Raw genomic sequence first — 288358 nt, forward strand, 5'->3', positions numbered from 1 at the left:
TGTTTGGTTTTCCGTTCCTGAGTTACTTCACTTAGAATAATGGTATCCAATTCCATCCCGGGTGCTGCAAATGCCATTATTTTGTTCCTTTTTATGTCTGAGTAGTATTCCACGGTGTGAGAGTGTGTGTGTGTGTGTGTGTATGTGTGTATTCCATGGTGTGTATATATATCACATTTTCTTTTTGTTTATTCACTAGTTGATTGTTGGGCATTTGGGCTGGTTCCTTATTTTTGCAATTGCAAATTGTGCTGCTATAAACATGCAAGGAATGTCATCTGAGATTCTATATTTCTAACAAGTATCCAGATAATGCAGATGCTGCTGGTTCACAGACCACACTTCAAGTAGCAGAGATGGTAGACTATAATTCTTGCTTTAAATTACCAAGGTATTTCAATGCAGCTGGGGTCACTGTGCATTAATCCTTTATATATCCAATATCCATGACCCCAAAAGAGCAGTCTCATAATATCTTTACGATTTAATGGTCCCCCTGAGAAGCATCATGTCCACATCTGCAACTCTGCCACACTAGAGATTGAGACAGATCATGCCGATATAGTACCTAGCACATAAACGTTGGCACACAGTAAGGAGGAATTCTTTTTACCATTACTATAAGTTAAGGAAGATGGATATTTCTTTTTAACTTTTAATAATTAAACTTTATCTTTTCTAGTCATAAAATGCAACATCATTAAAGAAGGAAAGTAAACCTCAGTAGGAATTTGCAATTTGAGTCACTTTTAAAGCACTGGTGAAGGACATGTTCCAGCATTAGCACTTGGTCAGAGGCTCCCATTAGTAATTAAGGAGTGCTTGCAATCAGCAATGAGCATCTGCATTATATAAGACATACTAATTTCTGGAGGAAGTCAACTCCTATTTCTCCCCTGCTAATAAGAAATTGGGAGGCACAAAACAACCCCAGATGGTGCATGTTTGTAGTAATGAATGGAGGTATTTTAATGGTGTGAGTTAAGTTTTACTTTGTGTTTTTAATGAGGGACTGACTGCCCAAGATATTTTAATTGTAAACCAGATTCCCCATGAGGTCTTAAACCATTTTATGTTAAACATAAAACTTTGTTAACTTATATGGGTGATACTATTCATCTCCTAAGCACAAGGGGATATAAAAAATAGTTTATAATGAGCCATGAATACATAACATAACTCCAGAAGTTTAATAATGCTAACCCATATTCCATTTCTCCAAATGATTTTTTATTCTACCTGCACGAAGCCACATTCGAATCAGAAGATTCTAATTTTGTTTCACAGATATCAACAGAGTTCTTTTCCTGAAATTCTAAGTGAAAATAACCAAGCAGCAAGTGGAATAAGATTATTTAACGTTCTTTTGACAGAATATTTTGGATGGACAGGCAAGTCATTTACTGAAATCTCTTTTCTTTGATTATCTGAAAAGTATCATTATTTTGAGATTGCCTATTTAATAAGATTCAGTCTCTATCGCCAAAACACCATTCTATAATAACTTTAAAAGTACTGTCTCTCATTTGTTAAAATGGTTTTTGCAAATGAATCCTCGGAGAAAGGAAGCCAGTTGGAACATTTACCAGAGGATTTATCAAAGATTACGAAAATAAGACACCTTGAGGCATGTTCGGAATCCCTGGTACTCAATTTCTAGGAAGAATTAGTTTCTAGTACCATTTCTATCACTGAATATGATTATTTGACCTTGAGCAAGTCAACAGTTCCCTGGACCTCTCTTTCTTTGTCTGTTGAAAGAGAAGCTTTTCAAACTTCAGTTGAGGATCACCCATATACAGCCTCACCTGGAATGCTTCTTAAGAATGCAGATTCCCCCAGCACTTTGGGAGGCCGAAGCAGGTGGATCACGAGGTCAGGAGATCGAGATCATCCTGGCTAACACGGTGAAACTCCGTCTCTACTAAAAATAGATAAATTAGCCAGGCGTGGTGGTGGGCGCCTGTAGTCCCAGCTACTCAGGAGGCTGAGGCAGGAGAATGGCGTGAACCCGGGAGGCGGAGCTTGCAGTGAGCCGAGATCACGCCACTGCACTCCAGCCTGGGGGACAGAGCCAGACTCCTTCTCAAAAAAAAAAAAAAAGAATGCAGATTCCTCAGTCACATCCAATCGTATTGAATGAGACTCCAAGGCCGTGATTTTTCTTGGTAAGTTTTTCAAATTATTTTTCTGCTCACTAAGTATGAGTGTACTGGAGTTGATTAGCATTAAGGCCTTCCAGCAATAATCTTTGCTTTGGAATACATACACAAACTGAAATACCAATCTTGACAAATCCCACTCCCAACACACTTCATCATTTCCCTTTGATAGTGCATCTCAGTCTCCATGGAAAACTTGAGCTCTGCCTTTAATTTTTCAACTATTAATTTCTGTACCTACAATATTCAATGGCCTCTTCATCTCTATCCTAACTGAAATGAGTTTGTGCAAAACAGTTGGGTGAGTTTATGGAAGAGCGTATAGGCAACTAGTAAGAGACTAGAAAATGATTAAGATTAATATATCCAAGACCTCCTTCAATTTATAATCAAAGGGACCATTTCTATGTAAAATATTAGAGTTCCATTAGCTAAAAACAAGATTATTAAAGTGTGTTTATATTATGATCCACTTTTGGTAACAATATAAAAATGATATTTAGAGATATGTACATGTGTACAATGTCTATGTGGACATTGATGATTTTGTTACATAAGCATGGGAATAAGGAAAAGTAATTATTTTCATTGAAAGGCTGAGGGCGAGAGATAATTTGGATGGAAAGAAAAGGAAAAGGAAGGAAGAGACGAGAAACAGAGAGTGGGTTTGATATAATAGTTATGCATTTATGTTAAATTGTAATTTATGTATGTATGTATAAATACATTTTAAAAATAGAATAAATTTAAATGTTGAAAACATAAATAAGCCAGAGGTTACGCAAATAACCCTACAGTCATACGTGTTTCAAATATATCACATAAAATTGACCATCTGTTCGGTCCCCCTCAGTACTAAGGCTCTAATTTTTTTTTTTTTTTTTTTTTTTTTGAGACAAAGTCTCACTCTCTGTCATCCAACTTGGAATGCAGTGGCACCATCTTGGCTCACTGCAAGCTCCGCCTCCCAGGTTCAAGCGATTCTCCTGCCTCAGCCTCCCGAGTAGCTGGGACTACAGGCACATGCCACCACATCCAGCTAATTTTTGTAATTTTTAGTAGAGACAGGATTTCACCATGTTGGCCACGCTGGTCTGGAACTCCTGACCTTGGGTGATCCACCCACCTCAGCCGCCCAAAGTGGTGGGATTCAGTCCCTGCCTTTTCTAATTAGATCTTTTCTAATTTAAAACCTAGAATCCTCAGGAGTTCTTTATAAAGAAGGATCTTGGCTACGTTCAAGGCACTGTATCAATAAAAGATTTGGTTTGGTTTGGGCTAATCCTGCCAGGAATTAGTTGTACAATTCTGTGCAGCCCCTTTTGTCACTCTGGTTTTCATGCAAACATTTGTACAGTGAAGAGAAGGAGGTAGATTTTCAGTATTTTTTATGATTACAACTGCTGTCTGCAAATTTTGCCCCTGTAGGAATCCAAGTTTATTTTTTTCCTCTCCTCGAGTTTCAAGCAAAAACAAAATCTATTTTGTAACAATCAAAATAACTGATTTCAGTTACCCTGGGAGGAAGGGCCACTATTGACACTGTAAGCTATCCAGAAGACAGTGAAAAACAAAATTCTTTCCAGCCAGAGGGAAGTGGGAGTTGGGGGATTCTAAAGGTGAGTTTTTTCTAAGAAAAGATAAAAGAAGGAAGAAAGGGAGGGAGGAGAGAGAGACGAGGAAAGGAAGATCTCCTAAGCATTTCCAGTGTGAGAATAGTTCTTTTCAATGAAGCAGGTGTGTGCCAGTTGAATATAGCCTGAAGAAAAAGGGAACTGTCCAAGAGAAAGTGGCAGTCTTACGTTTTTATCCTAGCCAAGATGTAGGCAATAACCCCATCTGTTAGGGAGATGATGAAATATGAACCAAAGAAAATGAGTTCATGAACTTGAGATGTTAAAAAGAAAGAGAGAGAGAGCTCATTCAATATCTCAGAACTGCCTAAAGCTTTCTTTTAGTCAAGTTTAATTTCCTTTGTCAAGCATAATTTGCAGATCCCATAGGACATCAGCTGTGGGTGCATGCACTGCTCCTGGTACATTTTGTACTATACTGTCCATCACTGCTCAGCAGGGTGAAAACATGAAGTAATTTACCTAATGGCTCAGATTCCTTTCTATAATATTGGAATTTTCATGTCCGAGCAAGTCTTCAGAAGATATCATCAGTCAATTGCCTGATAAATGAAAAACAATGTTCTTTCCGCACTAGAACTAAACATTCAAAACTTGAGCTTATAGATTTCAGTGATTTTGAGGATATATTGTGTGACCTTGGAGATAGTTACTTCACCTTGCAATATGTTTTCCCTGTTTCCAAAACAAAACTCATGCATCTCAGATTCAAAGTCAGAGGCCCAGAGTTGTGAAGTGACCCGTCCAGGGTCCCACAGCTAGTAATTGTGTCCAGGAGAACTCTTCCAGTGGCAAACGACTGCAAACCCAACCCAAAATGATTTAAACAAAAAAGGGTTAGTTATTTGTTCAAGAGTTCAGGTTTAAATTGATTTGTAGTCTCAAAGAATTTTACCAGGACTAAATTCTTCTCTCCAGAGCTCTTGATTTTCCATCCTGCGCAGTGGCCCACCTCAGCCTCACAAGTAGCTTGAACTACAGGTGCATGCTACCACGCCCAACTAATTTTTGTATTTTTTGTAGAGACAGGGTTTTGCTGTGTTGCCCAGTCTGGTCATGAACTCCTGACCTCAAGCCATCTGCCTGCTCTAGCAAAATGCTGCGATTACAGGTGTGAGCCACTGTGCTCAGCTGGTTCTCTTCTTATAGTGCAAGATCCCGGACAGTAGTTCCAGACCTTATTCTCTTGGGATGAAGTATAGTAGGAAGGAGCATGTGCCTGTGCACCACAAGTTACCAGCAAAAAAGAAAAAAAGAAAAAATAATTGTATATTGATGTGTCCTTAAAAATAAAATGTTCTACTTGAACCAAAATGCCCTGCTTGTAGCCAGGACTAGCCTGTGACTGAACCATGTGCCCCACTCTAAGATAGGGGTGACATCCCACAGGTAGCATATGGACTGAGAACAGAGGAGGCATAGAGTCTCAAATAGCAGAGGCTGTTACCAGGGAGGAAAATGGATGACAGGAAGGTCAACAGTGTCTGCCATGTTGAAAGAGCCTGAAATAGATCACAAGTCTTCAGGATTCTGGTTTCTACCTCAAACCACTGCTTTTCATTCTGCGTGTGGCTGTGATGTTAATCGCTTATGGGAAGGTTAATGTCAGGGAAATTCTTAGGATTTAAATGAAAATCAATATTTAGTGGTAATCCAGGAAAAAAGAATACTCACACAGCGCTAACGTATTCTAAAAGTCAAGCATATTGTCATTTTCATGACATTGGATTTAGCAATGTATTCTTAGATATTATATCAAGAGCATGCACAGCAATACAAAATAGATAAGCTGGACTTCATCACAATTAAAAACTTCCGTGCATTAAAGGACACTATCAACAGTCTCAAAAGACAACCCGCATGATGGGAGAAAATATTTACAAGTCCCATATCTGATAAGGGTTTAATATCTAGAATATATAAAGAATTCCTACACCTCAACAACAAAAAGGCAAACAACCTAACTTAAAAATGGGCAAAAGAATTGAACTGACACGTCTCCAAAGAAGACATACAAATGTCGAATAAGCACATGAAAAATGCTCAACTTTATTAGTCATTAGGACAATGCAAATCAAAACCATGAGATACAACCCACACCTATTACAATAGCTATTCATATAATAATAATTGTTAAAAACAGAAAATAAGTGTTAGTAAGACATTGCTGATGGGAAAGTAAACTGATGCAGCCACTGTGGAAAAATAGTTTGGTGATTTTTCCAAAAGTTTAGCATAAGATTACTATATAACCCAGCAATTCTACTCCTAGGCATATACCTAAAAGAATTAAAAACAGGGACTGAATTAGATACGTGAACACCAGCGTTTATTGCAGCATTATTTACAACAGACAAAACTTATGTGTCTGTCAACAAAAAGAAAAAACAAAATGTGGTATACACATACAATGAAATATTATTCAGTCATAAAAATGAATAAACCTGTGATACATGCTACAAACATGGAGGAACACTGAAAACATTATGGGATATCAAATAAGCCAGACACACAAGAAAACTAATATTGTATGATTTCACTTATATAAAATATCCTCAATAGGCAAATTCATTTTTTCATGAGCATATGAGACAGAGAGAGGATGGGGGCTGAATTTTATCCTTTTATCAGGAACCCACTTTTGAGATAACTAACTTACTCTTGAGACAACAGCATTAATCCATCCATGAGGGCAGAGTTCTCATAACTTAATCCCCTCCTAAAAGTCCCAGCTCTTAATACCATTACAATGGCAATTAAATTTAAAATAGATTATAGGTTACCAGGGGCTAGGGAGAGGGTGGAATGAGAAATTATTGTTTAATTAGAGTACAAATTCTCTGTTTGGGGTGATGGAAAAGTTGTAGAAATAGATAGTGGTGATGGTTACACAACATGGTGAGTGTAATTAATGTTATAACACTCAAAAATGATTAAAATGATAATATATATATCTCTCTACAATAAAATAATTTTTTTAAAGTCAAGCATATTGTCAGTCTGCTCCTTTGTAGCTAGCAACTCCTTCTCATATATCATTGGCTCAGAACTATCACATGGTCAGCCAGCTGTAAAGGATGCTAAGAATCATTTTTATTTCAGTACATTACACACCAAAAACTTGGGACGAATTAGCAGGGGAGAAGCAGAAAGTGCATATCAGATATCTTAGGAGATTTTCTGCTCCTATAAAAGAATATCTAAGACTGGGTAATTTGTAAACAATTACGTTTATCTGGCTCACAATTCTAGAATCTGGGAAATTCAAGAACATGGCATGGGTATACAGCCAGGGCCTTTGTGCGGCATCATCTCATGACAGAAAGTGGAAGGGCAAGTGAGCACATGAGACAGAGAGAGGATGAAGGCTGAGCTGTTTCGTTTTATCGGGAATCTGCTTTTGGGATAACTGACCTACTCTTGAGACAACAGCATTAATCCACTCATGAGAGCAGAGTTCTCATAAACTAATCTCCTCTTAAAGGTCCTAGCTCTTAATACCATTGCAATGGCAATTAAATTTCAACATGAGTTTGGGAGAGGACATTCAAACCATAGCAGGATAGAAAACCAGTAGCAACTAACATTTTTGAGTTCTTTTTTTTCTTTTTCTTTGCTCTTATGCATCCAAAACGTTCTTGGTGTGGTAGTAATCACTAATTACACAACATAATCCATTACTTTGAATTTTAATTAGGCAGATAGTCATCCCACTAGAAGTCACATTTTCTTGCATGCCTTACAACTTTGTGGCCATATTACTAAATTTTAATCAATGTGATGTAAATGGAACAAATAAACTTGTATCATGTCAAAACAACGATTTTTTTATCTCTTTGCTATAGTTGCTTGGCTTGTATCCTTACCTTTGGTCTCTATTTGTCACTCTGCCTTTCCCTACCTCATTTCTGCCTTTGTTTTTTGCTCCTAATTCATAGCAACAGAAATTGGGCTCCCAGAGCTTCAGGAGATTGGGGCCCATCATTGGCCTACAGCTTTTTCTGTGCTCAGCATGCCAATAAGGACTGGTAGGCTTTTTTCTAGGTCACAGTCATGACTTAACATTGCCTTTCAGTTCCAGATGGAAATCTAGTCTTTGTCTTGCAGAATGAAATAGACCAGAGTTTACCAAAATGAAAGAAGCATGGGAGTAGTCAGTGTCGCTTCATGCTAACCACATTCCTTAACTGGCAAACATAAGCTATCTTGCACATCTGCTGCCACTCCCCGATGCTGCACACAGGGCACACGTGGCCAGTCAATCATGATACTCACCCTCCTGAGCTGCTGCCTTCTCAGAATTCTTCTCAATCCAGTGCTGCAAGGGGCAACTATTAAACAATAGGCATTAGCATACCTTGTGAAAACGTTTTGTTCTTCCTTGCTTAAATAAAAGGCATATACAATGAGCACAGTGTCATCATAACTAAGACCCATTCCTGTGTGCAGAAAATGTTTAAAAGGCTCAAAGGGACATGGACACTAAAGGTGATCTTAATACTCTGTCTCAATCCTGCACCTCTAAGTACCAATCTTCAGTCATACTTAACTCCTCTTGTCTCTCATATTGGGTGAGAGGGTGATGTAATCTCTTCCAGAAAAGAACGTGTCCCAAATTCATCCATCCATTGTTTTTAAGAACTAAATACCTGTACCGCTTTTGTTGTGATAGGACATGACGAGAAAACAAGAACAGCCTGGGTCTCTTTAAAAGGAATAATTGTGTCTGGCAGCAGAATGAACAAAGATAGATGGAGTGAAAGGATCCATCAGAGTGAATCTTGATGACGGAGAAGGCAGGTAGTTTAACCTGTGCCCCAGCATACTAGGCAAGTCCTGCCTAATCAGATTTCTTTCTCTGAGACTGCAAATATGGCCCCTCTTGATTTTTAAAACAAATATATTACAGGTTCAAATACTGGGGCTGTTAGAGGTTAAGTGACTCACAAAAGGTCGTATAGCTCGGACTCAAATGTAACTCTATCCACCAAAGAAGATGTGTTCCTGAAGGGAAAGGCTGTGTCTGACCCATTGTCTATTATCTCTGATACTTGCACACTGAGAGCACTTGACATATACTGTGAAAGGAAGAATATTTCACAATACTTAGCTATGATAAAAATCACTTACAGATTATAAAAAATTCAGGGCAAGCCATTTGCAATTTGGAATTTTCCACTTATGATAAAATATAAATGTCTCTCATATCTAGAGGTTGTCATTGAATGTTTGGCACAACTGCAACTGTCAAATTGGAGTTGGATATTGAAACCAGCTGAGCCTAAAATTTATTAACTTAAGGGAGAAATTTCTGTCACTTCAGTTAATTGTTAATTGTTACAGAATTCCTGTCACTTAACTGTTAATCGTTGCAGAATCAAAGCATATACTCATCAATATATTATGTATTGCGTGGTTGTAAAACTGAACTTCCCTACTTTGCATTCATGTGTCTTGATAATTTTTAACCTGGAAAATTTTTATTGGTACATTCATTAATTCACTCAACAATCCCTGCATGCCTACCTGTGCAAGAAACACAAGGTAATACTGGTATCAACCAGACAAGGCACCCACCTTCAATGACCTTTTGATCAAATAGGAAAGGTAAGAAAAGCTGTCAAGTAATTATTAGGGCATAAGCAACTTCTCTGGCTCCACATCTTCACCCATAAAGGAGAGGTTTCCTGACTTCTTCACTTCATAACACAGAAACTCCTTCATGTTGGGGTTATCAACTTCAAATCTCTGTTGAACCTGGTTCTATTCTGACTTTGTGTCCAAGTCGTAATAAAAGCTTCAGCTTCAGTTCTATCCCTACTCTCTTCATCTCTCACCATCACTCTCTAACGACCAAAGACTAACTCTAAAATGTATCCGTTCATTTATGTATTATGCATTTATTAATTAAAAATATTTTTGTTAAGCCAGGCCCTGTGACAAGTGTGGAGATGCTGTAATAAACAAAAGCAACTGGCTGGGCACAGTGGGTCATGCCTGTAATCCCAGCACTTTGGGAGGAAGAGGCAGGTGGATCACCTGAGGTCAGGAGCTCAATACCAGCCTGGGCAAGATGGTAAAGCCCTGTCTCTACTAAAAATATAAAATAATTAGCCAGGTGTGGTGGTGCACGCCTGTAATCCCACCTACTCAGGAGTCTGAGGCACAAGAATCATTTGAACCCAGGAGGCAGAAGCTGCATTGAGCCAATATCAGGCCATTGCACTCCAGCCTGAGAGACAGAGAGAGAGACACTGTCTCAAAAAAAAAAAAAAAAAATGACAACCATAGTCATTACCCTCATGGAGCTATAGTCTACAGAGGGAGGAATACAGCAGTCAAACATTCTCACAAACAAACATCACGTACCCCCAGAGACAAGACTGTGACAGAGGGGCACATGGTACTGGGAGAATCTATGATGCAGGGGCCTGGGGGATTGGGGTGGCGGGGGGATGTCTAGGCTCTGCTTACTGCAATTGGGATTATCTGATAGTAATGGCTAAATCCACATATGTGTGTTATCAGCAAACATATTGGTGGTAATTATGAGCAATGAACCACTTCTTGCTTCCCGTGTGTTTGGTTCCTACCTGCCTTCGGGTATCTTCACAACATACTGACTGGCACGTGCTGATTCTGATTATTTCTGTGTGTCTGTGTGGTAAAAGTATGTGCACAGTCACTGACTATTGTATTTTCCCTGCCTAATTTTCCTCTCGTTATATAAAACACGGCCTGAATCATAGGAGTACCCCATCCTGATAAGCCTGACCAGTTTCCAGACCCAGGTTTTTCTGATGTGACCTGTCTCAATTACACGCTAATCTGCTTGTCTAGTGCAAGCTTTTTGATTGTTTTCAAATTCATACAACTTATGATTTGTTTCTTCAAGTCAAATATTCTGGGTATTCTGGGGGTATTTCTCTAGCTTGTTATCCTTAAAGTTCAGTCTCTTAAAAAACATAGCTTTAACTTTAGTTTTGGTTTGTTAATATTTATTATCCAAGTAGCATACTGCACAACTGCATCTAAAATGAAGTCTGGGTAGGTGACCATCTTCTGCCAGAGATTCTGGGCTGGGGAGGCACAGATGCCAGCTCCCAGCCCTAACTGCAGGGCCTGGCCCTGATCTCCATAGAAAAGGAGTTTCAGATTTTTCAGTCAAAAACAATATATATCTATTTATTCATAGATGAATACAATGGTCAGTGGCTGTGGGCATACTTTTGCCGTACTGAAATCATCAGAATCAACATTGTGGAAGGGGCTCTTTGAGTGCCTTATAGATATCACAACTACATTGGAAAAGAGACCACTTTCTGGATTTTTGTGGTGGACACAATCTTGCTCCAGTAGAAAGGAACTGAGAGAAAGCCATCAGGTTTTTTCTTTCTTTTTTTTTTTTTTTTTTTTTGAGACAGAGTCTCACTCTGTGGCCAGGCTGGAGTGCAGTGGCATTATCTCAGCTCACTGCAATCTCTGCCTCCCGAGTTCAAGCGATTCCCCTGCCTCAGCCTCCCGAGTAGCTGGAACCACCGGCGCCCACCACCACATTCCGTTAATTTATTGTATTTTAGTAGAGACGGGGTTTCACCATGTTGGCTAGGATGGTCTCGATCTCCCAACTTCGTGATCTGCCCACCGCAGCCTCCCAAAATGCTGGAATTACAGGCGTGAGCCACCACACGTGGTCACCATCAGGCATCTTGAAGGCCTTGATGCCCCAGCACCCCCAGCAGGAAGCCATGATATCCTCGAGTGCAAGGAAGCTTCAAGACTTTCTGAAGAAACCACAGTGACTAAGTAGTGGTGGCCATCAAGTTTGGGTGCCCAGTCATCAGCCATTTTTCTCACTTTTCCTGGCCATGAGAACCCCAATTTTGTCCAGAGGCAATACACTCAGTCCCAGGAGAAGAATCACAATTTGTTTAAATCTGTCTTAGCAATTTTACAGCCCTTTGAAAGTGACTGTTCTCGAGATGGATGTGAGACCTAGTTCTGGCCCAAAGAAAGCCTAGAAGATTCTGAGAATTTTCATCTTTTCCAATAAGAAAGAAACCAACAAGGAGATGCTTTCTGTCTTTCGCTTTGTGCTTTTCACATTTTCCATTGTAAAAGGGAAAATATGAGGGACATGAATGCAAAGAAGGGGCCAAGGGTTGAGAATAAGAGAAGGCATAATAGCAACCTATGGAGCTGAATTCCAAGTGTTCTAGCTTGGCCAGCCATCTCTGCTACAGAAGAATGAGTAGTAAATTGCACCTACTACCCTCTGCCCCCTGTAAAGCCAGTACACAATGAAGATAATGAGAAGATCTGAGTGAGGGCCTTTGTCAGAGATTAAGGCATGGTACAAATGGGAAGCATTATCATCTTGTTACCCCTCATTTCAGGAGGAGTCCTCATTAAAAACTGGAAGCTATAGCCTGCCATAGCCATAAAGCAATAACGGCTCACTTTATGCTTTGTTTTCTACACAAGGAGATGCTTTCTGTACATCAGAAACATCAAGAAACAAGCAATAAATTACTTCTAATTACACTATCCCCTCACATCAGAACCAGAGAATGCTCCAAATTAATGGGCATCAAATTTAAAGCAGATATTGAAATATAATTTTCTATGTGATACTTACTTAGCCTCCAGAAACTGCTACTATGGGGCTTTACCTTGGGACTCTATACGCATTTCCCAAAGACCAACTGCAGTCATGGTGCATAGTACAAAAATCAAGTATTCCCATCTCCCAGAGTTTGCAGCCCATTCTAATTGCTTGTGATCAGAAAGGATGCTCCATGGTGGAATACTGTTCAATCAACTTCTTACTTAATAAAGTGGACTATAGCTGTTCCTTTATGTCTAGAGCTATGCTACAGCAAGCCGCTTCATTACCTGTCTGTGGTCTTGTCAGTTATCTGACTGAGACAGTTGTGGCTCTTTAGGTATATAGTTTAGGACAATACTGAAGACCAACTATAAACTCTATCTGCCAATGAAGGATGGGTAATCATGGTGGAGGATTCTATAGACTTCTGTTCAATAACTGCTTAGGGTATTATTGCATTCAACATTAGAGTTTAACCTGGACCAAAGTTGAGAAAGTGTAGCACTCACATGGGAAGGCACAATTTATAGCATGCCCAATTCTTTTTTCATCCACTGGCTCAGTAGCTGAAGAAAGCTTTTAGAACACGTGGCTTTAGCAAACTTGTCATCGGATTCTCTTTTGTGATACAAGATGTTCAGTGTCTAGTCCTCCTTACTTCCTTGGGTTCTGGACATTATTGCTTGAAAGATATAATTACACTGATTATAATATAGAAGACCTAAAACCAGCTGGAAAAGTCTCTCCTTCAAATTTTTTAAGAAAAAAAACTAATTATATCACAGAAGCAAAAACATGGTAATTAAAGTGACCGTTATATATCAGGCCTCCTATAATTATTGTTATTCATTTTGGCAACTAGGAGTTTAGGGATTTGAATTTTATTTTCCAAGCCATAAGTGTGAGAAAAACAATTTACTTAATTCATTGCTGATCACTGGAAATTAATTTTCACCAATTTCTTTAGACTGCATTGGAAGACTACATTGTTTCTCTTTATTCTTGTCAATAATTTTTAAGGGATAGTTAGCCTGTCTGTTTTCTGAAGCTTCCCTGACAAACACTCTTCCTGGCGTGTGCCAATCATAAGACTCAATGCAAAGCCTAGAAGGTACTCATATTCTCCAAACAGCTGTTTTCTTTTGTTGTTGTTTTTCATCCGGAGCAAGAGAAAGTTAACTCCAGAGAATTGCTTGAACGCGTCTGAACAATTTGTTAAATTTCCCAGTATTGACTGCCACAGTCATTTACTAAATACTGCTAAATCTGTGGCCAAACTGTTAAGACTCCATCTAATAACTACTCTATATTAAAGTGTCATCCACAGCGTGAGAAGATATAATATGTGAAAATAAAAACACTAGAAGAAAATGGCAGGGAAGAGTCACAGAATTTCTACAACATAGAAAGATGAAGACCAAGGAAGGAGAGTAAGAAGTGAGTTACCATTTTATGAAAAGCCAGAGGAAAAATAAACGCTATTCTATGCAACTATGATATATCATTTTTATTAGTGGTATATTTTTCTCCATCTCCTTACTTTTAACTTACCCAAATCTTTATGATCAATGTGAATTTCTCAGAGACAACATATAGTTGACATTACCTTCTTATTCACTCTGAGAATCTCAATATTTTAATTGGCGCATTTAATCCATCTACACTTGAAGTGATTATTAATATAGTTGTATTAATACCTACCATCTTTGTAACTGTTATCGATTTGTTATGTTTGTTCTATGATTCATTTTTCCCTCTTTTACTGCCTTATTTGGTTTTAACCAAGCATTTTCTAAAATTTCATTATGTCCCCTCTCTTAACATATCATTTATTTAAAAAAAAAAATTCGTGGTTACCCTAGAATTTACAATGTATTTTTTAAATAACCTAAAGCAACTGTCAAATAACACTATGCTTCTTCACATGTAGTATAAGTACCATATAAGAAAGTATTTCTGGTTCCACTTTCCCATCCTTTGTGACACTGCTGTCTTTCATTTTACTTATCCATGTGCTATAATCAATGAATACGTTGTTACTATTATTATACAGTTTTATCTTTTAGATTAATTAAGAATAAGAAAAATAAAAGGTTTTATGATCTTCATTTCTTATTGCTCTGACACCCTTACTTTTGAAGCAAATCAGTATTTTCCACCCTAAAATATGGCACTTTGGCATAATGATTACTTTACGCTAAAGACATTTGAGATTCAACAGGTGCAGAAAAGAAGCCTTCTTGGAGCCTCCCTTATATGAACAAAAGGAGCAACTTCTTGGAAACATGTCTGCCCTAAATTCTTCTTCAGGACAGATTTACTCCCAGACAAGAGAACCTAAACCAAAACCCACCTCCAGCAGTTTGGATTCATGGCCCTAAAGGAGACAGACCACTTAAACTTGTATAGACAAATATTATCACAGATTTTTTTAATCTCCTTTTTGTTCTGCTGAAAATTTGATAATCTTTCTAAATAGTCATTTGCTTTACCATAAGGGCTTTTCTCCTACTCCCCTTCACCTATTAAGATGGCATAAGCCCCAAATTCTAATCACCCTTTTGAGTTACACATCACTGAGCTCTACCATGTGTATGCACATTGCACATGTAAGTAAGTTGCTGTCTCCTCCTGTTGATCTGCTTTTTGTCACTTTAATTCATAGGCCCAATTTACAGAACCTAAAAGGAGAGAGGAAAAACTTTTCCTCCTGTACATTTAATTTATATCCAAGTTACTCAACTGTATCTTTTTTATTTTTTATTTTGCCTGAAGTTTTTAACATGTTTCTTACAGGGCAGATCTCCTGGTAATGAATTCCCTCAATTTTTGTTGGTCTGAGAATGTCTTTATTCTCTTCCCTTTTTGAAATATAATATTGTTGAATATAGAATTCTAGGTTGGTGCTGTCTTCCTTTCAACATTTTAAAAGTTTAACTGCACTCTCTTCTTTCTGGCATGTTTTCTGATAAGAACTGTGCTATAATTTTTAGCTTTATCACTCTGCAGACGAGGTGAATTTTTTCGTCTTGCTTTTTTCAGAATTTTGACTTTTTGCAGTTTGATATGACACACCCAGGTTTGGAAGGGTTTTTTTGAAATTTATTCTGCTTGGTGGTTCTCTAAGCTTCCTGGATTTGTAGGTTGGTGTCTCTCATTAATTTTGGAAGATTATTAGCAATTTTTACATCAAATACTTCTGCTCTATTCTCTGTTCCTTCTCCTTTTAGTATTTCAACTATGTGTATGTTACATCTTTTGATAATGTGTCACAATTTTTTAAATCAATTTTGCGTTATAGCTTAGGAAGTTTCTATTGACCTATCTTCAACTTCACTTTTTTTCCCTCAGCTGTGTCAAATCAATTGATGAGTCCCCAAGGGGCATTCTTCATTTATGTTACTGTATTTTTTCCCTTATGATTCTTGCTTATAGTTTCTATCCCTCTGCTCACATTGCACCTGTTTTTGCATATTGTCTAGCTTTTCCATTATAGCCCTTGACATGTTAGTCATAGTTATTTTAAATACACTGCCTGATAATTCCAGTATCTGTGCCATATCTAAGTTTGTTTCAGAAGATTATTTTTTCTATAGACTTTTTCTTGCCTTTTGGCATGCATTGTACGTTTTTGTTGAAGGCTGGAGATATATTATCATGTAATAGAAACTGAAGATTCAGATAGGTCATTAGTGTGACAATTTATGTTAATCTGGTGAATTATTTCATTCTTATAGCGCTATAAAGATACTACCCGAAACTGGGTAATTTATAAACAAAAGAGGTTCAGTTGACTCACATTTCTGCATAGCTTGGAGGCCTCAGGAAACTTGTAATCATAGCAGAAGGGGAAGAAGGCACTTTCTTCTCAAGGTGGCAGGAGAGAGTATGTGCATGATTGAGGAAGTGCCACACTTTAAAACCATCAGCTCTCATGAGAACTCACTCACTATCATGAGAGCAGCTTGGAGAAACTGACCCCATGATCCAATCACCTCCCACCTGGCCCCTGCCTCAACACATGGGGATTATAGGGGTTACAATTCGGGTGATATTTGAGTGGGAACACAGAGCCAAAGCATATCATTCCACCTCCCCTCCGCTCCCAAATCTGATGTCTTTACACATTTTAAAACTAATCATGCCTTCCTAACAGTTCCCCAAAGTCTTAACTCATTCCAGCATTAACCCAAAAATCCAAGTCCAAAGTCTCATCTCAGACAAGGCAAGTCCCTTCTGCCTAGGAGCCTGTAAAATAAAAGCGAATTAGTTACTTCCAAGATACAATGGGGATACAGGCATTGGATAAATGCTCCCATTCACAATGGGAGAAATTGGTCAAAACAAAGGGGCTTCAGGCCTCTTGCAAGTCCAAAATCCAGCAGGGTAGTCATTAAATCTTAAAGCTCCAAAATAATCTCCTTTGACTCCATGTCTCACATCCAGGTCATATTGATGCAAGGGATGGGCTTCCCTCACTTTGGGTAGCTCTTTCAGTCTAGCATTGAGTGCCTGTGGCTTTTCAAGGTACATGGTACAAGCTGTTGATGGACCTACCATTCTGGGGTCTAGAAGACAGTGGCCCTCTTCTCAAAACTCCACTAGGCTGTGCCCCAGTGGGGACTCTGTGTAAGGTCTCCAACCCCATATTTCCCATCCTCACTGTCCTAGCAGAGGTTCTCCACAAGGGCTCTGCCCCTGCAGCAGACTTCTTCCTGGACATCCAGGCATTTCCATACAGCCTCTAAAACCTAGGCGGAGGTTCCCAAACTTCAATTCTTGACTTCTGTGCACCTGCATGACCAACATCACATGGAAGCCACCAAGGCTTGGGGCTTGCACCCTCTGAAGCAAGAGCCTGAGCTGTACCTTATCCCCTTTTAGCCATGACTGGAGCTGAAGCAGCTAGGATGCAGGGCACCATGTCCTGAGGCTATGCAGAGCAGAGGCCCTGGGCCCAGCCCACAAAACCATTTTTCCTTCTAGGCTTTCAGATCTGTGATGGGAGGGGCTGCCAGGAAGCCCTCTGACATGTCCTGGAAACATTTTCTCCATTGTGTTGGCAGTTAACATTTGGCTCTTCGTTACTTATGCAAATTTCTGCAGCAGGCTTGAGCTTCTCCCCAGGAAATGGATTTTTCTTTTCTACCACATGGTCAGGCTGCGAATTTTCCAAACTTTTATGCTCTGCTTCCCTTTTAAACATAAGTTCCAATTACAAACTATCTCTTTGTGAACACATAAAATTGAATGCTGTCAGAATAATCCAAATCACATATAGAATGCTGTGCTGCTTAGAAAATTTTTTTTCTGCCAGATGCCTTAAATCATCTCTCTCAAGTTCAAAGTTCCACAGATCTCTAGGGCAGGGGAAAAATGTCACCAGTCTCTTTGCTAAAGCGTAGCATGAGTGACCTTTACTCCAGTTCCCAGTAAGTTCCACATCTCTATCTGAGACCACGTCAGCCTGGACATCATTGTTCACATCACTATCAACATTTTGGTCAAAACCATTCAAGTATCTAGGAAGCCCCAAACTTTCCCATATCTTCCTGTCTTTTTTCTGAGCGCCTGCAACCTCCGACCATTACCCAGTTCCAAAGTCACTTCCATATTTTCAAGTATTTTTATTGCAGTACCCCACTCTCTGCAGTAACCAAAATACTGTGTTAATTCAGTCTCACACTGCTGTAAAGATGCTACCCAAGACTGGGTAATTTATAAACAAAGGAGGTTTAATAGATTCACAGTTCCATACAGCTGGGGAGGCCTCAGGAAACTTACAATCATGGCAGGAGGGGAAGCAGGCACCTTCTTCACAAGGCGGCGAGAGAGTGTGAGCATGATCAAGGAAGTGCCACACTTTAAAACCATCAGATCTCTGAGAATTCACTCATTATCATGAGAATAGCATGGGGGAAAGCGCCCCCATGATCCAATCACCTCCCACCTGGCCCCTCCCTCGACATGTGGGATTATGGGGATTACAATTCAAGATGAGATTTGGGTGGGGACACAGAGCCAAACTATATCATCTGGTCAGGAATTGGGTGTGTTTAATATTTGCTATAACTATAAGCACCAGAGACTTCAAATTCCTTAAGTATGCTTCTTTTTATCTACCCTCTTGGCTGTGGGGCTTCTCTATGTGCTTTCAGCTATTATCACTGTTATTTCACTGAAACCTTTTGGTGCAGTGTTAGGGTATGGGGGCGAGGGGCTTCTGTAATGCTTAGATTCTCTCTCTATCTGTAAGCAGGCTTGTATCTCAGGACTCTGGCCTTCACAAGTTTTTCTTTCCCTCCTACAGTGGTTTATCTTTTCTCCCCTGTTCCCTACTCCCTTCCCAATCTATTTTCTCTAAACCTTGTCTCCTGTTGACTATCTTTTTAGTTCTTCACTTAGTTAAAACAAGAAAATGAAGGAAGTTTAAGAGAATAGGAAGAATTTTCCTTCCTCCTGCTGGGATAAGATTTCAGAATTGTGCTCTGGCAAAGTCCTTTCCTCTGCAGAATGTGCCTGTATCATAAAGTCTCAGGGCATATTTCAAAATGATTACTTTTTCTCTCTCCCTGCCAGGGTCACCAGAGGATCTTTCTTGGAACTTTACTATGTAAACCTGGTGGGGTTCCAGAAAGAAAAACCCAGAAAAGTATGGCCTAACCCCACCCCAACAAACATACACCAGACTAAGTCCTACTCCCAAGAAAGTCCACACTCATCCTACAGCAAATTGTCAAAATCTCATCTAAGTGTTGCTGTGAGTTTACAGCTCCAGTGCCTTCCGCTCCAGGTAAGCAAACTCAGTGAATGCATCGTTCTGTATCTTCTTGCCTCTTGAGAATTCAGGGTAAATCTAAAGACTCAGTTCTCCAATGAGTCCAAGCAACGTGATGAGTTTGTCCAGGGTTTTTTTTTTGTTGTTGTTGTAAGGATGAGAGTGACAGCTTCTTTTTTTTTTTTTTTTTTTTTTTTTGAGACGGAGTCTCGCTCTGTCGCCCAGGCTGGAGTGCAGTGGCCGGATCTCAGCTCACTGCAAGCTCCGCCTCCCGGGTTCACGCCATTCTCCGGCCTCAGCCTCCCGAGTAGCTGGGACTACAGGCGCCCGCCACCTCGCCCGGCTAGGTTTTTTTTTGTATTTCTTAATAGAGACGGGGTTTCACCGTGTTAGCCAGGATGGTTTCGATCTCCTGACCTCGTGATCCGCCCGTCTCGGCCTCCCAAAGTGCTGGGATTACAGGCTTGAGCCACCGCGCCCGGCAAGAGTGACAGCTTCTAAGCTCTTTACATGTGAGAGCTAAAACTGAAAGGAATCATCCTTTTTAGATAAAGGCACTTTGGTAAGAAAATGAATAAACAATAAATTAAAATTTGATTAACAAGACATAGTCAAAGTCTATGAAGTCCTTTTGGAAATTTTATTTTTTATTTCTGGTATTTAAGTTCCATCTGTAGTTAATGGAAAGTAACAAAAGTTTCCAGATTTCCTTTCCACTCTACTTCCCATAATGTTACCACAAATGCTAATCCATTTAATACTCTTTGGGTGGGAGAAAATGTCCCATACCAAAAATTTTAGGAAATATTAGGCTCTATATCGCTTTAACAAAAATCAAAATGTATGCTTGTTATAATAAAGTCTCAAAAAAATCCTGCATTAAAAGGCACATGTTCATGTTATTTATACCAAGTGTTTCCCAGACTTATCTGACTATGGAATCCTTTTATTCCCTTCTTATTTCCTAGCAACATCTTGATAGACAAAATAATGACACCCAAAGATGTCCATATCCTAATTCCCAGAATTTATTAATATATTACCTTACTGGCTAAAGGGACTTTGCAGATGTGATTACATTAAGGATTTTGACATGTAGTGATTATCGTGAATTAACTAGGTAGCTAAAATATATTATCACAAGGGTCCTTGAGGGGTCAGAGGTAGAGAAAAGGCAAAAACATGAAGGAAAGGAAGAAAGATTTGAACATGTTATACTGCTAGCTTTGAAGATGGAGGAAGAGGCCACAAGGCAAGGAATGAGGGGAGTCTTTCGAAACTGAAAAAAGCATGAAATAGATTCTCTGCTTGTGCCTCTGAAAGAACCAGCCATTCTGACACCTTGGGGTTTTGTTTTGTTTTGTTTTGTTTTCTGTTTTTTTTTTAGCACAGTAAGATTGATTTGGAACTTCTGACTCATACAACTGTAAGATAATTAATTTATATTGCTTTAAGCCACTAAATTTGTAGTAATTTATTCCAACAGTAATAAGAAACAAATACAACATCTCATTGTGTTAGTTTTGAATGACATACCCTCTGGGAAATACTACACTATGTTAGGATTATCAGGGATAGGAAGAGAAACAGACTGTCTGTACTCTTAATAATTGTGAAAATAGCTTTAGTAGTCGCATGGCAAATTTGTATATGATTTGTATAGTTAAAAGTATCTAAACAATTTAATGTGAAAATGTAATGAAAAAATATGCATTTCCCTTTTCTAAAGTATTAATTTCTAGGCATATTAGCACTGTGGAAATAGATGTGGTATTTTTATCTCTAATCTCATTCATAAATTCACAGGTGCTATCTCATTTTATTTTCTCAAAATAACTAGGAATAAAAGTACTAATACCATCATACTCACCTCAGAAATAGGAAAACTGGTACTCCACGAGTTAGCAGCCTAAACCTACCACCTTCTCTATGTATAAAATCTTCATTCTGTAGGCAATTTAAAACTGGTAAGGTCTGTGAGCAGTGGTGTGGCATGATCAAACCTGTGATTTCACTGTCCTTTTTATGGCTTATCCTGAATCACTAGAGATGCCAAATAGAGATTAGCAATAACAGCTGTCTTCACTCCTATGAGAATATTCATCTTACCAACAGAAAACTAAATACAGGTCAAGTACAATTGCTTTTAGCAATGAATAAGTCACAAAACATTGAGTTAAAACTACTAGAATTGCCAGGACGAGAATTTAGAAGGTTAAAAGAAAACAGTTATTTACCCACACACCCTAATCCACAGAAAACAAAAGCATGTTGTCACTGAGAATGCTTCCTTGGTACATGGTAGTAACAGAATCTGTATCTCATCTTTGCTTAGAGGCTCTGAAACAAACACCAGGACCCTAAAGCAAAATGAGGACCCAAGTCTATAAATATTTTCAACAAATATTACTTATTTGATCCCTGAATTCTAAGTTCTTATGAAACTTTGTTTTAATACAGATAGAAGAATAAAAGTCATCATTTAAGTGATTATTTAAGTCATAAACCTTGAGAAATGGTTATCAGAGGCAGCTAATGACCTAGCCTCTTAGCTAATGGAGGTTAACACTCCAATAAACCATTTGTTAACTGCAGCAAGTGACTGATTACAAAAGAATTATGGCTATCATAACTCTGTTTTATGAGTGGTAGTGGGGAAAGACACAGTTGGATGGGGACAGAGTACACAAGTGCGCCAAAAGGTGACTATAGAGAAAATAATTGCAACCTGTCACTAAAAGATTCCCCTTACAAGGAATAAGAAGGGAAGGGGAGCCACATGATATAAGTATATAGTGAATCAGAACACAGGAAATGTTAGTCTGGGTAGAAAAGTAAAAATTCCCAAAACTAAGCCTGCCTAATGCACTCATAAGTGTCCTCAGTAAAATGGACATTGAATACTCTGATGAAAGCTTGAAGCCACCCACACACTGAGCATGGGGAGAATTTTTGCCTTCACAAAGAAGTCTTTCCAAATGCAATAAAAATACATCTCAAAAATGTGTATTTTGAGGTTGAAAATTGAAATCCTGTGTCCCTGACAATTATTGAGATTTTTTTAATGAGGACATTTTTAAAGAGGAGTAGGCACTATCTTTCTAAATTGGAAAGTCAAGAACACGCAGTTTCAGTTAGGATTATATTTAATGATTCTGAGGAAAAAATAGTCAAAATAAACCGCTTGCTTAAGACAGATTTTTTTTTTTTTGACTTGTATTAAAAAGTCCATGCTGATGGATGAGTTCAGCCACATAAAGTCATCAAAGGTCCAGGTTTCTTCTCAGACACCATTCCAGTATCTCCAGGATGTGGTTTTTCCCTCATAAAGATGACTACAGGAGCTTCAGCCACCAAATTGGAGTTCTAGGCAACAAGATGAAGAGAAGAAGAAAGTCCTGACCTTCTGTGTAGTAAAGAATTAACCTTATCCAAAGAGCAGTCTGGCTTTTGCCCTCAGTTACTGGGAGGTAATCTCTTAGTCCCTGAAATCTTCTGTGTGATAGGACTGTGTTTGTTTGCCTGGGCATTTTGGCCACTGGACAGTCTAACAATGTGATGTATGATGGAGGCCACCTGATATCCATTCTGATTGCTGGAGTTGTTAACCAACAACCTCTACCAGCGGATGGAGACTACAGATCAGTCACACAGGCAATATGTGATAGAGCCCAAATAAAAACTCTGGATGCCAGTCGGGTGCACTGGCTCAAGCCTGCAATCCCAGCACTTTAGGAGGCCGAGGCGGGCGAATCACAAGGTCAGCAGATCGAGACCATCCTGGCTAACATGGTGAAACCCCATCTCTACTAAAAATACAAAAAAATAGCCAGGCATGGTGGCATGCACCCGTAGTCCCAGACACTCGGGAGGCTGAGGCAGGAGAATCACTTGAACCTGGGAGGCAGAGGTTGCAATGAGCCAAGATCACACCACTGCACTCCAGCCTGGGCAACAGAGCAAGACTGGGTCTCAAAACAAACAAACAAACAAAAAACAAACTCTGGATGCCGGGGCTTGAGTGAGCTTCTCTGGATGGCAATACTTCAAGTGTATTGTCACACATCATAGCCAGAAGGAGGAAACACTGTCCATAACTTTACGGGGAGAGAGCAATTAGAAGTTCTGTATTTGGACCTGTCCTGAACCCTGTCTTACACATTTTTTACACTGAATAATTTTAATCTGTATCCTTTTCCTGTAATAAACCATACCTGGAACTAGAGCTACTTTACTCCGTGAGTTCTGTGACTGCTTATAGTGAATTATTAAACCTGAGGATGATTTCGGAACCTCCAAATTTAAAATTGGTGTCAAATGTGAGGAAAGTCATGTTATCTGTGCTCCCTCTAAACTGCATAATTAGCTAAAACTATTACATTCTCCTTTTTTAAATGGACATTCCAGAGGTACCATATAACTCATCTACTCACTTCTCATTGGCCAGAACCTAGTCATATGGACACACCTATCTGCAAAGGAGACTGGGAAATGTAGTCTTTTGTCTGGGTATGTTTCTACTCTTAACAAATCAGGTTCTGTTACTTAGAAAGAGACAAATAATGGACTCAGACACTGCGATAAATCTACCTTCTATAAAAACACTGCAAAATATCTATAGTAATAAAAATTCTTCATTCACATATATATATGATAAGCAAAATTAGAAATCATGATGTTTTGAAGCAAATAATTTTTATTTAACAGAAAGCTTTAGTGTCAAATATCACTTTTTGCCATATAAAATTTTTTGTTGCTTCCAAGCATGATAACTTGACCTTTTACATGCTAAACATATTACAGTAGTTTCTTCTTATAAAATTGCATTTTCCATGGCTTTAGTTTCTCGTGGTCAACTGTGGTCCAAAAATAGGTGGATACAGAACAGTAAGATATTTTGAGACAGAGAGAGACCACATTCATATAACTTTTATTATAATATATGGTTATAATTATTACATTTCCTTATTAGTTATTATCAATCTCCTATTGTGCCTATCTATTAAAACTTATCAAGGGTATGTATATAGGAAAAACATGTATACAGAGTTTGATTCTACCTGTGGTTTCAGGCATCCACTGGGGGTCTTGGAATGAATCCTCCATGGATAAGGGAAGACTACAATAGTCTCGATATTTGCAAAAAAACAGAAGCAATAGGGTAGCAACTACATGTCAAGTGTGATGTGTTTGGAGTCATATAAAAGTTAATACTGTATCGGGGGAGTATTCTTTTCATTTTATAGGCAAGAAAACTGTAGCTCAGGGATGCCAATGTCTAACCCTCCAGAACTTGATAGATTCGGGGTCTAGTGTTCTTTTCAAATTATAGGCTTTCCACATAGACTCCAATTCACTGCTTTACCGAAGGTCAAGATGGATGCTATTTTAACTGGATAACAGCCTCTCACTACCTTGTTGGTCTGCTCTAATAGCACTGGAAGCACCTTTTGCTTCCCAAGGAAAGAAAGACTGTGTCCTAGATGAATTGTGTCAATAAACTGTTACAAGGCTACTTTTGCTCCTTCTGTCTCCTTTCAGACATGTATTTTATATCTGCCTTGTAAATTTAAGGCATGCAGTTGTTCTTTTTCAAGCTACATTTCTTTATGGTCCAGGAGTGATATTTCTAAATTCTACCCTGACTTCTCTGGACACCCATTCTTCCACAGGGTCACCTCTATTGATTCACAATGAATTGGCTTTAAATCTGCCCCCTGAGTCTCTTAATCAGTCTATGGCATATATGTCCCCTGCACTAGAATTCTTTAAATTTCCACATTGCAACCAATTTGTAGTAGGTATAGATTTCATCTGATAAACTCGTACACAAGAATGTAGCTTTCTTTATAGAACTAAATTGATTTTATTAAATTTATTTATCTCAAAATGCTGACAATAACCCACCCATCTCCTTTTCCCAGCGATGGCTCTGAGGTTTTCTGTTTGTTTCTTTATTTGTTTGTTTGTTGTTTATTTGTTTTTGCAGGGGGCGGGGGTTATATGGTTCCTATGAGGTGGAAGAGGTGGCAGAGGGTGTGCTTCTAGTCCTTCCTGTAGTTGTCTCTCCACACTGCATCTATGAGACATCCTCATCCCCCTATAGTTTTTGTTATCGACCAAGTGCAGATCAATGCTGGTGAGCCTAATCTCAACTCCACAGTCTCATCAAATCCGCTGCCCTCTAGCAACCACATCGAAGTCTTCCTAAACACTCGCGGAGACAATTTTCCTGCTTCCGCCCCTTGTGGAGATTCCAGGAACTCTGTACTGATAGGCCACACCTGTCTACTGAGGCATTTCATATAGCTGCTTCTCCAGCATGCCAAGCAATGGGAACTCCAAGGCCTCACAGCTTCCAAGGCCTCTGTCTAGCAGAGGACACAGGCTTTCTCTGCTCAGTTCTACCAACCCTATATAAGACTTCTGTTTTTTTCACCATATCCTCTCATCCTCCCATGAGAAGACAGGTTCCAAGTCCCTTCTTCAGAAACCCACCAGTATCTACACTTTCCTTCATTCCCTCTGTTCTGGGAAATTTTTCTAGTCTCAGGATCCAAAAGTGCCAGATACGAGTGGTTACATATCTCTATATCCTCAGTGGTTTCATGGTTTGAATTTTCTTTTTCGTTTTTTCTTTTTTTTTTTTTTTTTTTTTTTTTTTTTGAGACAGAGTCTCACTCTGTCTCCCAGGCTGGAGTGCAGTGGCACAATCTCTGTTCACGGCAACCACCACCTCCTGGCTTTAAGTGATTTTCCTGCCTCAGCCTCCCTAATAGGTGGGATTACAGGCACCTGCCATTATGCCCAGCTAATTTTTTAATTTTTAGTAGAGACGGGATTTCACCATGTTGGCCAGGCTGGTTTTGAACTCCTGACTTCAAGTGTTTTGTCTGCCTCAGCCTCCCAAAGTGCTGGGATTACAGGTGTGAGCCACCGCACCCTGCCTGAATTTTCAAAATGCAAAAGCCTTGACTTTTTCTGCCGTAACAACCCTTTTCTGGGTCATGGGTATTGGGTCCACCGAGGCATAGTGCAGTCACCTTCAAGTAGCGCTCCCAGCACAACAGCATCAGCATTATCGGGGAACTTGTTAGAATGCACAATTTTAGTCCTCACCTCAGACCTACTGACTCCAAAGCTCTGGGAGTGACACTCAGAAACCTGTGATTTAAGGAGCCCCCCAGGTGATTCTAATGCAAGCTCAAGATTGAGAAACATAGTGCAAGCTTAGCTTCTAGAGTCAGACTTCTTCGGTCTTATAAGCTGTGTGACTCAGGACAAGAGGCTTAACATCTCTGTGCCTAGGTTACCACATCTATGAAATAAAGGTGATATTTGTATTTGCCTCAGATTGAGCCTTTTGTTATGAGTACATGGGTTAATACATATAAAGTACTTAGCATAGAACCTGGCATATAATAAGAACTAAAAATAGGTACTACTTTTATTATTATATCTTCTGACTGAATCTTAAATTGTGGGAGGGGCTGGTTGACAGGAGATGTCAGCGAAAGAGACATCAGTTACTATTTCAAATACACCAACCCACAAAATGTGAAGGAACTAAAACAGCCTCTTTCAATTTCTTTAAATTTATTATATAATTCTCATTTTGTGTTAGTTGGCCTTCTCACTTTTTTTAACTCCATATTAAAGATTGCATGGACCCACACAAAAAAGGTTGTCTGAAATAAATCATTCAGTACTCTTACCATAAGAATACCATAATTATATTGGGACTAATTTTGATAGCTGTCAAACTTCATTTCATCCACCTGCAAGCAACTGACCAAAGCACTTGTTTACTGGTTTTATGCATTCAGATATTGTGTGAAAGAATCAAACCACTGGCTGAGAAATTGGAAAGACTTTTAAAATGCAAATTCATTTCCCTCAATAGGATTTGACCTGTATTACCATATACTGGCTGAGATTGCTCTGGAGTCAATTACCTATACTGAAAAAAAAAAAAAATATTGCTCACTCATTTACACATGAGGTGAATTTAATTCTTCAAGGAGGTCAGTGTTCCATTTAGTAATTTAAGTAATTTACTAAACATTAGGTATTTACTCCAGTTTGCAGGAAACACTCGTCTCACCTGATTCATCAGCACACCTCTAAAGATGAGATCAGTTGCAGATTGGGAAACTCATACCTTCTGCAACTTTGCGGAGCGATTACCTGTGTGACCAACGACCCATCTCCTATTTAAGAGGGAGTGTCATCCTGATATCAACATTCTCTGTGAAGTTTTTCCACAAATAAAGGTTAGCTTTGTTAATTAAAGTCAAGGAAAATTGATAATGACTGGAAATCTTGGCCTTTACGATTTTCTTGTAGGTTATAGTCAAGAAGGCAAGAAACAGGAAAAAAAAAATCTGTAAGAATTACCTATATCTGGCCAGGCGCAGTGCCTCATGCCTGTAATCCCTGCACTTTGGGAGGCCGAGGCAGGTGGATCACCTGAGGTCAGGAGTTTGAGACCAGCCTAGCCAACATGAGGAAATCCTGTCTCTACTAAAAATACAAAAATTAGCCAGGTATGATAGCACATGCCTGTAATCCCAGCTACTCGGGAGACTGAGGCAGGAGAATAGCTTGAACCTGGGGGTCAGAGGCTATAATGAGCTGAGATTGCACCACTGCACTCCACCCTGGGCAACAAGAGCGAAACTCCACCTCAAAAAAAAAATTACCTACATCTTCTAAATCTTCCAACCATCTGCTTCACTTTGGCTGGATTTCTCCTACCAAATTCACAATAAAGAATCGTTTCAGGCATCCTACTGAAATCAGAAAAATATGTTGGAAAAAAAAAAAGATACATTATCCATCTAATGTGAAACATTTGGGTATTCAGAAATATCACGTTTTTCTCTAATCTTTTAAGCTTCTTGTTGGTGATATTTGGTATCATGAAAACATGACAACAATGAATTTAAAACAAATTAAGTAAAATCACATTTTTAAGTTGGAGAGAACCCTACTGATTAACCATATCATCTAACTCTTTCATTTTAAATACAGGAAAACTCAAGGACTACTTGCAAACTTAAACCCTTCCTAAAACACTGTGGATTTACAAACATATAGATGTAAATTTACAGACTTTGCAAACCTAATCTTTTTGTAAGTAGTGATACATCTGCATTTTCTAAGGACTCTCCTGGCCATTGGGGTTTCAGAAGCTGAGAAAGACCTAGTCTCCAACTCACACAGCATCTACCATATAACAGAAGAAGTAAGACACAGCAAATTGTAACACAAGGCACTAGTTTAATTTGAGGGTAAGCATCCTAGAATGGACCGACAAGGCATTATACTTAAAGATAGGTGGAAGAGAGATGATGAAAGACCTCAAATACTATGCCAAGGGAACTGGACCTTATCTATTACCAACAACAAACTGAGTTTATCATATATCTCTGTGCCTAATGTGCTACATCATTTCACATAATCTTTTTTTTTTTTTTTTTTTTTTTTTTTTTGAGACGGAGTCTGGCTCTGTTGCCCAGGCTGGAATGCAGTGGTACTGTCTCAACTCACTGCAGCCTCCGCCTCCTGGGTCCAACCGATTCTCCTGCCTCAGCTTCCCAAGTAGCTGGGATTACAGGCACCTGCCACCATGCCTGGCTAATTTTTCAATTTTTAGTAGAGGCAGGGTTTTACCACACTGACCGGGCTGGTCTTGAACTCCTGACCTCGGGTGATCTGCCTGCCTCGGCCTCCCAAAGTGCTGGGATTTCAGGCATAAGCCACTGTGCCCAGCCTATGTAATCTTCATAATAACCCTGTGAGGTAGGTTCTATCATTTTTTTTATACATGAAGGAACCAAAGTAACAAGAGGTTAGTGAGTTGCCCAAGGTCAAACGGACAAATAGAAGAATATAGACTCAAACTTGTTTGACTCCAAGGCCCATTCCCTTAACTGTTTGTTCCTGAGCAGGAGAATTACATAATCAAGCTCTTCTTTTGGAAGATTAATTTGGCAACAGCACGAAGCATGCACTGTCTTTTTCCTGGTCCACAAGCAGGAATGCTTAACTACAGTTTCTTTTACCCATTTAGAGATTTATGAGAGAGTCATTTCATACTTCTTGGATTTAAAATGCTCATTTCACACATCTTTTGGCTTCAGCTTTTTTTTTTTTTTTTTAATTTAAATCATGAACTGTGATCTGACCATTTTCTTATACTAGGGCTTTTTCTCTCTCTCCTCTATTTTATCTCAGTGGAGCCAGTTTCTCTCTCGGTGACCATTATTGGTTTCCAAAGGCCTTGGGCGAACAGACAAGGCTTCTCCCACCCAGGTTAATCACCAAAGGAGACACACAGAGGGGAGAGGAGAGGGATGGAATATGCTAATATAATTACAAACAATAGCAAACAAAGCTTCTCTCATCCATTAATGCTGAAATGTATTCGTTCAAACTAATTAGTTTTGGGGGGGACTGCTAATAAATCCTAATATTTCTCAAAGAGAAATGGCTTGTAATTCAATTTATATTAAGCTGTTAGTGAAGTTTACACTAATTAAATCTAGGCTTCCACAACAATTAATCCCAGGAATAATCTGAAAATGTAAATAATGTAATAAAGTAAATAACTCTGCATGACCCCCTAGAAGCAACAGGCAGCATGGGGGTAGCGGATGGCGATGAGTTTGTGTGCCGAGAGCAAAAGGAGACACTGATTCTTGCCCTCTCAGAATGGAACATTTGCTCTTTAATGAGCATAGCAATATTCTGCATGTATTTCCTCTAGAGAATGGATCTCCATTGTAAATGAAGGTTAGCTCTGGAGATGTTTTCTATGAACGAATGGCTTGTCAAGGTGTGCCCTGGGAAGAAAATGGACTAAACAGTGTGGCAAAACAAGAAAATCTCCAAGGACAATGCCAGGCCTGAAGTCACATCCTAGCGTGTATATGCTGCTCTCTTTGTTTTGTCAAATTGCCTTCTGGTCTTCACACCAGTGAAAACACCTATTCATATGTGTACTTCCCCCTTCACTCCCATTCAACACCCCCAGCCCAAAGGGAATGATATGAGCCCAGTTATATACATGCTGTTTTTCTGGGAGCCATTTTCCTAATATGGTCTATCTAAGCTATACAATGTATTTTTTGAAGTTGTGCAATGCCTTCCAAGTAAAACTTCACATAATCACAGGAGTTTTTGTTTTGTTTTGTTTTGTTTTGTTTTGATTTTTTTGAGAAGGAGTTTCACTCTTGTCACCCGGGATAGAGTGCAATGGCGCGATCTTGGCTCACCACAACCTCTGCCTCCTGGATTCAAGCAATTCTCCTGCCTCAGCCTCCTGAGTAGCTGGGATTACGGGCATGCACCACCACACCTGGCTAATTTTGCAATTTTAGTAGAGATGGGGTTTCTCCATGTTGGTCAGGCTGGTCTTGAACTCCCAACCTCAGGTGATCTGCCTGCCTTAGCCTCCCAAAGTGCTGAGATTTACAGGCGTGAGTCACCGTGCCCAGCCTCACAGGAGTTTTAAAAGGCTGTCTATGGAATAAAATATGTATCTACTAAAACAATTATCCTTTGTGTCCCAGTCTTTGGAGCTCTTCAGCATATGAAAAGCTAAAACCCCAGCCCTTGTGTTGCTTTGATGATAGTGTAGTTCTTAGATACGTAGCATTCACAGAGTAAATAAGACAAGCTGTTAGCCAAATCCCCTTGGGGCTAAGGTGAGCAAGGCCTGTGTCTCTCTTGATAACCCCACTGTCCCTCAAGAAGCCAACTCCTGTCTCCTCTGTTGGATCTCCCTTTGTGGAATTCCCTGTCCACGTTACAGTGCTGTGAAGATCGAGTGAGATGATGTTGTAGGGCTCTAATTGCCACAATTTTCTAAAAATGCGGCTATCATCTTTGAAGAATTGGTGAAGTGAATTCCAATTTTTCCTGCATATGTTTCCCCAAGTAACCAGTGTCTAAACAGGGAAGTGAAGATTTGAAAGATTCTGGAGAATCATTAGGCAAGTACAGTGTCTAGTTATTTAGAGTGCCATGCTGGGCATCTCCTTTTGTCACACTTAATTTTACTCTTAAAACCTTCCTCTAAAAGAGAAATGATTGCCCCCACTTTAGAGATGAGCACTTTGAAGCACCAAGAGAGTATCTTGCTCAGGGTCACACAACTTACCCATGACCAAACTTCACTTGGATGTTTGTCTATCTGAATTTCAGGTTGAAGTGTGACCTCCAATATTGGAGGTGGGACATAGTTGGAGGTGTCTGCGTCATGGGAGTGGATCCCTCAGGAATGGCTTAGTGCTCTCTTCAGGATGATAGGTGAGTTCTTACTCTGAGTTCACCTTGAGGCAGGAAAATAGGGTCTGGAGGCAGGGAACATAAGGCCAATTCACACTTCAGCTGTAACAGCAAATATCTTCTCCATAGGGCATATGCCAGTAAATGACTTTGTAACTTTACTGCATCCTCTCCATTTACATAGGGAGTACCCCGAAGTAACCAATGGAATCCTCTATGGGGTATTTAAACTCCAAAAAATTCCGTAACAGGGCCTTTGAGCCCCTATGCTCAGGCCCGCTCCCACACTGTGGAGTGTACTTTCATTTTCAATAAACCTCTTCATTCCTTCCTTGCTTTGTTTGTGCATTTTGTTCAATTCTTTGTTCAAGATGCCAAGAACCTAGACATCCTCCACCGTTAACATATTTTGGTGAGCCAGCCAGGAGAAAAAGGTAAGCCCAAAGTTTGGAATTCATTTTTCTCCCTTTCCTTTCTGCTCCACACAAGGCTGTTCTCTCTCTCTCTGGCTCTCTCAAGGCTCTCTCTCTCTATCTATCTATCTCTCTTTCTTTCTCTCTCTCTCTCTACTTTTCCTTTCCAAACCCTTTGGGGCAGCACCTAAATATGGAAGCAACTGCAGGTTTCTGGCCATGGCCAGTGAAACTAAGGGGTTTCCATGTGGAGAAGCCTGACCACCACCACCAGTTCACTTCAGGAATCTGGGTCTTTTCTCATTTTATTTTCCTCTCTTTCTTTTTCAGTCTTTGAGCAGCTGTTTCCCAGTTGTTCCTTGGAAATTAAGGGCAACTGGGTGGGGTCACTTCCCAGTACTGCCTGAAGGTCTATGAATGAATAGGAATAATTACCCTGGCTGGAAGGGGAAGGACTTTTTATCTTTTCTAGGCAAGGTCCCTAATCCCTGTGGCAGTGGAGCTCACAGCTGGGAGCAAATTCTCACAGGTTTCAGGGGACTTAAAACTTCTTTTCTTATGCTAAATTCTTCCCTTATTCTACTCGACTGGCTAAGGAACAAAAAGGCCCACCCGGCATCCAGTTCTTGTTACATGGCTACTCTTATAAATCTCATAGTATGTTTTGGAGGAGAAACCTGCATGTGGAGTGTGCACTTAAGGCCAGAGACATCTGGAACTCTAAGGTTGGACCCCACAGGAGGATGATCCAGGGGTTCTGTGAACCTTAAACTCTCCAAAGGGCTGCCCTTGGCAGAGATTCTGAGGTCTCGTATTAAACCCTCGTTAGAATCTTCTCTCGCAGTTGCAATGCTGGCTTGGCCCTAGAATTGTTTGGAATCTGAAGTTTACTGTCTAATGGGAAAGTGGAGTGGCGTTGCAGGTATCCAGGCTTTTGTGCTGCTGTTGTAAGCAGGGGGCCTGGTTAACGTGTGATACCTTCCTTTGGTACTGTTTGGCCCCAGTGCTCTTTGGAGTTTGGGGAAAGTTAGCCTCTGAAAATCAAAGCCATGGAGACTGCTTTACCCAAAATTTTGGTTCACAGCCTTCCTTGTGTAGGATACAGTACATTCCTATTCAAAAGTTTTAGCCTGTTAACTTCCTTTAAAATTCAAGAGGGGGACAATTGTTAAATACAATGAGTTCTGAGTTCCTCTTCAAAGAACCAATATGTCAGTATGTTCAGCTTCCCTGTTCTTTGTTCTCCACTTTAAAGTTTAGCTTCCTTGTTCTTTATGTCTCCTTGCCCCTAGTTTCAGTCTACAACCTCCTCCTAGCCTCTGTCAACTGTTCTATCCTTAGTCATCCTTATTCACCTGCTCTGTAACTGTCCTTCCTGCCGAAACTACTCACCCCGCCACTCCGGCTCATACCCCTGCTCTCTTTATAATAGCCAGTTGGAACTAGCTTAGGCCGTGTGGTCCAACCCTAGCCAATAGGGGAAAGACACAGCAGTAGAGACTAGCTGTGTCAGGAATAAAAACCCCCTACCCCTCCCTTGTCCAGTGTGCTCTCGCCATTGCTCCATCCATGAGACTCATCCTTCTATAGAAGTGAATTGCCTTGCTGAGAAAACTTTTGCCTGAGTGCTATTTTCACTTGGCGGCACTGAGTATTTATTTCCAATACTTGGATTATCCACTGGGGCAAAATAAAACTAGCAAGCTTATATTGCTATCTCATGGCTAAGGTTCCAAGTTATTGGGTCTTCATTTATGTATGTGTATACATGTCTAGATGTGTTTATTTGTATGTACACTTATTGTTATACATTGTGTCTACCAAACTGGCTTATAAGTAAAAAAAAGCTCATAAATTAGTAAGTCTAAGCAATTTTCAAGTTCACGTAACCTAAGTATAACTTTACTAAACAAGCTAGCTTTAAAATTACTGGTGAAATTAAAATAGAAATGGCTTCAGAATTGTCAGCATACATTTTGTCTGAATTTTATGTTTGTCTTTGCTAGATATTTTAAAATGACAGTGTTAATTCAGGCTGGGAGCTGCTTAGGGGGAGTCTGCTTCCCATTCTTTTCAAAGTCTTACTGAGATAAATGCATATCTGATTGCTTCCTTTGGAAAGGCTAATCAGAAACTCAGAAGAATGCAACAGTTTGTCTCCTACCTGTGATCTGAAAGACCCCAAGCGCCCTCACTGCCTCGAATTGTCCCACTTTTCTGGACCAAACCAATCTTCATTTTACATATGTTGATTAATGACTCCCGTGTGAAAAGTAAAAATTAAGTACAGTGAATGAGATAAATGTTTTAGGTAGACTTTTTGTGTAAATTAAAATTTTAAAGTTATTTTTAATGCTCATGTAATATCTTGGTCATTTGCAATTAAGAAGGGTTGTAATATGGGGAAATATGTTTCTAAAATTATAGAATTGTTCTTATCTATAAATGCCCACATCTAATAGCTCAGGATTTCTTGCTTTTTAGGGTTTCACTGAAGTTTTAGCTTACTAAAGATAAAAATTTTAGTTAACACATAATTCTGTATACAAAATATGCCAGAAAGGGTTATATTATTAGAAAAAAAACGAATAACTTTGTCTAATTTAGAAGTTATGTAAAAGTTCAAATTTCAGATTTTAAAAGGTTATTTATAAAACAATGTAGTAAGGTACCATCAAGTAGGGGAGAAATATGTGGAAAAAGTTTAAATAATAAAATATTCTTTAAAATCTAATAAAGATGGCCGGGCGCGGTGGCTCAAGCCTGTAATCCCAGCACTTTGGGAGGCCGAGATGGGCGGATCACGAGGTCAGGAGATCGAGACCATCCTGGCTAACATGGTGAAACCCCGTCTCCACTAAAAAATACAAAAAAAAACTAGCCTGGCGAGGTGGCAGGCGCCTGTAGTCCCAGCTACTCAGGAGGCTGAGGCAGGAGAATGGCGTAAACCCGGGAGGCGGAGCTTGCAGTGAGCTGACATCCGGCCACTGCACTCCAGCCCGGGGACAGAGCGAAACTCCGTCTCAAAAAAAAAAAAAAAAAAAAAAAAAAAAACCTAATAAAGAATTGGAAACATTTAGCTAATTAACATTTTCATAGTAAAAGCTCTTAGTCTTGATTAAAGTAAAAGAAGACAAGAAGACAAATAGAATTTGAGTAATATTTCTCTCTCTGCCTAATTTCTCCAAAATTTGTGAAGTATATGTGAATATTCTTAATTCATGGCAATGTGTTTGTTTGCATACAATCAAGCAGGGTCGCCAGGGCACTAAGGAAGAGAGAACCCAGAAATCTGGCATGCCAGCAAAAGGTTAAGAATTTCTTACCAGTCAGTCTCTGGCCTATCTCTCTTCTTGTCAACTGGTTAAATATAAAGTAAAAGTCACTATATAGCTCCTCTGTAAAGTTTTAAATTAATTGGTTTAATGATAATAAGATCTTAAATCATATATTTTGTCTGAGAAGTAAAAAATGTAATGCCTTTTATTTAGTTTGTGCGACTTGAGTAATCTTTGGGAAATAAAGATGGTTTTAAAGATTATTGGTGAAACACAGTTGTCTTCCAAAAGTAAACATGTGGTCTAAATTATGTTCAAATATTAGGTTTGCTCAATGCTTTAAGGTCATAAGCTACTTCTTTGGCTTTTGAAAATTGTTTAACTTGCCTGCTTTTCTAGGTATGCCCTGGGGACATGTGGAGTTGGCCACATCCTAGCTATGCTGGACACAGTCAAACCTTATCAGAACGTAATTTACCAGGTTTTACATTAAAGTTAAAATTGCTAAGAGTCACCATTGTAACATGCAATTAAGACTACTGGAAACAGATTTACATGCAAAGTGTGTAAGAACAGTAAAATGTGTTTTTTTAGTAAAAGGTTATAAGAAGGTATGGAAATGTAAACTTTTGCCTAGGGTTAAAGGATTGTTTTAAGTTAGATGGGGAAAGCTAAAGGCTTGAAGAAGTGGTGGAAAAATAGTGGAAATTAATTTTGTAGAAGAGGTTCTCCATGTGAACATGGTGACTACATTCAAAGGGGTTATAAAAGGTTTTTGCTTCTTTAAAACTTCTAAGTCATCATTTTGGCAAAATAAATAACTATGGTAATCTGGAATTCCAAAATCAAACTTCAGTTTCAAAATTACTCTCACTGGCACCTGACTTTTCAAACACTTCAGAGGGCCCCTGAAGTGTCTAGAAAAGAGAGGTAAACAGGATTATTTAACCAGCTTAGGCAGATTGGATTGCCAAAATGATGCTCAATTTTCTGTAGGTTATATTTTTGTGAGTAATACTAATATATGTTCCAAGATTATATGGGATTTCTAAAATTCTAATGTCTAAGTATATGTTATTAGTTATAATTATGGTTATTATGTTAAGTTATTGTAAACCATAAAAATAACCAAATTTTCTTGTCAGTGCTATGCACCTAATTTGGAAAAACAACTAGTATCCAAGAGGATATAAGTCTAATGTTGATTAAGCATGGATTCATGGAGAACCAGGATGGCCACCTTGTTCTTCCTGAGTCCTTAAAGCTTTTATTATTAAGAGTTCTGCATTCCATGACTCATCATGGAAAAGATAAAATTATCCAAATTGAATACATTGGTATAGTGATGTACAAATTGTTTAAAATGGTTTATCTCCAATTCTTGATCCCATATTCCTGGGAAAACAATTAAAGCTTCAGGTACATTTGGTCACCTGATGAGCCAATTAAATATTTTATAAAGGGATTTCATTCTATTGTTATTTTCAATGCATGTTTTCTGGTTGTATAAAAGCTATCCCATGGAAAAAGATGGATGTTATAACAGTAGATTATTATGCTACAGTGTATTTTCACCAGGTAAAGAAAGCTTATTATGGTTTGAATCTTCTGGAAACATCAGGAAAAGACTGTCCTTGCCATCCACACTACAACAAAACTTCAAGACCTTGAACTTTGGGTTCATAATCTCACCCCCTCTTTGGTCCCTCCACACTTTCAGAACTGTGCTCCCATTGGAACCCTTGAGATAAAGTTAAGCAGGAAAATGTCTCCCAAGAAAAGGATAGCATCCTTGATGTGAACAGCTTTTTCCAAGTTCACAGGTTAAGACTTATACTGTCATGAAACTCTTATCTTTGAATATTTTTCTCTTGCTTATGCCTCTACCAATAATAGATGTGGAAAGGGGACCTGTTATGTACACTAATGGAGTGTACTTTTATTTGTGAAGGGGTTTGCAGCCAGCTTTACACATGGATAACCTTATACTTTGATAGATAAAAGATGAAGGCCCAATGCCAAATGTCCATCAGTGACAGACCGGATTAAGAAAATGTGGCACATATACACCATGGAATACTGTGCAGCCATAAAAAAGGATGAGTTTGTGTCCTTTGTAGGGACATGGATGCAGCTGGAAACCATCATTCTCAGCAAATTATCGCAAGAACAGAAAACCAAACACCACATGTTCTCACTCATAGGTGGGAATTGAACAATGAGAATACTTGGACTCTGGAAGGGGAACATCACACACCGGGACCTATTATGGGGAGGGGGGAGGTGGGAGGGATGGCATTGGGAGTTATACCTGATGTAAATGACAAGTTGATGGGTGTTGACGAGTTGATGGGTGCAGAACACCAACATGGCACAAGTATACATATGTAACAAACCTGCACGTTGTGCACATGTACCCTAGAAAAAGTATAATAAAAAAATTAATAAATAAAATAAATAAATAAAAAAGAAACTTTAATAGTATATATGTGGCCTCATAATCAGTCAAAAAACAAAACATTGGTTCACCCCTCTTAACCCACATCATGGGTTAAAGAAAACATTGCTAGAAGGTCTTCACTATTCTAAAGGGACATCATTTGTTAGGTCCTATTTCCATGGTTTAAAATAAAAGAAGCAATGACTAGAAATGTATCCCTCATGATAGGTTCTATAGCAAATTCTACTGTAAAGGCTACAGTTATACAGTAGACTTTAAATTCTCTTGTGAAAGTTATGATAGAATTGGCTAAACAGAGAAATATCTGTGTAGCTGCTGGCACTTGTGGCCTATGGAGAAATACATCAAATGAAGATTATAGAAATTCATTGGTAGGAGATTAACAAAGAGACTGCTTAGTAAAGTGAGCAAACTCTTTATCTAGCTCATTCTTTGACCTATTTGATTTTAGGAGGTTTGGTTTAGGAGGACCTTGGGTAAGGAGCATACTCTAAACTCTCGGTATTATCTTCCCAATAGTCATAACAATGATCTCTCTGGTGTGCTGAATTTTCTCAAAGGTTTTAAATGCTTGTCTGCAGCCATCTCTAAAACGTCAGATGGTCTCTCTTCAACTGGAATAACAGGAGCTGAAAGAAATGTGCAACCATAAGGACACCAGAACCTGCAAATGACGTGTTCAGACCGGAAACCCAAAATGACGGTAACTGAGAGTAACACTAGGACCCTAAGTTTTAGTCCCACTCTTACCTGACAAAACCCGACCGAAAAAGGAGAATTTTTTAAACAAAATTCAGAGAGGCCATAATTTTTGACTAAGCTCATGCACTAAGCCCCAACAAACCAAATCAAACCAAACCAAAATGGAGTTGCTTGTGCTAAGAAACGCATAGATTCTAGAACAAATCACATTTTTTCTCCTGCAAATCTCTGTAACAAACATTTCTAACAGCATAGGTATCCACCGCCTGAAGTCCCCATTAAATCTTTTAACCAAATTCATTTCCTCTCACCTAGAAACTATCAAGTTTCAGATGATCATGCAACAAAGGTTTCAGCCACCTCCAGGTGAAGATACCACCCCTGGCCATCAGGAAGCTACCCTGCCTCCACTAGATAGAGCAAGGTGAGAGTTCCATAATCCCCAACAGGCAGGGTCTACACTCTAAGCCAGCATAAAGTGGTTACAGAAAAAAGATTATTGGTCCCTCTGCCTCCCATAAAGATTTACGGGGATCACATCTCTCAGTGGGGAGATGAGGCAGAAAAATAGGGTCTGGAGGCAGGGAACATACGCCAATTCACATTTCAGCTATAACAGGAAATATTCTCTGTATAGGGCATATGCCATGAGTAGCTTTGTAACTTTACTTCATCCTCTCCAATTATATAAGGCATACCCCAAGTAACCAATGGAATCCTCTAGGGGGTATTTAAACTCCAAAAAAATTCTGCAGCAGGGCGTTTGAGTACTCAGGCCCACTCCCACACTGTGGAGCATACTTTCATTTTTAGTAAAACCCTTCATTCCTTCCTTGCTTTGTTTGTGCATTTTGTTCAATTCTTTATTGAAGACACCAAGAACCTGGACACCCTCCACTGTTAACAACATGAGATCTGACTGTTTTTGAGTATGGCAATTACCCCCTTCTGTCTCTCTCACTTCCTCTCTTACCATGTGATACACTGGATCCACATTGCCTTCTGCTATGAGTGGGAGCAAAGGAGACCCTATTTGGGAGCAGATATTTGCATAATGCTTCCTGTACAGACTGCAGACTCATGAGCCAAAATGAACCTCTTTAATTACTCAGCCTCAGGTACTTCTTTATGGTAATACAGAAGCAGACAAATAATAGAAAATTGGAACTGAGGAGTGGGGCATTGCTACAAAGAGATCTAAAAATGCAGAAGTGGCTTTGAGATTGGGTAATGGGCAGAGGTTGGAAGTGTTTAGAGGGCTCAGAAGAAGATAGGAAAACAAGAAAAAGTTTAGAAGTTCTTCAAGGCTTGTTACATGGTTGTGACCAAAATGCTGATAGAAATACGAATAATGAAAGCCAGGCTGATGAGGTCTCAGATGAAAACAAAAAAATTACTGGGAACTGGAGCAAAGGTCATCCTTGTTACACCCTAGCAAAGAATTTGGCTGCATTGTGTCCATGTCCTAGGGATTTGTGGAAGGTTTAAATTAAGAATGATGCCCTAGGGTATCTGGTGGAAGAAATTTCTAAGCAGAAAAGTATTCAAGAAGTGGCCTGGCTGCTTCTAATATCATATTGTCAGATGCAGGAGAAAGGAATGACATAAAGTTGGAATTTATATTTAAAAGGGAAGCAGAGCATAGAAGTTTAAAAAATTTGCAGCATGGCCATGTGGTAGAAGGAAAGAGCATTTTCAGGAGAGGAATCCAAGCAGGCTCCAGAGCAACCACTTGCTATGGAGATTAGATGACTAAAAGGGAGCCAGGTGCTAATATCCAAAACAATGGGGAAAAGGCCCTAAAGACATTTCAGAAGTCTTCTGGAAGTCCTTGCCCTCTGTGATTGTTAATATTAAGTGTCAACTTGATTGGATTGAAGGATGCAAAGTATTGTTTCCGGGTGTGACTGTGTGGGTGTTGCCAAAATAGATTAACATTTGAGTCAATGTACTGGGAGAGGCAGACCCACCCTCAATCTAAATGGGTACCATTAATCAGCTGCCAGCATGGCTAGAAAAAGCAGGCAGAAGAAGGTAGAAAGAGCAGACTTACTGAGTCTTCTGGTCTTCATTTTTCTCCCATGCTGGATGCTTCCTGCCCTCAAACATTGGACTCCAAGTTCTTCAGCTTTGGACCTACATCAGTGGTTTGCCAGGGACTCTCGGACCTTTGGCCACAGACTGAAGGCTACACCATCAGCTTCTCTACTTTTGAGGTTTTGGGACTTGGACTGGCTTCCTTGCTCCTCAGCTTGCAGTTGGCCTATTATGGGACTTCACCATGTCATCATGTGAATCAGTACTCCTTAATAAATGCCCTTTCATATATTCATCTATGATATTTGTTCTGTCCCTCTAGAGAACCCTGACTAATACAGATTTTGGTAGCAGAAATGGTTCTAGAGGAACAGAATTTTAAGGATGGATATTTTAAATCGGTTTTGGGGTTTCTGGAGTTGACTGCTTAATCTGATTAGACCCAAAAATGTTAAGGACTCTACTTCGAATAGTATGGAGAGCACTGATAGTCCTTGGCATGAACTGTTCAGAGAGTTATGCAAAATAAGTGCATTTGATACTCCTGATTCACTGCTCTTGAGAGGCAAGAAATTTAGTGACTCTATACATATCTTTGACCATATGTGGAGCACCAAGGAATATTATGAAATTGGTGGGTTGCTCCTAAGTTTACAAAGTGATGAAAGAAAATGATGAGCTTAGGGATTCTCACTCCCTGCTCCAGAAGCAAGTACCGAGCCTCAAATCTTCTAAGACTGCCCTGAGTGAGAGAGTCTTATCTCCTGCAGACAAAGAGCTGCAATTGTGGAAGATCAGACACAAGTTCTTATCATGAAAGTGGCTGACCTGCAATGAAAGGTACATGCTCAGTCTTGCCAGGTGTCTACAATTTGTTAAGGTGAGGGCATTGATTGGAAAAGAATGGGACCCTATAACTTGGAATGGAAATGTGTGGGAGGATCCAGATGAGGCTGAGAGCACTGAGCTCCTACATTCTGATAAGCCTTTTTTCCCAGAGGAAACAGCCTCCCCAAACCCAGTGGTAGCAACATCCCCTCCCCCACCCACTCTGCCATCAGCCTTTTCACACTCTGTCTGAGGAGATTAACCATGCACTGCCTGAGGCAACAGTACACTACCAACAATTTATTCTGTTAATCTTTTTCCCATCTTTCCTCAAGGAGTTCTCAGGCCTTTTACCAGGGTAACTGTGCATTGGGGAAAGGGGAATGATCAGACCTTTTAGGGAGTACTGAACACTGACTCTGAGCTGGTATTGATGTCAGGGAACATAAAACATCATTGTGGTTTTCCAGTTAAAGTAGGGGTTTGTGGAGGTCAGGTAATTAATGGAGTTTTAGCTTAGGTCTGACTTACAGTGAGTCCAGTGTGTCCCTGGAGTCATCCTGTGGTCATTTCCCCAGTGCCAGAATGCATAGTTGGCACGGATATACGTAGCAGCTAGAACAATTCCCACGTTGGCTCCCTAACTGGTAGGGTGAGGGCTATTATTGTTGGAAAGGCCAAATGGAAGCCATTAGAATTGCCTCTACCTAGAAAAATAGTAGGTCAAAAATAATATCACATCCCTGGAGGGACTGCAGAGATTAGTGCCACCATCAAGGACTTGAAAGACACAGGGGTCATGATTCCCACCACATCCCCATTCAACTCTCCTATTTGGACTATGCAGAAGACAGGTGAATCTTGGAGAATGACAGTGGATTATAAGCTTAACCAAATGGTGACTCCAATTGCAGCTGCTATACCAGATGTGGTTTTATTGCTTGAACAATTAACACATCTCCTGGTAACTGGTATGCAGCCACTGATTTGGCAAAAGCTTTTTTTCTCCATTCCTATCCATAAGGCCCACCACAAGCAATTTGCCTTCAGCTGGAAAGGCCAGCAATATACCTTCACTGTTCTACCTCATGGGTATATCAACTCTCTGACTTTGTGTCATACTTTTGCTTGCAGAAAACTTGATTGTTTTCCCTTCCACAAGATATCCCACTGGTTCATTACATTGTGATATTATGCTGATTAGATCCAGTGAGCAAGAAGTTGCAAACTTACTGGACTTATTGGTGAGACATTTGCATGCCAGGGGATGGGAAATAAATCTGACTAAAATTCAGGGACCTTCTACCTCAGTGAAATTTCCAGGGGTCTAGTGGTTTGGGGCATGTTGAGATATTCCTTTAAATGTGAAGGATAAGTTGCTGCATTTGGCCCCTCCTACAACCAAGAAAGAGGCATAATGCCTAGTGGGCATATTTGGATTTTGGAGGCAACACATTCCTAATCTGGGTGTGTTACTTTAGCCCATTTATCAAGTGACCCAAAAGGCTGCCAGTTTTGAGTGGAGTCCAGAACAGAAGGTTCTACAACAAGTCCAGGCTGCTGTGAAAGCTGCTCTGCCACTTGGCCATATGACCCAGTAGATCCAATGGTTCTTGAGATAGGGATGCTATTTGGAGCCTTTGGCAGGCCCCATAGGTGAATCACAATGGAAGGCTCTAGGATTTTGGAGCAAGGCCTTGCTATCTTCTGCAGATAACTACTCTCCTTCTGAGGGACAGTTCTTGGCCTCTTACTGGGCTGTGGTAGAAACTAAATGTTTGACTACAGGACATCAAATCACCATGCAACCTGAACTGCCTATCATGAACTGGGTGTTTTCTGACTCATCTAGCCACAAAGTGGGATGTGCACAGTAGAATTCCATCATCAAATGGAAGCGGAATATAAGTGATCAGGCTCAAGCAAGTCCTGAAAGCATAAGCAAGTTACATAAGGAAGTGGCTCAAATGCCCACGGTCTCCACTCTTGCCACCCTACTTTCTCTCCCCTACCTGCACCGATGGCCTCATAGGGAGTTCTCCATGATTAGTTGACAGAGGAAGAGAAGACTAGTACCTCGTTTACAGATGGTTCTGCATAATATGCAGGCATCACCTGAAAGTGGACAGCTATAGCACTACAGCCACTTTCTAGGACATCCCTGAAGGACAGTGATGAAGTGAAGGGAAATCTTCTCAGTGGACAGAACTTTGAGCAGTGCACCCAGTTGTGCACTTTACTTGGAAGGAGAAATGACCAGATATGTGATTATATACTGATTCCCGGACTGTAGTCAGTGGTTTGCCTGAATGTTCAGGGACTCGGAAGAAGCATAATTGGAAAATTGGTGACAAGGAAATTTGGGAAAGAGGTATGTGGATAAACCTTTGTGAGTGATCAAAAACTTCGAAGATGGTTGTATCCCATGTGAGTGCTCATCAAAGGGTGACCTCAGTAGAGGAAGATTTTAATAATTAAGTGGATAGGATGACTTTTTCTGTGGACACCACTCAACCTCTTTCCCTAGCCACCCCTGTCATCACCCAATAGGTCCATGAACAAAGTAATCATGGTGGCAGGCATGGAGGTTATGCATGGGCTCAGCAACATAGTCTTCCGCTAACTAGGTAATAATATTTTGCAGGGCTGGGGCAAAGTTCTCCAGAAGGTTGTGTATTCTTTGAATCAGCATCCAATATATGGCACTATTTCTCCCATAGCCTGTATTCACAGATCCAGGAATCAAGGTGTGGAAGTGGAAGTGGAACCACTCACCATCACCCCTAGTGACCCACTAGCAAAATTCTTGCTTCCCACCACATTATGATTTTCTGGCCTACAGGCCTTAGTTCTAGAGGAAGGAATGCTGCTGCTAGGAGACACAACAATGATTCCATTAAACTGGAAGTTAAGATTGCCACCTGGCCACTTTGGGGTCCTACTTCTAAATCAACAGGTTAAGAAGGGAGTTACAGTGTTGGCTGGGGCGACTGACCCAGACTATCAAGATGAAATTAGTCTACTATTCCACAATGGAGGTAAGGAAGAGTATGAGTGGAATACAGGACATCCCTTAGGGCGTCTTTTAGTGTTATCATGCCCTGTGATTAAGGTCAATGGGAAACTATAGCAGCCCAATCCAGGCAGGACCATAAATGGTCCAGACCCTTTAGGAATGAAGGTTTGGATCACTCTACCAGGTAAAAATCCATGACCTGCTGAGGTACTTTCTGAATGCAAAGGAAATACAGAATGGATAGTAGAAGGTAGTCATCAATAACAACTATGACCATGGGACCAGTTGCAGAAATGAGGACTTAATTGTCATGAGCATTTCCTCCTTATTTTCTTAAGAACATGTTTATGCAGGTATACACTTGTACTAAGAAAATATCTTTATTTTCCAACACTATGTTGAATAGGAGTGGTGAGAGAGGGCATCCCTGTCTTGTGTCAGTTTTCAAGGGGAGTGCTTCCAGTTTTTGCCCATTCAGTATAATATTGGGCTGTGGGTTTGTCGTAAATAGTTCTTATTATTTTGAGATATGTTCCATCAATACCAAATTTATTGAGAGTTTTTATCATGAAGGGCTGCTGAATTTTGTCAAAGGCCTTTTCTGCATCTATTGAGATAATCATGTGGTTTTGGTCTTTGGTTCTGTTTATATGCTGGATTACATTTATTGATTTGCATATGTTGAATCAGCCTTGCACCCCAGGGATGAAGCCCACTTGATCATGGTGGATACGCTTTTTGATGTGCTGCTGGATTTGATTTGCCTGTATTTTACTTAGGATTTTTGCATTGATGTTCATCGGGGATATTGGTCTAAAATTCTCTTTTTTTGTTGTGTCTCTGCCAGGCTTTGGTATCAGGATGATGTTGGCTTCATAAAATGAGTTAGGGATAATTCCCTCTTTTTCTATTGATTGGAATAGTTTCAGAAGGAATGGTACCAGCTCCTCCTTGTACCTCTGGTAGAATTCAGCTGTGAATCTGTCTGGTCCTGGAGTTTTTTTTTTTTTTTGGTTGGTAGGCTATTAATTATTGCCTCAATTTCGGAGCCTGTTATTGGTCTATTCAGGTATTCAACTTCTTCCTGATTTAGTCTTGGGAGAGTGTATGTGTCCAGGAATTTATCCATTTCTTCTAGGTTTTCTAGTTTATTTGCGTAGAGGTGTTTATAGTATTATCTGATGGTAGTTTGTATTTCTGTGGGGTTGGTGGTAATATCCCCTTTATCACTTTTTATTGCATCTATTTGATTCTTCTCTCTTTTCTTCTTTATTAGTCTGGCTAGCGGTCTATCAATTTTGTTGATCTTTTCAAAAAAACAGCTCCTGGAAGTTCTGGCCAGGACAATCAAGCAGGAGAAAGAAATAAAGGGCATTTGATTAGCAAAAGAGGAAGTCAAATTATCCCTGTTTGCAGATGACATGATTGTATATTTAAAAAAACCCATCGTCTCAGCCCAAAATCTCCTTAAGCTGATAAGCAACTTCAGCAAAGTCTCGGGATGCAAAATCAATGTGCAAAAGTCACTAGCATTCTTATACACCAATAAAAGACAAACAAAGAGCCAAATCATGAGTGAACTCCCATTCACAATTGCTTCAAAGACAATAAAATACCTAGGAATCCAACTTACAAGGGATATGAAGGACCTCTTCAAGGAGAACTACAAACCACTGCTCAATGAAATAGAAGAGGACACAAACAAATGGAAGAACATTCCATGCTCATGGATAGTAAGAATCAACATCATGAAAATGGCCATACTGCCCAAGGTAATTTATAGATTCAATACCATCCCCATTAAGCTACCAATGACTTTCTTCACAGAATTGGAAAAAACTACTTTAAAGTTCATATGGAACCAAAAAAGAGCCCGCATTGCCAAGACAGTCCTAAGCCAAAAGAACAAAACTGGAGGCATCACGCTACCTGACTTCAAACTATACTACAAGGTTACAGTAACCAAAACAGCATGGTACTGGTACCAAAACAGAGATATAGACCAATGGAACAGAACAGAGCCCTCAGAAATAATACCTCACATCTACAACCATTTGATCCTTCAGAAACCTGACAAAAACAGGAAATAGGGAAAGGATTCCCTGTTTAATAAACGGTGCTGGGAAAATTGGCTAGCCATAAGTAGAAAGCTGAAACTGGATCCCTTCCTTACACCTTATACAAAAATGAATTCAAGATGGATTAGAGACTTAAATGTTAGAACTAAAACCATAAAAACCCTAGAAGGAAACCTAGGCAATATCATTCAGGACATAGGCATTGGCAAGGACTTCATGTCTAAAACACCAAAAGCAATGGCAACAAAAGCCACAATTGACAAATGGGATCTAATTAAACTAAAGAGCTTCTGCACACCAAAAAAAAAAAAAAAAAAAAAAAAAAAAAAAAAACTACCATCAGAGTGAACAGGCAACCTAGAGAATGGGCAACAATTTTTGCAATCTACTCATCTGACAAAGAGCTAATATCCAGAACCTACAAGGAACTCAAATAAATTTACAAGAAAAAAACAAACGACCCCATCAAAAAGTGGGCAAAGGATATGAACAGACATTTGTCAAAAGAAGAAGACATTTATGCAGCCAACAGACACATGAAAAAATGCTCCTCATCACTAGCCATCAGAGAAATGCAAATCAAAACCACAATGAGATGCCATCTCACACCAGTTAGAATGGCAATCATTAAAAAGTCAGGAAACAACAGGTGCTAGAGAGGATGTGGAGAAATAGGAACACTTTTACACTGCTGGTGGGACTGTAAACTAGTTCAACCATTGTGGAAGACAGTGTGGCGATTCCTTGAGGATCTAAAACTAGAAATACAATTTGACCCAGACATCCCATTACTGGGTATACACCCAAAGGATTATAAATCATTCTGCTGTAAAGACCCATGCACACATATGTTTATTGTGGCACTATTCACAATAGCAAAGACTTGCAACCAAACCAAATGTCCATCAATGACAGACTGGACTAAGAATATGTGGCACATATACACCATGGAGTACTATGCAGCCATAAAAAGGGATGAGTTCATGTCCTTTGTAGGGACATGGATGCAGCTGGAAACCACCATTCTCAGCAAACTATCGCAAGAACAGAAAACCAAACACCGCATGTTCTCACTCATAGGTGGGAATTGAACAATGAGAACACTTGGACACAGGAAGGGAAACATCACACACCGGGACCTGTTGTGGGGTGGGGGGAGGGGGGAGGGATTGCATTGGGCAATATACCTAATGTAAATGACGAGTTAATGGGTGTAGCACACCAACAAGGCACATGTATACATATGTAACAAACCTGCACATTGTGCGAATGTACCCTAGAACTTAAAGTATAATAAAAAAGGAAAAAAAAAAAAAAGAAAATATCTTCATTTTTTTTTTTTATCATGTGACATAAGATCTATTGACTTTATATCAGCATTGAAGTGTTGCTGACTTTATATAATAGCATTATGTTAAGAATTAGTGCACTTCTGGTTGTACAAAGAATAGCTGTATTATGTTAGGTATAATTATGACCTTATTATTTGTGTTTATTTGAAGATTATGTATGATTTCAAGAGATGTGTATGGGTTCGAGTTGACAAGGGGTGAACTTGTGATTGTTGATATTGTCAATTTGATTGGATTGAAAGATGCAAAGTATTGTTCCTGGGTATGTCTGTGAGGGTGTTACCAAAATTAATTGACATTTGAGTCAGTGGACTGAGAGAGACAGACCCACCCTCAGTCTGGGTGTGCATTATGGAATCGGTTGCCAGCATGGCTAGAAAAAGTCGGCAGAAGAAGGTGGAAAGGGCAGACTTGCTGAGTTTTCTGGCCTTCATCTTTCTCCCGTGCTGGCTGCTTCCTGCCCTCAAACATTGAACTCCAAGTTCTTCAGCTTTTAGACTCTTGGACTTACACCAGTGGTTTTCTAGGGTCTCTCAGGCTCAGACTGAAGGCTGTACTGTCGGCTTCCCTACTTTTGAGGTTTTGGAACTCTAACCGGCTTCCTTGCTCCTCAGCTTGCAGATGCCCTACTGTGGTACTTCATCTTGTAATCCTCTGAGTCAATACTCTTTAAAAACTCTCTTTCATCTACCCGTTTAGTTCTGTCCCTCTAGAGAACCCCGACTAATACACCATCACAGGCCCAGAGGCCTAGGAGGATGGTATGGTTTCATGGGCCTAGCCCAGTGCTGTACTATCTTGTGCCACCTTGGGAGGCTGCTGCTCTGGCTCTAGCCAAATATCAAAGGGCTTCAGGTACAGCTTGGACCACTGCCCCAGTGGATGTAATCCATAAGCCTTGAGGATTTCCATATGGTGTTAAGCCTGCAGATACGTAGAATGCAAGAGAAAAGAAAGCTTGGTAGCTTCCTCCGAGATTTCAGGGGATTTATCGGAAAGCCTAGGTGCCTAGGCAGAAGCCTACCACACAGATGGGGCCCCCACAGAAAGATTCTACTAGGGAAGTTCAGTGGGGAAATGTGGAGTTGGAGACCCCATACGGAGTCTCCACCAGGGCATTGCCTAGTGGAGCTATAAGAAGGAAGGAGCCACCATCCTCTAGATTCTTGAATAATAGAGCCACTGGCAGCTTGCACTCTGAGCCTAGAAAAGCCACAGGCACTCAACCTAAACCCAAGAAAGCAGCAATGGGGGCTGCACCCTGCAAAGCCAGAGGGGCAGAGCTGCCCAAAGCCTTGGGAGTTCACCCCCTACACCAACATACACGCAATGCAGGATGTGAAGTCGAGAGAGATTGTTTTGGACCTTTAAGGTTTAATGTCTGCCCTACAAGGTTTTGGACTTGCTGGGGGCCTATAGCCCCTGTCCTTTGGCTGATTTCTCCCTTTTGGTATGGGAAGGTTTACCTAATGCCTGTACCACCTTTGTATCTTGGAAGTAAATAACTTGTTTTCATTTTAGAGGCTCATAGGTGAAAGGAACTTTGCCTTGAGTCTCAGATGAGATTTTGGACTTGGGACTTAGGACTTTTGAGTGATGCTGGAACCAGTTAAGAATTTGGAGGACTATTGAAAAGGCATGATTGTATTTTGTAAAGTAAGAAGGACATGAGATTTGGGGAGTCGGGGGTGGAATGACATGTGAGGATGTTTGTCCCTTCCAAATCTCAAGCTAAAATGTGAGCTTCAGTGTTGGAGGGGGGGCCTAGTGGGAGGTGTTTTGGTCACAGGGGTGGATTTCTCATGAATGGCTTCGTCATGAGTGAATTCTTACTCTGAGTTCACATAAGATCTGGTTGTTTAAAAGAATGTGGGCCAGGTGCAGTGGCTCATGCCTGTAATCCCAGCACTTTGGAAGACCAAGGTGGGTGGATCGCCTGAAGTCAGGAGTTCAAGACCAGCCTGACCAACATGGTGAAACCCCATCTCTGCTAAAAATACAAAATTAGCCAGACATGGTGGCACATGCCTATAATCCCAGCTACTTGGGAGGCTGAGGCAGGAGAATCTCTTGAACCTGGGAGGCAGAGGTTGTAGTGAGCCAAGATCATGCCACCTCACTCTACCCTGGGCAATAAGAGTGAGACCCCATCTCAAAAAAAAAAAAAAAAAGAAGAAGAAAGAAAAAGAAGAGTATGGTTTAAAGACAGTTGCCTCTCACATAAAGTTCAGACCTATATCAGCCAGACATTATTAGGACATGGTTTCCACTTCCCCAGCCTAAAATACCCTCAACTCATTTGCCTTCTCCCTGTATATTAAGTTTTGCAAGATCCAGCTCAATTACCACCCTTAAGAAAGTCTTCCAGGTGACTCTATCCCCTTGTGATGTTTCCCTCCTTAGAATCCTTAATATACTCCCAGTTGGCCATATCCATTCTGGGGACCCTCAGTGATACACATTCTGATGCTGTTCCTGTGATCATTCCTGAGATTGGGGCTTCTGTCTCCACACACACCACACAAAACATGAATTCCTTGAAAGCAGGCAGAACCTTTTTTTTTTTTTTTTTGGACTTCCCCAGAAGGATCTTACACTATTCGTTGAATATCTAATAGCATTTACTGAGTGTTTATTATGAGCCAGGCACTGTCTGTACTAAGCACATTAAATGTGCTAAGTATTATATATGCTCTACTTCATTGGATTTTCCCCAGAAGGTACCATTTTTATTCCTATTTTAAAGGGGGAGAAGCCAAAGTTTAAGACAACGAAGTAGCTTGTTCAAGGTTGCTCAGCTTGCGGGGCACAAAACTGAGGCTTAAATCAGGTAAGTCTGATGCCATAGTTATTTCTCATCCACTAGGTAGTGGTGTGTCTCTCTTCCTGGTATAGGCACTTTACATTAACCTTAATACACTACAAACCCAGGGTAAACAGAAACATTTATGAAACTCTTTTAGTTTAAATTGGGTTCAAATTTTCAAACTATGCCTAAGGATTTGAAATTTAATATATTGTGCCCCCCTTTTGAACTGTCTCACTGATACTTCAGTGGGTTTCTGATATAACAAGATGGTGGAGTGGTTGGAGGTTTCTGAATTCATATTTGGCATCATTAGGTTTTATAGTCTCTACAAGTTCTACACTATGAAATTTTGAATCTGAGATTAATGTGTGCTATGGTCTCCTCTCATTAAAGCTAAAGCTAGCAACAGCAATGCCAAGGCTCTGCAGTGTATACCTAATGAGAAAAACTTTTGTTAGCATTGACCCATCACCAAAGTCTCTTTCATCACACTGTGCATTGCAGACAAGCATTAGGTCTTTCTCACCCGAAATCAAATTTCCTGAGTGTGGCTGCCAATATTACAGACATGCATCCAAATCAGAAAATGTTAGGCATGTTATTATATTGCCTTATAGTACATTAAATTACCTATTACCCTATATTACCTTATGTTATGTATCATCGTTGTTAAAAATACGTTAAGATTAAAAAATACAGAAGAACGAAAAAGGATAAGCATTATGTGAATATATATATATATATACATCTCCAGCAGAATGAGTAAAAACAAGTGGCTACAGAAACCAACACTGTGAAAATGAGCATCAGAAGTGGGAAATATAAAACTTAAAACCATCATCATTCATGACTTCTACACCATTATTGTGGTGCTTGGAGAGTCAACTGAAATCAGCCGCATGTAGCGAATATTTGGGGTTAGTTCTCAAATACACCATTCTCCTTCTCACATTTCTCATTTCTCCAGAATAATTATACAAACTCTACTGCAAAGCCCAGAAGGGAAATTCAACTTTTATGAAGGAAACATGAAAAACCTTGCACAAGAAAAATATGTTTAAATGTCTTTCTCCCTCACTTCCCTGTTTCTCGTTTATTTTAATTAAAACTCTCCATTTAGGGGACAAGTGATTTCATAACCTAAGAAACATAAACAAAAATTTACCCTTTACACAATGTTTTCTGGTCTTCAGTAAATTATTCCTTGCAGTTAAAAAAAAGCCATTGACAAAATTGATTAAATTAAAATGAAACAAACTGAATGATTTTTAAGATGAACATTTTTTACACTTGAAATTATTCCCTCATTGTAGTATATTGTGTATGTCCTTTCACTTTCATTTACACTTACATTACACACACACACACACACACACAAATTGTTTATTGCCAATATCTCTCTGAATAGCAGAAGGTCTAAGAGACCACCTTCGTATCTTGTTAGCTGGTAACCTTTCAGTATTAGGAAGAATCACTTGTGTGGAGGCCTTTGTCTTTCTTTAATCCAATCCTCAACCCATTGGTTTATGTATCTTCCCAGACAGGAGGTGTATGCTGTCATATTTCATCCCCATTTGGCCATTTTAGAGTTTGGGATAAGTCAAAAAAGACACAATATTCTAAATGAAACAGAGGTTTGTAGCATGGTTTTAAAAGATTCATGCATAGAAAGATTGCTAGTGCTACTAAAAGATAAAACTTTCAGGGTAGATCATTTTTCTCATCAGACCATCACTGCGTGTATTATATAAAAATATCTATCTATATCTATGCATTTATAAAGTATTTCTTCCACACAATTACTGAGAGAAATTATATGATACACCAGCCCAAAAACTTTGGGGATATTCCTGGAAAATTATTTTACACACATGTAGCACTTCATCTTTTGCAAGCATTTTCCAAAGCACAGTCTCCTTCGGTTTTTATAACAGCCCTGTAAGAGTGGGAGAGCCAGCATCATTCTCATTTTAGAGATAAGAAAATTCAGTATAATAAGCCCTCACTTAGAGTCAAAGCTGAGCAAAAAATCCTGGACTCCTAAGACAGTTATCTTTTCAGTTATCTTTTTGACTGGGCCATAAAACTATGCTTTATTCTTCTTTCATTAAAAAAAAAAATACTCACAAATGGACTCATTATAAACAAATTGTGGTTTTGAATTCTATAAATAAAGGTGGAAATATAAAGTCTTCCTTTCACTCTAAAGGGCTACAACCTAGTAATATCTATAATCATTTGTATGAAACATTTACACTCTAGTTAGTTACATGTATATCTTAGAATTGGTAGTCACTAAACTACTCCCTGCAGATCAAACCTGGTCTGCCATTTTGGTTGGTTTTTGCTTTTGTTTTGTTTTGTTTTTCTTTTCTTTTTAACAGTCTGAAAGGTTACAATTGTTTTTACATTTTTAAATAGTTGAAAAACCACAAAAGAGAAAGACTATTTCATCACAAGTGAAAATTACATGAAATTCAAATTTCAGAGTCCATAAAGTTTACTGGAACACAGCAATGCTCATTCATTTACATATTGCTTTTGCTTTGCTAACCATTTGAGTAGTTACAACAGAGATTACATATCTCAAAAGCCTAAAATATTTATTATCTAACCTGTTATAGGAAAGGTTTGCCAAACCCGTTATAAAGCATCCCTTTTTTTTTTATTCATACCAAATTATCTTTTTTTCATCAGGAAACAGGTGAATGCCCACATTTGGAACACCCTTTATGGAACACTCAGAGTATTTCTGTCCTTAGAAAGGCAGGTGAAAGTGGAGAGACCTTTTCTGGGAATATGATTATCTGGCTAAGAACCATAGAACATTCTATATGACACAGGAATCATATAGTGGGTCATTTAGAAAGTTCCAGAACCTAACCAGCGCTGTTATGTAGAGAAGGAACTACATACAGAATGGAGGTAATATAGGAAATTTTAACAGCCTGTACCTGGAAATATCTACCCTGTTATTCAGAGTAGCAGCATGGAAACACTTTTCCAAAACAGAACAGAGAAGTTCCTGTAATTCCTTGCTTCTATGACAAAATATCTTCAGGGACAGATGTCCCCACCTCTCTTTCTCGAAATCTACTAAAATTACAGAACATCCAAGTAACTCTTCAGAACACTAGGCCCAATTACCTCTGGACTTGGGCCCAGTGCAAGTCACAACACATAACAAATTGAAATTTCAGACCATACCCTCAAACTTCTGGCCCAGGCTGTTAAAGCAACCAATACACCTGTTAAAGATATAATGGCAAGTTGCCATGTTTTGCAGTAGTCAGAAGTTCAGTGTCATGTAAAAGACTTTTGTCCCTGGTGCTAAGATAATGAGCTTGTTCCTTCTTGATGATTTATGGGATGCAGATGAGAAACTGGCTGATTGAGGCTTTGGAAGATGAAAGTTTTCCGCTCTTGGCAGTAGTACCAGTACCCTGGAGAACGTGGTTTAACTGCTCCAGTTCCATTACTGCCATCAGAAAAAGTCAAATAACAAATTATGCCAGGTGAATATAAATAATACTCATTTTGTTCAATTTGCTACCTGCAATAGGACTAGAAAACACTCTGAACTTCTTTGCAAATCCAAACCATAGTATTCTGATACCTAGTTACCGATATGCACCAGGGTCTTGTTTGTGCAGGGCAACCAACTGGTCCCTAAATTATTACCCCTCCTTCAGTCTTTGTCTTAAATGCTTGTATTTAGGCCTCTACATTTGCTGCCTATTAGCCATAAGCCTAACTTTTCCTCCTACCTGCTTAATGTTCCTCAATAAACAATTAAATTTGCTTTCAAGATGCAGATATTATATATCTGAGGTTAATAAGTACTATGTTATATTATGGACTTTGCTTCAAATAAATATTAAATAAATCCTTCTGTCCAATATAACAACCACCAGTCATATGAAACTATTTAAATTAATTAACATTAAAGTTTTAGATTTACTTCTTCAGCCATACTAGCATATCCCAAGGACTCAATATTCATATGTGGTCTGTGGATAACATATTGAACAGTGCAGATAGAGAATATTTTCATCACTGCAGAAAGTTCTATGAGACAGTTCTGCTCTACACCTTAACCCACAAAAGTAAAATTATCTTTTAAGCTCACTCTTTTTATCTACCTGTTCTCACAATTCAATGCAAAGCTTTCATCTTTTTTTCTACCTTTGAAAAAAAAAAAAAAACTAAGGACTAGAAGGAAACTAATATGTTTTGAGTGTCTGTCATGTGCGAGGCATGGGCCCTTAGTACACACAAATAATTTCATTTAGTTCTCTCAAAGTAGTCTAAGAGTTTCTTTATTTCCAGGTCCACTCTCTCTGAGGCCCCTGGCCTAGAACATGTCCACAGTTATCTCTTTACTAATTATTTTTCTTATTAAACCAACACCTACTGACACCTATAGTGTTTCTGGAATAGTTCTAGAAGTTGCTTTTCCCTGGCACTGGTCCTAAGAATCCTATTTTCTCAAGTTTTGTTCTCTTTGCCTTTCTCAGAAATTTCCACAACTCCTCCTCTTGGAATGAGTGTAGCCCACTTTCTCACTGAGTATCTTCCCACAGTTTTTCTTTAACAACTCATAGTGATTCCCAAACCTGCCTGCTGTCCATCTTAATCCTCAGCCCATGGCTTGTGAAAATAGTCACTCCTGCTGCCAAAATTGCAAGGGAGATCTAAATATCCCCCACTAGTTTTCATAATACCATTTGAAATTCAAAATTTACATATGAATATTAAAAGACAATAACTGTACATTCACTGGTCTAAGAAAGTCTTATTTAAATATTGAATATATATTAAATATATATTTGTATTAATCCATTCTCACACTGCTATAAAGACATACATAAGACTGGGTACTTTATGAATAAAAGAGGTTTAATTGACTCCCAGTTCCACAAGCTGTACAGGAAGCATGGCTGGGGAAGCCTTAGGAAACTTACAATAGTGGTGGAAGGCAAAGGGGAAGCAAGCACCATCCTCACATGGTGGAGCAAGAGAGACAGAGTTAAGGTGGAAGTGCTATACACTTTCAAGCAACCAGATCTCATGAGAACTTTATCACGAGACAGCACTAGGCTGATGGTGCTAAACCATTAGAAACTGCCCTCATGATCCAATCACCTCCCACTGGCCCTCTTCCTACACTCAGGATCACAATTCAACATGAGATTTGCACGCGGACACAGAGCCAAATCATATCATTCCACCCCTGGCACCTCCCAAATCTCATGTGCTTCTCACATTTCAAAACACAACTATGCCTTGCCAACATTCTCCAAAGTCTTAACTCATTCCAGCATTAACTCAAAAGTCCAACTCCAAAGTCTCATCTAAGGCAAGTCTCTTCTGCCTATGAGCCTGTAAAATCAAAAACAAGTTAGTTACTTTCAAGACACAATGGGGTTATAGGCATTGGGTAAATGCTTTCATTCTAAAAGGGAGAAAGTGGCCAAAACAAAGGGGATACAGGCCCCACGCAAGTCTGAAACCCAGCAGCGTGGTCATTAAATCTTAAACCTCAAAAATAATCTCCTTTGACTCCATGTCTCAGATCCAGGGCACACTGATGCAAGGGATGGGTAGCTCCACTCCCTGGTTTCACAGGGTGCAGCCCCTGTGGCTGCTTTCACAGGCTGGCATTGGGTACCTGCAGCTTTTTCAGGCATGCAGTACAAGCTGTTGGTGGATCAGTCATTCTGGGGTCTGGAGGACAGTGACCTCTTCTCACAGCTTCACTAGGCAGTACCCCAGTGGGGACTCTATCTGGGGGCTCCAACCCCACATTTCCCTTACATGCTACCCTAATAGATGTTCTCCATGAGGATTCCACCCCTGCAGCAGACTTCTGCCTGGGAATCCAGGCATTTCTGAAAATCCTTTGAAATCTAGGTGGAAGCTCCCAAGCCTCAATTCTCACTCTCTATGCACCTGCAGACCCAACACCATGTGGAAGCCACTGAGGCTTGAGGCTTGAGGCTTGCACTCTCTAAGTAATGGCTCAAGCTGTATCTTGGCCTATATTAACCATAGCTGGAGCTGGAGCAGCCACAATGGAGGGCACCATGTCCCAAGGCTGCACAGAGCAGCAGGGCCCCTGGCCTGGCCCATGAAGCCATTTTTCCTTCCTAGGCCTTCAGGCCTGTGATGGGAGGGGCTTCCACAAAGATCTCCAAAATGTCTTGAGGCATTTTTCCCATTGTCTTGGCTATTAACATTTGGCTCCTCTTTATTTAAATTTCTGCAGCCAGCTTAAATTCTTTCCCAGAAAATGGGTTTTTCTTTTCTACTACGTGGTCAAGCTGCAAATTTTCCAAACTTTTATGCCCTGCTTCCCTTTTAAATATAAGTTCCAATTTCAGACCATCTCTTTGTGAATGCACACGAGCGTATGCTATTAGAAGCAGCCAGGCCACATCTTGAATGCTTTGCTGATTAGAAATTTTGTCCACCAGATGCCCTAAGTCATGTCTCTCAAGTTAAAACTTAAGTCAATCTCTAGGGCAGGGGCAAAATGCCACCAGTCTTTTTGCTAAAGCATAGCACGAGTGACCTTTACTCCAGTTCCCAATAAATTCCTCATCTCCATCTGAGACCTCCTCAACCTGGACTTCACTGTCAATATCAGTATCAGCATTTTGGTCACAACCACTCAACAAATCTCTAGAAAGCCCCAAACTTTGCCTTATCTTCCTATCTTCTGAGCCCTCCAAACTGTTCCAACCTCTGCCCATTTTAGGTATCATTATAGCAATGCCCAATTTCTCTGGTACCAAATTTCTGTATAAGACCATTCTCACACTGTTATAAAGACATACCTGAGACTGGGTAATTTATGAATAAAAGAGGTTTAATTGACTCCTAGTTCCACAGGCTGTACAGGAAGCATGACATGGGAGGCCTTAGGAAACTTAACAATCATGGTGGGAGGAGAGGGGAAAGCAAGCACCATACTCACATGGTAGAGCAGGAGAGAGAGAGAGAGAATTAAGGGGGAAGTGCTACACACTTTCGAGCAACCGGATCTCATGAGAACTCTACCATGAAACAGCACTAGGGGGATGGTGCTAAACCGTTAGAAACCACCCTCATGATTCAACACCTCCCAACAGATCCCGCCTCCAAAACTCAGGATGACAATTCAACATGAAATTTGAGTAGGGACACAGAGCCAAACCATATCGATATTGAATACTGAATTAAATATATTTCAATATTGAATTCAATATTTTTAATATTGAAGGCTGTGGCACCTCAGCTTCAATGAGTCTTCAGAAATAAGTAATATTTTATTAGAAATATTTTGAATCTGGCCAAGTTCAGTGGCTTACACCTGTAATCCTAGCACTTTGGGAGGCTCAAGTGGAAGGATCACTTCATCCTAGGAGTTAGAGATCAGCCCTGGCAACATAGTGAGACCCCATCTCTACAAAAAAAAAAAAAAAGAAAATTAGCTGGGCATGGTGGTATGCACCTGTGGTCCCAGCTACTTGGGAAAGTGAGATGGGAGGATCACTTGAGCTTGGGAGGTTGAGGCTGCAGTGAGCCACAATCGCACTCCACTGCACTCCAGCCTGGGTGACAGAGTAAGAATCTGTCTCAAAAAAATACATATTATATATATACACATGCATATTTTATATATGTATATACCTATTTTATATGTATATATACACACACACACATATACACATAGAAACTTTCATGCAAAGTGTACTAGAAACAGTAATAGATAAAAGACAGCCGCCAATTCTTTGACATGCCTCCATCCAGAAGTGGTGTGTGCTTCTCTTTCCCTTGGATAGGGCTGACTAGAACTGCTTTAACCAATGAAGGCTGATGGAAGTCATGTAATGCCAGTTCCAGGCTTAGACTTTAAGAGAGCAGGCAGCTTCAACTTTGGTGTCTCTTGGTAGCTGAGTCACCCCATAAGAATTCTGACAACCTGCTGGAGAGACCACCTGAGAAGTACATAGAGAGACCACCTGAGGGTACATGGAGAGGGAGCTCAGCTTTCCAGGTGTCCATCAAGGTGCCAGGATGTAAGGTGAACTCATTTTGGACCCTCTGGATGAATCCAGCCACCAGTTATATACCACCCAGTGACCAGAGTCTCTGCCATGTGGAGCAGAATAGCAAAGGCACATTTTACCAAATTCCTGTCCCAGAAAATCATAACAGATAATAAAATAAATTTGTTTAAGCTATTAAGTTTTAAAGTAGTTTATTCGGCAATAATAGATAACCAGAGCTTAGGGCAACAAATTAGCTGGTATGACAGGCTACCATCCTCACCGGACATGTTTCAGGACGGTCCTCTAACAGAATCATGAGGAGGTGAGAGACAGCCAGACCCACTTCATGGAAAGCATAAGTCATAGAAGCATATGCTGCTACTGGTAAGATAAAAATGGTTTGGGTGAGGAAGAAGAAAGAAATCCCACTGGTTTTCCCTGGTTGCTCTATCCCAGAATTCTACCTGCACACTCTCCAACTGTTAATAAATGGCCTGTTATTAATATTTTGAATTTACTTGATTATCTCCCCACTGGGCTGAAAGTTTCCTGAAATCAGGGATCCCTTGCCTAGATCCTCAGCATCTAGAGAAAATATCGCAAATGAGTTATGACAGGTTTCAGTTTCTAGTCTAGCCCTGCTATTCTCTAGTGATGTAGCCTCAGGCAACTTAACCTCCCTGTACCTCAGTTTTGTCATCTATAAAATAGGGAGAATAGTATGGTGCCTATCTCATTGAGTACTAAGAATTGAATGAGAAAATATACTGTTTGATTAACAAATAAAAATACCTACTTCTTGATGATCTTGCCCATGGCTAGCCCTGGTGGACTTATTAATACCAACAAAAATATTCACTTGCACACTAAACATTAATTACAATCCTAGTAGAGACCTTGGAAACCAGACTAGGCAGAGGTCTCAAATAACAAGCTTTTTAGGAGAACACGTCATGGTGCTAATTGGAGATCTCCAATCCAATTCTCTTTCACGTATATCCACCTCATAATAGGAGCAGATTTGACATGGCCCCAAGTTGTCTATTGGACTTAGGTCATTGTGAAAGAGAGGACAGGAAAGACTCTTTAATCCCTAGGCTGGAAAGCAATAGCCCAGCTTCAAAAGTTGGTTCTTACACTGACCTCTGCTGACCCGAGACCCAGTTTTCCAAGGACATGGTAAGTATAGATATGGTTCAGTAATCGGGAGATCTGACAAAAGGGAAAAAAAAGAGCAGGAAAAAATGGAGAAACAAATGCTAAATCCACTAGGCTAACACATGATGTGGTTCTGCTGTGCTGGAGGTGGCTTCTGGTGGGCAGATGGTGGGAGGCAGGGGTGAAGTGACTGAAGTTCTTGTGATTTTTGCTGGGGTCTCCATAACTAAGGATGAGCTGGGCCAGTAGAGGAGGGGCTGTCAGTTCTCGAAGTTCAGCAAGTTCTGGAAAATGTTAAGTAGTTAGAACGTTAATCCTGATAGCCACAAACGCAGTTTCAAGAAGAAAGAGGAAGGGAGGGAAGAAAGGAGAAAAAGGAGGAGAAGGAGAGTGGGGAGGAAGAGGAGACAACATTTTAGGGAGTGAGAATAGCAGCGGGCTTGAGGACACAGCTTCCGGAGTCCATATACCTGATTGGTATCCCAATTCCATTACTTTCTTGAACAAACTAGTTAACCTCGGTAAGCCTGTTTCACTATCTGAAAAGGGGGCACAAAAATAATATGTGCCTCAAAAGAGTTTGGGGATTCAATGAGATATTTTGGTTATGCCCTAACGCATGATTACCCCATTTAAAGTATCTATTGCACTCTTCCACTTTTTCTTCCTCCATTGCATATAATGCCCTTGAACATTTAAAACCATGAGTGTGGGTGTGAGTTTGTGTGAACATGTATACACACATGTGTGTTTGTGTGTATAAACTATACGTGTGTAGTTTATTCTTTACTGTTTCTCTCCCTCTATTGGAATACAAGATTCAAGAGAACAGGTATACTTATTCTTATTTTTTAATGGGTCCCAAGTACTTAGAAGGGTACCAGGTGACTAGCAAGCACTTGGTAAATTTTTTTTTTTTTTTTGAGACGGAGTCTCACTCTGTCACCCAGGCTGGAGTGCAGTGGTGCAGTCTTGGCTCACTGCAAGCTGCACCTCCCGGGTTCACGCCATTCTCCTGCCTCAGCCTTCTGAGTAGCTGGGACTACAGGTGCCTGCCACCATGCCTGGCTAATTTTTTGTATTTTTTAGTAGAGACGGGGTTTCATCATGCTAACCGGAAGGGTCTCGATCTCCTGACCTCATCTGCCCGCCTCGGCCTCCCAAAGTGCTGGGATTATAGGCGTGAGCCACCGCTCCCGGCCTACTTGGTAAATATTTTTTGAATGAATGAATAAATGGAGGCAAAGCACCTGACTTACAATAAATACTCAATGGCTTCTACTATTATTTGCTAACTCCTGCTGCTTAAATCCTGTTGGATTACATTCTCAGAAGTACTGTGTTCCATATTGCTGAGCTCAGTCCTTCTGTACAGCACTCATCGCATTTTTCTCATATTATAACTTCTCCATTTGTGTATCTTATTTCCTCTCCAAGAATAAAAGGGGAGCAATTAGATTATTAGGTTCAATGATTAAAGACCAGGCCATTATGTGTAGTGGTTTAAAGAATAGACTTTTAAACCAACCTCAGTCTGAATATTCAGTTTTGCCACTTACTGGGTACCCTCGGGCAAGTTATTGTCACTAAGCTTAATTGTTCTCATCAACTTAATGAGTATAATAGTTGTTCTTCCCCCATAAAATTGGTTTGAAGATTAAATGAGATACTGCTTTTAAAATGCTTAGCACAGTGCCTGACATATAATAAACAGGAAATAAATGTCAGCTGTGATTATTCATCATTGCCTCCCTTTTGGTATTTTGCATGATGCCTTACATAAAACATCCTATAGAGCAAACAATCACTGAACGAATGCATCTCAAATTTAACCTTAAACAACCTAAGGTTTCCCACGGTTCTCTTAATGCTCTCTCATTCTTCCCTGCCTTGTCCTCAGACCCAGTCTTCCTGGACAACTGAGTTCCAATTTCCCCTGCAGACTGACTGCATCACCTCTCATGTTATCCTCCTCCCAGTGGCGAGCCAAAGCTGTTATTCTTACAGCAGTCTGGCAGGGCTGCAAATGACTTTTCAGGCTCACTCTCCAGTCTGTCACAGATCAGGTCAAGCAACAAAAAAAAAGAGATTAGATGCCAAGGACTTACTGCATTTTAATGCTTGGTTCCTGGCCCATGTATATGCTGAGGGACAATAATTACAACAATATGACCTTGCATAACAAATTGGTCTGTCAGACCAGGTCTTGCAAAATGACTTGGATGAATTCAAGCTTAACTTGTGATCTTCCAACTCAACAGTTGCTATACACACACTGATTGACATGGTTTGGCTGTGTCCTCACCCAAATCTCATCTTTAATTGTAATCCCTATAGTCCCCACATGTTGAAGGAGTGACCCAGTGGGAGGTGATTGGACCATGCTTTTCTCATGACAGTTACTGAGTTCTCACGAGATCTGATGGTTTTATAAAGCAGTTTTCCCTGCTCTTGCTAGCTGTCTCATTCCTGCTGCCACGTAAGGAAGGTCTTTGCCTCCCCTTCACCTTCCACCAGGATTGTAAGTTTCCTGAGACCTCCCCAACCATGTGGAACTGTGAGTCAATTTAACCTTTATAAATGACCCAGTTTCAGGCAGTTCTTTATAGCAGTGGGAGAATGAACTAAGACATTGTTCTGCCATACTCATTGTCAAAATTGAAAGGAAATGGAAGCATTCATTCATTCATTCGTTTGTTCAACAATTATTTGCTGAGTGCTAAGCTCTCACTGTTGAATGAGATATAGTTTGCACTTTGAAAGAGCTTAGAGTATAGTGGTAAGGATCACAGAAAAGTCAATGTTCTACGTAGAATAATCTAAACTCAAAAACTTCAGACTCATTCTGGAAAGCTTAGCTGGTAACTAAAGCAAGGACTAGGAAAAATATTTGGAAGAAATGTGGCATTCGATATGTTTTCCTCAATCATCCAGGTAATTCTCTCATTTTCAGTTCTCTCTGCCAGGGCAAATTTGAAGACTCCTTTGTGTACAAAATAAGGAACATGTTCTATCACTGATGTCCTCAGTGAAGATGTTCAGCTGGTTTTATCTACTTCTACCTCGGTCAGTGTATTAATTTTCTATTGCTGCTATAGCAAATTACTATAAACTCAGTGGCTTAAAATAACACAAGTTTTATATCTGACCATTATGGAGGCCAGAAGTCTGAAATGAGTCTCACTAGGCTGAAATTAAGATGTCAGTATGACTGTCTTCCTTCCTGGAGCCTCTACGAGACAGTCTGCCTTACTGCCTTTTCCAGCTTCTAGAGGCTATCCAAATTCCTTGACTCTTTGCCAGCTTCCACTTTCAAAGCCAGAGCAATGGCAGGTTAAGTCCTTGCCATGTCACATCATTCTGGTACTAACTCTCCTCCCTCCCCCTCCCACACTTACAGGCCACTTGTGATTACACTTGACCTGCCTAGGTAATCCAGGAAAACCTCCTGGTATTAAGATCAGTCTGGTATTAAGATCAGCAACCTCAATTCTCCTTTGCTACATAACATATTTAAAAGTTCTGAGTATTAGGATGTAGACATTTTGGGGGGACAATTGTTCTGCCTACCACAGGGATGAAAGCTTTGCTTTCATGCCATTATTACCATATCCTAAATATTCAGAGTGAAGGAGAGGAAATATTTCTGAGTGTCTCAAACAATTGGATGTAGATAGTGCAATAGGTTGGATGCAGAACTAAGTCTTCAAACTCAAGTCTCAGAACATAGCAAACCCCTTGTCAATTGATAGTTTGATATCATCAGAAGGCTACAAGGCGGACAAGTGTGACTCAGATTTCATGCATATCCCCGGAGGTAGTTCTTGATGCTGAATAATCCATGAGATTTAACATATCTTCATTTCAAATAACCATTTCTCCCTGTCTCTCCCCATTTTTTCTCCAGCCTATCTTGTATCTGATTCAGAACTGGGAAACCTCTAGAAATTTGAATGAAAAGATGTTCTTCCTACCAACATTAGCAACTTTTGAAATGATTACTCAGGCCAGGAACTTTGGAATCATTATTGATTCTCCTTTTCCCAGTACCCCATATGCAATCCTTCAGTAATTCTTCTTGGCTTTATTTTAAAAATATATACCAAATTGAAGTACTTCTCATCACATCTGCAACTCCCATCCCCCTTCAGCACTCACCATCTCACGCCAGGTCTCAGCCTGCTCTGCTGGCTTTTCTGCTTCCTCTCTTACCTCCAGGATGTTCTCCATCCTGAAAGCCGAAGAGTTATTTTTAAAACAGAAAGCAGATCATGACACTTTTTTTCCCCAAATGCTTCTTCAGTGGCTTTCCACACACTTAAAATAATATTCACAATCCACATCATGGTTTGCAAGGCCCCTGTGCAGTGTGATCTGGACAAACTCCCAACCCTATCTACAAACATCTTTTCCTCCTTGTTTCTGACTTAGGGCATTTTACATGCACCAATCTCCTGCCCATACAGCATTTTCTCCAGGTCTTTCCATGGTCAGCTTCTTCATATTATTCAAGATGTGATGTGAATGTAGGGTAGCAAGATAAAGTTGAATACATTTGTAAAATTTTAATTTCATATTAACAATGAATAATTTTTTTACTATAAGTATATCCCATTGTCAGAGGCATTTTAACTAGAACAACTCCATCTTGAATAGGGGGAAGATAAAATAAGGCTAAGACCTGCCGTGCTGTATTCCCAGTAAGTTAAGGCATTCTTACTCACAGGATGAGATAGGAGGTTGGCACAAGATACAGGTCATAAAGACCTTGCTGATAAAAAACAGGTTGCAGTAAAGAAGTCAGCTAAAACCCACCAACTCAAGATGGTGATAAGAGTGACCTCTGGCTGTCCTCACTGCTTCACTCCCACCAGCACTATGACAGTTTACAAATGCCATGGCAACATAAGGAAGTTACACTAGGTGGTCTAAAAAAGGGAAGCATGAATAATCCACCCCTTGTTAAGCACGTAATCAAAAAATAACCATAAAAATGGGCAACCAGAGGCCCTTGGGGCTGCGCTGCCTACGGAGTAGCCATTCTTTTATTCCTTTACTTTCCTGATAAACTTGCTTTCACTTTACTGTTTGGACTCGCCCTGAATTCTTTCTTGTGCAAGATCCAAGAACTCTCTCTTGGGGTCTGGACCGGGACTCTTTTCTAATAACACCATGCGTATACATACTGGGCATCCTGTATATTTATTTGCTAATTCTGGCCATTATTTAAATGATATTTATTCAATGAGGTGTCTAAACACCCTCACCTCCTTCACTTTCTATCTTTTTAATCTGATGCTATTATTAATATTATTATCGCACTTACGTTAATTGCATATTAGTTTATGTTTGTTATATATCTACCTGAGTAGATGTAAGCTCTATGAGTTAGAGAACCTATTTTATTCACACAATAGCTCTAGAACCACAACTCCCTGTAAGACTGAATAAGATTTGTTTAAAAAAATAAATGAATAAATGACTAAGTTTATTTGACCTTTATGTCCTCATTTATATGGCACCTCCCTTTTTCTCCTTAAAGCAGTATACAGCTGCCTGGGCTGTAGGGAAGTCACTAGGAATTTGCTTATCACAGACAGCACTTTAAAAAAAAAAGAGCCCCAATCGATGCTTCAAAATATGCTCCCATTAGATGTATTTATGCAGATTAACACCGGTCAAGCACTGTAGGGGTTTCAGCCAATGTCAGACCCTCTGCCCTAGAAGGACACTGTGAATGCCATTTTCCTCTCTGTTTGAGAGGAATGAGGAGCAGCTGGCATGAGACTCCTCTGGGAATCCATTTGCATTTAATTGTCTGGGCACTTAAGGAAGAGGTAGGGTCACTTTCCCAGTTCTGCTTTCCTATTAATTTAAATGCATACATTCAAATCAAGTTCTTCTTTCTGCCTGGATGACAATTACTATATTTGACATTTGCTAGTCCTCAGCAATGCCTGAGACTTGTGAATAATTTAGGAATGCTGAGTTGTTCCCTAATCAAGACAACTGAATGACGGTTAAGAGCTGGACTTGTAGTATCAGCAGCTCCCTGCCAAAAATGACAGCATTAAAATAAGGAAAGTGATAGGCACATTTAGAAGAAAAAGCACTATCCCACAGAATTCTGCAATATGCTTATTCTTTGAATATAATCTCTTTCTGATATTTATATCACTAAAGCTACAAATAACAACTCGATATATGGTTAACAAGAACAAAGAGAAAACTACCAGTCCTACACTCTGAATTTTATGGAAAAGTTTCTGCTCCATATACGCTGAGCCCTCATTCCCCAAAACCACATGCCATGATATGGGACATAAGGTCATTGTTTGTTTGTTCAATTATCAAAACTACTATGTGTTAAACATAGTCTAAGAACCAGGGATAAGATTTTTTTTTTAAAAAAGTAGCTACTATGTGTTAAATATAGTCTAAGAACCAGGGATAAGATATTTTTTTTAAAAGACACAATCTCAGGGTACACAGAAGTTATTGACAGAAATAGTTATTAATCAAACAATGCCATGAGTATATGTAAAATTATCCATTGTAGCAAGTGCTATAAAGCAAAACTTTTACGATGAGATAAGAGGTTAATATAGGAAAAACTGATTTGGAATAGGGAGAAAGGAGATGGCTGGTGTCAGAGAACATTTCTCTGAGGAAATAACTTGAAAGATGAGATTCAACGAATGAGTTAAGATTATTCAGAAGAGGACTAAAAGTCCGGGTCTTCAAACCAATGAGTTTCAGGACATGCTACCCCAAAACATGGCACCTTGGCATACTGAATGTTTTAAATTAAGGTGAAGAAATTTGAGAAATGACAGAAAGGACTCTGTGATCTTCCCTAGCACTTCTCCCCTGAAGCAGGTCATAAGACCCTCATATGAGAAGTGCCATAAGTAAAAACCATCCTTTGCTCCAAAGATGGAGACATTCCGATAGGAACCTGCATGAACAGGCCTTAGCAAGTTACCTCTAGTTTACTACCTTTCACTCAAACCCTTTGTCCTATCACATTTTCCACGCCTTTCTACTCTTCATGGAACCTAGCATAAATATGCTCATATTTAAACATTTCTTTGAATCTTCATTTCTTATGGAGGCTCCTGTGTCACATAAAACATATATTAAATGTATATGGTTTTTTCTCTTGTTGATCTGCCTTTTATTTCAAGGACCCCAGGGGAGAACTTAGAAGACTAAAAGGAAAAGGTACTTTTTTCTCTACAAAATTAATCCTACATGAAGGTTCAGTGACAGGAACAAGCTTGTAGCATTTGAGAAACCAAATGGAGATCAATATGGCAGAAACCTAATAAGCCAGGGACAGAGTGGCAGAGAGGGACTGAAGCAGGACACAAATTAGGTAGCAGCAGGGCAGGGGAGGACTTCTTGGCCACCAGGAATAACATTTTCTTCTCAGTGCAGACACCTAACTAGCCTTAAGCTGGTGAGCAATAGGATTAAAATTGCATTTCAAAATGTTCTCTCTGACTCTTGAAATAAAACTAGCTTGGAGGAGATACTCCAGAGTGGGATGAAGACTCAACCATCCATTGGTAAGTGAGAAAGGAAATATCAGAATACTGGTATTTTTTAATCAGAATTTCTATTTTTATGCATATTTATAATGCACATGAAATACTAGTGCAGTACTACAAGTATAATATTAACATATAAACAAACATGTATTGGAAGTGTGTCCTCATTGATAAAAGGATAACAACACAGGATCAAAAAATACAAGGTAACCAATAGCTCAAGCAAGTTAGAAGCCCGTGAAGAAAATGAGAGAGAGGGGGGAATTTGAGATGGTTATATGTAAGAGAGGGAAAAGAAAAACCTTTCCTCTACCCTTTTAAGTTCTAGGGCTAGAGTCTGAGAATTAGACTGACAAAAAAATTAACAAGAGAAAGGTATAAAAATTTTATTTGATAATAACATTCTAATTTTTACATGCATGGAAGCCTTCATAGAAACGAAGTAGAGACCCAAAGAATGACTAGACACAGGGGCATCTATGCCATTTGAGCAAAGGATGATAAATTTATGGAGAAATGGCAAGTCAAAAGAGAAGAGGTTGAACATTTAAGGGCAATAAATGGCAGGAAGAAACATGTAAGAGAAAATAATAAAATAAAAGAGTGATTTTTGTAAAGCTTGTCTCTGCAGACTCATTTTGATGCTGATATTCTGTCTCCAGTGATTAGGATTGTTCTGATCCTGGTATAATGGAGGGCAGAAGCAATACCTTCACAAAAGGAACTGTATATCCTGCTTTTAGGTAGATAGGAAGAGGGCAAAATAGTCCTATGCCAAAGAGATGTATATTGAGGTAGCATAGGCCGGTTTATTTTATACCCAGGGTGTCCCTTGCTGCAGATGATGCTGCATAGCATTGCTCCCATGGGGAGAAACTCAATCACAAACCAGCAGCCACAATCAGTGTCCTTCTACGACTTCAGATTTTGGGGTCATACTGCAGACAGCTGCTTTCTTTTCCCTCCACATTTTAACATGTCTGGCAAGTCTCTACAGATATGTCCCACCACCAGACTTTTAATTTTGCTCTAGTGATATGGTTTGACTTCATCCCCACCCAAATCTCATCTTGAATTCCCACATGTTGTGGGAGGGACCGGGTGGGAGGTAATTGAATCATGGGGGAAATTCTTTCCCATGCTGTTCTCATAATAGTGAATAACTCCCACAAGACCTGATGGTTTCAAAAGAGGCATTCCTCTGCACAAGTTCTCCCTCTTTTTGTCTGCCTCCATCCATGTAAGATGTTACTTGCTCCTCCTTGCCTTCTGCCACGATTGTGAGGCCTCCCCAACCACGTGGAACTACTAACTGTGAGTTCTCCATTAAACTTCTTTCTTTTGTAAATTGCCCAGTCTCGGGTATGTCTTTATCAGCAGCATGAAAACGGACTAATATACCCAGTTTCAGGTTCTCCAGAGAAAGACTGTTTATCTTTTTAAGGTTCTCTCATGGCTCCTTGAAGTAAACTATGCATATCTCACATAGGGTACATTTTGAGTTCTACTATCCCAAATATACCATCTAAATTTGGTAAAAATCCATCCAGGCATTTTCTTGAGATATGATAATGGTCAAATAGAAATCTGAGTTGCTACTATTCCTCTCCATCCTCACCCCAGATCCTGATTTGAATACCCCGTAATGAATGAGGGGCTGGGGTAAGTCTATGACAGCTCTCAGGACTCATTTTGCACTTTTTATGGTGAGGCCATTTCCCCAAACCCCAAGGCATGGGTAATATTTAACATCATCTTCTTTGACTCGAGCTCAGTATCCACTAGCCAGGAAATTTAGAAAACAAAAACAGAAACAACTCAGGCATAGTTTTCTTCAATATGTTGTGCAATTGGGAAGTTTGCTTGGTTGTGGTGAACCTGGATATGACTGAGAAATTTTACTGTCTTTAACTTCAATCTGCATAACAAAGTCGATGTTAGCTGCTTAGCATAATGGGAAGATATTCAGAATACCACCCACACTTGGGATGTTCAACAAAATACAGGCAGACACAGCTCTGAATCCTAGAGCTCAGGATGAAGGAGGAAGTCACCCTCCCTCACCTCTTCCCACTGTGTGGAGGGCAGCCAGCCAGGGACACAGGTGTGCAGCTCATTAAGAAAACAATTAAGCCCAACGGGATAGGTAAGAGCCACATGAAGAATGTTCTGCAAAGTCAAAGCACTCTTTTCCTGCTCTGACCTTGGGGAAGGAATCAGGAGGAAAATACGGCCATCCTTATTTACCTATTGTCTGCTGTGCTATCAACCCAGTAATAAGAGCCACAAAATGGTTTTTCCTCTAGATCTGCAGTGAGAGGCCCTGCAATAAAATTGTTTTTACTAATATATTGAAGGAAATGTCTGCTGTTTTTACTGATACATTGAAGGAAATGTATATTGGCACGTAAAGAACTGTCCTGAGTGATGAGGGAGGTAGTGAAAATAGCACTGAAGGGGATTAAAACATACCACTCCAAAATATGCCACTTTGGCATAAGGAATATTTTGAGTTAAAGGTAATTAAGAAATAGCAGACATGGAAGAGCTCTCTGCCCTCTGCCCTCTGCCCTCCCTGTTTTCTGCCCAAAAGCAAGACATAAATTACCCTTTGTAAAAGTGACATAAATTTCTATCTGTAAAAGTGTTTCCCTTTCTTGTACCAGGAAAAGAGCAATGACTCTTACGTGTAAAACAAACTTAACTAAACAACCCTTATCTCATATATATTTTTGGTCATTCTCCACAATTCACTGCTCCTAGGAACCCAAACTTCTTTTCCTTTGTCTAGCCACTTCTCCATAAATTTATCACCCTTTGTTATTAGGAAAAATAGCTAATGCATGCTGGGCTTAATACCTAGGTGAAGGGGTGGTGGGTTGATAGGTGCAGCAAACCACCATGGCACACGTTTACCTATGTTAAAAACCTGCACATCCTGCACATGTACCCCAGAACTTAAAATTAAAATTAAAAATTAAAAGAAAAGTTTATCACCCTTTGGTTTTTTTTTTGTTTTGTTTTGTTTTGTTTTGTTTTGTTTGAGACGGAGTCTCGCTCTGCCGCCCAGGCTGGAGTGCAGTGGCCGGATCTCAGCTCACTGCAAGCTCCGCCTCCCGGGTTCACGCCATTCTCCTGCCTCAGCCTCCCGAGTAGCTGGGACTACAGGCGCCCGCCACCGCGCCCGGCTAGATTTTTGTATTTTTTTTTTAGTAGAGACGGGGTTTCCACCCAACCCCTTCCTCAACCCTCCCCCCCCTCCGTCCCCGCGTTTTGTAGAGACACCGTGTTAGCCAGGATGGTGTCGATCTCCTGACCTCGTGATCCGCCCGTCTCGGCCTCCCAAAGTGCTGGGATTACAGGCTTGAGCCACCGCGCCCGGCCCACCCTTTGTTAAAGTGGTACATAAGCCCCAGGTCTAACCACATCTTTAGGTTTCCACTCCTTTTCTGTGGGGGCTCCTGTGCACATAAAGTTAAAAATAAGATGTATATGCCTTTTTCTCCTATTAATTTGCCTTTTGTCAGTTTGTTTATTTATTTATTTATTTATTTTTGCAGATGGAGTCTGGCTCTGTCACCCAGGCTGGAGTGCAGTGGTGCAATCTCAACTCACCACAAACTCCACCTCCCAGGTTCAGATGATTCTCGTGCCTCAGCCCCCCAAGTAATTGGGATTACAGGCATGCACCACTACGCTGGGCTAATTTTTTTGTATTTTTAGTATATTTGAGGTTTCACCATTTTGGCCAGGCTGTTCTCGAACTCCTGACCTCAGGTGATCTGCCCGTCTCAGCCTCCCAATGTGCTGGGATTACAGGCATGAACCACTGGGCTCCAACAATAGAACCTAGGAGGGTAGAATACAAACGTTTTTCTCCACTACAGCAGAAAATCAACATTCCAATGTAATACCAAAATATGTGAACACAACTAAAATATTATTTCTGCATTAACATTGTTTCTCAATAATAAAGACACAATGAAGTTCAGGTGGCTACATTTTTCACTACACTCACACCAGTTTCATAAAAGGTAGGCTTCAAATTGGTGCCTTAGCAAAATCAAAGTTTACTTTATTCTATAGGTTTTCATGGTTTTAATAATAAAACTAGAAACAAATCCTCAGTGCCTAAGGCCTACTCTATACCCTATTTTCAAGAAGAAAATGGGTACACAGAGCCCATTAGTTAAGAGTAGTAAACAAAATATGGCCATATGGAGGTAGTATGGGGAATTTCTGAGTGTAGCCTGTATGAGAAACCAGGGTTTTGGTTCCTATATCATCTTAATTTATTCTAAAACATTAAATACAGCAAAAAAAAAATTTATTTGATTTATTTTCCTGAAAGCCCTCTGGAAGTATTTTAGTTTCTCTGAGTTTTGGAGGATATAGTATCTGATAAGTATAAGCAATGTCAAATAAAAAATAAATCTGGACTTGGTAAGGAGAAACTTTATTCAAAACAACTGTTGCAAGGAATCCCTGTGGGGCAACAATTGCAATAGAGAGAGGGGTACTATTGCAATAGGAAGAACATTCTGACTGTAAGATCTGTAAGCACCTCAAGAGTTAGGCAAAAAGGATTTGTCTTTTATAGAGAGGGGTGAACACAGTGGAACTGTTTGAATGATTGTTCTCTCTAAAACTCATGTCGATATTTAACTATCATTGTAACAGTATTAAGAGGAGGACCTTTAAAAGATGGTTAGTTCATGAGGATGGAGGCTGGGGTTAATGCCAATATAAAAGGGCAAATTCAGTCCCTTTTTGCCTTTGGCTCCTCTGCTTTTTGCCACAGGAGGATCCAGCACTCCTTCTCTCCAGAGGATGCAGCATGTAAGGCACCATCTTGGAGGAAAAGAATGGCTTCACCAGACCCAAATCTGCCAGAGCCTTGATCTTAGACTTCCCAGTCTCCAGAACGGTAAGCCAATACACTTGTCTTTTATAAATTACCCAGTCTCAGGTATGCAGCACAAAACAGACTAAGGCACATAGCTACAAAAATCCAAGTGTGGGGAAGTTGAATAAAAGGTGGTGTGATGGGACACTGGGCCAGAGAACATTTTATCATGAGGCCTCAGTATCCCCTATCCTCAGTTGGGTAGGCGCTATCAAGGAGGGGTTCTGTGCAACCTCAGGCTGAAGATGGGCCATAGTTTAGTAATCTGGTAGAAGGAGGGAAACTTAACCTAAAGTTGGTTTAACCAACAGATTGTAGCTAATCATTTACGTGGTGAAGAACGGGAATTTAGAGGTTTTATGTCTGGCCTTGTCATAGGTAAACAAGGCATGTTTTCGTGAGTCTTATTGAAGTCATATGGGAAAGGGTGATTCTTTGCACTAAGCCCTTTCTAGGAACACAAAGAATGAGAGGATTTGTCACACTTTGCTCTTTTCTAAGAGAGCAGGGCTCAGGTCAAATTTAACATTGTCAATAGAGTAATTATAGAGATAATAGGGCTGTTTGTTTAAAATCAGATCATCACAGAAAAATCCGGTTTGAATGCAATTTCTTTTAGTGTTTGGACATAGTGTTGTGACTCTTCAGTAATTGGACATTTCTTTTATAAAAATAGAAGTCCACAACATAGACCCTTTCCAGGATGCCGTTAGAAAGAATACTGCATTAATCCAACAAAGCCCTCAATTTGAATATATTATAGTGTAAAAGGTAATTGTCATGGTAAAGAAAACTCTCATTTATGACCAATTTGGTAAATATTAAGAGCCTATGATGTGTATCCAGCTTATTACTTACATTTTTATGAGGACAAATTCCACCACTCCTCATTTTTCAGGCCCACATTTTCAATTAAAAAAATAGTTTAAAGAGCTAGTGCAAGTCATCCTACAATAAACTTAGAAAGGAATTTTGTCAAGAAAAATTGTTCCTTTTTCCCATTCCAACTCTATCTTTATCTAGGTTGGCTCTATATGAGTTGTACCAAGCGATATTTCTTAGCTGTTGGATAAAAATATTCTGTTATCTTCCAAAAAATCCTGTTAGAGAATACTACAGCCACAGGGGTATGAGGAATAATATACAAATTTCAAGTGATAAAAAATTAATTACAACTTAATCCCTAAAATTCTTTGCAACCTATACACATAATGTACTGAGCCAACATAATAAGCAGTATACATTTAGATAATCCATTTTTAAATATTACTTCTAAACTATAATCTCCCTCAATTATGGAACAAGAATAAAGCGTCATTTAGCATGTAACAATGGAAGGGTGAACTGGCTGGGTTGCACGTTAAGAAAGCAAGCCCCCCAAGTAAAGGCTTTGGAAGGGCCCTCCTGCCTCTTCACCTACCCCCAATTATGTTTCTCCTTCTGTCTCCACCCACCACCCAGAATTCTTTGAAAAGAACTAAAGCTCTTATTTACTGAGTTGCCAGAGTGCTAATCATGTCTAATGGCTTTAACACAAAAGCAGCCAACCTTTAAATGTGCTACTTAAAGACTCTCAATGCCTTACTTCCTTTTATTCATTTAGGTTTCTCCTCCTATCCGAAATTCAGTCGTGATTCTAGTAAATCTTCCTCGCTCTGCTAAAATCAGCACCTCTTATTTTCAAGGTCCTGGGTTGGGGTGAGAGGAGAAATATGGGGAAGGAACAGCAACAGTTCAGAGAATATTGGCTTCATGAGTATGCCTTCTTAATCTCTATGTCCTCTATACAGCCATCGCCATCTAACATGGTGCCTGACCCATGGTAGGTACTCAGTCAATATTTAGGAAGTAGAAGGAAGGCAGGATGGCAGGATGGCAGGATGGAGAAGGAAGGAAGGAAGAAGGAAAAAAGGAGGGAGGGAAGGAAGGAAGGAAGGAAAGAAGGAAGGAAGGAAGGAAGGAAGGAAGGAAGGAAGGAAGGAAGGAAGGAAGGAAGGAAGGAAGGAAGGAAGGAAGGAAGGAAGGAAGGAAGGAAGGAAGGAAGGAAGGAAGAAAGGGAGGGAGGGAGGGAGGGAGGGAGGGGGGAGGAGGGGAAGGAAGGGAGAAGAAAAGCGATAGTACTCCTTATTTAGAGGGTAGGCTTGCCCACCTTCTTGGGGGACATTTACCACAGAGGTTGAGTACATGCCAAACAATAGGACATGAAGACATTGGGTGGGAGGGGAGCTCACTCACATTCTCTATTTTCCTCCTGCTCTATATATGTTTTCCCTTTCAAGAAGGAGCCAAGGATAGATATTTGATGGTTGGTTCTAGGACACAAAGAAAAGTCAGCTCTGGAAGCTTCTGCTGCCGAGCTGGCCTAAGAATGAATTGTTCTCTCCTCAAGTTCAGGATCCATTAGTGTTGTGATGCAATGTTATGGGCCTCGGGCTGCTTTCTCTGAACTCAAGTACCACGGTCGATCCTCCCTGGTTAGAGAGAGTAAAGCAACAAAGGTATAAAGAGAGCTGGGGTGCAGCTGTGTGTTCACCACAAACACTAGAAAACACCTATGGGTCACTGGTTTTATTTTCCACTCTGCATAATTTTTTGAGAAGGTATGGGGTAATCAGTAATTACTTAGAACACAGTTGCCAGAGTTAATTGTTTCTCCTCCAACTGTATCAAAAAACAAGGGGATTGAGACTGTAAGTGGGTTGTATCAGGAGGCATAAAACAAGACTTAGCACTTTACTTAGGCATTATTTTTTCAGAACGCTGGACCACTTACCAATACATTTTCCCACAAACATCCTGAGGAGATTGGTCTGGTCACTTTGCTAATCCCTCAAGTCTATTAAGCAGGAAAACAGGTTAAGGGCATGTGGCATCTGAGATTTGTCACAACGAGGCAGTTAAAGATTGACCTAACCTCTACTTCACATAGGAAAGTCACCTCGGAGGGAGTCCAGGGCGGCATGACATTCTTTACAGTCAAAACTGCCAAGCAGGGTATGATCATTGCCCCTTGTTGGTAATCTGTGAATTTTTGAGGACAAAACATTCAGTTCCCACAACCATTTCACAGTTAACAAATGGTGGGATGACTCCTGGTTTTCTTGTCATAAGAATTAATTATTCATAAAAAACAATGTGGAATACAAACTCAGATGTAGGAATAAACTTATGTCATTATAGACATGGAGTTGCCTACACATGCCTACACATGCTTAAATGATTCTATGTGTTCTTACATACATACACATGCATCTTATAAGACATGCCTATCTAGCAACCCAGGTTACAAAGTCAAAGATGTGGATGTAAGCCATATTTTCCAGTATAGCCCTGTGTAAAATTTTTCCAGTTCTTACTGTATCAGGGCCCTGGTAAAGCAATAATTTCTCTTTATAACACCCTGTGGCTCCAATCTTTAAATAGTTTATTTAAGAAACGTGTACCTGTCATAAGCATAAATTTCTTGTTAACATCTTGTACTCTTCTAATTGAAGATATTTCTCTAACTCTCAAGACCGTATCCAGCCCCTGAAATCTTAAGAATTTATCTCTGCAAATTGAAAGGATGAAGAGTAGGGGCCGATTCCTTTTGGTAGAATTCAGTCTGTGGCTGAAATGGTTTTCTTCCTGAGTACCATGCCTAATGTTAACATTTTTGTTCTAGGAAGCCTGAAGAGGAGCAGAAAGTAGAAATATCTGTATAATACCAAAGAAAGCAGATTTTAAACATCTTCAGGGATAGAGCAATGTCATGATGAGAGAGGCTTGCTAAAAAATTTTAAAAATCTGACTAGACAATCACAAAGAATTCCAGTAATGAATCAGACTGAGAAGCTTCTGAATAAATGTGCTGTTCATAAAAGGACCAGCATTCTAGAATTGTGTTGAACAACACATTTATTCAGAAGCTTTTCAGTTTTAATAGCCACGCATAGCTATTTAAAGTTTAATTAAAATTAATCAAATTTAAAATTCACTCTCTCAGTTGCTCTAGCTACATTTCAAGTGCTTAATAGCTGTGTGTGACCAGTGGCTGCTGCATCGGACGACGCAGTAATAGAACATTTTCAACATCGTGAAAAGTTCTATTTGTACAGTTCTAGCCAATGGGGATTTTCTAGAACTACTTAGAAATCTGAGTGCATCATAAAAAGTTAAATAAATTTCCAGTCCACAATAAGTTAAATCATGATATTAAATGAACCTTGAGTTATGATTATGAAGTTACTGCCTAAAGATGTTCAGAAGGCAAAAATCACTACATGAAAATAAAAATTCAAAATTAGAAAAGATTCTAGAAATGACAGACTAATGAATTTTTTTTTTTTTTTTTTTTTTTTTTTTTTGAGATGGCGTCTCTGTCACCCAGGCTGGAGTGCAGTGGTACAATCGCTGCTCACTGCAACCTCCACCTCCCAGGTTCAAGTGATTCTCCCGCCTCAGCCTCCCGAGTAGCTGGGATTACAGGCACATGTCACCATACTCAGCTAATTTTTGTATTTTTAGTAGAGACAGGGTTTTGCCATATTGGCCAGGCTGTTCTTGAGCTCCTGACCTCAGGTGATCTGCCTGCCTCAGCCTCTCAAAGTGCTGGGATTACAGGTGTGAGCCACCATACCAGGCCATAATGAAATTAATATGTTTTGCTTGCACTCCAATAGAGTAAATGATGCACATGTGGCATTAGTACACATAAAGAAGAAAATGTGATGATTCTTAGGTACAAGAATGGGCTTATTCAAAAAAAATACACACATTTTTCCTTTTCATAAGAAAATTTTTAAAACAATGCTGTAGTCACACCATATCCAGACTTCAAGAAGCCTTTTACAAAAGCTTCTAGGACATCCTTGTTGGCAAAATGAGGAAATATTTCATGACTAATAACACTGTTACAACTTTACACAAAGAACAGGACAATGAAACCTAAATAATATTGATTAAAGTATCCATGTCTGTCTGGAAGGAGGTCCCAAATGGCAGATTCATGGATCTAGTTCTTGGTTCCACCCTATTCAATGACTTTATTTAACACTTAGATTAAGACATACATGTCATTCTTATCAGATGAAAGATGACAGAAATTTTCACTAGAGAAGAGAATCAAGCCATAATTGAGTCTTAAGGGATTGAAAAACAAAAAAGACAAAAATTAACATGATACAATTTAGCAGAAATAAAAGTCAAGCACTCCATTTAGTATTTTGGGATACTGGATACTTCTTTAATTTCTATCACCATGTCAAGTGAGTTTCAGGAGGTCAAATCCTAAAGGCCCTAGTTGACCTTGCCCTCTCTGTAGGCCATGAATACCAGCTTCATCCTATTCATTAAGTTGTAACTAGAGGAAACTGCAGCAGCATAATCAGGAGAAATTACAGTCACCCCAAATTACCTAGAATTCAGACAGAGGGACAGTCAGAGTCTTATAGCCTAGACAGGAGGGAAAGGCAGCACCCTAGGGGGAAAGATGCCTGGGCAAGCCCTCTTCGAGGGCTCCAGGCTTTGCGTCCTGTGCTAAGTGTCTCCTGGTCTCTCCACATTATTTCCTCTAAAATAATTTCATCATAGTCTTAACTCCCTTGATATCACCACATTTTCCTTTAAAATCATTGGAAAGTCATTCGTTTAAGAGAATATTGTTCTCCCTGGTTCCCTTTCTCTTCTGGAAGTTATATTTAAAGGAAACATAGCAGACCTAGGGTAGATCTTGAGAAAGAATAAAAGATTCAGAAAAAAATCTTTTTTCCTCAATTCAATTCAGCACAAGGCAAAGGAAGAAAGAGAAAAGAAATACACACAAATTAATATGCTAATTAGCATGATATAAATTCTAAATGCAAGAAGCAAATAAAGTGCTTTGGAATTGTTGTTTATGTAAGAAATGGAGATTTTTATTCAGCCTCTAGAAAAGACTGATAGAGGACATGATAGTGAGCTTCAGCTATGTTGAGGGCAATTATAAGAAAGATAAATTTAATCTATTCTGCGTTACTCAAGAGGATAGAATGAGGGCCACTGGGTAAAAGTTATAGGAAGCATATTTCAACTCAATAGAAAGAAGGATTTCCTAATAATTAGCTCTGTCCTAAAGTGAAACGAGATCCCTCAATAGGGCAATCATCTCTCTCAGTGGGGTGTTCAAAAGATGCCATATGTCCCTGGCACTTAGAAAAGATTCCTGCTACTGGCAGGAGATTGAACCAGATGACCTCTAAGAGCCTTTCGACTTCTGAAATTCTGTGACTCTCTTTCTTACTCGCTCTCACCTGCACTGATGCCACCTGATGGATAACCAGGGAGTGGTGAGTGTACCCAATACAGGAACATAAATCAGACTTTCCACTGTTCTCTGCCCCCTCACTGTCTCTAAGCAAGATAATGTGGCTGCCCCCACAAAAGCTGCAGTGTGTGGGAGTTCATGATGTATTTGGTTATTTCTGTGTCTTAGAATTATTTGGTTTTATATAAATGACTTAATTTGTCTAACTTTCCCTCCTTCCTTGGATATAACACATCACATTTGTTTAACCCTTTTCTAAATATTAAACGTTCTGTTAAAAGCACAAGGAGCACATATAATACAAAATATAGAGCGAACTAAAGTGCGTGTGGCAATTTGGGAGTTTAACTGATTCAAACAAACATTTGTAGAGTAATTGCTTGGGTATGTTCAATTACTTGTAAATTATCTTTATTTTTTTTAAACGATACCTAATTAAGGATTTAGCTGAGTGCTCAGGATTCTTACCATAGTGTTTTGAGATGCTATTTCATTAAAAATAATCGTTAACACCTACTGTTTATAAGGCTTATTGCTAATCACTATAGAAAACACAAAGATGAATAAGATAAAGCCCCTGTCATAAAAAAGCTTACTGTCTAATGGTATACAAAGTAATTGAAACAAGACAGAATACGAGTGCCTCCATAAAGTTACATAGTTCTTTGGAGAGAAAATCTGTATCTGGCCAGGGAAAAATCAAACCCAACTTCATCAAAGAAGAGGATAAAAATCCACACCATGAAGGGCCATTCATCCTGATCCGAGAATAATCTATTTGTTGTTTTGTTTTGTGTTTTTTTGTTGTTGTTTGTTTGTTTGTTTTTGTTTTTTCCTCAGTGGATGTAGGGAAGTCAGTGAAGGAATTTGTACAGGACAGTCTCATAATAGAAATTTTATTTAAGGAATATGAATCTAGCAGCCATGGGTAAACTATTTAGAGAGTTGGAGGGATAGACTTCTTGGTCCTAGATAAAGGGAAGCAACCAGGCCTACACACTACATAATAGAATTAAGAGTGTAAGGGAGTAGCTAAACTGAAGATGTCATGCAGATCAGTCCGTAGCATCTGGAAATTAATAGGAAGTGGTGGAGAAGTCTGTGAACTCAAAATGGAGGGGGTGGATTGAGAGAAATCCCAGGTGTCACAGGCTTGAATAAACAGGAAGAACTTTTTGAGCAGGGTAAACAAATGGAAAATAAAAGAGGTATGCAGATGGAAAAGGCAGTTTTGGAAACCAAGATCCAAACTATTGTGGAGCATATTAATCTAATATAGTGCTTCATCTGGGTAGCTTTAGTAAAGATGGCAATCATTAGAACTGAGGGGTTAGGGACTTGGTTGAAAGCTAAATTGCCAAGTATAAAAACAGAATATCAAGTTAACTGGGTGGGAAATGGAAAGGAGATAGTTACATGGGGAAGCAGACAGAAATCCAATCATTAGTAAAGTTGGAGAGAATGTATGAGACTAGATGTGTTAACTGCATTTTTTAATTATTTATTATTATTATATTTTCTTTCACATTCAGGTCTTACTGATCTTTAAGAGTCGCTCCTCCCGGGGTGAGCCAGTTTCTAAAAATAGTAAATGACTCTCCTGCAACTGTCTTTCACAAGCGAACCCACAAATCAGGAGCCCAAACCCCTCAGCTATTTTCTTTATTATTATTATTATTATTATTATTATTATTATACTTTAAGTTCTAGGGTACATGTGCATAACGTGCAGGTTTGTTACATATGTATACTTGTGCCATGTTGGTGTGCTGCACCCATCAACTCGTCAGCACCCGTCAACTCGTCCTTTACATCAGGTATAACTCCCAATGCCATCCCTCCCCCCTCCCCCTTCCCCATGATAGGCCCCAGTGTGTGATGTTCCCCTTGCCGAGTCCAAGTGATCTCATTGTTCAGTTCCCACCTATGAGTGAGAACATGCGGTGTTTGGTTTTCTGTTCTTGCGATAGTTTGCTGAGAACGATGGTTTCCAGCTGCATCCATGTCCCTAGAAAGGATTGTAAGCTATTTTCTTTACTGGGCTCTTATACTCTGGGCCATGAGCCACTGGCTCTAATCACCCCAGGGCCAGGGACCAGGCAACTAGGGACAACCCCATACCCCAGAGTCTTTTGAAAGTATTCAAACCAGCCAATTCCAAACTGTTAACTCTGCCTTACTCGTTTCTTTCCACAGAAACCCCAATAATGGCACATGCCTGTGTTCTCCCCTCACTCCTTCTGTCTCCCGACCGCAGTGCCTCCCTGTGTGGCACTACATGACATGACCTCCCTATCCTCTTGAGAATTACAAATAACAAACTGTCTTTTCAGTGGTCTGAGTAATAACCAAACCTACATTTTAAAACACTAGAGATGACTAAAATGAGAAAAGAGAAGTGGCTAGCAAGGATGTCAAAAAGGGGCATAATTCTGAATGAAGACATTCAACTAAACGCAGATACCACAGCTTTTCAGGAATTTTGGGAAAGCCATTTTTTATAAAGGATTTGTCTCTTGAGAAGTGCAAGGAGGGTTGAACTGAATGTTGCAAGGAATATACCAAATCCTGACTTGATCCCTAAAGTTCTGGGAAACACCAAGGGATTGTAAGAAGAAGCAGTTACCAGATATTTTTCTGGTATTTATTTGCCATGGGGGTAATTTGAAATTTAAACTAAACCTGGGGCCAGGCGCAATGGCTCACACCTGTAATCCCGGCACCTTGGGAAGCTGAGGTGGGTGGATCACTTGAAGTTAGGAGTTCAAGACCAGCCTGGCCAACATGGCAAAACCCTGTCTCTACTAAAAATACAAAAATTAGCTGGGCGTGGTGACATGTGCCTGTAATTGCAACTACTCAGGAGGATGAGACAGGAGAATCACTTGAACTTGGGAGGCAGAAGTTACAGTGAGCCAAGACCACGTAATTGCACTCCAGCCTGGGCAACAGAGTGAGACTCCATCTCAAAAATAAATAAATTAATTAATTAATTAAACCTCGGTAGACAATTAACAATGCGTAGAGGTTAAATAAGATTTAACCCTGGAGATAATTACCAGGAACAGGAAATTGTGAGAGGAAAATTTCATTTCATTCGTGATGACCAGTTGGAAGAGTTGCTGAAGTGAGTTCCTAAATGACACAATGGTAGAGTGAAAAAGGGTGGCAGATGCTATTGCATCAGTAGGATGAGAGTACAGAAAAAGATGTGTATGGAGAGAAATGGAGGGGGAAGTGTTGGTGCCTGTGGTTTAACCATCAATAAGAGGAATTATAGAAGAAAGAAGTTGACAGTGCTGCAGGAAAAATACCAAGTAAGCAGAGTTTCAACCCTGGAAAAATGTGTAGGACAAGTAGAGTCTCTGTGGTTCCAAACGGGCCTCCCCAAATGACAGGCTAGGAGCAAGGGGAATATTTGCTGACATCTCTAATTCAAGTAAATCCACAGAATGACTCATTTATAACGTGGGTACAATCTGTGCTTAGTGGCAACCATAGTTAGGAATGGAGGAGTTGAACTTGTGGAAAACATAAAAGACATTACAAAGTCGCCAGATATTTGTCTCCTGTTTATTTACCATGTGGGCGTGATTTGATGTTTAAATTAAAGCTCAGAAGAAGCTTCACGTATGATGCCATAGGGATGTACTTAACTTAGAGAATTTATGTTTTTAATCTCTAAAAGGGAAAAATAAAATTTTCATGAAGAGTAGCCTTCTCCCCAGCTCAGCCCCTCTTCTATCTCCAAAATGTAACCTACATTTAAAAAAAAAATGTAATATATCAGAATATTATAAGATGGCTAATATTAGAAGGGAAAAACCAAAAGCAAGATAGATCAAAGTGCCAATTGGATCACGAGGTGGGAAGAGTTTGAGGTATTAAGTAGAATACTCAGGGAAATCTTCATTGAGAAGGGAAGATCTAAAAAAATAATTATTTGGTGAAGGTGTGAGCCAAGTAGGTATAAGGGAAAAGCACTTTCTAGATGCCAGACACTGTGCTGAATGCTTTCTAGGCATGATCTCATTTTTACCCCTATAAAACATTTGAAAATCTAGCAACAATTACCGATCCCTCTACAGATTAGGAAATTCACCAAAAAATCGGGGGATAACCGGTTTTCCCAAGCTCACATAGCTATTAAGGGACAGAATTGGGGTATGGACCTAGGTAGTTTGATTATTAAAACTGATCCTCCTTTAAAAACTCCTTATCTCCCCTTAAGCTCAAAACTAAAGTTTACCCCTCTCAGCCCTGCTACATGGAAGAAACCCTAAGAAAGAGTGCTGGAGAGTTGGTTATAGGAGTGTTTTGCTATGTCAGTTTACGACTTCTTCCATGAGAAAGGGGAAGAAAGTCCTGAGCTTTAGGAAGAGAAAGGCGAGGAAGTAATAATCTGATGAAGGGGCTGAAAAAAAGGAGAGAAATTGTAAGGAATATATTTACAGCTTCTTGAGGCAGGGAATATTACCACCTACACAAGAATTGGAAAACAACTTCTAAGTTCAGCAACTTTAAGCTGAAAAACTTTATTTTAAAGAAGAGAAATTATGGACTTAACATTTCCAAAATATCCAGGGGTAGAATCTGAATGGAATAAATGGCCTGTAAATGCATTGCCCTGTGTGACCTCCCTGTGCATTTATCCTAGCCCTCAAGAAAGATGTCTTGTAGTAGAAAGAACTGGAATGCAGACCTGGTTCTTCTAAACCTGTGTCAAGCTCCCCAGAGGGCTGGACTTGCCAAGTGGGAGTGGGGAAGCTGCTTGACTTCTCACATCAGTTTGCTCTTCTATAAGGTAAGATTAATGAGATCTTCACTCCTAGCCAGCTATCAGGGACAAATTAGAGCAAGGATTTGCAAGTTCCTTAAGATAATATTTCCTAAATACTACAGTGCATCAGGTACTGAGTTGGACACAGATATGCAACGTATTGGTCCATTTTTCATTGCTACAAAGACATGCCCAAGGCTGAGTAACTTAGAAAGAAAAGAGGTTTATTTGGCTCACAGTTCTGCAGGCTGCACAGGCATGGTGATAGTATCTGCTTCTGGTGAGCCCTCAGGAAGCCTACAGTTATGTCAGAAGGCAAAGAGGGAGCTGGTGTGTCACATGGTGAGAGGGGGAGTAAGAGAGAGGAAGCAAGAGAGAGAAAGGAGAAGCCTCAGGAAGCTTGCAGTTATGACAGAAGGCAAAGAGGGAGCTGGCATGTCACTTGGTGAGAGAGGAAGTAAGAGAGAGAAAGGAGGAGGTAGAAGGCTGTTTTTAGCAACCAGAGCTAAAATGAATGCATTACCACAGGAAGGGCACCAAGCCATTCAGGAAGGATCTGCCCTCGTGATCCAAATATCTCCCACCAAGCACCACCTCCAACACTGAGGATCACATTTCAACACAAGATTTGGAGGGGACATATATCCAAACTCCATCATACACATATTAACTTTAAGAGAAAGACAGAGCAAAAGAGAGAGGGACCCTTATCAGGCATTTAAGTGTTTTTTAATTATATTGCAGAGTTTCAAAAGAAATTATTTGCCAGGTGGATGGTTCACTGGTTAGTTGGCATACATAAAAAAGGGAGTGTTGTTTTGTTTTTATTTAAAATAGTGATAACTGGAATATCAGGGAGAAGAAATGGCGGGATTCTGAAATATAGTCATTGCAAAGGTAACTGACTACCTTAAGATGTACTTGAGACCAGTCCTTGAATATAAATGTATGGGTATATCTCAGAGAGTGTCAGAGGTAGTAGATGGTGATGGTAAGATAGTAATCAACATCAAACAGCCAAAAGTGCTCTTAATAAACTGGGGTAGGCAGAATGCCACCCCTACAAGATGTCCTGCCCTACTCCCTGAATCCTGTGAATATGTTACGCTATATGGAAAAAGGGACTTTGTAGATATAGGATTACTAATCAGTTGACTTTAAGATAGGAACACTATACTGGATTATCCAGTTAGCCTAATATAATTACATGAGCTCTTAAAAATCAGTGTTTTCTGTTTTTCGTTTTTGAGATGCAGTCTTGCTCTATCACCCAGGCTGAAGGGCAGTGGTGCCATCTCGGCTCACTGCTAGCTCCGCCTCCCAGGTTCACTCCATTCTCCTGCCTCAGCCTCCCGAGTAGCTGGGACTACAGGCACCCGCCACCTTGCCCAGCTATTTTTTTTTTTTTATTTTTAGTAGAGACGGGGTTTCACCATGTTGGCCAGGATGATCTCAATCTCTCCTGACGTCATGATCCGCCCACCTCGGCCTCCCAAAGTACTGGGATTACAGGCATGAGCCACTGCACCTGGCCAAAAATCAATGTTTACTCCTTGCTGAGGACAGAGAGATGTGACCAGAGAGGAAGCAGAAGAAATTTAAAGCATGAGAAAGGCTCATTATGCTGTTGCTTGTTTTATGATGGAGAAGGCATTGTGAGGAGGCATACAGGAGGCCTTTGGGACTTGAGAAATATTCCTATTGTACAACCAGCAAGGAAATGGGAATCTCAGTTCTATGACCACATGGAACTGAATTTCGATAAAAACCTGAATGACTTTAAAGGCAGATTATCCCAGAACCAATGAGTAGGAAGGTAGCCCTGCTGATTTCTTTGAGTTCAGCCTTAAGAGATTCTGAGGAAAGGACCCAGCTGAGCCATGCTATACCCAAAATAGTGACATACGGACAGTGATATAACAGATGGATGGTGTTTTAAGCTGCTAAAGTTATGGCAATTCATTACAGTGGCAATAGAAAATTAATACATAAATCATCATAGGGTTGTGGCAAATCCTACAATTCTCTGTTGTTATGTAGTCTTAGGCTTATTCAGGAAATGTGTGACTTTGGACAAGTCACTTTACCTCTCTCTAAGCATAGGTTTAGGATATTAAGCTCCCAGCCATATATTCTAGTCCTTAAAGAAGACATAATTTCACTATGAGAATTAAATCAGTTGTGATATGAGGAAATGACTGGTGCATCATAATTTTTTTAATTAAGAAATATCCATAGTTTATTCAGATTTCCTTAGTTTTTACTGAATGTTCTTTTTTCTGTTGCAGGATTCCATCCAGATTGCCACATTACATTTAGTTGTCATGACTTTTTAAACTCCTTTTGTCGGTGACAATTTGTCCAACTTGTCTTATTTTTGAAGACTTTGACAGTTTTGAGGAGGGCTGGTCAGGTTTTGTAGGAAGCCTCTCTATTGGAATTTGTGTGATGTTTTTCTCATGATTAGACTGGATTTTATATATTTGGGAGAGGAAGATCACAGAGGTAAAATGTCATTCTCATCACATCATATCAAGTGTTCATGCTATCAATATGACTTATGACTGTTGATATTGACCTTGATTTTCTAGCTGAAATGATTTTCAGGTTTCTCTACTGTGTAGTCATTTTTTCTTCTCCTTTCTATACAGTACTCTTTGGAAGGGAAGTCACAATGTGAAGTTCACACTTGAAGAATAGAGAGTTATGCTTCCCCTCCTTAAGGAAAGGGCATTTACATAAATTCCTTGGAATTCTTCTTCCCAAGGGGTTTCATCGTACACTTTTTACATATTTAGTTCACTTTTAGTTCTCAGAAATCTCCAAATTCTTATTTTATAATATCACCTTCCTTCCTCTGAATACAAATCAGAATGAGTGATGCAATTAGAAAAAAACATCATTTCATAGAAAAGTTATCATGGAAATTACTTTTAAAAATCATCATGGAAAAATTGTCATCAAAGGGGAGAATTTATAATCTCTCCCAAGAATGGGGCATTGTGTTGTACTGACAACACAGTCTGTAACACATTTTCAGATGACCTAAGTTCCAGCCATTATCTTTCTCCCAACAAAAGCATATTTGATTCAGTTCAAGGTTTTGAGAGAAGGTCACACAATTCTCTTTCACTGTCACTAAACCTGTTTCCCATGCTTAGATGGCAGAGATATGAGATCACAGTCTTCAGCTTTGAACAGCAAAGTCTCAAGAGTGCTTCAGTATCATGTACTTTTGGATATGAGCAGCAGGACAAAGAATATCTACAGCACTTAATTCTCTCTATATATTATTGTAGACTACAGTGACAATACAGCACAACTGTAATAACTGAGAGGAAGAAGTAAAAGTAAAGTTAGAGCTGGATGGATAGAAGGAATCAACCTCCCAATTACAGTGCAGCATGGAGTACTGACTGACCTTCTTGCTGGTATCAAAGCGTCAGGCTGCATATCTAAGCCACTAGTGGGAAAGCAAAATGCAGAAATTTCAATGGAGAGGCTGCCTCTACAGTATTTCCAACTCTTTCTAATAGCAGGAAAGCCAGAAATGCTGGAAGACTCTCTCTCTGCCTACAACATTGGAGAGGTTTGCCAGCTTCAGCAACATCTTAGAGGAACATTTGTGCTTCAAAGACTCAGCTGAGCAGAACTTCCTATCAGGGCCATCATTACCCATGGCCATTCAGAGCAATAGTGAGTGCTGGCGGTCACTCAGATTTTCCCACAATAAGGGAAAAATGAAATTAAGCTAGGGGCAGAAGACAGGAAAGGCAAGAGAGGTATCAAATACTTTTTATAGAATGTGTACTATAAACAATCCTGAAGCCTACGTATAAGAAATTCTAAATCAAGAGTTTGTTCTAAGGATGAAAAACTGTCCATGGAAGGAGAAAGAGGAAAGAAAGATTCAAAACTCCATGAAACTGACATTCCCAAATTTTCCCCAGAATTATCTAGTCACCTGTCCTCTTAGCTGTTTCCAAGATAAACAAGAAATATCTTTGAAGCTTAACTATGCTTGTTGGCCCCAAGGGCTCAGAATTTGATACTAATTTAACCTGTGAATACCGTGTTATTTGTACCAGGGCTTCATTCACAATAGTTATATCCCTTTAGGCCCTGGGATAATTTAAAAGACCAAAGTAGCTCTTGTTTACTGACTCACAGTTATTAACCTACAGTGAGGTGAGTGAAGGGCAACAAGGCATTTGAGAAATAGGCATTGGGTCATTCCATGCCTACCTCAAAGGTCTGCAACATTTTTCTCATGATATATAGATACTACAAGAAATCTCTTTCCCAGCACAGAATCTTTTAATTATCTTTCCATTCCCACTGTCTTCCAAGAAAGCAATATAATTACCCATATCTTATGACATGTAGGGGAGTGGAGAGTATCATAGAGAATAATGGGATCAATTGGTGGTTTGCCACTACGAACTCTGCTCTTTGACCTAGAAAGTTACTTTCAAGCCCATTAGGTGCTCTTGATATCGTTTGGCACTCATGCATAATAATAATATAAATAATAACATAACACCTTGAAATTACTATTTCACAATGCTGTGCTAAACACAGCGCACGTGTTAATTCACTTTACCTTCACACAACAATATGATGAAAAATCACTGTTGTTATTGTTTTACAAATGAAGAAAATGAGGCATAAAGGGTAAGGTAACTTGATCAAGGTTAAAAAACTAGTAAGTGAAGGGCTAGGTTTCCACTTTGGAAATCTGGCACAAGAGTCCATGTTCTTAGTAATCACACTATTATTTCCCTTGAGCCAGGCTCATTGATCATCGGATTTGAGGGTCTTTTCTCACATGGATTCTACACATTGAGTATTAGAAAAAAAGTAATATATGACAACGTGGATAAAAATATCTGGAGAGGCTATAACCTGACCCCGCTATGCTTAACTGGAGAGGTCAGAATTCCAACTGAAGACACTCTAAGTCATCAAAGATAAATGATTGTTAAACAAATATCTGACTTGAACAGAGCCACATTTGAACATGGCCATTCTAAATTTTATCTGTCAAATTTTATTTTTTATGCACATTCCCACTTTTGTGGTTCCAAAATAAAGCTGGATTCCATTTATACATGTCCAACAGACAAGAAACATTTTTCCAGACTATATATTGCTGAGATAAAGGCAACCATATCTGTTAGGCAAAGTAAAGCTATTAACAAGAAGTATACAGTAAAATCAATAAACCAGAGGGATTTGCAGTTGGTAACTGGTGTTTCTAGATAAACCAAGGGTCCACCTAAAAGGTAGCCACACAAGGGTTGTTGAAACCAGTGCGCACATTCATGGAGTCTAAAGGTGAGTTTTCTAATCATTACTCGGACAATGAAGCAATCTTGGGAAGGGAGATGTCAGAGAAAGCACAGGGCCATCCTGTCTGCTCAGTTTTCTCTGCATAGCAAGTCAGACTTTTGCTTTGCTTTCAATTTTCTTTGAAATAGAAAGTCCTACCATTGCACTCAATTCTGATAAAAGTGATCTTTTAAATCTTGCCTCCATGTTCTGTCCTTGACCTTCCATCTCTCTAAGGTGCCCTTCCCCACATTGAGTCCAAGCTCAAATATCAATCAGTGGGTGGTAAACAGAAAATGAGACCAGGGGTCTTGAGAAGTGGGTTTTTTAAATAAGAAAAACCCTGAGCACATTTGTAGGCAGAGGGAAGCTGGGTTCCACATGTTAAAAGAGAGAAGCAGATTTAAAAAGCAAGCAAGGTTGAAGTTGTCTGCAATTCAAGTCACAAAAGAAGAAGAAAGAGTTAGTCTTGGAAAGGGGAAGATGAGATTATTATAATCTTGGGGTGAAGATCTACAAGGGATTAAACAACCTGGAGAAATTTGGATACCCATTGACCTCCCACAGCCACCTCCAAGAAAAAGACATTTTCTCACCTTCCTTATGGGAATAGAAATGTGAGGTTGAGAAGAAAACACTCATTCCTTCCTCAGAGGTATAAAGATGAAAATTATGCCAAATTAAATCAAGTTGTTGAAAATGCTCATATAAAATGCTTCCTATGCTTGATTTGAAATGCCAAATGTAGTTCCTGAAAATGAAAGCATAAACATACGCTCAAAAAAAGATAAATACGTTGTAGATGCTATTTGATACGAGACAAGGGTGGGAAAGAGACAATGAAGAAGCCACTTGTAAGCACTCTACTCATTCATTTTCTGGATGGGTCAGAAAATCTGTGAATTGGCCCTGCAGACCTGTGAATATTTTCGTGTAAGAGAGGCAAGTTGCTTGAATTTGTTTAAAGCATTTACCCTAAGCGCATGGCCCTGTAGACCTGTGAATATTTTCAAGAGAGGCAAGTCACTTGAATTTGTTTAAAGCATTTACCCTAAGCTCATGGTATATCTTAAGGAGTAAAACTGCACAATTTCACAGAAGGGAAAATTCTGACCTTAGCAATATGTGATGTCCCAGTGGATATGAGGATTAAGTGTCTGAACAGGCCGTTAGTATACAGCAGGGAACTTACAACCACCACTGAGGCATGAAATGTGAGAGGAATAACAAGGCATGTTCAGGTTATAAAAGGCAGCATTAAATGTTTGCTGATGTGATCATAAGAGCTGAAGTTTTATCCATGACACACTCTATATGCATAAGAGAAAAGTAAGGATGAGACTGGGTACTGAGTATCAACACTGCCAAAACAGGAACCAAAGAGAATGGAGAGACAGAGGTGTAATATGCTGAACACACATACAAAAAAAGCAGCAATGTTGAGATCCACTTGACAACAATCGGAGAGAACCCAGACAGAATTTGAGGATTTGTAAGGCTAGAAAAGAACAAAATGAAACTGCCAGAAGGGAATGTTTTCATCTGCCAACCAAAGCAGAACAATGGGAAAAATGGCAGGCATGCTATGGTTTTATAAAACAGATGCTGCTTCTGGTTTCTGGCCCATGTTCCTGACTAAGCCAGTTCTAAATACATCATGCAATTTGCCCCAGTGCTGGATAGGGGACACCCCGGAGCTTTCTAGGAGCTGTATAGCTCAATGAGAAAGAGAAAGGAAGAGAGATCAACACTACGCGGTCAGGTTGTTAATGCCAATGAAGTCAAGTTCTTGGATCCTCTTCCACACTGTTAAGTTCTCACCTAGTCCCTTGGGCTCTTGTGGTGTTTGCTTCTTCATCATAGAGGGAGAGGTTTGGTAATGGGTTCTTACTATACCCAAACTCTACCAAGGTATTGAAAAAGTGTGTATAATCAGCCATTTTAATCCTTGTTAAAGCAGACAATATAAAAGGTTAAATAACCCCAGGAATCCCACTTGAAAAGTGAGCGTTATAAGAAGATTTTAAGATTAAGCAAAAATAATGGCGTTAGTCCTGGTCTCAGGATGTAGACACCATGCAAGTCAAAGGAAGCCAAATTTGATAATGTAAAAATGAAAGCACTTCAGAAAATAGCTTTGCTACAAAATTCTCAGTGGCAGTCCAGGCTTCAGATAAATACTTAATCTTTTGGGAAATTCATCCCAGTGGTAAATCTAAAACAGTTGATGTTCATCCCCATTGAGACTAGATAGAAAAGGCTGGGGAATCACATAATGCTTTTGTACGTGATAGGATACTTTCATTGCAAGCAACGGAAACAAATACGGCTAGCTTAAGCAAAAAGGAAATTTATCAGAAGGATCTTGATGAGAAGGCAGAAGCCAGGCTTAAAATTTGGCAGTTCCAGGTATCTAAGCAGCAGAAAGTTCTCAAAGAGCCTCTGCCACTTGTGTTGCTTTACTCAAGATTTCCAGTCCCAGAGAGAGTCTACTGAGGTTAGCTTGGGTCACATGTCTGCCCTCTGATAGAGAAAAGTGGAGCCACCTTGGCTTATAATCTTTCTAAGAACAGTCCATTAAAGAGAGATAATTTCATAGAAGGATATCAGAAATTGTTATAAAAGGATGACGGATGTTGGGAGTGAAACAAACAAAAGCAAACACCTGACTCATTTTTTTTAATCTTGATGTAATAATTTTAATGCAAAAACAACTATGAGCTATTGTGACGGATACATATAAAGAGAGAGTAAGGCAAACCCACTGTGATTTTATGTATCCACTTGACTAGACTGTAGCGTACCCAGACACTGGGGGAGAATTATTCTGGTTGGGTCTGTGAGGGTGGTTCTGGATGAGATTAACATTTGAATCCATAGACTGAGTAAAGTAGATTACCCTCCCCAGCATGGGTGGGCCTCCCCTAGTCACTGAGGGCCTGAAAAACAAAACAAAACAAAACAAAAAACAACGCTGGTCTTCCCATAAGTTAGACAGAACTCCTCCTGCCCGACTGCCTTGGGCTGGGACATCAGTTCCTCCCTGCCTTTGGATTTGTGGATTTGAACTGAAACATTGGCTCTTTCTGGATCTCAAGCAGGATAGAATTCAGAGTAGAACTACACCATTAACTTTCCTGGGTCACCAGCTTACCAGCAGCAGATCTTGGGCTATCTCAGGCTTCATAATTGTATGAGCCAATTCCTTATAATATATACTTTCCTCTCTCTCTCTCCCCCTTTCTCCCTCTAGGTAGGTAGATAGATAAATAGATAGATAGATAGATAGATAGATAGATAGATAGATAGATAGATAGATAGATCGATCTATTGGTTCTTCTGGAAAACCCTGACTAATACACTCACCTCTCCAAAGTTAAGGATATTAAAGTACATGTTTTTCCTCCCCTGCTGTACTTAAAGTAGCCTTGTTCTATAGTTATTTCACTAATACTGTACATCATTTGTCTTCTTGTAGTCTAATGAAGCAGGCCCAGGACTTATAATTGGAAAACTAATTTGAAGTTCTAGCTTTGACATAATTTAGTCTTGGGAAAATTGGAAAAACTTTTAACCTTCAGTTTTCTCATCTGCGAGATTTGGACAATAACGCCTTTAAAGCATAATGGTTTTGAGGAGTAAATGACAAAACTAATGGAGAAGTATCCAGCTGACACCTAGTAAACAGTAGGTATTTAATTAATGTTTATTACATCTAATATACTGTATACATCAGGGCAGGGTCCATGTCAACTACTTTCTTGTCTATACTCCCCAAAATGCTGAGCATAGTAGACACTTAATAAATACTTGTGAGTGTATTAGCCTGTTCTCATCCTGCTAATAAAGACATACCCGAGACTGGGTAATTTATAATGAAAAAGCGGTTTAATGGACTCATAGTTCCATATGGCTGGTGAGGCCTCACAATCATGGCAGAAATGAAGGAAGAGCAAAGAGACATCTTACATGGGGGCAGGCAAGAGAGCTTATGCAGAGGAACTCCCCTTTATAAAACCATCAGATCTCGTGAGACTTACTATCACAAGAGCAGCATGGGAAAAACCCACCCTCATGATTCAATTGCCTCCCACCAAGTCCCTCCTCATGACATGTAGTGATTATGGGAGCTACAATTCAAGATGAGATTTGGGTGGGGACACAGCCAAACCGTATCAGTGAGTAACAATGAAATATACTGATAGAATGCTTTATTATACACATTCCTATGTGCATGGAATAAAAAGTGTGAATGAATGGAGTCAACCAAATAATATCAGCCACTACCACACAGCATGTGATTGCAACACAGACGTGAGCAATTGGACAAGACAACTACAGTCTTCTAGAAAGAGAAATTCAACACCCTGCTAATAAAAGTGTGATCTTCAAGATAAATGACAGGGCTGAAAGTATGTGCGGGGATGTGTGATACGAGAGATTTTCTATCGTCTTCAAATAATCAAAATTGAAGTTAAAGCTGGTGATTTCTTAAATGTTATTGACACAAGCTCTACTGAGCATACCATATTTTACAATCTCCACTAAATGTCATTTCTCAATGAAAAATAATCTACTAACAATTGAGAAAGTTAATATTTGTGTCTCAAACCCCAAGATTTTAAGAATCAACTATTCTAGTGTAATCCTAACTATTCCTTTGAATTGTGTTTACACAACCTGAAAATAAACAGGTTTTTTTGATGACAAATAACAGAATTAATAGAATGAATTGGTTATGTTGACATTGTGAGGACACAGCCACAGAGAAAGATACAGAGTACTAACTCCTGATGCAAATATTACATTTTCTAATGTCTAGCAAAATTTGAAATCAGTTAAAAGAAAAAGCCCCATGGAATAAAAAGTATAAGTATATAAATTCCTTAATATTCCAATCCCATCATTTTGGGAAAACTGAGACTCATAAAGAATACAAAAATTTCCCATTTTTACAGGACTGGTTTTGAAGATGATTCAGATTATCTGATCATTCTTTCACCAAATACCACTTAAGTATCATCTGGTACCAGACATTATTCTAAATGCTAAAGATGCAGACAGAAAAGGACAGTGCTCTCATAAAACTTATGTTACCATAAGTAAGTAAATAAATAAATAAGAGAGTCCTAGATAATAAAGAGTGCTATAAAGATAACAATCTGACCAGGGACGGTGGCTCACGTCTGTAATCCCAGCACTTTGGGAGGTCAAGGCAGGTGGATCATTTGAGATCAGGAGTTTGAGACCAGCCTGGCCAACATGGCGAAACCCCATCTCTACTAAAAAATACAAAAATTAGCTAGGTGGTAGTGTCGTGCGCCTGTAATCCCAGCTACTCAGGAGGCTGAGGTGGGAGAATCCCTTCAGCCTGAGAGGCGAAGGTTGTGGTAAGCCAACATCAGGCCACTGCACTCCAGTCTGGGCAAGAGAGTGAGACCCTGCCTCAAAAAAAAAAAAAAAAAAAAAGTGCCAGAGGGTGATGTGGGTGCCTCTTTAGAGGGAGTTTTCAGCCAAAACCTCTCCAAGAAAGCAACATTTAGCTGAATCAATGATCACAAAGAACCAGTCTTATGATGCATACTTGAGGGAAATATGTTCCAGGCAAAGAAACAGCAGGTGCAAAGTCCCTGGAATGGCACACACCTGATAGAATTGAGGGACAAAGAGAAACCAGTGTGGCTGGAGCGTATGCATGAGAGGAAAAGTGGCATAAGACTGAGGTGTTTATAGCCATAATGAGAAATTGGGATTTTATTTGAAAAGCAAAAGATATTCCCAGTCTAATGTTCTCAAAGTCCCTTATCATGAAGCTGAACTTTTTCTGGCAACAAATGGCTCCCTTCTGCAAAAATAACTAAAATGCAGGTTTGACTCCTTTGCTGTAGGGTTTCATTTATCTGTAACATGATGCTGTTCAGTAAGCCAAATGGTTCCATAAAACAGATTTTCTTGGATGGCCCAATCCATTTAACCTACGGAAGGTGTGCCATTTGTTTCCCCTGAGCTAATGCAAAGTTGTATGTCCAACTTGGACATTATGTAGTCGTCTGGGAAGGGAAAGCCCAGCCAGTGAGTAATGATGGATGGCTTGCCTCTGAGGAGCATACTTCCTCAATGAATCTGTACCAGCAGCGCTGGGCCTTCCAGCTTCTTCCCTGGACCAGGGGCCAACTTCACAGCCTCCTTAGAGGCAAGAAACATATTTTCTCACATTTTTTTTTCCTCCCTGAGAAACACAGAGAGACGGCTCTGTTCTAAATCAAGCCCCCAATCCAAGGCTTGCCTGCATGCTATATTGGAAGGTAAATGAAACAAGTGAAAATTGTTTTGATTTAACATCCAATGGAGTTCGAAACTCATTCAGGCATTCAGTGAGTCATCGAGGCAAGTGGTGATCATAGGAATGGCCAAAATAAAATGCTATCACAGGTCATTTTCATTTTACCCCTCTGGTAATTATTCGTTATAGCAAATAGGACCCATTTATATGTGGAGTTTTCTACTAGCCTCTCACCTAGATTAATTCCTCCACAACATCAATTCCATCTCTAGATGAGGATCTATTTTATAAATCTTTACCCCATCTATCTCTGCCAAGCAAAAGGAAGAGAGAAATTAGAAAATTACAAAGCACAGGTCTTGGTCTTGATCTCAATGTGAGAAAACAGGCCTTTCCTTTGTAGCCGTATTCATTCTGCAAAACTTAATTATCAAACTCATAAGGTCTCAGAAGTAAATCAGACACTGAACAAAAATAATGATCATTCTAGAGAACATTAATTATAAAACAATGTTCCATGGAAAAGAACAATAATAATAACAAAGTACCATTTATTTAGACACTTATTTAATGCCAGCCACCATATTATAAGTGCACTAAATATATTCTTTTATATATTCCTCAATATGACCCACTGAAATGGGTGACCTACAAAGGGACAGAAGTATAATTCTGGTCTTTATGACTGCAAAGCATATACTCTTAACCCAAATTGGAAGATATGTTAGTTATAAACTTTTTGTTGGAAGTGAAAAGTTAACGCTATGTTAGGTGAATTAAAAAGTGATTGTTCTTCTCTGCGTTATCTCCTATATTGGGATCAGAAAACTATAGCCTGCTGGCCAAATCCTGCCCACAACCTGATTTTGTAAATAAAGCTTTATTAGAACACGGCCTTACCCATTAGTTTATATGTGTTCTATATAGCTGTTTCTATAGCTGTTTTCATGCTACAACAGCAGAGCTTAGTAGAGAACATCTGGCCTACAAAGTATAAAATAATTATTGTCTTGCCCCGTACAGTAAATATTTGCTGTAGGATTTCATAAAACTAAAATTAAAGATACCAACAGAAAACTGTGTGGGACAGAAAACCCCTGCCCCATATCTCCAGTAATTCCCTTCACATGAAGATTTAGCTTCTCTGTGTCCTGGGGTATCCCTGCCATAAACAAATGGCTAAACAAAATGGATATTTTGCATGGTGTAGTTGATGCTGTTGATGCCCTTGGCAAGATTTGCTTTACCTGATAGTAGTGTCTTCATCCTCCGGCTGTTCTGAGTCTGACTAATAGCAGCTCACAGATGCATTCTTCTCATGAGAACCCCCCTTAGCAACCTGAGTGGAGTCACCCCCTGAAAATGCTTGAGAGGTTTTGCTGTCCTTCCAGGGGCAGCCCATCACCAGTGATGAATGGATATTAGAATAATAGAATATAAAATGCTAGCTCTTCCTTGCCTCAAAGTAGGACAAGCCTGTGGTGCCAAAATCCAGAGGTTCCTGGGGAATGAGGCAGAGCTTTTTCCCCACGGTCTCCTGCTCTCCTGCTTCCTTCATTTCTTCATGGGTTTCACCTGGGAGCCCTTCCTCACCAAGTCCCTTGCTGAAGAATCCCAGTTGTAGGTTCCACTTCTTAATCACCTGCTTAAAACACATGGTGTATACATGGGAGACGTATTTAGTTACTTATTTATTTATTATACTTTAAGTTCTGGGGTATATGTGCAGAACGTGGAGGTTTGTTACATAGGCATACATGTGCCACAGTGGTTTGCTGCACCCGTCAACCGGTCATCTACATTAAGTATTCCTCCTAATGCCATCCCACCCCCCGACAGGCAGTGATGTTCCCCTTCCTGTGTCCATGTGTAGGAGAAGCATTTATTATGTCTATACATAATTTAAGAGAAATGCATGGCAACATGGTATGTATTATGCAATGGAGTTGGAAAGAAAGAGATGGAAGGAAGGAGATGTGGCCTAGTGCTATTCTACTATAAGTTGGTGCAATCCTCTTATTTCTTTCCTTTCCCCACCAGGAACATTAACTGTCACCCCTAGGACAGCACATTTTCTGGCTCCAGGCTTGATGACCATAGACGCCAAAAGAAGCTTTCATCAGGTTGACTACATTGATGGATGCTGCAAGCTTTGTCAGGCTACCCCCAGTCAGCAGCAGGCTCAGAAAGAGAGGCAAATGACAACTGAACATAAAAGAAATGGTCCACTTAAAAATGTATTTTGTATCTGCTTCCCAGCCTGACGTGCGTCTTGCCATGTCGACCTCAGAAACTTACTGGGGTGAAGAAAATAAGTACAGTTTTTTCTTCTTTAAATCAGTGCACAAGTTCTCATATACTTTTTAGCTAAATTATGTTCCTCACTCTGTTCTTTTGCTTAGATTTCTATAAGACTTAAAAAAACAACTTTCTTGGGGTCCCTCTCTCCTGCCACAGTCCACCCCACTGCACCCCATGAGATACCGTTCTCTCCTTCCAACACATTCACACACCCCAGTATCCACACCCCATTGGAATGTCTGTTAATAAACGCCCTGAGGCATTCTCTTTAGCTGAGCAATTAAGAAAAATTTCTAAGAAACTGAACCATGTGTGACCTAAATTGGCTTTCAAAATGCTTTTTAGAGCTGAGGGAGCTGCATTTGCGGCATAATCACCTTCCACCTTGACATTAATTATGCACCATGGTGTTTAGAGAGCAACTCCGAGCCAGGAATACAAGTGTTTGTAAAGTAAACATGTCAAGCAAAACAGAACATTGTAAAATGAAGAAAATATTGAATCCAAGACTGTTATGATCCATTTCTCTACTCTTTTCTTGGTGGTTGTTCCTCATAAATCTTCTACATTCACCTACAAAGGACTGGCATTTCCTTCCTCAAAAAGAGATAAGGTGACTCAACAATACTTATAGTTTGGATTTCTTGAAAGAGAAAAAGAAAAAAGAAGGTGCTTTTTTCCACTTTGTGGTTGAAAATAAAAAGGACTTGCTGATTTAAAGAGTTGTACAGCCTTGGGGAGCCTTTAGGAAGCATTCTGTATAGGAACAATTCTGTTTCAAACAGCCATATGAACTGCAATTTCATTCCCTTTCTTCGTTATCAAGGACATTTGCATGACAGCAGGGCCCTAACAGTTCCTGAGTTTACCTATTCCTAATCCTTATTTCTTCCTTTAGCATCATTAGCCCTTGTAGGTGACACCTTTATTAATTGCTACACATAAAGCTTCAATGTCACAAAGGATCCCAGGTTTAGCAAGATACTTAATGAAAATATTCCACTATTTATAGGGAAAAAAATCTCAAGACAGTATCTAAAATATTCAAAAGATTCCAGTAGTTTTCAAAATATTTTAGCATCTCTTCAACTAAATCTCATGACAAAGCCCAATTAAAAAAACAAACAATGGTCAGGCACAGTTGTGCATGCCTGTAATCCCAGCACTTTGGGAGGCCAAGGCGAGTGGATCACAAGGTCAGGAGTTCAAGACCAGCCTGACAAACATGATGATACCCCGTCTCTACTAAAAATACAAAAATTAGACAGGCGTGATGGCGCGCACGTGTAATCCCAGGTAATCAGGAGACTGAGGCAAAGAATTGCTTGAACCCAGGAGGCGGAGTTTGCAGTGAGCCTAGATCACACCACTGCACTCCAGCATAGTCGACAGAGTGAGATTCCATCTCAAAATAAAACCAACAACAACAAAACAGGCCAGGTACAGTGGCTCAAGCCTGTAATCCCAGCACTTTGGGAAGCAAGGGTGGCAGATCACTTGAGCCCAGGAGATTGAAACTAGCCTGGGCAAAATGGCAAAATTCCATTTCCAAAGAAATAACAAAAAAGTAGCCAGGCATGGTTGTAGGCCTCTGTAGTCCAAGCTACTTGAGAGGCTGAGGTGGGAGGCTCACCTGAGCCTGGGAGGTTAAGGCTGCAGTGAGCTGTGATCATTCCACTGCACACCAGCCTGGGAGACAGTGTGAGACAGTATCTCTGAAAAAAAAGGAGAGACAGAGAGAGACAAAAGTGGAGCAGCCCAGTTGAGACAGACGCTACCCACTGTACACACATCCATCCCCCATGGTGATTGTGTCAACAACTTCAAGGAACTCTCAGGGTACCCGCCAAGCTCAGTTTGGAAATCAATGGTTTAAACCGTACACAATATATTGTTGTCTTCTAGATGAAGGATTTATGCTCACTGACAATAGGCCCATTAACTTTCCTTTCAAAACCATTCTACAGAAAATCATCTCCATCTAGTAAGATTTCACTCACTGGATGACAGTTGAAATACACTTTTTTGGGAAATATGGCCTTTATGTCTTTAGACGTACCCATTGATAAAACATCTCCACCAGGAATCTCAAGTTGGGAGAACCTGTGAACACATTGGAAGATTATAACATTGAAGAAAAGTAAAAACATCAAGGAAGTACTTATTGCTGTGAAACCCACAAAACTCTTTAAAAAGTCATAGCTCTCTACAGGTGAAAATATTCACATTTTCTTTGGAAATAAAATACATTTCGTTAGGAAGGAAATTAGCAAGTGCCTGAGACTTGTGAATGATAATTGGAGCTAACCGGAGGTTTTACAGTGACTGAAAAGGGTAATTCTATAAACTCAAGTGTAGAGTAAGATACAGGAAGATGATTTACTCGGTAAGAGATAGACCAATTCATATGAAATTCAAAGGAGCTAAGATAATGTTTAGCTAGCAAAGAAATAATATAGAAATTGAATTGCATTTATATATTTGAAATTCCATTAAGTAAGAGAAGAAGTATCCTTGTTTTGTGTTGCCCCAAGAGGAAAGTGAGTGGAGTTTACAAAAGGCCAGATTTTACACTAACATAAAAAAAAACCTTTCAAACTACAGTTGCCAGGTGATAGACAAACTTGAGAAGTAATAAGTTTTTAATACTAGAAGGATAAAAGTAGAAACTGATAGACCTGATGGGGATTCTTAAACAGATGTGTTGCTGGGTTTACAAGACCTTAAAAGTCCTTACCAATACTCAATACAAGTATTCTAATTTGATTGCATTAATTACTAGCAGAAGTCAAAATATATTCTATCAAAAGTCATTAAAACATTCTTATATTACCAAGAGTGCTCTAAGCCTTCATCAATTTGATGAATGTGGCAGAATCCACGTATAACATAACAAAGACAAAAATTGGGAGCATCTTTGAGAACTCTGATGTGACTTTCCAAATGGTTGTAAATGAGTTTTTCTCCTCAACATTTAAACTCCTCCTGTTGTAACCGTAATAGAAGTACATTGCCTGATGTGCAGGGCAAGTCAATATGCCAAGACAGAGTTGCAGCAGAGAAAGAGGTTTTAATTGTAGGGCCACTGAACAAGGGGATGGGAGGAAACCTCAAATCCATCTCCCTCAGGAGTTTGGGCTAGGGTTTTTAAGAGTTTGGGAAAAGGCCAAAGTGTGGAGATTTGTTGATTGGTTGAGGAGTGCAGAGTAAAGTTATAGGACAAGGAGAAGAAGAAACTGCATTCTCATGCTGATTCTGTTTTTCTGTGAGGGTCTTTAAACATCCATCAGCTGTTCTGCTGAAATTCAAGATCCATTTAAGCAATTCTTAAACAAAAGCTTTAAGATTCTAACACCAGAGATCTATCTATCTAACATCAGAAATCCTATCTATGGGAACAATGGGGATGCAAATGGCTAGTATCTAATGTTACCTGACTTTCAGTTCCAAAGAAGTGGGTCAAAGTACAGCCTCATTAATGCTTAATCATAATTAAATTTCTGTCAAGAATTCTTGCTAACCCTGTGAGATTGGCTTTAATATCTGGTCACAGTTCATTTAGACATAAAACTAGTGTATTAGTCTGTTTTCACACTGCTATAAGGAACTACATAAGACTGGGTAATTTATAAAGAAAAAAAGGTTTAATTGACTCACAGTTCCGCATGCCTGGGGAAGCCTCAGGAAACTTACAATCATGGCAGAAGTTGAAGGGGAAGCAAGGCACATCTTATATGGCGGTAGTTGAGGAGTACTGCCAAACACTTCTTAAACCATCAGTTGTCATGAGAACTCACCATCATGAGAGCAGCATGAGGGAAACTGCCCCCATGATCCCATCACCTCCTATCAGGTCCCTCCCTCAACATGTTGAGGATTACAATTAGAGATGAGTTGACACAGAGCCAAACCATATCATTCCACCCCAGTCCCTCTCAAATCTCATATCCTTTTCACATTTCAAAACTAATCATGCCTTCCCAACAGTCCCCCAAAGTCTTAACTTATTCCAGCATGAACTTAAAAATCCAAGTCCAAATTCTCGTCTAAGACAAGGCAAGTCCCTTCCACTTATGGGCCTGTAAAATCAAAAGCAAGTTGGTTACTTCCAATATACAATGGAGGAACAGGCATTGGGAAAATGTTCTTGTTCCAAATGGGAGAAATTGGCCAAAACAAAGGGGCCAAGGCCCCATGCAAGTCTGAAACCTGGCAGGGCACTCATTAAATCTTTAAGTTCCAAAATAATCTCCTTTGACTCCATGTCTCACATCTGGGACATGCTGATGCAAGGGGTGAGCTACCAGGCCTTAGGCAGCTCCACCCCTGTGGCTTTGCCAGGTACAGTTCCCTCAGCCACTTTCACAGGCAGGTATTGAGTGCCTGTGGCTTTTCCAGGCGCATGGTGCAGGCTGTCAGTGGATTTACCATTCTGGGGTCTGGAGGATGGTGGCCCACTTTTCACAGCTCCACAAAGCAATGCCCAAGTGGGGACTCTGTATGGGAGCTTCAACCTCATATTTCCCCTCTGCATTGCCCTGGTGGAGGTTCTCCATGAGGGCTCTGCCCCTGCAGCAGACTTCTGCATCCAGGCATTTTCATACATCCTCTGAAATTGAGGGAGGGGTTCCAAAACTGAACTCTTGTCTTCTGCACACCCACAGGCCCAATACCACATGGAAGGTGCCAAGGCTTGGGGCTTGCACCCTCTGAAGCAATGGCCTGAGCGGTATCTTGGCCCCTATAAGCCATGGCTAATGCTGCAATGGCTGGGACATAGGGTACCATGTCCCAAGGGTGCACAGAGCACCTGGGTCCTAGGAAAACGTTTTTGCCTCCTAGGCCTCTAGGCCAGTGACGGAAGGGGATGCTATGAAGATCTCTGAAATGCCTAGTGACATTTTCCCCATTATCTTGGCTATTACCCTTCAGCTCTTCATTACTTAAGCAAATTTCTGCAGGAGGCTTGAATTTATTGCTAGAAAATGAGTTTTTCTTTTCTGCTACATGGTCAAGCTACAAATTTTCCAAACTTCTATGTTCCACTTCCCTTTTGAACATAAGTTCCAATTTCAAATCATCTCTTTGTGAATGTATATGACTGTACACTTTCAGAAAAAGCCAGGTCACGTCTTGAATGTTTTGCTGCTTAGAAATTTATTCTGCCAGATACCCTAAATCATCTTTCATAAGTTCAAAGTACCACAGATCTTTAGGACCTGGGCAAAATGCCAGCAGTCTCTTTGCTAAAGCATAGCAAGGGTGTGACCTTTGCTCCAGTTCACAATAAGTTCCTCATCTCCATCTGAGACCACCTCAGCCTGGACTTCATTGTCCATATCACTATCAGAATTTTGGTCAAAACTGTTCAACAAGTCTCTAGAAAGTTCCAAACTTTCTCACATCTTCCTGTGTTCTTCTGAGTCCTCCAAACTGTTTCAACCTCTGATCATTACCCAGTTTCAAAGTTGCCTCCACTTTTTTAAGTATCTTTATAGCAATGCCCCAAACTCCCAGTACCCATTTTTTGTCTTTGTCCATTTTTACACTGCTATAAAGAACTACCTGAGTCTTTGTAACTTATGAAGAAGAAAGGTTTAATTCTGCATGGCTGGGGAGGCCTCAGGAAACTTACAATCATGGTGGAAGGTGAAGGGGAAGCAAGACACATCTTACTTGGGAGTAGGAGAGGGCAGGAAACTGCCAAATACTTTGAAGCCATCAGATCTCTTGAGAAGTCACTCACTATCATGAGAACAGCATGGGGGGAACCACCCCCATGATCCAATCACCTCCACCAGGTGATTCCTTGACACATGGGGCTTACAATTCAAGAAGAGATTTGTGTGGGGACACAAAGCCAGACTATATCAAATAGTAATCATATATGTCACTTTTAAAAAACATAAATATATACATTAGATTGTTATTCTACTGAAGGCATAACTTGAGTACTATGGGACACACACACAAACCCCCACAGAAAGAAAAATAGCATTAAATCATAGAACCTCATGATTGTTTTTCTGGTTTTTCCCCTACACACTCTTTAACTTTGTCTGAAAAGCTCAGTATGACTTCCATAGTGTTTGATTTCAATAAGGCTCCCTTTCCCCTCCCTTTGTAAAAATCAACAACAACAAAAAATTTCCTTCTCTAAAGACACCTTTCTACCTCAGTTCCCAAGTCACATATTTCTTCCTCAGAGAGGCCTTTCCCAACCATTCAATCTAAAGAAGTACTTCTTTTCATTTATATTTATTTGTTCTTATCTTGTTTTTGACCAAATAATTGATTTATTTTCTTAATCTTTGAGTCTGTGCTAAATTAATAGTTCTTTATTCGTTTTCTTTGCCATTGTAAATTCAAGACCAAAACCACAGAATTCTCAATAAATATTTGGAGAGAGAATAAACAAGTTCAAAAACATAAGGAGAACATTTCCTGAGGTTGATTTTAAAAATGTCTCTTATTAAGCTTTTCAAAATGTACAATCCTCCAGGTACAGTGGCTCACACCTGTAATCCCAGTACTCTGGGAGGCCGAGGCAAGTGGATCACCTGAGGTCAGGAGTTCAAGACCAGCCAGCCTGACGAACATGGTGAAACCCCATCTCTACTAAAAATAAAAAATTAGCCAGGTGTGGTGGCACATACCTGCAATCCCAGCTACCTGGGAGTCTAAAGCAAGAGAATTGCTTGAACCTGGAAGGCGGAGGTTGCAGTGAGCCGAGATCATGCCATTGTACTTCAGCCTGGGCAACAATAGTGAAATGCTGTCTCAAAAAATATATATATAATCATTTATTTTCAAATTTTTTTTACATTAGTTACCTTTGTTTTCATTTTCTTAATTTAATTATAAATTAATAATTAATTGAATAACTATTATGTGCTGATATCACACAGGTATGTGGAATATTAGTAAATGCACATGATATCATGTACTCAAAATCTTACATTCTATTTATATTTATAATATATACTCAGACAATGCTTTCTAAAATAAGGCATTAAATGATATTCTAGACATAGAAAACATGGCATAATGTGGTACCATAGGAGAAGGATGAGAAATACCCAATATATTTCTAAGTCTCCAATTTTTTTAAACTTTGTGGTAGATAGATTAGATAGATATATAGATAGACAGATAATCTTACTGCAAAATAAATGTATGTGACATATTTTGAAATGCCTGCCACAGAGTCAGCAGAATGAAGTAAGCCTGCAAAGCTATCTTTTGTAGGATAAATTTGCATCTGCATAGAATTTCCATTAATGCAGCCAGACCTTCCCTTTCTAGGCCTTTCCAAGATCTAGGAGAGTTTAATAGAGTCTGACCCCTTTAAAGGTCTGAAAAGAAACATTTACCATTTATTCTCTCTGAGGGCTATTGCCTATGAGGCTTCATCTACCTAACAAGACCACCTTCGCTAGCCAATAGCCATCCTTTCTCCCTCCCATTACCTGTCTTGCCACTGTAACCTGGTTTTGGCCATGCTCTAAGCCTGAATTTTTTCTGTAACCTCAAAGTAGTATATGAGCTTTCGTACCCCATTAACAAATTGGTTTTTCATTCAGAAGCCTCCCATGTATACACATTAAATAAATTTGTATGCTTTTTCCCCTATTAATCAATCTCTCATGTAAGTGATTTTCAGCAAACCTCCAGGGGGCCAACAGCCTTACCCCTCACAATATAAACATACATATATAACTGCCCAATGGATTCACTTTGCCCGCTGCCTAAACAGAGCCAATTTATCAAGACAGGGGAATTGCAGTGGAGAAAGAGCAATTCACGCAGAGCCACCTGTGCAGGAGACCGGAGTTTTATTATTACTGAAATCAGTCTTTCCGAGCATTCAGTGATTTAAGTTTTTAAAGATAATTTGGCAGGTAGGGGCTTGGGAAGTGGGAAGTGCTGATTGGTCAGGTTGGAGATGGAATCATAAGGGGTCAAAGTGAAGTTTTCTTGCTGTCTTCTGTTCCTGGGTGGGATGGCAGAACTGGTTGAGCCAGGTTACCCATCTGGGTAGGGTTAGCTGATCCATCCAGTGCAGGGTCTGCAAAATATCTCAAGCACTGAAATTAGGTTTTACAATAGTGATGTTATCCCCAGGAGCAATTTGGGGAGGTTCAGACCCTTGGAACCAGAGGCTACATGACCCCTAATCCGTACTTTCTAATCTTATAGCTAATTTGTTAGTCCTGCAAAGGCAGACTGGTTCCCAGGCAGGAAGGGGGTCTTTTCAGTAAAGGGCTATTATCAATTTTATTTCAAACTATGAGCTGAATTCCTTCCCAAAGTTAGTTCAGCCTGTGCCTTAGAAAGAACAAGGACAGCTTAAAGGTTAGAAGCAAGTTGGAGTCAATTAGGTCTGATCTCTTTTACTGTCATAATTTTCTCAGTTACAATTTTTGCAAAGGTGGTTTCACCTACATTTATGTGTGTATGTATGTATATGCATATATGAGACAGGTATGTGAAAGACTAATACAAGGTAGTGCACAGTAAGGGTTACATGAATATTGTAAAATAAGTTGATATTACACGTAACTTTCAATGTATCGGTAGTCTTCAGCTTATTAAATAAACTTACTAAAAGCAAATTTTCAAAAATGCTTATAAATACCAAAACATATATTTTTGTTTATTTACTAACTGTTATCTACCATATTTACTGTCCTCGCTGTTTTAGCCAGTATTTGACTTGGAAAAGAGAAAAACAATCCGTTGAAGGAAGAACCTTAGGAAGGCACCTGACTTAGATGTCAGATGAAACTTTCAGAAGATATATAGACTAAGATCTCAATAGAAATTCCTCAAGAGGGCAGGCAAATGAGAAGACATTCCAGGCAGAGAGAATGTCCAGGCAGAGAGAGAAAGTCAGGAAGTGAGAAAGATGTGTCTTCCAGAAACAAAGAAATGCCATATGGCTGGAGTGTAGTATATTTGGGGTTGATGAGGAGCAGAGGTGGAAAATGATGAAAGTAGAGAAGTAATGCAGAACCAAATCATGAAAACTCACTTAAGCCAATTTCAAAGTTTGGAGGAACTTAGCAATAAAGAGTTGCTTTTGAATATGTCATGAGCAGTAAGGAAGCTTGTTTATTGCCAAGACTACTCTTTCTTATGATGTTTAATGAGCCGTTTTACACCTGAAGCAAATATGGCAAAATGTTATGATTTACTTAAAGAGAACAGCTTTGTAAATAATATTCTTTATACTTTTATGCTATGTTTAAATTTGCATAACACAACTTAAGAGAGGTACAGACTAATGCATAGATCAATCCAATAAATAAGGACCTCCACTTTCCACTTTCATATCTCCAGTATTATTAATGGAAGGAAATTTTGTATAAAGTCCCAACAGTGGTCCTCATTTTAACTCTTAGAAAGCAGAGGCATTATATGTTTGAGAGTGCTTGTCAAAACACAGTTGAAATAATGGTAGGATTTCCTGCTTACAGCAATTCATAATGTCTATCAATGTATATCAATGGAAACATGTTATATGAAAATTGTAGGCAGGAAATTGGATATGCCCATAATATACCCAGAGGTGCATTTATGCCTATTAAGCATCTTTCTTACATAAGCCTCTACTTATTGATATTGCTGAATCATTTCTACCTGCTAACCTAAGTCCTGGCCTTCTGTGGCCAATGGAAGATGTCTAAAATTACTGTGCATCAGTCTTTCACTTCAAGTATTTCTGAACATGTATGTGTAGTAATGTATAGCCAGCGTTTTCCCATTGTGCTTTGCTTTTGAACTTCTAAGCATAACCCAGATGCCCAAACAAAGAAAGGTGTATGCCTAGGGAGGGGGAGTTTGTCCTGTGAAGCATGAACCAGCCTCACTACTTAAGGTAGTTCTCTCCCTTTCCTTCTAACAAATTTAAGTCTCTGCTCCAGATTCTGAAGATTAGATGTCATTCTTCAAAAACAATTTAAAATGTTTGTTAAGGACTTCTCAGCATTTAGTTATCAAATTACTCAAATGCTTAGCAGTCCTCAAATCATCCGTGTCATTCCAAGATCATCTCTATCAACCAGAAATGATATAAAATTAAAGAATTATTATGGACAACCATAGTAATTATTTGGTAATGGCTAAGTTAGTAATGGCTCTATGGAATCCTTTCCAGTGCCTTTAATTCCTCAAAAATGGTGGCCATGACATTGACAACTTGACTTCTGAGACGTGGTAAAATATTGGCAATGACCTATGCCCAAAAGTTCTGCTTTGAACTGTAAACAACAGAATAGTTTTCTTCTTCCACGAAACTTCAAAATATATATATAGAAGAAAGACTTAGAGGCATGGTGGGATGTCTGTCTCCTTTGCATACTATAAAGCCAAGTTTCCCATCTCTAGAATATCATTTATTGCCTACTTTTATAGAGAGCTATTTGTGTTTCTGCTTCTCTAACTAAACAATACACTCCTTGAATGGAAGAATTCACTAAGGTTTTTTCACCTTCCAACAGGTGAAATCCAGCAATTAACACACTGCCTGTAACAAAGCAGAAGCTCAGAAAATGCTAACCAACCAAAATTGGCTTGAAATCATCGTTTCCAGAATAATTAGGCTTTGTGGAAAATCATTGCTGAGTCAGAAATTGGCAAGTATCATTTTATACCCTATTGGCATGTGGTTCTCTCTCCATTTCTTTCTTCCTTTTTTTTTTTTTTTTTCTTTTTGAGGAGTCTCACTCTGTTGCCCAGGCTGGAGTGCAGTGGCCTGATCTCAGCTCACAGCAACCTCCGCCTCCAGCATTCAAGTGATTCTCATGCCTCAGCCTCCCAAGTAGCTGAGATTACAGATATGTGCCACCATGCCTGGCTGATTTTTTTATTATTTATTATTATTATTATTTTTAGTAGAGATGGGGTTTCACTGTGTTGGCCAGGCTGTTCTCAAACTCCTGACCTCAGACAGTCCACCCACCTCGGCCTCCCAAAGTGGTGGGATTACAGGCATGAGCCACTACGCCTGGCCTCTCTCTCCATTTCAAGGTGGTTCTTTCAAAATGAATCTGCTGAGAGCAGAACCCAGGTGTTGATGGCAGCTGGATGTATCTATTTTCATCAATTATAGAAGTTCCAAGGTGGTTAGGCTGGCAAGTTAAAATTAAGGTAAAAAAATTTTCCCAGTTCTCTAGCACAAAGACAGAAGAAATCTAAAATTAAAGTTTTAATATCTGGTGAAGACATGAAATTTTAATATTACATAAGAAATAAGGTTTGTCTAAATACTACAATAAGAAATAAGGTTTGTCTAAATAGTTTTGCCATGTTCCATGGAAATGAATGCTATACCAAACTTATTTCAAACAGAAATTTAAAAGTTCCTTACGAAGTGCAAGAATTGAGAGCCTGCACTTTCTATTATTCTTGTGATCATCCAGCTACATACCCATGATGAATTTTCTTCATTAGTTTTGCCTTGACAGGAAAATATAGCTGGCTGAAGTGGCCGAAGCATTTACCCTTTCAAAAGTAGTATGCTAAGTTTACATGTATTCACTTTAATTCATTTTTATCCTCTTTTTCTTCCCATGTGATAGTAGAAATTGTGTTCTCCACCCATCACTACAGAAATAGTCATCAAAAATATCTCAAAACATAATGGGTCAGAAGTTCTATGACACCCAGTACCACAAGAATGTGAAGAATCTTATTTACAAATATGGTATGCAAGTTATTCTAGGAAATGAGGGTTCTAACTACCACATAGGTCAAATGTATTGCTGCTATTGGGAAACAGAGAGAGTCCGACGTAATAGTCATCATGGCTGTAATGAGAGTTGGAGAGGAAGGTGTGAAGGGAAAACAAAGTTGCATAAAAACCCTTGGAGTTTTCGGAGAGCCAGAAGAATAAAAATTAACCTGGAGCGCAGAAGAACTGACGCAGAAAAACAACCTGAAAGCCATGGAGAGAAGTACAGGAAAATTCCAAAGATTTCCCTGAATATGTGTAACTGCAATTCCCTATCAAACCTAGAGCATGATTCATGATTTAGAAATAATTTGGGCTTGTTTTTTCCTCATTGTGAAAGTAATAATTCCCCTGTGTGAAAACTGTGAAAAACAATTTAAGGAGTAACTATTACCCATTATTTAAATCCCCAAAGATAACTTCCATGAAAATTGTGTTGTATATCCTTCCAGACATAGATACATATTCATGTTTTATGTAATTGAGAACATATTAAATATACAATTTTTATGTCCTACATTTGTTTTTCCATTACCATTAAAAACTCTCTTAATACATCATGTTATGGATGTAATATTGTGTTAAATAGCTCAATGTTAAATATTTTTGTTCTTTCCAATGATTCACAATGATTTTTTAAAAACCACTGGGAATTTATGATCACCAAATCTGGAAGCAACTAAGATGTCCTTCAATAAGTGAGTGGATAAACTATGGTACATCTATAGAATGTAACACTACCCAGCAATGAAAGGAATCAGATATCAAGTTCATTGCAAAGACATGAATGAATCTTAAATTCATAATGTATATTTGCTAATAGGTTGGGGAAAAGGTTCCGACCTAAATAACTAGAAATGACATAAATGCCTTGTAAGACTGAAGGCTAAAGAAAATACACATAAGCATTCTACTCTCACTGATAAAATTGTCTCCAGGGGGTTATGAATCGACAATTCTAAAACCATTATATATATGTAGGGGATCGGTCAGGGTGGTGAGAGAAATTATAAGGATAAAGTTATAGGAAATAGACACAAACTTTCTTGGAAGGCCAGGAGGTTTGCATGGCTTCAGCAAAAGATTTGGCTGAAGGCAGCCTAATTCTGTTTACCTTGAGTTGATATCAGAAGAGCAAATAACAAGGGAATGTGGGGGAGTTTATCTAAATAGCTTGTTTACTCATGTGGTCCTAAGAATGACCCTTGATCATCTGTGGGCCCATGACTGCTCTCTACTCAGGAGGTTGGCAATCTTAATTACCCTCTCGTGGTGTTTACTCGAGACCTTTGTCATTTAATCTGTACTAAATAAATGCAAATGTTGCAGACTCAGGCAGCAGAGCCCCTTAGCCACACCGATAGGCAAAATATCTGTGTCAGTGTACATCTTTCATCCATCGCTGGGTCAGGGTCTGCAGATCGGACCTGGCATATATATATTGGAATTGAAGAAATTAAATAAATACATAGTGAATGATGAGAATCTGGTTTCTCACTGTTAAAGTATAAGGTTACAAATAAACCAGAGGTAGAAACTAAATGATCCATGTAACAACAGATTAAAGACATCAGCATGAACTCAAATTTAGCTTAATATAGATATGGATGGTTACATATTTATTATTTATAGCTATGTATATGATCAGGGGTTAGTATATACACATATATTTCCTTGCTCCGTCAACTGAAAGAACCTAGACACACTGACATTTAGTAGCAACAAGCCCACTTAGTGCCTGAATCTTTGTTTCTAATACTATTCTTCAATAAAAGGACAAGGGCTCCTTGGATGAATTGCTGAATCTGGGACTGGGGCAAGAAATACACAAGATGACCCTGTAGCATATAGTCATACCACAAAGTAAGAAAGAGCTTTAAAAAATACAACGATAAGACATGTCAAAATGACACAGACATCAACTAAAAGAGCTTTCAGCAGTCAAAGTTGATACAATTTAACTAACAAAATAAAGTAATATTGGATTTTTAGCTCAAAACATAAAATAACTATCTATGCATCTATACCCTTATAAATAAATGTTAAATAAACTTGTTAATAGGAGAAAAATAGATATGTCTTCCATAAGGAAATATACCAAGTAATTTATGTAAATATCCTGCCCTTGCATTTGACAATTAATTTTCTTATTCTTAAATGGGAACTACTTTCAGTGACTTTCTTCCAAAGAGTACACTGGGAGAAGGGGAAAGAAAACAGTAACTTGACAGTAGAGAAACATGATAAACACTACCTTAACCAGGTGACCGAGGTCAAACTCAACAGTGATGCCATGTTAACAGTAAGCACCCTTGAAAAGATGTGATGATAATGGCACTTTATCTCTGTGGTCTTCTTTCCAAAACCCACAAGTTCCATCTAATCACATTTTTAAAAATCAGAAAAATTTCAACAAAGGGACATCCTATAAAATATGTGAGCAGTAGGCCAGGTGCGATGGCTCATGCCTGTAATCCCAGCACTTTGGGAGGCCGATGCAGGTGGATCACGAGGTCAAGAGATCGAGACCTTCCTGTCTAACACAGTGAAACCCTGTGTCTACTAAAAACGCAAAAAATTAGCTGGGTGTGGTGGTGGGCACCTGTAGTCCCAGCTACCGAGGAGGCTGAGGCAGGAGAATGGCGTGAACCTGGGAGGCGGAGCTTACAATGAGCTGAGATCATGCCACTGCACTCCAGCCTGGGCAACAGAGTGAGACTCCATCTCACCAAAAAAAAAAAAAAAAAAAAAAAAATGTGAGCAATACTCCCCAAAACTGTCAAGGTCATCAAAAACAAGAGAAGTTTGAAAAACTCACAGCTTAGAAGAACCTAAAAAGACATGATGACTATCTGTAATGATAACCTAGATAGGATCCTGGAGCAATAAAAGGTCATTAGATTATAACTAAGGAAATCTGAATACAGTGTGCATTTTAGTTACTATCAATATTGGTTCATTCATCGGGACAAACGGATCTTACCAATATTTATATTAGGGGAAAATGGATGTAGTACGTATGGACACTTTCTATACTATTTTTGTAATTTTTCTGTAAGTCTAAAACTATTCTAAAGTAAAACGTTATGTTTTAAATAATTAAGAATAATATTTTGGCCCCAAAGAGTTGTTCACAGTTCTGATTATTTTCTGAGAACTGGAATTACTGATTAGAAGTAAATTATTTTAAGGGGCCCTATTGCCAATTACTTACCATTACTTTTGCACTAATTTAATATGTCAGTGACAATATTTGAGAGAGTCTGTCCCTCTGTAAGAGCCCTGATTAAAAGTGACTTAGATGTTGAATCTTCCTCACAGAAGCCAACTAGCCAAAAACGGATAGTTTTATTCAACCTGAAGTGAAATAAGTCAGTATAACCTAGAAGATAAGTGCTCAGGGTTGAATGATGCTGCATGAATTTGTATATGGCTCCACTATTTTCTTACTGTGAATTTGGGCAGGTTATGTAGCTGCCTTAATCCTCAGTCGTTCCTACCTGTAAGATGACAATAACCAAATAACTCTACTATATGGTTTTGAGGACAATTAAATAAGGTAATGCATACCACCTAATTAGTACCATGGCTGGCACAAAGTAAGTACTTGCTCTCAGTTATTGTTATTGGTTTTTCCTTGTTCACTCATTTATTCAACAAATATTTATTGAAGAACCACTATGTGTTAAGCACTCTGGAAGGTCCTGGAGAGACAGTGGTCAACAAGACACAATCCTTGCCTCTAAGGAGCTAACGGTCTTGCAGTAAAGTCCCAGACATGCACAAGAAATCACAATCTCATGTGATGAGCATGTAAATAGACACCCTGATTCCAGGAAGCAATGGAAGCATATGGCATGATCATGATCAAGAAAGCCTCCTCAGGGAAGTGGACAGATGAGCCAAAATCTAAAGGATTTTGTAGGATTTAACCCAGTGGTGTTCTGAATCCAGCACACATCCACTCTCTAGGACCCGTTGTGCAGATTTCTTCCCAATTTTGTGTCCAAAGACATCACGTGGGTAGCTTGATCAAAGTCATGGTGAGAATGTTTGTACCATGAAAACCATCAAATGCCGCAAATCTGGGATCCTCTTCTTCTCCTCTCCCAAAGGCAGTTGTTAAATGTTTACCAGCAAAACACTGCATTAACCAATCAAATTCTGAAGGACGAATGTGGAGGGAAGCAAGGAGCATGGTGGATTTGAGAAACTGAGAGGTGTTTGTCTGAGCTAGAGCAGGAAGGGATTATAAGGATAAAGAACAAGTGGGAACCAAATCATGTAGCCCTTTGTAAACCAAACTAAGATATTTAGAATTTTTTTCTGAGGGCAATGGGGAGCCACTGAAGGGTGTAGAGCAAGGCATCAGAAGTGGTTTGCACGTTAGAAAGATTCCCTCTGGATTTGAAGAGCATAGTATAATTGAGAATAGACAGGGTGTGCTTAAGATTTTATGGATATATAGATTACTTGGATTTGTTAATTATCTTTGTCTCCACAGGGTGGTATAATTAAAGTGCCTTTATCAGTTAATATATCAAAATGTTTGTATTTTTTTGTGTTTCCTACCTGGATTCTTTTAAAGTTACTTTCTTAACAAACTGTCACAAAACAGTAGACTGAGACTTAACACTTTTGACAGTTTTATTACATTTCTAACAGTTCCTAGAAAATTTTCTTCTTCCCAATCCTACATTTATTAAGAGAGCAAGACCTGAGACTGTGAAATAAATGAAAAGGTTGCTGAAGGGAACAAGGTAAAAGATAACAGTCTGAACATGAGTAGTAGTTGTTGTGGTTGTGGCAAATGGCTTTGAAAAATATTTAGGAGGTAGTTCATGATGATGGCATGAATGAGGAGAGTGAGAGGCAAGGAAAAGTGAAGAAAAATGCTCAGATATCTGGCTGGGCAGTGGTTACTTACACCACAAAATAGGAACCAATAGAGAAAGAGTAATTTAGGGTCAGAATAATATAGTCCAGAAAACAGGGGGTATGGTGGTGAAAGGGGGTAAAAGAATGTGTTTGTTCAATTATTGAGTTTAAAATGTCTTTGCAAGTTCTAAGGGAAATTGTGCAGAACTCAGTTGTGTATGTGAATATGGAGCTCAAGGAAAGAGGAAAGAAAAAGCACCTTAAAAAACAAGGCATGACCAGGTACAGTGGCTCATGCCTGTAATCCCAGCACTTTGGGAGGTTGAGGCAACAGAATCACTTGAGGCCAGAAGTCCAAGACCAGCCCAGGAAACATAGCAAGACCCAATCTCTACAAAAAAAGAAAAAAAATTAATAACCAAATGTAGTATTGTGTACCTGTAGTTCCAGTTATTCAGGAGGTGGAGGTAAGGAGGATTGCTTGAGCCCGGGAGTTGGAGGCTGCAGTGAGCTCTGATTGCGCCACTGCTCTCCAGCCTGGGTGACAGAGTGAGACCCTGTCTCTAAGAAAAGGCATGAAAAGTCTTCTTCCAGCATCTGGACACAAAGAAAGAGAATGAAGCCTTTTGGAGCCAAAAGACGCAAGCACGTCTTCAAAGAAGAAGAGCAAGTCGGCAGTGTCAAATACCATAGAGAGGTCAAAAAAGAGTTAAGATATTCTGTCCTTGCTGCTTCTACATGAGAATGAAGACCATTCTCAGGAATCAGACTAAACATTCCAGAAAATGTCAATATCACTCTGAAGGGACTCACAGTTACGAAGGGCCCCAGAGGAACTCTGCAGAGAGACTTCATTCGTATTAATGTAGAACTTGCATTACTTGGAAAGAAAACACAGGCTTCAAGTTGACACAGTGGAGAAATAGACAAGAATTTGCTCTGGTTTACACTATTAATAGTCATGTACAGAACAGGATCCAGAACATTACACTAGGCTTCCATTACAAGATGAAGTCTGTGTATCCTACAAGATGAAGTCTATGTATGCTCACTTCCTTCTCAGCATCGTCATTCAGAAGAATGGGTCTCTTGTTGACATCAGAAATTTCTTTTTTTTTTTTAATTTATTTATTATTATTATGCTTTAAGTTCTAGGGTACATGTGCATAACGTGCAGGTTTGTTACATATGTATACTTGTGCCATGTTGCTGTGCTGCACCCATCAACTCGTCAGCAGCCATCAACTCGTCATTTACATCAGGTATAACTCCCACATCAGAAATTTCTTAAGTGAAAAATGCATCCACAGGGTTCAGATGAGGCCAAGTGTGGCTTGTTCCATCAGTATCTCAAGCCCAGAAAGAAGAGTTCATTTTTGAAGGTAATGACAGTAAACTTGTACCAAATTCAGCTTCTTTGATTTAGCAAGTTACAGTAGTCAAAAACAAGGATACCAGATAATTGTTGGATGGTATCTATGTCTCTGAGAAAGGAACAGTTCTGCCATCTGATGAATAAAGTGTCAGAGTTATCCAGCTATGAAACAAGAAGATGCTGGATGATTCCTAAGACCTATTTGTGATATTTTAAACATGCAATAAAAGCCCTCTATTGATAGAAAAAAAATGGAAGCAAGGGATGGAGGAAAGGAGAAAGGGAGGAAGGAAGGAAGGGAGGAAGGAAGGAAGGAAGGAAGGAAGGAAGGAAGGAAGGAAGGAAGGAAGGAAGGAAGGAAGGAAGGAAGGAAAGAAGGACTAGATTTAGTAGTAAGGCTCTCTCCTTAGCAGCCACCTACAGAGCCATTTCTGAAGAATGGCTGGGGAAAAGGTCAGATTGTAGAAGAGTTAAAAATAGCAAAGATAGACTATTTTTAGCTTTGGCTTATGTTTTCTGCCTAGCAAGGTCAAACCATGTAACAAAGATATGACCTAGCCCAGTGCTTCTGAGACTCTTCCACCAAAATATTGCTTATAGCAAAATGGGGTGTGAATCTATGGATGTCTAGGGGTATAGGATCCTACAACTACAAAATTTCTCTAGCTTTATCCTAGTAATTCTTCTAAATTTCTATTTGTTATAGTATGAAAATAGTAGTTTTCAGCCCCAAAAAAATCTTTTGGAAAAAAACCATACTCCCAGGAAAATGTAAGATATTTAAACGGTGGCCTCAGGGAGTTCTGCAGGGTACATATAAACACTAGTTTGAGAAACAAGGACTCACTCCAAGTTTTGTGTAGGAAAATGTACCTTTATTTCGATTACTTCACAGAGATTGTGTCACAGTTTACCCCAGGCGTGGTGGTTCACACCTGTAATCCCAGCACTTCAGAAGGCCAAGGCGGGCGGATCACGAGGTCAAGAGATCAAGACCATCCTGGCCAACACAGTGAAACCCCATCTCTACTAAAAATCCAAAAAAAATTTAGCTGGGCATGGTGGCACGTGCCTGTAGTCCCAGCTACTCGGGAGGCTGAGGCAGGAGAATGTCTTGAACTCGGGAGGTGGAGGTTGCAGTGAATGGAGATCACGCCACTGCACTCCAGCCTGGTGACAGAGCAACACTCCATCTCAAAAAAAATAAATAAATAACAAGAAGGAAGGAAGGAAGGAAGGAAAGAAGGAAGGAAGGAAGGAAGGAAGGAAGGAAGGAAGGAAGGAAGGAAGGAAGGAAGGAAGGAAGGCAGGCAGGCAGGCAGGCAGGAAGGGAGACACAAAGAAGGGGAAGTTGTCCAAGAAGGCAAGAAGGCAATGTTGACCTGGAGAACAGATGCTGGACCAAAGTAGAACTCAGGTTCTACTCCTGGATCACCGTAAAATGATAGTACAAGTTTGGGCAATCACTTAAAGGCTGTGAGCCTCAGTTTCTACTTCTGTGAAATAATGGAGCTGATGTGCACGCTTTCTAAATTCCTTTCCCATCATAACTTCTCTGTTTGCCAATGTTAACATTAAATGGGCTGAAAGGAAAGGAACAGAGAAGTTAAAACCCTTTCAGAGCCAGTGCTAAATGCAACTATGTTCAAGAATTTTGAACTATGTTCAAAGAGTAACCATTTTCCTACAAGGCTGCAGTTCCAACACTGCTTTATTTAGCTATAAATTTTCATAAAAATGGGTCTCAATCCAGATGTTACTGCCTGGCCGAAAATATGAATCAAAACAAAGAGAATTGCATAGTCTGTTTTGGCTTTTTTACATATATAACATTCCTCAAATGTGCAACAGCCAACTTGCTATTATTCAGTTTGCAAATGTTTATTAAATACCTACTATTCAATTACATATAGTTCACCTTATGGGAAATACAGAAATAAATGAAACTAAATCTCTATACTCAAAAGATTTCACTCAAAGAAGAAACAGAGGTATACATCTCGAAGAAAAGGCAGAATAAAATAAATGTCATGGATGGAGATAAAAACCACATGCTCGGCCGGGCGCGGTGGCTCAAGCCTGTAATCCCAGCACTTTGGGAGGCCGAGACGGGCGGATCACGAGGTCAGATCGAGACCATCCTGGCTAACAAGGTGAAACCCCGTCTCTACTAAAAAAAAATACAAAAAACTAGCCGGGCGAGGTGGCGGGCGCCTGTAGTCCCAGCTACTCGGGAGGCTGAGGCAGGAGAATGGCGTGAACCCGGGAGGCAGAGCTTGCAGTGAGCCGAGATCCGGCCACTGCACTCCAGCCTGGGCGACAGAGCAAGACTCCGTCTCAAAAAACAAAAACAAAAAAAAAAAAAACACATGCTCAAGGAGTGATCATCTTTGACCAGGATCTTCTGCTGGAGGAGATGGTATTCTTTCCTTAGTGCTATAGTCATTGCGAGAGTCATTTAAAGGATGTGAATCCTACAGTCCAACTAGTCAATTGAAAAATGAGTTTTACACACAACTTCTGACTGCAAATCCAGCTTTCTCTGCTGCCTCTACAAAAGAAGTATTTATAGTATGCTCTTCAATTTATGAAAACATATATATCTGTGTCTATTTACACAGAGATATATAAAATTCTATTTAATCTTCACATCAATCCCAAGAAAGAGTTGCTTTTATTTATCCAAATGTTTCACAAATTTGAGACTCTAAGAGGTTTCAGAACTTGCCCAAGATCAATCAGAACAAATCATAAAGATAGGACTCAAACCCAAAATTCATAACACCCAAGTCTGTAGTTTCCCCTGAAATATTCCTTGCATGCAGGCTGCCATGCTCTGGGGATAAATTGATAGACCTCCTATCTGATCACTAGTACTACCAGGAAGAAGGTAAGAAGGACTGGAATTCCAAAATTCTTCTATTTAAATAATTATATATCTACTGTATTTATTAAAATAAAAACAAATAGGGGATTATGAAGCCATAGTCATCCCTTACAATGTAGTAGAGTAAGTGTCCATTGAGCAGAGCTTAGGAAAAGGTGATAGTGCAGAGATGCCAAAAACACAAGGACGGCAGGGCACCCCAGCAGCATGAGTAGAAAGCTGTAAGACAGAAGCATTGATAATCAGTTTTGCCTCCTTCTCAATTCTGCCAAAGGAGGGACTCAGGAGTGAAAGAGGAATTTTACCATGTCTGTCACTTTTGCATCTTTTCTGTGAAATGAAAAAAAGAAAACAAAAGTTAAACATGTCTCCAACGGCATTAATTTGTCAAGAGTCCAAATCCCCTTTTAATGTGTTACTTTTCTTAAAATAATTATCAGAAAAGAAGAAAGTCACTGAATAACTTTTCAGCATTTTAAGAGGAGCATTCCACAAATATGTGCATTTATGTGGGCTCTTCCTGTACGCATCCAGCTTATTGATGCTGCAAGTCATGTTTCCAAGCAGATTGCCATGATGGGCCATAATAGATTGTACTGGGGTAGGAATGCGGACTAAGTGGAAATGCAGGGCTAATCTGTCAGGTCCAACCAAGATAAATATCCCAGCAGTACTGCCATATTTCACAGTGCGTAGTGTTGACTATAGATCTCCTGACATGATAAATTTTATGGCCAAATGTGGTGGCATTTTGCAACCCTGGGTCTACTAAAGATGGTTGGTCCTTCTCTAATGGGGTCAATTGTGATAAATCGCCCTGTTGAACTCCTCATGAAATATGATGTTTCAGATTAGCCAAATTCTCTTTGATGTGCATGTTCCATTTAGCCTCCAGACATTTACCAGAGGAGCTTTTCTAGTTAGGAGAATGAAATGGTACCAGGTATGACCTTCTCATCTTCCTTACTATTTTGTCAGCAATGAAAAAGAAAGGGGAAGAATCTCTTTCCTAGGAAGATTGTGGACAGATTTCCCTCTGGAGTGACAGGAGTTGGAGGGCATTACCTGGGAGGAGAAGAAGGAAATAGATGATTGGTTCAATCTCCTGCATCTTTTGTTAATTCCCCTGACATGCAGCCACCAATTCGTTTTGGAGGAAGTTGTCTTTCCCTATACAAGAGGCCTGAGTAGCCAATAAACTGATGCTACATATTTCTCCAAGGAAACTGACATTTTATCCAGAGCAAGCCAAAATGATGTTTCCATACACAGAATTACGTATGTGCTTCATATAAGAAAAGAAAGCTTGAAAACTTCTGTAGACCACCCCATTTCCCATCTTTTCAAGACTATGAATGATAGTGATGATAAAAGTGTTTGGTACCTGCAGGCTAATGTCAGCATACCCTCTCTCCAATTAATTCAGCCTTGCACACAAGAGCACAAACTGTCATAGTTTAAGATCTGTCACAAAATAACTATGTGACCCCGAGCAAGTAACTAGCCTCTGAGCCTTGGGTTTCTCAGATGTAATGAACTCAAATTTCCTTCCATTGCAAAGCTTCTGGTAGGTAATACAACAATGTGTTAAAGATTACAGACTCTGGAACCAGGCTGCCTGAGTTCAAAACCTATATCCTTCACATGATACACAAGGACCTTGAGAAATTTCTTTAATCTCTCTGTGTTCCATTTTTCTTATCTGTGAAATGGGGTTGATAATCAAAGCACTCAACACATAGGGCTGTGGTGAGCATTAAATAATTTAATATATGCAGAGTGCTTCTAATCAAGGACAGAAGATACTGAGTTTTCAGTAAGTGTTTGCAATTATTATACTAGGATTCTATGTGCATGGTATTCAAGTAATGGTGACCAGTCCAGTATGTGAGCTGTTACATAGTAGAACAATTAACATTTTTTTACTATCTCACCATCACCTGTAAATGGACTCCTACATGTGGACAAATTGTTATCAACAAACAATAGGAACAGAACTGCATAATATTAATCATTATGCTTCTATTTTCTTTATCAGTTTATGTCACTAACATATCCACAAATGGTAACATTTCAAACTCTTTCTTCCCCTGAATTAGTCCCACCCCCATCTTCTTGCCCAATGAACACACACACATATACATACACACAAGTGCTCAAACCTCAGTCATTACACAAATCTTTTTTAACTTCAACTACCCAATATTTCAACACCACATCCTCTCTTTTCCATTCCTATAACAATCACACATGAGATGCATTCAATAAAGTTTCCTTGATGATGACGATGCTAATATGACTAAATATGAACATAACGGTCTTAGATTAATAAATTGTATTTATTATTTTCAAAGTATACAGGTAAATCATACATGCTTTATTCATTTATTCACGCACCTGTAAGCCTACCACATATTAAGCCCCGAAAAGTTTCTTTTGGGCCCAAAACATCAAAATCTCATCTAAATTTACATTCAGGCAAAATCTTAGTTATTATCTTATAGTCAAGCCATAGAGCATTCATTTTGTAAGCAATTACTTATAGAAAATAATTCATTAAATTCCTAATTGTTTTTCTTATTAGTACTTTGCTTTGGTCTATAGATACATTTTTCTAGTTGTGACTTCCTCATGTGAATATTAAGGAAGTTTGACTAAATAGTCTGAGGTCACTTTCTGTTCTAAATGTTCTGTGGAACAAAGACAAAAATAGTTTCCCATGATTAAGACTTAAGGAAATAATATCAGCCAGGAAATATAATGGATTCTAAAATAATGACAAAAAGGATATGCACAAAATTGATTATTTCTGGGTGGTCAGCTTGTGGATGAATTTTATTACTACCTTAATGTTCTCTGTCTCTCCTCTTTATTCTTTTCCTGTTTGGTTGCACTATTATTACATGGGCTGCCAAAAGGAGTAAAGTATGATCAGCTTTTCTGGAACATTAAGTCTAGAGAAATTCTGAGGGGATACTCCTGGCTCCCATTTGATTGATGGGTCAATTGAGCAACAGCTGACATATAATGAAAAAATCATAGACTTCAGAGTCCAAAGACTATACTTTAAGTCCCACTTTTTCTTTCAGCTTTATATTCCACTACAAACAATTTACATTTCTTCTCTGAGGCTCAGGTTCAGCATCTATAAAATGCGTATCCTCACAATTGAAGGCACAACCTTTGCCTGCCTGTCTAGCTATGTCATCCGTGCAAGAAAGACATTGCTATTCCTTATCTTCCAAGTGTGAGAGAAGAAATTCAGTGAGATTAAAAGAGGTGGTACAAGTCAAAGTACCTTGTAAATCCCAGAGTTCTACATGCATTTTGTTGCAGTTGTTACTGTTAGATTACCCCAACCAAATATTAAGCTTTTATGCCTACATGATTACAGTAATGCAAACAATAATATAAACTTTGATTATAAATAGACATGTTTGTTCTCCTTAATTTGAGATATACAGAAAAAAATTCAAGAGGAGAGTAGCACTTCCTCTTTCCACTAAACTTCAAGCATGGCAGGAATGGCCTATGTCTATCTTGTACACCAACGGGCATCTCTAGCACGTAGTAAAGAACCTGGAATTTAGAAGGAGTTAGAAAAACTCTTCCAATGATGGATGTGATTCCGTTTTATGATTTCCATAAAATGCCTGATTGCATTATTGCAAGATTAAGGAAAAGGCCATGCATTTTGCCAGCTCAAGGCTGTTGGGTATGCAATCTAAATTCATCTAGTCCCATGGCTGTGATTTGGTCCCACTTCATTGTCATCTTCTCTGGCTTAAATATTGATTCCAGGTCTTCTGGCTGGCTGAGATTTCCAGGATGGGAAATGCAATTATAGACATATCTTTGCACCTTTTCCCCTCCTTATCTGGGTAGGAATAAAGAACTTTGGAAATATGAGGACTCATTCTCTGGCTCTACACTTCCCAAGAAAAACTTTCTCTACTGTTTCTTTTTTTTTCCATAGGTTTTTGCAGAACAAATGGTGTTTGGTTACATGAGTAAGTTCTTTAGTGGTGATTTGTGAGATTTTGATGCACCCATCACCCAAGCAGTATACACTGTACCCAAAGGATAGTCTTTTATCCCTCATATCTCCCCACCCTTTCACCCAAGTCCCCAAAGTCCATTACATCATTCTTACGCCTTTGCATTCTCATAGCTTAGCTCCCACTTATGAGTGAGAACATATGATGTTTGGTTCTCCATTTTTGAGTTACTTCACTTAGAATAATGGTATTCATTTCCATCCGTTGCTGTAAATGTCATTATTTTGTTCCTTTTTATGGCTGAATAGAATTCCATGGTATATATATACCACAATTTCTTTATCCACTCATTGATTGATGGCTATTTGGGCTGGTTCCATACTTTTGCAATTGGAAATTGTGCTGCTATAAACATGCAGGTACAAGTATCTTTTTTGTATAATGACTTCTTTTCCTCTGGGTGGATACCCAGTAGTGGAATTGCTGGATCAAATGGTAGTTCTACTTCTAGTTCTTTAAGAAATCTCCACACAGTTTTCCATTGTGGTTGTACTAGTTTACATTCCCACCAGCAGTGTAAAAATGTTCCCTTTTTACTGTACCCCCACCAACATCTATTTTTTTTAATTTTTTGATTATGGCCATTCTTACAAGAGTAAGGTGGTATTGCATTGTGGTTTTGATTTGCATTTCCCTGATCATTAGTAATGTTGAGCATTTCATTATATGTTTGTTGGCCATTCATATATCTTCTTTTGAGAATTGTCAGTTCATGTCCTTAGACCATTTTTTGATGGGTTTGTTTGGTTTTGTCTTGCTAATTTGTTTGAGTTCCCTGTAGCTTCTGGATATCAGTCCTTTGTCGGATGTATAGACTGTGAAGATTTTCTCCCACTCTGTGGATTTTTTGTTCACTCTGCTGATTGTTTCTTTTGCTGTGTGGAAACTTTAGTTTAATTAAGTCCTATCTATCATTGTTTTGTTGCATTTGCTTTTGGGTTCTTGGTCATGAAATCTTTGCCTGAGGCAATGTCTAGAAGGGTTTTCTCATGTTATCTTCCAGAATGTTTATGGTTTCAGGTCTTAGATTTAAGTTCTTGATCCATCTTGAGTAGATTTTCATATAAGGTGAGAGATGAGGATCCAGTTTCATTCTTCTACATGTGGCTAGGCAATTATCCCAGCACAATTTGTTGAGTCGGGTGTCCTTTCCCCACTTTATGTTTTTGTTTGTCTTGTCAAAGATCAGTTGGCTGTCAGTATTTGACTTTATTTCTGGGTTCTGTATTCTGTTCCATTGGTGTATGTGCCTATTTTTATTGCAGTATCATGCTGTTTTGGTGACTATGGACTTAGAGTATAGTTTGAAGTTCGGCAATGTGAAAATGACCATGCTGCCAAAAGCAATCTGTAAATTCAATGCAATTCCAATCAAAATACCACCATCATTCTTCATAGAACTAGAAAAGACAATCCTAAAATTCATCTGGAACCAAGAAAAGAGCCTGCATTCCCTGCCATTTCTTCACCTGATCTCACCCTCCCTTTTCTAACCAGTTCCCTCTCTTTCCCTGAGAGGACAAGAAATCCAATCAGGGACTGGGCACAGAACCAATATTTATTACCAATACTCACCGTGTTTTACCACTGGTAAATTAAATGAGTATAGAGTTAAAAGAATGACTTAGATGAATAAAAGTAGCATAATTAATATTTAATGGGATAAATGAAACTGGTATATATTGAGATAAAGGATATTCCCAAAATGATTTGAATTATTTTTTTTTTCAGAGAAAAAGAGATGAGAAAGAGATCAAAGGAGAGGCTTAAGGAAAAAGAGAAACAGAGACATTTGTACTAAGAAATGATCCAGTTGTGTCTTTAAAGATAGATCACATTTTGAGAAGCAGGCAGACCCACAGACAAAACTCTCCCAAACAGCAATTTTTTAATTCCTTGGCTTCCACTATGAAATCAATTACTTTTTTATGAATAGTAAACTTACTGTCTCCCGTACTCTTCCAAATTGTCTAAGATAGAGTCTATCATTGGATCAGTTAATTGGATCAGCTGACTCTTCATGATAAGCATGAGAATTACACAGTATTTTATACTCTAAATTTGAAAGAACCTTCCATACCTGCCCCATCAGTTGGTTACCATCTTAGCTTACCAAATTTATGATCTGTGAGCTTCCATGACCACTCACATCTGTCTTGATTTTCCCTGGGGCTGCAGCAATGATGGTTGAGAAGAAATTCATAAGTGTTTGGTTTTGAAGTACTGTGTTGGCCTCATGAGACTGGAGTAAGAAAAGAGAGGAAGTTTCTGTTTCTCTCAGATTTCATTTTAACAAGACTCCAGACTGACATAATTTCCCAACCAAGTGGGACCAATTTAAATACCAGGATATAGTGATTTTTTCTTACTATTTGATTTTAGCATTTCACTTTTTAACTAGGAACCATAAGGCATCATTCAATAAATATTTAATAGGCTGTTATAATATAGAAAGCACCCTGCTAAGTCTTGCTGAAGATGTAAAGGAAAATAAAACATGACTTGTTTCCAATCCAGTTATGCCAGTTCATATACATGCAATACAGTTAAATATATGTAATAGCATAAATGAACTAGAAGCAAACTCTCTCTCTATTTGTATATATATATATATATGTCCCACTTATCCCATTATTTAATATTTAAATATGCCACTTTTATTCATATATATATACACACACACAAATGAATTTTTATGTACATATATATGTATCTATATCTATTGTCTATATCTATTGTCAACTGAAGAATAATAAGGTTCATAAATTTGGAAAGAAGAGCTTTATTTCTCCTAAATGGTTGCAGCCTGAAGGTGGCCCTTCTGACAGGCTGGAAAGTGTAGCATCCAGTTACCAACCAAATACAGGAACTTTGAGGGAGACTTAAAGGGACCCAAAATTTATGCTGAGTGGAGTGGTCAAGTATACATATTTAATAAGCTATAGAAGGAGTCATTAATATTTATGAATGGAGAAAGATGCACATGTGCAATGGAGCTTTACATCCCTTCATGAGTCACATGTACAAAAAGTGATGGCATCAGCATGATCTGAGGGTGGAGTTTTCAGCCCTCTGAGGTCAAAAGATAAAGCAGAGGACACAAAAGTCCTCATTGTACACCCTCTATAGACTGGCCAGAATCACTCCATGGTCCCTGGTCTCTTAACAGCAACGAATGCCATTCAGCTGTTGTATTAAAACTGCAAAAATGGAGGAGCAGTGTCAGGGGTTGGTTGAAATCAGCAGTAGAGTGAATCTTTCAAAAGGGCTGGTTTCTGTCTAACCCTCAAGGAAAAAAGTCTAACGGCAGTTAACAAAGAAGGGTGTATAATGAGGTGAATCTGCCCTCTTATCACTTCATGGCTAAGAACTCCGTTTTCAAGGTTTCCCTAGGGTCCCCTTGGCCGAGAGGGGATCAGTTCAGTTGGTTGGAGAGATCAGAATTTCATTTTTATTTCTCACTCTATGGATAGATAAATATATAGATAGACAGATGATAGATAGGTAGAAGATAGACATAGAGAGATAAATAGATAGATGATGGATGGATAGATAGAGACAGATAGATAGATAGATAGATAGATAGATACAATAATTCACAATATAAGACAACATATAGGCTCTAATAGAGGAATGACAATATGTAAAAAGGAAGAGTGGAAATATCAGAGAATAAAAAGATATGAGCCCCAACTCCACACACACACACACACACACACACACACACAAAATAGAGACTTTTTTAATGGGGAGTGTGGACTCCTGATAAGCAACAAGGATAGAGTCTAGCTGTCGAGATAGAAGAAAGAAGGAAAGGGGGAGAGGAAAACCAGCTCTAGCAAAAATGCTGACTAACCATCATTTTCGTGCACAAACACCCTGACACAGGATGCCTGGGGTGGAAAGACCTGCCAGTTAAGAATCACCCCAATGTATTTTTAGCAAAGCAGCATGACCCTAACCACATATAGCCCCTAGAGCATGACCCTATAAAACTTCCCTCCAGACCCTGACTCTTCTCAAACAACCCCCTCTCTGCTGTGGTGCCCATTGCTTCCTTGCAACATACTTTCTCTCTAATATACCTGCTTTCTTTAACTCATTACTGTCTTGGTAAATTCTTTTGCCACTGACAATGCCAGCCCCAGTCTGTGACAACCCATGACAGGGAGGATTTCAACTGATGGAGAAGAGGTTGGCAGATATGAGATAACCCAGTCAACTTGAGAAATATTAAGAAATCATGTTTAAATGACACTTCAGTGCTGAAATTTAAAAGTCATTATAAATCAGAGTGAAGAATTTAGCCTTCGTGCTACAAATAAGAGAAAGCCATTCAAGGATTCTTAGTAAAGTAACATCAAGAATGTAATATTTAGGAGGATCCATCTATCAGCATTAGGTAGACTCATTGAAAGAAAAGTTGCTTGGAGGCATAGAATCTAACAGAATGAAACTTCATGGGAAGGCAGAATCAGCAGACTGATATGGCTTCAAATTCCATTTACTAGCTCTATGACCTCAAGCAATTTACTCAGCTTCTCTTTGGTTTCACAGTTCCCCCCATTGTAAAAGAGAAATAAGAAAAGAAAATTTACAAGCTTGTGGTCAAGATTAAATCAGATGGTGTATGTAAAGTGCCTAGCAAGGAATTGGCTCAGTCCTTGTTTATGGAAGAATGTCTTAATTTTGGCTTCACTTTTGATGGATGATTTTGTTGATTATACAAACCATGATTGACAGATCTTTTTCTTTTAGCACTTTGAGTATGTTATGCCATTGCTTTCTGGACTCTGTTGTTTCTGATGAGCTATAAGGCATTTTTCATGTTATTGTTCACTTCTATATGTTGAGTCATTTTTCTCTTGCTGCTTTCAAGATTCTCTTTTTGTTTTTGGCCTTCAACAGTTTGACTATGATATGTATGATTCAGATCTTTTGTGTTTATCATTCTTGGGGTTCTCCGAACTTATTCTGACATTTTGGAAATAATTGGCTGAGCCCCTGTCTTTTAAGTAATGTTTGCCAACACAAACGTATAAAGTTTCATTAAGTGTGAAGTTTAGCTTATTAATATTTAGCTTAGAATATATCTTAGAACCATTTTCCTTCTTAGGTTGCAGTATTTTTTCTTTGACGTTTTGCTCCACTAGCCACCTTATAAGTTACATCAACGCTGACATACTTTACTTGCCCTCAAAAATCAGACAGAATGGATACAGTACTAGTTTCTGTGATATAAAGAAATAATTTGTAAATTCATTGGTTGCATTTAGTAAAAATTAATATTTATTGGTCACTCCCTCTAATCTCGAGTCCTCTAAGTACTTTGCAAATATGACCTCACATAATCTTGCATATAGTATATGTAGTATATATATATAATCATATACTATATACTATATATTGTCTGACTTTACAGATGAGCAAACTAAGGCTTAGAGGGGTTAAATAACTTGTCTTGGTTGCACAGCTAGTAGTAAGTGGCTGAACCAGATTCATTTGACCAGTCTGACTCATAAGCCCTATACATTACTGTCTGAATTGAGGCATGCTTCTTTAATTTTGTATTTCTTTTCCCAAAGGCAGAAATTTATTTCAAGTCTCCAACCTTCGTTTTAACTTGAACATAATGATAATGTGTTTTCTATTAGGGCCTTTCTTTATACTCGCATACAAGAGGTAATATTGTAAAGTGTCTCTTGGACCCTGATTTTGGTAATAGATTATCTGTATTCAAATGTAAATCCATCTCTTTGCTATCTGTGTTGACAAGTAATTTAAAATCCGTATGTCTTGGTTTTTTCATCTTAATTCAGTATAATAAGAGTAACTACCACGTAGCACCACAAAATGCTAGGACAGTCTAACCCAGAGTAAGCACTCAATAAATGTTAGATATTATTATTACCTTGTATCTTTTACATTGTACTTATCAGATTATACTATAATTTTCTGTTTGTCTGATTTTCCTATTTAACTATTAATCCCAAAAGGCAGAGACTACATCATTTTCATCTTTGTAGCCCTGAAGCCTATCAGTATCTGAAACATACTACTAATACATTATATTTTTAAGGGATAGATGGATGAAAGAGTTTTTTCACTGGGCAAGCTAACATTTTACATCAGATTTTCAGCCTAGAAAAAAATAGCCAGGTGTTCTCTGTTAATTTTCAGAACGTGGTAAGTTCACCACATATGTAGCAGTAAATTGCAGATGGCAAAGGAAAACTCCCCACAAACAGAGAGAAAAGAGATGTCAGTGGCCCTAGCTCATCACACATCTTTGACAAATCTAGTTTATGTAACTCCACAGAAGCTAATGAGAAGCCATGAGGACTCATGGTCCAGAAGTGCTCTTGATTTCAGAATAATCCATGCCAATCTTACTTTGTTCAAGACATACATGCTTTTGGGTAGTTGTCCACTGGTAGGAGTTTCATTTTCCCTTGTAATTAACGATTTGCTTGCATCGTCCATCCCACCATTCCCTCTCCCTCATCTTCACAGGGTCCACAAACACACCAGAGGAAATGTCTGTGTTCATGTACCATATTAGCCTCTTGAGAGGGCTTGCATTTGACATTTTTAGTTTCGAGAGAAAAAAAAAATGACCAGAAAATATAACAGTACTATTTTATATGTGTATATATATGCACATTTACATATATGCACATATACATATATATATCCAACTAAAAAAAGAGTTAGCTTATTGGTATCATTAGGAATTCAATACAAAACTCATGGACTGACCTAGAGGCCAGGCGCAGTGGCTCACGCCTGTAATCCCAACACTTTGGGAGGCTGAGGCAGGCGAATCACGAGGGTGGGAGATCGAAATCATCCTGGCTAACATGGTGAAACCCCGTCTCTACTAAAAATGGGCAAAAAATTAGCCAGGCGTGGTGGCACACGCCTGTAGTCACAGCTACTTGGGAGGCAGAGGCAGGAGAATGGCGTGAACCCGGGAGGCAGAGCTTGCAGTGAGCCGAGATTGCACCACTGCACTCCAGCCTGGGCGACAGAGAAAGACTCTGTCTCAAAAAAAAAAAAAAAAAAAATATGGCTTGACCTTAGCCCAACACCTAAAGACTTGATCTCTGGAGTGATACATTTGGGTTTGAAGCTCAGCTCCATCATTTGCTACCTGTGCCTCTTTTTTCATAAATCACTTTTCTGAGTATCTATTTCCTCATTTATACCTTTCTCACTGGCTGGTGGTCAGGATTAAGCGAGATGTCTAATATGAAAGAAGATGGCAACATTATCATCATTCTCATTTTACAGATACAGAAACCAATGGCTAGAGATGTTAGCAACTGGCAGCATGTTTTCCTGAAAATTAACTCCACAAAACCCAACTTTCTAAACATCTAATTTGCTTTATTTACTAAGTTCACTGGTTTGATGAAAATGCTTTTTATACCTTTAAGTGATGAGAAAACTAAAAATCAAACAGGAATGTTTTAAGAACTTAAAGGGATGGTTGAATTTTGGTGTCTCATGATAAACGATCTAGCAAAACAGAAATGTCAACATTTGTTATGGGAATTTCTCAGTTTCTATTGATATCTAGATCCACTTTAACATTATTTCTGTTTTGTCAGATTTTAGCCGTTTTAGGAATTTTTCAGTCAATTTTTAAAATTCTTTGCATTTATTAATTTATAGTCAAGGAATATTAGAAGTACTAATATAATCTACTGTAATAAAATATTCTGAACAGCTCCACTTTCTTTACATACTTTGAAATTTTTAACCCTTTTATGTCCAGTATGTCAATTAACTTATGACTATCCCAATTGTTTCTTATTAGCAAATAGAATTTCTGCATTTCCCATCTGATGAGATTTTTCTCCAATTTATTTTTATTTAAGATACTTTTGGATTTAATTTTAAATTCTTAATTTAATTTAAATAGTTAATGTAATTCAATCTTTCCTTAATTAAAATAACTGAAAATCGAACTTAAATTAAAATAAAGATTTAATTCCACTTAAAATGGAAGCTCAATTTAATTTAAAATTAAAATTTAATTTAATTTAAAATTGTGATTATTTCACATGCTTTTGAATTAAATTTAAATTTTAAATTGTTACAGATACAAACTGAAACTTGATATGCCATTTGAGATATTGGCAACGGAATATTAAAAGTGCGTGAAGTTTGAAAAAATATAAAATGACATTCAAAAGCATCCAAATTCACATCCAAAAGAAGTAACTGAAACAATTCTAACATGTATAAGAGTCAAAATGTTGGCTGGAAAATAGCATTTTTAATTGAACTTATAATGATTTTTTTAATTCTTGACCATTTTTCTCAGCTACCATATTAGACTTAGTATAATTCATATTCTTGCTAAGCTGACTAACATTGTTGTTAGAAACTATCAGAACTGGTTATTTGGTTAACAGATCATCAGGAGAATTGATCTGCTTCCTAGATAATTTTCCCACAGTTATACTGGCAGCCAATTTTAGAGCCAAAATCTCCTTGAGACATAGTTCTCCTTTGGGTGCACGATTTTAGAGAACATAGGCCAAAGAAACTCAAATGAAAAGTCCGCCATGGTTAGTCTACTTGAGCAAGTTGTACATGACCATAGATTACCCAGTGCCAGGTTAAGTGAAATTTTTGGTTTTGACTACATAATCAGAACAATTAAGCAATATGTTATGGGTTGTTTACACATTTTGTGTTAAAGGATAAAGCTTCCATTTAGCGTTCTCCATATCTTCAGCTAAATATTATCTCCCAAACATCCTTTTGATCAAACAAGAAGGAAACTCCATTTTCTGATACCGCAGTATTTTATTAGAAACTACTTTAGTTACCTCTTCAGTCAAACTTTGAAGCACGCCATAATATTTTTATATTGTTGCTTTTACTTCTTAAGGAAGTTGGTAGAATTCTCTCTTTTAGGAGAAAAGCAAGATGATACACTAAGGAGAAAAAAAGCATATTTTGATGAGTACCCAAAAAAACTAGAAAACAAACAATAGTTGCCTCTTTCTTCCAACATCTAACAGTTTTGTCTCATTATTTGGAATATATGGTTACTATTTAGGAAACTACTGTCACCAATGTTTGTGAAAAAATGATACTAAAATACATATTTATACTATCTCTTTTTAAGAGTTATATAAATCCCTATTTATTTAAAGAAAATAAATGTCATACATTTCAATGATTTTATTTCCTTTCTCAAATAGAAGACATTTTAGAAAAAGCCAATAAAATTAAGAAAGAGCAAGGAATGGTATGCCATGCACTGTGCGTGATGTTCAGTAAATGATGTTTTATGTTGATAAGGAGAAGTAAGAGAAAAATAAGGAGAAGTACAATTCTAAGTATATTATTTTTTAATTTATGCTGCAAAACAGAATTATTTAGTCACACCTCTAAATTTAGTGTAAAACCAGTGATGAGGCAATCACTAAAATGTAAATCAGGCAGAAGAGAATAAAAACCTAAGATCTACTTTTTAACCATTTTCTTTGTGAGTAGGGAAGAAAATATGTTCCTTGGTAGATGTGTTTTTGGAATTCAAACGATGGTTGTTTTTTTTTAAGTACCAGGATAGGTCAATATGATTGTCATTTTCATTACCAATCATCAAGTGTCCATTATCTGCCAGCAATATATTCACTTATTTAATCTTTCAGATAATACAAGGGAACTTCAAACACTTCAAGAAAAATTGAATTGAAAGATATAAATATAAACTTTCTCAACATAAGCCCCATCAAGTTCAAGACACTTTCATAAATGATCATACCAGCCATTTAGTCCATCTCTAAAGAACTGAGGGTACTGGGAATTTGACCAATGCGGTCTCCTTTACATTATTAACTGAAAAAACGTGGATGTTTTCCACAGATTTTGTAAGATTAGGAAATGAAAAGAAGTCAGAAGCAGTCAAATCAGGATTGCAAGGTGCATGCCTAATGACTTCCCATCAAAACTCTTGCAAAATTGCCCTTGTTTGATGAGAAGAATTAACATGACTATTGTCATAATGAAGAAGTCTCTGGTGAAGTTTTTCCGGGCATTCTTCTGCTAAAGATTTGGCTAACTTTCTCAAAACAATCTCATAACAAGCAGATGTTATCATTCTTTGGTCCTACAGAAATTCAGCAAGCAAAGTGCTTTGAGCATCCTAAACAAACTGTTGCCATGACCTTTCCTCATAGATCCTCTGCTTTTGCTTTAATTGGACCACTTCCACCTCTTGGTATTGCTTTGATTGTTCTTTGTCTTCAGAATTATGCTAGTAAAGCCATGTTTCATCTCCTATAACAATTCTTTGAAGAGAGGCATCAGAATCTTAACCCTACTTTTTTAAAATGTCAATTGAAAGCTCTGCTCTTGTCTGCAGTTGATCTGGGCACAACAGTTTTGGCAACCACTGAGTGAAAAGTTTGCCCAACTTTAATTTTTCAGGCAGGATTGTGTAACCTGAACCAATAGAGACGTCTATGGTGTTGACTATTGTTAATGTTGTTAATCATTGGTCATTGGTCCTCCTCAATTAGGACATGAACAAGATAAATTTTTTCCTCAAAAATTGATATGGATGGTATGCCGCTGTGGACATCTTACAAATCATCCATTGTAAACTTCTGATTCCTTTAGGGCATTGTCCACATAAACTTTTCATATAGCATCAATGATTTTGCCACTGTTCCACCCAAGCTTGACCATAAATTTGATATTCATTCTTGTTTCAATTTTAGCAGAATTTGGCCAGCTGTGGTAGCTCATGCCTGTAATTCCAGCATTTTGGGAGGCCGAGGCAGGAGGGTCACTGGAACTCAGGAGTTTGAGACCAGCCTGGGCAAAAGAATGAGACCTCTTCTCTAAAAAAAAAAATCAAAAAAATTAGCCAGGCGTGGTAGCATGCATCTGTAGCCCCAGCTACTCAGGAGACCGAGGTGGGAGGATTACTTAAGCCTGGGAGTTTGAGGCTGCAGTGAGCCATGGTTACACCGTTGCACTCCAGCCTGGATGACAGAGCAAGAACCTATCTTAAAAAATAAATAAATAAAAATATTTAGCAGAATTCACATTACACTTAGAGGGACTCTTTTCAAACTGATGCCTTATCCTTCTGAAACACTTCTGCCTAGTGTTCCAAACTAGATTCTGTTCAGACGTGTTATAAGATGCTAGCATGAGTTTATCTGAGTGCAAAAAATTTTTGAAATCCATTCATAATACACATTCCCATGATCTTTTTGAAGACCACTCATATTATAATACCACTATTTTATAGATAAAGAAACAAAATTATAAAGGTTAAGGACCTCATCTAATGTCTAATGGCTTATAAGCAAAAGAATCAAGATTGATAGTTGTAATTCTAGATATTCAATTTTTCCTCTTTCCTATAAGCTGCCATGAAGTTGCATCCCTCTCTTCCTACATAGAAAGCAGATCACTGGGCAGAAAGACTTACAGCCCAGGTGTAAGCACACACTTAGCATTTGGCTTTCATCGCTAAAATCTCTGACTCCACAGAAATGAAATTTTTTGAAGCAGAATTTTAGGTGCCAATTCAAAATTCCAAATGCTACTGAAGCAAACATTTATTTTCATTATTATTCCTTAGTATACTAGATGTGAGAAAGATAAATGTGAACTCTCTGCTTCTTGGCCAGACTGCAAGTTTATGACATGACATGAAATTTTTGGTGAAATCACCCAACTCTCCTGTACCAGTGAAATGATTTCTTACAAAATCCAATGATCATATTCAGATCCACACCTTAAGAAAATTATCTTTTTTTCTCCATCTAAAAATACTTTCCATAATTGACGGTGTCATGTACATACTAGGCACCACTATGAAAATAATTCTCTATTACTTCAAGCTGGTACAATCAATATTGTTTAATTTCTTTTTTTTTTTTTTTTTTTTGCTTTTGTTTTTGTTTTTGGAGACGAAGTCTCCCTCTGTCGCCAAGCTGGAGTGCAATGGCGCAATCTCAGCTCACTGAAACCTCTGCCTCCTCGGTTCAAGCGATTCTCCTGCCTCAGCCTCCGGAGTAGCTGGGACTACAGGCACACGCCACCACACCCAGCTCCTTTTTGTAATTTTAGTAGAGACGGGGTTTCACCATGTTGGCCGGATGGTCTCAATCTCTTGACCTTGTGATCTGCCCGCCTCAGCCTCCCAAAGTGCTGGGATTACACGCGTGAGCCACTGTGCCCAGCCTTGTTTAATTTCTTAACATCCTCTACATGTAACTGTCTCACAAGCCAGGTCAGTACCAGCAATAAATTTGCAGAAAAGAAGCAGAGTAAAGAAGGATGATACACTAAGAGGAATAAAAAGATTATTAATAGTTGCAGAATTAGACAGCCTTGCTAAATGGAAAGGATAGAGATGGCAGTTTCATAATTGCCTCTGATTGATTGATATGACAAATGTAACAATAGCAGAGGATGTACAGCACAGCGCCAAACAGTGATGTCACAGACATCAAAACACAATAGCAGACATTCTTTTTTAAAACAAATTTGTTTGATCTCTGAAAGTTTACCTGGTTCACTGACTCTAGTATCTGATTTTTGACCTCTGGAGACGTTTGAGGCATGAGATTTGTGCATGGCCTAGGTTGGTGGAAACAGGGTCTCCTGCCCAGAGCATTGTGTGCCACCACTGTCAAGAATCCTGTGGAATCAATAGTCAAAATATAAGGTGGAGAGGGCCAAAGATAGTTTTCTGGGAAAATGAGACATAATGAGGCAATAATTCAATAGAAAATCTGAACCAAAAATTGGGGCTTGAAGCACAGAATCAAGGATAGAAGGAACAGGAGAGGAGAGTAGAAACCTTGAATAAAGTGGAGGCAGGAGTCAATGTAAGCAAATTGTGAAACAGAACCCACTGGCCTCTGCCATCCCAAAGGCCCAAGGCCATCATGGCAGGGCAGTTATGTTGGAAAAGCCAAAAAGCTAGAGGATACAAATGGAAACTAATAATGTCCTATAATCCCCGAACTGAAATGCTAATGGAAGATCTTTCATAGAAGAGAAAAGTTTTAAATAATTACCAAAAATAATTTCTCAGTTATTTAATCCTAGAATGTAAAATAGTGGATGGGGAAGATGTTTTGGAATTCTACAAGACTTGAGTTGAGATCTAGACATTTTCTCTGACTTTGTGTGCTTTGGTTAGTAACTTTGCTCAGCCAAGACTCAGTTTATCAGTCTGTTTACACATTGCCATAAAAAAATACCCAAGACTGGGTAATTTATAAAGGAAATAGGTTTAATTGGCTCACAGTTCCACATGGCTGGGGAAGCCTCAGGAAACTTACAATCATAGTGGAAGGCAAAGGGAAAGTAGGCACCTCTTCACAAGTCAGCAGGAAAAAAAAAAGCAAGTGAAGGAGGAACTTGCCAAACACTTATAAAACCATCAGATCTTGTGAGAACTCACTCACTATCATGAGAACACTATCATGGAGGAAACTGCCCCCTTGATTCAATCACCTCCCACCAGGTTTCTCCCTCAACACCCGGGCATTATAATCCAAGATGAGATTTGAGTGGGGACACAAAGCCAAACAATATCATTCAGTCTCCTGAGAATAATAATAGTGTTTATCTCACAAGTTTTTATAAAGACAAAATGACACATTCCACATTCCACATAAAGCACTTAACATATTGACCAACACATAGAAAGTACCATATACTTTCGTTTAAAGCCAGTGTTTCATTCAGGTATAATTGACCTATAATAAACCACACATATTTAAGTTGGACAATTTTATGATTTTTAACATATGTAGAGGCTCATTAAACCATCTCCACAATTAGGAAGATGAACACACTCATCACCCCAAAAAAGTCACCTTGTGTCCTTTTCTCTACTTCTTTCCTTCTGTTCTTACCATCACTCCACCACGTTGCATCTCGAGAAACAAATTATTTTATTTCTGTCATTAGAGTTTTTATGCTTTAGAATGGTATACTTACGGAAACATATAGTGTGTACTCTTTTAGTGGGGAGGGGTGGTCTAACTTTTGTCACTCAGCATAGTATTTTTGAGATTTATTGTGTCAGGAGTCTCCAAATCACTCATAGGAGGTTCATAATGTTCTAGGACTCCAGTGTCTGATTTTTCTTCTCTAGAAAATCATTAAATAATTAATTATGATGTATTTAGGGTTTCTTATGCTTTGAACTTCCTATATCTGTGAGTTTAAAGTTTTCCTCAAATTCTAAAAATTAACAGACATTATTGTTCTGTGCGGGAAATGTATGAGAGTAAACACCCTTTATCCCAAGTATATGTCAATACAGACATAATAAGCAAATCATGATGTGAAAGGGAGAAGAAAATATATATATATATATGTATATATATATATATACACACACACACACATACACACACATATATATATTTATTTACACTCACCAGACTTTGGAGAAAGCATCACCAGACCAGGAAGCAACAGCTTGGGCTCCAGAGTCAGCTGCCTGTCCGTGCACAGATGAGGAGAGGTCTCATGAAGCTTTGGTGGTCTGGGACCCTAGCTCTTTTGTAACAATTTGTTTGGTGTGAGGCCCAGTCACTAGGGCCCTTTGTGACCAGGCTCAAAGAACACAAAAACATCAACTTGTTTTTGTGACTGTCTGTTGTTTTTCAGTAACTAATGTACAGGAATAGATTGAAATAGAGATTTCTCCCAAACAGTGCCAGATGAATGCCTCAGGTGGCTACCTGTTCTAGGACTTGGTAACCATTGTTTGTTCAATTCCTCCACATGCAATTCCCCCACAATTACTTATTTTAAAATTGTCTGTCTCAATTCTTTCTCTCTTCTCTTTTGAGGATTTCAGTTACACATATATTAAACCACTTCAAGTTGTCTTGAATTTTTCATTCTTTTTTTTTTTTTTGCCTTTTATGTATTTCATTTTGGATAGTGTTTACTGCTAAATCTTTATTTACTTATCTTTTCTTCTACAATGTCTAATCTGATGTTAGTCACATCCAGGGCAGTTTTCTTTTTTTTTTTTTTTTATCTCAGACATTATAGTGTGCGTGACCAGAACTCTAACTTGGATCTTTTTATATCTTCTATATTTCTACTTAACATCTACAATCTTATCTCCAAGTTCTTGAAAATATGAAATACTGTATGTTAAAGGAAACAAAATGGCAAGTATGTAGGATGAACAAGTTTAGAGATCAAGTGTACAACATGAGGACTAAAGTTAATAAAATTATATTGCATTAGGGATTTCTGTTAAGTAGAATTTAGCTGCACTTGTCACAAGAAGAAAGTAATTATGTGAGATGATAGATATATTAGTTAGCTTCACTTTAATAAGTTTTTACTATCTATATGTATCCTATAACATCATGTTTTAAGCCTCAAATATATACAATAAAATTTATTTTGAGAAATAAAATAAATACATGTTTTAATATTCTTATCCACTAATTCAGTCTTCTGTGACATTTTGGGTTATGGATTGTATATTCTTACTCCTTCACATGCTTAATTATTTTCTATTGAATGCCAGACATTGTGAATTTTATTTCATTGAGTCCTGGAGCCTCTGGTATTCCTGTACATATTCTTGAACTTTGTTCTGGGACAAAGTTAGGTTATAGAGAATCAACTTTCTGGCCCACGTTTAAGCTTTGTTATGCAATAACATTGCAGCATGTAGGGCTAGGTCCGATTTTTAACCCACCATTGAAGGAAAACTCTTCTGAGTATTCTGTCCAACGTACCATGAATTACAAAGTTTTCTGCTTTGGCTAATGGAGCAGGAACTATTTCTGGTCATGTGTCAGTTCTCAGCATGCTTCCCGCTAATCGTTCTGGATGGTTATTTTCCCAGTCTTGACTACTTTCTTCATACACACACTGCTCAATATTCAGATGAAGACTCCATAGGGTCTTCTTTGCATCTCCAAAGCTCCTTTCTCTGCAACTCTCCCCTTTCCATTGTTCCAGCTCCCTTAGCCTCCCCAGACTCCCAGCTTCATCTCAACTCTGGGAGGTTATTGTGCTTACTTGGTCTCCCCTTCCCGGAACTATAGTCTGAAGCTTTCAACAGGCAGTAATCTAGGGGACTTTTAGGGCTCATCTTGTATCCCATGTCTCAGAGGTCACTGTTCTTTGTTGCCCAATGTCTAAAAAACAGTCATTTCATACATTTTCTGGGTTTATTATTATTATTATTATTATTATTATAGGGAAGAGGGTAAATGTGGTCTCTGTTTCTTTACCTTGGCTGGAAGCCCTACATACTTTTTGAAATATATGAACAAATTTATTTATATCAACATCTTTCATAATTGAATGACAAACAGACTCTAATTTGCTATAAGATAGTCAATAAACCATTGAAAGCAATACATATGTTTATGTATGTGCATGCTTATGTGTTTCAAAAGAGAGATCCTAGAGAATCGTCAGTCCAAAGGCTTCAAAATTTATTGTTTTTTAAACTGTAGGCTATCTGATCAATAATCTTTGTGTATGTGGGTTACACTAAGCTTATTTTGTTGATAAGATTAATAAACAGAGAAATCTCACCCCTAGCACACGTAACAAAAATAGGATATAACAAATGAGTTCGTGCATATGAAAGCTTTAGTCATGCTATTTTTTCTCTTTGTCAGTCATCTTTCATAATGTCCCAGTTTCTTGAGGTAATTTTGGTGGAATTAAAACTGGACAGCTTAAAATTATATAATTAAATATATTCAGCTTCAATTAAAAATTATAATTGCTTCAAAGCTGCTAACATGACCCTTGTTAGCAAGAACACATGAGTACAAATGACCTATTCATTGACGTATGTCAGAAAAGTTTTGAAAAATGGGGGAGATGGGTAGGTAAAACATTTCTCATAGAACACCTTCAGTCAGGATGACACATGGTAAACAGCCTGCATGTAGTGCAATGTCTTCCTTTTATAGATTAGGAAACTGAAACCCAAACTTAAATAACATCCCGAGTCACATGGTTGGTGCATTACTAAATATGGATATGACCAAAATCTTTTTATCCTCTGTATTGATTATTAATTTACTTGTTTGTTTTCTCATAATGGAAATGCCCTTTTCAATGTGGAATCATTTCTCCATATCAGAATATAAGACCCAGAGAGAAGCCGCTGTGTTGAGTCCCAATTCAACTATTCCTACTATCATGGAGCATCTACCTTGTGATCAACGTTGTTTGAGAAAGTGAAAACCCTCACAATTCATTTAGTAATTCAACTGATGTTTTTTGGCCATCTTCTCCACACCATTTATCATTCTATTTGCTAGAGAAAGAGGTGAACAAGGCAGACAAGATCCTGCTCTGAAAGATTTTACCTTTTAGTTGGGACGAGAGGAAGGGAGGGAATGAAGACGAAAGACAAGTGTAGAAATATAACTTTAATTCGGGATGAGTGACCATGTATAGTGAACATTATACAGTAATAGAAAGTGGTTATCATGAAGAATGATACAAATGGATGCATTTGCAATCTACATTGCAAGTAGATATTGTGGGACTTTTCAACAGATTGTATGAGAGGAGTGAAGGAAAGAAATGAAGCTGGGACAGCGGGAGGTGGGGAACAGGAAGGGAGGACACCCAGTGAGAATTGGATGGAGAACAAAGTCAAAAATTCTGTCTAAGATTCATTAATTGGAAGGCACCCATTAGAACTGTTTCTCTCAAATTTTAAAATTCAAGTTCTGATGCAGTTAAGTCTTGAATGGGCCCAGGGGTCAACATTTCTAACAACATTTCTGGGATGATGTCAGTGATATCGCTACACAGACCACGTTTTCAGTAGCAAGTTCTTAGTTAACCAAGTGGATTATAGTTAAAATAGTGATATAGAGCTGTATAGAAAGGTAAGAAACTGAATTATAAAATTTGGTAACATTTGATATATTCCGTAAAGCCCAAATTAATTGAGAAAATATAGAAGAATTAGCAAACCAGAGAGTTTAGAGAAAAATCCTATAAAATTTAGTGCACAATGTATAAGAAACCAACATTTGTATAAGACAGAATGTGAATTTAAAATAAGAAGAGAGAAACAGGGATAAATGTAGAATTCAAGAATCAGAAATAGGTTGTGAGCTGGATATTGCACTATAGTTCTACAAGGCAGGTAAGATGAAAAACAATCCCCCTTGATTCCCTTTTTGCTAATCTTATCCTGACCCATTCTATAAGCACCATTTGAAATTTCAGGGTAATAAAAGCTTGGAGTCAAAGACAGAAGGCAATGCCAATAAGTCACTGGAGTTTGGGCTGATGAATTTTAAATAAGAAACTAACAGCTTAAACATTATTCCTTAGACCAATGGCTAACTGAACCTTTTCTGGGAATAATAGAGAAATATGAGTACATCCAGGGACTGAAAAAGGTAACACTATGGCTGAATTTTGATGGAACTGTAAGTTACAAAAGAGAAGGAAGCTCCCCTAAAGGGCCATTCAAAGTATTTAAATTTGCACTCACCAAAGCATGTACTAATGTTTTAACAGCTGGAGTGGTTAAGCATTCTTCTGTTTTAGTAGTTTTAATAGCTGATGACAAGAAGGGAAGGTTAGACACCCAGATAGCTCAGCAGCCTTACGGCAACACCTGTAATGAATGAAAGTTTGTTTTGATGGAACGGAACAGTATCTTCTGAAGAACAAAAATGTTTAATAGACTGTTCTATATATTTAAATTAAAGGGGATTTGCCCTTTACTTAAACTTGACTAGCAGACTCCACAAAAGCTCTAAACAATAGTACTGCAATTGCTAGAATACAAAAATGGAGCAGATTGTCATCAACGAATGTATATCTAGTGCCTACAGTGTGAGAACACGTCTATTCTATGTTCAGGCAGACACCACATAAAGCAAAATAGGGATTTGGCCATAAAGTTTAATAGGAATTTAACAATTATCCAGTCCATTCAGTCAAAGAAGAAGGCAATTTGGAAAATTGAGAAACTGGATTAGGATCCTGATCTCTTACCTCTTTCTTATGTAAGCCCTACACCCTATTATGCCCACTCATCTACAGACTTTCAGTCTGCAATGTCCTTTACCTTTTATATTGGCCTAAAAAAGCGATAGGAAATAAAGCTCCTCCCAGTAGCATGCTATCTACTAGGGCAGATATAATACATTCCCCATGTAAATATGAGGCAGAATGCTAAGTTTTAGAGTTGGGGTACTCGGATTTTAGAGTTTGCATCAGAATCACCTGGAGGACTTGTTAAACCACAGATTGCCAAGCCCCACCTCCAGAGTTTCTGAATCAGTAGGTCTGGAGCAAGGCCCAAGAATTTGCAGCTCTAACAAGTACCCAGGTGTTACTGATGCTGCTGACCCAGTGACCACAGTTTGAGAACTGTTTTAGAAGATGACAGACAGAAACAGTATTTTCAGCCCAAGCTATCAGAGATAGCTTCAATGAGACCATTAAGCACAAATTGAATCTTGAAGGACTGAAGACTGCAGCGTGGGAAATAGGAGAAAGAGGGTATTAGAAAGTAAAGGAAGGCACTAGTTAATAAGCTAAAACTGCAAAATATTTTCCCTGCCCCCATACTACTGTGGTTATTAAAGATCTAAGTATACAATACAGGAAGTGAAGATATTCCCATTTTCACATTGCTTGAAAAACTCAAAAAAAAAAAAAAAAAAGCAAACTTTCCAAGGAGTTACCCCAGATCCTAATTTTGCAATATATTTATTGAATCTCCTACCTCTTTTATTGAATCTGTCACAACGGCAATCCACACTCAAAAATGAAAAACAGGCACTATTAGCCAAAATGCTACAGAAGATTTGGGGGATTTTCTTGTCTAGGGCCTGATGTTGTTCTTAGACATCCATGGACACTATCTCTATTTCAATATCCTCTGACAATATAATAATGTAAGCCTTTTATGTCTTTTGCTATTGTCCAGAATACTCAGAATGAAAGAAAAAAAGATATAAAAATATTTCTAAAAAGAAATATGAAAAAATTAATTAGAGGGCCATATAACAAAATAAATTAGGACAATGCAATATATAACACACTAGTCTTTAATTTGCTGGAAGAGCAACAAAAGAACCAGAAAAAAAAAATGACAGTATTCAAATGCTAGTCAGGGTTAATGCATCTTGAAAAAAAATCAATCCCTTGGTGCAATTTCAGAAATAAAGAAATAGAAGTTTTTAAAAATTCTATTATTTAATTTAGGAAAGCACCCTAGTTCTGACAACCTAGAGCCCTCCAAACAAAGCCGTGGAGAAGGAAATATTGAGAGAATAATGACGGATCATGTTTGGCTGGAGCCTAGATATGACTCTAGGAATATAAAAAAACAAAATCAAAAGGGTAAGTTGAGGTCAGATTCTATATAGGACTTGGGATGTCTAAAGAGAAGAACCAAAGTATATCCCTACCAAGAGAATGTTATCCTTTCCCAGAGTGAAAGCCATGTAAAAGAGAAACTACCAGGAGAGTAAAATAGCAGACATCTGTTACATTTGTCTTTTTAGCCCTGCTCTTTCCTTTTGGGTACTGTCTCTTTCCTATTCCATTTGATTCCAGCAAGACTGTTCATCACAGTGCCCACCTGTTCACTGGCTGTACGAGTGGAGAAAAGACCTGACCTATCACTGTCCTCCACTCCCTAAGCCACAGTGGGCACATCAGCCAGTCAGAGCATGTCAGTTTCCTTCCAAGAGAATACTACCTAAAACTCAGAAAAGAACCCTTCTTTTTGACTCCTTACTATGGGATATGAGCTGAACGCTGCCATCAGCTGATCATCATGAAGAACACAAACAGAAACAGAGTCTAGAGACAATGGCAGAGACAGCCCCAATAGTTTACTTGGAGACCTTCCCTCTAGCAGAAGAAACCTCAGAGCTATCTTTGAACTTCCCATTTTTGTAAGCCAATAGTTCTCCCTTTGTCTTTCTTATGCAATTTAAATTGGTTTCTTTCATTGAGAATTACAAGAATCATTAGGTAATAATAAGTTTGTGCCTGTTTTGCAAATGATCAAAAAAGAAAAGCTATGCTACTTGTGAGTCTGTGGGTATCTCGTTTTTTCAGAAAAGTCACTTCTCAGCCTGAATTGTGACATAGGCAAGGACTTTGGGGGTATACTTATAAAACGTTATTCCCTTCTGTATGGTTTGAAGGGGCAACTGAAGTTAGAAGTAAATAAGAAAGAAACATAGACATAGGAGAGAAAGAGGGAGAAAGTGAGGAAGAGAGGAAGAAAGCAAGGAAAGAAGTAAAAACAAAAGAAGAAACACTAAATTTAAATCAAAATCCAAATACAGTTATATGTAATTCCAGGCAGCGGCTGCTAAAGTGCCTTTTGTCTAAGAAGCCTAAATTTCTTCAGAGATTAACTGTTACATGCAAAGAATATTAGACATAAGATAGTGCCACCAAGTCTGTTTGCATATTTACCAATATATATTTCAGTTTGAAAGACTACATCCTCTATCATGAAACTAGACCCACAAATTGACTTCTCAAATTACACTTTTTACAACAGAGGGTCTTCATGCCAACTTTGGAGCAGTAATTTCCCACCCCATCCAAAAACCATGCCATACCTCTATTCCTTCCCACCATCTTGTGACTGACCTTATATCAATTACAGTTCAATTTCCCTTTCAGTTCCCTTCTGTCCCAATCCCCTTGCAAGTCCAGTAAACATCAAGACTCCTCAGTCACAAAATACTTCAGAAAGAGAGTATGGCTCTATCAAGCCCTGATAACCTTTCTTGCAGCAAGAATAATAGAATGGTGGCCCTCTTGAACCACTTCCATCAATTTCTATTAAACTTACGCTTCAAAGCTGTCAAGCCACTTATTTCTCCTTCCTGCTATGGAGAGTGTCAGTGGATTGCGGGCAGCGGGGAAGAGGTGGAAGTCATGGGGTAGAGGAGCCTGGAAGAGACCACAAGTACAGCTGACTCGGGTTGCGGGGAGGGGGAGAAAGGCACAAAACCTTCGTGACCTGTGTGCGATGACCAAAGTCGCAGAAACTTCACTTAATCTCACCAAGGCTATTAGAAGCAACATTTTCAGGTTGCATCTGGCTGCTCAGAAAGATAACTGCCTTGCAGACTTCAATATACCTTGAGAGAATTAGATTTTTCTAAGCCAAAGATTGAATTCCTCCTTCTTCCCCCCTTCTTCACTGTAACCAGGCCTCATACAAGCAATTTTATTTTCCTTGTGCGCCGGGCAAATGACATCCTGCTAAGTCCGCCAGAAGCAGGGAAGAATGAAATACTAGGATCTGTGATGTTGCATGCTAGCCTACTTGCTTTGCTTACCTATTTCCAGTAAAGGGACTGCTGGAGAAAACTTTAATCACAAAAACTAAAAAACTCTGCAGCTTCCAGAAGCCAACCTATGTTGGCAAAGGGCAACTTTTACTTTTAACCCTACACAATTTACTTTGATTCATTTCAGCTAATTGTAATTGTTTACTGAATAGAGAGAGCACAGAGAAGGGGAAAGATTCATTGCTAAACCCTTATGCAATCATATGTCATCTCAAGGTTAGAGAAATAATGTACAATTCCACTTTTGCAGCTTCACCATCTGCAGACAGCATGTCCTCCATGAAACTTCGGCTAATTTCCCAAACAGAGCCTGCTCCACCCTCCCGTGTGTTCCCACAACACTCTATTGCCATCTCCTTTATATGATTTCTGACTTTGTATTACAATTACCTGTTTGCATATCTATCTCTTCTCCACTGTAGTAGGGAGTTCCTTAAAATCAGAGGCTGTATTTTTTGTTTATCTTTATCTCCAACTCCTGCAATAATATCTACACATGGCTGATGCTCTCTACATATCTGGGTTGAATGAATGAGGATACCTAAATCAATTTCTCATATATTCCTTGCTGAAGGACCATAAATTTGTAAGCAAAGATGTTTTTTCCACTCTGGAAACTAAATCAAATCAAACACACACACACACACACACACGCACACACACACACACAGAATCAATCAATGCATATGTGGCAAGGACTTTTTAATATATTAATCATTTACAAAATAAAAGAGTAAAATAATGGTTGACATTCAGATCAGCATTGTCAGCTCAGAAGTTTAACAAAAAAATTCCTCTAGCAAATCTTGAAACATCCCTTTAGGCTAGGGGTACCTGTTCTCTTGTTTCCCCAGGAGGTGGACACATACAAACTGCAATGCCTTTGAAGGTCTGAAAATCAGCTGGTGCAACGGGCATCATAGGGTGCTGAGACTGTTCTTCATAATCAAGAGAACCACTAATCAGGGTAAAAGTCCAGGCCAGAGGAGAGACCACAGACCAAATCGAGCTGTACCCGGCTCACTTGGCCCCAGGGAAGTTGTCTCCAGAATGCAGCTTGCTCCTTTACCAAAAAAAAAAAAAAAAAAAAAAAAAAACTTCCCAAACAAAAGGAACCGAAAACACCCTAGCCCATTGCTTTTTAGGTTAAGAAGTAATGCTCAAAGAGGTGTGATCCTTGTCTTCCTGTACCATATCCTTGGAAACTGGCAGCTCTAGAGTTGGGTACTCAGGGGTTCTGCAGCACTGCCTTGACTCCTGCCACCTTATACCCTGTCAAAGCCAGCCCTGCACTTATCATCAGTCCTCATGGAATGACTCTGAAATGGTTCAGCCCTGGTTTCTCCTCATCCCCCATCCCTCTCAGGCCCTACGCCTTCAGCGTCCCTATATTTTTCCTCCTTCTCGAGATTGGTTCTTGATTTTTTTACTGACATTAGAGTACAAAGGTCTCAAAGCCTTAAAGCCTGATGATCTAGCTCTGAAATTCCCAGGAAATGAAAGAGGATTCAGACTTCACAGGGCTTTCCAAGAATCCCTTAAAATAGCAGCTCAGGGCTTCCAATGAAGGTTGTCACTAGATTTGAGTTTAGTCCTCCAGGCAGGCTACTTTCTACAATAGGAGTGTAAAAACTGAAAATTTAGTAGAAATTTAGGGTATTGCAGTAACATATAGGTCAGAGGTAAGGAAAAGCAGAAAGTGGGTGGAAGGATTAGAGATAATAAGTGAACACAACCTCCAAATGGGAAATGTCTGTTTTGATGGACATTTCTTTCTTCTGGTGTTATGGAGAGACCATGTGCTTTCTTATCAGAGATACTTGGGTCTTTTCATTTATTCACACATTTATCCGCAAATATTGCTCAAGAGGCCACTAGGCACTTGGAATTGTGCCAAATTTGACGACTAATTTTTAGTTGGGAAGATAACTACATTTTTTACAGGCATAACTGTTGCGAAAAATAAAAAATTAGAATTTGGGACTACAAAAGCAATATATATTGTAGTTATTGTTCATACTCTGGACTAAGTTAAATCAAGGTTCGAGTCCAGGCTCTGACATATTGCAGCTGTCAGTTTACCTCTTCCAACCTCAGTCATATTTTATGTAAAATGGAGATTATGATCATTATTACCTCTCACCACTGTTGCACGGATTAAATGAGATAATGAGTACAACGTACTTAGCACACTTCTGAGAGAAGAACAAACATGCAATACCATTAACAATTAGTTAAATAGGAGGAGGCAAAATCTGAACGGAAGATAACCCTTTCTATTAAAAGGCAAAGATGGAATGGAAGTGATACATTTCAATATCATTTCATTTTGTAGTAGTTGAAAGTGCCTGTGAAATTTAGTGAAGGAGAGAAAAGACAGATGCAAAATCAACACATCAAATGAAAGTCTGGATTATTTAGTGACTCTGCAAAACTATACTTGATTAGCATAAAAAAATCAGGAATTGTTAGAACAGTGCTTTTGAAATTTAATACATGTGGATTTCCTGGGGATCCTATTAGGATGCAGGGTCTGACGTAGTAGGTATGGGGTTCAGCCTGAGATTCTGCATCTCTAACAAGCTCCTGGGAGGGAGGTTAGATTAAATTAGAATTTCAGCTATATTCACATTTTTTATATATATATGTGTGTGTGTGAGTGTGTGTGTGTAATTAGTTTATCGTGAACATGCGGGGATATATGTATCATATATTGTATGCATACATAGGCATATATTACAGGTATACATATGTAAATATAGATATTCCCGCATGCTAGCAATAAATTTGCAGCTGGGATTCCTATTTTCCTGCTCTGGTTCTGCCACAAATCTATATCATGGTTTAGTTTCTTCTGGCTTCATTTCTTCATTTTAGAAAATGAGGGCATTGAACAATATGTTTTCTAAGTTTCCTCCCAGCTTTAGCTTCCTATTTGGACTTTTTCCCACTGGGAAGAAACAGAAATTTACTTATACTTGCACAGGATTTGAGAGATATAGAGAAAGTGATTTTTGATCCTCAGGTATTTTGTTCAGGCTAGCCCTCAGGAAAATCCTCACGGAGCCCACTACTCGGGAGTCATTAGAAATATAGAAAATGTAACACATTTTTCCTTATATGAATGTCAATGAAGGGACAATACATAGATATTATTTAGAAAAACAGCATTAGACTTTCATTCAGAAAAATTTAGTGTGGCTCAATGTCACAAACAAAGCCAAAAACATTCAGCATTCATAACAATTCCAAAGAATTTGCTGGGCGGGTGGGAGGGTGAGAGTGGGGCTGGTGGGGGGGAAGTACAGCAAGAACCTTTTAAAAAAGCACCATGGCGAGAAGAGTCACCTTGGCAAATATTCCAGCTCAGAGCATCTCTGTAGCCAGCATAAACACTTAGATGCACTTGTTCCTGCAACACAGCTATGCAAATTGCTCCCATTTTCTTCTTACAAGTTCTGTCAAGTTTTTATTATTTATGAGCTAACCAGCTTCATGGCTAGCCTTTCACCTTGTCATATTTTTCTGCATTTTCAGAGCTAATCCAGTCTGCCTAACATCTTTCCTGGCTGCATTGTATAACATAAAAATGGAGCCATGAAAGGCATTGTCTCTGATAGGAGGGGAGTCCATAACTAGGCAAAGGGATAATGCTATTGATGAGGGAATCAAGATCCTTCCCAAATCCATTGACCTTATGATTTCCTTCATTTAAAAAAAAAATCGTGTTCTTTTTCTGCCACTGCAAAGTATTTAGATGTAACTACAAAACAATTTTTTTTAATATTTTGACGAGCTTTTATCAGAACAAAAAAAAAAAAATGACTTAAAAGATACTTGAGGTGCATGCCTGTAATCCCAGCACTTTGGGAGGCCGAGGTGGGCCTCTTGAGGTCAGGAGTCCGAGGCCAGCCTAGCCAACATGGCGAAACCCCATCTCTACTAAAAATATAAAAAATTAGCTGGGCGTGGTGGTGCACGCCTGTAATCCCAGCTACTCAGGAGGCTGAGGCATGAGAATCGCTTGAGCCCGGGAGGCAGAGATTGCAATAAGCCAAGACTGTGCCCCTGCACTGCAGCCTGGGTGACAGAGTGAGACTCCATCTCAAAAAAAAAATGGTACTTGAGGTGACCTTGCCTAAGCTGTCTGGACAGTTCTTTCTCTTAACTCTAAAATACCCTCCTTCAGGCATGCTGCTAGTACTGGCCCAGGCTATGAATGGCCAGCAAAGGTGCTGGGTGATTTTGCAATACAGACAGTATATGTGTCCATTTCAGAGGTTATGTTAAGAATCAAAATTCTCTTCATTGTGTTAAGAGTAATAATAAGTAAATAAGCAAAGGAATTGATATTTACTCCAAAATTTAAATGAGTTCTTGTTTAAGCACCTGGAGCTATATCCGTGTCTGAGATTTAAGTCACTAAAAAGCCTAATGATAAACAAAACTAAATGAGAGGTGTGGCTAAATTAGACATATCTATACATGTGCACATAATTACACAGAATAAGTATGTATAATTTGCCTTTAACAGTATTTCCGTTTATACCTGAAATTCCCAAGTGTCTTCAAACAAGGACAGCTTTGTGACGCCATGCCTTTAATGGAGCCCTGGTTACCATGGGGACATCAGAGCTCCTTCTCAGAATAGCATTTAGTTCTGACAATTGAAGAAGCTAAAGAATTTCAACTAAGCCAACATACTTAGTATCTTCCAGCACCTACAAATTTGAAAGTTATCCAGCTCTTAAGTATTGCCATTTGGCCTGAGAAGATATTGACTTCTGGCCATGTCTCAAAGAAATGCACATATATAAATACCTATTCAATCCTTTATGTTCCAATATCCTATAACATGGAAATGTATATTGCTAGGTCCTCTTTATTCAACAGCAACTGAGTAGAACCCATTAATCTCTTCACTGATGCATTCATTAAGAATGTATATTTTGAGTGCCTTGAAACTATCTCCAATGCCCAGCATAGCCCATAGCATCTAGACTATATATATGTGTGTGTGTACATATATATGAATATATATACTTCCTACCTTCAATGACCTTGAAGTACAGCAAATAATTATTATGTGCTAAAAGATGGAAACACAAAGATATACTATGAAGAGAAGTAGGAGTTGGAGGACCAAGTGGGCACAGAGACGAGATCATGGAGGATCAACTGAGTGCCTCTGGCAAAACATCAAGAGCAAAAAGAAGATGGCCCATCATAAGCCAAAGCAATTACATTCCTCTCCCTCTGGCCACACCAAAGAGCACTTAACATGCCATGATGGTCTCAGGTCAAGAGTATACTAAATAGTTGACAGTTATGTGGCCTCTAGCTTTCCAGAAGGTGAGGCATGTCTTACATATCATACCATAAGCAATCAGAGAACCAGGGCCAGAGCCAACAGAAATCCAACCAAGAGGGAAGAGATAATGGTTTACCTGAGACAAAGATGGGAGGAATTTCCTAATTGTTCCCAGTATGCAGTATTTACCATAGAGATGAATAAGCTGCCAAAAGACCAACATCTCTCAATGTCTTACAAACCCATCTAGGTCTCACTACCCAATGGAACGAAGTAAAATAAACTTAGTAGACTAAGGTTACCTTGGAATTCTCAGTGCCCACTGAATGTTTTTTATGTAGCATTTTCTATAGCTAAATTTTCTCGTATACTTTAAGCACTTACCAGAGTGCTTACCTATATTTTGGACATTTCCTAGAACTGCTGAAACAAGAGAAAGCAAGTTGGGATTATGTTGAGGAGGAATAATAGATTTCTTCTCTGCCTGACATTCAAAGCCCTCGTGATTTTAGCAAGGTAAAGTGGTTCAAAATGCCCCACCAGAGTCCTGGCTCTGTAATGCAAGCAGGCAAATTGCAAAATGTTTAGATTGTTAGTCTACTTAGAAAAATATTTAACTGCATATCTCATTTGAGCGTGCTTTGCCTAAAGGTCCATACAATACAAAGATGAAGGCCTTGGTTTCTAAAAATAAGGAATCTGGCTCTAACAATAGTACTTCCAAGATTAATAGCTTAATGGCTGAGTAATATTGATCTTGATCTTGATCTTGAATCTCCCTAAGCCTCAGCTTCACCATCTGAAAATTGGGCTAATAAAAATAGCTTATTCATATTGAGTGTTTTCTCTATGCCTGTCACTATCATACTAAACATTAATGCATTTAACCCTCTCCATACCCAATGAGAAAGATACTTATTATTACTTTCATTTTGCAGATGAAAAAAATCATATTAATAGAGAGATTAAGAACTTTCCCAGCCGGGCGCGGTGGCTCAAGCCTGTAATCCCAGCACTTTGGGAGGCCGAGGCGGGTGGATCACGAGGTCAGGAGATCGAGACTATCCTGGCTAACATGGTGAAACCCCGTCTCTACTAAAAATACAAAAAACTAGCCTGGCGTGGTGGCGGGCGCCTGTAGTCTCAGCTACTTGGGAGGCTGAGGCAGGAAGATGGCGTGAACCCGGGAGGCGGAGCTTGCAGTGAGCCGAGATCACGCCACTGCACTCCAGCCTGGGAGACACAGCGAGACTCCGTTTCAAAAAAAAAAAAAAAAAAGAACTTTCCCAGGTCACGTGGGTAGGAAGTGGTAGGGCTGGAACTGGAGGTCAGGCAGCTAGGATCTACAGCTTTACTTCTAGTCACTATATTGAATTTCTAAAATAATACCGCATTTCCATTAAGAAGCTAAGTTGAGCTAATTATATGTATTTGTCTACTGGGACTGCCATAACAAAACACCAGAGACTGCGTGACTTAAGCAACAAAAATATATACTCGCACCGTTCTGGAAGGCAAAAGTCTAAGACCAAGGTGTCATCAGGGTTGGTTTCTAGTGGGGCCTCTTGTCCTGGCTTATAGAGCACCTCTGTCTTGCAAGGTCTTTGTGTGGTTCTTCTTCTGTGCTCATGTATAGAGAGAGAGAGAGAGATCTCTGGAGTCTCTTTCTTTCTTACTAGGACACCAGCCTTATCAGATTAGGGCCCTAGCCCTATGACGTCATTCAATCTTTTTTTTTTTGGAGACAAAGTTTTGCTCTGTCGCCCACGGTGGAGTGCAGTGGCGCAATCTCAGCTCCCTGCAACCTCTGTCTCCCGAGTTCAAGCGATTCTCCTGCCTCAGCCTCCCTGGTAGCTGGGATTACAGGCACTCACCACCACAGCCGGCTAATTTTTGTATTTTTAGTAGAGGTTTCACCATGTTGACCAGGCTGGTCTTGAACTCCTGACCTCAGATGATCCACCCTCTTTGGCCTCCCAAAGTGCTGGGATTACAGGTATGAGCCACTGCATCCTGCCCCTCATTTAATCTTAGTTACCTGTCTAAAGTCCCTATCTCCGAAAACAGTCACATTGGAGGCTAGGGCTTCAACACATATATTTTACTGGGGACATAATTCAGTCCATCATACTATGTAAAAAATTTAGCATAGTAATTGATACACATAATAATTATTCACATATCTTAGAATGTTCAGTATGCTATGACAAAATACCATAAACTGAGTGGCTTACAAACAACAGAAAAATCTCACAGTCGTGGAGGCTGGGAAGTCCAAGGTCAAAGTACTAGCAGATTAAGATGTCTGGTGAGACTTATTTCTGGTTCATGAATGGTGCCTTCTTGCTGTGTCCTCACATGGTGAAAAGAACTAGTTAGGTCTCTGGAATCTCTTTTATAAGGGCACTAATTCCATTCATCAGCACTCCACCTTAATGACCTAATTGCTTCCCAAAGGCTCCACCTATTAGTTCCAACACATTCATGATGAGGTTTTAACATATGAATTTGGAAGGGACACAAACCTTAGTATATAGTATCCACTTAACAAATAGTACCTGTTGGTATTTCATGGATTTATGTGGCAAACTCTAGAAATTGTCAAGTTTAGTATAAATATATGGAAATCAGAAATTGGACATTTTGTTTGCTAAAGTCATTTGAATGAATCAATTAATTTCTGTCCACCTCCTTTTCTTAAGCTGCGAATTATGATATACCCATCATCAAACATTTGCGTGATCACATGTTTATAATAATATTCTTACAAAAATAGTAGAGTGTAAAAAAGAGAACAACTTTTGTAGGAACTAGGTTTTTTTGTTTTGTTTTGTTTTATCACAACTACTTATATTTTGTAGGCTCTAGTCGTTCCTGATCTTCAGGCCTACATTTATCTAAAATCCTGATTCATGGAAAATTTAGGCCCTCTTCTTTTACTGGGCTGTCTGAAGTTTGACCAGGTTACATATCTATATCCCAGCACTTCCCTCTGCTGTTCTTCACTTTCAATGGGGAGCACATTATAAATGCACCTCTTGTGAAGCTTCTTAAATATGCTGCAAGTTCATAATCTGTATAAACCTGATTGTTGCTGTCTTTTCAGAGAGGAAGTCACTGTCCATCATATAGTGCTTTGATTTGAGGTAAGTGGGATCAAAGAGATTGGCTAAGAGTCTACTTTTAATGTAGTTTGTTTCTTTTAATCTCCTTTATGTCCCATCTGTTTTATGATTGATTACACTAACTCAGGTCCCAAGTGAAAGTTGGTAATTTTAGATTTTCAGAAAACAGGGACAAAATATCCCTCTACTTACAGGATGAATGTATCAGATGGACCTACTACAATGTAGGTTTTCCCTCTCTCTGGCCTTTCTATGCTGAAAGTTGTGTCCTCCCTAAGGTTGACTTCCCAAGGAATTATGTGTAAATGTCAGCTTCCTCTCAATATTGGACACTCATGATATTTTCCTTCATATAAAGATGAACTATATCCATTTTTTTTTATTTAAGAGAAGGAATTTTCCAGATAACTTGGGCAAGGTCACCTCAAGTATCTTCTAAGTCTTTTTTTTTTTCTGGTAAAAAGCTAGTCAAAATATTCAAACCATTTTTTATTTTACGGTTGCATCTATTTCTCCTCCTCCTCAACATATCCTAACATCAAGGACTTCAAAGTATTATGAGAAGCAATATGATGAAGTTGTGAAAATATTTTTGCCAAGAGTTTTTAAAAAGTGAACTAACTTCTATTGTGAGATAGACATGATATTATATTACCTGAATGTGGGAAAGTGAGTTAGGCAACTTTGAAGGCTGTTGTTCTATCTTAGATGGCCACAAAGAACATCCATGTGAGGAGATGAATAAACAAAGCTGAATCCAGTCAGAGCTTTTCTCACTAACCTGTGTACCCTGGGTTAGGGTTGTGTCCACCTGGAAGAAAAGCACAGTTTCTGATTCACACAAAGCTACCATTAAGGCTGAAGAGACTCTGCTCCAATCCTACATGTCCATGGATTTAGATTTTGTTCACCCCACTTTTTAATTGGTAATTACAAGTATTCTATTCTGCAACTTAATGAGTATCGTTATGTGTCATGGTCAATGTCCCCTATTCTTCCTGAAATCTGTGAAATCATTAGTGCTATTTAGGAACTCTGATTCTGGGGCATCATTCCAAACTAAATACAGAATGATGATCTCTGTACCTATGGCTTGAGGGAGTAAGAACAGTTCACAGCACTGAATGTTGTTGACTTATCAAAAACATTTTTTAATCTGCAGACTAAGAAACATTTTCAGATCTGAACTTTGATGTATCATGACATCATGTGTATTTATGATATATTTTTAGCTCTCCCAGCTGAATTTCTTTCCCAATTGTGATCATCTTAAAGCAGCTACTAGGTGAAGAGTCAGAACACCTGAATTCAAGCGTTGGCTTTACAACTTCTCACTTTTTGACCTTGAATGCAAGTCACTTGAGTTCTCAGGGCATGGCTTCCCTCTGAACAGCATGAACAGTGAAGAAAAACTAGCCTCTGACTCCACAGGGACGTTGTGAAAATAAATGAGGTGTGGATCTAGAGAGTCACTTCAAGCTCTTAGGAATGAAAGAGCTTAAAGAGATATAAGGTTTCCGTAGTTATTCTTTATTTTTTCAGCCTTACAAGTGAGAAAGTTTCCACCTTGGTAAGTTTTGAAGAATACCGCCTCCCTGACAAGCCCCCCGAGATCTGTGGCTTTGCCTCTTCTACATTCACAAAGTCTATTGTAATTCTGATTACTGACTCAGTGAAATTTTAAAAACTCTGCCATATCCTTTGACAACAAAGAAGAGTGATCACACTCTATGTGGGACAAATTATCTGCCACCAGTTGGACATCACACTATACAGGCTCCTACACTGGCTGTTAAAAAAAAATCTAATAAGACAAAGAAAATGTTACATTGCAGAAAAGAGAAAGTTGCTAGGATAGACTTCCCAGTCGGAATATTGATCTGAAAGAGTCTAGAAGTTCATAGGGAATAAACTTCCAGCACTTTCTTTAGGAGAACTAAAACTACATTTTGCCAATGTCAGAGACACACTCTTCTAATGCCATGGTAGTTGTAAAAGAGAATCACAAATAACCAGCTAAAACTCCTGATCTTCTCTCTGCCCCCAGATGCAGAGTCACTGACAGGTGATATAGATAAGTACTGTATAACCTGTCACTTTGTCTTCCTTAAGAGGGCAGCATAATCCATGGAGCTCACATAAACTCTTCCGTGGCTTCAATCCCATTCTGACATTCAGGAGAAAAGTTGACAGTCATAGATTAAAGGAAAACACTATAGTGAAGAGATACTTACAATAGGTAGCTCTGACTAAAGATGCGTTTTGGCAAGAATTAGCTGGAAAGACACATTGGCATGCTGGCATAGTTAAGCTGGTGGATCAAACTAACATCTTTGCCTTGATCTCATTGGGGCCCAGGTTGACTTACATGCTTTGATTGTCTTCATTCATTCATTCCATAAATATTCATTGAGCACTGTAATGGGAATTGCTGGTAGTATCCCCAAATCTATTCTCATCTCCTGTATTACTCAGGGGTCTCCAGAATGAGAGAGAACCAATAGGATATATATAGATAAATACAAATATATGAGAGGGGATTTATTAGGGGAATTGGCTCATGTGATTGCGGAGGCTGAGAAGTCCCACGACAGGCCATCTGCAAGCTGCAAACCCTGGGATGCTGATGGCATGGCTCAGTCCAAGTCCAAAAGCCTCAGAACCAGGAAAGCCAATGGTGTATTTCTCAGTCCAAGGCCAAAGGTCTGAGAATCCTGGAGGGGCCCTCTTGTTAAGCAGTGGAGTCCAAAGGCTGGGGATCCTGGAGTTATTGTCCTAGAATAGGAGAGGAAGAAGTTTTCCCAGCCCCAGAAGCAAAATCAACATATTCACTTTTTCTGTTTTTGTTTTCTCCCAGCTCCCAGTAGATTGGATGGTTCACGCCCACATTGAGGGCAGATCTTCTCCACCTAATGCTTCAGACTCATATCTAATCTCCTCTGATAACACCCCACAGACACACCCCACAATCATGCTTTATCAAGTTGCTAGGTATTCCTGAATTCAGTCAAGTTGACACCTAAAATGAACTATCACACTTTCTTCCTGAGCAGGTAGCTGTCCAACTAGGACCTACATTTTCCAGTTGATCTTACAGGTATGTGACTTAAGTATGCACTAATGGCAACTGAGTGGAAAGAGTGGGGGCAATTTCAGCATCACTTACCTTAAAGAAAATCCTTGACCTGGATTTCTGCTCACTCTTGCCTACTTACTGAAAATGGCAAAGTCAAGCCTACCTACCAGCCATAAACTATTATGTGAGAGGAAAATAAATATCTGTGTTTTAGAGTCCCTTTGTTACATTAGCATAGCCTGCATCTTTACAAATAGGCGTGCCTTCTTGGTACTAGATTCTGTGCAATACGATGACAATTCGCTTAGCAAAACACACACGGTGCATGTCCCCATGGAAAGTATAATCTATTGTCTACCACAGTCTTCTGTCTGGCAACAAAACCTATGAGACAAGTGCAGCCATACTCATCAATCAAAATAAACCAAGACAGGGAACAAGAGTAAAAGAGTGGGTAAGAACCTGGACTTCAGTGCCATGCAGGTGTAAATTCAAGCTCTTGCAACATCTTTTACTAACCACCCCTTTGGGCAAATCTTTGAACTTGTATAAACTTCATTTTCATTCTTGTTAATTGGAGATAATAGAACTAATAATATGTACCTAATAAGGTTGTGATGATGATCTAAAGAATTAGTTATGTAAATTGCTTAACCTGGGGTTTGAGTTTACCAAATGTGATTATCAGAGTTCAATTTTCCCACTACTCTTGTTTTTTCTAAATTCCATCAGGAGGGGCTTAAAGAAAAGATGGAAACATCATTATCTCATTCAAGCCATACTATATGAGGCAGGTGTCATCATTCCCATTTTGCAGATGAGAAAACTGAATCTTAGAGGGGACACTACTTAGTAAGTGGCTGAGCCAGAATTTATTTTCAGGTGTCTAATTCCAAAGCTCATACTACTACACCAGATGTATGACAATCAGGCCTAGAAATCACTGCTCAGCTATTAGTCCAATAAGGTTAATTTAATTCTTCAAGGTTACATCACAATTGTCAGTTTCTTTCCACTGCCTACCATACAAGTAAAACCTTCTGAGAGTAAAGTTTCCAGGTCTGGACCCCAGTGCATAAGTTAGTACCCTCTTCTGTGTTCCTAGGGCACTTTGTATCTCTGTTATCATTTAGTCACTATCTTATAATTGCCACTATCTTATAATTCTTTTTACTCATCTGACATCCTCCACTGGAGTGTGAGCACCTGAAATTTGGATTTCTTAAATATCTATGTCTCAGGACTTAGCATGATGCCTGGTATGTACTAGGCATTCTATGAATAACTGTCACAAAGAATTGCCATATGAATAAGTGAATAGACATTAAAAACTAGAGTGTCAGTAACCTACCTATTAAGGTGGTTATTTGTTTGATGCAAAGGAAGTGGAGGCATTCAGTTTTGAAAATAAATGATTGGCAATAAAATATTTAATAAAAGTCATCAAGCATAAGAAATTAGTATATAGTAGCCCCTTGGTGGAAATAAATGTTTTCAAAAAGTCATATGCTGATTGCTTTGACCTCAAAGACAAAATGAAATGTTATGCATCATCTGTAAGGGTCCAGGTAACAAAAGCATTTTTAACCTCAATGGGAACTGAAATATCGTACAATTGTGTTAGAACAATTGTAGCAAACAATATACTTGAAACAGCAAAGAGAAACATACAACAAAAATCAAGATTCTGTTCTTCTGTGAGAGTAGATTTAATTAGAGAAAGATAAGGAAGCAAACGTTGACTTTCAAAGACCCTGAATGCATTTACTGTGCATTTTCACTGGATTTAGAAGTTTAAGGCACCGGTTCTTTATTCTCCCTAATTCCACATCAAAGCTTCCAGTTTTCACTCTCTTTATTATAGAGATATTGCCAGCAACACTCTATATAGAATAGTCTGGATTAGCCCCCTTTATTTCACAAGTGGAACAAAGAGAGGGAGAAAAATATTTCTAAGATAACTGGAAAAGAATGGGAAACAAAAATAAACCTGTGATTTGTCTAAAGAAAGTTAAAGGAGGAGTGAGTAAACTGGCCAGAAAGATAGTGCCTGGTGTGAAGCTTACTGACCTACAATGAGGGAAATGTTAAGGAAACAAAGAGATGAGCAAAAGCTTCATATAATTTAAAAAAAAAAAAAGTATAGAAACAGGTAGCATGAAATACAATGACTCACAGTATTCTTCCACACTGGCTGACCAATAATATCATCAGCCCAAGGAATTTTGTTTGTTATTGAGAACAAACAGGAGGAGCAGATACCTTGTTGTAGGGGAGGAAAGGAGATGTGATAGAGAATTTTTCATTTACATAAATAGGTTAATTACAACTTGATTTATTTTTAAATTCACAGAAGCTGAACTGATGTCTGTGGAGACAAGAACACGAAGGAATAATGTAATATGGAACTCCCTAACATGATATACATACAAAGACTATTGAGGCAGAGAAATCAATGTGGAAAATGCAAAACTAAGGGAGAAAGCATTTTGAACCACTCATCTAAGAATTTTTTCCATATTAAAAACACAAGAATTCCAGAAAAATCTTCCAAGTTATGTTCATAGGCTTAGCAGAATAAAAGTCAGGCTTACCAGTTAAATGAGTGAGAGAGGAGAATTTTTTTCTGTATCTTAGAAAATGTTCAGATTCTCCCATCTTTCTCCACACACCTCATGAGCATCACCATAAAAACTGCCATCAGGACCAAAGACAGCAGCTCTCAGTTTCACGTAGGTGTTGGTCACCAAACTACTGCTCCACAAAATAAGAGAGGATACAAACAAATGGAAAAACATTCCATGCTCATGGATAGGAAGAATCAATATCGTGAAAATAGCCATACTGCCCAAAGTAATGTATAGATTCAATGCTATTCCCATCAAGCTACCATTGACTTTCTTCATAGAATTAGAAAAACCTACTTTAAATTTCATATGGAACCAATGAGAGCCCATATAGCCAAGACAATCCTAAGCAAAAACAATAAACCTGGAGGCATCACACTACCTGACTTCAAACTATACTACAAGGCTACAGGAACCAAAACAGCATGGTACTGGTACCCAAACTGATATATAGACCAACGAAACAGAACAGAGGCCTCGGAAATAACACCACACATCTACAACCATCTGATCTTTGACAAACGTGACAAACACAAGCAATGGGAAAATAACACCCAATTTAATAAATGGTGTTGGGAAAACTGGCTAACCACATGCAGAAAATTGAAACTGGACCCTTTCCTTACACCTTATACAAAAATTAACTTGAGATGGATTAAAGATTTAGATATAAGACCTAAAAGCATAAAAATCCTTTGTATCCCAAGTGCTCAGCACACAGTCCCTAACACTAAACATTTGTTGAACTAATTAGATAGTAGGAAAGACAATTAAAACATCATGGTGAAAAAGAAGCAGTATCTCCACTGTCTACCCAACAGTCATCTATATCTGTTTCTCACTTCTACATCTTATGGAGTCATAAAATTAAAAGTTTTGGGAACCCTGTATGAGAGTAAGATAGGAAGATAAAATAAGAAAAGTGTGATCACAAAGTGTAATCACTTTATCTTACTGGTGCTTAACAGTTAGAATTAATATTTGTTTTATGCTAATTGTGATGTTTTCCATTTTATATGTGTACATAATTTATGTTTAGCTGTTTCTCAGAGTATTGTACCAGTCTCTTAGCCAAGGCTTCTGGTCTCACTGATTCATCATTACACCTCCTCCTAATTCGTTCTTCGCATTACAGTTTGTTATATTTCAAAAACGCAAATTCTATTATGTTACTTGAATGAAGGAAACTCTTTATTGGTTATCAATTCGTCTCAGATAGATACAGTGCAAGCTCCTTGGCAGAGCACCTGAGATTCTCGTGAAATCATTTGTGAAATAAAAAATGCCGAAACAAAAAATTTAAAGAAAAAGTGCCAAAACAAAAAATCTAGAGAAAATCTAGCCCTTGATAATAACATGTCGCCGTTTTTTAACAATAGTTTGACACCGTTATATCAGCTTATGAAACATTTTTTCAAACACATGACCAATGGCTCCATACTCCATCTGTCACCTTCACCAAAGAATAACTGAAGTTTATCCTTAATTTTTTTCATAAAGAGGATTATTTTACCTGAATTGCTACTAGATACAAATTTAGTGAAAATGTGTCCATAAGTTAGTGCACTCATATTCAATTCAGGCATTGTCTCTTCTACAAGGCCAGGCAGTTGAAGTCTGGGTTATGTATCCCTCCTCTTCATATCATAGGGCCCTGCAACTATTTATAATAATATATTTATCTCATTATATCAAATCATTATTTTAGGTGTCTGCCCTCTAGTCCTATGAGCAACTTAAGGACAAGAGCAAAGAACTTTATTTTCAGTCATTCTCTATGTTCTCAAAATGTGCTGCTTGATGGGAGACATAACTATGATTAAGACATTATTCCTTACCTCAAAAAGTTTAAACTTAAATTGTGAGAGAGAAAAGAAGAAATTTATAATACTGTATCATGAGAGAGTAGGCTCTGATGTTAGTTCTGCCGTTTCTATAACACTGGGACAATTAATTAGATGCAGCTGAAAATGCAATGACAGTGATGATACCTACTTCAAAGAATCGTTTTAACGATTACATGATGATGATGATGAAAAGTTGTTCTTGCCTATAGTAAGTGCTAAATAAATATGACAATCTGCACAAAGCTATAATAAAATACTGGTGCTGTGTGCACAAACACTGACAAAACAAATAAGGAGAGGCACATAGATTTATTATATTTTAATCTAAGACTTAACTAACTGAGAAAGATATAAAGGTATGATACATGTTCTAGTGAATTGTGAAATAAATCATTTTATTTACCAAGAGATGGTACTTGATTAAGCCAATGTGAGCTGAAGCAATGTAGGAAGAAAGTAATGGAAGACTTCCCAAAGGAAATGGTATCCCGGTTGAGACAGGAAAGACGAGTAAGCATTAACTACGCAAAGAGGGGCAGAAGGCAGCCCAGGTTGGGGTAATACCTTTTTCAAATCTTAAAATCTAGAGATAAGAAACCACGTGATGCCTTCAGGTAATTGCAAGTATTTCTGTTTAACTGTGACATCAAATCAGAGGGATGCTGAGTGCAGCCCAAGGTGAGGATGGAGGGCAAGCCAAAGCCCTTTCACAAGAATCTCAGGTACTCTGCCAAGGATCTGGCACTGTATCCTGAGACCAATTGATAACCGCTAAAGAGTTTTATTCATGCAAGTAATATAACAGAATTTGCATTTTTGAAATATAACAAACTGTAATGCAAAGAACAAGTTAGGAGGAGGTGTAACAATGAAGAGGTGAGACCAGAAGCAAGACCCTTGGCGAAGAGACTGGTACAATAATCTGATAAACAGCTAACAGTGGCCTATATACTTTGTATCCCAAGTGCTCAGCACACAGTCTCTGACACTAAACATCTGTTGAACTAATTAAATAGTAGGAAAAAGAATTAACATACCATAGTGAAAAAGAAGCAACATCTCTGCTGTCTACCCAACAGTCATCTCTATCTGTTTCTCACTTCTGCATCTTATGGAGTCATAAAATTAAAAGTTTTGGGAACCCTTTATGAGAGTAAGGTAGGGAGATAAAATAAGAAAAGTGTGATCACAAAGTGCAATCACTTTCTATTACTGGTGCTTAACAGTTAGAATTAACATCCTCTTTTATGCTAATTGTGATGTTTTCCATTTTATATGAGTGCATAATTTACGTTTCTTGGGACATGATTTGACTTACAATCTGTCCAAATTCAGGAGATGGCACAAGATACTAGTGGGTATAAATCTATTTATACTAATGCAAACACATATGCATATTTCAATCTCCATATTTGTATATCACACCTAACTTAAAAAGAAAAGGCTGCAATATTTTTAAAAACATATTGGTTACTTAAATCTTCTGTCTCTTTCATAGCATGTATTTCTGGCTCCATAAAAATCTTTTTCTCTTTTACATTTCAGTTTGTTCAGATTAGTTATTGATATGGGATTCTCAATGGTCATAACCACAGCCAAATACAACTACGTAGGCCATCCCCTACTTGTCCAATATATTACAATTCCAAAAGACTTTCAAAGGGCCCTCTGGCTTCTAGTGGCTTTTCTGTGTGTCTAATTTCCTCCTGACCCCCCATTTATTGGCAACCTTGTTGGAACAGGTGTGAGCAGACACAGGCAGGTCCTTGGAGCCCACAGTTCAGTGCTGGCACAAGATAATGGTTATCTTCCTGGAGGAGATGACTCTGACAATGTTTTCCAGGATGCCAGTTTCCAATTAGTGTCATCTTTTGCTACATGTCCTAGGGCAAAAGTCTATTTTATAGTGAGTAGACTCAGGGTGTTCTGAGAGATGGGCACGAATGCCAGAAATGAGATGCATGTCAGCTTTTTCCTTGTTGTCAAGGATGATTGGTCTGTCAACCAGAGACACAATCCCCTCTGTCCAGTGTAAGGTCAGTCTCTTACTCATGAACAGGGATGCTAATTTATTTTCTAACAATGAAGCCAAATGTGCTTCCAGATGTTGAGCTATGAAGCAATTGTGATTGCTGCAAGCACATGGTAAAAAAAAGAAAATTCCACAATTAAGACTCACAAATTGTCTTCGGGAGACCATTTGCGTTTGAGGAGTGTGCTGATGTTTTTAGCAAAGCAAAACATTTTGTCAACTGAACTCATAAGGGTTTTTAACAGACAACCTATTGTTACAAAAACAATTTTTTTTTTTTTTTTTTTTTTTGAGACGGAGTCTCACTCTGTCACCCAGGCCAGAGTGCAGTGACGCGATCTCGGCTCACTGCAACCTCCGCCTCCCGGGTTCAAGTGATTCTCCTGCCTCCGGTTCCTGAGTACCTGGGACTACTGGCATGTACAGCCACACCTGGCTAGTTTTTGTGTTTTTTAGTAGAGACGGGGTTTCCCCATATTGGCCAGGCTGGTCTCAAACTCCCGACCTTGTGATCTGCCCGGCTCGGCCTCCCAAAGTGCTGGGATTACAGACATCAGCCACCATGCCTAGCCCAAAAATTCTTATAATAAATTTCCTAAAGACCATAGATTTATCTTTAGCTAATATGCAAGGAAAAAGAAACAGGGGAGGGTCAATTTCAGAAGACTATGTTCATACGATACCATAACACTGTTGGTGGGGTCAATTCAACGGCAAATAGATGAAAAAATTCTTGGATCAAGTAAGTCGGTTTTTGTTTTGTTACTGTTGTTGATTTTGGTTTTTGCTTTTCCCACATGAACGAGGTAAGCGATTGTCGAAAGTGTTACCCTGTGTAGGCAGAGGGCCTTTGAAAAGTCCTCTGCTTAAAATTGCTGACAATCTTGGGCACGTGCCTGACACACATGAGTTCAGTAGAAGAATCTAATCCAGAGACAAGCAATTCCTACTCCATTCCCTTACATGGCCCTGGCCAATGTACACAGAAGACTCCTTTCCAGTCCAGGCCACTGGCCAGCTTTGGCTTACTCTTCCACGTCCTATATCTAACCTGAAGACACTTTATATACTTATTCATCATTAGCCCTTGTGGAACACTCACACATAATTTTGTACTCACACTATGGTCCTATAAACCATCAGCTGTGAATCAGAAACACATTTCACCACTCTCTGCAATCCCTGCTGCACCAGTAAGCAGTCAGACCACCATCCAGATTTGTCTTCTCTAGTGAAAGGAAAAAAAAGTGGATATTAATAGTCAATTCTTGGGCAAAAATCAAATTTTAGATACAGAGTTGCTTCCATTGTTGAAATATTTGGCAACTCTCCTCCTTCAAAAGTCCCACCTAAAATCTCATCTGAATTCTACACTCTTTCAGCAAAAAATAAAGTTGAGATATGAGAACAAGAGTTTTGTGAGTAAGGCAGTGTGGGGTAGCAGAAGCAGCACAGGCTTTGAAACTAGGTGAGCTTGATTCTCAATGCCACCCTTCCATTATGCACTTGACTGCTATGAGGGCTTATGTAGGTTACTTGAGCACCTCCTGCCTCAGTCTCCTCATTTTTACAAATGAGGATTAAATGAGAGAAGGCATATTGAGACATTAAGCAGGGACTTTAGAATATAGAATCACTCTTTTTTTCTTTTTAAATTTTTGATGAGAAAGTAGCGATAGTAGTTTTATTCAAATACAGTCATGCATAACTTAGTGACTGATGGGGATAAATTCTGAGAACTGTCATTAGGTGATTTCATCGTTGTGCAAACATCATAGTGTGTACTTACACAATCCTAAATTGGATAGCCTACTACACATCTAGGCTGTAAGGTCTAGCCTTTCTCTCCTAGGCTACAAACCTGTATAGCATGTTGCTTTACTGAATGCTGTAGGAAATTGTAACAAAATGGTAAGTATTTGTGTATCTAAATCTATCTAAACATAGAAAAAGTACAGTAAAAATATGGTAAAAAAGATTAAAAATGGAATGCCTGTCTAGGGCATTTACCATGAAGGAAGTTCATAAAACTAAAAGTTGCTCTGTGTGAGTCAGTGAGTTAGTGGTGAGTGAATGTGAAGGCCTAGGACATTACTGTACACTTTTGTGTGACTGGCAGCACAGTAGGTGTGTGCACAGCAGTGTCACCACAAACACATGACTGATGTGTTGCACTACAACCTTAAGATGGGCTACAACACCACCAGGTGATAGGAATTTTTCAGCTCCATTATAATCACACAGGTCCACCATTGGATATGCGGTCTGTCATTGACCCAAGCATTATTATATGGCTTGTGACGGTATAAGCAGAATGTAACAGATTATGTTTTCCAAAAACGGCCATGGCAATATTTCCAGTCTCATTTGCTCTTCCAGCACTTTGCCAACCCACATCAAGAGGGAAGTCTGTTTCCTTTTCTGCTGATCTGGGCAGACCTCTGTGACTTCCTGGACAAATACTATGTGGTAGGAAGGACTCTGCATGACTTTCAAGACTACCTCATAAAAAGTAATACAACTTTCTCCTAACTTTCTTTACCTAGATGCTTCTTCTGGGAACCCAGCCACCATGTTGTAAGGATGCTCAGAACACATAAAAACGTGACATTTAGATATACCAGCCAGTAGGAACACTGGCTAAAACCCAGCTAAGGTTTCAGCTAGCAGCAAGCATGAACCACCAAGTGTACGAGTGAACAAGCCTTCAGATAATTCCAGCCTCCAGGCTTCAAGCTGTCTTAACTAATGCTGACTGGAGTAGGGACGACTGTCCTCACAGGTTCCTGCCCAAATTGCAGATTTGTAGGCAAAGTATGTGCTGTCAATGTTTTAAGCCACAAAATTTTGGGGTGGTTTGTTACATAATAGAAAAGCAGAGCACAGAATCTCAGAAATTAAATGCAACCCTACCAAGTTTATAATCAAAACAGATTTTCAAAGGATGTCATCTGAGATTTTCAAAATATAAAGCTGAAATGTGTCCTCAAAAACTTCACAATCCATCTTTTATATTTTGTAAAAACCTGAGGAATAGAGATGTTCTGTGACTCACTTGCGATCCTAGAAGTAGTTAGGGGTATGGTCTGAACCAAGTCCAGGTCAATACTGCCCTTTCTACAATATGACTATGAATACCACACAAGTTTGCTGGGGTCAAAGTGCGAGGGGTCAGTTTAGCACAATTATTCTGCAAGTCTACCAGAGTTCAGTACAATGTTTCCATGCTCCTCTCTGCTTATTTCTTTCTTCCTGCTTAACAGAGAGCCTGATCTGAACTTTGTTGATTTAGTGTGTAAGGTTGGGAGGCTGGATGGGATCCAACAAGCTCAACTGAGCTAACAAGAATTTAAAAAAAAAGAAAAAGAAAAAGTGTCAAACCATGAAATCAGCAGATGTGACTCGAAGCAAAGGAAAGAGAGGGCAAATATGCTGAGTGTAAAGCTTCTGTTTTTCTACAGTCACTTTTCTGAGTATAAATGCCTGAAAATTCTCTAACATCGATCAGATGGTTTGGCAGAAGCCTGTTTTTGGCAGGCAAAGAGTTCCACATGATGGTTTTATCTTGTTAGGAGCTAATCTATTATGATAGACTAACATACACAGATAGCCCATCAATTGGAAAATGTTATATCACATAATTGATTGCAGACTCTTCAGTCATTGAAGTGGCACTAGGAAAGAGTGTTGACATGAATATGTGTCTTTCTTCATTGCTGCTAGTCGTACAAACTATTTAAATTGGCCCACAAAAACTTTGCTTTTTGATGCAGTCTTCTTCCAATCTCATTCTCAAAGAATTCATATATATGTGAATGTGAGAAGAACACCAGTCTAAAAAGTTGTGGGAAAATAATAAGGAGAAAATTGGAACAAGAAGGAAAAAGCAGAAAGGCAAAAAGGAAGAGAAGAGAGCAAAAGAAAGAACTAGAGAATTAGGCCTACTACATTCATCACATTTGTGGTTCAGTGCTTTTCTCCCATTCCAAAAGGTACATCTCAATTAGAGAATGAGGCTCCAGGTTCTGTTAATCAAAGTGTTCACCACTTTTTCCTGGAGTTCTAACTCAATACCTCGCACTAGTTCAAAGATCTTTTCTCTCTATTCTCCCTAAATGCTTAATATTTGTGATTAAATCAGGGGTCAGCAACTTCTGAAAGTTTTATGAAATTTTTCATTCTCAGTGACGTTCTTCTTTGTCTACCAGCTGGTGGGGACACCTGATTTTAAAGGTACAACAGATAGGACCATGAATTCTATTATTTCAATGTAGTTGAGATTTGTTCTGTGGAAACTTTCCATAAGGATCCGCTTTAGAAAGTGCTTACTGAGAATACAGTTTAGGTTTCTCATGATTTTACTTCCTTCATTTTGAAACATTTGTAGCATTTCTAAGATTTTGTTGAACACAAAGTGGTGGGAATAACTTTTGTGAACCTCCTGTCTTTAGCCATTAACTGCGGACAGCAAAACGGCTTCTTCTACTGGAGCAAATTCAACTTCAATAAGAAAGTTGGACTTCTTTCTCATTTAGCCACAAGGCACTGATTTTCTTGTTCTAGCAAGGAAAAGATGAGAAAAGATAAAAGTCAAAACAGCATGTCTCTTATGTGGTTTGCTGCTGATCTTTTGAGCTACAAAAATCCTAGAGAGAAACTTAAAGGAGAAATAACAGAAAGAAAAAGGTAAAATAATGGGGTTTTAAAAATTACAGAAGAGAGAGAAGCTGTTAAATCATTTTCATTATTTTTCAGCCTGTGTTCTGCTAAAAAGTAATTAAATGGTTATCTAATAACGTGAATTATTTTCTATTTTAAAACAGAATAAAATATGAATGTTGGCTAATGTTATGGGGCATCTGCAATTGCCCTACAGGTGATAAAATGCATCTGAGGAAAGACCCAGAAGTAGCAGCAATGTTGGTATTTGACACTCAAACACAAAAGAAAATGGATTGAGAATGAGCATGGCACCAGGAAATGAAAATGGCAAGTTGAAACATGAAGGATAAGGAGTGAGGACGCATAGAGAGACTGGACTTTATGTTTAGCTCTGTCTGAATCCATAGTGTGGCTTCATACAGTGCTCTGAAAGAAAAACAAATTGGAAAAGTTTTGAATACATCGCCATACATACCTCAGTGGTCTGATGGCTTTCCAACTCAGGCAAGCTGGGTGCTAATGGCTCATTGTAGCATGCAAGACGCATGTACGTTCTCACAATTCACAGCCAGTTACTCTGTACTTGTCTATGGATGGTGAACTTCCATCATATTTAATCACCAGTTTTGTCAATCCTGGGTGGTTACATTCCCAGATGTTGACTAATTGTAAGGATTAATGTTCTTCCAGATGTGTTAAGTTTCCACACATCTCTGTCAACTCCAAGATAGTATGTGAGTGCTTTTCTAAATCAATGACCACTGATGGATCGGTCATGGACGTCTCTGTGGCAGAAGTGCCCCCTCTTCTAGAGAAATCAAATTGAACAGTGGCTTCTATAAACATTAGAACATGCTAACCACCACTCCCTCACCAATGTAACCAGTTGATTTTAGAAAATGAAAAACAGATGCAAATTACCAAAGGGTAGTAACCTGGTCCCATCATTTTTGTATCTTGTATAAAGAATAACTTGGTGAAACTATAAAATTAAAAATGATCAGGCCCCAGGCTTAACTCAAAATTAATTAATGTTGCCATCGGAGATAGTCATAGTGAATAGGATATAATAAGCATCTCAAACTGTGTGGAAGTAGGCTAGACCTAGACATTTCATAAAATACTGATCATGTTTTATTTAATAATCAATTTTTATTTCTACAAACCTTTGAATTTCTTGATGCCAAGCGAAAGTGCCAAGTACCTCAATACATGAGTCTTGCAGAGTCCGAAACCAGACAAGAAGTTTTGACAACTTTCAGCTAAGCATCCAAGCTTCCAAGTATTTGTGAAAACTTAGTTAAAACTCCGAGTTTTTGCAAACACTTAATTTTTGATAAATATAACAATGCCTACACCAAGACAACATAAATATTCTAATAAAGCCAAACTAGAAAGTATCCCAAAGCAAGCTATCAAGAGTTGGAGTTTGTTTTCCCCAATGTAGAAAGCATCTATCTTTTTTCTCTGCAGTAGAGTCTTCAGTTCAACCAATGATGAAAATGAAGACAGTGAAAGGTTATTTGGTGATTACAGTTACAGATGGTTAATATGGACTCAAAGGTTTATACTACAGCCAGTTCTCCACTTTAAAAAATGAACTACATTTACTCTGGGATGCAAAATGTCTGGTTGGACAATGAACACCTCAATTAATTATTAAACCTTTTCTAACATTCTGGATATCTGGATAATTAATCAATATTTCCATTTTCATCAAGACGTTAGGCATCAAATAGACAGTGCCTTCCTGTGGACTAACTTTAAGTAGTCCTCAAAGAAAGAGTTTTCAAGCTGTGCTATGTTTTTACCCAAAGCATTTTTCTCACGCTGGTATTTACTAACGCAGAGTTAAAGCAGTCTTCAGAAGATCATGATGGGGTGCTAGTATCTATAGATTTTGTAAACAAATGCCACAACTTTTCTAAATAAAGGATCAAAAAGCAAAGTTTTGGAAGAAAATGTCCAAGAACATACATATTAATTTTTTAAAAAGCAGAAATCAAAACTGAAATCCACATATTCTTTGCCAAAACTTTTGCCTACTGATCTACAGGGCTCTTTTAAAATCACTCAAACAGCTTCTTTTGCAAACAACTTGATTCAACTCAGTGGGGCTGGGGGAGAGGAACTGGGAGAGGAGACAAGGAGAAAACTGCAAAATTGTAGAACTAGATTGTTCTCTAGATGTGTGATTTTCATAGACATGGAATTCCATAAAGGGGTTTTAGGAGCCAGCACCATGGAAGAGCATAGGCCAGAGAGAGCCTGAGGGTTCCTTCCAGCCATCTCCATTTTCTCTATTTTATACTTGAATATTCCATATAAGACTTCACATGAAAAATGGAAGTATCTGCAGCTAAAATGGTTTTGAAAGTGGTCCTCAAAGTATGGTCCCCAGACCAACAGTACAGCACCCCCTGGAAACTTGTTAGAAAAGCACATTTTCAGGCCTTATCTCAGATCTACAGAATCAGACACTCTAGGTAGGGCCCAGCAGTATGTGTTTTAACAAGCACTCCAGATATTTTGATGCATTCTACAGTTTGAGAATGTCTGCACTGTACGAGCTCCAGCCATCACCTCCTACCAGAAGGCTTCTATAGCTAAACATTTGCCCCTTCTCCTACCTCCACCCACAACACACATACCATACATGCTCACACAGCTAGTTTGTTGGTGTCCTTCTGAATTTGCATCCACCAGAGTGTGCACCACATTTTTTGTGTTATTATTTCTTTATGTATGTACCTCTTCTATAACCATATAAACTCATCCAAAACATCAATCATGGGGCACCCTTCTTTTCCATTTCTCGCATTTAGCATAGTGGCAGGCAAAAACAGGTACTCAGTAAACATCAAATGAATTAGAGATACATTGACATTTGTGTTTTTGATGTATTTATTTGTATCATACCTTCTTCAAATAAATGAAGTCTTACATAAGTATGCTTATTGTATTAGGTCGCTTTTGCATTGGTATAAAGAAATACCTGAAACTGGGTAATGTATACACAAAAGAGGTTTAATTGGCTTACAGTTCTGCGGGAAGCATGGCACCAGCCACCTGCTCTGCTTCTGATAAGGTCTCAGGAAGCTCACAATCATGATGGAAGGCAAAGAGGGAGCTGGCATGTCACATGGTGAAAGCGGGAACAAGGGGTGGCAGTTGGGGGGTGGGGGGTGCCACACACTTTTAAATGACCAGATCTCCTGAGAACTCACTGTTGCAAAGACCACATCAAGCCATGAGGGATCAGCCCCCGTGATCCAAACACCTTCTGCCAGGCCCCACCTCCAACACTGAAGATTACAATTCAACATAAGATTTGGGTGGAGACAAATATCCAAACTATATCACTCATATAAGTACAACATAACCAAAATTAAACTAAATAACCAAGACAAAGACAATGAAAATCAAAATGTTTCATCAATGAATCATCCTAGAAGCCAACCGTTTACATCTATGAATCCAATAGGCAGCTGCTCACAGCTGTTTAGTCCTTTTCTTTCTTTCTTTTTTTTTTTTTTTTTGGAGACAGAGTCTTGCTCTGTCGCCCAGGCTGGAGTGCAGTGCTGTGAACTCGGCTCACTGCAAGCTCCACCTCCCAGGTTCATGCCATTCTCCTACCTCAGCCTCCCAAGTAGCTGCGACTACAGGCACCCACCACCACGCCCGGCTAATTTTTTTGTATTTTCAGTAGAGACGGGGTTTCACCGTGTTAGCCAGGATGGTCTCGATCTCCTGACCTCATGATCTGCCCGCCTCAGCCTCCCAAAGTGCTGGGATTACAGGCGTGAGCCACCGTGCCCGACCTGTTTAGTCCTTTTCAAGCAATTCTCTGACCCGCAGGTTGCCTGTGAAAGCGGACCTTGTTTCACACTACTGCACCACATCACACGCAGGGAGGGTTGTTTCATCGGCCATGGTAACTTCAAAAAACAAAGACTGGGATCTTTCCTTTTCTAAAAAATGGATAGATGAGGGTCAGTGTTATTAAGGAAATCCCTTATGTGTTTTTCATACTGTTTTCACCACAACTCATAGTAAAATAGTATATTTTCCCTTTTGCCCCGATAAACATATACACAGACATATACACATATGTTTTCAGAAGCCACTCATCCTATGCCATATGTTACTCTCTGGTATTTGCTCTTCTATTTTATATTATCCTTTTTCCCTAAAATCAAAGTGTTTGTGATACACTAAGTAAATTTCATGATTCACCATCTGGTTGCAAACTACAGTTTTAAAAGTACTGTACTATATGATATATCATATCGTTATTAATGTAATTAAGTGGAGTTTGGTTTTATTTTACTTTGTTTTTAACTAAATGAGTAGTTTTTCAAATTACTTGTTCTGAAATTTAATCTACCCTTTATCTTCCAAAAGTAGAGAGCATTAATGCGGTTCTCCACCACTAACAACTGTGCAGCCGAATTTTCCAGAAATCTCAGTTCTATAGCTTAGTATCATGTGACTTTGGAAATTTAACTATCTTGAGTGCTGCTTTCCTTAGCTGTAAGAGTCCTAATCCACCTCTTATAGAGCTTGGTGGAGGAGTGGAGAAAATGCATTAAAAGCACTTGGCCATAGATGCTCAACCAATTTTTTTTGTTTTGTGTGTGTGCGTTTTGTTTTGTTTTTTGTTGTTGTTTTTTGAGACAAGGTCTCACTTTGTCGCCTGAGCTGGAGGGCAGGGGCACAATCAGGGCTCACTGCAGCCTTAATATCCCTGGCCTAGGTGATCCTTCTGCCTCAGACTCCCACGTAGCTGAGGCTATAGGCACACGCCACTATACTTGGCTAATCTTTTGTATTTTTTGTAGAGATGGGGTTTCACCAGGTTTCCCAGGCTGGTCTGGAACTCCTGGGCTCAAGCAATCTGCCCACCTCAGCCTCCAAAAGTGCTGGCATTACAGGCATGAGCCACCATACCTGGCCCAATGATAACTTTTACTATCATCTTAGACTGCTAGGAGAACCATCAGTTAATATTTTAAGGCATTCTCGGATATCCATGTAAAAGAGGGCATCAAAATTCTATGCTACAGATAAAACTGTGCATCATTGAAAGTTCTGATGCAAACTCTGATTATACCCTTAGAAAGGAGCCCCTATGACTCCAAAGCAAGTCATACCTGTTGGGAGCTGGCAAGGTCTCTTCACTGTTGAATGGGATTTGAGATTCTTAGGGCTTTCCAACTAACACCTTGTACCATCAGTAAATGTACCATCTCCTCTCCTCTGAGAGATTCTTTAGAGTTTAAAACCCCATGTGCTTCCTAATCATTTGCTACAGCTTCTGGTGCAAATTCCATGGCCTTATTGGGCTTATCAAACCTGGTGCCTGAAGATTACTGTAACATTTCATTTGCAGAAAGATAGCTCAAAAAAAAAAAAATTTTTTGAAGTTACAGCTGCTTGTGTGATCCTAAGATATGGGATATTTAATAGCTGAGCAGAATTTAAAACATCTCCAGCTAAAGCAGAGGCAAATAAACAGGAAGCAAACTGCAGAACAGGCAGGCCCTTTACTTAAAAACTCAGCATCTACAATATTCTTATAAAGAGACGCCCACCATCACTCCAATCCCAGGTGCTAAATAACCCATTCCTCCCAGTTTTCACTCAGCTTTGGAACCACTTTGACAAAACTGAAATAGAGAAAATGTATGTTCACAAAATTGGAGGAATGAAGAAGTTGAAAAGCAAGAATAGTTCAGAGCAACCAACTACCGGGGCTGCACCGTTAGGCAAAAATATATCTAATAGCCAGGCAGATATATTGCCCAAATATGTTTTCCTCTGCATTTCCAGATTATGTTTGTCTCTCTTCGTTATTCCTCTTGAAATTTCACAGTTCAGAGACTTTATTAGTTTAATGACCAACATTTATAAAAAGAGAAAGGGTTGCTATCAGATAGGCACACATTGGAGTGAATAAATTAACAAGACTGTTTTCCACATAATATCAGGCTAAGATCAGAAGATAAATGTAGGGATGCTTCCAAAGAGCATCTAGCATTAAAATTGCCACAGTATTGAAAGGCTTAAAGTGACCCTTTCTTTTGTAGGTCCCCAAAGCTGGACTGGGAGTTCAGGGATAGGGTGATAACAATCTGAAGAAGTTGACCTTCTATACCTAGGATGATGAGGGAAGGAGTTAGTGGGAATTGGCATTTATGAAACCAAACCAAGATAAAACTGAGTTTTAAGTACCGTTCAGGTTTTGGGAAGACCTTCCTCTTCTCTGTCTATATCCTTTCCCTGCTTCCTAATAATTATAACAAAAGTAATAGCCAACATTAACTGAACACATTCTACATGCAAGACTCCCATACCAAAAAATATATACTATATATGGGACCTCATTCGCTCCTCACCACAGTCCTATGAATAAACACCTTTATTATTTTTACCTTGCAGATAAGGAAGCTGAGGCTCTGAAAGTTTCAGTTGTCCATTGTTGCACTAGTAGTTGAATCCAGAACCCATATAGCTATGCTTCCAGTCCACATTTTCTGTGGATAGATCCAGATAGTGTAATTGAGAAATCAGGGAGAGGAGAGAAGAAGCAGAAGCCAGCTCTCAGGAGAACACTTGGGTACTGTGGTAGCTGAAAAATGGCCCCCCAAAGATGTCCATGCCCTAATGCCCCAAACCGATGAATATATTATCATGTGGCAAAAGAAACTTTGCAGATATGATTTCCTTAAGAATCCTGAGATGGGGCAATTCTCCTATATTATCAGGTGGACCCAATGTAATCCCAAGGGTCCTTATAAGAGAAAGGCAGGTGGGTCAGAGACACAGAGAGACTGGAAGATGCTACACCGCTGGCTTTGAAGAAAGAGGAAGGAAACCACGAGTCAAGGAAAGCAGGCAGCCTTCAGAAGTCAGAAAAGGCAGGAAACGGATTCTCCCTAGAGCCGCTTAGAGTACAGCCCTCTGATAACCTTGATTTGGGGACTTCTGACCTCCAGAACTACACGAGAATACATCTGCGTTGTTTTAAGCCACTACATCTGTGGTAATTGGTTACAATAGCAAAATAGAAAACTAATAAGGTCCCTTTACAAAGAAAATGCATGGACTCTTTTTTTCCCCCACGCTAATGACGCACAGTGTTTGTTTGCACACTGCAGAGGCATCTCAAAGCAGTGTGCCTCAGATTCCAGGCGGGGAGGCAGCAAACGCACCTCAGGGCAACTGCATCTTTGCATTTGTTCACCACACTAAGCACAAGTTTGGCACTCAGACACCTTTCCCAATTTGCGGAGGCCCTTCATTCCCCGAAGCTCCCAGCTTTCTCAGCAGTTATTTATTTACATCTATTATGGCATCCAGAGCATTATCGCTTTTCTGATTTCATGTCTCCCTCCTCCACTGACCTAGTCTCTCCAGGAGAGATACCATATTTTTTTCTCATTTCTATGTCCCTGGCACCTAGCACAATGCTTATAGGGATGTCCAAGCCCAGAGCAAAGGAGAGAGGAGAAGAAGAAAAGGGGCATGAGAAGGTGACCTAAGCTCCATTGATACTTAGTGGAGAAACTCCTGGACCTAAATGTGTCCATCACTCTCGCATAATCTGCCCTGAGAAATAAACCTGTCCGTATCTTGATATAGAAAACATTTGCTGCTTTCTGCCAACAGTCCTCAGACTTACATCTTCAAAGTCTCACGGTGATCCATTCTATATAACAAAGTAAGGCTGCAAAGCCCTGAATTATGATACCTGTTGGGGTAAGAAAGCAGCCAAACAAGACTTGTGCTGTCTGTCTGTCTGTCTAAACTTTGAAACTGATTTCTACCTCCAGGATCCACAAGGAATTTGATGCCCAGTTTTTAGCCATTTAGGATAAATCTCCCCTTCTCTGTAGAAAATGTTCATACCCTTTCTCCCCAAAGACAGCCACCTTCTCAGCAGTTCTTTAACAGTTACACTGTGCCTTCTGATTTGGTACCAATTTTGTAAGTATTGCACTGTTGGGCATCTTTATGTCTTATCTCTCTAATTAGATACAAAATAATATGTCTTCATTAACCAACAGATATCTCTGGAGTGACATCTGTGTGTCAGGCACTGTGCTAGACTCTGGGGACACCATGGTTTTAAAAAGTCACAGTTCTGTCTCACATATAAGAACTAGATTTCTTTATTTCCTTACACAACACCCCCACCCCAATGCCTAGCACAGAGAAAGTGCATAAAGTATTTGCGTTCTCTGATCAGCCTCTTAACCAAAACAAATAATAAGTCTAAATCATATAGATCTCTCCATCTTACAGTTACCTAGAACCTCAGGGATTATCCATTATCTAGTCCAAATCTTTAGCTTTATGGATAAAGACACTGAGACACAAATATGCAAAGTTATACAACAAATGATACAACTAGGGAGAGAATTAAGGTTACATCCCTGTCTTCTGCCTCCTAATACAGTATGCCCTCTAATTGGACCCAGAGGTGACAGCTAACTGGATTCCAGGGGCAGCTCAGTTTGAATCATTCTGAACTTGCTGCAAATGCTCAGGCTTACTAAGCCGTGCACTTATCTGATTCTGCTCCCGAGTCCTCACCTACATCATTTCTCCTCACTGTCATTTGCTCTCAGCAGTATGAAGCCACATCTGGTACTAATGACCTTCGGGGTCACTGGGAAGCAATTTATTTCATTTTTTAAAAAATAAAGGAAATGTTAATATCACAAGATCTGTGTCTGAAATGCCCCTGGGCAAGTTTCCTCTCTGACTTTACTTTGTCTCATTTTCAACTTCCTTTTTTTTTTTCCTTTCTCCATGTCAAATTGTCAGGATGACTTTGATCTCAGAGACACAATTTTTCTCCCTTCCTGACTCCCACCTGCCACCATGAAACAGTTCTACTGAAACCTATTAATTCTTTCAAGTCTAAGATCAGTCCCTGTTCAATTTCCACAGGGGCAGGGAGGGTCCCCAGCACAGAAGATAGATGTAATTCGAAAGAAAAGGATAAGTGTGTATGCATATCAATGGGTCCATAAAAACCAAAAGCAGTTTGTCTTCATTGAATCTGGAGATCACAGTTTCCCAGACTTTCTATTTTAAGACAACCTCTGGAAACCAACTTTTACATCAAATGGGAAACACACAGTCAAAAGAGCTCCATGTGATATTCAAAACAGTGGCTGCACATCTGAACTGTGGCCCAATTACCTCCAGTTGATAAGAACTGCATTTCAAATGGAAGGGAGACGATTCTGCTTAGTGAAGCTCTGTGGTTACAGAAAAATAGAACAACTCGCACAGAAATTGTCTCTTTCCACCTTCCATTTTCATAAACATCATAGTTAATTCTGGGTAATAAAAATGTAAAGTTTAATCAATGACAAACATTTTGGCAGGAAATCGAAAATGGTTTATTGGTGAGAAATAAACAAGAGGGCATTATGTGTTTAACAGTCAAAGTGGTGCCAATTTTTCTTTCCACCTTAGTTTTTACTTATCCTCCACCCAACATGTCTGTTCTACAAGGCAAGTAAGGACGGGAAGAGAAAGGAGAGACATGGAAATTTAGACAGAAAAATAAAAGAACTGAATGGCTGCCTTATGAATAATAAACCTCTATTTGTAAATTACCTGTGTTTAGAGAAAATTCAGCTCATTTAAAATGTTTAATAGATGTGAAGAGCTCTGAGGTTTGTAGAATAAAAGCACCTAAGTCAAAACATCTTTGAAAACAAACAAGAGAGAAGAAACATCCAGCACATCCTCACCCTTTCTGTCTTCCAAGAAGTAGCAATCTTAGGCCCTGGGAGGGGAACCATAATTTTTATTTGAAAACCTCTCAGGGCGGTTCTTTTGTATTTCCCTTTCTTTCTTCTCAGATCACAGCAGCAATTTTCTTTTATTGTCAGCTATTTATAGTTTTCTTTTCTCAAAACTGTGGCCAGAAAGAAATTGGGCAAAAAGCATTTCTTTCAACAGCTACATTATTTGTAGCACTCTTCAAAACTATTAAATACAATCAAAGAAGGCCCAAAAAAAAAAAAATCCCCAAACTTGTTCAACAATTTTTTTTTTTTGGCCACTTAGGCTGTTTTACTTAAAGAAGTGAAAGCCAAAGAGATATCCTCATCTTGCCCCCAGAATAAGGAGCTATGAGGAGAAGAGTCACTCAAAAGCTATCTTCCTACTCACAAATGAACTCGTAACAGTAAAGGAAGGCACTTGGTATAATGGAGTTGGCATAAATCTTAGTCCTGTTTCCCGTGTCTCAGACATTTCACAGAAGCTTCAAAGTACTCCGGACAGATTAGGGTGTGGATAGTCTAGATTTAGAGACCTGTCGGCCACCAACAACCCTCTGGCACTTAGTCATTTCTTTTGTACCCATAGTAGAGTGGATAAAGGCATGATTTGTAGTCAGACATATGTGACACCAAATCCGGGCTCTATCTCTTGCTAATCTTGTGACCTTGGGAAAAATACTTGGCTTCTCTCCACCTCAGGTGTCCCATTTATAAAATAAGACAACTTAGCACTCAGTGAAGAGATAGGGCTTAGCACATGGTTACCACTTAAGGCAAATACTATGCTTGTTTCCTGCTATATTGCCTCGTCCAGGGCACAAAAAAGATGGCACGTCACAGACTCATACAATTGGGACCATGTCACTGAGCTCTGGATGTGAGCAGAAGTAATTTAAGCCACTTCCAGACTCTGCTATAAAGGTTCTCTCTTCCTCCATATTTCTCCAGCAAGCCTTGAAGTCATGTATAGGCCTGGGCCTCTGTCAGTTCAGGCATCTATGAGGAGCAAGGCCTACCCACGCACCGGCATCAAACATGGAGCATGGGAGACATCAACCTTTTGGTGTTAAGCTATTGAGATTTTGAAATTAACTTGTTATTGCAACATAGTCAAGCCTTTTCTGACCAATATTCCCTGGGTCAGTTCAAGTCCTCCAAGACGCAGACACCAAGACAGAGTTAGAAGCACAAGAGATTTATGGGAGGAAGCCCCTGCAATAGATAAAGAGGAGAGGGAGCAGGAGGAAGGAGTGAGAGCCTGGAGGCCGTGATGCTGGTCTGACACACTCAGAAGGTGAGGGCAGAGGTGGAGGATTGGGTAGCAGGAGTCTCAGACCGTATGGTGCAGCTCTGTGAAGGTCTAGGCAAGCAATGGGGAACTCCATAGCAAAGACTGCCCGCAGGGGAGTCCTGTATTGCACAGAAACATCCCACCTCTAACTCCCCAAGGTCCTCAGTTGCTGGCTGGGAGCAAACTGGGGAGAATGTGACTTTAAGGTGAGCAATGCCGTGGACCCCAAAGGTGGAGCTGGAGACTGTTAGCTAACTGTGCCTCTTACCTTGGGGTCTTTTTTGAAGGAAAGTCTGAGCAATGCATTTCCAAGTTTGCCTGAACCTCTCAATAAATAATAGCTATATTTTACCATCCCACAGTGTGTTCTCTCTCTCGTTCTCTCTCTCTCTCTTTCTCTCTGTCTGTCTCTGTCTCTCTGTCTCTAACATGGCATTAATTAAGGGTGTCAGCCTCTCTAGAAAGTGAGCTCCTTGGGGGCACCATCAATGGCTTCCTCATGATTACAGTTCAGCGTTTGGTTGGGATGTAGTAAGAGCTTAATAAATGGCAATTGGAAGAGTAAGTAACTGAGTGACAGCGTGAAAGTCCTTAGAAGAGTGCAGCTAACTCCTAGGAGGTTACTGTTGAGAGGAGCTATCTTGAGCCTAGCAGGCTGTTTCACTCAGACTGAGGTTATACCTGCTTCACACACCTAAAGTCATAATGTCAGAGCTGGACCCAGTGCAGGAAGTTTGTATGTTCCAAAGTGCCTCAGACTACAGAGGGAAAAAAAAAACTGCAATGCATCTCTTCCCCCTAAGAAGTCCTACACAGCTCTCCAGGAGCTTTGTTTGCTGCATTCGGTTAGGGAAAATGAGAAAAAGTCAGAGACACAAGCAGAAGGAAGACGAAAACACAGTGCAAAATGGCAGAGCAAAGACTAGGAAAGTAAGGAAGTCTTCTGGGAGCTCTGAGGGCCTAGCATCCCCATCAGAAGTGCACGGAATACTAGAGGCAGAGAGGTAGGTGTCTTGTAAGATGCTGCTTTTTTGAAACATCTCAGTTCAAACCCTGAATATCTGCCTGACCCCGGACAACTCACTTAACCTCTCTGGCACTGAGAATCACATTTCATGAAGGTAGGGATCCTGTCTGCCTCATTTATGCTCTGTCCCCAGTGCCCAGCGTAGTTCTGGGAGCATGATTGACACTCAAGCTATGTCATAGTAAGGTCTTGGAATTGGAGTCAAATGGTCTGGATTTGAACTCTGGCTAACACTTACCACGGGAACTGAGGTGAGTTACTTAAACATTATCTGCTTAGCTTCTTCATCTGTAAAGTGTTTATACAAATATACTATTTCATTGGGGTTGTTATGAAGATTGAAATGAAATAATTCATGTAAGTATTTCCAACAGTATCTGGCACATAGCACGTATCCAATAAATGTTAATTGTTATTATAATTATCATTTTTTGTTGAATGAATGAATGAATCTCTCAGACCTTTAGTTTTCTCTCCTGTAGAAATGGACTAAAATAATCTACCCCCATACATTTGTTCTGAGGATTAAATGAGATCATGTAAGTAAAATGCTCATTTCAATGCCTGGCACAAATGTGGTCAGAGGAAATGGGGTTCTTGTTCAAAGCTGCCATATCCCTTCCTAGAGCCTGACGTGAATACCTGGGTCTCTCTATAGCACAGTAGTTGAGAAGATCTTAGCCCCAAGCCAGGATGTCCTTAAGTTCTGGATCAGAGTCCCACCCCTTCACCGTATTTACCAGCCATCCAAACCCCACCCAGTCATTAGAACTTCCCTTTCTCCCTCTCTGCTCACATAGGGGCTGTTAGCTGTCAATAATTCATTTCCCCAATGGGAAAAGAAAAAGTCTCAGGGAGCACATCTTTCTCCTTTGTTCAGGTCTCTCCGTTGCTCTCTGCAGCTTCCACTTTTTATAAATGCTTCAATCAAGCTGCCTTCTATAATGTATTCTCCATTTGCTCTCTGTTTACAGCTGAAGCATTTTTGTGACACAGCTTCTATGAAGAACATTATGCAAATTCATATTGCATTCTACTCTATTCTAAATCTCTAACCTTAGGACATTCCTCTAGAAGTTTAGAAATCCCAAAGTCAATGGAGATCACAGCAATCAAAACTCCCATCATCTATTTTCCATTGCAGAGGATGCACACCCCATACACACAGTGCTTCCATTATAGACAAGTATACGTTTAAGGCATTGGTGAATGCCAGAGAAAGAGCAAAGATCAGACAAGAGGTATCTGCTTCAAATCACTGGCCCCAAAGGTAGCAGAGCATCAGGACCATCCCCTCAGCTTTTAAGAAGGGAAACTCTTGGCCAGGCACAGTGGCTCACGCCTGTAATCCCAGCATTTTGGGAGGCCAAGGCGGGCGGATCACCTGAGATCAGGAGTTCAAGACTAGCCTGGCCAACATGGTGAAACCCCATCTCTACTAAGAATACAAGAATTAGCCAGGCGTGGTGGTGTGCACCTGTAATCTCAGCTACTCAGGATGCTGAGACAGGAGAATCACTTGAACCCAGGAGGTTGTAGTGAACCAAGATCATGCCACTGCACTCCAGCCTGAGCAACAGAGCAAGACTCCATCTCAAAAAAAAAAAAAAAAAAAAAAAGAGAGAGAGAAACTCCTTACTCTTCCCTTGTGGATTATAATGACACCACCAGGACATATAGACTTACATGGACAAAGTATCCCACCAGGACAATGGGCCAAAATATGTGCAGTTTCAGTTCTATATTGATAAATCAGTGACACAAAAGCATCCCTACTTCAGGGTCTGTCTGGTAGGAAACTACACAATGGGAACCAAGCAGTAGGTCTGAAAGACCTTTCCTTCTTTTATTGAGTAGTTACTTTGATTTTTCCAAACATATTGTGTCCAGTCCTTCTGGTGGGTTTATGGTCTTGCTAACTTCAAGAATGGAGCCGCAGACCTTCGTGGTGAGTGTTACAGCTCTTAAAGATGGCACAGACCCAAAGAGTGAGCAGCGGCAAGATTTACTGTGAAAAGCAAAAGAACAAAGCTTCCACAGCCTGGAAAGGGACTCTAACAGGTTGACACTGCTGGCTGGGGTGGCCAGCTTTTATTCCCTTATTTGTCTCCGCCCATGTCCTGCTGATTGGTCCATTTTACAGAGTGCTGATTGGTCCATTTTACAGAGTGCTGACTGGTCCATTTTACAAACCTCTAGCTAGCCACAGAGCGCTGATTGGTGCGTTTTTACAGAGCACTGATTGGCGGATTTTACAAACCTCTAGCTAGCCACAGAGTACTGATTGGTGCATTTTACAATCCTAGCTACCCAGTGCTGATTTGTGCGTTTTACAATCCTCTTGTAAGACCAAAAAGTTCTCCAACTCCCCACCTGACCCAGAGGTCCAGCTGGCTTCACCTCTCAATATGACTTTGAAGAAGAATTTGGAGGATGACAAGCAGAGATTTCTTTAAGTGTAATGATGAGATGAATCATTTTTTTAAGAAGATAAAACCAAAAATGACAAGGAAAGCAAGACTTGTAAATGAACATTGCCTATATACACACACGGGGTGCAGACTGGGCAGACTAGGAGCAATCAACCCTCTACTTGATCAGTGTCTAACACCGAGAGAGAGAAAAAGACAAAAGCCTTCAAGACGAAGCCACCCCACTCAGGCACTTAGGGTAGCTTTTTTTTTTTTTTAATAGAAATGTGAAATGTGGTTCAAAGAAAGCAATCGGTATAGGCCATAAAGTCTCCCTCTTGCTTAAGTTCTTTTGAGGTGAGTTTCTTTCATTGACTACTAAATGATGTGTTGCCCAATCAAAGGCCTTAACCTACCTGTGGTGCCTCAGCCTTTGTAGTTTAACTGCTTCATTCCCACTTGTGTGTGTGCTATAGCACCTCTCAATAAACTTGGAAAACGTTCTGCTTCTAGCTACCCTGAGGTTACCTTTATGAGTTTATGACAGAGATCTTGGACTGGACTTTTACTCAAGAGGAGGAAAACGTTCCTGGTTTGGACTCAAGACTCCAAAATCAAAGTGAGGAATGAAAACAGAAACTAAAGATAACTTTTTCTATTTCCAATTCCCTTCAACCCAGGCACCTGATACCTGGATGTAGTTTAGAGTTCATCCCACTCACAGACTGCAAAGTAAATGTGGGAGAAGTGTGGCTCTTATCCTTAGGGTGGCTTGTTGCCCTCTTATATGCATTGCTTCTTTCCTTCCATTATGCAAATCCATTGGCCAGTATAAGCATTGTTCACTCCTACAACCCCCAGCCCCTGCATTAGGCCACCAAATGCTATTTCAGGTGGACTGAAGGTCACACAGGAACTCCTACATGTCATAAATGACATGGAAGAAACAGACTCTGAAACTACAAATGCCTGGTATTCACTACACTAGGCAATCTGGCCTCAAAAAGTCCACAGATGTTATTACCCTAAGACAACATTTTTCTTCCACTTTTTTAGGCATAACAGATCTTTTTTTTAACCCTACACATTCATGCCTTCCTCAACTTTGTTCTTTTATCTAGACAGTGAAATATAATTGGCAAATTTAAATCCATGCAAAAGGATTAATGCCTTGTGGAAAGAAGTGCAGGTGAATAGAAATGCTGGAGGTGGATCCCAAGATCTAAATTCAAGGACTGGATCAGGGAAGTCACTCAACAACTTTGAGCTTAATTTCATCCTGAAATACATACAAAGATTAACTTCTCCATCTTCCATGTGTTGTAAGAATCAATGAGAAACAGCAATACATTGTATTAGAATAAAGACAGTGTATAAAAACCAAGAATATATGCCTCACTCACCATCATCACCATCGTCACCATCATGATATGATCATCGTCACCATTTTTACTCCATTAGTGCCTTAAATGTTTTTCATGTTGTACTGCTGCCACCTAATGGCAGAGATGAATGAATCTGAAGCTTCCTTCAAGTCACATACTCTGGTTTTGCCTTTTCTTAAATCTGTATTCACCTGGACTGAAGTCAGAAAACGTACAGGCTGGAAAAAAAATAAACAGAAATGATTGCACTTGTTATACTTGGCAAGTAGAATTCTGCCCCAAACTTGAATAAATGGGGCAGAAATGAGCCCCAGGTCTAGATTAAGGGAACGCCCACCAGGTGGTCTTATCCATTTTTCATTAGTCCAAATGTGTTTTGCATGTAACAAATCATGCTCCTATTAACTTCCAGACATAAAATGAAAACATTTAGATGAAGCTGTGGACTGATTATCAGAATTGGAGGGAGTGTGGCATTTTGAAACTCTTGAGACAGAAAACTGGGTCTACTGGTGTAAGAAGCTGTAGCAGCAACTGGTTGCAGGAATTGTACGTCTGGCCTTGCAGAACATCTTTCCAAGGAGTCTCAGACTCTGTGGTCACTCTCAAAGGGACAACAGTTTTACTCCCAGAATTTATGAAGAGACAAAGGATCTGACTCCTCTTTGGTTTCCTTCTTAAAACATTCTACTTAGACATTCCACAGGGCAATAAAAACTAATAACTAGCTGTTTGCACTTTTCATTTCCATGGTAACTTTCCTATGGAGGTATTCCAAAGTTCTTATAAAAACAGGGAATGCCAATTGACCTACATCCAGGAAATGAGGCGATAGTTTTATTTCAGGCCCTTAAGCAGAAACCTGCCCATTTTAATATAAGTATCTGTCTGCAGAAAGTCAATGGAGCCCCAAGTGCAAGGACATTGTCCCACACACTTGGACAGAAATAAAGCAGCTGAAGGAGACTGCTGAATTCAGGTTTCTCTCCAGCAGCGAAGAAAGCCCAACCCAGCATGGTGAAAGAACCCCTCTATCACAATATAACTTGGGATTCATGAAGATGGCAGAAGATTTTGGAGAATGACAGGATTTACTATCTTACAGAACAAGAACTAAATATATTGTAATGTACATGAAACTGCACATAAATTTTCAATATGATAGAGAGTCTGAGTAAAAAATAAAAATCCATACTTAAAGTAGAGGAGGACAGAAATAGAAATTGTTACACTGAAAGAATCAATCTGAACTCATCATTTTAAACAGGAAATACATTTTCCATCCCTGTCAATGATCCAAAAGCAGCAGATTCACCTTTTCCCAACTCACGTCTAATCCTGGTCTGCGCAACCGATTGGTCAGCAGCCCAGACTCTTCATCTTGGCTAGTCTGGGAGACTATTATTTTTCAGTTGAGGGTGCTAAGATTATCACAAGCCTAGGATGAAAATAGAATACTGTATGTGGTAAAGTTACTATCATCCTAGAAAGATAACTCTGAGAAGAAACCAAAATTAAGGTAAGAATAAGAATGGAAATAAGAATTAGAATGAAAATAGAAATAAAAATAAAATGCGAATAAAGACATGGAACATGACATTTCAATTCATGCTATTTGCATTATGGTAATGAATTTTATTTTAAGTGTGTTAATTTATTAATCATCATATTTTGTGCATCTTCTGCATCCTAGCATGTTTAAAGCATTTTGAAAAACTTCTGGAGATGTGTACTTTCAATTAAATCATCAGAAGGGTTTTATGGGACAAATTTAAGTTTGCAGTCAATGTCTAACAATTTGGGAAAATTCATTAAGTCAATATATTTTTACTTATCATAATCTACCTATATGTAAATATTTAAAAGAATATTTATTATTTATTGCTTAAAAATAATGGTTTATAAATTCAAAATATCAAGAATTTAGACATTAGGCAACCATCGAAAGTTAATAAAAAGGCTTTACAGATAAAAGCCATTTAGGTATTAAGAATTTTTTTCACAGATATATAATAGCTCTAGTATGCAGAAGGTTGTGTAAATGTTCAGCAACTCTTCTCAGTGGGGCGGTAGGAACCTTACTTAGCCCATGTATCTGAGCAAGTAGTCCCGGGTTTCTACTTACCGTATGTGGGGAAGTGTTTCCTGCTATTTCCAGGCCCTTGTTATTTTTGTAAAATGTCCATACTTTTGTCTGTCTCTAACTGGGTTTGTGTTTCACTTTCTCTATCCTAATCAAAGTGTCAATGCTCTATGCTGATTTCATAGGCAGTATATGACAACCCTTGTTTCTACTCACTCTTTGATGTGAATTGGCATTTGTGTTAGCGAAAGACTCCTTGATTGCTTGTCAGAAGTCCCTACACAAATTACCTCAAACAAATACAAATTATGGGCTCATATGTCCTGCACAGACAAAGGTGTGGCTGGGATGACCAGACCAGACACTCAAGCGCTGCCAAATCTATTGTCTCTGCTTCACTCTGAATACTACCTTTGATTTCCTTTTACTGTAAACAGATTTCCTCCACATTGTGGTAAATGTGGCTGCCTGGATCAATTGACTCACATTCTAACAGTTACCTGACTAAAGACAAAAGTGTTTCTCTCTCCCAGTGTGAGTTTAAGAAAATCCCATGGCAGAAAAGAACAAAGCTGGAGTCATCACACTACATGACTTCAAACTATACTACAAGTCTACAAGAACGAAAACAGCATGGTACTGGAACCAAAACAGCATGGTGCTGGTACCAAAACAGAGATATAGACCAACAGAACAGAATAGAGCCCTTGAAAATAATACCACACATCGACAACCATCTGACCTTTCACAAACCCTACCAAAACAAGAAATGGGGAAAGGATTCCCTATTTAATAAACATGGTGCTGGGAAAACTGGCTAGCCATATGTAGAAAGCTGAAACTGGATCCCTTCCTTACACCTTATACAAAAATTAATTCAAGATGGATTAAAGACTTAAATATTAGACCTCAAACCATAAAAACTCTAGAAGAAAACCTAGGCAATACCATTCAGGACATAGGCATGGGCAAGGACCTCATGACTAAAACACCAAAAGCAACGGCAGCAAAAGCCAAAATTGACAAATGGGATCTCATTAAACTAAAGAGCTTCTGCACAGCAAAAGAAACTACCATCAGAGTGAACAGGCAACCTACAGAATGGGAGAAAATTTTTGCAATCTACTCATCTGACAAAGGGCTAATATGCAGAATCTACAAAGAACTTAAACAAATGTACAAGAAAAAATCAACCCCATCAAAAAGTGGGCAAAGGATATGAACAGACACTTCTCAAACGAAGACATTTATGCAGCCAACAGACACATGAAAAAATGCTCATCATCACTGGCCATCAGAGAAATGCAAATCAAAACCACAATGAGGTACCACCTCACATCAGTTAGAATGGCAATCATTAAAAAGTCAGGAAACAACAGGTGCTGAAGAGGATGTGGAGAAATAGGAACACTTTTACACTGTTGGTGGAACTGTAAACTAGTTCAACCATTGTGGAAGACAGTGTGGTGATTCCTCAAGGATCTAGAACTGGAAATACCTTTGGACCCAGCTATCCCATTACTGGGCATATACCCAAAGGATTATAAATCATGCTGCTATAAAGACACATGCACACATATGTTTATTGTGGCACTATTCACAATAGCAAAGACTTGGAACCAACCCAAATGTCCATCAATGATAGACTGGATTAGGAAAATGTGGCACATATACACCATGAAATACTATGCAGCCATAAAAAAGGATGAGTTCATGTCCTTTGTAGGGACACAGATGAAGCTAGAAACCATCATCCTGAGCAAACTATCACAAGGACTGAAAACCAAACACTGCATCTTCCCACTCATAGGTGGGAATTGACACAGGGTGGGGAACGTCACACACCGGGGCCTGTGGTGGGGTGGGGGAAGTGGGGAGGGATAGCATTAGGAGATATACCTAATGTAAATGACGAGTTAATGGGTGCAGCACACCGACATGGTACATGTATACGTATGCAACAAACCTGCACATTGTGCACATGTACCCTAGATATAATTTTAAAAAGAAAAAGAAAGAAAATCCCATGGCAGGACTACAGTTGACCCCATAAAGCCAACCAGACTATGATCCTGCCAACTTATGGCCAGAGAATGTGAGGGACTCATATGTCAATGCCTGTCAAGTTTTCAAAAGGAATAGGGGTCAGTTTTCAAAAGGAATAGGAGAGACTTAGACACGGCCACAGGGGAAATTGTCACGATCTGGAAAATTGTCATGAACAACCCAACTTATATCCAACATAAAGGGTGCTAAAACCAGAGGGTACCTAAATTACATTGTTAAAGATCCTACCACTGATAGCATACTCCAATGAAAATTAATCCAACTATTTAAATGCTCAGCATCCACAGTGTGATGGTAAGCTATTAATAATGCAAATACTATATCTCATCTGAGTTCATCATACCCAAAACAATACACTTTTGAAAAGTATGTGGCTCATCTAAAATGCTTTTTGTGCATGTGAATGAACAAATTTCTATTTCTGAGCTATAATTTGTGTAGCCAAACTCACAAGTGTCTGAAAGACTAAGAGGTTGGAACAAATTTTTTGAGCTTCTGACAGTGCCAAGGCCTAAAGATGAATTGCAATGAATTAGATTAAGTTCTAGCCATATCTATCTATTTCCCCTGTGTCATAATAAAACCTATACTTAGACTTAAATGTAATCATGCAAAGATAAAACTTAAGTTGCATTAAGTCTTCAGGCTCTTTTTTGGATTGAGACAGAGAGACAATTAAGAAAAAGCATAAATATATTTGAATGCATGTTAAAATTGTGAGTGAGTGGGGAGAAGCTCCAGAAGCACCAATGAAGTAACCATAAAGACTTAGTTGAGCACTTATTGGAAGCTAAGTGGATGTCTTGCAGATATTTTAGCATGAAAGAGATGTAAACCTTGGTAGAACTAAAACACTTTGTCCTCTTCATAGGAAAATGGTGTGACTGATGTTCTCAGTACATTGGAAGCTTCGATGTGTGCTTCTTACCTTTTAATTGTTTTTCTGACCAGTAGAATAGATTCCTACTGGGCCTTCTGTATCTTTTGCATTCTCTGCTTTTGATCAAGGTCATGCACATTTTCAAATGTGTGGCTAGGACTTCTTGATGCCTTGACATTATAAGCCCAACTCAAATGCTGGGGGAGAAATATCAGCTGTTAAAGTTAGCATTTGCTTTAAGAAGTACATGCCTAGCACTCATAAAGCTAAAAAGCTAAATACTCAGCCTCAAAGTCCCAAATTCCTACCTACCATCCTCCTATAAACATCTTCATACTCCCCTTGGTAAGCCATAAGAAAAGTGCCAATAAAAGATGGATTTCCATGAAAAGTTATTTTGGGCCACCTTTTGATTCCTAGATCAGACCCTTGTAGGCAATGTGATTTGAATCCAATATCAATGACTCAGTCATGTAAAAAATCACCTTGCAGATGACTTAAGAAGGATGTTTATTTAAATCCAGTTTTCCAAAACTAGGGTGAGAGATGATACAAAGTCAGGTACCACCTTGCAAACCTCCCACTGATACAGACAGGAGGCAGGAGTGTGGGGTCCCTGGCAAGGGTTCCACCCTCAAGCCTGGATCCGTGGCCCTAAATGAGAATAGTTATCCCTGTTTTCCCACCCAAATATTGCTTTTACCAAAACCACTCTGGCCTGCCACACCCCGATCCTGTACCCATGAAAACCCCAAACCCCAGGCTCCATGATTCGAAGAGCAGCAGAGCAGTGTGGCATAGAAGGAGAGAAGAGAAGGAGTATCTGAATATCAAAAGTAGTTTGACTGGGGACAGTCAGAGAGGAGATCAGTCACAGTACAGCTGCACTCCAGAGGAAAATCATCCTCCCACTCCATCCCCTTTCCAGCTCCCCATCCATCCTACTGAAAGCCAGCTCCATCACTCAGTAAAATCCCCACATTCACCATCCTTCAAGTCCATGTGACCTGATTCTTCCTGGACACCAGACAAGGACCCAGGTACCAAGAGGGCAGGATATAAAAGGCTGTCACCATGACTCTCCACTGAGCTAGTTAACATTTAGCCATCTGCAGACAGCAACTGCTAAAGGATCATTAATTGTACTTAGATACTACCATGGGGCTGGAGTCCAAAAGCACTTACCCTGGCTCCTACACCTGCCAGTCTGCATGCTCCGTTTCCCATAAGGGGCTGAGCAAATAAGCCACACCCCTGTTGCAATTCCCACAAGGAAGTCAGGGAATTCTCCTGTTTCGTCATCACTTTGACCTCTTTCGTTAGATGTAGGAGCTTGTGATGGAGGACGTGTAGGGCAGTAGGTAGCTGTCAATATTGGCAGCCACAGCAAAATGCAGACAAACCACTACACAATCCCTTTTGTTTGTAATATCTGGCTTACGTCTCCTCACCCCATTCACCCCAAATACATGCTGAGTATGTGTTGTGCCACAGCCACTGTTCTAGTCACTGGAGATACAGCTATGGACAAAAACAAGGCTGGTCCCTGCCTTCATAGCATTTACATCCTGGTGGGGAGAGCGAGAAAATAAACATCTAGACCAACAAATTCAATCATTGCAGATAATTTCTATGATGTAAAAAAAAAAAAAAAAAAAATTGTTTTAAATAATAAAGGTAAAAGGATGGGTCTACTTTAGATTGAATGGTGATAGAAAGGTTGTCTAGAGGGTGACATTTAAACTGAAATCTAAATAATGAGAAAAAGCCAGCCAGGTAAGGACCTGAAAAGGGGGCTTTCAGGTAAAGAAGCAGAGCAAACGCAAAGAGACGAGATGGGGGAGTGGTGGTTAGGAGGCTGGAATATGTTGGGGGTAGAGTAATAGGAGACAGAGAAGTGGGTGGAAGAGAGCATGGAGAGCCCCCAGGGAGTCTACCCCATCACCACCTACATACTTCCATCATTATACATATAACAATATATTCTAAAAGTTAATTTACTCTTCTCTCTTTTTGAGTAGACTTCCTTAAGTACACTATATCTTATTCATGATAACAATTATAGCTGCCATTTATTGAGCTATACCAGGCACTAAACTAGCTACTTTGCATACATTATCTCCAATCTTCACAACAACCCTGCAAGGTAAGTATTATTAGCATAATTTTACAGATGAAAAAACCAACTAAGTGACTTAACCAAGGCCAAAAAGCTAACATGTGGCAAAGCAGGCATTTGAATCTACGTCTTGTCTGCCTCTGAAATCCATCCTCTTTCACTATCCCACACCATCTTAACCTCCGTGCACTTACTCGTCTTTGTAGTTCTGGCTCCTAGCACAATGCATGGCACATTACATAGATTCCAATGCTCAATAAATATTTGTAGTATCGAATTGGAGTAAACTGACCGTGAGCCCACACAATGGGAGACTGAACTCATGAGGCCACAGATTTGGGGAGACTTTACAGGAGCACATGTGGTGGTGATGATAGCCTTCTGTCTCAGGATCAATTCAAAGCATGGTGGAAACGGGTAGGGAGGAGGCTGTACTTAATAAAACTAAATGAAATCTATGGGGCTTCCTGAGAGCTAATGTATGACACACTGACACAGCTGCATATCGCGTTCTGAAAAAATTAATGGGATTTTAAAGAGAGAGGCTGCTCAATGTGCTTGCAAAATGGAGACACAGAAGAATGCGCCCCGATGATGAGGAGAAAAGCACATTGAGAGAGGAGGATGGCACTGTTGTAATTGCCTGTAATCTTCCCCCCTCCTCCTCCTGACTTTAATTAGGACACTTGCGAGACACACACATTTGTAAGAGTGACAGAGTTAATTGAAGAAAACCACATGTCTCATCAACAACAAAATCAGGAATAATAATCAAAGCAGCAGAAGCAAAATTGGAAGCCACGGAGCTGTCAAAAGCAGGAGGAACTCAAATACAATCAGCCACGTAATTTAGAAAAAGCGAGAGGGCTCTAGGGAAACATAAAAAATGGGACATGAAATAAAACAGTGAACTTGACTCAAACTGAAACTTTCACTCCCACAATCTGGTCACAATTAAATCTGGTCAAAATTCTTCTAATCCTTTCAGCCCGTGTTCTGGGGATGCCTGCATTCTTCCATTTCATTGCTTAGAATGGCCCCGTTAAGTGAAAAGTCTCCCACACCCTCCCTGAGCTCTTCATTAATTCACAATGCTCTCCTGTCACCACATTGGTTAGTGCTATCCTAAGTGGAGATGGAAAATGACAGGCCCTCATCCCCAGCTTTTAATATTGCTTACATTCAGAGATCATTATTAAGTTATTCCTCCATCCTCTACTTGCAAACGTACAAAAAGATTAACTAGTAAGTTCAATTGGGGAAGAATTCTCCTTACTCTTTCAGTTTCTTAACTGATTGGATCTTTGTTGCTCATCTCCCCCAGCACCCATTCCATCTTCTCTCAACAGCTCTGCCCTACCTTCAGCCAACACAGTCGGGGTGGGCTCCATCCCCACATCCAATCCAGTGCATGAGGATGTAGTTTGCCTCAGAGGTGGGCAACTGACCCAAGCTGGTTGGTCAGACTCTGAACACATATCTATGCCGGCTGGGACTAAGATGCTCAATCTTTCTTATGATATGGGTCTTGGAACTGGTTGAACAATCTTGCCACATGACTGAGAATGAAGTTATTATGGCTCAAAAAATAAAGAAGGAAGAAAAACATCCTTGTCACATTGTATCAATGTGAATCAGTTATTCCTGAAGTCTGATCTATTCCTGAACTTTTCCATTATATGATCTGATAAATGTCTCCTTTTTTGCTTAAGCCAAGTGAATTTGACTTTCCAGTGTTTGCAGACAAGTATTCTAAACATAATTTATTAATGTAACAGTAAGATAAACAATAAAATTGAAAAAAAAACAATAATAGCTGATACTATTGAGTGCCCTTATGTGCCAGTCAAAAGGTCCTCTGCATTATTTTAGCATATCCCATTTGTATTATTATTTTCACTTTACCAACATAGAAATTGACATTAAAGAGTTTGTTAAACTTCCCCTAAGCTAATGAAGATGAAATTAAAGCCAAGGATTATCTCTGGAAGCCCATGATCTCAAAATCTATTGTAATGGCAATTAAAAGACAGAGTTAGGTCATATTTCAATTCTAAACTTCCTGTACTGATCAGTAAATAAACAATGGGAAATGGTATGCCTTCCTTTTTCCTCTTTCTCGAGATACCTCTAAATGTTTCTGATAAATTCCCTAGGCGTTTTCGTCATGCCTATTTCCACACATATGATATCACGGATTTGCAGATTATGTCCTTAAGCACGACTCCACAACAAAAGCACATTGCGGAAACTGAAACACTTGTCATCACTCAGGGTCTCAACCACTCAAACCAATGTGCATGAGTAGAGGTCACAATGCCAGAAAGAAAGCTACAGAATATTAGAGGTTGCTCAACAGAAGTAGTGAATTGTCCATTGCGGGACATAAAAGTTACCAGAAACTAACCACACAAAGTCATAACAGAGTGCTACTTTCTGGATCAGGTATCATAACCAATGCTAAACTGCTGTTTTCTAACTCCATTACTAGATTCAGAGGCTACCAGGTGACTCCAAAGCTTCCTTGACTGATACGTGGTAACTATCTGTAATTCTGTACCTATACCTACTTCCAAATCTTTATCACTTTTTTTGTATTTCAATCCTCAATGCAGAATATGTCAGCCCTTTCCAAGTCCAATATGCCACTTTTCAAATGTGAGACACCATGCAGGTAAAAGCATGAGATAGAACAGTGAGGATTAGAGACTTAAATGTTAGACCTAATACCATAAAAACCCTAGAGGAAAACCTAGGTAGTACCATTCAGGACATAGGCATGGGCAAAGACTTCATGTCTAAAACACCAAAAGCAACGGCAGCAAAAGCCAAAATTGACAAATGGGATCTCATTAAACTAAAGAGCTTCTGCACAGCAAAAGAAACTACCATCAGAGTGAACAGGCAACCTACAGAATGGGAGAAAATTTTTGCAATCTACTCATCTGACAAAGGGCTAATATCCAGAACCTACAAAGAACTCAAACAAATTTACAAGAAAAAAACAAACAACCCCATCAAAAAGTGGGCAAAGGATATGAACAGACATTTCTCAAAAGAAGACATTCATACAGCCAACAGACACATGAAAAAATGCTCAGCATCACTGGCCATCAGAGAAATGCAAATCAAAACCACAATGAGATACCATCTCACACCAGTTAGAATGGCGATCATTAAAAAGTCAGGAAACAACAGGTGCTGGAGAGGATATGGAGAAATAGGAACACTTTTACACTGTTGGTGGGATTGTAAACTAGTTCAACCATTATGGAAAACAGTATGGCGATTCCTCAAGGATCTAGAACTAGATGTACCATATGACCCAGCCATCCCATTACTGGGTATATACCCAAAGGATTATAAATCATGCTGCTATAAAGACACATGCACACGTATGTTTATTGCGGCACTATTCACAATAGCAAAGACTTGGAATCAACCCAAATGTCCATCAGTGACAGACTGGATTAAGAAAATGTGGCACGTATACACCATGGAATACTATGCAGCTATAAAAAAGGATGAGTTTGTGTCCTTTGTAGGGACATGGATGCAGCTGGAAACCATCATTCTTAGCAAACTATCACAAGAACAGAAAACCAAACACCGCATGTTCTCACTCATAGGTGGGAATTGAACAACGAGATCACTTGGACTCGGGAAGGGGAACATCACACACCGGGGCCTATCATGGGGAGGGGGGAGGGAGGAGGGATTGCATTGGGAGTTATACCTGATTTAAATGACGAGTTGATGGGTGCTGACGAGTTGATGGGTGCAGCACACCAACATGGCACAAGTATACATATGTAACAAACCTGCACGTTATGCACATGTACCCTACAACTTAAAGCATAATAATAATAATTAATAAATAAATAAATAAGAACAGTGAGCACGGATTTTGTTTCTCTCTTTGCAGTGGTGACCATTACTCATGGACTTCCCATTAGTTTTACCCAAGCACACAAGCACTAAGTACTCATTAGTTTTACCCAAGCACTAAGAATAAGTAAAACCTAGGTAAAGGAAGTTAACAATGCACCCAGGAGAACCAACCCAGCAATCTAAGAGTGGACAAAAACATAGAAATCTGTGATTATGTACTTTCAAGAGAGATAAGATTTCCGGAGGAGAAAATTAAATTTTTAACAAAAACGTAATCAAATAGAATGAAAGTAAACCAGTGTTAGTGCAATAAAAGTATTCCTTAACTAGAAAACATACATTTCAAATTTACAAAGTGAATATGTTAATTGAAAGTGATTACTATTGTTATTGAAAATTAAATTAGTGATCTAGAAAACTAATTATAAGAAATACCTCACAACTTAGAAGAAATACACCTAGAGATGGAAATAAGGAAGAAAAAAGTCTTAACAGATGGACAAGTAATAGGTGTTTCAGAAAGAGAAAAAGAAAAAGTTAGAGAACAGGCAAAAATAACTAAGGAAATGTTTCTGGCTGAACACTTGAGGCTGCAGATTAAAAGGACCAAGTTCCAGAGTGGTGCAGAAGACGAAGGAGAGAGCAAGCAAGAGAGACAGGGGAAGAGAGGTATATTTACAAAAAGAAAAGAATAAAATTGTTAAGGGCTGAATTTTGTTATCTCAAAATTTATACGTTGAACTCCTAACTCCCAATACCTCAGACTGTCACTGTATTTAGAGACAGGACCTTAAAGAGACAATTTTGTTAAAAGGAGTCATTAGGGTAGGCCCTAGTTCAGTGTAACTATTGGTTCATTCTCACAGTGCTATAAAAAAACTTCCCAAGACTGAGTAGTTTATAAAGGAAAGAGGTTTAATTGGCTCACAGTTCCGTACGGCTGGGGAGGCCTCAGCAAACTTACAATCATGGCAGAAGGCAAAGGGGAAGGCAAGCACTTTCTTCATGAGGCAGCAGGAGAGACAATGATGCAGGAAGAACTACCAAACACTTATAAAACCATCACATCTTGTGAGAACTCACTATCACGAGAACAGCATCTGGGAAACCACCCCCATGATCTAGTTACCTTCACCTGATCTCTCTTCCTTGACACGTGGAGATTGTGCGGATTGTAATTCAAGATAAGATTTGGGTGGGGACACAAAGCCTAACCATATCAATAACTAAGGACACAGACACACACAGATGGAAAAGCATGTGAAGACCTCTTGTAGAAGAGGGCCATCTGCAAACCAAGGAGAGAGGACTCAGGAGAAACCAACCCTGCCTACACCGTGATCTCAGACTTCTACAGCCTCCAGGACTGTGAGAAGATAAACTTTCATTCCATAAGCCACCCAGTCTGTGGTACTTTACTATGGCAGCCCTAGAAAACTAATACAGAAACTAACACTAATTTTCTATCCATAACTTTAGATACTAGAAAACAGAAAAATAACTTTTATTGGTTAATGATGTAAAAAGATTATAAGAAAATCATCTTTTAGCCAGACCGAAGTATATTTACAGACATATAGATTCTGAGAGCATGTCACCCAGAGAACCCAACTGACGAAATTACTTAGGAAACAACTCTAACCAAATAAGGGAACAGAAAGTGAGAAAACTGTGGTCAGCAGTAAACCAGAGTAGATAATGATAGACTCATTAGGAATTTGTAATATTATGAACACTTGAACCAGAATAGTCACAGAGCAAAGCTGAAACTAACAGTGGTGTGAGACTAAATGTAATCATCTACCTATGACTTTGGAGGGAACAGAGAATTATAGCCAATCTTTTTGTAGCACATAATATGTGTAGCATTATTTAATTAAATTGTCACAACAATCCTATGAAGCAAATGTTATTATCCCCTTTCTAAAGATGAGTAAATTGGCCGGGTGCGGTGGCTCATGCCTGTGATCCCAGCACTTTGGGAGGCCAGGGCGGGCGGATCACAAGGTCAAGAAATGGAGACCATCCTGGCTAACACGGTGAAACTCGGTCTCTACTAAAAATACAAAAAATTAGCCAGGTGTGATGGCAGGCACCTGTAGTTCCAGCTACTTGGGAGGCTGAGGCAGGAGAATGGTGTGGAGGCAGGAGAATGGTGTGAACCCAGGAGGTGGAGCTTGCAGTGAGCCCAGATGGCGCCACTGCACACCAGCCTGGGTGACAGAGCAAGACTCCATCTCAAAAAATAAAAAATAAATAAAAAAATAAGATGAGTAAATTGAGGCAGAGAGCAGCTTGCTCAATATTATACAGCTAGTACATAGCTCTAGAGTCTGCTTTTAACTACTGTACTATGCTGTAAAGAGAAGAAAATTAAAGGCATTCTTGTATGTATTCTTGCTTGTATGCATTCCTCTACATATGTATTCCTGTCTATGTAGGAGGAGGGTGGGAAGACAAAAACAATCTAAAATGCTTAATTTATCATGCACATTTAATTGTACACATATAATTTCATATATAAACCGAAACACTTTTAGATTAAAAGAGGGTAGAATTACTAATTATCACAGGGTAACAGAAATGAACTGGGATTTTCAAAAGTAAATCAAGACATATGATCATCCTGTATCTATATGTCTCAACTTAATAATTGGGAATGGTAGATAGCCTTGGTTGAGGAATATGGTTAATTTCTTTATTTCATATAATAGTAGAGAGAGATATATTCAATCATGTGTGTTGGGAATTAAAAGATTGCAAATGGCAGAAGCGAAAAATACCAAGAAACAACTAAATTAACATGAATAAAAAGGAAATGATTAGTAACTTGATCAAACATACAAAAATAAAGGAGAAAAAGAGGAAACAACAAAGTGAAATGAAAGGAATAAAACTAAGTTTTCAATTCTTAAATTAAATATAAACAACCTAAATTTTGTTATTAAAAGAGGGACTATTGGCCAGGAGTGGCGGCTCATGCCAGTAATCCCAGCACTTTGGGAGGCCAAGGAGGGCAGAGCACTTGAGGCCAGGAGTTTGAGACCAGCCCAGCCAACATGGCAAAACCTCATCTCTACTAAAAATACAAAATTAGCCAGGTGTGGTAGCATGTGCCTGTAATCCCAGCTACTTGGGAGGCTGAGGCAGGAGAATCACTTGAACCCTGGAGGCAGAGGTTGCAGTGAGCTGAGATCGTGCCACTGCACTTTCAGCCTGGGCCACAGAGCAAGACTCCATTTCAAAAAAACAAAAAAGAGACTAACAAATTAATTTAAAGAACAACAAATGAAAATAGGATAAATGTTATTATAAGAAAAAAAGCAAAAAAATTAAAATAAAGGCATAGAACTAAGGAAGATAAATTATGTTTGCATGTATAGATTTATTTATATATATTTGTATATGTGTGTATATATATTTGTGTGTGTGTGTATATATACGTATTTACTTATACATGGAACACAATTTAGCCTTAAGACATAAGGAGATCTTGCCATTTGCAACAACATGAATGAAACTGGCGAGCATACATTAAGTGAAATAAGCCAAACACAGAAAGAAAAATATTGCATGATCTCACTTATATGTGGAATCAAAAAAAAAAAAAGTTAAGTACATAGAAACAATTGAATAGTGGTCACCAGAGGTGAGGAAGGAGAGAAAATTAGGAGATGTAGGTCAAAGGGCACAAACTTGCAGTTACATAGGATGACTAGGTCTAGAGATCTAATGTACGACATGAGGACTGTAGTTAATAGTATGTTGTAAATTGAAATTTGCTAGGAGAGTAGATTTTATTATTAAAGGATTTTCTTATTAAAAGTAGATTTTCTTATTAAGAGAATAGATTTTCTTATTAAAAGAAAGTTATTATTATGGAAGGTGATGGATATGTTCATTTGCTTACCTTTAGTAACCATTTCACTATATCTGTATATCAAAACATCATGTTTTACACCTTAAATTTGTGCAGTAAGAAAATTATATAGGTTTTTTTATATGAGGAGACTCAGAAAAGGGGAAGATAGATGATAAAATAGACAAAGCCTTGGCTTGTCTAATTAATAATAAATGAGACAGAATAAACACAAAATTAGAAATAAGGAATGATTTATAAAAGATAATATTTTTTCATACACTGCCATGTCGACACCCATCTCCTTCATATTGTGCTAGACAGCTAAAGCCCAGAGGCAGATGTGAAAGAGGAAGACTATGGCCTGCACCAAGCACGACACAGAGCAGACAGCAGATGATGGTGAAAGGGCCCTGCCTACCAAATCAATAGTATCTCTGACCGTGTGTGGTGGCTCACGCCTGTAATCCCAGAACTCTGGGAGGACGAGGTGGGCGGATCACAAGTTCAGGAGATCGAGACCATCCTGGTTCACATGGTGAAACTCCATCTCTACTAAAAATACAAAAAATGAGCTGGGCGTGGTGGCACGTGCCTGTAGTCCCAGCTACTCTGGAAGCTGAGGCAGGAGAATTGTTTGAACCCAGGAGGCGGAGGTTGCAGTGAGCCAAGATCGTGCCACTGCACTCCAGCCTGGGCAACAGAGTAAGACTCCATCTAAAAAAAAAAAAAAAAAAAAAAAAAGAGTATCTCTATAGCTGCTTGTATTGGCCAGGGATTAAGGACCAAACCAGACAATGGATGTCAGCAGATCCTGTGTGGGCATATGACCATGAAGGTTAGAAGCCCCCCTCTCCCCCACCACACACACAGCCACAGCAACACATAAATCCTCCTAAACTTAGACCTGATGAGGAACCCAGCTAAATGAGAATCTTAAAATCTTGTTATATTATAGAAGAATGAACAAGTACAATTCTTTGCACACCTGATCTTGTGCTATGCAAGTCTTTCAGCTTCTTGTTAATGCATTCTATTTAACAAGTTTGTTTCAGACAATATTATTTCTGTTTAATCTAACTCCCTTGCTAGCAAGAAAGCTTAAAGTTCTGTGAAATCAAAATATGTAATACTGCATTTCTCACTCCCAAAATGATTTCAGTGTGAACGACAGACAGAGAGAGAGAGAGAGAGAAAGAGAGAGGCTGTACTTAGCTGATGACTAAGGTCTTCCTAAGGGACAGTTTTATTCAACCCTAGCATCTTATTAGCAGTAGAGAATAATTAAGAAGGGAGAGGTTTGAGGGACTGGAGAAGACGCCTAGTAGCCTTGCAATCAGACCATCTCAAAGTCAATTCTTAATTTTGCTTGAAAAATTATAAATTTCCATTTATAATATGCATATTTTAAAATTAGGAAGTCTATACTTTTGTTTCAGTTGGCTTCTACTTCTTAAAGCCACAAGTAGGCTGCCAGTCCTTGTTACTTTAAGTTCAAGTACCAAATGAATACTAAAGCCAACTCTGAATAATTTTTTAATTAATACACAATGGAATGTACATATCTAATTGAGCAAATCCATGAAAAGCTCAGCAAAATGTTCACCCTTTATGTATAGATACAATTTTGTCTTATACTGAGGGTACATACTTTAAAAACAAAAAAAGTGGACTTTAATGAAGCAAAATATTTTCCACCAACCACCAGCTGTGAACCTAGTTCATAGATATAGCTGATAGCAATGCAGCCTATCAACTGATTTCCTGTTCAAATTTACCTTAAATGTTTTTCATAACTACATGTATAGCTAACGGTTCATCACAAGACTGATCTGTCTTCTGCCCCAGTGTCTATAATTGATGAAATGAATTTTTTTAATGAAGCCAATTTATTTGAAACACAGTACTATAAAAAATAAATACAAATGTTTCCCTGAGAAAATTGAAAAATCAAATACAGTTTGACTTAGTCACACCTCCAAGCCGTTGTGGTAGGCCAAGATGCAGAACAGAACTTGATTCTTAAAATCATTTCTAAGATTTTAAATATTAAAATAATTACTGGGCCAAAGTCATGGTCCCTAGGAACCAACCCCAGGCACCACCTGTGAAATGCAGATTAAAAAATGATGGGAGAAAAAGATTGAGAAGCTTAACTTACGAATGTAAAGGGGAACAGGAATGGTTAGGATAATTACTACTCTAGGTTGGTATTAAGAATGCAGAGAACTGGCCAGGCATGGTGGCTCACACCTGCAATCCCAGCACTTTGGGAGGCTGAGGCAGGTGGATCATCTGAGGTCAGGAGTTCGAGACCAGCCTGACCAACATGGTGAAACCCCATCTCTACTAAAAAAAAGACAAAAAAATTAGCCAGGCATGGTGGCGCACACCTGTAATCCCAGCTACTCAGGAGGCTGAGACAGGAGAATCACTTGAACCCAGGAGGCAGAGGGTGTAGTGAGCTGAGATCAAGCCATTGCACTCCAGCATCATGGGCAACAAGAGCAAAACTCCAGCTCAAAAAAAAAAAAAAAAAAAAAAAGAATCCAGAGAACTGCCTAGAAAATAAAATTTGATTTAAAAGGAAGTTTTGCTAAAGGGGTGTTTGAAGAAAATCTCTATTAGAATCCCAACAAACAGAAAATTGAAGACTATGTGAAAAAGCAAAGGAAGTATCAAAACAACACTATCAAGCTACTATCCATAAATATACTTGTAAAGAATTATTTTTGTTGTTGTTCTGTGGAATGCCAAAAGAACCACAGTGAGCCACCAAGCAGAGATTCATCCTTGCTTGATCCAAGGCTCTCTGTAAATATTTTCCCTGGGTACTCGAATAGTCCCATGGCACCAAATATATAAAGGCAGATAAACAAGCAAGAAATAACAACTCCAAGCCTGGCCACCCATTAGCCCAATGCACTCACTCCATGATGAAGTGAGGTTGACTTAGGACAAGAAGCAATGATGTCCCCATCCAATAAAAACTACAGGCAAAATTGAAACAAACTGAATGTAATTTTTGGTCTTGAGTTGTTTTTTTGGCAAGAACTCTCAAATTTAATGTTCTTGCCCAGATGTGAACGTGGAGAAGCCAGTTAAGGCACAGCTCCTTCCCTGTTTCATCCCAAATGGAAGTCCTTGTATCCTAGGACTTGCAACTGGTTTAATATCAACATAAAAGCTGGGAGACCTTTGTTAAGATTTACCACCAGCTGTCAGGGCGCTGTGGCTTACGCCTGTAATCCAGCGCTTTGGGAGGCCGAGGCAGGTGGATCACGAGGTCAAGAGATCGAGACCATCCTGGCTAACACAGTGAAACCACATCTCTACTAAAAATACAAAAAAAAAAAAATTTAGCTGAGCATGGTGGCGGGCACCTGTGGTTCCAGCTACTCGGGAGGCCGCGGCAGGAGAATGGCGTAAACCCGGGAGGCAGAGCTTGCAGTGAGCTGAGATCGTGCCACTGCACTCCAGCCTTGGCGACAGAGTGAGACTCCGTCTCAAAAAAAAAAAAAAAAAAAAAAAAAAAAAGATTTACCACCAGCCGCATACCAAAATATTTGACCATTTCTCAACTGCTTGCAGTATCATAGCAAAAAGGAGAAAAATAATAGAAAAGGAATTCCCTGCTACCATCATCATCACATTCAAAGACAGACACATTCATTTTGGGGGGTTTCCATAATGCATTCTTGCTGCTCAGCATTTTGAGGGTCCCTGGAATTCTGCATTAAAAAGTCAGGTGAATATGAATCTAGAAACTGCATTCTTTTACTAGAATGTAAACTGTAAGAAGGCACGAAGCAGTTCTGTATTTTCCTACGAATTTTTCAAACCTAGACATATCAGGTGCCCAGGAAATGTCTCCAACTTATGAATGATCAACTAAGGGAAGTGTGAAGGCAAAATGTACCAAAGCTAAAAGTCTCCATGTTATCCCTTGGGCCTCTATTTAGGGGATAAACCTGCAGTATGTCCAAGAGAGGGCTGTAACGTTGCTCAATTCTGAAGCATAATAAGGAAGAAATCTAATCAGGGCCACTAGAATTCTGAACTAGTAATGCTCAGAAAGCTCCCTTGATTCTGATTAAAGTCACCCTGAACATATGGAAATTAATAGCCACAAAACCCTGATACTGAATAGGAAGCAAGAAAACTTGGCCCCTACAGCTTTTTTGGGCATTGTCAGTGAAGGATACTTTGAGCTGTAAGCAGCGGACTACCAAACCAAGATTGGCTTAAACGATGGATTTTTTTTCTCATATGACAAGAAATCTGGAGGTAGGTGGTCCAGCTTTGGGGACACTGTTTCAGTGCATTATAAAAGACAGTCTTTTCTATCTATCACACATTGATTCTTCATCTCTAGGTTTTTAGCCTCATGCTTTCAAGATGAAAGCTTAGCTCCAATCATAAAATCCTTGTACAACACTTCATGGCAAAAAAAAAATACGACCATCCTCATTACCATTTTTCATCTTACCAGGGAGCAAAATCCTTCCCAAATTACCACAACAGATTTTCTTATATGCATCATTGCCTAGAAAGAGTTCTCACATGCATTCCTAAAGCAATCACTAGCAAAGGGAATTGGATTATGCTGCCAGTCCTAGAAAAAATATAATTTATCCTCTGAGGTTGGGCAGTAGCTTATCTTCCATGGGAGAATACAAAAGGTAAGGTTTTAAAAATAATAAAAGATGGAGTGGGAATCAAGTTTAGATAGGCAACTAAGAGTGACTTTCTACATCCTGAATTACCTTTTAGAACCTTGTGTGACCTGGAACCTTGGTTCATCTTCTGCCTGGAAGATTCCCATCTCCCTTATTCTCACATTTCTCCTTGAGATAGGCTGAGTGAGTCTTATGCTCTCAATGTAACCAAGGAGCCTAATCTACACACTAGGGAATTAAAAAGCAGTCATATATTTAATGAGTATACTTTTATGTATGCATATGTATACATACATATACTTGTATGTGGAAATATGTGTGTCTATATATGCAAGTGTATAGAGCGATATCTACACACACACACAGGTTTACATTAATGTCTATTGCCATGGTTGAACTTTGAAAATTACACTGAACCCTCTAATAGAAGTGACTTCCCTTGTAATGTATTTACTCAACTATGTGACGGACCATGTGATGGCTTCAGTCTATTTATCCAGGGATTTCCCATCAATCAGCACCACTAAAAATAATTACAATTTTATTTAAATAAACCCAAAACTAACAAAGGATGGAATTAATTCCACTTCTGGCTTCCTCTCCTTTCATTTGCAAAGAGGTGTTTCAACTGGTATCCAACACCCTGGAAGCTCTCATTTGGTCTGAAAGTCATTAGACTACAGCTATCAGCTAATGAGGCAGTAAGTGTTTGGAAGCAGCCTGAACTACTTCAGTGTGTCCAAGTTAAAATAAGGCAAATTAGTAGTAAAAATCAAATTGGTTTAAACTGTGAAGTGAGTGTGAAAACTATTCCCCTGAAAAGTGGTATTGGGTCAAATTGCTGCACTGGGACATTGGAGATGATTTCAACTTACAGAAGAAAAAATGTTGCTTTTAATGAATTTTATTCTTTAGAAGGCAGTATATCTTTTTTTTTTTTTTTTGAGACGGAGTCTCGCTCTGTCGCCCAGGCTGGAGTGCAGTGGCGCGATCTCGGCTCACTGCAAGCTCCGCCTCCCGGGTTCACGCCATTCTCCTGCCTCAGCCTCCCGAGTAGCTGGGACTACAGGCGCCCACAACCGCGCCCGGCTAATTTTTTGTATTTTTAGTAGAGACGGGGTTTCACCGTGGTCTCGATCTCCTGACCTTGTGATCTGCCCGCCTCGGCCTCCCAAAGCGCTGGGATTACAGGCGTGAGCCACCGCGCCCGGCCAGAAGGCAGTATATCTTAACTATTCTGGAAATCCAAAGATTTTATTCATGGAAGAAAATATACCTAGAGAGGTAAGAATATATAGTTTTCTCATGAAGGAGACAGAACTTATTATTCAAACTGGACTATTCTGGGGAGTGAAGGTGATTACTAATTACACTAGAATAACAGGTGTAAACCAGGGACAGCCTTAGTATCTGATGCCTGTAGGAGGAGCGCCAAAAAATGATGGTTGAGAAGGCTCTCTATCCCCAATACTCATGAAAATCTAGAAGTCTGCTTTTTCAGCCCATTTTGAAGGGAAGAAAAGGAATTAAGTTTACTTAGTTACTTACATGTGGCACTGAAATCAAAGAAAATTAAACCTCCTCCACTTTCCCCTCTCCCACCCACACAAAGAAAGTCCAATTCTTAAGGAAGTGATGAACCAATATTAACAGAGATAGGAAAGAAATAATATAAAATCCAACCTCACATGCAAGTGTTAGAGGACTCAAACTCATGGCTCGTTAGCTGAATTTGGTCCACAGATGTGTTTTGTTTCACTTCAGAGATGTTCTCTTAAATTAGAGTTATTTTCCAATATAGAAGGATTAGAATATTTCACTTACATATTCACATTTCTAGCTTCTCTCGAAAAACAAGATCTGACATCAGTGGGTCTACATGACTGTGCATGGCAACGGTTGTTGGAGCTGAACAGTTGCTATCCCGTTGTCTTAAATTGACTTAGATTGAGATGGGAGTTGTATGCAAAAGGTTGATTGGTGGTTGCTCCCGAGAGATACATTGTGAGAAGGTGGGGGGAAAAGAATTTAGCAGAGGAAGAAGCTGGCCTGAAATGCACTTGCCTTTTAGGCCTCAGGCAATCATATGGGGAGCCCTGGAGTGGAGATGAGCTTTGGGGATTGTCCCCCAATGAGACACAGGGGCCAGTTCTCCGTATCCTTCATCTGTCAGTCTTTGGCCACAAGCCACCCCCAGGATGAGATATAACCTCGGGTGAGGTACTTCCCTGTGGCTTAAGGCAATGCTCAGTGAAGAATGAACCTGTAAACCTCTAACAGCCAATATTTCCAGGAGCTGGAGACTGGGTATGTTATCCCTGTGGAGGGAGATTTGAGGAAGGTACCACATTGTGAACTATATTCCCTAAAACCAAGTTTGACCTCTCCAATTCACCAAGCCCCCAACCCACCCACTGGACTCATTTCCTGGGACTATAAGTATTAGTGTTTGCAACCTCATCTCTACATGGATCTACCACTGTTTCTCATCCTGTACAAATATTTCTACATTTCTACAAACTCTACTCACTCCATCTTTAGAAACGGGATGTTCCAAGCCTCTCCCACTGTTGCTCACTCTTTGACCTTTTTATGTTAGTGCTAAACCTCAACTTTCAATGTCACTTAGCCCCTTAAATGATCAACTTCATTTGGTTTTGTTATTCTTAAATTTCTCCATCTGTCAATTAGGCCACTGACTCCGGCGCAGTGACTTACGCCTGTAATTCCAGCACTTTGGGAGGCTGAGGTGGGCGGATCATGAGGTCAGGAGATCCAGACCATCCTGGGCTAACACGGTGAAACCCCGTCTCTACTAAAAATGCAAAAAAAAAAAACCTTAGCCGGGCATGGTGGTGGGCGCCTGTAGTCCCAACTACTCAGGAGGCTGAAGCAGGAGAATGGCGTGAACCTGGGAGGCAGAGCTTGCAGTGAGCCAAGATTGCACCACTGCACTCCAGCCTGGGTGACAGAGCAAGACTCCATCTCAAAAAAAAAAAAAAAAAAAAAATAGGACTCTGACTTCATACAACATGACCCCAATTAAAGGATAAAGACCTTTCAGACCAAATTATAGATTCCACCTCTCACCCTCACCCACCTGAGAGGGAAGGAAACAAATGTTTTCTAGGTATCTAAAAGCAGATTTCTCCAGTGTTCCAGGCATTTGTTTGCTCCAGTGCATAGGTATAAGAAATGGAATATATTATCTATTGCTAAATAACAAATTACTCCCAATTTCAACAGCATGAAACAACAGTCATTTACTACCTTACAGTTTCTGTGTATTAGGAATCCAGGCACAGCTTACCTGAGTGCTTCTCCCTCAAGATCTCCTACAAGGCTGCATTCAAGGTGTCAGCCAGGGCTGCATTCTCCTCTGAAGACTCAACAGATGGATAATCCATTTGTAAGCTCACTTGTGTGATTACTGGCAAGATTCAGTTCCTCACAAGCTGTTAAATTGAGGGTCTCAATTTCTTGTAGGCTGTTGATCAGGGTCTTTCTTCAGTTTCTTGCCAGAGGGCAGCAAAAAACATGGCAACTGACTTCCATCTCATTGAGCAGTAACAGTGAGCCAGAGAGAGCCAGCAGGACAGGAATCATGGGTCTTTTTGTAGCCTAATCTCAAAAGTGGCATCCTTAAACTTTTACCTTATTCTGGTCACTAGAATCAAGTGATCAGGTCCGTCACACAGTTATAAGGAAAGGGGTTAGATGAGGTTATAAATTCCAGGATGCAGGAATCACTGGGAATTATCTCAGAGGTTGCCCACCACATGGGTCCTAACCAGAAGTTTGTAGCCTAGTTAGAGGAAAAAAAAAAAAAAAAAAGACACATCTATTAAATGCTGAATAACCATGTATAGGTTAATAATAAAGCTAGAATATATATGAATGCCCAGTGAGAGGTAATGGCAATGGGTTCTACTTGAGAAGTTCAGATAAAGAACTCAGTGTGAGCTGGAGTCATCAGGGAAGGGTGCATGGAGGTGATGTGCCTGGAGGTGAGCCTTTTGGATGGGTTATTATAGGCACGGGGCCCCGTAACTAGAAAGATATTAATCAGAGATCCTCCAATGGTACTGGGGAAAATTTGCTATACAAATGTGACAGATACATGTGGTATATGTCTGAATACCAAAAGTTGGTTTAGGTATGCCCTAATTGCAACCCTCCTCTTCTTGATACATAGCCTGTTAAGATTCCTTTAGATTCCTCACTATGCAAAGGATTAAAGAATAATGCAGAGAAAATATTAGGATGGGAAGAGGATAGAGAAAATGGAAAGAGAATGATTTTCAAGGCCCTAGATTTTATGCATAAGCACTATAACTTCAGAGCAGATTTTCTGTAGGTTTATCTCCAAACTGACACGACCTGAACCTGTCAAAACTATAAATAAGAATGATTAACTTGTATTGAGAGCTTGCTATGAGCCAGACATTATGATAAGCGCTTTCCATCTCACTTTGGAAGTGACCAACAGCAAATGAACAAAGTTGGCTGGTCTCCTCCCCATTCTTCTCTTTCTGCCCCTTCTCCCCATTTCTTTTTTTTTCTTTCCATCCAAGCCAGAGGCTGTTTCTTCCCTCAGTCATTAAACTTACTCTCAAGAGAGTCCAGGCTCTAGTCGCTCACACCTCAGTGTGTTCTTAAGTCACACCTAAGGTGCTTTCATTATGAAGCTTGTTACTGACTGCTAAGTGAAAAATATTTTTCCTATAAAAGACATTTCAGGCATCAGTGGGCACATAGGAGCCGTATTTGGTATGTAGAGGATCAAGGGAGTGGTATTTCAGTCCCTGAAATTAAACCATATGGGGAGTTGCTTACCCATCACGCTGGCCTTGGACTTGACCCATGTAATGGGTATTTGCTTAATAAATAGGGTCTTTCAGTCATATACCCATTGACCTCTTGATCTGGCCCAAAGGGGACACTGTTTTCCCTTCACTAATGAGGTGGATTTTGGCTTCTTCCTGCCAGTTAGAAATGTGTGATATTTTGTTTCTCTTTAAACCCTTAAAACCTGTGAGAACAAAGTTGTCACAAACTCCTGCTGGTAAGTAGTGAAGACAATCTGAGCCATTAGAGAAAAAAGTGTTTTTCCTCCTCCCAGGTGAGGATCGTATAACAAGCCAACTGGGGGCCATGTTACAGCTGCAACCACTGCCACCCTCTCTGCCTGGTTTTAGCTTTGAGGTGTGCGGGCTTGACCCAGGGTTGACAGCAACTTTTCAAAACCAAAACCCCACTTTTTCTCATTAGGAAAGAGAAGCCTACTCATCTGTGTCCCTACTAGAAGAGTCTACTATGTGGCTTTTCTTTTTGAAATGGGTTTTTTTCTAGAAGGGGCTGAAAAAGACTCTGTCACCAGGTGAGATGGCTCACGCCTATAATCCCAACACTTTGAGAGGCCAAGGTGGGTGGATCACCTGAGGTCAGGAGTTTGAGACCAGCCTGGCCAACATGGTGAAACGCCATCTCTACTCAAAATACAAAAATTAGCTGGGTGTGGTGACAGGCGTCTGTAATCCCAGCTACTCAGGAGGCTGAGGCAGGAGAATCACTTGAACCCAGGAAGGGGAGGTTGCAGTGAGGTGAGATGGCTCCATTGTACTCCAGCCTGGGCAACAAGAGCAAAACTCTGTCTCAAAAAAAAAAAAAAAAAAACTCTACTAGAAGAGTCTAGTATGTAGTTCTTCTATTTAAAATAGGCTTTTTCTGGAAGGTGTTGAAAATGAAACAAAATGTCTACTTTTATCTATAGTCATCTTCAGGGCTCTACTTTTGTCCATCTCACTGCCTTCAACAATCTATGGTGAGCAAGGGAATTTATATATTAAACATTTGCTGCTGAAGCTTTTTATTTTATTGCATTCCTTTTTAAAGCTGTGTATGTAACTTATAGAAAATTGAGATGCATTTTTAACGTAGGGAACCTGTCTAACCACAAATCTGTTCCCTTATGGGCACTCGTGATTGCACTCAATTTCAGAGGATAAGAGTTGTTATTCTTAACCTAGGTCCTTAAAATCCTGCAAGACTCGAGTAGTAAGTCTTGGTCTCTAGTTTGGCCAGAGAAACTCATGGTCTGCCCAGCTCCCAAAATGTTATTTTAATTTGATTGTGCATTTCTAAGATAGGTAATTTAAAGATGTTTAACTCCAGCCGATATAGAATGCTAAGCAAGGAAATCACATGTTGTGTCTTGTGGGGTGAGTCAAACCATTTTGCAATCTAGCACTTTGGATTAATTCCTCTCTGTTAGTCCTTAGTTCTCCTTGTCAAAATGGTTCCAAAAGCCTTGACATGCACATTCACACCCATAAACACATACACACACACACATACACACACACACACACACATCCACACTATCCTTTATCAGGAATAGTCTTCACCTTGGCTTATCTAATATTTTCTGGGCTTCCACCCAAGAAAAAAAAGTCTTACTCCACTTTTAACAGCAGGACTTCTTCACACCTCTGCAGAAACTAAACATCATACAGTTTATGGTATGAGCTTTAAAAAAATTCCTTCTGTTTTCCTTACTAACGGAAAAGAAAGGTCAATTTAAATATTGAGAGGGAAAATTACTTCTGGCAGCCAGGCAAAGTCAAAGGAGTTAGCGCTTGCTTAGTACCTACTATGTGCTGGATACATTTTTCTTTTCTCATTTCAAAGAAATCTCCACAGGATGTGTGTGTGTGTGTGTGTGTGTGTGATGGTCTGCATGGGATCACACACCAGCACTTTTTTCCCTTAGAGCAACATTGATATACGCACCCACTCCACTTCATTGCCTCATTAGTTGGGAAGAATAAGTTCAACATGTTAGTGTGACAGAAATGGTGAAGAAACATTGTAGAATTTTCCAGAATAAAAGATTTGTAACCACATTTTCACCATTAAAAAAGGAACTAACAGTACTGTAGTATTCTTTCTTATGTTAATCATAAAATAATGAAATCTTTCAGAAGCTCTCATTTCTGTTTTCAATTTAGCATAAATCAGACAGAGTTCTGCCATGGGAAACTAGACTGCGGACTAAGAAGGGTAAATTGGTGAGACAATCAGGTGTCTATACTAGTTAGTCTCCTGCAATTACTGTAAGACACAACACAAAGCAATTATTTATAATCCAAGAAACATATCTAAGAGATATTAAAATAAGGCACGATTCTTTTTCTAATTTCTGTATTTATAAAACATACCGTCAGACATTGCTTTAAGCTTGTCAAGAATATTTGTGTTTACTCCTGAGATAGACACTAATATTTTATTCCCCATGTTATAAGTGAGGAAACTGGCCAGGCGTGGTGGCTCACACTCATAATCTCAGCACTTTGGAAGACTGAGGGGGTGGATCAGGAAGTCAGGAGTTTAAGACCAGCCTGGCCAAGATGGTGAAACCCTGTCTCTACTAAAAATAGGAAAATTAGTCAGGCATGGTAGCGGGCGAATGTAATCCCAGCTACTCCGGAGGCTGAGGCAGAGAATTGCTCAAACCCGGGAGGCGGAGATTGCAACGAGCCAAGATCACACCACTGCACTCCAGCCTGGGCGACAGGACGAGACTCTGTCTCAAAAAAATAAAAATAAAAAATAATAAGTGAGGAAACTGAGAACAAAGAGATCAAGTAAATTGTCCACTGTCTCACAGCTGCTAATTGTCTGAGCTGGGTTTAGAACCAGACACTGAAGCTGAGGAACTCATACCATCAACTGTTGGGTAATCTATTTCACAGCTTCTATCCGGAGATCATTGTAAAATACGGAGCAGATCAATCAAAAGCCTTTTATATATTGAGTTCATAAGGCTCTAGATGTATATGTTGTATGATTGAATATGAGACTATGGACAGAAGCAGAGACCTGAAAACCAGGACCACTGGCCAGGTGCTTGAGCTATAAGTCTGACAGTTCTGAAAACAAAGGTCCAGTGTGAGGACTCCTCCCTCCCACGATGAAATTAACAAAGCATCATATCAAGCCACAGAAAGACCAAACTGAGAACATGTTTGCTGTTCTGGTTTTCAAGCTTCATGAAAATTATGAGCTTAAATAAAGTTTAGAAGGAAGTTGAGGGAATTAGTGACCTCATACCTGAAGATAATAATCAAGGAAGATCCCCCAGCCTAGAGAGGTGGAGGCAGGAAAATCAAACTCAATACTATTTGGGTTAACACATTAGAACAAGTAAATCAAGATTCTATTTCCACAGGACTGCTAGTTTGCTTAGTGTGTTGACTCAGGGAATGACATAATCTGAAAATACAACCAAATTTTTTTAAAAAACAAGTCTTACAATAGGAGTTAAATTCATAGGTGACACATTAATGGTGAGTTACAAGAAACTGGTGTGCATGAAAAATATTTTCTATCGCTCACCTTGCTCTATCCTGTGTAATTCTCAAGTAAAAGTGTCTGGGATTTTATGGCTCCATTCACTATCTCATTCATAATCTCTGTCACCCCATCAGATCCTGTACTAGACTATACACATCTTGAGGACACAGACTACATCACTGACATCTTGTAGTCCTCTTAGCATATTCTCTCATATATACACTGAGTGTGTAGACATATTCATTTAAAGATGGAATGAGAATCCAAACCCCATTGGATTTCACATACAGGAACGCTCATTTTATTTTTGACTCACCTACTAATTTATATGCCCACAATATGATATTTCTACAATATAATATATAATAATATATTATATTATATATATAATATTTCTACAATATAATATTTCTCCTAAAGTGAAGATTCTCTTACTTCCTACCAAATTTATCTAACTCTCGCTTGTCCAGAGCATTAAACAGTTGATAGATTATCCACAAGAACATGAACATGGAAGGTTTGAAATTTTTAAAGTCCTATAGAAATATGGAGCAGGATTTAAACCCAGGTCGGCCTAATTCTAAAAGTACTGTTTTGTAAGCTTCACCATAACGCCTCCCTTAGAGTCCTCACTATATTAGACCTACATCAAAGGCCCAGGCTATGCCTTTTACTTTTCATCAACCTGTCTACTCCATTTCCACCACCTTCCTAGGAGCACCAATAAAGTGCCTCATACTTCTCTGCAGGAAGATGAAGAGGGGATGTAAAATAGTTAGAACGATCAGTCTATAACGCTACTTGTGCAGAAGAGTTAACGTAGCCAACTGTATGTGTAGCTACTGCTGTCATAAGAAAATATTTTTTGCAAGGTTGGCTCTTGACTAGCCTCTGCGAACTTGCATTTGGGGAGGGTTACCACTATTCCCAGAACTGGTAAGAATGGTTCAATGTGCCTAAACTATTCGTTCATACAATATGGTTTGTACCGAATACCTGTGTTTCTTCTGGAGGCTGGCATTCCAGTACATGCTAGTGTGAATCCAAAAAATCTGAGACAGGTCTCAGTTAATTTCGAAAGCTTATTTTGCCAAGGTTGAGGACACACCGGTGACACAGCTTCAGGAAGGACTTGTACCCAAGGTGATTGAGCACAGATTGGTTTTATACATTTTAGGAAGACATGAGACGTCAATCAATGTATGTAAGAAGTACATTAGTTCTGTCCAGAAAGGCAATGAAAACTCAAAGCAACCCCTACCACTACCCCTCCTCGCCCCACCCCACCCCACCCCCTGGGGGGCTTCCAGGTCACAGGTAGGTGAGAGACAAATGGTTGCATTCTTGGCCAGGCGCAGTGGTTGATGCCTGTAATCCCAGTACTTTGAGAGGACGAGGCGGCCGGATCACCTGAGGTCAGGAGTTTGAGACCAGCCTGGCCAACATGGTGAAACCCCATCTCTACTAAAAATACAAAAATTAGCCAGGCGTGATGGCAGGCGCCTATAATCTCAGCTATTCAGGAGGTTGAGGCAGGAGAATCACTTGTACCTGAGAGGCAGAGGTTGCAGTGAGCTGAGATTATACCACTTCACTCCAGCCTGGGCGAAAGAGCGAAACTCAGTCTCAAAAGAAAAGAAAAGAAAAAAAGAAGGTTGCATTATTTTGAGTTACTGGTAAGTGTTTCCAAAGGAAGCAATCAGAATATGCGTCTATCTCTGTGAGCAAAGGGATGACTTTGAATAGAATAGGAGGCAGATTTTGTCCTGAGTAGTTCCCAGGTTGAAGGGGCCCAAGATATTTTCCTTTCACACTAGGCAGAGGGTGCCTACGTGACCAACCTTCCATAAAAAATCTTGAGCACTGAGTTTCTAATAAGCTTCACCATTAGACTATTACTTCACATGTGTTGTCACAAGTCTCTGCTGGGGGGATTAAGCACAGGTTGTGTGACTTCCCTGGGAGAGGCTTGCACCTGCTTTCCTTCAGACTTCATTCCCTGTGCCTTTTCTCTTTGCTGACTCTGCTGTGTATGTTTTCACTATAATTGATCTCCGTGACTGACATGATCCCCATGCTGAGTCCTATGAGTCCTCCTAGCAAATTATGGAAACTGGAAGAGTTCTTAGGGGACCCCAACACACGCCATCATCGCAACTTTGCTGAAAACTTTCTTAGGGAAAGAGGGGACTGAGGAATGAATTGAAATTTGGTATGAGCTGCCCCCTTTCCATGGGCTATTCCGGAATGCTATTGCCCACACTATGCTCTTAAAGGTTGTTTAGAGGAAAAGATATATTATCCTCAAAAGCATGACATATTTTCTTAGCTAAAGAATACAGCTTTGCTGGCACTCCAAAATGGCCAGAAAGCATGATTATAGAGCAGCCTCCAGGACCTGTCCTTAAGGACACTGGCAACGTGCATGCTCTAAAAACAGCCTCAGAATGTTTACAAACCCTAGGATCCTTTGGGATGGAAGAGCTGTCTATAAACAAAAGGTGATTTGCCTGTGTTTTGTTCTCAAAATAAACATGCTTTTGATGAAAATAGATCTTTCTGGCAAAAAAAAAAAAAAAAAAAGAAAAAAAAAATCAGGAGAGTTTCCTTTTTCTCTACCTCCTATGATTAAAATAAGCACGTATCTGGATTTGTGCTTCTAAGGATAACAGAAGACATACGGGGCCATCACCAAGGTATCAGTCACCGGAGTATCTCCTTAGGAGCAAAGCAGGGCAATGAACGACTGTGTTCAAGAATGCTGGAGAGAATAAAACTATCTTTGCAAGAAATAGAAAACTCCAGGAACTTTTTCCATGCAAATATTAAGTTAGAAGAAGCAATCAGATTTTTTTTAAGTCTATAATCTGAGTTGTTTTCTTGATGAGCGCTGTTGAGTTCGTTGTTTTGTGGAGGCTTTTTCTTAATCATTTTTCTGCAATGCAATAAGGTTTGCATGGATTTTATCCAAACCAGGCTAGGGAACTAGGGCTTTCGGCATCTATTGCCATTTTAGATCCTTGCCTAATAAATGAGTTTCGTGAATCTTGACTTAGGCAATTTACTCCAGAGAATTTCCTGCTGTCAGTTTCTCTGGAGTGGAGAGATTGAGTTGGAGGAGAGGGAAGAGAGTGGGGGGCTGGGTTTATTACTCCCAATATGCTCTGTGCTGTTGTGCCTGGCTGTACATATGCCTGGGACTCACAGCATATGGCCCGGAGGCTGCCAGTGGCCCGCTTAGCAGCTGTCTCCAGCATATTTTGACATAAAAGCCATTATATTTTTGGCTGGCTAATTGCTTTTTATTAAACAATTGTTGGGAGCTGGATGATAACTTTTATGAATTTAAAATGAAAGCCTCACTGAGAACTTCTGAAAGCAAACAGTGCTTGGTCCACCTGGGAAAATTTGAAAGGGCTGGCATTCCATCTGCCAAATAGAACTCATACCAGGCTTAGCAACTGAGAAGCAGAGGGTGACAGTTTCCATTTCTCATAGCACAGGGTTCTCCTAAAAGACTCTGGGAGAGGACAAACAAAATGTTACTCTCTGTAAGGTCTGTTGGGGGAAATGCAGTAAACAAAATCTTGTCCCAACCCAGAAATTATCTCCACCAAGGTAGCAGAGAAAGAAAACAGTTTTATCATGGAATAGGCATTAAACCAGAATGTGATGCGCGTCACAGGCAATCCACGAAGAAATTGCAAAGACAGAAAGAAATCCAACGCGACTCATTACATACATGTTTTCAAGATGAACAATAACTAGTCCTCAAGGAAGAGGACTGCACGGCACCGCTGCTCCCACACATAGTGCATCCTAACTGTGCTTGGTAATTGGGGTGAACTTCGTGGTAATCGGAGTGCGGGACTCTGTTAGTTAATTGATTTCAATCAAAAGTTGTGGATAAGGAGGTCTTTATGACAGGAAGTAGTTTTACCATCTGGAGCAAGTAACCATGAAGTTAGGCTCCAATAACCCCAGAGAAACAGGGAGATAAAGGCACTATCTCTCTTGATGTTACATTTCAAAGAGACGGCTCCCAGATCCTTGAGAAAAACATTCCCAGGTCCCGAAGCTGACAAAAGACTTTTTCTAAAAAGATGTATTTCAAAAAGATAGCGAAAGTATTTACATTTACCAGTTTTTTTAAGGTAAATGTTCTTACAAAAGGAAGGGGTGGGAAATCTCTTGTTTTCAATAGGAGATGTTAAGCCTTTTGTTTTTCATTCTTGTTTTCTGTTTGTTTGTTTGTTTGTTTGTTTTAATACAGGTCTTATTTTCCAATGATCTGTATTACGGTTTCCCTAGGGACTTAGGCATTTCCTCAGATTCCCAAACCACTGAAGGCAAAATTAAGTGCAATGAACTATTTAGTTAATTGTTATATCTAAGTCCTTCTTAAGAAAAAAAAAAAAAGGCGACAAGGAGGGGTAAAATAAAAGAGAAAAATATATAAAGAAAATAAAAAGGAAATAACAGCAGTTCACAGATTTGTTTCAAGTTATTTAGCAGTTATTACATGGATCTCTGTCATGGAAAGGAGATTTGATTTGATTTAAAAAAAAGAAAATTGAAGAAGTAAAGGTTTTGTCTCCATGAATTTTATCCTATTCCCAGGCTATTCACAGATCCTTCCTCTCACTCTGTCTGAAATCCCCCAAATGTTGGTCACAGGGGAAAGCAGGAAAGAGAGTGTAAAAAGACTTTGCAGCAATTTGTCACCAACCCAACAAAAGCTCTTCAAACTGTTGTAGGTCCTTTGGGCTCATCACTTCAGACATGCTGAACTCTTAGCAGACACCAAGTCACCTCTTTTCAGGATTTCCCACCTGGCCCCTTCTACACAAAACACTTTTGTCACTAGCTCCACTCCCATCTCCAACTCTTCCCCTAGTTAACTCCCTCTTGTCCTTCATGTCATAGTTTTAATGCCATTTCCTCTGAAATCCCACAGGTGGATGCCCCTCTCACATGCTCACATGGTTCCCCATGCATCGCCTCTGTAGCACATCACACCTGCATTCACAGGTAAGGCACATTCAAGTGCAACTAGGGGCCAGGCCGTCACACAAACGAGTGAGTCTGTGAGGGTCTGAGACCACAGCAGTACTTACCCCCACGTAAAGGCATTCAACTCACTTTCTTCTAAACATGTGCTAGCTAACCACACGTTGATAAACACATCTGCTGGCCAAATTCAACTAAGTGGTTGTGGAGCTCAGGCAAAGGAGGGAGAAGGTAAATGCTAAATTGTATAGCAAGAGTTAAGGGGTAGACTTCGCTGGGGAAACTTGCAAGCTGAGGCTCATCGAGAAGAGGTCTATGATCTCATCATCCCTTAGAACGCATGCAGAGGAGGGTGTTTGTGGACTCAAAAGGTGTCTATTTGGAAAGGGACACTGCCCTTCTGCTATTTTACCTTTCCATAGTGCAGGCCTGAGAACCACCTTATCAGGAGGAGAACACAGGACATAGATCCCAGGCAGTCTGAGAGGAGTACCAGGTCTGCAGAGAGTTGTCTGAGAGTGCCAGCTGCCAGCACCTGGCAACCTTGGGCAAAAGGGGGTGGGGATCCTAATTCCACAACAGTTGTGATTGTGTGCTGTGCCTTCCACTGGGGAGAAAAAAACTCTTCCAAGCACTATGAATTCTGGGGTCATTCATGAGACAATCTTTCTTATCTCTTTTCCAGAGTGGGCCACGAGGCCACAGTCCTGATTTTTGGATCTCTCTATCATTTCTGTCTTTACGTAGTTATATTCTTGGAGCCTCAGTGCCTGGCATGTAGTAGGAGCTAAAAACATATTTGTTGAATAAATAATTATCTTTATGAGACAAACAAGTATCCTAGTTGCCTGGGATTGCAACCTAGATATCCTGAAAAATTGTCCTGTGAAAATCATAACAGGATACAGGGAGGAAAGAGTCTATTGTGAGCTGGCTGTTATGACTCTCTCCAGCCCTCCTCCTTTTAGTCAAGCCTCCTTTACTCTCCAGGGTTTTGCTCTACCTCATTAATGTTAATATCTTATCTAACCTTTCCTGGGCTTTCTGCAGTGGTGGGACTTCTATTCCACTGTCTAATCTCTCTTACTCTTCATCTTTCAAAATGTCCACCCTAAACTTTTCCTCTTTTTAGCTTCAGGCCATTTCATGCCTCTTCTGAGACTTAATCATCTTTCCCTTTACCTGGTTTTGCTGAGAGAAGTGGACTGAAAAATGCAGAAGGATTTAGGACATAAGGGAAAAATCCTGTATCAGGCACATTCTTACAAGCAGTAAAAGATTCGTTCATCACTTATCCCCGCTTTCCACTGGGAGTTGAGATCCTCCTGGTGGAGAATTTGATGTCAAGTCACGGGCGGGGGAATGAATAGATCTGCCTGCCAGCCTGATCGCACAATAAAATGAGAGCACAGCACCTGCAATTTCTTCTGAGTTCCTACACTGCTTGCAAGAGGCCCGTAGTTTTCTATCAAGGTCACTGTCTCTGCAGATCAATAAGCAAAGGAGGTCTCAGATTTTAAGGGCCCTTTTTGGCAGCGCTAAGACCACAGGGTAGCATAAGGAGGTGAGAGAGTTAAGAGCTGAGTTCACAGGCATTTAGATCTCAAATGTTTCTAGACATGATACGGCAGCATTTAGCTTCCTCAGACAGCACCTGTATGCAGGCTATTTAAGTCTGAGAAAAAAACATAAAACAAACCATCAAAACAGGACCATGACCATTACAGCAACCCAGGTGCCACCATTACCAAGCAGTTTGAGGCACCCAAAAGCATCAGACAGTAGGGCTGAGTAGGAAAAGCAATCAGATGTGAAGATTTCAGTCAGGGAACAACTTTGGATTGCTCACTCTCTGATTAACGGCTCAAAAAATGGAGTTCTAACTTTATATTCCATCCCTCACTCTGAGTCATGATTGCTCTGTAAAATGTCCTTATCAAACATGAGGGGGGAAATTAATAAGCTCAAGGAATGACTGAGATTACTTCAGCAAAAGAAAGAAGGCAAGAAAATAATGTCTCCGATGTAACTATTCAGCTCAGGGCAAGAGTTGGAGAGCAGATAGCAACATCCTTAATGATACTCAAAATGTGTAGCCTGGAGTAGAGAGGACCAGGCTAGCAAGAAGCAATAGAAGGAAAAGAACAGAGAGAACCAATACAATCAAAAAATAAACAGTTGCTCTCATTTTTGTCTAAAAAGTCCATGTCAATAATCTTGATAAACTGTGAACAAATCATAGGCATTCTCTTACGACTGTATTTACTCATTTTTATCTTTCCCAAAAGAACACTAAAGGTTGCACTCTGAGCTCACCTTCAAGAAATGCAACGTGAAAAGGCAATTTCAGAACAGCAGGGCATGGCTTCTGACATCTGATAGACAGCCTAAACACATTTCATCTTATCAGCTCCTCTCACTCGCCCTCCCCTCCTTTTTCATTATTCCCCAGTGCAGCCATCTTTTGCTTTTCCTCAAATCCCTGACTCCCACCTCACTCATGGAAGATTTTAAAAGACAAACATATTTTGTATTAAAGTCATATACAAAGCATCCCTGGGTCCCTCGCCCTCTAGCAAGTGTACATATTGGTTTGCTTCTTTTAGGGAAAGAAATCAGTGTCGTATTGTCTTCCATATTTGACATCAAGATAGTTAAACTGGGTATCTTCCTCTCAGTTGATGGCATTTACACAAAGCCATTCCAATCAGCATGGCTGGTTTTTATTCTTTGGGTTCTGTGAATTAAAAGAGTTTCAGGCTGGGCACGGTGGCTCACGCCTGTAATCCCAGCACTTTGGGAGGCCAAGTCGGGTGGATTACGAGGTCAGGAGTTCGAGACCAGTCTGGCCTATATGATGAAACCCCATCTCTACTAAAAATACAAAAATTAGCCAGATGTGGTGGCACGCGCCTGTAGTCTCAGCTACTCAGGAGGCAGAGACAGGAGAATTGCTTGAACCTGGGAGGCAGAGGTTGCTGCGAGCCAAGATCATGCCACTGCACTCCAGCCTGGGTGACAGAGCGAGACTCCATTTCAAAAAAAAAAAAGTTTCAAAATTGTGTTGCCAGAATATGATCTAGATCTACGGAAATATATTTTGATATAAGCAAAACTCAACTAGGTTGAGAAAAGAAAAAGAAATCTACAGCCAGGAAGCTCCAAAGAGGAGTAAAGTAGGCAAATAATGAAATTATCCAAGTAATTCAGTACAGCCAGCAAACTGGAGTGGGATAAGGTGGAAGGTAATGTTGCATGACTTATCTGATTTAGTTATACATATCAATCAAATTCAAGGGAGGTGGAAGACAGAAATAAAGCCATTATTAAATTAATAAGCAATGCCTAGAGATATATGTATTTTCCTATTCTCCCCTCCAGCTAAGGGTTACTTTATTTAATTGATCCCTGTCATCATCATGACCATATGACAGCAAAGTAGAGCAATATTTTACTGTGTGATAAAAATAGATATTGTGCTATTGTTGACCACTTTGTTCCCAGAGATGACAGGTAGACAGAGGAAGCGCATAGCACAAACACTAAGAGCACAGGTTTTAAAGTCAGATCACTGAGACTCAAATGTCAGCTCTGCCATTTGCTGGGTTGGTAAGTACACCTCTCCAAGCCTGAGTTCCCCACGTGTAAGATTGGGTGACAACAGTTCCTACCGCATAAAGCGTGGTAACAATTAAATAATAAGTCAATCTGTGAAAGGTCTTTGCAGAGTTCCTAGTGTACAGACATGCAAATACAGACGTCCCCACTCAGGGTCTGCCAGCTGCTATTATTACCATTATTAGCACTTCTATGTCTAAAAGTCTTAATGGGAATAACATATCAAGAGCAAACTGAATAAACAAATTATCAGCATATGAGCAGATATGTCTAGCGATACAGAGTTTACACATTTGCTAAAGGTGAATAGCATTTTTCAGATTTAAGGCATGGGTATGTATAAACTTTTCTTTCTCTATAAATTGATTGAACAAAGAATTTCTAACGGATCTACTTTGAGTACAGAAACGTATCATTTTAGCCACATCATGAGGTGATGAGCTATTTGTTGCATAAATGAATTTTCTGAATGTGAAAAGGTGAAACTTTTAATAGAGAGCCAGAGATAGAAATAGAGATTAGGAGAGAGGGATAGAGAGGGGATTGGGGGAGTATTAATGGAAATCATTTTTTAAGGCAATAAGTACTCACTTGGGTTTTAAAATGTAACCTTTCCTAAATGACATGTCACTGATATCAACATGAGCTATTGCTGCACGCTGGCTCCTATTTTCCCTAAATAGAAATGTTCTCACTACACAGTGGAGTGAAGTATAAAGAACTCTGCCTCTGCACAGGGCAGCCTCTAACTGCTATCTTTTTCAAATTCCTCTTTCAACATGTGGTTCTATGTCTTCCCAGCTTCTTACTCTCATCTGCTTATTTGTTTGTTTGGGCAGTGTTTATTGAATATAGTGTGTCAGGGATTGTGCAGAGAACACAAAGATAAATAGGACACCATTAACTGCCCTAAAGCAGATTGCAACATAAAAGAATATACAAATGTTGATTATGATCTCTTACTCTACATAATATGTGTGTTTCTTTTACATTTCTCCCACCACCACTCAAACTTCTGTCTTTCTTCCTTCTGCTGAAGGCAAAGAATCTAATTAGCCAAGCTGGTTGAAATTATGTTTTTAATGGAAGCAAGCGGGTTCTGAGTCAGAGGTTCTCCTTTTAGTAAAATGCATGAAATTTATTTTTAATAACCTTGATGCATCTAGTTCAACTGTTTGGAAGCAATTTGTTTTACTTTATTATTTTCTGTAGTGTTCCAAACAGATGAGGTTGTCAGAGTAATTACCACTGGATAAGTGAGGAATTGGTATATTATAGTAAATAAAAGCCTATGCAGTTAGTCCACACTTCCAAACGTGTCTGTATCATAAAGCCTGAATATTAAGTGATATTTGTGGTATTTCTATAATAGCTTTGGCAATGAAGGCTGTCCTTCAAATTCTCATTTTAAAAATTGGTATTTAACTTTAGAGCACTCATTTATCTCAGATCACACAGACATTTTTTTAAATATTAGAATTAGGGAGGAAATATTACTTTAAACAGTAAATATGTCATATAACTTATCGCCCCTAAGAGGTTGCATAGCCTGCACATATAAATAAGATTAAAAATGACAGGCCGGGCGTGGTGGCTCAAGCCTGTAATCCCAGCACTTTGGGAGGCCGAGACGGGCAGATCACGAGGTCAGGAGATCGAGACCATCCTAGCTAACACGGTGAAACCCCATCTCCACTAAAAAATACAAAAAACTAGCTGGGTGAGGTGGCGGGCGCCTGTAGTCTCAGCTACTCGGGAGGCTGAGGCAGGAGAATGGCATAAACCCAGGAGGCGGAGCTTGCAGTGAGCTGAGATCTGGCCACTGCACTCCAGCCTGGGCGACAGAGCGAGACTCCGTCTCAAAAAAAAAAAAACAAAAAAAAAAAATTACCTAGGGAGAGAGGGCAAGATGGCAGCATGCCTACCCTTTTGAGTCTTTCCAAAACAAACATGAGAAACAAAACAATCAAAAAATATATAGATGGTGTAACTAGAATGGCAAACAAACAAAAAAAACCCAGGTAATATTTTTAAAAGCCCTTTTTCCTTTCATTTTTAAACTCTTTAAAAGATAGGTGTTTAGGCCGGGAGCAGTGGCTCACACCTGTAATCCCAGCACTTTGGGAGACCAAGGTGGGCAGATCACGAGGTCAGGAGTTCGAGACCAGCCTGACCAACATAGTGAAACCCTGTCTCTACTAAAAAACAAATAGAAAAATTAGCCAGGCGTGGTGGTGTGTACCTGCTACTCGGGAGGCTGAGGCAGGAGAATGGCATGAACCCAGGAAGCGGAGCTTACAGTGAGCCGAGATCGCACCACTGCACTCCAGCCTGGGCAACAGAGCAAGACTCTGTGTCAAAAAAAAAAAAAAAAAGATAGGTGTTTAAAGCAAATGTAGTGATAGTACATTGTGGGGCTTATAATATATGTCGAAGTAAAATATATAATAACAATAGCACGAAGGACAAAAGGGAAAAAATAGAATGAAGTGGCATAATATTGTTTGAGGGTAGACTGTAGTAAGTCAAAGACATGTATTGTAAAGCCTAGGGCAATTACTAAAAACTAAAACAAGAAGGTATGCCAAAAAAGCCAACAGTGGAAATAAAATAGAATCACAAAAAATAAACAATCCATCAAAGACAGCGTAGGGGTAAGGGGAAACTTCCCCATGATCCTCTAGAGGTTCACTGAAAATTCCTGACAAAAGGCAGATTAATAGGAGAATAGGCATACAAATTTTTTTATTATAGTTTTATATGACATGGTAGCTTTCAAAATGAAGACTGAAAGATACAGGGGAAATAAATGTCCATTTTTATGCTTATGTTCAACAAAGCATGGACAGCCATGTAGAAATAAAAGTGGACAAAAATGGTGTCTTTTTTTGGTTTTTGGTTTTTCTTTTTTTTTTTTTTTTGAGATGGAGTTTCACTCTTGTTGCCCAGGCTAGAATGCAATGGCACAATCTTGGCTCACCACAACCTCTGCCTCCTGGGTTCAAGCGATACTCCTGCCTCAGCCTCCCGAGTAGCTGGGATTATAGACATGCACCACCACGCCCAGCTAATTTTTGTATTTTTTAGTAGAGACAGGGTTTCTCCATATTGGTCAGGCTGGTCTCAAACTCCCGACCTCAGGTGATCCGTCCACCTCGGCTTCCCCAAGTGTTGGGATTACAGGCGTGAGTCACCATGCCCGGCTTATAAGGGTATGTCTTAATGCTGACAAACTGAGTAGGGAAACCCAGCAAGGCCTGTCTGTTCAGATTCTTCTTGGCCTCTCTGTGCAGTATTCCTTCCTTCTGGGCATGTGGTAGGACCCTCTTTGGAATGGGGGCTCTTATGACCTACACTCAAACAAGGTAGGTCAGATAATTCCCTTATGACCAGTTTTTACATAGAAAGGCAGGGAGAAAGTTACAGGATAATATTTTTAGGTTGTACAGTTGTCTTTGGAAACAGGGGTTTGGTTTCTATGACATGCCTTGGGGAAGAGGGATTCTAGTTTCTATGATGTTAGCCTTGAAGGAGAATGAGAGCCCAGAGACAGGAGATTAAAGGAAGGTCAGAGAAAAACTTTCACTTCTGAAGCTGCTTCTTTGGGCTTTTTGGGGGCTATTGTTTTCTGAGCTCCCACAACCAGAAAAGAGGTAAAAGGGAACAGAGAACAATGGGACAAATAGAATACAAACAGCAAGATATTAGATTTAAGCCAGACCACATTGATAAAAAGTCTAAGAAAATCAAGATCCAATTTGTTACTATATATAAGAAATTCACCTTAAATACACAGATATAGATAGTTTAAAGGTAAACATATGAAAAGATATACCACGCAAGTACTCAATAAAAGCTGGTATGGCCATATTAATATCAGACAAAACAGACTCTAGAACAAACAATATATAGATTTAAAGAAGGACATGTCATGATGATGGAAAGAAAACATAAGAATCCTAAATGCATATTCACCAAATAACAGAGTTTTTAAATATATGGAAAAACACTTTATAGAATTGAAAAGAGATAGAGACAAATGATTATACTGGACAATGCTCTGCTCTCTGAGATTGATAAAACAAGAAGAAAAAAAAAACAAAAACCACACACATACATAGGCACACACACACAAACAAGCACACACACACACACAAACACATACACACACACACACAGAGATATAGAATACTATGACAAAACTTAATCTGGTTTCCATTTATAGAAACACAACCCTAAAATAGCAATGTAGACTTTTGTTTCAAATTCATATGAGGCAGTCATCATAAGAGACTCTAATTCGGCCATAAAACAAGTCTCAAATAAATTGCAAGATTAAAATCATACAGAGAAGTTTCTCTGGCTCCAATAGAACGGAACCAAATTCAATAACAAGATATCTGGAAAATTTCCAAATATTTGGAACTTAAGCAACGTACTTCTAAATAACCCAAGAGTGAAAGAAGAAATCACAAGGGAAATTACATTACCTATTTAGAACCAAATGAAAATTAAAATACACCAAAATTTGAAAGATGCAGCTAAAACAGTTCTTAGAGGAAAACTTACGGTCTAAGATACTTATATTAGAAAAGATACATGGTCTAAAACATGATCCAAATGGTAACCACAGGAAACTAGAAAAGCAAATTAAATCCAAAGTATGCAAGGTAGGGAAATAATAAAGATAACAGAAGTCAATGCAATAGAAACGGAAAGAACGTAGAAAAAAATAATAAATTCAAAAGCTGCTTATTTGAAAGTTCAGTAAAATTGATAAATGTCTGGAAACATTGATCAAAGGGAAAAAGAGAGAAGACATAAGGGACGTTTCCTACCCCATGGTAAGCATCCTCAACATGTTTCTTCAGCAATATTTAAAAATTGGTAAGGACTGATGACTACTATGTGCCACCCATTTTGTTCTCTTTCCAAATAAGAGTATTTGTTGATGTTACCTTGTCACTCTTCCATCAAAATATGCTCAGGAGAGGTGGAGGTAAACAGGCAAATCATCTTTTTGAGTCAGAAAACAACAGATGTTGGCAAGAATGCAGAGAAAATGGAACACTTACACACTGTTGGTGGGAATGTAATTTACGTTTACAACCTCTGTGGAAAGCAGTATGGAAGTTTCTCAAAGAACTAAAACTAGAGCTACCATTTGACCAAGCAATCACACTACTGGATATCTACCCAAAGGAATATAAATTATTCTAGCAAAAAGACACCTGTCTTGTATGTTTATTGCAGCACTATTCACAATAGCAAAGTTGTGGAATCAAGCTAAGTGCCTATCAACAGCGGATTGGATAAAAAAAAATGTGGCACATATATCACAGATTACAGCCATTAAAAAAAGAATGAAATCATGTATTTTGTAGCAACATGGATAGAGCTGGAGGCCATTATCCTAAGTGACATGACTCAGAAACAGAAAATCAAATACTGCATGTTTTCACTTATAAGTGGAAGCTAAACAGTGGGTACACATGGACATACACAGAGAACTAATAGACACTGGGAACTCCACAAGAGGGCAGGGTGGGAGGGGAGTGACAGTTGAAAAATTACTTACTGCATACAATGTTCACTCTTCAGGGAAGGGTGCACTAAAAGCCCAGACTTCATCACTATGCAGTATATCATCAAACAAAACTGTAGGAGATTGGTCAGAGTGGTGGGAGAAACTATAGGGAAAGGAGTAGATCTTCTGAAAGGTCAGAAGGCTCTGCACAGCTTTGGGGGAGAATGGATGAAGACAGCTGTTCTCTAGTCCTGAGGCAGACAGCATGGAGTAGGTACAAGGGAGTGTAGGGGAATTTATCTTAAACAGGTTTTTTTACTTATGTTGACCAGGAGCTAACCTTTTATCACCCAGGCTTCATGAGGTTCCCTGAAAGGGGAACAATAAATGTTAATTACCCACAGATTTTGTTTGCTCCAGGCTTTCGACATTGTGCTTACACTGAATAAAGGCAAGCTCCAGCTTCTCAGGGCTGCTGCAGTTTGGCCACGAGAGCCCACCAGTCCCCTAGCTGCTCTTACACTGCATACCTGTGTCTGAGTACTCCTTTCATCTGTCAGTTGGCCAGGGTCCGCGAAATAGACCTGGCACAAAACTGCACATATACCTTGGGAATCTACAAAAATTAAAATTAAAAAAATTTAAATTAAATTATTTTAATTTTAAAAATATTAATCATTTTTTGTGATAGTACTAGTTTGGGGTAGTTTTGTTGGTTTACCATTTAGTGCTTTTGTTCATTCGTTTCCCACTCGAGAATCACATCTGGAACTGATAAAATATGATCACAAAATACTATTTTGAACCAACATCAAGATGGAATGGGACTTTGGAGAAATATATTTTGGGAAAGGGCAAGGGAATTTCTATGTAGGAGCAAACAAGACAGCAGCTATGTAGGTTGTATTATTTTGCTCACGTATTTACTACTAGATGCGCTGGTGTGAACTCCTCTACAGGAAACGGGTATTCCTGCAGAGAATTACATATACTAACCCATTGCCATGACTTGCAGAGCCTCCTAAGAGAAGAGTGCACTTCCCACTAGAACTCAGCCTATAATTGCCTGGTCCATTATTGAAAGCCACAGGATCTATCACTCCAACAAGTAAAGACATAGCACAGCCATATGTGGCCTGAAACCAATGGAGTTTGGGACTGTATTTAAAAAAAAAAAAAAAAACACAAAATTATGACTATAAAGTTACAAGTGAAAATACTTATTTAAAATGAAAAAAGAAGTTAAAAAGTTACAAATTTTAAGAAGCTGACAAAGTTCTCAAACATCACAAAGTCCAGAAAATGCATAGTATTTAGTATTTAGACTGACACATATCTGTAATATTTTTTCCTATATATTTTTGGTTACATATGCTTTGTTTTTTTAACATGACAATGATTTGACAATGACAATGAGAAAAAGTTCTTCCTAAAGAGAAAAAAAGTAGTTCTTTCACTTGACCTGGTAGATCAAAATTTATATTTTCATTATGGATAGTTTAGAAAAGTTTATTTCAACTTCACAACTCCTGATTAGTAATTTCTTTACAGTGACTAGTCATACATACTTTAAACTCCCGACCTCATGTGATCTGCCCACCTCAGCCTCCCAAAGTGCTGGGATTACAGGCCTGAGCCACTGCACCCGGCCTGTTCATAAATTTTAAATGGAAACATAAACCAAAAGCTTATAAGAATATACAAGAGAAAGAACAGGGTGAGCAGACAGGGACAAAATATACTGAATATACTTTGTTTTGAAGATCTGACTTTGAAGCCTGTAATTATTTATCATAAGTTTAAAACAAAATTAAATAAAAATGAAAGCCCCTTAAAATCAAAAGCAAAACTGAAACAAAAGAAACTGTGTACCATGCAAAGAATAATTATTTCAAATGACTTTAAAGCACAATAATTTGAGCCTATATGCCTAGTGTGATATATTGTAAAGAATAATCAACTGCAAAGAAATTCTTAAATTTTTCCACTATCATATTGATAGTAATAATATTCTTTAGATAACTGTGATACTGTTATGTGTGTAAAATTCACATGTGCACAACACACACACAGCCGGATTAATCATGTAATAATTATGTCAGTGTAGTTAGGATGTAACCTAACTACACTGACTTTTAACAAAAGTGAAAATAAATCGTAAAATATTATATTCAAAAGGGTAAAACTGTAACATTACATTTCAGTTGGAAATATAGTAGTTACTTATTTTTCTTTTTAAAAAATATGTTTTTAATTCCTTCCATTAAAAAAATCTAAAAAAAAATAATAATCAATCACCACTTCTAATGCCTTAATAGCAATTTCTAAATTCTATTCCCTAAGAAAGGAACAAGGCTCTTCAAAAAATAGTTTATTTCAGGCAGAGGGCAGAGAATGTACATGAAAGCCTAGAAAGCCTTGCTGTACTAGAAAGTAAAAAAGCTATAAAAGATTATTGAAGCTTTACAAATAGCACTCAGAAGCAAATTCAATTTAAGCATCAAAAAGAATAAAAACTGTGATACATTGAAATACACAGAATCTGTTTAGAAAAGTAATTTCATTATAATATGAAAAAATCCCACATCTGTCATGGTTAGAGAATGTTAACAGAACAACTCATTGGTCTGAAACTGATAAAAGGAAAAAATCATACATAATGTGCTAACATACTCATGAAACAATGCTGGCATGAACACAGAAAACTACTAAAGATGGTTACATCTGAGAGGTGGGCTCAGGAACAAGGGGGAATGAAAAAGGAGACTTTTTACTTTTCACCTATATCCATCTACATTGTTTGACTTTTTCTCAATACCATGAATATTGCCTCTAATATTTTTAAACTTATTATTTTTTTAAAAGGAATAACTTGGAAAAATTGATGGATAGTTGAATCCATGATAAGTTACTGAGAGAAGTTGGAATATATCTGGTGAGAATTCCTAATATTTTAAGAAAACCAACCATCTTGCCATTACTCATCCTTGTATCACCATCAGAAATTCAATCCTCAACTGTGTGACCCCAGGATTGATCCACAGAAGCAATTTAGGCTCTTGAAATGTTCTTCGTATTCCTTTATCTTTCAAACTTTATTTTTCCTCATTAAGCTTTGTTTTAATGGGTCCCAAAATTCTGTGATAGATTTTTGGTCAAGTTGTTTCCATTAAAACATACAGATTTTAAAAACTAATAACTTTTTTGTTTGTTTGTTTGTTTTTGAGACGGAGTCTCGCTCTGTCGCCCAAACTGGAGTGCAGTGGCGGGATCTCAGCTCACTGCAAGCTCCACCTCCCGGGTTTATGCCATTCTCCTGCCTCAGCCTCCCGAGTAGCTGGGACTACAGGTGCCGCCACCTCGCCCGACTAGTTTTTTGTATTTTTTAGTAGAGACAGGGTTTCACCAGGTTAGCCAGGATGGTCTCGATCTCCTGACCTTGTGATCCGCCCATCTCGGCCTCCCAAAGTGCTGGGATTACAGGCTTGAGCCACCTCGCCCGGCCTAAAAACTAGTAACTTAAAACTGCCACACACATACACACACACAAATCCACAAAACATTCTTCTTTCTTTGTGATTTTTTTATGATGCAGTGTTATCATTAACCAGCCTTTAACTATTAACCTTAAATGGCCATTGAAATAAACAACTCTGAGACTGTTCTTCCACCACTGATTAAAACCCATTTATGCCTAGTGTTCCATTATTGGAACGCTAAGCATGTGGGAGTTATTTATATCCTACTGCTCAAGGTCATTGCCAAGGTCTGAATGCAAAAGTTCAAAAAAAATGCAACCTCAGGCATAAAAGGTGAAGACTAGCGTGGCAGGTGTTAGGGGTAATATTCATTTAACCTTCCAAGCTTTCTGGGCAGTCTTAGTGACCTTGCCAGCTGCAGTAGGCTTCTAGTCCCCTGCTTTGATGACATCCATAGCAACTGTCTATCTTATATCACAAACAACAAAACAACCCAGAGGAGTACTGTGAGAGAAGCTCTCAACACACATAGGCTTGCCAGGAACTATACCAAAAATGGCAGCATCACCAGACTTCAAGAATTTAGGGTCATCTTCCAGCTTCTTACCAAAATGGTGATCTATCTTTTCCTTCAGTTCAACAAACTTGCAAGCAATGTGAGTTGTGTGTTAATCCATTACAGGGGCATAACCAACACTGATTTGGCCTGGATGGTTCAGGACAGTTACCTGGGCAGTGAAGCCAGCTTCTTCCATTGGTGGGTCATTTTTGCTGTTACCAGCAGTGTTGCCACAATGAACAACTTTGACAGGCACATTTTTGACATTGAAGCTTACACTGTCCCCAGGAAGAGCTTCACTCAAAGCTTCATGGTACATTTCAACACATCTTTAGTTGTAACGTTGACTGGAGCAAAGGTGACCATGGTGCCGGGTTTGAGAAACCCAGGCTTCACTCGGCCCACAAAGATAGTATCAGTACCACCAATTCTGTAGACATCCTGGAGTGGCAGATGCAAGGGCCTGTCAGTTGGACAAGTTGGTGGTAGGATGCAGTCCAGAGCTTCAGGCAGTGTGGTCCCACTGGCATTGCCATCTTTACGGGTGACTTTCCATCCCTTGAACCAAGACCTGTGAGCACTTGACTTCAGCATGCTGTCACCATTCCAACCAGAAATGGACACAAATGCTACTGTGTCAAGGCTGTAGCCAGTTTTCTTAAGGAAAGTACTGATTTCCTTAACTATTTCCTTGTATCTCTTCTGACTGTAGAATGACTCAGTGGAATCTATTTTGCTAACACCAAGGATTTGCTGTTTCACACCCAGTGTGTAAGCCAGGAGGGCGTGCTCCTGGATCTGCCCATTCTTAGAGATGCCGATTTCAAATTCACCAATGCCAGCAGCAACAATCAGAACAGCACAGCCCACCTGAGATGCGCCTGTAACCACATTTTTGATAAAGTCTCTGGGTACTGGGGCATCAATGATAGTCACATAGCACTTGCTGGTTTCAAATTTCCACAGGGAGATATCAATGATGGCATCATGCTCAGGCTCAGCTTTTAGTTTATCCAAGACCCAGCCATATTTGAAGCCTCCTCCTCAAATCTTTTGATTATTCTTTTGCCAATACCACCACATCCGTAGATCAGATGGCCAGTAGTGGTGGACTTGCCTGAACCTAAGTGTCCAATGATGGCAATGTTGGTTGGAGTCTTCTCTTTTCCCATTTTGGCTTTTAGGCCATGTTTTTCGTGAAACACCCAAACTTTATTGTAATGGATGCTTGCCAGCCTTCTCTTGGCTACTGATATTGAAGGTGCATCCCACTTCTTTGTTCTAGTCCACTTAACAAAGTCTGAATCTCTCATCCTTGTAACTTTTAAATATCTATCTCCCAAGTCACTCTCACCTGTGAATACCGTAAGAATTTTTCTTTCAGAGACTTTTAATGGCTTTTTGCAAAGCATTATTTACTCTAGTTTCCTCTTAGGATTCTAGGGCTGACTATCTAAATAGTATAATGTTGAGCTCTTGGCTGTTTCCTACTTCTGCCCACATATATTCCATTCCACAGGATACAGTCCTTCCTAAAAGACAGAAAACACTTCGATGCATATAATATATACAGTGCATCAAATTGAAAGAGCATTCCTGGGCTTCTGAGTCCAAGTCCTTGCTCAATGTCTTTGGGGAAATATTCCAAAAACCCTGAGCCTCAGTTTGATTTTTTCTGTTGTTGTTTTTTTGTTTTGTTTTGTTTTTGTTTGTTTTTTGATGGAGTCTCATTCTGTCACCCAGGCTGGAGTGCAATGGTGGTGCAATCTCAGCTCACTGCAACCTCCACCTCCTGGGTTCAAGTGATTCTCTCACCTCAGCCTCTCAAGTAGCTGGGATTACAGGTGTCTGCCACCAGGCCCAGCTAATTTTTGTATTTTTAGTAGAGATGGGGGTTTCACCATGTTGGCCAGGCTGGTCTCGAACTCTTGACCTCCGGCGATCCACCCACTTCGGCCTCCCAAATTGCTGAGATTGAATTGGTGGTTCAGTGGTAGAATTCTCACCTGCCAAAAGGGCTGGGATTACAGGCATGAGCCACCTCATCCAGCCCTCAGTTTCTTTATACATAAAAATGGGTAAAAGATTACCTACCTACCTACCTCATAGATTTGTTGTAAAGATTTAAGAAAATAATATTTGTAAAACCTAATACAGAGAAGGTACTCAAATATTGTTTATTATCATCAATTATATTCTACCTAAAGCTAGGCAAATAACACAGCAGTTATTTTCACGTTGCTATTCTAATTAACATTCTTTCCACAAAGGCCAGCAGGCATGGGAGCTAGCCCTGGCCTTCTAACCTCTGGAATTCAGTAGTGGAATTCCATGTAAAGTCTAGAATAAAATTAAACTTGATGGGTTTCATCTTTATTCTCTTTCATATATATCAACCACTGCCAACAGCCATCATGACCTCTGCTTCCAAAACACTTCAGGACTGATCAAGCAAACTCCTGCCGTACTGGGGGTGAGATTTCCAAGGATTTGAGGTTCAAACACAGGACTGTGGCATGCTGGGGAGACCCCAGATAGTATCACAGCAACTGCCATAGGTACAGAAAACAGTCACTGAGGAAGCAGGAGAGGTGTGTTTCTCTTTCCATGTGCCTCTCTCTTCACTTACAGAAATATGGACAAGGAGAAAAGAAGCACTTTGCCAACCAAGCAGAGCTTGTGCTGAACGGAACACTTGACCATGTGCTTCCAAGTCTCTCTCATGCTCTCTGCATAGCTAGGACAAAGACATTCAGATGGAGGGTCAGGGCAGGGAGAAAGGAAAAGAGGGGAGAGAAGGTGAGGGTGGGACGGAGGTTTAATTATTTAGCCTAACGCGTTTTATTCCTTTTCTGAGAATAAATGGAAGACTGAGCTCCTGTCAGAGCTGTTGATCCAGGACCCTTTGACACTCCATTTTAAAATCAAAGTATTTTGAAACAAAACTTCCTTAATGAGCACCTGGAAGTAGGAATGAGGAAGACTGTTTGAGTGGTTTTTTATTTTTCAAGTGGAGTCCTTTCTTTTCTGAAAGCTACAGACTCAATGACAATAACTATCTGTGGAATAAATTGAATGAATTCATGTCTCTCTTGTTTTTCTCTAAGAAACCTTCCAGAATCTGACACTCCAATTAACCAAGGTATCTCTTCTTTTGCTCTTTTCATCCTTACAACACAAACACCACAAGTGCAGCTCCACCTTGATGGTCAAAGGTGAATACAATCACACAGCATGCTTTTTGGCCAGAAACTTTGATGCCACATGTAGAAATCACATCGCAGGCAAAGATTTGAGTTCCAGGGATTTTGGAGATGGTGCGGGTGGAGGAAGGGGAGGAAGGAAATGGCTGTTGATAGCATAGTAACATCTAGAAAACAGGCTTTCCAACTGGAAAAGCATGTGTTCAGATCTCAGCTCTTCCAATTACTGCCTCTTCAACAGAAATAACAGAAATAATGGCCAGGCATGGTGGCTCACACCTGTAATCCCAGCACTTTGGGAGGCCAAGGCAGGTGGATCACCTGAGGTCAGGAGTTCAGGACCAACCTGGCCAACATAGTGGAACCATGTCTCTACTAAAAATATAAAAATTAGCCGAGTGTGGTGGCAGGCACCTGTAATCCCAGCTACTCGAGAGGCTGAAGCAGAAGAATCACTTGAGCCCAGGAGGTGGGAGTTACAGTGAGCTAAGATCGTACCACTGTACTCCAGCCTGAGTGACAGAGCAAGACTCTCGCTCAAAAACAAATTTAAAAAAAAAAAACTGTAAATAAGTTGTTCAACTCTTTCATTTCCTCATCTGTCAAACGGAGGAAAGAGCAGTGATCAGTAGTTCTGTGGTGGTGATTAAATATACAGAAAGCCCTTAGAAACACAGTCAATAAAAGACAGCTGATATTAACACTGTTGTTATTATTATGAATTTTTTAATTAAATACTATTTAAAATAAAAGAGGCCTATAAACCTGAAAATACATGCCCAACAATCTTAGACATAAAAGAAAGGTGATTCAATGAAAGAAGGAAAGAAAGCAGAAAGCAAGAGAGAAACACAAAGAGGGAGGAAGGACACTTTGGGAGGCCGAGGCGGGCAGATCACGAGGTCAGGAGATCGAGACAATCCTGGCTAAGACGGTGAAACCCCCATCTCTACTAAAAATACAAAAAAATTAGCTGGGCGTGGTGGCGGGCGCCTGTAGTCCCAGCTACTCAGGAGGCTGAGGCAGGAGAATGGCGTGAACCCAGGAGGCGGAGCTTGCAGTGAGCTGAGATGGCGCCACTGCACTCCAGCCTGGGTGACAGAACAAGACTCCGTCTCAAAAATAAAAAATAAAAAATAAATAAGAGGGAGGAAGGACAGGTAAAAGGGAGGGGACAGGGCTGGTGACGCAAGGGGGGGACCTTCAGGAAAGTTCTATACTCAGGGACTGTATGCTCCAGGTCCTGGGAAAAAGACAGCAAAAGGGGGCACATGTTTTTGCAACAACATCTAAAATATACAGACTTATCTGTGCCTATTAATGCTACCTCCTTCCCTCCTACCAATTTGAAGACTCAACTTTAAATAACTTCCTCAATTTTGGAGGCTAAAGATTTCTCCCTTTAGGAAATAAATTAAAACTCAAATAATCAATATTTCCACAACTTCTCACTCCTGCCCCACCACTCTTATCCACAACTGCTGTTTCCCACGCTCTACCCTCTACTTTGCAAGGGAGTGGTGAGGGAAATGATTGAAATCAATTTTCACAGTCTTTTCTTGCCATCAGAAAAGGTTGCAGTGATAAAGAAATATGGGAAAAAATTAAAAGCCCATGCAGAGCTGAGCCATACAGGGGAAACTGGCAAGGAGAGAGTGATCAAACAACTCAAAAATATCTGCAAGATACTGTAGCCTATTTGAAGATTAGAGTTATTTAAATTAGTGTTATTGTTACAGGAATAGGGCAAAGAGACTGTGTTGCTTTGTAAGAAATTTCCATCTCCAAAATCATGTTTATAAACCTGGAAGAAGAAAAGGATATGTTTTAAGCACTGAGCCCTTTCAAATCCCTCCTTCCTTTGTTAATGACATTGTGTTTCTTTGTTCTGGAGTCTCCCAGAATGATGCAGGAGAAAATTTTGCAGGTTGGCTTTGACAATCAAACTCTTTTCTTTACATTTGCATGCTTGGAACTTTCTTGTTAGATATATTTCTACCAAAAGCAAGAAGCTGGGAATTTGTTTTATTCTTGGACAGTTTTATTCTTTCCCCAGTGGCCCCCCTTATTATCTCTACCGAGAATTTCAGCATTCTCTCTTTTAAAACTCAGTCTGCCACGTTAGAAGTTAAAGATTAATATGTCTGGGCCTTTAATTGTAATCTAGATTCTGGAATTAAATTAGGTGTAATGGGAAGAATAGAATTAGGACGACTGGGCTCTAGTCCCGGTACTACCAATAACTAGTGGTGTGACCTTGGGAAAGCCTTCAGCTTCTTTGGAACTCCATCTATAAAGAAAGGTGGTTGGAAGTGACAATCTCTAAATACCTTGTGGCTCTAAAATTCTGTGTTCTTATGGATGAGGAACTCTCCACCTTAAAAGCTAACTGGTTGCTGATAGTCATTTTCTCAGCTAGTTAATTCAATTCTAAAGGAAAAGAACCTGGTATGATATTTTTCTTCAACACACAACTGTCTTTTGAAAGAATAACAGCAGAAAGGAGGAGAGAAGCCCACTCTAGCTAGCAGTAAGCAGTCAGCCTTGGAAAAGACAGCCATGGGAGCCAAGGGAAGAAGGAGGAAAATTACTGAAATAATCCCTTTGTCCAGTCTCTTTTCTTCATTGGAAAAGTTGCTGTGAGAAGGGAATATAAAAACAGTAACAAGGCCATGCAAAGCTGAGCCAGGCAGGGAGGTCATGTGGGGTGGACGTCATCGAATTCAATGGATCCATCCATTTCCTTTAACCTCATCTTTTCCTTCCTTAAAAAAATATATTTTGCCTCCTCCTCATTCCTGCCGTATTGTGAAGCAAAAGAATACTGGCACTTTCTTTTTCTTCTTTATCAGTTCAGGCAAAGGATTCTTCTGCAATAAGTAAAAAAGAAAGCAAACTGAAAATAAGCTTCTGTTTGAGGAAAAGAAATGGTTGGGGTGGGTGAGTTGTCTAAAAATGACTGTGTGGATGCTGCACTTATTAAAAAGTAACAGACTGCAAATCTTCAAATATAAAAAAGATTTGAAAAGATCTGGGCTCAGGAGGTAGCAGAAAGCTGGTGCAAAACTGAGACAAACAATGAGCCTTGGGGTTTTGCTTTTGTTTTGGTTTTTGAGTCTCCTAATTGAGTCTGTAGAAAAAAGTAAGAAAAAACAGGAGCTGAACTCTCACATTCCATGGTTCACAGCCTTTGGCAAAAGAAGTCTCTCCCTTTTCTTTGCCGGATATCTTAGTGAAAACAGAGGTGACACTAAAAGGCTGGATGGGAAATTGACTCATCCAGGGGCTTGAGTGAGTCTGGGAGAGCCAATCAAGTGATTTTTATTCAGGGAAAAAAATGGCGGTATAAAATGAGATGGACTCAAGAATATGAATTGGTTTTTGACAAGTAGAACCAGAGTGAATAATTTTACTGGTCTCAAAGCTTACATGTAGTCCAGATGTAAACTATGGTCTCTCAGCCCTTAAAAAAGAAAAAGGATTGATTTGAATGCTCAGTCTGTGGATTTTGAAGGGTTAACTGTGCAAAACACACACACGCACACACACAGTTTCTGCAAATATAGGGTGAGTGTGGTGAAACTTCCATTTTCAAGGTCAGCTGGCTTCGGATTCCTACTTAGTGAGCTCAGTGTTGTGTCATCTGAATTCACTCTGTGGCAACCTGATTTGCAACTCATACTTTCCCTTATTCTATTAGTAAATAAACAAATAAAATAAAAATCCTAATTCAAGGCAGTGCACATGCATGCATGCCAGTGAACTTTCCCAGATTTCCTGAAGGTTAGGGGATGTGGGTGGCATTATTTAGCAAATACTGTTCTCAGGTGTTCACTCTTCCCTCCTCCCCTCCTCTGAGGAAGGAATAGACTTCTGCTCCCTCCTACTTCGATGCTGAGCTTGGCCACGTGACTGGCTTTGCTGAATGGAATTGACGCAAACATGATGTAAGCCACCTCTGAGCAGAGGCTTTAAAAGGGCTTGCCCAGTCTGGCTTGGCTACTTCTGCTCCAGCCCTCCTAGAGAAGAGCTTGCCTCAGGGAGCTACTGCTCCTTCAGCCTGTGCCAAAACATGAAAGCCATAGGAACAGACCTAAATTTGACCTGCAGCTGGGAGCAGTTACTGCAGTTAACCCCACAGACTGAAACAAAATAAATAAATGTTTGCCGTTGGAAGCTACTAAGATTGGGGTTGTTTGTTGTGCAATATTATTTCAGCAAAAGCTGACTTAGGCCAGGCATGGTGGCCCATGCCTGTAATCACAGCACTTTGAGATGCCAAGGAAGGTGGATCACTTGAGGCCACGAGTTTGAGACCAGCCTGACCAACATGATAAAACCCCATCTCTATTAAAAATATTTTTTAAAACCAATTAGCCTGATAGAGTGGCTCATGCCTATAATCCCAGCTACTATGGAGACTGAGGCAGGAGAATTGCTTAAACCCAGGAGGCGGAGGCTGCAGTGAGCCAAGATAGTGCCACTGTGCTCCAGTCTGGGCAACAGAGCGAGACCATGTCTCAAAAAATAAAAAATAACATAAACAAACAAAAAAAAGCTGACTTAAATGATTATCTGGGGAAAGGGGTATATATCACAGTAATATACACAAGTTCAAATTAAGCATTAGACATCCTTGTTCTTGAAAGATATTACCCAGCCTGGGTCATCCTAAGAAGTTGTACTATTTTCTTTCCAACTTTACACATTCTTTCCCCAAGATCCCTACAGCCCTCCAAACTCTAAAATCTCCTTAATAAATGATGAAGAATAAGTCAGAGTTCTGCCTTCTAGGCCACCTTTGCATATTCAAGTTCACCAAGGACTTCTTCTGTAACAGAAGCATCTCTATGGAAGAACAACAATGTTTTATTCACAATTATTTTCCTCCCTATTACATACTCATACATGGGAGAGATGAGTAGTGTTAAGTTCTAATTAGAACCAGAAAACATCTCGTAGGGTTCCAGAGGAGAAGTCAATGCATACCTCTCTCTCCTGTCTCACCTTTCCCTTGCCTCTTTCCACAGTCTCTGATCTCTCTTTTCTGTCAAGCCAATATCTTCTTCTACGGATGTAGGGGAGACAATATGTGTCACCAATTAGCAAGAAAAGTTCCCTCTTGTTTCCCCTTAAAGTTCAAATTCCATTAAGTAATGAGAATTTAGCCATCAATAATTAAGACTATCCCTGGGAAACACTCCCACAGAAGAAGCTAACAGCAGCGCTTTTTGAATAATAAAGCAGAAAAAGATTTTTCTAACCACAATGATTTTCTTTTTGTACTTTCACAATTCTCCAAGGAGGAGCAAGCAGCCATTTTAACAAGATCCTGCAGCAATTCTGGAGCCCCGGGTAGCCGATTATCACAAAATACTCCAGTAGGTTGGCCCAGTTTAAGCCAAGTATAAATAACACATCACTTTTGAAATAAATGGCATAATGGCCTTTGAAACGTAAAAGCCGGTTGATTTTGTTTCTAAAATTAGAAGATTGAGCTTGACCTTAATTTTCTCATTGGGGTTGGGGGGGTGCCTCTGGTTCAGCCACAAATCACAAACCAATGGCCATCACCAAACAAGGACATGGACAGCAGGTAGAAGAAGTAAGTTGTTGACTTCCACTATGCAAAAAACATTACAGGAACATTACAGGGAGAGAGGAACCTGTTCTTCCTTCTCCTGATAGGAAGAGGAAATCTGAGTCTATTCATTTGTAAGATTTCCAAATAACACTTTACTCCTAAAAACACAAGAGAATTATTCAGATTTAAAAATCACAGTATAAACAATCATATCACGCATCGAAATAGAGCCACAAAGAAAGGCAGCTGGATCAAACTAGGAAAAAATGTCTTAAGAAAGCTGAAACACCTCTGAGTCCTTACGCCAGCTGACATGAAAAAGGCAATTAACTATGGATTAAGTTGGGAGGGAAGGGGCAGCAGAAAGGGAAACTAAGCATGAATTCTTTCAGGAACCTGAAAGAATGAGATTTCTTGGAATATATTTTACTGAGCTATAAGGGCAAATGACTATGCCCCTCCAAGGTCCAAAGTGCGTGAGTATACTGGATGAGCCAGCTTAATGGTAAGCCAGATCTGGGGCTCTAAATTACTAGACAGTCTTTTTGGTTCTGAAGAGACATAGAAAAGTAAGGGATATAGAAAAGATCCAGCTACTTCCTTTGCCTGCCAATCTAGAAGATTAGAGAGGACAGAGAGATGCCATCATCATAACTTCCATCCAAAGTTGATAAAGTTGCATAGAGTTAGAGAGATGAGAAAGCATGGGCTTCCCCAAGGAGGGTATGAGACATTGGAGCCATGGTTTGGGAGACTTTGTCATGCTGGAGGAGTGTATTGGTCCATTTTCACACTGCTATGAAGACATATCTGAAACTGGGTAAGTTATAAAGGGGAAGAGGTTTAATTAACTCACAGTTCCACATGGCTGGGAAGGCCTTAGGAAATTTACAATCATGGCAGAAGGGGAAGCAAACATGTCCTTCTTCACATGGCAGCAGGAAGGAGATGTGCCAAGCAAAGGGGGAACTGTCCCTTATAAAACCACCAAATCTTGCGAAAACTCACTCACTATCACAAGAACAGCAGCAAGGGGTTAACTGCCACCTTGATTCAATTACCTCCCACTGGTTCTCTCCCGTGACATGTGGGGATTATGGGACCTAACATTCAAGATAAGATCTGGGTGGTAACATAGCCATACCATATCATGGAGTAAGACCTCTGGGGATTTGAAAAATTAAAGCAGATGGCAAAAAAGCAATGAAGTTTTATAGCTGTAGGCAAGTGAAAAACTCAAACATAACAACCAGTTACAGTTTCCAATATTCTAATATCCAAGGCAATATGAGCTTTATGTAGACATCTCCTATACTTTTGTCTCACCCTTCTCCTAATATCTGGCCTTCTCATACACTAGGAATGGCTTGGATCTCTCTCTCTCTCTATCTCTATCTCTATCTCTGTCCGTCTTCCTTTACTATGACACTCTCATCCCCCCATTGATCAAGACAATATTCAATTACTTGTAAGCTCTCCAATATTGACCCATTTTTATATTCAACAAGCATTCATTGAGGACCTGTCTCAGGTACATGGAATAAAGAGATAAATAAAGCAAGGGGCCTTCCCCTCTAAAAGAAGGGGTATCTAAATTTAGGGACAGGCTTTCTGGAGGAGGTGACATCCACCCATGTTCTTATGACCCATGTTCTTATGAGGTGCCAAGCCTTGGATTATCACATAGGGTTCCTTGTGGAAAGCAATAGTGACTGAGCCTGCCAAATGAGGTAATATTCATAATTTTTAAAGTGGGCTGTCTTAAAGGAAGGGCAAAAGTTAGCCAAGTACTGACAGTGAACATTCAAAGGCACTGAGGTAGCAAGCAGTCCCTGGTGGTGGGAGGACACTGGTATTGTTAGTTGACTCTGAGAAGGTTTTCTTACTGTAAATTTTCAATAAATTTTGCCCCAAAGAAAAAGTAATAAGAAGAAAATCAAAAACTAAGGGCTGCACTTTTATGAACTTATATTGTAACTGATTCACTAAATCACTATTTAATCAACCTCAATTACTGCCTTAATGAACAATTAATTCTACCACTTATGTAACAAGTCCTATGCAAAGACAAACCGGAGTCTCATTCTCAAAGCAACCATGATAACACTGAAAATTCAAAATTACCTTTAAATGTACCAGGAGAAGCCAGCCAAATGTAGAAGAGGTGACTGTGGCACCTGAAACAGGTAAAGTGAGCTTTTCCAATTCAAAAATATTTTTGCCACATACTTTACCAATTAGAGATTCAGCTGTGGCAACATGCTTCTCATTTTAAAAGCAGGTAAAGGAGTAAATAGAGTAAGCCTATAAATCATTCAACCCTTAGTAAATGTTTTTCTTATTTCAATCAAGAAAGGCACCATTCTCTAATTCTATGCTTTTAGAATCATCTTTAATTCCTGTCTCCCTTCGTATTTGATCTCATTAGTTGTCAAGCCTTAGATTATCATACAGGATTCTTTGCGGGAAGCAGCAGACTGATTCTGGTTGATTGAAGCAATATCCACAATATCTTTTTAAAAAGGTTGCTTTAAGTGGCAGACATTGTAGATTAGCTGTTCTTTTCTCAATTTCTTCATCTCCAGTTGTATCATAGAGGTTGGACACTCCAAATACTCATTAAATACTCATTTCTCACATTTCCATACAGCTAGTTGACCATATTACTCAGCTCTGGTCAATAATATGTATGCCTAAGCCTGCTGGAGTTTCAGGAACCTTTAGCTCTTCTGATTAAAACGAAATATATAACCGGTGCTAACCTGTCCCCTCTTTTGATCCTTGTCTTGACAAAGACGGCAGCCTAAAGGAAAGACCAAGAGGCTGAAAGAGAACCTTGACATTGTCAACCTATTCACAAAATGTCAGTAGCCACTTTGGGAGGCTGAGGCGGGCAGATTGCTTGAGCCCAGGAGTTTGCTACCAGCCTGGGCAACATGGTGAGATCCCATCTCTATAAAAAATACAAAAAGTAGCCAGGCGTGGTGGCACATGCCTGTAGTCCCAGCTACTTTGGGGGCTGAAGCAGGAGGATCACTTGGGCCTGAGAGGCAGAGCTTGCAGTGAGCCTAGATTGCACTACTGCACTCTAGCCTGGGCGACAGAGTGAGACCCTGTCTCAAAAAAAAAAAAAAAAAAAAAAAACCTTTAAAAAAGTCAGTAGCTATTAACACCAAACTTATTTTAAAATCTTAATGGCTTAAGCCACCACTAATGATATTTTCTGTTATTGCAGCTGGAAAAATGCCTGCCACATCTTCTAACTAATTGGAAGGGCTCAAGTCTAATCAGCTAGCACCAATGCCCAAAAGCACACTACAGAGCTAGTCAAATAAGGGCCATCAATCTACTAGACACTGCTCTTTGTACTGCTGCCACTTCTGCACCAGAAGCATAATCTTACTGTAACCACTAACACCACAGTCAACACTGTCATTCCTGTAAGGCCACAGACTTGCAGCACCATATACTATTTCTGCTACTGTGACTCTAAATTCAAAGCCTACGGTGGCTACATCTAGTTAATGGCAGCTGGGTTCCATGCACCTTTTAACTGCAAGTATGGCTTAAAAGTTGAGTATCTGCCATTTTCAACTGTTAAGGATTTATAAGGTGGATAATTCTCGTCTGTATAGGAAAGAGGTGTGCACCTCATTTTTTCAATGCTGTGACCTCCCTAGATCAGACCTTATCTGATCACTTCCAGCCACTACATAGAAGTAATTTTAATCATTTAGAATTGCTACATCTCTGAAATCTTACACTCTAATATAGGACCCTGTCTTGGTAGTTCAGCACCTTACTTCAACTTCCTGTTCTTGTACATGAAGCTAGAAAATAATGGACAGAACAAATAGATATTAAAGATGTTAAACTGACAGAATTTGGGATAACTAGAGGTGAGTGACACAAGGAGATGAATTAAGAATAATTCCCAAAATTTTGTCATGAGCAGTAACCGGGTAGGTGGTGGTGTCATTCACTGAGGAAATGAAGGTTGAGGAGGGGACTCAGAAAGCAAAAATAACCACGTTGGTTTGGGGACATGGGTTCAGGCACACGTGAACTGATGAAGTCATCCAATAAAAAGCTAGGTGTGTGGATCTAGAACACAGGAAGAAGGCAGGGACTGGAAGTACAGATTTTGGCATTATCTATTATTTGTAGATCATTGAAATCATGAAACTGCAGCATCCACCTGCATTTCTTTTTGTTTTTGCTTTTGTTTTTGTTTTTTGAGACGGAATTTTGCTCTTCTTGCCCAGGCTGGAGTGCAGTGGCGCAATCTCAGCTCACCACAACCTCCGCCTCCCGGGTTCAAGCAATTCTCCTGCCTCAGCCTCCCGAGTAACTGGGATTACAGGCATGTGCCACCATGCCCGGCTAATTTTGTATTTTTAGTAGAGATGGGGTTTCACCATGTTGGTCAGGCTGGTCTCAAACTCCCGACCTCAAGTGATCCAGTTGCCTCAGCTTCCCAAAGTGCTGGGATTACAGGCATGAGCCACTATGCCCAGCCCCACCTGTATTTCTTATCTCAAAGAAGGAAACTCAAGGAATACAACATCTTCCACTCAGTGTGAGCCTCCTTCCACAAAGTACATCCAACCGCCAAGAATAAATCATACCAGTCATTAAGCTCTACCTCTTTAATACCTATCAGCCCTCTCTATCTCCACCTCTGCTGCCTTCATTAGCTCTCACCATCTTTCACTTGGAATTAGTCTTTGAACTAACCTCCAACATGTCTACTATCACACACACACACACACACACACACACACACAAGTGCAGTTGCAGGTCAAGTGACCTTTCTCAAACACAAATAAGAGCATGCTAATCCATAGATTAAAAACTGTTAGTAGCTCCCACTGCCTAAAAGATAAAGTCCCATCCCTAGATTAGACAGCAATGCTCACATCAGATTCTTCCCTATATCTCTGGCCCCATTTCTCATTGCCTAAACCCTCCAAAATATGCTCACTTACTGGAAAATGTTCCTGTCACAGTCTTGATTGCATCTTACATAGAGTTTCTTGATAAGGACACTGGATTTTAACCAACATACAATATATTACAGGCCAGAAAGGGAGAATCCCTTCTTAAACCTACACTATGAAAATTTGGGGCCCAGTTTGCAAAATTGCCATTCACATTCATATTAATATAGCACCAAAAAAGACTATTTTGAAAGTGGCATTCTGTTTCTTTTAAATGCACAACTGTGCTCGAAACCATTTAGGAGAGAACATATGGGTTCTAATGACTGCTTCCTACATGACACCTTTGGATCCCTCTTGTTTATTATCCATTCCCAGGCCCTAGCGATAAGCCCAGAAACACTGGCTTCATTTCGTTCCTTTTTGTACAACTCTTCCTCAGCTCAGCAAGGGCTCTACAAAGTTGCTTTGTAAGTGCAGAGATCTATAAGGAGCCTTTCGCCAAAGATCAGGAGCCAGCAATCAGCCTAAACCAGCTCATCCTCTGGGAGACAATGGGAGGTAGAAAGGTAAGCGCTTGAACTGGAGGCTATGAGAAAAGAATGCAAGGGTTAAGCCTCTTGAATCAAAGACTTTGGTCTTCTATCAGCCAAGGCAGCTTGTTTTGATGATGCTATGGAGAAATACCAACCCCAGAGTTATTTTGTGCTCTGTGTTGAAACCTCTCGCTGCTTTGTAAGATAAAACTAATGCAACAAATATCAATTGAACATTGCACTATCTAATATGAAACATGAGACTGTCCCTCTCCTCAAGAATCTGATTTATAATCGTAATAGCTATTATTATTATTAAATTGCTAACGTGTGGGAGGAGGGAGGGATAGCATTAGGAGATATACCTAATGTAAATGACGAGTTAATGGGTGCAGCACACCAACATGGCACATGTATACATATGTAACAAACCTGCACGTTGTGCACATGTACCCTAGAACTTAAAGTATAACAATAATAATAATAAATAAATTGCTAACATGTATTAAGCACTTGCCATTGGACAAGTTAAAGTATTTATTTAATCTTTACAATAATTCTGTGACGGATTCTGTCCTCATTCCCACTTGCAGAAAGGGAAACTGAGGCTAGGTTTAATAACTTGCCCAAAATCACAAGCATGGTAAGTAGCAACACTTAAAATCTTCTTCAAGAGACAAATCAATAATTGTAAAGATTCTAGTTGGGTGTGGTGGTACGTGCCTGTGGTCCCAGCTACTCGGGAGGCAGAAGTGGGAGAACCGCTTGAACCCGGGAGGTGGAGGTTGCAGTGAGCCGAGATCACTCCACTGCACTCCAGCCTGGGTGACAGAGCGAGACCCTGTCTCAAAAAAAAAATTTGTAAAGATTCTAAAATGGTTTCTATTAATAACAAATGCCTTTGAATGAATAGATGAATGCATGAAAATCCTAAAGAACAAAAATTGCTGGAGGGCATCAGAGAAAAAGAGGCTACTTCAGTTTGAGGAAATAAGGAGGATATTACTTGAGAGAATATTTGATTTCTGTGACTGGCAAGGCAGGAAATTTTCATAACACTATATTTACAAGGGCACCCATATGCTAGACTACTATTCAACCCACACCCAAGGTGGAGACTATTTTTTTTTAATTTTTAATTTTTGTGGATACATACTAGGTGTATACATTTGTGGGGTGCATGAGATGTTTTGATGCAGGCATGCAATGTGTACACACACATCATGGAGAAGGGGTATCCATCACCTCAAGCATTTATCCTTTGTGTTACAAGCAATCCAATTACACTCTCTTAGTTATTTTTAAATGTACAATTAAGTTATTATTGACTGTACTCACCTGGTCGTGCTATAAAATAGTATGTCTTATTTATTCTTTCTAACTATTTTTCATGCCCATTAACCATTCCCACCTCCCGCAGTCTCCCACTACCCTTCCCAGCCTCTGGTAACCATCTTGCTATCTCCATGAGTTAAATTGTTTGATTTTTAGATCCTACAAATAAGTGAGAACATGTGACATCTGTCTTTCTGTGTCTGGCTAACTTCATTTAACATAATGATCTCCAGTTCCATCCATGGTGTTGCAAATGCCAATATCTCATTCATTTTTATGGTTGAATAGTACTCAATTGTGTATATAGACCAAATTTTCTTTATTCATTTACCTGTTGATGGACACTTAGGTTGCTTCCAAATCTTAGCTATTGTGAACAGTGCTGCAACAAACATGGGAGTGCAGATATTTCTTTGATGCACTGATTTCCTTTCTTTGGGGTATATACCCGGCAGGGGCATGGCTGGATCATACAGCAGCTCTACTTTTAGTTTTTTGAGAAACCTCCAGACATCTTCATAGTGCTTGTATTAACAAGGTGGAGATTCTAAACACACCTTTTCTTTCCCAGGGACAAAAAGCACTATTTAGAGAGCCTCCAAATAGCACCAAGAGTGTAGCAGTGAAGGTGAGAGACTAGAAACCAAAATCTTAGGTGATTTTATTTTTAAATAACTATTGTGGTAAACTATATCAAGTTGAATTGAGAAATTCATGCATTCATTTGGCAAATATGTATCCAGTTCCTACTATATGCCAGAGTCTGTGCTAGGCACTGGGAATTCATAAGAAAAAAAATACAGGTTACTTAAAGAACCTATATGTGTACATATTTTCCTACATATACAACTATGACTTTTACATTAATAAGTAATTATGAAACTTAACCAGGTTGTTAACTCAAAGAATAGTACTGAAAATAACAGAGAGAAGTACCAGAAATAAAGGGCAAACGACTAGCAGGCAACTTTAAAAGAAATCTCCAGATGCCTTGAGAAATGTCACCAGCAGCAGAAAACCAGAAAATAGTCTTCTTGCTGCGGTCATGCACAAGTTTCATTCTAAACATAACACATTGGTTGCCTCACCATTGTTCTTTTCTTCCTCAAATTAGACACATCTAGGAATCAGACAAAATGGGTTCACTCCCTCTAGCTTGAATAATTTCTGGAAAGCTTAGATGTTCTCGGCATGTCTGTTAAAGCAGTTGTTGCATTTCTAATTAGCATCTTTGAATTTGCCTGTTGTTATTCCAAGCCCTCCTAAGCCTTCAAGGACAAGACCTCCGTGAACCATGCAAGGGGCCATCTTTCATATTATATTCCTAATTATGCATCTGCCAAAGGTTAAGAAAAGTGTTTTGTTTTCCTATAAAGTATTATATCGGTTTTTCATAATGAAGAAAGACTCCAGGCAAAAATGGGTATCTACAACAAAAAGCTGCTTGGTGTTAAGAGCTATTATTTTTTCTTAATTGTGGGTTTGTTTTGTATGTGTATGTATAACTGATTTTCTCTGCATTTTCATACTTTCCCTGTGTGAGGCATTTCTGGGAGATAATGATTGGATAAGGTTAGAGGTCCTCAACTTCTCCAGCTGTTAAGTATTTGCCAGAAGCAGCTCTTTGTATGCAATTTTTATTGTTATTATTGCTTACTGTTTAGGTCTGTTACTTTTGAAAAATGTATCTGTCTCAACTCAGGAAAAGTAGAGTCCATTAGGACAGAGTGGAACTTGGTGTACAACTTCCTTTAGGAACCAAGATGGCCTGAAGAAGTCGACTTAAACAATGGATGTTGCTCAAAAACAAAGGCAAAACTTCAGCGGAGGATTTAACCCTGAAATCACATTTCAATCATTTTTTACAAACTAATACTAGCAAGTTTGGCAGCTTGTAAGAAACCATCTAATAACATGTAGCCCTCAGATAATTTCCTACTCAGACATCCTTGTATGTTCTCAAAGGGTAGAGCCGGGCCACTGGCCACTCCTGCATGCCACTAGTCACACACAAGAGTCTCTCCTAGTCACAGGGCCACTTTTCATATACATCAACTTGGCAGGGTGCTATCATGCCTTTTACTGTGGCACTTCAGGAAAGTGGGCATCATTGACTTTAGGCACATTTTTAGCGAAGTGCCCAGAACATTGGGGATGCACAGTAATTATCTAATGCAGAAGTTGGGAAATTTTTCTATAAAGAGCCAGATAGTAAATATTTCAGGCTTTGCAGACCACGTAGTCTTGGTTGCAACTTCTCAACTATACTCTGCTACTCTCTTATGGTAGCTCAAAAGCAGTCATAAACAATATATAAAGGATTAGGTGTAGCCCAGTTTGGCCCAGAGGCCAGATTTTGCCCACCTACGATGTACTGAATGAATAAATAATCAGAAAGTTCACTTTTCCATATAAATGACTATTCCAAATATATGAAACTTTCTTCTTTAAACTCATGAAATTTTTATTTAATTTTTGCTTTAACTATCTTAATCAAAATATTTCATAATGTGTATTTACATACTGGCCTACCTTTTTATAAAACCATATTTTAAACCTATTTTTACCCACATGATTCAGAGTCATTATTAAAGAATTTTACAATGCTGCAACTCACTAATGTCCTCTGAGAGTTTCTGACGACATTGGGCTATTTAACTCAACTCTAGAAAGCCCCAAGCCTTTGCTGTTTTCTGTTATTGCATCCGCTTGTGATTTTTCTGTTTTCTTCCTTCTCAATACTTTCTTTTCCATTCCCCCAGTGTGCTCTTTGGAGGATTACATTGACTTTTCAAATCATAAGTCCAAGGAATATTTAAGACAACAATCAAACTTCAATACTCTTCATTTCTGGCCAGGCACGATGGCTCATGCCTATAATCCCAGCACTTTGGGAGGCCAAGGTGGGCGGATCACTTGAGGTCAGGAGTTCAAGACCAGCCTGGCCAACACAGTGAAACCCCATGTCTACTAAAAATGCAAGTAATCCCAGCTACTCAGGAGGCAGAGGCAGGAGAATTGCTTGAACCCGGGAGGCGGAGGTTGCAGTGAGTTGAGATCGCACCACTGCACTCCAGCCTGGGCAACAGAGCGAGACTCCATCTCAAAAAAAAAAAAAAATCCCATTTCTTCTTTCCACAGTCCTGGGACTCTACCTGCTCCTCTCCTTACCCTGCCATATTGACCTGATCTGTTTATGTTTCTTCCCTTTTTCTGATCTGGAGTTGCTCAAAGAGTAGGACACAGCCTCTTCAGTGCTCCTTCTCCTTTTTAAAGTGACGCAGGAACCCAGGCACTTGAAAGTTTTTATCGCAATTTAAAAGAGATATGGAACAGTAAAAATGATAAATCTAAGATTCTTACAAAGATTCACAGTGATCATTCTTACAATCAAGCCCCTAATCTAATATTTCTGATTCCCTTGCTGAAATGCTACCTGGAAATGTTCATTCGATTTTCGGGTTTTGCTTCTAATTTCTTGAAATTAGAGATTACCAACCTTCACCACTTCTGTAGTTCAAAGGTGAAGAGCATGTCAGACTCACCCTCCAAGTAGGTGTTTACTTCATTTATACTTTTCAGTTTCGCTGAGTCAGAAGCTCAGTGCCTTTCTTTCATGCACATGATGGTGATAATAATAATATTAGTCATGTTGATAATGACAGTAACTAACATTTATTCCTTTGTGCCAGATATTATGCTAAATACTTTATATGCATTTCCTAACTTAATGCACACAATTCCATGAAATAGACACTATATCAAAATTTAAACCTAGAAAATTTAAGCAATTTTTTCAAGGCCACATAGTAAGAGCCAATGCTCAACTCCAAACCATCTAATTCTAATGGAACATTTAGGAGCTTAGGGATCTTGTATTAGTGATAGTGGTTAAGTGTTACCCTGCAGTAACAAAAGCAACAAGATACCAATAGTTTAATATGAAGAACTTTATTTCTCACTGATATGAAGTCTACTATGAGCATCTGACCACCACATGTGGTCAACAACCCAGGCATCTCATCTTAACACATGCCTCTATAAGCACTAAGGTAGGAGAAGAAAGTTTCGCTTTCATTTCACTTTCACTTCAGTTTCCAATCTATTGGCCAGAACAAGTCACACAACTCTACATGTTCGCCACAGAGGTAGAGAAATTTAATCTTCTCATATGCCCCAAAGGAGAGGAGAATCAGATATGAATCAACACAAAACATTACACAAATCAACATAAAACATTACTATGCTATCACAAGCTATCTTTTTGGTCATCGTATATTTGGTTCACTCTTCTACACCTTAAAAACGCTAAATCCAATGCCAGATAGACAATCCAGAGTACCACACAATTGTGGCATTGAGACCAAGACCTAGGACACTGGACTTAGACTCAGTACTCTCTACACTGGCAGGGATGGAGAGATGAACATTAGTTTTGGCATTAGGTTCTGACCCATGGCTCTTGTTGAACCAGAGACCTGTGAACTTAAAAAGTTAAGTTAAAAGAGCTATGGCTCCCTCCCTCTTACCATCATCACTATAGACACACATTCAACACACAATGATAGAATGAGGACCAGATAACCTCAGTAATCACTCCCACTCAGAAAGGGGAGGAATGACCAACCCAAATTTAAGTCATAAAGAAATAGCCTCCACCTCCTTTAAAAAAAAAAATGTTTGACAGGATCTCACTATGTTGCTCAGGGTAGTCTCAAACTCCTGGGCTCAAGCAATCATCCCTCTCACCCCAACCCCAACCTGGGACTCCCAGAAAACCGGGATTACAGGTATGGGCCACCATGCCTGGCCAGCCTCCACCTCTTCATGGAAGAATCTGCAATGTCATCTAGTAAAACTATGAATGGCAAAAAGGAAAAATTTGTGACCATTTATATAATCTATCTACTCAAAGTATTAGTTTTCTATTGCTGCAGTAACAAATTACCACAAATTTGATGGCTTAAGAAAACATGAATTTATTATCTCATATTCCTATATTTTGAAAGTCTGACATAAGGCTCATTGAGCTAAAATCAAGGCATAAGCAAGGCCACATTCCTTTCCGGAGGACCTAAGGGAAAATCCATTTCCTTGCCTTTTTCAGCTTCTAGAGCTGCCTTCATTCCTTGGCTTATGGCTCCCTTCTTCCATCTTCAAAGCATCTATTTAACCATTCATCCATCATCACATCTCTGTATGACTACAGCCAGAAAGTTCTCCACTTTTAAGAACTTATGATTAGATTTGGCTCATTCAGATAATCCAGGATAATCTCTCCATTGCAAGGCCCATAATCCCTTTTGCCATATAAGGTATTGGCATATAACACATTGCATAGGTTCCAGAGAATATGGCATGGACATCTTTGGGGGATTATTATTCTGTCAAATATACCTTGGAACTCAAAATATGAAAGTATCATCATGTTATGATGCTGTTATATTCAACACAAAGCTTCAGAGTTTATCAAATCAAAAGGGAGCTGTATTAGTCAGTTCATACTGCCATAACAAAGTACATCATAGACTGGGTGGCTTAAACAGAACTTTTTTCACAGTTCTGGAAGCTGGAAGTCTGAGATCAGGGTGCCAACACAGTCAGGTCCTGGAGAAGACCCTCTTGGTGGCTTGCATATGACTGCCTTCTGTCTGCATCCTCACATGGCAGGGAGAGGGAGAGAGAGAAAGAGAAGAGAAAAAAAGAGAGAGAGAGAAAGAAATCTTCGGCTGGGCGCAGTAGCTTACGCCTGTCATCCCAACACTTTGGGAGGCCAAGGCGGGCAGATCACGAGGTCAGGAGTTCGAGACCGGCCTGGCCAACATGGTGAAACTTCATGTCTACTAAAAATACAAAAATTGGCCGGGTGTCATGGTGGGCGCCTGTAATCCCAGCTACTCTGGAGGCTGAGGCAGGAGAATCATTTTGAACCTGGATGGCAGAGGTTCCAGTGAGCCCAGATCATGCCATTGCACTCCAGCCTAGGCAACAGGGCAAGACTCTGCCTCAAAAAAAAAAAAAAAAAGAGAGAGAGAGATCTTCCTCTTCTTATAAGACCACAGTCCTATTTGATGAGAGCCTGACCTTTATGGACTCCTTTAACCTTAATTACCTCCTCAAAACCCTATCTCTAAATATAGTCACATAGGGGATTAGAGCTTCAGCATGCGAATTGGGGGTTGGAGTGGGGGGCAATTTAGTCTATAGCAGGAGCTTTCACTCGGAAGGGAACCATGATTACATTGCCTTGGACAAAGCAAATCACATGGCCATGCCTGAATGCAATGGAACCATGATTACATTGCCTTGGACAAAGCAAATCACATGGCCATGCCTGAATGCAATGAGGGATGGAAACATACTTCTCCCATATTCATGGAAGGAGAAAACTAGAAATATTTGCAAGCATCAGTAATACCTACCCAGAGCTATTGGCAGATTTTAAGCAGGATTGTGACATAATCAGATATGTATCATAGAAAGATCCCTCTGGCATCATTGTAGAGAGTAGATTAGAGGGGATACTTGTAACCAGGAAGACTGTCTCAGGGGCCCTTGATATAGTCCAGGGGGAGAGGGGGGCCAAAATAGGGCTGTGGTAGAACGAATGGAACAAAGCAACACATAGGAATTTATATAGAATATCCCAGTAATTATATCTTCTGCAAAATGAATATTTAACATGTTTATTTTAATTGTTTCAGAGTAAAAACTCTTTCTAAGATATTACACACAGTATGTTGAAATGGTTTGGGTTACTATCAAGCGATCATTGTGAGATCAGTTTCTGTACAGAACTTTAAACTGTAAAGCACTCATTGATATTTCAGGTGGATAGATACGCTTTTACTTATACTTTTCTCCTTTTTCCACATTTTTCATATTCTCGCTCTACAAAAAAAAAAAAAAGGTGGTTGAGGAAGGTAAGCTGTCATTAGCACAAGGAAATGATATGAGAGCGGGGCAGGGAAGTGCTGGATAGAGAAGGGCGGAATTGCTGGCGAGGGCTCCACCCTCGGAACTGTGCCCACAGACCTAAATGAGAACAGGCATTCCCGTTTTCACGCCCAAATGTTGTGTTTTCCAAGACCACTCTGGCCTGCCACTCCCCCGATCCTGTGCGCCTATAAACCCGAGACCTTATGAGGACACAGACACAAGCAGCTGGACGTCGAAAGGAGCAGAGGAACACACCAGCAGAGACCAGCAGACCAGCAACGGTGGAACGACGTAGATGCCAAGGGGAGTTCAATTGGGCATGGTCGGAGAAGAGTCTGGCCACTGAGCAGCCCGACTCCAGGGGAAGACCGAAGACCGCCTTCTCACTCCATCCCCCACTGCTGGCTCCCCATCCATCTCACTGAGAGCCATCTCCGCCACTCAATAAAACCTTGCACTCAATCCTCCAGCTCACATGTGATCTGATTCTTCCTGTACACTGGGCAAGAACTCTGGCAGTCACACTGGCCCCCTGTCCTTGTGATAAGGCAAAGGGTCTTTACGCCATTCTCCTGCCTCAGCCTGCCAAGTAGCTGGGACTACAGGCGCCCGCCACCTCGCCCGGCTAGTTTTTTTGTATTTTTTTAGTAGAGACGGGGTTTCACTGTGTTAACCAGGATGGTCTCGATCTCCTGACCTCGTGATCCGCCCGTCTCAGCCTCCCGAAGTGCTGGGATTACAGGCTTGAGCCACCGCGCCCGGCCCAAAGGGTCTATTGAGCTGATTAACACAAGCCGTTTGCAGACGGCAAAGCCAAAAGAAAGAGCACACGGTAACATATGACCACTTGGGCTTCAGGAGTCTTAGACGCTGTTGTGGGGCTGGAGCTCAAAAGCACTCCCCATGGCCTCTGCACCTGCCCATCTGCCCTCTGCATGCTCCCCCTAGGGGTTTGAGCAGAAGGGCACAGAAGTAAGCCACACCCCTGTTGCATGCCCTGTAAGGGTGATAAGGGAACTCTCCCATTTTGGAAGTGCAGTAAAGGTTGTCTCTGACCATTGTAAACTCCAGATGCAACCAATCAGACTAATAAGCCAACTTTGAAAATCAAATTGAAACTTACCTGCTTGTAAAAGAAAGTGGCAGCCTAAACACATCCAAGGAAAGAATGACTTAATGGAGTGCAAGTTATTTGCATTAAAGTTAGAAAAAGAGGAGTCAAAGAGCTGGAATATCAGCCTATCACCAACTCTGTCCAGGATCAAAGAGTGTGCTCTGTCTGCAGATATGAGTGTTCTGGTCCACATGCTAGTATAATCATCTCCATAAATTAATATTTTTCATTGTGGTTTGATATGGTTTGGATTTGTGTCTCCATCCAAATCTCATGTTGAATTGTAATCCCCAATGTTAGAGGAGGGGCCGGGTGAGAACTGATTGGATCATGGAGGCAAATTTCCCCTTTTCTATTCTTGTAATAGTAAGTAAGTTCTCCAGAGATCTGAGTGTTTAAAAGTGTGTGGCATCTTCCCCCTTTGCTTTCTTCCTCCTTCTCTGGCCATGTAAGATGTGCTTGCTTCCCCTTCACCTTCTGCCATCATTGTAAGTTTCCTGAGGCCTCCCCAGCCATGCTTCCTGTACAGCCTGTGGAACTGTGAATCAGTTAAACCTCTTTACTTTACAAATTACCCAGTCTCAAGTAGTTCTTTATAGCAATGCAAGAACGGACTAATATATGGTTTATACATTAGTCTCATGTGAGTTTGGTCAGAGTGAATTCTAAGAGATTGATTCCCTCTTACTGTGCTGAAAATTCTACATAATAAGAATAATAAGTTTGGGTTCTTTCAAAAGCAAAGCCTGAGGCAAGAGTTTGGTATAAGTAATTTATTTTGAAGATAATTCCAGGAAATAGAAATGAAAGAATGGGAGAAATGAGATAAGAATGGAGTAGCAGCCAATGTGAAGGGGCATTATTGAGGTCACTGCTCTGAAATTCACTGGGACCTTCTGAGAACCAGGGAGAAAGCCTCCTAGAATTGCCTGCCTAATGGACAGGAGGCTGGAGCATTTAGATATTGGATTGTGTGCCCCCCACCAACTGGTTGGTGGTTGCCTCAAGAATATTAAATGCACACACACACTTCCTAGTTATGCTTGGGTATACTGAGTGAGCTCCGGGTGCCTTGGAGAAGTCCCTGGGACAGAAAGTGGAAACACATGGCTTACACTTGAAGTGGAACACTGTCAACACAAGGGAAGCTGAGTTCACATAGAATTGTCTGCTGCAACCACTGCTGAAAGCGAAGGTGGTCTAATGGGGCTATAGCCCAAGGCATCAGGGATATCTGCTATGCCAGGCAAAGAGCAAACCCTGAGCTTCAGCCAGCACAGCGCTGTCTTAGCAGCCAGCTGTTAATTTTCCTGTCTCATCACATACTAACTAAAGCATTAAATACCCTTTACTCCCCAATAACAACTTCAATGCATGGCATAAAGTCACTGTCTTGGTTCACAAAGTACTATATTTAGTCTTAAATTTAGAAGTTTCCTTTCCTATCATTAAAAAATTGGCATGAGACTTATCAAGTTGTCAAGCCGACATTAAGCTTCTTTTGTGCTACAAAAGCAAGTCTGCCAAAGAAGCTGAGCACCACCAAATAAGCCAAGCCTTGGATCTAATTAAGTAAAAACAATCCTTTAAACCTCTTTCTCTTGGGGTGGGAATAAAAAAATGTAACAAGTTAGAGGCATGAAAGTAAAACATAAAATGCAATATAGATCATCAGGAAAGCACTGAGGATCTGAGAGCTTGTGTGAGAGGCAGGATTTGGTTCTCTGTTAGAGGCCAACATAGTTACAGGGCATTACTGAAGACCTGTGGTTACAGAGGAATCTGGAGAGCTGGGCTCTGCTTCCTTCTTCCATCCCTCCAATGGGGACTGTTATGTGCAATTATTACCATGGACTTGAATATAAAACAAATTAGAGTTCAAATTCCACCATCACCACCTGCTCCCTGTGCAATCTTGGACAAGTTATTTAACTTTTCTAAACCTCAGAGTCTTCATCAGTGAAATACAACTAATAATTCCTAATCTGCAGAACTACTATGAGAATTAAATGACTAGTATAGGTAAAGCACTTTGGACAGTACCCGACAGATTGTAAGGGCTTAATAAATTTTTTTTGAGATAGAGTCTTGCTCTGTTACCCAGGCTGGAGTGCAGTGGCACAATCTAGGCTCACTGCAACCTCCGCCTCCCGGGTTCAAGCGATTCTCCTCTCTCAGCCTTCTGAGTAGCTGGGATTACAGTTGTGCCCCACCACACCCAGCTAATTTTTGTATTTTTAGTAGAGACGACGTTTCGCCATGTTGGCCAGACTGGTCTCGAACTTCTGACCTCAGGTCACCTGCCCACCTCGGCCTCCAAAAGTGCTAGGATTACAGGCATGAGCCACTGGGCCTGGCCAATACATTAATAGATGATACTGAGTTTGTTTTGACATTGAACATGCTGAATCCTAAAGACACCCAGGAAATGCCTAGCCTGAGGTCTGGGTCCGTGCTTCATAGATATTGGTTTTTCTTTCCAAAATTGTGTTTCATCAGAGCTAAGAGCTTTACTCCAATGTAAGACAAGGCTCCTTATTCTGGAATAAGATGTAGAAGATGGGTAGCTCAAGAGGGGTTTTCTCTGGAAAATTTACAATGAATAAGACAAACTGTGTCCCTAAGGCCGTGTTGAAGACCAAGGATGAAATGCTGGAGCTCACACCGTGAGTTCTAACCTTGAGAGTCCAGCTGACTGTGCCACACATCAGCACGGCCCCTCCCTGACCTATATAACCAAGCCTCCTTTCTGTGATTCTCCATTCCTCCTCCTTTGCATTTGATCTGCTTAACCTGAACTCTGTCCTTGGTTTTAAATTTCTCAGGCTCACTCCAGCTGCAGTTCCATTTCTGACCCTTTTGAATGTAGCATTCATATTCAAAGTCTAAAGACTTCACATATCCACTGATTGCATTTGTTCATTCATTCATTTACTTGACAGATACTTATGGAGAGCCTATATGTATCCCACAATGTTCTGGGCACTAGGACACAGTGAAAAACTAAATAGATGAGACCCCAACCCTAGGGATTTTCTAGACAGAAAAACAAGTGAACAAATTGATACCTAATTAATATTAGGGAGCCCCACATCTTCTCATCTGAGAAACTGATTCCTGCCTCCCACCCTGCAGAACATAAGAACAGGACTCTCCCTGAACCCCAAGAGGCAGACCCAGCTTTATGCTGTTCTTGCCATTCACATTATGGACCACTTTTATGAAGATCTTTTACTTAAAATGGAAATACCATTCAACGCAGCAATTTCACTACTGGGTATATATCTAAAAGAATATAAACCGTTCTACCAAAAAAAAAAAACACATGCAATCACATGTTCACACAGCACTGTTCACAATATCAAAGACATGGAATTAATCTAATTGTTCATCAAAGGTGAACTGGATAAAGAATATGTGGTACTACACCATGGAATACTACACAGTCATAAAAAATGAAATCATGTTCTTTACAGCAACTTAGAGGTAGCTGGAGGCTATTATCCTAAGCAAATTAACACAGGAACAGAAAACCAAATACCATATGTTCTCGCTAATAAGTGGAAACTAAACATTGGGTACTAATGGACATAAAGATGACAACAATAGCTGGGTGTGATGGCTCACATCTGTAATCCCAGCACTTTGGGAGGCTGAGGTGGGTGGATCATTTGAGGTCAGTAGTTAGAGACCAGCCTGACCAATATGGTAAAACCCTGTCTCTACTAAAAATACAAAAATTAGCCAGGTATGGTGGTGTGCACCTGTAGTCCCAGCTACTGGAGAGACTGAAACAGGAGAGTTGCTTGAACCCAGGAAGCAGAGGTTGCGTGAGCCAAGATCATGCTACTACACTCTAGCCTGGGTGACAGAGCAAGACTCTGTCTAAAAAAAAAAAAAAAAAGATAAAGATGACAACAATAGCCACTGGGGACTAGTTGGGAGAAGGGAGAGGAGCAAGGGTTGAAAAACTACATAACTACATAAACTACATATTGGGTACTATGCTAAGTACCCGGGTGACAGAATCATTCATACCCCAAACCTCAGAATCATGCATTATACTCAGATAATAAACCTGCACACATACCCCTTGAATCTAAAATAAAAGTTGAAAGAAAAGTAAAAATAAAGGAGAGTAGAAAATTTTTTAAGAGGTAAAGAACAAAAGGTTGCTTTCTAAATCCTCTGAATGAGATATATGGAGACATAAAGACATGATGGGAAATACGGTTTTAGGCCATCAATAATAGAGGTCTGGGAACCAGTAGAAGCCAGTAGCAGAGGAAGGTCTTCTTTTCAGGTGAAGTATAGCATCTTCTAGAGTAGAGCTTTGGATACACATTGGTTGACTTTTCATGACAGTAGATAGCAGACATTGTTGATTTCCTAGTCAGTATCTCTTCCTTCCTTCCATGCTAACCAGAATTTTTTAAGTTACCCAGGCTTCAGGGAGTAGTAACTTATTCCCAGCTCATGGATACATTATTTTTAGTCAAAACCAATGATAGTAATTCCATTCCTTTTGTCCAGTGATTTGTATAGGGGTGGACATGTAACTCACTACCTCACTTCTGGTCAGTGAAATGAGAAAAATTCAGGAAAGACTGGAGCAGAGGCTTCTAGAAAAAGGTCTTCTCATACCCAAAGAGAGAGTCTCTTTATCCCTCTGTTGTATCTGGATGAGATTCCTGGAGTTGCTTCAGTCATCCTCCTGTCAGCATGAAGATGAGATCAATAGAGGGAAAAGGACAGAGCCACAAGAATCAAAGAAGAATGTTCTGGCAATACAATGACAGAAGTTACCTTATCTCTGGACCTATTTTTTGAACTAATAAATATCTACACTATTTAAGATTTTTTTAAGAAAAAAGGAAGATCTTTTTACATAAAAGTCAGGCTCAAGCATGTCAAAATTTTAACCCTCTAGTGGAGAAAATTTGAGAAAGAGGCTATGGATTTCTATTTCCAAGGCCTATTACTAGTGTGACAATTGCTTCATTTTCCCTAAAGAAGAATGACCAGCAATTACAATAGTCCATCCAATATTTCACATATGGTTACACACCCTGAAATGATGTCCCTGGGGTTTTTTATCTTTAACACTGGAGGCGTTTCTATCCTTTGCATCACTTAGGGAGAAGCACCTGGGAAACAGAAAGACTTGCTGCAAGAAATAAGGACATTTCCATTACACGAAATTGTGGCTCACAGAGTCCCTCATAACACATAGTCCAGTCAATTGTGACTTATTTTACATGTTATGCCCATGCCTTTTAAGCTCTGTTATGTTTTCCTGCTGCTTCCAGGGCCAAGGTTCTGCACCAGTCAACCACAGACTATCTACTATTCTGAAATCTATTAATCAACTTGACTGCCTCTTCGCTGGTAAAGAAGTAACAACTCGTTCCTAGACTAGCAGACATTTTAAATGGTAGCCCCCAAACTCAACAGATCTCGAAAGGTGCTTTAAAAAATGTATCTGCCCTGGCTCAATAGGAGAACTATGTGGGCCCAGCAGAGAATGCCTGATTTCTACTCCCTTCTCTCATGGCATTTTAGGAGGATGGAAAAACCACACCTGTGGTGGGCAGCCATGATGTGAGCAGCCATATCATGTACCAGAGAAGAACTAGCCAGCAACATTATTGCATCGACTATGGCTAGTCATACATATTCCTGTTCTGTCAGATTTTTCTGTAAGACAGAAAGGTTAGAAGTTTTTCTTCAATTGTATGCAAATACAAGGTAGAATCAGCCCACACAGACTAGAGGTAAGCTAGAAAACAGAACTTGATCTTCACTCCTTGGCAAACTTACCAGCTCTCAGACCATAAATCTGTAGATCAACCGCAACTCTTTTCATGCTCTATTAACTTCAGTTAATACAGTTCCCAAATCCTATTAACTTTATTTCTTAACGTCTTCCATATCTTCCCCTTCCCCTATGCCATCCCTACTTATGTCAGGGCCATTTTGCTTTCCAACTGGACCATTGCTATAGACTCCTAATTGATCCTCTTACCACTAGACATGTTCTCAATCCATGACTCTCTAAACTTTCTTTCATGTTGTAATCAGGGGAGCCTTTCTAAAATGCAAAATTGGCTGGGCACAGTGGCTCACACCTGTAATCCTAGCACTTTGGGAGGCCAAGGCAGGCAGATCACTTGAAGTCAGGAGTTTGAGACCAGCCTGGCCAACATAGTGAAACCCTATCTCTACTCAAAATACAAAAATTAGCCAGGCATGGTGGTGCATGCCTGTAATCCCAGCTACTCCAGAGGCCAAAACAGGAGAATCACTTGAACCCGGGAAGCAGAGGTTGCAGTGAGTGGAGATCACACCATTGCACTCCAGCCTGGGCAACAGAGCCAGACTTCGTCTCAAAATAAAAAAAAAATAAAATAAAATAAAATAAAATGCAAAATTTATCTTATTACTGCTCCTCTTAAAGGAGATTGGTGACTCTTCTTTCCTTATAGAATAAAGACTAAATTTAACCTGTCAAACCAGCCTGTGATCTCACACCTGACCATCTATCTGACCCTCCTGGAAGACCATACCCATGCACTACTTGCGATTGTAAACACACTCCCATTTGTCTACTCCTCCAGCCTGAACTGGCCTTCTTCCCAAACTCCATCTCTTATCTACAGGGCAAACAGCTTAGTCATCACCTGCTAATAGACAATAATCTTTAGAGCAAGAGCATTAAATAATTCTTCTGTATCCCCAGCACTTTGCTTGGCATGTAGCAACCACTGAATACAAGCAGTGTTTGTTGAAAGAATTAATGAGGAAGTGAAAAGAATAAATCAAATGTTTCATGGCACTAGAGAGCTGTGTTAGCTAAAATATCTTCCTTCTCATTACTACTATCACCTAATATTTAGATACTATGACTTCAACTGATTCATAACCATGGCCATGTGTTCTCATAGCTTCAGATCCACATCTGGCACTAGTCCATTCTACACATCGTGTCCCGATTACTAACCTTACAAAGGGATGACTCTAACCATTACATTTCACTGTTCAAAACCCCTCTAGAGCTCCCCTCTGTCAACTCCCTCCATAATATCCAACTGCCTCCATGTTCTGGTCCCAACCTACCTGCTCAATCTGATTGCCCTCCACTCTCCAGCAAGCTTGTGATGATTAATTTTAGGTGTCAACTTGACAGGATTAAGTATTAGCTAGAGAACTTGTAAAGATAGCCAAGAACAGCGGCTCATGCCTGTAATCCCAGCTACTCTAGAGGCTGAGGTGGGAGGATCCTTTGAGGCCAGGAGTTCGAGACCAGCCTGGGCAACCTAGTGAGACTCTGTCTCTATGAAGATAAGAAGAAGAGGAAGAACTGGTAAAGGATTGTTTCCAGGTGTGTCTGTGTATTAGTCTGTTCTCACACTGCCATACAGAAGTACTTGAGACTGGGTAATTTATGAAGAAAAGAGGTTTAATTGACTCAGAATTCCATAGACAGTACAGGAAACACAGCTGGGAGGCCTCAGGAAAGTTACAATCACGGGAATGGGCAAATGGGAAGCAAGCACATCTTCACATGGCAGCAGGACAGAGAGAGAGAGTAAGGGGGAAGTGCTACATACTTTTAAACAAGTATCATGAGAACTCACCATCACGAGAACACCAAGAGGGAAATCAACCCCCATGATGAAATCACCTCCCACCAGGTCCTTTCCCCAACCTTGGGGATTACAATTCAACATGAGATTTGGGTGGAAACACAGAGCCAAATCATATCAGTTGGTGAGGGCGTTTCCAGGAAATATTGGTGTGTGAGTCAATGGACTGAGTGGGGAAGATCTGCCCTCAGTGTGGGAAGGCACCATCTAATCAGCTAGGAGCCCAAAAAGATTATTGAGTTTCTTTGTCCTGGAGCTGGAACACACTCTTCTTTTGCTGTCTTTGGACATCAGAACTACAGGCTCTTTCTCTTTCATTACTCCAGGACTTACACCAGTGCTCCTCTCACCCTGGATTCTCAGGCCCTCAACTTTGGACTGAGAATTACACAATCAGCTTCCCTCGTTCTGAGGCCTTTAGATTTGGACTAAGCCATGTTAATTGCATCCCCAGTCTCCAGCTTGCAGACAGCCCGTGTGGGACTTCTTGGCCTCCATAATCACATGAGCCAATTCCCCTAATAAATCCCCTATCACATATCTAGATAGATAGGTAGATAGATAGATAGATAGATAGATAGATAGATAGATAGATAGATAGATAGATAAGTAGATAAATAGATTCTGTTGGTTATGTCTTTCTGGATAACCCTGTCTAACATAAATGCTTCCACTGAACACCAACCAAGGGCAATATAATTTTCTAATAAGTACATTTATTCATGCTGTGTATTTTCTCAAGAATTCCTTACCAACTGAATCAATCATTTCCCTACATCTACCTCAAAAATCATCTCTTTCTAAGACCTTCCGAGATCATTCCGTCAAAAAAGATCCCCTTCTTCCGAATTCCATAGCATTTTTTTCTATAACTTTTTCATGGCACATTCAAAAAACTGTCTTCATTACAGTTATTAATGAATATGTTTCATCTCAAATACAAAATTGCAAAGTCCTTGAAGGGCATAACTCAACCTTATCCATTGTATCATCAACAGGAGATTCCAACACATTTCTTGCACATGATAGACTTTCAATAAAAAAAAAGTTTAATTAGTTATTCAATTATGCAACCCACTAAGAGAGCCACCCATTCTGGATAATAATATTTCTTATTTGCATATATCAGTATATCTGTGTGCAAAGTGCTTTTCCATCTGTTATCTTATTTGTACCTCACCACAGCTCTAAGAAGAAAGAAAGGAGTATCTTCCTTATTTCAAGAGATGAAGAAACTATAGTTCTGTTGCAGTAACTGAGCTCTTCAGGATTATTCAGTTAGTGAAAGGAGGAGGTAGAATTTGAATATAAATAAACTAGCTTGATATTGCATGAGTGTTTCCCACTATTGGTACTCTGTACAAAAGTTTGGCACTAACCAAAGGTGTGTTCCTCATTTATGTGGATCCAGTACAAGCAAAACCTTCTCCTTCTCTCCCTGCCAAACTTTACCCAGGTCTTGGTGCACTTTGAAGCAGGAAACAATGCCAGCCCCAGTGTTCCAGCTGGCCTTCTCCAGTCATCCTCTGCCTGAGTTCACTGGCCTGCTGCTCCAGGCTTATATTTTACCTAATATTTAAACTGCCTCTTTAGAAATCTAGTCAGCTAGGTAGAATGATACCATAACAAAGAGCCAAGAGTCAGAGCATAACTGTGTGCTGGAGAGTGGCAAGGGGCTACATATCCAAAGCTGCCTGGAGCCTGACGATGGGGGCCACGGGAAGACATGGGCAGAGAGGATTTAAGCTGAACTCTCAACTCACAGGTCTAGAATCAGATTTCCAGGTTCAAATCTTGACTCTACCACTTCCTATCCACATAACCCTGGACATTTTACACAATTTCTGTGACCCTCAGGTCCTTCATCTGTAAAAGGCTGATGATGATAATAGTTTCCCCCTCATAGGGTTACTGAGGTTAAACAAACTCATTAGTGCAGATTCCAGTACAGGGCCTGGCATATAAGTAACAATCAAGAAGTTTGAGCTAAAGTAACAGAATGTTGAGTGGTAATATTCGTGTGTCCCCAACATGGCAACAAAGGCTGCTGTAGACAAAGAGGCTCCATAAACTCCACACTTGAAACAGAGGTGCCAACACCTGGGGCCAGGCACCTCCCTCAGAGACTAATAAGCCTGAACTGCCCTTCTTCCACCAGGGGTTCTGGGCCTTGTCAGGGATGCAGAGTCTTGGATGAGATGTAATGTCCCCATCGCCAATACAAGGAATAGGGATGCCTTAGTTCATTCTCTACTGCTATTAATATAACAGCATACCACAGACTGAATAATTCATAAACATTAAAAATTTACTTCTCACAGTTCTGCAGGCTGGGAAGTACAATGTCAAAGTGTCAACATCTGATGAGGGCCTTCTTGCTCATCTCATGCCAGAGGTGAAAGAGCAAGGCAGCAAAAGGGTGCTGAACTCACTTTTATAACTATCCCACTCTCACAGTAACAAAACCACTCTTACAATAATGGTGTTAATCCATTCATAAGGGCAGAGCTCTCATGACCCAGTGGCCTCTCAAAGGTCCCACCTCTCAACACTGTTGCATTGGGGATTAAGTTTCCAACACATACACTTTGGAGCACACATTTAAACCAGAGCAAGGAGTTTCAAAAGAATCCTTGGAGAGATTAGGATTGCCTGCCAGATAGGAGCACTGGCATCTTGCTCCCAGGATGAAGCTTTCAGAGCTACAGAACCAGTCATATGCAGTTTTCATAGAGAATTATTGGAAGAAATTGGCCTCGACCTCTTGAGTATAGGTAGTATTCTTGAACATGGAGACTAGTGCTCACTTAAAGATGTAAAGCTTACCAGAGAGGCCCATTGCGTCAGGGTGAGAAAGGACTATGGTACAGGGTGGCTAAGAAGAAAACAATGGGAGCCCCTCACCCTACTCTTCTGCAGTAAAGATCTCTGCTCTTTCATGCAAGATAGCAGGAGCTCTGGGGCCATCCTGGTGGTCATGGAGAGAGAGAAACTGCCACCTTGGAAAGAAGATTGAAACGTGGACCAACCTCAGGGATCTCAGAAGACATGGCTTCCCTCTCTGGGGGAACTCCAGCAATGGAGCAGAACTGTGGAAGCTGATTGTTCAATTTACCAGCCATAAAGAGGTCATCAGAAGGAGGTAAAATCACACTGAGTCTTAAGATAGCCAAGACCACCTCCCCATCATGATATGCATCTCATGTTATCCTGATATGAACCTGCCTCCACCTTCTCCTCCCAGACCCCCAAAGCCCTCCAACCTAAGCATAGTTAATCCCAAAAAGAAAGAAGGAAGAGATGGCAATTTAATGAAGGCACTCCCCACCCACACTCAATCCCACCAAAGTGCTTGGGTGAGAGAAGTGGAAAAACATTCAGAAGAGCCTCAGACCTCAGGCAATGGGTCAAGCCTATGCCAGGTGAGGGAAGGGACGTGTTCTGGGGATAAGATTTAAATCATATTAAAGACTAATGTTTCAAAGGGACTTGGCTTTTAACATCTAAAAATGGCCAGGAAATTACAGAATCTCTCATCAGAATTTGAAAAAGGCATTTGTCATAACATGATTGAAAGTTCAATAAAAAAATTAAACCATTTCATGTTTATGCCCCAATAGAGCAATTCCATTATCAGCAATGGCATCTTAGGGAGAACTGAGTGTTAAGAACAGAGAAACTAAATATGCCCAAGCCCAAGATAGCACATGAGATCAGCAAAGAAAGATAGAGCATTGAATCTGAATGTGCATACAACGTGTAGGAGCAATTTAGGGAAGATCAAGGGCAGGAACTAACCTGGGAAATCCAAGTAGACTGCCAAGAATAGGGTTTGAGGCCCCTATGGTTTTAATTAGTCAGCAGCAGTAAGGGACAGAGTGAGTGGACTGAGTTAAAAGACACGGTGTTAATGCCACACCTGGAGCCACTGGGGGCTCTGCTGGGTTTTACATTAATGAGAATAATGTGTCTTTGAAAAATATTATTGCCTCCCAGTAGCTTCCTACTTTTCTGGTCACCTCTGCCTTTCATGAGAAGAATGCTAACCCACATCTTTGCTCCTTCACATTCCTTTGAAGGAGCTGGGTGGCCATGACGGAGGAGAGGCAGACTCTTTCATCCCTGAATTGGCACCCCAAGTCCAAGTCAAACTGGTAGTTACCAGAAGCCTCCGCCACTTCCAGGAGGATGAGGTCGGACAAGACCTACCAGTCTTGCCATTTCCATTCTACGCAAAACCAATGCTATCATTCCCTCTAGCCAGCTCCATAAGTAATGAGGTTTCTAGGGAAAAAGAAAAAGAGTGTGAGGCTTTTAAGCAGACCTCAGACAAGAATGCTGTTCTCACCCCCAAGGCAGCTTCTCTCTAGAATGATCTGCAAGGAGAGATCTGTGTGGGTGTGTCTTCTGCGTGGTCCCACACTCTGGTCCAAACTCCCGAGGCCAGCCTTAGAGAAGCCAGGAGAGGTCTCCACCCTGTCCGTGGAGACAGAAGAAGGATGGGAGCTATTGCAGCTGAAGCTGTGACTTGACTGCCAGGAAATCACACGTCTCTCACAAGCCATCCCACAGCTTGGCCAAAGTCAGCCATCAGCTTAACCTCCTTTGGGATGGAATGGCATCAGGACGAGTGTACACCTGAACACAGACTGCCACAACGCTGTCCTTAGACAAAAATGGTCTTGCAATAGCAAGCTAGACTTTTTTAAAATGTAAATTTATTCAGAGAAATTCTAGAATCCCACCAAGTTTGCAATGCCCTAGGGTAAGTTGTAATGTCGTTTAATGTAAATTCAGCTAGACAGTGGCTATTGGCACATCCATAAGGGGCATCAGCCCCCAGGTGGTCAACTTGTTCTCTCTGTCCCCAGAATCAGGAGGACCCAGCTTCTCAAATATCCATTTAGCTCACTGCCACTCTTCCTATAAAACTCCCCCAAACATATATATTTTTAAAACTCCTATAGAAGTTCTAATAAAAAATAATCAACACTTAATACGAAAACTTGAAAAATATAGAAAAGTTTAAAGGAGACCAAAAAAAACTCACCTCTAATGCTACCACCCAGAAAGAAACTGACTGTTAATATTTTGGTATGTTTGCTTTCAGACTTTTATGTTATGTTACTTATGAACAAATATGTGCCTATATAACATAATAAAATTAAAATAAAATTTAGAAAACTGAGTCCACATGGTACGGATACAGTGTAAGCTCTGGTATTGGCTGCTTGGGTATAAATTCTACTTCCACCTCTTGCTATCTTTGTCTAAGCTGTAACAAGTGACTGATATAGTACCCACATTAAAAACTTACTATAAGGAATAAATGAAATTATTTGGATAAAGCTCTTATGACCTAGCACATGTGAGCTAAATATACATGAGTTGTCGGTGTTGTTGCTATTATTGGTTGTGTTTGGCCTTTTTACACAGTACACGTATTTTTTTCTGTGCCTCTGAGGCAGTTTACAAGAATGAACACTGTGTCCCAATCCATGCAGCATTATCAAATCTAGGAGACTGTCTGGATTGATACCATTCTCAGCAAACACAATGACCTTGCCGGCATCTTCCTGAGACAGGTTGATGGGACAGGATGGCTCGGGGCAGCTCAAATACCTGCAGGGGCAGGGAAAGGTTGTGGAGGCGTCAGCCAAGCCAGCATCACAGCTGTGCTCAATTACCACAAACAGATGTTGGCAGCTCGACTCATTAGAAATGCAATCCAATCACGTTGGCAGTCTAACCATCTTACTGGAAACTCTAGAGATAGGAAGACCCTGCGCTCCCAATTCCAGTGGTCAGATCAATAAAGGTCACTCTCCCTGTCCCCAAGCAAAAGACTTCATGTGGCAAATCTCCACAGGGATTAGAGAAGTGGTTCGCAACTGAGGTCAATTTTATTCCCCACCAGATATTTGGCCACGACTGAAGACGTTTTTGGTTGTTGCAACTTGAAGGGAGAGGAAGCTGCCACTGGCATCTAATGGGTAGAGACCAGGGATGCTGCTGAATATCCTAAACACAGGACCATCCCTGCAACAGAGAGTTACCTAACCCAAATTGCTGATTGTGCTAAGATTGAGAAACCCTCCATTAACGATCTCTAGCATATGAATAAGTTAAAAGAGGAAAATGCTTGGCCCCCGTGACGTGGTCCTGAGGGTCTGTAATGGAGATTACAGAAGTGAGCAGTTAGATTATATTTATGAGCTAAAGCAACTATATTTTCTATTCCTTTTCTCTAAAGTTCCCATATCCCAGTGAGACTTTATTTTGCTTCGTAATGCCCAGCAAGACATTATTTTTCAGTCTGTCAGTGAATCCAGCTATTAACGTATTGCTCCACCAACTACTGCAGTCATTCCTTGGTATCTGAGGGGGATTAGTTTCGGGATCCCAGAAAATACAAAAATCCATGGGTGCTCAAGTCACTCATATAAAATGGTGTCGTATTTGCATATAACCTACACATTTCCTGCTGTATATTTTAAATCATCTCTAGATTACTTACAACACCTAATGCAATGTAAATGCTATGTAAACAGTTAGGCTGTATTGTTTTTTACTTGTATTATTTTTTGTTTTATTGTTATTTTTGTTCGTTTTTTGTGTTGTTTAATATTTTCTTTTTTCTTTCTTTTTTTTTTTTTTCTTCTTGAGACAGAGCTCTGTCACTCAAGCTGGAGTACAGCAGCGCAATCACAGCTCACTGCAACCTCTGCCTACCTGGTTCAACCAATTCTCCTGCCTCAGCCTCCCAAGAAGCTGGGATTACAGGTGTACACCACCATGCCCAGGTAATTTTTGTATTTTTAGTAGAGACAGGGTTTTGCCATGTGGTTTAGGCTGGTCTCAAACTCCTGAGCTCAATCCTCCTGCCTCAGCCTTGCAAAGTGTTGGGATTACAAGCAGGAGCCATCGTGCCCTGCCATTTAATAGTTTCCATTCCTGGCTGGTTGAATCCATGGATGCAGAACCTGTAAATACTGAGAGCCCATTGTATTTTATTACAATCCTTAAATCTAAACTAGGACTTAGGACCCATACTAAAAAGATGTATACACAATATTTGCTTGTCCCCTACACTGTCCTTGTACCAACACCTGGAAAGTCTGGATAGTTGGATAACTACAGTATCACAGGAAATATACTCTTGAAGGTTTTAAACCAAAGCTAGGAAATAAGTAAAGTTAATACAACAGTGCCATCTAGTGAAAGACAAGTATCTCAAAAGAGCCTAGATCTCAATTTCTGAAATCTAAAATTCATGCATTTTACCCAGACAAATTCAGTGCAGAATGAGAATATTAAACAAAATTGCATTATATAATCCTCAGCCTTCAGAAGAAACCCTCCATGTGACCTAATGTTGTCATATTCAGGAGGAAATCTTAACATAGGCCAAGTAAGTAGAAAGAAGAAATTAGAAAAAATCCACGATTACCTCTATACTCAAATATTACATAACAAGAATCTAACTCTAATTGGTGATAAGATCTGCAGCAGATTCCAATCTCCTGACACTGAGATCAATATCCTCTTGGTGACCCTAAACTGATGGAGCCGTGGCTCAGCCTCACATACCAGGTACACGTCCCAGCTCTGTGCTTGGTGCCTGGATGACTTAAGACAAGTGAAACTTCTCTGACCTTCTGTTTCTTCATCTGCCAAATGGTGTGATGATATTATAATACCCATTCATGGGATGTACCATAAACCCTAAAGGAGGCGTTCTGGGAAAAGTGAATAACATGTGGTTTAGCATGGTAAAGCTTAGTTCCCTTTCCTAGCTGTTCCTCGTCCTTTATCTGCGTGTTTACCAAATGAGACTGAGACACCTAACGGTCTGTTTCTTTTCAAAGCTGGCATTCAAATTTTTACTTAATAAATCTGAGTCCTTACTGTGTACCAAATACCATTATAGGTTCAGAGGATGGAAACGTTTCCACTCTGATGGAAGAAATGTGTAATATGAAGGGATCTTGGAAGAAAATGATACAAAATTACAGCAAGAAGCCTGCAGTCTGTTTTAGATATCATGGAGAAGAAGCACTTCTCAGAATGGATATTGAAAAAGGAGGAGGGGGAGATAGACAAATACTGAAATTAAGGGACACACCTGGTGTTCTCCTTGGAGACAGAAGGGATAGTCACCAGGTTGTTGTCTAACTGACTCACCTTGCAAAAGAAAGGAGATGAGAGCCTTGTTTGCAGGAAGAGGGGATGTTCGCATCCCAAAATGAGTAACCTCTGGCCTTGATTAAGCCCTCCACATCGTTTCCCCCAGCAACCTCTCCCTCATCGTTCTAGGGCTGGGGTTCCACTTCAACATTGCCTGCAAGTTAGCCGCGCTGCCAGATGCAAGAACTAAAAATCAAGACATACCTTTGAATTTCCCCCTCCTCCTCTCCCATATCACTCTTGGACCATGAGTCCCTTTCTTGGGATGGCTCCATGTTTTATATATAAGATAGCAACATTGTCAGTGTTCTAGTTTATCTGGTTTAAGGTTTATTATCCATCCGAGTGGGCCTGGTCTCCACTGCACTTCACTTCTGCACTTTCCACAGGCAAATCTCAGCAGCCTGCTAAGATCTGCCTGCAAGTGGACATAAGCTATTAGCTAGTCCTTTCCAAAGATACATAATACATTACATTACTCAAAATGTTTAATTTTTCTCTAAAATTTTGTATTTAAAGCTCTATAATCCCACATGTTGGCTAGATGACAAAAGTTAAACATTTCTTTTTGAAGGGTTTCCCGGGGTACTCAAAACCCCAATAAGAATTAGGAATGTCAGATATACCGTAGTGCATGCTATTATTTGGCCATGTAATCCCCTGCACAGAGTTTCTCATGGAAATGCACTTTGCAAAAAGGCTAACTACAGGTCTGTCTGGTGGCTGTTCTTATTTTAAACTTTGCTGGAACTTTACTGTCTCATGAAGCTTTTCCTGAAGCATCACAGTCCCTCTTCCCTTAGTCCCATATGCAATTGATTAATACTCCCCTTGTCTTCTCACACTACTTTCTGTAAATATTTGTAACATAGCCTCTCTAACACTTTGGTGCCCTTAATTGATTTTGTGTTTACCCCTCTTTAATTTATTGTAGGCCCCTTCAGAACAGGAAGTTTGCTTTATACGCAAGGTTGAAGGGAAGCTCATGGAAATCCCTGGTGCCTGTGCACTGTGTGGCACGTGGTAGAGGTTTAGCGCAGGAAGGGAGCGAGAAAGGAAGGAAGAAGAGGGCAGGGCTGGCTCATTTTGGAAAGATCATAGTCCCAGTTCCACAATTTGACTTTCGACCAATCACACCCTCTCTGAGCCTCATTTCCTCTGCAGCCAAACAAGGCTAAAATATTAGTCCTGACTTCCTGCTAGGACTGATGGAGGTCTGTAATGAGATCATCGATGCAAATTCAACTTATAACTAGAGTGCCAAGCCAGTGTAAGATAGCGTCATCATTAGCATCAGCCTGAAATATCCCCTTCCTGCCTTAGCCAAAAAGGCAAGGGCACCACGCCCACAAGTGGGATAGGCGAATACACCCTCCATAATCTTTTAGCTAGGAAGATCCTCCCAGTCCCCAAAATAATGCCTCTTTCTGAACCCAAAATGCTTCAATTTCTATAACATGAGATAGATTTTTAAATTCATGTAAGATATCATTTTAAATACTTTTAAAAATGCAAATCATTGGTATCAATTTCCTCACTGAACGAAATTTCAAAAGGGGAGAATTCTGAGCCTTGAAAATGAAGTGAAAAGGCTGGGCACAGTGGCTCACACCTGTAATCTCAGCACTTTGGGAGTCCAAAGGCAGTCGGATCACTTGAGGTCAGGAGTTTGAGACCAGTCTGGCCAACATGGTGAAACCTCATCTCTACTAAAAATACAAAAAAAAAAATGAGCTGAGTGTGGTGGCATGCACCTGTAATCCCAGCTACTCAGGAGGCTGAGGCAGGAGAATTGCTCGAATTTGGGATGCAGAGGTTGCAGTGAGCCAAGATCACGCCACTGCACTCAAGCCTGGGCAACAGAATTTTATATATATATACACACACACACACATATACTTATATATATATATACACACACACATATATACACACACACACACGCATACACACACACATATATATGATATAGATATATAGTTTATATAGCTTTTATATACTTTATATATATATAGTTATAAACTATATATGTGGTAATTCTTATTTTTGAGACAGGGTTTTCCTCTGTCACCCAAGTTGGAGAGGTGGACTACATCGGCACAATCACAGCTCACTGCAGCCTCAGTCTCCCAGACTTAAGCGATCCTCCTACCTCAACCTCCTAGTAGTTGGGACCACAGGTGCCTGCCATTATACCTGGATAATTTTTTTTTTTTTTTTCATAGAGACAGAGTCTTCCTATGTTGCCCAGGCTAATCTCAAATTTCTGGGTTCAAGGCATCCTCCCACCTTGGCTTCCCACAGTGATGGGATTATAGGCATGAGCCACTGCACCCAGCCTAGGTAAACTTTTTTATTTAAGACATCAGTGGTCATTCATGACTGCTAATTTCCGCTTTCATAAACTACCCCCCTACACACACACAACATACACATTCATCGGTATTTGAATAGTTAATTATCTTTGAACCAAAAAAAAAAAAAAGAATTGTATTTAGGGAAATAAAATTCAGATTAAACTAACTTTTGTTGAATACCTACACAACAGAAAATATACCAAAGATTCTTAAACAACCTATAAACATATTTGTTGCCACTCAAAATTTCCAGCTGTGGGGTAAATCCAAGCTATCAAATTGGAAAACCAGATATGAGACCTACTCCTGAATACAACTGGGAAAGAATAAAAAATACATTTTTTAAAACTAAGAAATGAGGGTCTTTTGTATGGAAACAGGAATCATGTATCCACTTTGCAACTCTAGAGGAGTGTTTTGAGGTTGTGGCTTGTCATTTGATTATTTAAATACAAGTCCTTTTGTAATTATTTCTATTGTTAATAAATTCCATCCAGCTTGGATGAGCTCATCAACACGTTAATGTGAATTCAGATTTTGAAAGAGAGAACTAGACAGCAGTCACAATCAGGCGCCCGGATTTTTCCCAATTACTGCCCCCAATTATTTCCACACCTATTGCTGACATGTTTAATCTCCTTCTCCTGGCCTAACTGACAGCTCGCATGGAGGAAGAATGCTAGCTAATGCACTGCTCAGCAGAGTGAGGTCCAATTTAAATAATTAGAAGCCCATTTCATTTCCTCTCTCCTTCTTGTAAGCACACTTGAAAGGAAGGAAGTTGCGTGCCCAGGCTTGACGCCTGTAACTTCTTCAAGAATAACTTACCAACCTTCTTAAAGCCCCTTTCCTAACCAGCTGCTCTCTGTCTGTCCCCAAGGACATTGGGGATAAATTAAAGTTATTGGATGATAATCAATAAGCAAGGGTCATCTCTATTGCCTGGCTTAAAGGACTTTGATCTAGCAAATTACTGCCACCTATATTAGCCTTCCCATTAACCCATGTGACCTGAATAGGTCCTCTTATTTTCTAAGTAGGATGAGACAGGAGCTGCACAGCAGCTTCTGCTAATGAAGTGAGGCTGAGGTTCACTTGGGCTTGGGGCCTGTCTCCCATTTCTCCACAAAATGACTTCCCTCGCTCCTCAAGTATTTAGAAATCCTTTTCCATTTGGCAAAGACCTGAGTCATAATTTTGTTGCTTGACAGGAAGATGTTCATATATGTCCCTTTCGTTGATTGCAGGCCTACAAGGGCCAGACTTCATGAGGTTCTGGTGACCAAGCGTGCTCATTGCTGTCCTGGGACTGCTCCAAGTGCAATTCAAAGATGTTTGTTACAAATGAAGACCCTCTCCTCAGAGATCCTCATTCCCTGCATTTGAGATGGGCCCTGGGAACCTTCATTATTAACTCCTTAATTTCACTTGGACCAACACTGTGATGGTGACAGGCCCAGGTAAGGGCTGCGTTTCAGGAATCTGCATTTTTAATAAGTTGTCTCAGTGATTCCTATGCACATTGAAGTATAAGAACCTCTGTTCTAGAAAAGACATAAGCAAGTTAACAGCTGCCTTGTAAGTAAGGATAAAATAGAGGCTGGATAAAGTAACAAGCAATTTGCTGCAGAAAAGGAAAGAACAGAAGGACATCAGGGATTCATTGAGGTACCCTTTAAGCTGCCTATGAAGGTGACTAGAAGGTGACAGGCAAGAATGGGAGGCAAAATGTTCCAGACAAGAGAAACACATGAGCCAAGGCTTATATAATAAGAGTTCAGAGTTTCTCTGGCAATCTGTAAACAATCCAATGAATTGGGACTTGAGGTGAACACTAAGGTTCAAGGTGCGGTGGGAACTGAAGCTGACAAGGAAGTGAGGATTAAGCCACAGAGGTACATGAGTGCTGCTCTTCAGACAATAGTGAAGATAGCTGGTCCAAATATATAAGAATGAATTTATATTAACAGAAATTACTGAGGGATAGAACAGCCCTCTGTCCAGCAAGATGCCCTCGGTTGCTCTGAACAAATAAAAAGGATACAAAAATGATTCAACGTTCGAAAGACTTCTGCCTACTGGCAACTTACTATTTATTGAATCCCATATTGATTGAATGCCTACTATATGCCTGACACAAAAATCAGCTCAGGAAAAACAATACTAAGCCACAAAGACATGGTCTGCCTTTCATTGTAGATTCATGGCTTAACATTTACTCTGTGGCAGGCGATAGACTAACGGGTAAGAAACAAAAATGTTACCCCAAGGAATTTACAGTGTAAAGAGGATTAAGTCAAATACACCTTCACACAGAAACACACACATGCATCTGTGCATGTCATCATAAACCGCAGGAAAGGTAGGAATGAAAGATTACGGGATTCGGTGGAGAAAGACTGCATGAGAGGGATCTTAAAGCAGAGGTAAGATTTTTGACAAAGGGAAGATGGAGCGATACAATATTTTAATCCAAAGGAAAGAAAGAAAGCAGCTGAAGAGAATAGAGAATAAAAACAATGAGGATAAGGATAACAATGACAATGAAGAGGATGAAGATTATGGCAATGACTAAGTGCCAGACACTGACGTAGGACATACATTCCTATCCCTTACCCTCCCAGTAACCCTTCAAAGCAGGCGATATTACCCTTATTTTATATATAAGAAAAAAAAACTCTTCAGTGGGTTAAACTTCTAAAGATGACAAAGCAAGTAAGTAAAAGAATCTAGACTCGTTCATATTCATTCATTCAATTTACTGAATATATATTCATTGTGCAGCTACTATATGGTATGAAAGGCAGATCTGTCTTAAACCAAGGTTCCTATAATTTTTCTCTGCAACAGCTTAAAATTTAAACAAATAAAATTAGCTCTAGTAAATGACTGCATGAACAAGAAGATGAGGATTATAAGAAAGAATAATGATATTTATAGCTAGCATGTTTTACGTCTTTCAAAGCATTTTTACATGCATTATACCATTTAATCTCCACAAACGTCTTTAAAACAAAGATGAAAAAAATGTCTAATGCCTGGTAAACATTGTGTATTAGATGCTGAATCTTTCATCTTTATTTTGATTCTAAAAACCTTCTATTCTTAAGGTTTTTTAATAGTTCTCTTTTTTCAATTTTTTTATTTTAATCAAAATATTGTTCTACTGTTTTAAAGAGGAAAAAGAACAAAAATGGTTCATACTCCAATATTTTAAAATAAAATAAAATAATATTTTATAAATTTTATTTTAAAATAAAATAAATTTTATTTTTATAAATTTTAAAATAAAATAAAATAAATTTTATTTTATAAATTTTATTTTAAAATAAAATATTGTTAGTGAGGCTGATTTGAGTAATAGACTCCCATCCTACTGCTTATTCTACTGATATCCAAGTATCCCATTAATATTTCTTAATATTTTATTTTAAAATAATTTTAAATTTATAAAAATATTACAAAAACAATACAGAGTTCTAGTAGTTTCTTTAATCAGCTTCCGCTAATTTGGACAACTGACAACTTGGGTGGGATCACAAGACCAGCTGAGCCAGTTTCTCGGTATAGGTTACCTGTCCAGGTGGTGCCAGTTGGTTCCTCAGAATGAAGGGTCTGGAAAATACCTCAAACACCAATTTTAAGTTTTACAATAGTGATGGTATATATAGGAGCACTCGAGGAGTTTACAAATCTCATGTCTTCTGGCTACAGTGGTGGATATCCTCTAACTACACTTGCATCTCAGCAGAGTTCATGCCCCTCTCATAATCCTACTCTTGCAGACTTTTATTAGTGTTGTAAAGGTGATTTCTTTTTTGAGACAGAGTCTCACTCTGTCGCCCAGGCTGGAGTGCAGTGGCCCAATCTCGGATCACTGCAACCTCTGCCTCCTGGGTTCAAGCGATTCTCCTGCCTCAGCCTCCCGAGTAGCTGGGATTACAGGTGTCCACCACCACACCCAGCTAATCTTTGTATTTTTAGTAGAGACAGGCTTTCACCATGTGAGCCAGGCTGGTCTCGAACTCCTGACCTCAGGTAATCCACACAACTCGGACTCCCAAAGTGCTGGGATTACAGGCATAGCCACCGCACCCAGCCAATAAAGATATTTTCAAACCCAATAAATAAGTGGGTACTTTTGGAAATGGCTATCATCATTCTTGATTTAAGGTTAAATTATAAAGTTCTCCCAAAGTGAGCTTGGCCTATGTCCAGGAATGAACAAGAACAGTTTAGAGGTTAGAAGCAAGATGGAGTCAGCTTTGTCAGATTTTTCTTACTGTCATAATTTTGCAAAAGCAGTTTCAATATTATTGTTACCTATTATGTTGCTCAAATTGTCCACTTTAGCTGTTGGGAGCTCTTTTAGGTTGGCTTATTTGTGACACTGCCTCACCTTTTTATTATTTTTTTAGAACTTTTTTACTTTCTGATACTGTTAAGATGCTCCAGGCTCATTTTGTATTTCTGTGCCCCAGCCTTAGAATCAATCATTTCTGAAATGAGGAGCCATAATTTTGAAACCACCTTTGCAAAAATTATAACTAAGAAAATTATGACAGTGAAAGAGATCTGACCTAACTGACTCCATCCTGCTTCTCACCTCCAAGCGGTCCTTGTGCATTCCTGGGCACAGACTGAACTCACTTTGGGAGGAACTTAACTTTGAAACAAAGATGATAACAGTCCTTTCCCAAAGCAAACCCCCTTCCTGCCTGGGGACAAAACTACCTTTGCAGAACTAACAAATTAGCCACAAGACTAGAAATTATGGTTTACGAATCATGTGACTAGAAGCTGCAAGATTCTGAACCTCCCCAAATAGCTCCTTGGGATAACATCACTATTGTAAAATCTAAGATCAGGGCTTGAGATATTTTGCAGACCCTGTACTTGATGAATCAGCTGGTACCATCCAGATCAATAAACTGGCTTATCTAGTCTTGTGACTCCCACCCAGGAAGTGACTCAGTGCAGGAGGAGAGCTTCAACTCCCTGTGATTTTATCTCCAACCCAACAAATCAGCCCTCTCCACTTTCCGACTCCCTATCCACCAAATTATCCTTAAAAGCTCTGATCCCTGGCCGGGCGCGGTGGCTCGCACCTGTCATCCCAGCACTTTGGGAGGCTGGGGGTGGGGAGCGGATCATGAGGTCAGGAGTTAGCGACCAGCCTGGCCAACACAGTGAAACCTCATCTCTACTAAAAATATAAAATTTAGCCAGGTGTGGTGGCAGGTGCCTGTAGTCCCAGCTACTCAGGAGGCTGAGGCGGGAGAATCTCTTGAACCCAGCAGGCGGAGGTTGCAGTGAGCTGAGACTGTGCCATTGCACTCCAGCCTGGGTGACAGAGTGAGACTCCATCTCAAAAAAAAAAAAAAAAAACTTCTAATCCCTGAGTTTTCAGGGACACTGATTTGAGTAATAACAAACCTCTGGTCTCCTGTACAGCTGGCTCTGTGTGAATTAAACTCGTTCTCTCTTGCAGTTCTCCTGTCTTGCTAAATCAGCTCTGTCTGTGCAACAGGCAAGAAGAACCTGTCTGGTGGTTACAATTTCTTTTGTCAAAGAATGAGATTTAGAAACCAAGATATGAGTCCTCACTGCTACAGAGTATTATTGTTCCCTGGACCTTTAGGTAGACCTGGTAGGAAAATATATGTTATATACTAATTCATGCATATACGCCTATTTATATTTATCAACTTATATAGGTACATATTAGAAACCATGAGTTCATACTGATACTTCCAGTTCCATTCCAGCACCACAAGGTCGATTCTGTCCCCCTTTCTTGGATATAATTTCTTTTTCCAACAATGAGAAACCTGGCTTTCATTAACTACAATATAGTCCTTTCTTGTTCAGTCCTAGAATCAAGTGTTTCACTACAGAATTGCTCAACAACACTCTGACAAAAAGATGTATTAACTAGAGTACAGTATGCATGTGCCTTTGAGAGGTGATGCTGGCTGAGCTTCTGGGTCGGATGGGGACTTGCAGAACTTTTGTGTCTAGCTAAAGGATTGTAAATGCACCAATTAGCACTCTGTAAAATCGCACTAATCAGCACTCTGTGTCTAGCTAAAGGATTGTAAATGCACCAATCACCACTCTGTAAAATAGGCCAATCAGCACTCTGTAAAATGGACCAATCAGTGCTCTGTAAAATGGACCAATCAGCACTCTGTAAAATGGACCAATCAGCAGGATGTGGGTGGGGCCAAACAAGGGAGAAAAAGCTGGCCCCCTGAGCCAGCAGCACTTTGTTCTTTTGCTCTTCACAGTAAATATTGCTGCTGCTCACTCTTTGGGTCCACACTACCTTTATGAGCTGTAACACTCACTGTGAAGGTCTGTGGCTTCACTCCTGAAGTCAGCAAGACCACAAACCCACTGGAAGGAAGAAACTCTGGACACATCTGAGCATCTGAAGGAAAAACTCCAGACAAACCATCTTTAAGAACTGTAACACTCACCATGAGCTTCCGCGGCTTCATTCTTGAAGTCAATGAGACCAAGAACCCACCAGAAGGAACCAATTCCGGACACACCTTCTTCCCATTTTAGCCTTATAGCATCTAGTCAAAATGCTATTTCCCAAAGTTACCTAAGTTCATGTTTTCTGCATCCCCTTGAAAGAAATCAAAATATTTTATCCTAAAATGTATTCCTTGGACATTTTGAGATGGCTGCCACAAAGCCAGCCAACTGAAGTTGCCCTGCAAAGCTGTCTTCTGTGGTGGAAATTTTCATCTGTAGAGAATTTCCATTAATCCAGTCAGCTCTTCTCCTATCCGGATCCAAGAAAGATTAACTAAGTCTGACACCTTTAAAGGTCTGAAAGAAACATTTACCATCTATTATCTCTAATGACTCCTACCTGTGAAGTTTCATCTACATAACAAGACCACGTTTGTAGCCAAGACTCTTCCTTTCTCCTATAACCTGCCTTACCGCTAAAATTTACTTCCATAACTTGTTCTTGGTCATGCCCTGAGTGCACATTCTTTCTGTAGCCTTAAAATGATGTATAAGCTTCTGTACCTCACTGGGGAGTGATATGGTTTGGCTCTATGTTTGGCACTCAAATCTTACTGCGAATTGTAATCCCCAGGTGTTGAGGGAGGGGCCTGGTGGAAGGTGATTAGATCATGGGGGCAGTTTCCCCCGTGCTGTTCTCGTGATAGTGAGTGTGTTCTCGCAAGATCTGATGGTTTTATAAGGGCCTCTGTCACACTTCACACGCCTTCGTGCTCTCTTTCTCCTACCACCTTGTGAAGAAGGTGCTTGCTTCCCTTTCACCTCCCACCGTGATTGTAAGTTTACTGAGGCCTCCCTAGCCATAGGAAACTGTGAGTCAATTAAACCGCTTTCCTTTATAAATTGCCCAGTCTCAGGGAAGTTTTTTATAGCAGTGTGAAAATGGACTAATACAAGGGGGTTAGGTCTTCATTCTAAAGGCTCCCATGTATACATGCTAAATAAATTTGTATGCCTTTTCTCTTATTTTTAATTTTTCTTGTTTGTTTTTTGACCCAGTCTTGCTCTGTCACCTGGGCTGGAGTGCAGTGGCATGACTACAGCTCACTACTTCTTCAGCCTCCTGGGCTCGAGCATCCTCCTCAGCCTCTGGGGTAGCTGGGACTACAGGTGCATGCCACCATGCCCAAATTTATTATTTTTGTATCTTTTTTAGAGACAGGGTTTCACCATGTTTCCCAGGCTGGTCTTGAATTCCTGAGCTTAAGCAATCTGCCCGCCTCAGCCTCCCAAAGTGATAGGACTACAGGCACGAGCCCTGCCCTTTTGTTACCGGCAGTGAGTCCCTACAAGTCTGCAGCAACCTCAGTTCTTGCCCCTCAGAAGAATTTGACCAAAGAGCATAAGGCAGAGTGAGAGATGGTGGGAAGAGCAGGGGTGAAAGTTTATTAGAAAGCGTTAGACCAAGAATGAAAGAAGGTACACTTGGAAGAGGGCTGAGCACTTGAGAGATCAAGTGTACCATTTGACTTTTGACTTGGGATTTTACGTGTTGGCATTTTCCAGGGTCTGCGTTACTCCTCTCCCTCCTGATTCTTCTTTTGGTGTGGGCTGTTTGCTCGCATAGTGGCCTGCCACCACTTGGGGCGGGGTGGGGGAGGACCACATGTTTACTGGAGTTGTACACATGCTCACTTGAGGCATTCTTCCCTTAGCAGTGGAATGTTCCTAGAAAGTCATATACCAGTTGAACTCTGCCATTTGGCCTCTTAATCCGCATGTGTGAGCCCGCTCGCCCACTTCCTGAGATCTTATTGGGAAACTGCTGATCAACAGTTTCAGGTGTTTCTATCTGTTGGGGGACTGCCTTTGCCTCGTGCTGGCTGCAACCACTTATTATTTTAGAAATTAGTAACTGCCTGACCATCACCTGATGGTTGCCTGTAGTTGCTGCGAAATGGGGGCATCTCCTGCCCCGCTCATGTCTGCCTGACTACCTACTGTAAGAGTTTCCTCATATTAATCTGCCTTTTGCAAGCTGATTGGTTTTTTGGGGGGGAATGCAAATCTTCAGAGGGCCAAGGGGAACCCTTCAGCCTTCAGTGTGGTTATGGTCTTCATTTGTAATACTGAAACCACCCCCATAGGGTGGACAAAAATTGCACGCTGGATTCTGGACAGAAATATAGTTATAACTAGAATTAATTTGCATCCACATTTTTCCTATAGACAGGATTTTTCCTATAGACATTAGAATCATAGGCTTTTGTTTAAAGATTGCTTAAGATGTTTTTCAGACCCTGAATTCCAGCAACCAGTTTGAAGACCCTCACAGAGGAGGGAGATCAGCATTAGAATACAGCTTCTTTATCTCCCTGTGCCATGACTTAACCCTGTACTCTTTTTTTTTCTTTTTCTTTTTCTTTTTCTTTTTTTTTTTTTTTTTTTTTTTTTTTTTTGAGATGGAGTTTTGCTCTTGTTGCCCAGGCTGGAGTGCAATGGCACAATCTTGGCTCACTGCAACCTCCACCTCCCAGGTTCAAGTGATTCTCCTGCTTCAGCCTCCTGAGTAGCTGGGATTACAGGCATGTGCCACCAGGCTGGGCTATTTTTGTATTTTTAGTAGAAACGGGGTTTCTCCATGTTAGTCAGGCTAGTCTTGAACTCCCGACCTCAGGTGATCCGCCTGCCTCGGCCTCCCAAAGTGCTGGGATTACAGGCATGAGCCACCACGCCCGGCCTACCCTGTATTCTTTAACCAATCAATGGTCTCCATACTTTAGCCCACTCCAAAGCCCTTAAGGACCCTAGCCCCAAACTTATCAGGGAGATGGATTTGAGGTTTCCTCCCATCTCTTTGTTCTGCGACCCCATGATTAAACGTCTTTCTCTGCTGCAAACCCAGTGTCTCAGTATACTGACTTGCTGTGTGCAACAGGCAATGAAAATATTACAGTTACTTAGGTTTATTTGTTTCTGTTTGTATCCTTTTGGGGTCTGTCCCCCTAACTCCACATCCTGCTTGATGTATTTATTTTGGGAGTTACGTAAAGCATTATTCATTCCTAATTTCCTTTTAATCAATTTAGAGATATAGACCCCTACTGAGCACCTACCATGTGCCAGGGACAGTCTAGGTATTTTTATTACCTGTTATATGACTATAAAAATATGACATTTTATATGTCAATACCTGGGTTATAAAGCTTTATGCCAAGATTTCAAAACTGATTTACTTTAACCCCTGAAAGGTGATGCTCCTTTTATATCCTTTTATCCCATTTCTTAATGGTTTACCAGCTCTGTGGATCTGTAGATTCTTTGGCTCTACTTATATAAATAGCCTAAAAATATATCAGGAATGATGAGGCTTTCTAATGAAACTGTGCTTTCTCATGAAACACTAATGGAATGTTACCTGTTTTTGTTTTTTAATTAGCAATCATTTTTTATAATTCACACTCTAAAATGAAAATGTTGACACAATATTTGTGAATACAAATAAAGACTTAGCACTCTTGAGGGCTCCATTCATTTCAATTGGGGCTTTTAGAAGACAGAGTTTTAAGTTTACAAGGACTTTTTGAAAGGCAACCACGAGTTGGTCACTGGCTCTGCCTGATGTAGGCCCCTGTCCTCACACAAGACACAAATGAGTTGGGAGAATTATAAAGTAGAATGGATAATGTGCAATTTTTAGGTCAAAATTGCTGTGCACCCTTAGGTAAATTTCTTCTTATCTCTGAGTTGCAATTTCTTCATTTGTTAAGAGGGATACATTATATAAGTTACATATGTTATTTATATCATTTATATAAATATATATCATTTATATATCTACTACACATTATATACATTATTTATCTCCCTTTACAATGAGGTAATAGAATCATTGCGATAATGAAATTATATGTGCCAAAATATTTTTAAGTTTTCAGCACATGTAAAGTACTCAGAAAATGTCAGCTATTGTTAGTACCATTATAATTTCATTGCTATTTAAAACAACAGTAGCATATGTCATTCAATAATCTATAGTGTTTATTTGTTTAAAAAAAAAGATTTGTCATCTGGGATGGAGAAGAGACAGAGAAAAAGAATGTTTATTAGACCTCATAACAATCTAATCCTGATAATAACCCATGAAGGTAGATATTAATAAACTCATCTGTAAAACAAGGATAAGTAACCTGCCCAAGGTCATGCAACTACTAAGTGACAAGGCTAAGTACTAATCTAGATCTCACTATTAACGAGGGATACTGGGCAGTGAGTTAGCTCTTTTAGAAGTAGATATGCTTGGCCAGGCACGGTGGCTTGCGCCTGTAATCCTAGCACTTTTTGGGAGGCTGAGGTAGGTGGGTCACCTGAGATCAGGAGTTCGAGACCAGCCTGGCCAACATGGCAAAACCCCATCTCTACTAAACATACAAAAATTAGCCAGGCTTAGTGGCGGGTGCCTGTATTCCCAGCTATTTGGGAGGCTAAGGCAGCAGAATCACTTGAACCTGGGGGGCGGAGGTTTCAGTGAGCCGAGATCATGCCACTGCACTCCAGCCTGGGCGAAAAAGCAAAACTGTCTCAAAAAATAAAAATAAGTAGATGCTTGAGCTTTAGAACAATGTCCTGAATTTTTTTGTGGAGAAGAGTGTCCAACTAGCCTCCAGAATAGAACCCTACAATATGGCAGAATCACTCCAGAGCATAGCGTATGTACAACTGGGCAAACGAGACTCAGAACACGACCTAGTTCCTGAGTAGGAACATTCATTCATAGGGTCCTCTTAGGTAAGTCAATTCCACATTCTAGATTTTTCAGATCAGAATTCATCCCACATTCTGTGTCATTATCACCATGTGCATTTTTGAGCTAGTTACCATTTTCACAGATCTAAGATATTGCGGAAGAATTCCTACAAGTCTAGACTTGACATCTCAAACTGGCAACTTGTCTTTCAAAGCCTACAGACCCACGTTCTTCAGGAGACATTACCAAATCAAATCTGAATGCATCTCAATGCTGCATGTTGGTTTCCAGGCTCCTCCTGCCCCCTGAGTCACCATTCCTCATTACTTTTTAGACCAACCTGCTCTTTATCCTTCATCCATATACCTTATGTGCTGGGCACCTAAGAGTGTTTATGTTAATCAGGTCCCACTCCAGATTGATTGAGAATATCTGGAGCTGGGGCCAGGATAGAGATTTTAAAGGCTGCCCTTGCCCAGGTGTTTCTAATGAACAACCAATGTTAGTCACAGCTCTAGTCCCTGCTCTCAATCCATACATCAATCTTTCTTTCTCTTGTAAACTCCTCTTTGTAGTGAGCTGAATAGTGTCTGCTCCCCTCCAACAAATTAATGTTCATTTGGAACCTTAGAAAGTGACCTTATTTAGAAAGTCTTTTTTTTTTTTTTTCTTTTGAGACGAGTCTTGCTCTGTTGTCCAGGCTGGAGTATGGTGTGGTGATCTGGGCTCACTGCAACCTCCCTCTCACAGGTTCAAGTGATTCTTGTGCCTCAGCTTCCTGAGTAGCTGGGATTACAAGTGTGTACCACAACGCCCAGCTAATTTTTGTATTTTTAGTAGAGACAGGGTTTCACCATGTTGCCCAGGCTGGTCTTGAATTCCTGACCTTGGGTGATCTGGCCGCCTTAGCCTCCCAAAGTGCTAGGATTACAGGCGTGAGCCACGGCACCTGGCAAAAAGACAGGGTTTTTTTAGATGTTATTAGGCCAGGGTGTCAAAATGAAGTGTTCCTGAATTTAAGGTGAGCCCCAAATCTAAAGACTGGTGCATATGAGAAGAGAAGACATAGGAAAACACACAGGGAAGACAGTGATGAGGCGAAGACTGGACTAATATAGCTCCAAGCCACAGAATGCCAAAGATCGCCAGAAGCCACCTCTGGGATAAGGCAAGGAAGGATTCTTTCCTAAAGTCTTCTGAGGGAGCACGACCCCACTGACACCTTAACTTTAGACTTCTAGCCTCCAGAATTGCAAGAGTATAAATTTCTGTTGTTTTAAGCCACCCAATTTGTGGTAATTTGTTAGGGCAGCCCTGGGAAACTAGGACGCCCTACAACAAACTCACCTAATGTCTGCTGAGAATTGCTCAGATATTCTAAATGTCCATGGATGTCCTCGTGCCTCCAGAATTAAGTTGAAAATATTCTAACACTTAAGGGGCACCAAAGGGACTATAACAAGGAGGTAACTGTTCACTTGAGACACAGTCAGAGAGTCATGAGACACTAGGGTCTTCCAGGGGCCCATGGAACCAGTGAGCTGGCCCAGATCCAGGCTTCCTTAATGCATCTTCTCATCACTTCATTTCCTTTCCATTAGTGGCGGTGGAGGACATGACTTATCTTTAGTGCCAAAGACACTAAGAGAATGAACTCTTCCTGGTAACTAATTAAGGTTTTATTGCCTTCTCTCCCATCATCTCCTCTCTTTTCTGTTGTTTCTGTGCAGGTTCCACTTTTTGTAGTTCTGTTTTTGACTTCTGTTTCCTCTTCCTTTCAGCAGATGGAAAGGCAGCTCAACATGTGAGAAGCCAGTCTTACTCCCCGCGGGCAACAGCTGCTTCCAGAAAACAGCCCTGTAATTGTCACCATCAGATCCATACATTTTCAAGGGAAGTTGGTCCCACACCAGAAGTCATAGTTGAATCACCAGCAGTAATGCAGGGACATACTGGTTGCTTCTTGGCTTTTCCAACCCTCTGCTATGCCTGAACATCTTTGTGAAAGTCCAGGAACAACAAATAAGCTTAAGGATTAAAGTCCCCCAGCCACACCGCCACAAACCCCTGTTAAACTCATGCATGACTTGTGGAATCCTTTCCCCCACTGTCACTAAAAGGCCTTTTACGTTTTCCCTCCTTAAAACACCAGTTTACTGAATGGAATGCTAGTTCCTAAATATTTGCTACACACACAGCTGTATATAGAGTTCCCAGGGGATGATTTTTTTCTTGTCATCTTTTAAAACTCCAGTTACATGTTGATTTAATTATCTTCTCTCTAGATTCCTCTACCAAAGTACAGTTCCTACTGGAAGACAGTGATCTGACCTAACCTACTGTTGGCTGAAGGTGAGAGAACTCTGGCATTGAGCTATATTTTAAATGTCCGTCTTCCTTATTAATAGGGTTGGTCCACAATGAAAATAGCAAAAAGGATGAAAAACCCAGTGGGGAAGAGTAATTCTAATAGCTCAGCCATGTGAATGTTTCCTACTGCTAATACTTCGCAGAAATGTCTCAGACCAAATGCCTTTACCTATGTGGTCCTCAGGCTTTTCTGTACATTCATATTACTTAAGGAGCTTTTACAAATCCTGATGCCCAGGTGATCACCCACCCCCAACCCCAGAGCAATTAGATGAGAATGCTTAGGCTTAGGAGCTGGGTATCCATATTTGTTGTCCAGTTGGTTTCAATATGCAGCAAAGTTTGGAACACAGATTAGTTACCAAAATGACCAAATATTTAGATCTTACCATGGCTCTAAAACTCTGCAAAACAGAAATGAGATTATCTCCCCCTCCCTCTCAGAAATAGATTTTCAAAGACAAGGGACTTTGAGATCCTTAGAGAAAGATATTATGTAAATACAGGCTATTATTATTGCAAGTTGGCAGGTGTCTGGGACATATATTTCATTCTCTTTAATCATCCAAACGAGGCCAAATGTCCCAGGGATGTGGAATCAGCCCATCATTATGCCTAATGGGTACCAAGGATCCAAATGCAGGTGTGATGAGAGGCAGCAGGAGCAATCATTGAGCTCATTTCTACCACTGGGACAAACTTCAGCTACACACTTTATTGTAGGCAAACCGCCCCCCGCCAAGATCCAGAATCTGCTGCTATTCACTTCTGGCTCAGCAATGTGCACTGCAGTGCAAGCGGCCTTTTCTTCACTGACTGATAATATGAAAAGGAATAGACCTTATCCTTTTCTCTGAGGCACATCTCGAATCATCATGCAAAATGAGAGTTTAATATTAATCCACTCATCTGAGTCTAATTCAACATAAAACATACCCCAATCTAACGATAAAGCCTAGAACTGCTGATGTACCACACAGTAACCTCCTGAGTCTTGCTTTTTCTTCAGCAGTAACTATGGCAATAAAAGGTTGGGGGAGAGTATAAATATTTAAGGACCAAAATAAATCTTTAAACGTTGAACAACCAGGTTATGTGATGGGTAAACTGGCGACTGGTCCCGAGATGGCAGCTCGTCGAATAATGACAGAAACAGCAAAACCTTGGCCATTCCTTTCCTATCAGTGCAGCATTAGTGCATGTCAGCTTTGTAATAGCTTAACCGGCTAGAGCTAGCAGATGGTGTTTTTATGGCCCTATATAAACAGTATTAAGTCATTTTAACTCTTTCTCCATAACTCAGGTTTCCAATCTAGGTTGCAGTTGTCCACCTCTTATCCTCGGAGATGCTCATGAGGAAGAGTACTAACATTTATTGAGCACCCGTTATATACCAGACACTTCTCATAGGGATTTATTAACTCCAATTTACAGAGAACGGCTACTAAGGGCAGAGCCAAGATTTGAACTGATTGTTTGATTCCATTGCTGTGGTTCCTCCCACTATTGGCATATCATTCTGAACCTCTATTTTCGTTGACGAAATGTACAGGAAGGAGAAAAGCAATTGAAGATGTCTGTTGAGTGATTACCCTCATAATCCGTGACTAAGAACATCCAAACCAGCATGGCTTGTTGCTCTCTGAAATTATTACTACTTAGGGTTTTTCACGTGTTATTTCATGTATTGATTATTCTGTTTTACACTTGCAAGATGTATTGTCTCTTCAGAAATAAAACTTTATCACTTGCTTCATCAATTAATTTCGCAATGCATTGATTAAACTCCTACTTAAGCATTTCAGCATTTTAAAACATTTTTAAAAAGGTAAAATCAGGACTCTCATGTGAATGATATGCCAAGGTTTTATTCAACTCATTAATTAATGAAGGAACAAGTGAGGTGTATATAGCCATTTTAATAAATGAATGTTAGAATAAGATTGCTGGCTTACATATGAAATTGACTAATGTCTTACCACAACCTTTGGGGTTAGCACTTCCAAGAGACAGGTTATTATTTGCATCTCTACGGGACAAAATTAACAAATTAACCTGTGCCCCTACAGAATTGTAAAACAGTCCAGCCAACAGAAAGTCAAGCCAAGACTAGGGCTTAAACATGCAGTAATCCCTTTTATTTCTAAGTTTCAATTTTCCTGACATTGTTCAGACACTGAAGTAGAAGATGTATGCATAGACAGTGACTGGGAAAACCTAGTCACTGAAAAGTCCTATAGCAAAGTTTCAGAGTACACAACTTGGAAACATTCATATCTTAAAAGGCACCTATAAATTATCAAATAATAATGTAGTATAAATTGTATGCATTTATGCTAAAAATCAAAGTTAGGGGAGAAGTAGTATAAGTTGGGCTAAGGAAGGAAGTCATCTTCAGAGCTTGGTAGAACTTGTAGGGTGTGGTTTAATGAAGATGAAAAAGAAGGGGTATCCAAATGGGAAGAACAGCATGACAGTAAAAGCAAGCACAGAGGTAGATGTACGCAACATTGGTTCACAGCCGTGGTAGCAAATTGCTTTCACCTGGGGAGCTTTTTAAACTCCTGATCCCCAAGCTGCACTGATACTAATGAAATTAGAATCTCCAGGGATGGGGCAAAAGCCACAGTAGTTGCTGAAGCTCCCCAGGTGATTTCAATGGGCATTTGCAGCTACTCAACTGTGGCCCATGGACTGACAACCACTAGCAGTACCTAGGACTTCGTTAGACCTGCAGACACCAGCACCCGCTCCCTGACCTACTCAATCAGAATCGCGTACATCAACAAGATCCCCAGGTGATTAGTAGGCACATCAAAATTTGGGAAGCTGCAAGATACTCTGCAGACAGCTCCCACCATCCCTAAACATAAGAATCACCTGGAGCACTTGATTTACCTTGCAACTTCCCAGACCCATCCCTTAGAGAACTGGAGTTGTAAAATAGTCCAGTGGATAGAAAGTCAAGCCAAGACCAGGGCTTAAACATGCAGTAATCTCTGCTTATTTCTAAGTCTGGATAATTTTCCTGACATTGTATAGACACTGAAGTAGAAGATGTATGTATAGACTGTGATTGGAAAAACCTAGTCACTGTCTGCAAAGCTGTACAGTAAAGGGCGTTGAGACATTCCGAGATAGAGCCAAGAGAAGATGAGATTTATCAAGCACTTACATGTTAGTCTTATCAAAGAAGTTTGAGAAACATTGAAAAGAGTTCTCCATTTTTGGGACCAGTAAGTTGATAGCCTTGCGTATCAGACTAACAGAAGTTCGGCTTGATCTGATGATGGTTCTCCGCTCTAGTTACATAGAGAATCACCTGGGGAAGCTTTTCAAAATTACACATATCTGGATCCTACTCACAAAGACTGCTTGGTACAGTATGGAACTTTGTTTGTTTGTTTTTGTTTGTTTGGTAGTTGTTTGTTTTGAGACGGCATTTCACTCTGTCACCCAAGCTGGAGTTTAATGGCGTGATCTCAGCTCACTGCAACCTCCACCTCCCGGGTTCAAGCGATTCTCCTGCCTCACCCTCCCAAATAGCTGGGATTACAGGAATGCACCATCACACACAGCTAATTTTTGTAGTTTTAGTAGAGAGGGGGTTTCACCATGTTGGCCAGGCTCGAACTCCTGACCTCAGGTGATCCACCCACCTCGGCCTTCCAAAGTGCTGGGATTACAGGTGTGAGCCATTGCGCCCAGCCTGTCTGTTATTAATGTACAGTCAGGATTGGAAAAACCACTGTTTTAAGAAGCTACCTCCCCTTGAAGAAGGGAAAAAAGTGATTAAATGTTATTT

General features: G+C 39.6%; 2 long non-coding RNA genes and 2 pseudogenes across 2 annotated transcripts; 2 read left to right on the forward strand and 2 right to left on the reverse strand.

Annotated features, from left to right (window-relative positions):
* Positions 1 to 13063: 13063 nt before the first annotated feature.
* LOC126958562 (uncharacterized) lies at positions 13064 to 183055 on the reverse strand. Its single transcript, XR_007727227.1, has 3 exons — positions 183002 to 183055; positions 63803 to 63875; positions 13064 to 13086 (listed from the first exon to the last, which is right to left on the reverse strand). It is a non-coding gene; the product is annotated as an uncharacterized LOC126958562 (long non-coding RNA).
* On the forward strand, positions 114438 to 115212 carry LOC126958561 (60S ribosomal protein L9-like; annotated as a pseudogene).
* Positions 149632 to 158494, forward strand: LOC126958563 (uncharacterized). Its single transcript, XR_007727228.1, has 3 exons — positions 149632 to 149732; positions 152798 to 152837; positions 158246 to 158494. It is a non-coding gene; the product is annotated as an uncharacterized LOC126958563 (long non-coding RNA).
* Positions 183056 to 228918: 45863 nt separating the features above from the next.
* Positions 228919 to 230281, reverse strand: LOC126957926 (elongation factor 1-alpha 1-like; annotated as a pseudogene).
* Positions 230282 to 288358: the final 58077 nt, after the last annotated feature.

The sequence above is a fragment of the Macaca thibetana genome, chromosome 7 (genome assembly GCF_024542745.1).
Source record: "Macaca thibetana thibetana isolate TM-01 chromosome 7, ASM2454274v1, whole genome shotgun sequence".
Classification (NCBI taxonomy): domain Eukaryota; kingdom Metazoa; phylum Chordata; class Mammalia; order Primates; family Cercopithecidae; genus Macaca; species Macaca thibetana.